Here is a 288,358-nt window from a genome sequence, read left to right as displayed (position 1 = left end):
GGTTCCAGCAACATTTTGCAATAATTACTAGCATCACAATCAGTTAAACATTATTGTAGAGCTGCTACAAAATAACCTTGGAGCAATTTATAAAACGTTTAATATTTTCGAAATCTTTGTATAATCTGCTATTATGTTGAATCATTTAGAAGAATTTACAAATTTTTACACAAATCTTGTAAGGGGATGTCCCTGGCTGGCAAGTGACACTAAATATTTTCAGATATTCCAGGTCCGCAGCATGATGGTCTGCAGCCAAATGCAAATTAATTTGGGGGTCGACCATGACATGAAAAACTTTCAGAACCTCATCAGCCTTATTGAAACAGGGTTGGAGGAGAAGACACTGTTTGACCTTTCCTCCCTTTCTCTCTCTCTCTCTCTCGCTCCCTCTCTCTGTGTCTCTCTGTCTTTTTGGTCACTACCTCTCTCTCTCTGTCTCGCTCTGTCTCCTTCTCTTTGTGTCTCTCTGTCTCACTCACTCCCTCTCTCCTTCTCTCTCTCCGTCTCTCTCCGTCTCTCTCTCTGTCTCAGTTACGTGACTGGATCATGGTTTCCATAGCGCTCGTGGTCGTCAATCTAAAAAACTCAAGCTCCTTCTTTGGGTCCCGCCTCCCCAGTGAGCATGCAGAGCACAGTCAGGGGTTCATCCGAGGACACGTCTCGCGTTGTTTATGCTTTTTGACTGGCGGCCACGTCCTCCAATTGCAGCGCGAGGGCTGAGGCGGGGGAATGTGCAGGGCCTCCAAGTCCCAGCGCTGGGATTGGACGCCTTGGGGCGTGTGTGTGTGTGCGTGTGCGTGTGTGTGTGCGTGTGCGTGTGCGTGTGCGTGTGCGTGTGCGTGTGCGTGTGTGTGAGAGAGAGACTCATGTAACAGCCTCTGGAACGGGGCCATTTAACTGCGTGTTGTCCTGCTCCCAGCCCTTAAACACATGTCTCACGCCACACAGGTTCTTTGATCAAGAGCTGCGTGCACAGATGTACAGACACACGCACACACGCACGCACGCACACATGCACACACACACACACACACACACACACACACACACATGCACAATTTAGGCAGAGGCGCTGATGCATCCAGACCAATTCACACGCAATCGCCTATTGCACCCCCGCCCACCTGCCCACCCACAGACAAGCACGCACTAACGCGCGCGGCGCGCACACACACTTTCTCGCTTGCAGGCACACACGCAGTCTCACATACACATGTGCGCACGCACGCACGCACGCACAAAACTGCCAACTCTCTTTTCCTCCTTTCCCTTTCATATGCACTTGTATCTACATGCACTGCACGCGCACATATACTGGCAGCATAGCCATTGAGATAAACAGAATTAAGACTAGGAAGCTTAAGTATGCGTGTGTGTTCACCGTGTTTGGGTGACCTACATTGCTAATAAGCCTATTGGCAGTATGGAGGAGCCGCAGATAAGATACCTGGTATTAAGCTTATACACCTCTTTAAGTACACCTCTATTATGTGATTATTTATTTATGGCACAATACTACCTTTAACCCTGTGGAGGATGGTAACAATGGGCACACACAATGTTGCCTGCCCTATAAATGCCAGGATAGCACACACTGCATGCACACACACACACACACACACACACACACACACACACACACACACAGTGATATAACTTTAACTTTGAGAGCGTACAAATGTGAGTTAAATTAGCGCTGAGGATTTGTATACCGTGCAGAAGACCAACTATAAGGTCCCACAGTACCAAAAGGCCACGTTCATAACGAAAGACAGATCCGTATACGGAGCATGGATGGGATTACATGCAGGCAATGGTAATAGGACACCTGTATACACACACACACACACACACACACACACACACACACACACACACACACACACACACACACACACACACACACACACACACACACACACACACACACACACACACAGGTATACAAGGGTAGATGTGCAGGGAATATTTAATAGATGCACATGGTTGGACACGCATCCGAGCATGAACACAAACTCGCACACACACGTGCACGCGCGCACACACACACACACACACACACACACACACACTTCCTCCATGTCCTCAAGCCACCTGACCCGGGGTGACCTGTGCCATTCGGTGTGGTCATAATCTAGCGTTCATCTCTTCCTGCTGCCGGGTCACACCTTTGTTCTTTGACATCGATGCAAAATGTCTGGGCTCTAGCCTTCCCTCGCCAACGTCGCACCTCCTCCAGCATGCCAGCCAAATCAGCACCGGCAATCTGGTGGGGCTTGTCGTCGATGACTGCACCGATACGGCGGCAACTTTGGTTACAAATTTGGTTAATTCAAGATCTGTCATTTTGTTTACCCCGCCAATAATTTGCTCTTTAAGATACACACACACATGCACGCGCACATTCGCGCACATTCACTCGCAGACAGACGTGCGTGTTCGCACATGCCAAATGATGCTATTGAGTCAGACACGTACGTGGTCTCCGTGCAAGTTGTGGCACTTCTGTTCTTATGTAATAGACGATTAAGGGAAACCATGTATGGCCATATTTCAACTTTTTGTGTTTATAATTATTTTTTTGTAAATGAACGCCCTACTGCTTAAAATGAATGCCCTACTACTACTAAAAGAGTGTTGTTGTGACATGACTGGTTGTGTGTTTTTTTTATAATTATAATAATAATGATTTTGATTTGTGGAAAGCTTATATGTAATATTAAAAGAGAGAGAGAGAGAGAGAGAGAGAGAGAGAGAGTAGCTTTCTCTCTTTTTAAAGAGAAAAGCTTTGCTTTTTTTGTAAAAAAAAAAAAAAAGTACAGGCTAATTTGCCAGCGGTTCCATCCCTCAAGGAGAGATAAGATAAGCCATGCCATGAGTGATTGTCTACAGGGCTCTCTACAGGGGGGACATTGGGGGCCCATGCTTATACACTAGGGAGTTAATAAAATAAAGTGCCCCTTTGGACAAAATGTGTGCTCCCCTGCTGATTTGTACCTGACCGCCATCGACCTCCATTATGAAATTAAAGTTAAAATATTTCAATTTGTTATACCTGTAGCCTATATGCGAGAGAAAACATAAACTGACGGTTCTCTCTTGGCCTGTACTGGCTATGGGCCCTGATCTCACTGACTTTGTGAGATAAGCCGCGGACACAGACGCAGACAGACCTGCACAGTAGGTGTCTTCCGTCGGCGTGCCGTAAGAACAAGGTGATATTCATTGTTCTTTAACCCATTCTGACCTGAGATCAGATTCATCCACTGGACACACACTGGTCTGATGAACCCATTCTGACCTGAGATCAGATTCTAAAAATGTCAGTCGTTCTTCGATTTAAAAAAAAATAGCAGACCTACAAGCTCGTATCGCGCCACTCGGTGGCGCGATATGAGCTTGTAGATCTGCTATTTTTCAATAGCTAAAGCATAACATGATGCTTTACCAAAATGGGTCCCCGGTCAGAATGGAACAACAGATTTTTTTTATAATTAACATTATTCTTACACACATTAGTTGCCTCCACACGTTCATCCAATCAGAGGCGTTATACTTTACTTGGCTCCCAACAGTTCTGCACAGTAAAATCCGGTGTTAATTGAACTCAAAAGAGTGTCAAAATGGACCCATAATGGTCTATTTTTAACACGGATTTCTTTACTGTGTAACATGAGCAAGCAAAAAAAGAGGAAAGCCTCTAATTAGCCAACGCTCACGATAACTTCAACACAAGCTTCAATACAACACTGGTAAACAAAATAGCAGCTTCCATTTCCAGTGGATGTTCAGTTTTGTTCACTTCCTTAGCGGCGTTCTCTGTCTGCCGTCTCCAGACAGCCCAAACTAAATTTAGGAGGAGCGTATCCGACGCAGCTGTTTGTTCCTCGTCCAAACGCTTGGATGAGCAAGGCAGTTATTAGCATACTGCTGCCATGTTGTTTTTAAGCACTGTATTCTCTCACTGTATAAGAGGTCAGTGGTATAACAATTGCTGTGTGTGGGTGCGTGAGACACCTGTTTTTTTTGTTGTTTCGGTGCCACTTTTCTGTGTCACTTTTCAGGTATAGCATAATAGTTTTTTGTAATAGGTGGATTTTTAGATATTCTTTTGCGGCTTACGCCTTTTATTGTTTTTTTTTTAAGGGACAGACAGTAGGCTGACAGGAAACGGGAGAGAGATGGGGGGATGACATGCAGTAAAGGCCGTGTCGGGGCTCGGGAGTCGAACCCGCGGCACACTGCGACTGGATTACCAGTCGGGTGCCCAGACGGTTACGCCACCGCCTGGGCAATGGGTGGAACTTTAAACGGTGACACGAGTGGCGTTTGCTGATGCAGACTAGACTACTGTGTGACTTGATTTGTTACGTAATCTGCTTAATGTGCCTGCTACTGTATGCTAGCTACAAACTGAGCAGAATAGGCTGTGACAATTCAAAACATTACTTGAGTGCATTAAGCCTAAGCCTCGGCCGAACAGTGTAGGCCTAGAAGTATAATGAGCCATTATGGGCCTGCTGTCTGGATAGGACAGGACATCATTTATTCAGATAATTGGTCATTTTCACGAGGGTTATAGCTGCTCTTAAAAGCTATTGTAGAGTTATACATTTGCATTTTAATTTGTTGCATTTAGCTGTAAATGTAATTCTTACCTCTCTTAAGATCAGTTTAAATGACTGCGGAAACGTACACTGAGCTTCTCCCCCCATAACAGCGTTACATTACAGGAGCCAAGCGTTTATCGCCACAGTGGCCCCGACAGTACAATAACGTAAGAGAGATTGCTATAATAAGAATGTTAGGGAGAGGTAGAAGAAATGAAAGGAAAGTGAAGGAGAAGAAGAGCTTTCCTTTCCCCTCCAACAATAGATGATGTGAGCATCTGTTTCCACTCTAGCTGCTTCAAAATACCAGAGGAGGAACTGTATTGTACGTCTGCAGTGGTTCAACTCGTTGTTTGGCCTACAAAGTAGGCATACGGTAGTACAATAATACACAGTATAGGTTAGGGCAGCAGGGCTTTACATAGAAACAATAATAATCCTACTGAACGTGTGGAATTCCATGCATGTGCGTATACGCGTGTATCTGCAGTTCACGTATCTCCAGGACAGTCCCGGCATTAATACTATAGTAATACTATAGTCTAGTAATACTATAGTCTAGTAATATTGTATGTAAATGTGAAATAGCATGAATTGAATGCTATTATTTAGTTTATTGGATATCTTTATAATTCCAAATATTGTATATTTCTGTTTACTTTGTACAGCACGCTCATCAATGTCTCAGTAAAGATACCACAAAGGTTCTCCGTCTCCGCCTCCTCTCCTTATACGGTCAGCCTGACCCGTGACCGTCACCTGTTCACCACTGCACTGTCAAGTCACTACACCTGAACTGTTTACCGAGAGACACTCTTTCTTTCTTTTTTATAACTTTGTTTATTGTTTTTTTTTCATAGAAGCATTATTGAGATAGAGTTTGAAAAAGAATAAGTAACATTAACAGCTTCTCTTAAATAAACCCCACAAGTATGACATAAAAGAGTAAACACATTGAATTTTCACCCCAAAGAAAAAGGACAACAGAAAACAAGACAAACAAACCTTAAATACATGATCAGTAAAAGTTGAAAAATAAAAGGCAGACAAAAACAGACAAAACAACAGTACACAACATCCTATATAAAAATAAAAATAAACATAGGTACAGGATACATCCATAATCCAATACAGTACAATCCATACAATCCAATCACAGTATATTAAGCTACTTTTAAAACAAAAGTCCAGCAGACCTCACTCATCCCCAAGCAGAGATGGATTCAAATCCTGAATGAATTGAAAGAATGGACCCCATATCCTCCCAAACCTATCGGAAGAACCATTCAAGGAGTGTCTAATCTTCTCCAGTTTTACACAGTATCGAGAGACACTCTTTCAACTATAGTCTAGTGATACTGTAACTGTAGTAATACTATAGTCTAGTAATAATCAGATTGTGAGGAGTTTCTATGGACAGTGTTGCCGTGTCTCCTGCTGTTAGTGACCTCACTCCCCTCCGAAGTGATGCATCCTGGATTCGACAGACAACAGAATCTGCCCAGTGGGCGGTTGCCAGGTTGTGACATCATCAGCTAAAAGCAGACCCGAGTGAGTGGGGGCGGCTCCATTAAGAGAACTCCCTGGGTTGCCATGTCATGGATCATAATGGCCAAGGAGTTTGTTTGGGGGCAATGATAGTGGGTTGCCGTGTATCGCAGCTGTCCTTTCTTGAGAAATATCGGAGCCAGATGTTCATCTTCTTTTTTTTTTTTTTTTGCACATTTTTCTGCAGAGCATCATTTGCGGGGAAAGAAAAAAAGGGAGAGAATCAGAATGGCACAGTGACATGCTGGCAATGTGGAGGAATGTCTTTATTCCATTCTGACCGGGCACCCATTTTGGTGTCGGCATCATGTTATGCTTTAGCTAGCCTCGATACCCAGGCTTTCATTTCGTCTGCGCGAAAGATGAAAGCCTGGAAAAAGCCGTGGGCTGAACCAGTCTAAAAGTGGGAGTCAACCCTTCCGGGTGGGCGTCGCTCTAAATGATGTGACGTAGCGCTGCACTAGGGGGGAGAGGAGGGGCCGGGGGTGACGGACAGATCGATGAGATCCAATCAGGGTGCGCGCATTTCTGAGGCGCGACCCGCCCCTCTAGACCAGAAATGTCTCTGCTTAGATCAGGCTATGCTTTAGCTATTGAAAAATAGCAGATCTACAAGCTCATATCGCGCCACCGAGTGGCGCGATACGAGCTTGTAGGTCTGCTATTTTTTAAAAGATCGAAGACACTTTTAGAATCTGATCTCAGGTCAGAATGGGTTAATAATGAAACTGTCAGGATGTAATAGACATTTTTAGAATCTGATCTCAGGTCAGAATGGGTTATTTGTAGAAAGGGTACGGGGAGTAAATGGTTCTTGGACGGGGCTGCAAAGTGGAAATGAGAGGCTGTTGGAGTCATCACGACTTCATGAATAAAAGTCTCTCGTGGGAGACAAGAGAGAGGAATCCGGTCCAGCGCTCTGCTGTTTTACACAAAGCACACATGGCAAGACGCATCATTTGTTAGTTAAGCTTTCAAGTGCTGGGACTTCTCACAGGCCCACATTTAGCAGAGTAAACATGGTGCGAGTGCACGCACACACACACACACACACACACACACACGCACACACACACACACACACACACAACGTGCACCTAAGTAAATAAACGGACTCCCTTCCTGACTCCCTTTCTCAGAACACACACACACACACACACACACACACACACACACACACACACACACACACACACACACACACACACACACACACCGGACACCCCTACCAATCAGCTACAACTGTACTGCCTCAAATAAAGCCTGTAATCCAGTCGAACAATTATTAACCAGATTCATGGGAAACGAGTGGGACAGCCATGCAGTGGACAGAAGGACTCCCAAGTCTTTTAGTATTTGCCATTTGGTCCGGCCCATCCGAGCGAGAGAGAGAGAGAGAGAGAGAGAGAGAGAGAGAGAGAGAGAGAGAGAGAGAGAGAGAGAGAGGTGGGGGGGGGTGAGGGGGGGTTCCAATGGACGGGCCGCGTTGCGTTTCCTGTGTCGCAGTTTACTGTTTTTTAGAGCAAGAAAAATGGGCTTATGTAACGGTCATGTGATTTTAGCCAGAAATAGTGGCGGGGCTACAGCTGCTGCTGCCTGCTCTCCTGCAGCTCGGCTCCTTGGCTTTTGGCAGCAGCCAGACAGACACACTGCGCACTTCTCCCCACTAAGCTCTGGAAGGGAAAACAACTTCTGCTCAGCCCTCCTCGATCGGCACACAGATACTGCACTGTGGAAGTATACGAAAAAGAAAAGAAAAATTGGTTACGATAAAAACAAAAACGAAAAAAAAAAAATGCAACGAGTGCACCCGAACAAACAGAGCATACTGCACAATGGTGCGTGCATAGGGTCAACGCTGTGCTTGCATTGAAGTATATAGGAAAGACAGCCAGCGTTGTGCATGTGGAATGCTGCAACTACTGCAAAGTGCAACTGACCCACATGCAGTGCTGTGCACACTTTTAGCTACAGCAAGGATGTGTATGAGACCGATGAACAGACAATGTGTTGATTCATTTTCAAGTGGAAATGTGTGCCAAGCCAGTCACACACACACACACACACACACACACACACACACACACACACACACACACACACACACACACACACACACACACACACACAGTTGTATCATCAATTAATAACTCTTAGGTCCTTTGAGTCAGGGCCAGCACATGCGCATATACTGTTATGTTTGTGATTTTCATATTGCTATACAGGAGTAAAAATGCAAGCTGTTTTGTTTTTGAAACGACCATGTGGAACCGCTTTGGCCATCCATAGCCTGAAGTGTATTTGTATGTGTGTGTGCGTGCGTGCGTGTATGTGCACGTGTGTATATCTGTGTGTGTATCTGTGAGTGTGCGTGCATAAGTGTGAGCACATTTCTGTGCATGTGGGCGTGTGGCGCTCAGAGACTGGTGGACGTGTGGAGAAAAGGGAGGGAGGGAAAACAAAATGGAGGGATGAAAAGAGGGATGGAGGGTGGGTAGAGAGAGAGCGAGAGAGAGAGAGAGAGAGAGAGAGAGAGAGAGAGAGAGAGAGAGAGTGGTACAGTGCAGAGGTACTGGAGCGGAAGGAAGCGCTCTGAAATGGGAGATCATTGGGTTTAGCTGAGGGCGGGGCGTGAGGGCTAGAGAGAGGGACTCTAACGTTAGCATCACTGTCACACAGGGGGCGACCCGGGCTGCACCCGGCCTCTCCCTGCTCAACGGCCATGCATTTTCATGCACAGCAACATCCTCAGCGTTCACTGACCTCTGAGAGTGACAAATGGAACCTCCAATTAGTCACTCTCAGAGTTCAACGAGTACCGAGGATTTGACTGTGTGCGCCGCTCATGTGTGCTATGTGTGTGTAGGGATACATGCATGTGTTCTACAGTATATGTGTGTAGGAATACATAAGCACATGTGTGTTATGTGCGTGTAGGATTACATAAGCACATGTGTGTTATATGTGTGTATAGGATTACATAAGCACATGTGTAAACACTGTAAAACAACATTATAGTCTCGTATTGGCGCGGTGTACACGCGTGAAATGCGGCGCGATCATCTCAATCGTGCTCCGTGCTAATAATCGTGGCGCAAAAGTCAGTCAGTCCTACCACTTTTTCCCCCCGTCCAAACTTGATGTGTACGTCCTGCTTCCCTGATCACGCGTTTGCGCAAAAGGACTCAATTTGTGGTGTTAACCCATTCTGAACGGGCACCCATTTTGGTGTCGGCATCGTGTCATGCTTTAGCTATTGAAAAATAGCAGATCTACAAGCTCATATCGCGCCACCGAGTGGCGCGATACGAGCTTGTAGGTCTGCTATTTTTTGAAAAATCGAAGAGCGACTGACATTTCTAGAATCTGATCTCAGGTCAGAATGGGTTCATCAGACCAGCGTGTGTCCAGTGGAAACCTCGTATGAATCTGATCTCAGGTCAGAATGGTGTTAAAATCACTACACTCAAAGCAACGCGGAGGCGGTGGGACAGCTGCTTGCCTCTCGTTCACTGTCCTTCAATCTACAGTATCCGTCTGCCGTACGTGTGACGATGACATGTCACCGTGAAAACGCTTTCCTCGTCATGCTCATGTGTCAAGCTGTATGTGGTTCACAATTAAGCTCATGCTGACACATCTCTCTCTCTCTCTCTCTCTCCCTCTCTAGGTCAGCATAATTACCTATGTGCTGGACGGAATGACTGTATCATCGACAAGATCCGACGGAAAAACTGCCCGGCATGCCGCGTACGGAAGTGTCTCCAAGCTGGCATGAATCTGGGAGGTATGGAACGACACCCTTATTCCAGAGGCTCCCTAGCTGTCACGTGTCACTCGTCTGACATTTGAGTCAGCTAGTGTGAACTCCTTCTCTCTGCTAACGACAGATGAGAGATGTGGAAAAAGTAGGCCTCGCTGTAGTCACAGCAAGCCTTATAGTCTACTGAGTCATTGGGTGTGTGTGTGTGTGTGTGTGTGTGTGTGTGCGTGTGTGTGCTTGTATGCAAAGAGAGAGAGAGAGAGAGAGTGTGTGTGTGTGTGTGTGTGTGTGTGTGTGTGTGTGTGTGTGGCGTGCATGCGTGCGTTGTGCTGTATGTGTGCTGTGTGTGTACGTACGTGCGTGGATGCACATACAAATGTATACCACACCTGATGTATCTCAGCTAAAAAAACATATTTTGGATACTTTTTGGCCTCTCAAAATATAAGCCTAATATGTTCTACCAAAATCAAATTACCCATCTGTGCAATTACTTATGTCCGTTCAGTGATCTCCATTATGTGTTTGAGCTTCACACACACACACACACACACACACACACACACACACACACACACACACACACACACACACACACACACACACACACACACACACACACACACACACACACACACACACACACACACACACACACACACACACACACACTACAATATGATTATTGTAACATTGAGCTCTTGGTTTTACTGAAATTATGCGGACCAAAATGTGAGATGGATGGCGTCCCAGTCCTTACTTTCATATCCTAAAATGCTCTCTCATTAAAGTTACGACTTCCCTGAAAATAACAACTTCCTTGCAAACAGATTTCCTTTGAGTCTTTACACGGCATATCGCATATGTTGAACAATATCACCTCCAAGTGGATGGCATAAAACATATTTAGTTACAGTGCATGGACACCATTGATTGTACAGTGTTTGGAGGCACATTGTAGGCCTGCATGCCGTCCTTCCTCCTGTGCCACCCACATGTCTTCCTCTGAGACTTCCTGTTGTCCGTCTCAATGAAGGAAAACAACTATACGGGGAGATCACTGCCCCATCTCCATTTTAACCCATTCTGACCTGAGATCAGATTCACACGAGGTTTTCCACCGGACACACACTGGTCTGATTAACCCGTTCTGACCTGAGATCAGATTCTAAAAATGTCAGTCGTTCTTGTCGATTTTTCAAAAATAGCAGACCTACAAGCTCGTAGCGCGCCACTCGGTGGCGCGCTATGAGCTTGTAGATCTGCTATTTTTAAATAGCTAAAGCACGACATGATGCCAACACCAAAATGGGTGCCCGGTCAGAATGGGTTAAACAAATTATACAAATACGATAGACACATTTGCATGCCGCCTTTATCACTAACCGTCCCCGGTTAAAATTAGATTTCTATTCGTGTCACCGTTTCCTCGTCGCCACCAGCTTTGATTAACTCTGCCACTGATCTCCGCCATCAGCGTCATCAAACTGTTAATAACGTGCATCATCATAACTTGCCTCCCCCCGGACAGCACGGAAGTCGAAGAAGCTCGGCAAGCTGAAGGGGGTGAACGAGGACCTCCAGGGATCCAAAGACGCCCATCAGACGCCTGGCGGGGGCGGCAGTTACCTGCCCTCGGAGAAGGAGCTGAGCGCCGGCGCGGGCAACAACGCCCTCGTCCTGCCCCACCACCACCCGGGAGTGGGCGCGGCGTTCCCACCGCCCTCCATCTGCAACGTGCTGGAGCTGATCGAGCCCGAGGAGGTGTTCTCCGGCTACGACAACAGCCAGCCGGACACCACCGACCACCTGCTGTCCAGCCTCAACCGCCTGGCGGGGAAGCAGATGGTACGCATGGTCAAGTGGGCCAAAGTACTTCCAGGTTAGTTCGACCGATCGCTCAGAGCGCTGTTAGGACCTAATTCAATGTTTCCCACAACCCCCCGTGATGACATGACACTTACTGGTTACTGTAGTACAGTAGCTGGAGAGTACTGGCGTCTATTATGCCGTGTGTTAAGAGTTATGTGATCAACTGATCATCACTGAAATAGAAGAATAACGTTTATCTCCCATCCTAGACAGACATGCACGCACGCGCACACGCACACACACAACCGAATAGTAATGATCTTGGATGAAAGGAAAACAAAATCAGTAAAGCCATGATCTGGTGATCTTGAAAACCACACATAAATAATGCTCTCTGTAAGTCTGTATATCCCCCCCCCCCCCCCCCCCCACACCAAAAAAAGAAAAAAACATTAGGTTGCCAACTTTTGACACACCAAATATCACGTTAGAAATGATTCTGCAAAGCTTTAACAAGATTAACAACTGAATCCTGTTTTGAGGCGTAAACGTTATCAAGATTAACGTTTTCCCAATCCACACTCGTCTGCAACAGCATCGTCAGACGGGTCTGTCTGTCTGTCTGTCTGTCTGTACCTCTCTCTTTCTCTCACATGTATATATATACACGCACACACTTCTTTTTACACGCTGTAAATCAAATAGTGGTAAAGAAAATCTTTGAAGAGGAGATAAACAGGTTCCACCTAAACCGTTAAGTCTGCGGAAGATGCATTCAAAGATGCCTCGCAGGTACCTCTTTGAAGCCGTTTATTTTGCTGCATTGCAAATATTTGATACCTCCACGGTGTCTGCTTGCCATATCCGGAACGTAGAAATAGAAGGAGGGACGCCAGACAGAAAAAAAAGGGGTGCACGGCATTAAAATAAGCTCCTCTGACTGAATTCAGTTCTCATTTGGGCTTAGTGATAAAAAACAATCTCAACTCAATACATGACCATATAGGTTCAGAACCATTGCTGGTCACAGTCACATCCTACTATAAATGCGCCACGTCTCTGCGTGTCTGTGTGTGTGTGTGTACGGTTGTAATGCAAGTAACTCGAGAACCGTTTGCCCCACCGACTTCATATTCGACACACGCATTCCACACCCCCGCAGGGAGCGCAGTGCCCGGACTCGAGTCTGTCCAGAACCACCACAAAAGGCTCTGCCCAGGCAGGCTCTGCCCAATCATCCTAAATCCACCTCACCTGTGCAATTTCCAGCCTCTGCCTCAGCTGCAAATTGATTACTTTAACCACTCCACTTTCCACAGTCAGTTTGCACTCTTCACACACAGGCAGACAGACAAATACAGAGATCTCCATGTGGGACACAGACAGATAGTTAAAACGGGTGCTATGACAAGTTGACAGCAAGTATTATTAGGTTCCCAAGTTGCATCGCTCTCGAGTAGGCCGGTGGCCAACTAAAGAGCTGGAGAGACAGGGAGACCCCCTGTCACTGAAAACTATATCAGCCATCAGAATAAAGAGCCATTTATTCTTACTAAATGTTGTGAGCTTGTAGATCCGCTTTTTTTTAGACACATACATGACACCAGTCGCAGCATAAATCAAGCATTATATAGAATATAGAATACAATTCTACCTGTAATGTCACTGGAGATTGGAGAGTGACAAAAGATAGAAAAGTTGGTTTAGTGAAGGGATGACGTACAGACGACATACACAGCCTGGTCGTGATTCAACCAAATCTCAACCCTTGAACCGTGTCGGCGGGTTTGTAAACACACACTGGATTAGGTACCAGGAAACTCAATAAGTTTGTATTCTAATAACTATCCAGCCTGCGTGCTGCTGATCCGCTGGAGTGTTGAGGGACAGTCACTCGGTTGTAACCGGAGGCTTCATTACAGCCAATATCGCATAGCCAACATACCTCTGCCACAAATACATGTATAAAAATATGTGATACGCGACACAGCGGTTTGACATCGGTGACAATTGACGCGCACACAGACTGAAATAGTCTCCTAAGCCTTGATAAGTCACTAGCAGCGCGCGTCCCCAGCTGGCCCGCGCCGCAGCGTGGGGAGGAGGAGGCGTTTTCTTGCCAGTCGAGTTTGATTGAGACTTTGGCAGTCTTCCTATTCCCCTCTATTTATGGAGCTCAACACAGACAACAGGCCAATAATTGGAGGCCTTGGGGGGATTTGCGTGAAACAAGGACAGGTGAATACTCCTGAGTCCTTATCATGTCTAAACAAATATTGGCACACAAAGGAGTCGTCGCGCAACGCCGGCGCACGCAGACGTATGTACACCAGGGATATCATGTATACATAATGAGTGCATGGGCTACAGTAGCTTGCAATGTTGCACACAAGCGCGCGACTACACCTACGTGTGCATGCGGGAGTGCGCACACACGCACACACCTACACCCCTACATTAGGTGAATGCCTTGCTGGTTGTTGCCCGAGTCAACAATACTCAAACACAACACAGGACCCACAATGCTCTCCTCGTCCGCTCCTGACGTGTCTCCCGTTTCTGTGTGTCTGTGCATTTTTCTGTCCATATTGTGTGTACATATTTGTATTTGTGCATGTGTCTGTGTTTGCTCATGCACCCATACTAGCCTCTATATATATTGTGTGTGTGTGTGTGTGTGTGTGTGTGTGTGTGTGTGTGTGTGTGTGTGTGTGTGTGTGTGTGTGTGTGCAATATATATATATAAGATCTTTTATCTTCAATATTTTTGAACTGTCATTATTCACATTCTTCATGTACAAACTTAACCTGCCAATAAAACGTATAATCCTGCGTGTGTGTGTGTGTGTGTGTGTGTGTGTGTGTGTGTGTGTGTGTGTGTGTAGGTTTCCGGGCCCTTCCCATCGAGGACCAGATCACATTGATCCAGTATTCGTGGATGTGTCTGTCGTCCTTCTGCCTCAGTTGGCGCTCGTACAAACACACCAACGGACAAATGCTCTACTTTGCCCCAGACCTTATTTTCAATGAGTAAGTCTGCATATCTATTACTCTTATAGCCAAGTCCACACCCACTGTTATTGTACAGTATGCAGTGTACAGTGCACATCTCTCGTGTGTGTTCTGAATGGAAGGAGTGGCAGATATACATTTTATCCATAGCCTGGACATACAGAATTACTTTGTGTGAAAAGATCAAGTGACCGGATTACCGTGGTGTTATGAATACAGTTAAATATCTGGCAGCTCACACTTATGGCGGTCAGCTATGGACCAGTGGACTACAGTTAATCAAATGTTGTCTATAAAAGCCCTGAGGTCAGAAATGCAGTATTTACCATGTGAGGCATTTCATCTGACAGCCGAATCAGGATCGGCGGCTAATTCAAGGCAGCAGAAGAGATCAATCAATTAGCCGTCCCTGGTGGCTCTGTGAGGATAGGGGCAGTGACACATAAACAGAGGGTGTCATTCTGCCTGACCGATTGATCCTCTGGACAGAACCGAAATACCAATAAACAAACAAACAAAAGTTCCGAAGCAGTTTGGTAAATAAAACCCATTCTGACCTGAGATCAGATTCTAAAAATGTCTATTACATCCTGACAGTTTCATTATTAACCCATTCTGACCTGAGATCAGATTCTAAAAGTGTCTTCGATTTTTCAAAAATAGCAGACCTACAAGCTCGTATCGCGCCACTCGGTGGCGCGATATGAGCTTGTAGATCTGCTATTTTTCAATAGCTAAAGCATAACATGATGCCAACACCAAAATGGGTTAAACCCCAATTACAATTTAGGTATTGATAATTATTGGCGTCCGAAAGCAGTATCCTTATAATCCCATGCCCTTATAAAAACCTGTCTCCCATGTTATCCCTACAATCCCCCCTCTATCCCATGTGTGTCTCTCTCTCCCTCTGTGCCTTTTTTTAATGAAAGCAGAGGAGCCATAGAAATAATTAACTTTTAATAAAAGGAGAAGATAGCTTGACCCACACTCTCCTCTGACTTATTTTGCTACGGTTTACAGACTGGAGGTCACTCCATCCTGCCATCTCTTTTTTCCTGCGGTGTCGGTGAGGTTTAGCACTAAGGTTTCAGCCCAGAGGTCCCTAATGGTGTCACTATCTGTTGCAAAAGGAGTCAAATCACAGCAAACAGAGGGGAGCAGGGGTTGGGGCGGCTTGTCACGCTGGCAACCGTGCCGATTTGAAAGTGATGTTTAATGTCCCGTAGGACATGTGTGGAGGAGAGAAAAGTCAACGCGGCGCCTTAGACGTTCCCATATATTCCACAAATGCTTTCAAAAGACACCGACAATTATATGGATTTGGCCCACGAACCCCCAATCTGAAAATGTTTTGTTTTCAGGGACCCCTAGATAAGACAAGATTTGAGTTAAAATGATCGCTTTAAATACTAAATCCAAGATTTGCGCATGTGTTCATGGTTTAAAAAAATAATAAGCAGATCTACAAGCTTGCAGCGTGGCATGCAGTGATACATGTATATCTGCTGTTTTTAAATAACCAAAGTATAACATTATGGCTCAAATCTGACACAGGCACCCATTTTGGTGTTGGCATCATGTTATGCTTTAGCTATTGAAAAATAGCAGATCTACAAGCTCATATCGCGCCACCGAGTGGCGCGATACGAGCTTGTAGGTCTGCTATTTTTTTTTTTATCGAAGAACGACTGACATTTTTAGAATCTGATCTCAGGTCAGAATGGGTTCGTCAGACCAGCGTGTGTCCGGCGGAAACCTCGTATGAATCTGATCTCAGGTCAGAATGGGTTAAAGGCAGCCGACACTACGTCTCGACCTGGAAGGTCTTCTGGTAGCTCCACTGTCATGGTCTGTTAGAAATACCATTCCCAGAATTCAGTTGGAAACAATACCACGTCCAAAACGAATGCAGCAGGGTCCTAGTACAGAGGATATTCCAAAAGGGAACAATAATCTGTTACAGTATGTATTAACGTTTAAATAAATAAATACAATTAATTAATTCATTAATTCATTAATTAATACATTTCTGGTGCCTCATTTTGGCACTCACACATACACTTGTGAATAAAATAGTGTTTAGAGAAGTTGTCAAAACACATTTACAATTATTATTGTTATTGTGAAAAACATACTGGCAAAAAGATGATATGAAAAACAACTTGATTAATTCTAAAAGGGTACAAAGTATGACTTTGAGCATAAACTTTCCTTTTTCCTTTTTAGTTTGTCTTTTTCACGGGTAGGTGTAAAAGTTACAAATGGCAAATGTTAGACAAAGTATGCCTTCTATTGTACTGACACACACACACAATATTTTCTTCAATGTCTATTGTACAAGCTCAGGGAGCTTTGTTAACAGTTAACTAATTTGACAGTTAACTAATTTACTTAACAACTTGATATGGTCAATGGTCTCGCACCTTCCTACCTACATGACTGCCTCCCTAAATATGTCCCAAACCGCCTGGAATAAACTTCCATTCGAGCTCAGACACGCACCCTCTGTAGACATTTTTAAATCTCAACTCAAGACTCACTCTTGCTTTTAGTTGAGTTTTAATATGGACGTTCCTACCCTGTCCCTGACTGATTTGCTGCATGTGGTGTTTTTATTTGTTTTTATTTATGTTACGTTCTTATATTCAATTTTGTTCTTTGCCATTGTTCTATCATTTTAACTACCGGTACTTGTGTTTTATTGTATTCTATTTTTGTGTCCTGGTTATGAGGGAAAGAAGGAGCATATTATTTAAACTACTGCACCATTTTTTGTCAGCCACTGTCGACCTACAGACAGCCAACCAGAGAGTCTTCATGGTAATTACCTTTCTTACAGCCAGATACGATAGTACTTAAACACAGTTACTGCGTAGAGTCTGCAGTGTAGACCATAGTCTCACAGCCTGTTCCCCCCGGTGCTCCCTGAGGAGTGAATACTTGTGCACCCCGTCGGATGGCTCCTTAATCGGGTCGTGCACAGTTGATCAAAGCCTGGAAAAGGGCAGTCAATGGGCCGCGTGATCCGTTGTAATGTATTTGAACAGCAGAGCGTTTGGAAGAGGGAAGTGTGCATACAGGGGGGCTTGTGATTCCTTGGGGGGTCGTTGCTGCTCGAATGAAGCTTATAGGCCAAAAGGTATAGAGCTTCGGACTCAACGTGCAGGCAGGTACACTAAGCTTGGTTTGTACAGTTTGATGATTTAAGTTGCATTGGTGCTTTCTAGAAAGAAAAAGAAGTGCGAGTGCTGCAGTGGTTTGCCTACATGGCAGGTTGATGGATGGCTTTGGTATTTGGTTTGACGGAGCCGATGAGACCTGGACCTGGTGCATTGAGTACTGGCCTGTTATGTCAGTCACTTTTTGCTCTGCGTTCTGTCAGATTAGCCTGACTGTGACTGGCCGGCCTGGCAAAAGTGCATATATAAATAAACTTTGTTTTCGTTGGTGGTGGTTGTAGTATTTATCACTCCTCACTGCTGGACATTCTTCCTTGGATGTTGTAAAGTACAGTAGCATCAAATTTGCTAGAATATAAAACTAGCTGTCAGGTTTGAATGATTGATTGAAGTATTTATTAACAGTTTGCAAGAATTACAGTACATTTCAAGCACGACTCAATACAAAAACCGTTAACTGTGAGTGGACGCCCCGATAACACATTAACAACCAAACGACTTGTTTGATGTTGTCTTGGTTTTTACCATCTTCAGAGTTATTGCCACCATCAATGTAATCTAAGATGAACAAGTCCATGAATTCTCAACTGTCGAGCACCTATTCTACCAGCAGCTGAAAGTTTGTTTATGGCAGTGGCAACAGATTGATCTCCTCTATAGCCATAAGTAACCTGAGAGTAAACACTCCAGCAAGCCACGCTGGTTTATTTATGGGCGGTACCAGTTGGCTAACATTAGTGGACAATAGCCAACAATAGCCAATGAAAGCCAAAGATGCTAGATCATTCCCAAGCCATATAGCCTTTCCAAACACAATATTAACACAGCGTCATTTCAAATGGTAACAAATGGACGCATACAAGTCCATTTGGTTCCATTTGTACACAGAGTTAAGGTGCAAGGGGGTCCTTGCAAATTAAACATTTGAGAACCACTATAGCCCACTAGTTGTATAACAATCAGAACCAAACATTGTAGATCTTCTATTTTCCAAAAATCAAGTCATCCATAAAGTCATTAAACTTTTCTTCTTTAGATCTCAAGGTTTTCTCCCACTACTCTGTGGTTTATCTATTTCTGCTTATGGTTTAGTATTGGCCTTATAAAAGAGTCACTTTGACAAACCACCACCAAACACTCTTTTTGATACCTAAAATGGACTCCCCGGCCGCCTCACTTCCTGCACTTTTATAGCTTCCTGGAACTATTGTTAACATGCTTTTTCCCCACAAGATCAGATCATGTGTAAGGCGTGTAAAAAAGAAAATCAAACATTTGCCACGGACAAGCACAAGTCTTTGCCTGCACAGACACATTTGTCCGTGTACAGACATATTGATGACCCCTGCCTCTGGAAAAGAAGCAGGAGATAAAACGGCTCAGCGATTGAGAGAGGTTTAGAAGACAAATGTTTCATAGACTCACAGTAACCCTGGCTAATTGAGTCAATTAGCCAATGGTGTGGGGTATAAATGCACGCAAGCCCTCTAAAGTTTCCTATTACAAATTCAAATCGTTGTACAATAATGTAGTGCAGCTTTGAACTTATCGCACCATGACGTGATGTGAGCTTGTAGATCTGCTGTTTCTGCGGATTGTTTGGCAGTAATGACATGCCCAGAATAAGGATGACAAGGTCGCTCTGGTCAACTACTAGCAGGATAACAAACAACAAAGTTATACCATTAGCATCGCTAAAGCAGAAGAGATGCAGCATACATCCATGTACTGTAGGGACCATCTGCAGCTACCACACATTATTACACTTCAAATTAACACTTCAGATGTCGTTGTGCACTACATATAAATGCTATTAAATGATATGCCCATTACCAATAACAGTAATCATGAAAAAAGCCTCTATGTGTCCATGTAAAATCTCTACCTTCTGTAAAGTAAAACAAGGTGTGTTTCGGATTAAAAAAAAAAAGAATGCAACATAATCCACCATTTCCATTCCCCAAAAACAAACGTCGGCTACTGCATATTGAACAGCTATACTAGCTAGACAGTGACTGTGGTTTGGGTGGTTTATGTGTGGATATGTCTCCCCTCTCCTGAGTCAATATACTGCCTGCTATTTATTTCTGAAAGCCAAATGTAAAGCTGAACTTTTCTCACTACTTTTACTTCTGCTTTCTTCTAAAGTCAGCCCAGCACACTGCTGCTTCCCGGATCTCTCACCATAACGAGAGAGAGACAGAGAGACAGAGAGACAGAGAGAGAGAGAGAGAGAGAGAGAGAGAGAGAGAGAGAGAGAGAGAGAGAGAGAGAGAGAGAGAGAGAGAGAGAGAGCAAAAGACACAGAATGAGTGAGGTGTGGGAGAAGGTGAGCGAGAGAGAGAGAGAGAGAGAGAGAGGGTGAGAAAGTGGAAGAGCAAAGGAGAGAGTAAGAGAGAGAAAAAAGGAAGAGAGAGAGAACGACAGAACGCTGCCAGGTTTGCGCTCTCCCAAACCCAGCAGTGATTCAGCAAAATTGTTTTTCGAAAAAAAATGTGTGGAGACTTTTGAAACTCCAGCTGCAAAGTTGTATCAAATGATGATATGCTGTACTTTGCAGAACTGCTCTCTCTCTCACATACTCACTCACTCACACACGCACGCACGTACGTACCGTACAGTAGCACGCAGCGCACACACACACACACAGGCGCGCGCACAGTGTAGTCTACATACCTATACATGCATGCCACGCACGCACGCACGCAAGCACGACTCTGCTTGCTAATGGTTAAATAGAAACTTGAATCCATCTCATCCTCAATTAGATACTGAACAGCTGTTCAGAATGTTAAGTTGCGGTGACCTCATAATGACAATAGATATCTGTGAATGATGCATGGAGCTAGCACGGAAACACATTTCACCCACTGACTTACACCTGTAAACCTGTGATGTGACAAATTAAACTGATTCTGATCTTCTGGGATTTAAATACAGCTCAGGAACTGTCATCATCTGCACTTTCTAATGAACTAGAAATCCCCTAAAAAGGAACAGTCATGCTTATGAACATAACACGCGTCACTAATGGAAATCTAATGGAAATCTCATTATGTTAGTTTTCAGGATTCAACCTAAAAAAATCCGATATAAAAGCTCAAAGACGTGCATCATCGTGGCTCGTTTCGAGCTTGTACATCTTCTTTTTCAGTGTGACACTGTAGTATGATTAAATATGGTATTCATTTACGGTGAAAAAACATAAAAAGTTAAAATATGGAGATACGTACAAGGTTTGGAGGACACAATGGAGAACCCTGCCGGGCGGGGCTCTTTCAAGTCGAGCCACACCACTTGCATTTGATTACACTGTTCTTGACATGCCAGTTGATTTAAGGCGGAGAGGTGGCATCCAAAGCCAACGATTCCACCCCAGCCCCCCACCCAGCCCCCTCCCCTCCCCCAGCACCCCACCCAGCCCCCCTCCCCTCCCCTCCTCCAGCACCCCACCCAGCCCCTCCCCCTCTCTCCACACTGTGGCATCTGCACAGCACATTTCCCATTGACTCCATTTTATTTATTTTAGTTTCCCCCCCCCCCCCCCCCGTTTCCAAGCTCTCTAATGTGTCTAATGAGATTTACTTTGTTGATAAAATAAAATGTGTTTGTGTGCAGAGGGTGATATATGGAGAGAAAGAGAAAGGTAAAAGAGAAATGAGAGAGAGAGAGAGAGAGAGAGAGAGAAAGAGAGACATGGAGAGAAAGAAAAAGGTAAAAGAGAAATGAGAGAGAGAGAGAGAGAGAGAGAGAGAGAGAGAGAGAGCGAAAGAGAGACATGGAGAGAAATACGGTGGCACTAATAGACACAATTATACATGCCCTGTGAAATTTGCCACTCGAGTGCATGTGCAATCAGTGCATATTGTACTTGATACACAATAGTGGATTGATTGGGATCAGAAGCTATAGGATTAAGATCTACTGTATATTCCATACTGCATCTACAGTAAGTGGTGTTACTGTATGCAGTGCTATGCATACAGGGGATTTGGTATACTGCTCTTAACGCATGCTGGCTGGGACTTCTGTCACTCTCCTCAGTCAGTCGGTCGGTCAGTCAGTCAGTCAGTCAGTCAGTCAGTCAGTCAGTCAGTCAGTCAGTCAGTCAGTCAGTCAGTCAGTCAGTCAGTCATACAGCATGAGACAGTTAGAGGTGAATGAATGACCGTGTGTACACAGGTAATTAAGCAGGGATGTGTGTGTGTGTGTGTGTGTGTGTGTGTGTGTGTGTGTGTTTCTTTCCCAGGGAGCGCATGCAGCAGTCGGCCATGTACGACCTGTGTCTTGGAATGAGACAGGTGAGCCAGGAGTTTGTACGACTGCAGCTCACCTACGACGAGTTCCTCTCCATGAAGGTGCTACTGCTTCTCAGCACAGGTAGGCAACCGTTATGCCTCTATTTGTGTGTGTGTGTGTGTGTGTGTGTGTGTGTGTGTGTGTGTGTGCGCGCGCGTGTGCATGCATGCGGTAAAATCTGGTGTTGTATGCGTGTACTGTAGGTAGATATATCTATTGCAACTCCAAATGTGTGGGTGTGGTGACATTGGCAGGTGTACTGTGCTGGTGAGTTCTTATTGTCTGTGTGTGTGTGCGGGCGTCCGTGCGTGTGCACATGCATGCACTCCTATCTATCTACCCCCATGCACGGGGGTAGATACATGGAGGGTCCAGGGACACGGGAAGTTTGCAGCTCATTTTAAGTTTGATGTGTCAGTCCGCGGTACGGTGCACCGTTGTGTAGGATATGTGCGCGCGGTACGGTGCACCGTTGTGTAGGATATGTGCGCGCGGTACGGTGCACCGTTGTGTAGGATATGTGCGTGCGGTACGGTGCACCGTTGTGTAGGATATGTGCGCGCGGTACGGTGCACCGTTGTGTAGGATATGTGCGCGCGGTACGGTGCACCGTTGTGTAGGATATGTGCACGCGGTACGGTGCACCGTTGTGTAGGATATGTGCGCGCGGTACGGTGCACCGTTGTGTAGGATATGTGCGCGCGGTACGGTGCACCGTTGTGTAGGATATGTGCGCGCGGTACGGTGCACCGTTGTGTAGGATATGTGCGCGCGGTACGGTGCACCGTTGTGTAGGATATGTGCGCGCGGTACGGTGCACCGTTGTGTAGGATATGTGCGAGCGGTACGGTGCACCGTTGTGTAGGATATGTGCGTGCGGTACGGTGCACCGTTGTGTAGGATATGTGCGCGCGGTACGGTGCACCGTTGTGTAGGATATGTGCGTGCCGGTGCTTGCATTGTCTCGGCTGGCTCTCATGAAGCCCTGACTGTAGCAGGCCACATGAGGATTCCTCTGCAGTGGATACAGATCTTCGGCATACACTACAAACATGGTGGGGATAAAATGAAAGATTTTCATTCCGAGAGAGAGCGAGAGCGAGAGAGAGAGAGAGAGAGAGAGAGAGAGAGAGAGAGAGAGGCAACCTCAGTACCTCGATCTGCTTTTCTGCAGGGATGTGTATTTCTTACTTACTGAGGTTCCTCAGAGGGGATGCTAGACTCAAACATTCAAAACACAAGCCCTGGTAAAAAAAATAAGAAAAACAATGTCGGTCTAGCATTACATGGAATTTATATATTTTTTCTGTTTAGAGGATACTCTAAGTCTTAGAGTATCCTCTAAACAGCAAAAAAATATAAGTAAGTCTTAGAGTCTAAGTCTAAGACTTACAACAACCGCAACAGCAGAATCAACTTAAATTGCTGGATTGCCAACGTTATATTCAGGTTATAGTACAGAGCCACAGTGTAGGCAATAGCATAGGCAATAATATGTATAAGGTAATCCTGTCTTTTGTTTAATTCTAATTACATTATTGACTCATTCTATTTTTGCATTATTCCGACATTTCCACAGTGTTCATTTATCCGTTTGTGTACAAATGTACCATTATGGGTCTAATTGCTCGCATTTGTACACTCTGAGAGTTAAATTAACACAGGATGTTACTGTCTGCTTCAGTGCTTGGCTAGTGATGGTGCACTGGAATTATCCAACCTTGTAAAAGGGCACAGTTGGTCTCATGTCCCAAAAGCATGATTCGAATGATTGTACGATGTAAATGTGCTTGAGTTATTGTTGTTGTCAAAAACAAAATAAATAAATCTGATAATTACATGTCCAACACACTGTAACTTATCATATGACTTTTGTGCTTTTACATTCACACATTCCCACACAGATGGTGGAGGCAACCATGAAAGGGCCATTGGGAGCAGTTAGGGGTAAAGCCTCTCTTGCTCAAGGACCCTTCAAAATGAAGCCAGGAAAAGCTCAGTTCCCAAACGTTCACTCTAGCACCTGAGCCAAAGATACCCCATTCCAATTAACACTATGCATATGAGTAGTTTCAAAACGCCCATGAGGTACGGTTTGTTTTGCAGGCTACGGGCCGCAAAAAGCAGCCACTGTTTGCTGCCTGTGCCTTCAAAATAGAAAGTACCTAATGGACAATGGACGTTGTGAGTGCGGCTGATAATGTTCTTTGCTTAATTGAAGTCCACGCACCCAGTAGGAGAATAAAGTTGAGCCTTGAGTTGTGCTCCAATTCTTGCAGTGTCATAATGAGGAGTTTGGTTGATAGATAACATGATAGTCTCCGACATGGCGGCATGGCCGTCACAAACCATCAACAGCCACCGTGTACCAAACATTCCACCACAGGACTCTGTCTGTAGTGTACAGTATATTGTCAGCCTTGTCTTCGTACAGAAATGTTTGGCCAATGATGAGCGAGGTGTGATGTATATCCAGCATATCGGTAGTAGCTATAAAGCAAAGGAAATATCTTTTTATCCCGTCCAGTATCGATTGCATCATTCCTCGTATTTCCTGACCTTTTTTGTAGGGGGAAAGGTTGGTTTGGATCAATATTCCACTGTGCATAGTTATACGTGCTGTATACAGTAGTAGAGTAGAGTGTGCGAGCATTTGTCCTGATGCATACAGAATCTCAGGCCACTGGGTTCATGCTTTAGAGTACAGTATATGCTCTAAGGGTTCATGTGCAAACAAGGGAGCTCTAGTTGGACTCGAGCCGTGGGAGAAGGGGGGGGGGGGGGGGGGGGGTCGAGTGGAGGGCTGTTGTGTGCACATGCATTTGTATGGAGTGGAAGAGAGACGGAGAGAAATGGGGGCAAGAGAGGTTGAGTGAGTGAGTGAAACCAGATGAAAATCGACAGCGAGGGCTCGGTGGTGGACACAGGTGCACAGCTATAGGAGGAGAGAAGGAAAGAGGGAACATGGCAGAGTAGGGAAATAGAAAGTGAGGGGGAGAGAAAGAGAGAGAAAGCTTGAGAGTGTAAACTTTTACACTCATGCAATGAGGAATAACTTGAGCTATACTTTGTCGCCCTTGTGAAGAACAGATCTAAATTTATATTGTATTTAATTGGACTTGATAATGTTAAAATGTTATTTTAGTGTATTAGGCCTATAATGTCTCTAGCCCAAATGCACGTTTTTATACCTTTTATTCCTGACATAATATTTTCTCCCTCCTGAATCTTTAACATTCAGTAGATTTTCTATGGTCTGGGCGTATTCTGGCTCAAACAAGTGTGGACAGTTAGTGTGGACTGTGAGGTAAGAGTCCACAAATATATCTGACATGGGAATTTGCCAGCAGAGGAATTGTGCCCGTTTTCATTGCAGCTCAAAAGGCATCAGAACACACAGAGAAAACCCCCAGACCACAGAAAACACACTGAATGTTCAAAGTTCAGGTCGTGCGGTTGTAATTGAGGTCACGAAACCTAAAAATAAATAATAATAATAATAAATAAATTAAAATTAATGTCATGAAACCTTTAAATTGAATTTCAGCTTTTCAGCCAATTCAGTTCCATTACGTCTTGTGAAACAGAATAGACCGTATCGCCAGATGCCCTTATAAACTAATGAGCGTTGCGCCTGTCACAGACACAACAAGTTCTGTCAGGGAACTCTGTGCAGTTGTTGGCGGCCATCCATTAGGGCCGCCTCAACTCCACGTCCACTCATCCAATCACACACAACTCGTTTCATTCTCAGAACCGCTCTATTTAATCTGGAAGTTTAGCTCTGCTCATTCCTGCTTGTCATGCTGCTGCGCTCACCACTGCTGTCTTTACAAACACACTCACCCTCCACCACCCACCCCAGCTACCACGTGTTGTCTTACAAACACACTCACCCTCCACCACCCACCCCAGCTACCACGTGTTGTCTTACAAACACACTCACCCTCCACCCCAGCTACCACGTGTTGTCTTACAAACACACTCACCCTCCACCACCCACCCCAGCTACCACTCACCACTGCTGTCTTACAAACACACTCACGCCAGGGCTCCACCGCCGGGCGCGTTGCGTTTCTGTCGCGTGCGTCAAAAAACGAACCGGGGCAATTTTAATGGCGACAGAGACGCGGGCAGTGGAGCCACCCTTCATTGATTAAAAAGGGAACATTCTGTGACGGAGACGCGACGCTGACGCGCCCGGTGGAGCCCCGGTGTCACCCTCCACCACCCACCCCAGCTCAAACACACTCACCCTCCACCACCCACCCCAGCTCAAACACACTCACCCTCCACCACCCACCCCAGCTCAAACACACTCACCCTCCACCACCCACCCCAGCTCAAACACACTCACCCTCCACCACCCACCCCAGCTCAAACACACTCACCCTCCACCACCCACCCCAGCTCAAACACACTCACCCTCCACCACCCACCCCAGCTCAAACACACTCACCCTCCACCACCCACCCCAGCTCAAACACACTCACCCTCCACCACCCACCCCAGTGTTGTTTATGTACAGCAGTGGTTTTCAACCAGTGGTCCTTGAGGGGGTTCCAGGTGTTCCCCAGTTGAATGATGGAGAGCCGGTAACCAAATGGACCCTTCATAGATCTTGAGAGCATAAAATGAAACCAAATGAAGAATTTATATTTTGATCAACGTTTGCCCAACAGTATTGAATTGTGGACAAAATCTTAAAACGATAACAAGATATTCTTCAGTTTTGGGTCCGCGAGGCTAGATCTCATCAAACGGTGGACCATGGCTCAGATACCCAATAAATAATGGACCTTGATATGGAAAGGGTTGAAAAGCACTGATTCAGGGATTCAGAGTCCCTACGGTTGGGAGATGTGCTTTATCGGAGTACATAAAAGCAGATCGTTCGTTTAGAAATGCATGTCCAGTCCAAATATAGATGCCGGTCCAAATATAGATACCAGTCCCAAATATGGATATCTAATGTCCGAAAACAATGCCTCCCTCCATAGCTCTGGTCAAAGGAAGGCGGTAAATCTGAGTAGTTTATAATTCTATATGATGTGGTAAAATATCCTGCTTCACAAGACATAGCATTGGTACATATAAGTGAATTAATTGGCTGATGATTCAATTCACCATTAAAGTCCACGGGCTGCCTGGATCACATGGACCCCCCCCCCCCATATAGATAAGACTGGAACATATTTTTCCTCATTTCCACACGACTCAAAAGGTATAGTATGGCATTGTTCAGTGTTGGAAATGAGTAGTATTCCACTTTAAGAGGCGAGGGAGAGGCGAGGGAGACGCGCGTGTGTGTGTGTGTGTGTGTGTGTGCACAGAGAGAGAGAGAGAGAGAGAGAGAGAGAGAGAGAGAGAGAGAGAGAGAGAGAGATGGTCCTTCTGTTGCCGTCCCTCTCCTCTCCTCCTCTCCTGGCTGCTCCTCCTCCAGAGAGCCCTGCTGTACTTAATAAAGGCCAGCAAAGTGCCAGGCAACACTCCAAGACCTGCTCCCCTCTCTCTCTCTCTCTCTCTCTCCCTCTCTCTCTCTCACTCTCTCTCTCTCTCTACCAACACCGCCAGGAATTTAGAGAGGAACAGAGTGACGGAGAAAGAAGGGCAAATTCAGAGAGAGAGAGAGAGAGAGAGAGAGAGAGAGGGGGGAGGGTGGGGGGTGGGTGGGTGTTAAGTGAGGTGTGTTGGCTAAACCAACCAGCTGTCAAAGCAAGTGCTCAAATCTGCACTGCTTGTTTTGGTTGAATCAAAATACTGATGAAGTGGAGCTTTATTTGTAGAGCACACAACATTACACGAACACAACATTACACAAACACAATGTGCTCCAATGTGAAGCGAATGCCTCGAGCACGCACCAGAAAGGACTTAACCACTGGATCCCTTGCATCCTGTTATGGGGGGAACAGAAAGTAGCGACTATATGAGATTGTATTTCTGGGCAGAGATTTTGTGTAAAGGGAAAATGCATAAAGCAAACATTAAAAGGTCCATAGTGGCTGTCACATGACGTCACAATGTGCTGCTCTGATGGCAGGTCTCCACCAGGCCAGGTAGCATAATATTTGTTTATATTTCTCCTACACATTTTGTCCAAAGATTTCACAAATCAGTACGCAGTATGTCTATAGTCATGTCATCAACACGGATCTGTCCCATTTTCCATCCTGATTGACTAAGATTGGCTTCCAAAATTTGCAGGATTGGTCCGTTTTGAACAAAATGCCTGCAAATCATGAACACAGTGTGCGATTTTCCGTGAGAAACAAATTCCTACTAGGCTTGTTGTAGCGCCACCAGCAAGTAGATTGAAAACACATTTTTGTAACAATGCAGTGTCCAATTTCCGTGACATGCCTAAGAACATGGCACCCTTTTCACATTGGCCTATACTGTATATAGTGCCACCAGGAGGTCACAATAACCTACCTTACCATTGGCCTATACTGTATATACAGTAGTGCCACCAGGAGGCCACAATAACCTACCTTACCTGCCGGAAACCTGTGCTGCAGGGAGCACTTTTTCTATTTATTCTTTCTTTTCCCCCCAATTGGCGCCCCCTAGCTGCCCCTCTAAGTGTCTCCAGGGGGTCCACTTTCCAAACCTGTGATCTACAGTATACTGAAAACCATTTGCCACCAACAGTATTTCCAGCTACACAAACACATCAGATTGGCACAGATGCTTCCAGAATAATGCCACAAAGTGCTTCCAAATGGTTTGAAGATGAGTAGGTCTTTTCTGAATGCCATGTTGGCTTGGTCACAGCCATTCACTTGTAATGTCAGTGGGTTTTGCGTAAAGAGTAGTTGCAGAGATGTTTACAAAAGGAGATGTCAGAACTTGTCAGATGAGCAAGCGCTTTACGACCTCGCTCGAGTGTGTGTGTGTGTGAGTGTGTGTGTGTGTGTGTGTGTGTGCGTGCGTGCGTGTGTCACGGTGCGCGCGCGTGTGTGTGTGTGTGTGCCCTGGGGACGGTTGCAAAATCTTTGCAATGTGTGTGAGGGAATGAGAGCCCCAAAAAAGGAGAGAAAATAGATGAGATGGTTAGGGAGAAAAAAATAAAAGCAAAAATAGAAAGAGAAAGAAGAGCTGATGAGCAAAAGGAGAGCGACAGAAAGAGACCGTGTGATAGTGAGAGACGGAGAGACGGAGAGAGAGAGAAAAGAGACCGTGTGATAGTGAGAGACGGAGAGAGAGAGAGAGAAAAGAGACCCATGCACGGACTGAGAGGAGTGTGACCTTGGCTAAGGTTTCAGTGAGCCTGTGGTGGATCATGTGACCCGTTTAGGACGGCAGAGGATCAACTAGTCACACAACAAACACACACACACACACACACACACACAGTCGCTGTCGGGCAGAAACCTCTTATCTCACTTTTTATGTTTGTAAATTAATGACCTGCATGGTCACATACTGCAATGTTACAAGTAGTATAAAAAAATAGCAGATCCACAAGCTCAAAATGTGTCGTATCTCGACACATTTTGAGCTTGTGGATCTGCTATTTTTGGGGGCCATGCCTGAAGGGACGAAGGCACCCTATTGTTTTTCTAACGTCTTTTTTTTCTTCCACCACTTTCTGGCAGTTCTGTGCTGTCGCTTTCCACGACATGCGACAATATGGTCGAGGGTCATGGGAAACGGTCAAGAGCTGAAGCTCACAGTCGTTCATCAAAGGACCTCTGACCTTTAGATCTCCCAATTACATGATTGTATACAAATTATTTGCGACCGCAAGGTCGCATTTACTATGAAATCGAGCATGACGGGAACGTCGGTCAGTCAGTTGTTTGGTTGGTCGGTCACCCCAGGCCATGACCATATATGATTGGTCATGCCTCGTGACATCACGTGACATCATCAGGAATGGAGATCCCTTATGTCAGCTGTGTCAGCAAGTGCGGCACGCGGGCCAAATGTGGCCCTGGGGTGGATTTTATCCCCTACCAGGGCCCAGGAAATGATTCCCTGTTCATTTTCCTCATAGACATTTCAAAAAGTATTTAGTTAAAGACAAAAAAGAATTAGAAAGAAGAAGAAAACGGCAGGTTACAACCCTTTTTTTGTGTGTTTTTCTTCTTTTTTGAAAAGCCTATGGAGAAAATGAAAATGAATGGAGGAATGCGACGCTCTATAGACGAATAACAGTTTAAGTCCACACTAATTATCCATAATGCATAAATGATGGATAAGGGAAATGGAATCAATGGAATCAATTCATGAATTAATACCCCTCATTTTTTATAAATTAATACTCATGTTTGCCTTCAATTTCCTAAAGATATTAAGTCAGGTGTCTTAGAGATTGACAGGTGTAATGTCAGGCTGCTACAAGACACTTCATCCCATCACATCCCACCAAATGTAAACTAAAGCAGTTTCCGTGCCGGGAATGGATTACTCCAGGTTAATGTCGCTGCCAACCCCGCTAATCCCGCCTTTTGTTTTATGTGTTTAATCCGCTGTATTGTAATAAATAAAAAGAAAATCCGTCTTCGTCGCGGAGATAGAGAATAGATGGTTTCGTTTTGATGACGAAACCGGAAATCGTCACATGCTGTGGGCTGCTAGGGCTTCTGGGAAATTGAGGCCAATGGAAATGCATGGGGTGCAACGCCTCATTGAGACGAGTCTTGTGTGCGTCTTCCGGGTGCACCAAGATGGTGGATGATACGCTTGGATCATAACAAACCACGGGAGCTTTTTTTGCTGGATTTTCGCGGATTAAAAGCCCAAATAATTCAACGTATGCTCTAAAGGTAATACAACAATCTCGGCAGTGAAGGGGGGTTGATTAAAATGCGGGTTAAGCGTGTAAAACAGTCAAACTGCTAAAAATCGCACCTTCGTCTTCAAACATTCAAAGCTGGTCATTCATTGTCAATGGCATTCAATGTTTGTGTTTACATATAGTTATGAACAGGGACCCTACAATAAAGCGACATCAACATTTCAGAAAAGCTTTATGGAGGGTTCCGAGAGGGGCTAACAAACCCTCAAAGCTGGACATATAGGAGCGCTCCTCAACAACCATAAAACAACAACATGCACACTCTCCCAGGCAGCCTACTAGTATTGAAGCATTAGTGTTGGTATATTGAAGACTGCAGAGAGTGTAACAAGTGTTTCTTTCAACTCACTTCCAAATTACAAATTAGCAAGATAGCACCAGCACCCATAGCATAGCAGCAGACAACATGGGCACAATCAATGAAAATCCATTCAGCAAACATTACAATTCAATTCTGACCTTTGATGTCTTCAAACATGTAGTAATCCATAATCAGAGTTGCCCAGTAAAGCTGAAGTCCTCAGGATACAAATGTTGTAGGCCTACAGTAGGCTAGCTCCTCTAGGGACTGCATGCTGACTTCCTTTCTTTCCAAAAACGCTTGGCATTGTGAGGCTAACATTTAGGATACTCTCAGAGAGGCTTCTCATTCATATTTAATCATAAACAAAGACACAAGTTTCTGGGGTGAAGACAATCAAATCTGCCACATTCTAGAAACAAGCACATGATGACAGGCTGGCATCAGGCAGGCATGACCAATCAATCTATGCAGGTACAGATGGACAAACTAGGCAGTGCTAGTGGCTACGGATCCAAATAGGAAAATGAATAATAATTTAATAATAATAATAATAATAATACACCCACTGCCATATTTTGCTAAATTGATCGCAGTGATTGCATTCACATTATGTCATGCAATGACGCTACTGTCATCATATATTAAAAAATAAATAAATAAAAGTATTTTTTTATTTTTTGCTGGGCCTAGTTCAGAAATACCTGGGCCTAGGCCCAAGTAGGACCAGGTGTGGATACGCCCCTGCTCTTAATGATCACACCCTCCTTGACTGTATTTAAACATTTTATGTTAAATATTTGTTGGTGTAGAGGAGATCTTGAATAAACAAGAAGGTGGCCGCACACACCAATAGCTAGAGTACCAATATTTATTAGGACAGCAGGTAAGACAGGAATATCCAACGTTTCGGCGGTTAAGCCTTCATCAGGGAATACAGGGCACATAATGGTTCACACTTAAATATGGTGCCAGAGAGTCATGCAACCAATCAGAAGGGGTTAGGGGAACACGGGTTAAATAAGACCTGTCCCTGTGATATGAGGGGTATGGTCATGTGGTGTCTCAAGTTCACATACAAGAGTTTATCTCAAAAATGACTATAGGGCCTCCTAAGAGGCTCTGGAATAAACATTCCTTGTCATGGAGACACTACAAAGTATAAGGGTTACAGCAGAAAAGCAAATGTGAATTAAAGAAAATGTGAAATAAAGAACCATATAACAGCGATATCTATACAAAAATAAATTTAAAATACATGATTCAATACATTCAATGCAATCAATATAGAAAAGACATATTTAGTAAATATTTGTTGGTGACCGAAAGTCGCAGTTAACTATGGAATCGAGCATTTCGAGTCAGATAGTGTGTCGGGTAGCATACAGTCATGGTGCCCAGGTCTCGTGACATCATGTGACATCATCAGGGATGGAGATGTGGAGACCCTGATGTCGCAGTTAAGCCCATAGTCATCACTATTGGCCAGCAACTCTACATCTGACCTCAAACCTCAAATCCTTAGATCTACATATATGGATATATTTCAGAACCTGTTCTGACATTCCATGTGGTGATCCTTCCCCATCCATCCTTCCTCTTCGATGTCTCCCTTTTTGTCTTATACCTGTCCATTCAAATTTCAAACTCTAGACGGGCCTGCCCCAAAGTTATTAGTGCAGCCGCTGAGCCGCACCCGGCAGCCGGCGAAAACTAGAGGTCTCAACAGGCCCACCTGTCCATTCAAACTCTAGACGGGCCTGAGTAGAATAAATTCATGAAAATTCAGATCTAAAAGAGATTTTTGGGGTTGAAAAGGGGGAATGGTGAAGGTTGCAATTAAGGTCCTGGTCAAAAGTCAAAACTGGCCTACATAGATGGCAATTTCCCAAGAAGGCAGAGACACAAAACAAGAAATGTTGGTGCATGTAGGCTTTGCGCCTCCAGGTGTTTAATTGTACATGTACACTCAGGGATGATTGCAGGCTTCCTTCATAAACAGTATCATGTACTAAATCACAGTATATGCGAGACGGACAAGCTGTCAGTCAGCTATTTGCTGGCAGCCCCGCGGTAGCAAACGGCAGGTCTCGAAGCGTTGCACATGCGGAACAGGGAACACGTTTCACAATGGCATTCTTTATGCCTGTGTGAGTTATGCATGTCTTATTACTGCCATACGTGGTAGGGAAATGACAGGACGAGATGAGCAGCTCCCGGGCCTTTTTGCAGTTCACATAACCAACCCAGCTGCACTCAAAAAGACACGTGAGAAATACGACCCAGTTGACAAGCCTTTGTACCTTGCAAATCCCCTCCTTTTCAACGCCAATTACAGCAGAGTAAATGTCCCACTTTGTGGCCCTGCTGGGTGCGGCGTCGCGCCCGCTAAATGCCAGACCGGTTTCCACAACCATGGGGGAATATGTGGGTCAGTGGGGCAGGAAACAAAAGGTCCAAATGTGGCCCTGGGTTTTAACACGTCCCTGCCATGTTGACCGCGATGGCAGGATCCTGCCCCCGTCGTCCAAATCTCCTTTCCTATTTATGCATAATGTTTGTTGATTTGGTGTTCGGGACATAGTGTACAGTTGTGATGTTGTGTTTCTCGCCCTCACGCCGCCATGTGACGTGTGTGCTATTGAGGGAATCAAGAAGAATGCAAAGAGATGGCCAAAAAGAGACCACGAGAGGGAGAAAGAGAGAAGGGTACAGTAGAGAGACAAACAGTAGTTGACCTACAATGATGTGTTTTGTAAAAGTTGTAGGCTTTTGCCCTGTGGCGACGCATTCTGCGAGTGCCAAACACAAACAGGTCCTTTCAGTTGATGTTCACGAACACCGCCTCCAGTTTCAACTGACTTAGCTAAGGCATCTTAGCTACTGCATTCAGGAGAACATATCTGTACCCTGTAAATGACGGTATTTCAACTATAGCAGCAAAAACTTAAAAAGAACGTGTAATTAACTCGACCGAGAGCGATTTACTTTACACCTGTTACGCTTAAACACTTCGCACTTCATTTCAAAGCTGGTCATGAAACTGGATGACAAGTAGTTGGTTATCACATGGAACATGTCAACCAATGCTGTGACCGCACATGCATCTGTACCCCAGAGCCACTGGTGAGGGCCATTAGGTCTCTTTGTATCTGTGATAACTACATGCTATTTGGCAGCTTAAAGCCTCTCATGATCAAATACAACGACGCTTAAATCCCTGTGGTTTGAAAGCTATCCCGGAGGCTCCCTGAAGAGCGCCTTTGTATTGTGTCATAACAGCACATTATTTACGGGGGATCTGTGTTTTCATGAGCATCTTCTCAGCATGAAAAAAACTATATTTATATTCACATTTGTCTGATCAGCAGAGCGCATCATTACTGTTGCTGGAGGTCTGGGCCGCTGCTGAAGGGTAATAGAAGGCGTTTGCCTGAAGCCAGTTCTCAGGGACGCTCGCTCTGAGAGGCGAGGTGCTTCTTAATCAGTCAGCCAGTGGGTTGAATGTCATATTAAAAGACTCTGGCAGACGTCCATATCTGTGACTTTGTCCTCTACGAGAGAGAGAGAGAGAGAGAGAGAGAGAGAGAGAGAGAGAGAGAGAGAGAGAGGGAGGGCGGGGGTTTGGCACCGACAGGGATAGTGTTGAGAGAGATAGGGAGAGGCAGAATGATAGTGAACCATAGAGACAGTGAGGGTGAGAGAAAAGCGAGAGGGAAAGAGAGATTGAGTGAGAAAAAACAGAGGAGAGAAAGACAATTAAAGTGAATTTGAAATATTTAGATGTATAGGGTGACAACGAGAGAGGAGAGACTGTTAAACAGAGTGTTGGTAAGAGGGAGAATCAGGGAGATAGATTTATAGATAAAGTGATGGAAAGACAGAGAGAGAGAAAGAGACACACACACACACACACACACACACACACACACCTCCTCTATTTGTTACCTATATTGCTGCCCTATAGTTAACGGGGGTGTTATACATTTGTTTGGTAAATGAGTTAACTAGCTATAGGTCAATATTCTAATGTGTTCAGTCCCCGTCTCTCTTCAGCTCTTTAGTGAACAAAAGAAACATTTTCAGGTCATGATACCAATTTGATCCAATCAGGAGAAAGACAACTCACACAGCATATAGGATAAACAAGTGGAATTGGACATGGTAAACACAAAGGAATGGAATGGAGCACTATACAATTTAAGATGATACGTTTTGGATAAAACTGGTAAAATACTTGAAAAGTACATAGAGACATGGTGAGCCCTGTTACTGACAGGGCTTAGTGATCATTATCATTGGAATATAGAGATTTAACTTTAACGTAATTTTCTTTTTTAATTAAACGTATTAAAGCTGTCCATTCTCCAATACAATACACATGCATGACATGTATATGTACAATATGGTGTAGTGTACATACTGTACAGTATATGTAGCCGTTGTAGAATAGCAAAGGTACAGTACATTTTCTTACTGCATGGAAGCTGAATTAATGCTGCACTTGTTCACTGTCCCCAAGAGAGAATTCAGGAAAAGTCAGGTTTCTGTCTATTTTTAGCTGGTGAAAAATGCAAGGAAGGGCCTGTTAACTAGTTGGTTGAGAGTTGAGAATGTAGTGCTATTTTGTAAAATTCCAGGAATAAATTGTCCTAAGTACAGATGATGCAGGAAAAAGATACTGTACAGGAGGAGACTCCGACGGCTACCACTGTAATAGTTTCTAACGAGTTGGCAGTTAGGCTTCGGTCAAACTTTAGACAAGCTGTCCAAAGTAAGGCAAATTGTGTTGGAGCATACAATTTATAAGTGACCACAAGGACCAACAACAAGATCCTGCAATGCAACAATCTTTTTCTTTCTGTGTGTGTGCGCGTGTGTGTGTGTGTGTGTGTGTGTGTGTGTGTGTGTGTGTGTGTGCGTGTGTGTGTGGGCGGGGGGGGGGGGGGGGGGCAGAATTAAATTATTTCATAGCATTGGGCAAATGCCTGCCAATCATGTCCAACAGCCAAGAAGGTTATGTTCAATTATGATAATAAATGTGCTTCATATTGCTAAGTGGCCCTGACCTTTTCCATATGAATTGCAATTAGTTTTACTACCATTAGGCCTAGATAACAGACATTGTGTGCATGCTATGATGATGTGTTGGACTATCCAGGATACCTAATCAAATGCCTACGTATGAATGATGTGGATGTCATCGAAGTAGTGGCCATTTACTTTCAGTTGATGGCACTAATGTAGGTTATGGCTGTTGCTTATTTATTTCCCTTGTGAATTCCAATCCCTCTGAGTCACTCTGGTGTGCTTCACAGTAAATACACATGAACCACTTGAACCCTAGCATACCTATTTGGCAGGGAACAGTAGCCAAAGATAGAAGATCCACTGTACAAGCTTACAACTCCAGTTTACAGAGGCTATTTCCGGCGAAGATATTTGGCGTACAGGCGGAAAAAAGCGGACCAAGTACATAGCTGATAGCTGACCCCAGTCAATTTAGTATTAGTATGGTGAAGTCTGGACCAGTGTTTTAGTTGAGTTGAATGAACACAATAAATAAAATAAAATAAAAAATAAAATAAGACGGGGTTATGACTGAAGTCCTTCTCACTCCCACCTCCAGTCCCCAAAGATGGTCTGAAGAACCAGGCAGCGTTCGAGGAGATGAGGGTGAACTACATCAAGGAGCTCAGGCGCTCAGTGGGAAAAGCTACCAACAACTCTGGCCAGACCTGGCAGCGCTTCTTCCAGCTAACCAAGCTACTGGATGCCATGCATGATGTAAGTACCCCAGGCCCAGCACCACTCCGCTGCTCAAACCTGCTGCTGCATGCCAAGTGCCCTGCAGTGCAGAAATACATGTACACACTTCCACACTGGCAATGTGTTGATGTCTTTATCAGACTGCACACACACACACACACACACACACACACACACACACACACACACACACACACACACACACACACACACACACACACACACACACACACACACACACACACACACACACACACACACACACACACACAGTAGGGGTAGGGTGGAAGAAGTGTCCCGATAATTTGGAAACATGTTGGAGTATTACAGCCACAGCATCCAATGCATGGTGCAATTGGTGTATTGGGCTAAGGCGTTTACTTTATAGTGGGTCAGTCACACTCTGGCCGGGTGAATTAGGAATGATTGCATTCCAGTCCAGCCTGTCCCTCAGGGGGTGGGCAGGACTACTTTGGAATAGTCAGCGACCAGCCTTTAATGGTCAATGGAACAGAAGGAAATCAATGGCAGCGTGTTGTGAACCGGACTGGTGCACACAGGGCTCACTCTAAAGTAACATCATGCACACACCAAAACCAGGCTGATCATCCTTTATTCATGTGATGATATGACGCCTCACTTCAAATCCCAAAGAGGAAAGAGACTGGGTTCAGAGACTGGCCAATGAGCTGGCTTCAGTGTGCTTCTTCTTAATGATTGACTGAATGAGGTTAATGCAAATGGACACCTCTTCACAGAAGGTAAGGGCTACTGAAGTACCAGTGGCGCCCCCAAGTGGTTTACTGAAAAACAATTATCATGGGGTCAGGTCCCAAATGGAAACAAAGAGGCTGTCCATCATTTGGTTAGTGTTACTACTGTAGAATGATATACATATGTTTAAATTACACTAACCAGTAAATTACCACCAACCAACTAGTCTAGTTGTGATTGTGAAAGTGGCTGAGTGGGCATCATCTTGATTTATATGTGGCTGCGTGTTGTGTGGCACACTGAAAATAGCTGATCTTGTGAGCTTGTGAGCTTGTAGATCGGCTAATTTCAGTGCACGACACGGCGTGCAACTAAGTATAAATCAGGCATGATCAAATATCAGGAGCAGCTTTCCCATGAGTTGAAAGCAGTGCATTAAAACATTAAAGCCTGTAAGCAGCAGCATTACACTCAGTAAAGTGCTACTGTAAATTGCCATTGCAGTATAATTTGTTCCAATTAAGGTGTACACTGTGCATTTTGTTTAACTTATTTGATTCATTTTTGGGTCTTAATTTAAAGGGTTAGTTCAGATTTTTGGACTTGTAAGCTGTATAGGAAATACTTACTTGCCATTTATATAGTGGTTGCAAAGGTATTCATTGATTGCCTGGGTCCCGTCACTCACATGGTGGGAGTTCTGGTCTGGTTTTGGTGAATATGAAGTAGTTCCGGGCATTTGGTGGGTGGCACTGGGGGCCACACATTAAAAATAAACGAATCCACACAACTTGTATTTGTATTGTTGACCTATTTCTACCATATAGAGCAACCTTCGTTCAACGTTGACCCCTCTGTCACATGGAAAATAGTTCCATGTGACAGTGGTCAAAATTGAATGAATTTATTTACAATGCGTGGCCCCCAGACCCCCACCAAATGACCGGAAATACTTAATATTCACCAAAACCTATGCCACTATATTGACCACTATATTAATGGAAAATCTTCCCTATACAGTTTTAAATCCAAAAATCTGAACTAACCCTTAAATAACTAAGGACCAATGGTGTCCCGAGGCTAAACCAGTTGAGAAACACTGATGCATTGTAGACCATGAGGAACATCGAAGAACATTTCAGCCATCAGATTGATGTGAAATGTGAAATGAAATGTGCTTCAGTTCACACACATTAGAGCAGCTAGAAAAACCTGTTACTAAACAGTACTGTATAGGCTATGTCTGTTCAGCCAGGGAAGACTGCTTTGCCTTTCTTTATCCTTAGTATAAGATTGATTACAGGTGCGATGGTCTCAAAAACTAACTAAGAAACTAAAGTGGTGAAGGACTCGCACATCACAAAAAAGTTAAACAGAGACTAGAGAATTAAAACAATGCTTTCTTTCTAACATGCTCAACCACGTGCTAAAGGGCATTGTCAGTGCCATATGGCACTCTAGGCTGTAAACAATCCAGCTAAAGATTAGCATGTTTTTAATTAATGTAATCCTGCACAAAACTTATTGGCCAATAGTATCAGGGGAGGGGCCAGCCGTAAGAATAAAGCTAACTAGAACTGCACTCTGTCGAGTGCATACTTGCTTGTTGCACACTAGTAGGCCATAAATGGCCAACTAGTGCGCAAGCAGAGCGCGCAAGTACTTTCGACCGCTACAAACTTTCAACCAATTACATATACATATACTATGTATATGTAATTTGTCCGTCCCAGCCAACCCGCCACTTTTTATGCGTATGCACAGTCCCAGCAAATTGTGCCTGATTTGCTGGGACCAGATTACATACATGTATACACAGGAGCATTACCTTTAATCCTCCCAACACTAAAACATATCGTCATTATGTCACCATCAAAGACCAATTACACTCTGGCATTGGGTCCTTTAATACACATATTTCTTACGTCATCATTGAGAGCTAGTTATACATATACTATATGTAATTTGTAAATTGATTAGCGGTATACTGTGGTTACTTTGTGCCAAAAACTGTCCCAGCCAACCTGCCACTTTTTATGCATATGCAAATAAAACAGCAAATTGTGCCTGATTTGCTGGGACTTGCGCACACCATGTAATCTGGTCCCAGCAAATCAGGCACAATTTGATGGACATATACACACCATGTAATCTGGTCCCAGCAAATCAGGCACAATTTGCTGTTTTATTTGCATACGCATCAAAAGTGGCGGGTTGGCTGGGACGGTGCATACGAGCCGGGCCAAACTATTACTTGCGCGCTCTGCTTGCGCAAGTAATAAACCACACTTGACCAATAACAGCATTGGGTCTTAACATGCATATTCACAGAAATATGGCACTGGTATATTTGTATTTTGGAATTACTTAAAGAATTATTGTTCTTACATTGTTTAGTTGTATTGTGGGCTGAGAGCAACCAAGTGAGTTAAAATTGTATATTGCAAACATACTTTGCAAAAAATAAAAAATAATATATATATATATATATATATATATATATATATACACATACATATACGTATATATAAGCTATATATGTATATTCTGAAAAAGCTATTTAAACACCACTGCAAAATCCAGTATTATTTGAATTTGACTGTGCGTTAATGAAGCTGTGTGTGTGTGTGTGTGTGTGTGTGTGTGTGTGTGTGTGTGTGTATGTGTACACACACATATCCTATGCAGCTGGTGGGCAATCTACTGGACTTCTGCTTCTACACCTTCCGGGAGTCTCGGGCGCTGAAGGTGGAGTTCCCCGACATGCTGGTGGAGATAATCAGTGACCAGATACCAAAGGTGGAGTCCGGCCTTACCCAGATACTCTACTTCCACAAGAAGTGACTGACAGAAAGACTGAGTGACTGAAGAAACCACATTAAATGAACTGGAAGGACACGGGCAGGAGGAAGACATGTTGGAGGAGGAGGAAGGCCTTACCCTGCAGCCTACACCCGTTGGCCCATGGAGCCACCACCCCGGCTTCTCCGAGTCGGGTGGAGGAAGTGACGTGCTTTGCACAGGAGGACACTTGACTCTGCGGTCACCGTGGACTGGTCCCAGACCAGCGAAGAGGAGGAGGTCAAATGACGGAGCCTTGTGCGTGGAAAAGAAAAACACTGAGAAGGAAAGAGATGTGACTAGAAATGTGACAAAGCATCCCTAAGCCCTGGCCCCGCCCAAATCCCCCCCCTTAACCCCCCCCCCCCCCCCGCCCAAAAGACGATGACAGTGTTTGATGATGGAGACAAAGCCATACATTTCTTAGGATGCGCTAATAGACACATTCACTAGCACACTCACGCAGGCAAACACGCACGCAAACACACGCGCACACACACACACACACACGCATGCAGAGGGGAATATTTCTCACTGAAAACACATGCTGTCCACATGCAGTCACACAAAAAACGCACAGATGCACTCCATATGCACTAGAGGCAGACACGCAAAACCTCCTGCAGTTCCTTGACAAAGAAATAAATGAAAAAACTTGCAATCATTAACTGTGGCTTATGCAGTCTCTCACAAATAATAGCACTATGAATCTATATTCAAAAATAAATTATGCCAATACCAGTAGGGTTTCTTTTTGCTTCGCAGTCTACTGACATACTATAAGACCACGGCAACAGAATTCATTACTGTAGATGGTATACCATTTTCTTGACAGAACCGGAAATCGGCTCTCTGGGGGGAGAACGGTCTAGTTGAATTATATTCCAAGGGCTATTACAAGCTAAATAGTGGCATAATGTAAACAACACCAACATAAATGTAACAAAACCCAACTTTGAATCTTAGCCGGGTGTGCACACGACACCCACCAATAGCACTCACATAATCCATTTTTATACAAAAGAAATGACAAAAATAGAAGTTGTAAAACAATCAAGACTAAAATATGCAAAACTTCGGAATTTAAAAGTTGTTTTTTTGAAATAATAGTGTTTCTATTGTGTGATGAAAGTACAGTGCGCGTGGGAAAAAGCTCATGTCATGGAGAGACGTCACCCTTTATAGGTTCTCATGGTGGAGTTTTGACACAACATTGTTGAATGGTTATCTCTGTCTCAAAGTGTCCTGGAAGACCGCTGGAGAACAGGAGAGCAGAGTCCACCTGTCGTTCACTGAATGAAAAAGGATTGTGGTGTTTCTGCTGGTAATGGAATTGACTAAGATGCGTCCATAGTTAGTCGGTGTTATTTGTGGAACCTCCAGTTGTCCATCTTTTCTCACAACGAAGCAAAACCAGCCCTTTGTGAACCAAAACGTATCTTACTTGTTCCCGGAAATAATAAAAGCATTTTTTATACATACAAGTGTGTTGTAAAGGTTTAGTTTTTTGGCAAGCCAGACATTTTACATTACGGTGCTTCTTTTTTCTACAAGGCGAAAAGAGAGCTACTTAACATGTACAGCAACCTAGCAAGTTAACTGTCCATAACATTACACAATATGGACACACAGTACTCTAATGTTGATATAATCTGAAAAAGGGAGCATTAGTCTTTGCAGTGCTTAATTCACAGCAAAATGTATCAAAATCCAGGCAAACATGTACAGGTATTAACCCGCTTTAAAGTCACATCCTACTCAGCCGTTTGTACAGAAAAATACATGTTTTCTTTTTTGTTTTTGTTTTTTTAGGTACATGTTGGTGGAACACTTGATAAAAGAGAACTGAATATTGCATTGTTTTGGTCACCTTGTCCTGCTTTTTTGTGTTTCTCATTTCTTTTCTCTTTGGGCCAACTATTCTTATTACTTCTACTACTACTATTATTACTACTACTGCTACTAGACGTATGGCAGACCTTGTCATCTGGACCATGTTTTATCTTGTTTCACACCCCACTGGATGATGCTACTGAAATGTGACTGCGCCTTTGGAGAGGGAATACAATGCGGGGGTGTGATTGTGTACTTTTGTTTTTTTTGCGTGCCTGTATGAGTGTGTGTAGTATGGCCATGTGCATGTGTGTAGACTTATGTTTGTGCATTTGTTTATGTTTGTGGGTTTAGTTTTTCCTTCCTGGAAAGCATGTGCATAAATTAACAGCTTTTTTTTTCCCTCTCTCTTTTTGCGATGTTTTTATGCATTTATGTTATAGGATTAGGCATAACCTATTGCCACATTTAGATTTGCACAAGGACGCAATGTGAAATAAGGCATCAGTGCAGCTAGAATTAATTGTCCCTTTTGATATGTAAAGTGCGTTTGTGTAGGGGAGGAGCTCTGTGCTGTGTTGATGTTTATGTAAAGTGTAAATGTTGAAAAGGCAGGATCCTGGCTTTGGTACCGTGGTTAGAACGACTCATCTTTCAGCCCCCCTATTGTGAATTATTGTTCAAAAACATTGAAGGACCCTGAAGATTAACTCCTGCTTTATTTGTTCTTGTTCCCCCCCTTTGTAGCCCTCCCAGCCTCCTTTTCTTTTAGGGGGGAAAAATAACAATGTTAAATGGTTCATAGGACGAATGGGAAAGTATTTTTGAGAGAATTATATTTTGCTGGAAAACAATATTTAAGTACTTTGTCTAAAACAATATCCTTTTTGTAAAATGAAAAATGTTAAACGCATGCTTTTTGATGAGATGTTTACATTGTATTTAAAAGAAGGGAAACTTGTGCCTTTTTTATCTCACCTGATTTACAATTTTACAGTATATAAATATATATATATATACATATATATATATATTGTAAATAACACAGCGAGTCTTTATGTTGAATATAGTATAAGAAAGACATTTCTACTTAAACCATCCTGTTATCCTGAATATTTGCTAATTTGTGCGTTTTCCCCATTCGCCATTGTGTGTGTGTTTGTGCGTGTGTGTGTGTGTGTGTGTGTGTGTGTGTGCGCACACGCGTGCACGTGTGTATTGAATGGAGTTAAGAGGATTTAAGGCTGGAGTCATGAATGTACCAAACGATGTTTGTGAGATGGGAGACTTGTGGAACTTACTACCTGAATGTTTGAAAGAAAGATCGTCTTTTTAAATATGATTTGATTTACGTGTTATCTTGTTTTGTGCATTGTTTTTCATGTGACTCAACTGAAAAAGATTGACAAAATGCACTTATTTTGTAAAAAATGTTCACATAGAATGGTGTATTGGTATACGTGATGGATTCATGAGGTGTTTCCCCGTCTGTACCACCATTTAAAAACATACACAAACATACACCACACAGACACTATTGATGCTGAAAGCATCTAGAGAAGTCATACATTCAGGACGTTAATTAACTGGTCTGTCGTCGTCCTGAGAAAACTGCACTCAAAGATGAGTTATATGTCTGGCCATTAATGACACCAACATGGTGGACCCAAAGATGTCATGTGAAAATACACAGAAATGAAATGATGCGCTTACAGCAAATCACCAGTGAGGCTCTGATAACATACTGGGTCTATACTGTACATTTATTTTAATCATAACAAAACTACTAACCCTACAATACTGTTTTTTTATTATTATTATTACTAAGCAATTTAGTGTAATAAATGAATACCCAATACCCATATACGCAGTACAGCACTTTCCCATATTCGCGTCTCAACCATTGTTTAAGTCGTCCCCCATTCAAACCGACCCTGTATATTTGGGCATGAATGATTCAGTTGTCTGTTGTACTTTTCGCTGTTGTTGTTTCACTGAGAACACTATAGAGGATGGAGCCAGTGTCTTTGCCATTTTGTGTTTGTGAAGATGAAACTGGGTGTAGAGAGAAACTAAGGCTTAATTTATACTCCGTTGCATGTCAGTGTCACTTGCCAAAAATAACTGATCAACAGCCAGATGCATTGTTGGGCCTGTAGATGAGTTATTTTCGCGACACCATTGTACTACGGAGTATAAATTCATCTTAAGAAGCCATATCTTCACAGCCTTGGCAGAACAGCTCTTCTTAATAGATGGCGTCTTTTTTGAAGAAAAGATAAATAAACAAAAACTCCCAAAAAATGAACTTTTTACTCAAAAACGCTTTGTACAATATTTCTGAGCAACTCTTCACAGTACATACACGATATACTTCAGCATAAATGAATAATAAAAGAAGACTTTGGAGTTAGTTACTACAACCTGTACATCTGGATGCAGATATTGCCATACCTGTGTTTGCAAAACTATTGCAAGGTTCTAATAAAACCGTTAAATAAACTGAGGTGGTGTTATTGACTTATTTATATATTTGTGTATATGTGTCTAGCCTTGAGAGAGACAGAGAGAGACAGAGGATGGGGGTCCAAAAAACCAGAAAGGAGGGAAGCTGTATGTAGTTGGTGTATGTTGTAGTGGGGGGGAAATGTGCATCATGCATAACGAAAAAGTACTAGAAAAAAAACAGCAATTGAGAGAGAAGGGAAAATCTAAGAGAAAGACTAAATGGAATGCTAAACTGAAAAGGAGTAAGGAAAAACCGAAATATGGGGAGAGAGGACGAGAATGAGAGAGGTGTCAGTGAGAGTGAGACTTTCACAGTCCAACACTTCCCCTTGTGCCTAGAGAGAGAGACAGACAGACAGTCAGTCAGACAGACAGACAGTCAGACAGACAGCGAGAACCTCGCCATTAACCTCATTAAGGGGCTGACTCTGAAAACACGCCTGATTCGCCAGACTGCAACACAGGCAGCATTACTTTTTTTGCGCGCTCTCCACATCTCTCTCTCTCTCTCTCTCTCTCTCTCACTCAAAATTCACAGCCGTCTCCAAATCACCCCCAGATTTCCAATAGCTCGTGCTGTGTAGTCGAGCCAGATAAACGGCATCTATTGGATCAGGCTGATATCACGGCTGTGCCCGTGCACATGGCTCCTTCCATGGCCCACTTTTCTGAGCTCTCTCTCCCTTTCTCTCACTCTCCCCCCAGCCTCTCCGAGCTGTCTGCAGCCGTTGCCACTTTTTTAAAAATATTAGTTTTTCTTTATTTGTCTCACCCACACCAACACAGTATTACCATGATTCAAATCAGTGACAGATTAAACTAGAGTCTGGTTGCCCATTCGGGCAACCACACTAATATGTGTTTGATCTGTCACAGACTAGGACAGACAAGGAGAAAGAAAATAAAAAAAATTGTTTGTTTAACACCCTGCATTCTTTATTTGGCGTCTTTTGCTATTTGTTTTGTTTTTTCTGGGAAACCCCGAGAGTCGAGACCTTGGTGAAACAGAGTTATGTTGTTCTATTTGCTGAAGCGGGTCTATAGCGGGTGCAACTGAAACACCAACTATGATGTAAGCTGAGTCATGGCACAGACCTATTTTCCACGGCTGAAGGACACTGCGCCATGGGAGGCAGAGGACAGCTGGCACACAGCCAGAGGCTCTGGGAAAATAGAAAAAGAAAACATACAACCACCATACATAAGCACAGTGGTATTGAATATGTCTCCCTCTTCATGCATTTATCCTACAAATACTGCACACTGTATGTACATGTACAGTGGTGGGAGACTTGCTTTACGCCTTTGTCCTGACTCCTGCATATCTTGTATTGGCACTGTATAGAGTGGTAGCCATTGCAGAAGTCACCATTCCTACATTCATCTATTCGGTGAAAGTGCTGCATGCAGTGATAGCCAGTTTGGATGGCCCTACAGTACTGCTGCCGCTATCCTGCAATTACACAGCATTACAATTCTATACAGTGACATACAGTGAGTGCACTGTAGACATTCTCCTCCTTGCAATTTCCCTGCTTACAGCATATACCACTTGTATGTTGCAGAACAAAAGTGTATTAATGACTCAGTCCTAAACAATTCCTCTTCAGGGACAGATGAAAGCCGCAGCAGTGCAGTTTGTTTGTTATTTTGTCCTCTTGCATCTATCATAATCGTTGCTGTCGGGCAAAAAACTCCTAACCCCATATTTTAACTTTTTTCGCAAATTAACGCTCAACTTGATCATACTACAGTGTCACACAAAAGCACCAAAAGTAGTTGATCCACAATCTCGTGGCGCGTATTAGAGCTTGCAGATCTGCTACTTTTGAATTGGAATGCTGCAATGTGAGGTTTCCACCCGACAGAGACGACATGCTGCTCCTAAAGAACTTTGAGCTGCATTCACTTTATAGGAAAGGTGGTTTAAAATAAATAGTTTATTCTTCAAGTCTCCGGGGTATGTGAATGTACAGTAGATGTCGACCCAGCTTGAAAAGCCCCACTGTAGTAGCACATACATAGTATTAACATACATGACAGATAATTCAAATAGGCCTAATAGGTGCAATTACTATTCTGTGATTTCCAGCAGGCAACCACACTAGTACAATATTATATCAATCTTTGACGGGCGCTGATGATGTACGTATGATGATAAGTGCGCCCCTCACTTCACACGGGGTGTGATTTTTAATAAAATACCGGCGCATGTCAAGAAATTATGATATCGTAGAAGTATATTATCTGCATGTAGGGAATATGCAAGGAATAGGACATTTCATTTTCAAAAACGTGCATCATTAATGTGTTTTTTGAGATTCAAGGAATTCTGTAATTAATAGGTAGACTTGAGATATATTGAGGTACTGGATTAAAAATGTCATGAGCTGTATGCCATAATCATCAAGATTACAAATAAAAATGTATTATTATTTTGTAAGTCCCTGATCAAATATAAAAAAATAACACCAGTGTGAAGTGAGTGGTTCAAGTCCATGTTGGGAGTTCCAGACCTACAGGAACTCACCCAGGGTGCCGGCCCGGTTCGGGCGAGCCGCCCCACGTCCGAAACGGTAGAGAAATGATAGTTACCTTGTGGGGGTCCCTCTACTGAACTGTACTGTACTGGCACACCCAAAATCATCATATATACAGTTAATATGTGCATGTGTGTTTGTGTGTGTGTTAGGTTGCACACAGGTGGTGAAAAACAACCATGCTGTTTTCGTGCTCATATACCCACCCAGGCACCCACCCAGCCACCCCCACACACACACACACACATAGCTCCGTAAGGGAGTGGTTGCACCACTCAAAAATCATGGTGCTTCACATTATTGACAAACACAATAAAAAAAATATATTTAATAATATATATATATATATGTACAGTATATATAATAAATAACACAAAACATCTCTATAAAATAAAGTTTGTCCTTGAGCATTATTCCCCTGACTCGCAAAATCAATATAGGCTGAGCGGTTTTCCGGAGCGTTGCAAGCAGCCCCAATTCTCAACAACTTGATTTGGGCAAAGTAGTCACCCATTCCAAATGGGTATGCCTTTCACGAATGGGCACTCGCTCCAAATGGGCACTGCACTAGTCCTGTAAAGCCTGACAAAAGGTTGACAAATTAATAAGTGACAACAGCCGCTGTGCAGCATCTTCCATGGTCAGCAATGTAGATCATTTGGAGAAAGATACTGTGGGTGGGTGTTCATTGTGAATGGAGAGTGAGAACAGCCATCACTTTTCATGAAGGCAAAGGTTAGGCCGGGCAAGACGCCAACGCGTAATAATAATTCCTGCTTTGAGACAGACGTTTGAGAGGCCTGGACAGGAGGCAACACCCAGGGATATTCTAATGAGCCCCAGGAGGACAGGTAACTGAGCACAGACTCAACACTATTATCGCTAGTGATTTTATAAACAAATGAGCTAAAAAAGCTCAGGGAATATAGGAGAGAGAGACAGAGTCGTGCAGTGGCAGGGCGAGCGAGCGAGACAATGGGGTGACAGCAGACAGATGCAGGATGGAAAGGGGGGTGAAGGAAGAAGGGACAATGAATGAATACAGGAGGACAGAGATGACACCTCGTCGCCTCCTCAGGACATCCTGCACTCATATCTCACTCTTCATATCCGTCTGTGTCACTCTCGTCTCACCGAGCCTTGATTTATGCTTCGGCCTAGCGAAGGTTCGCATTCTGAAAATAGCAGATCTACAATCTCACAACACGTTGTGCTGGGACGCATTGAGCTTGTAGATCTGACGTTTTTGGCGCATGGCTCTGTCGTACGACAGAGCATACATCAGGCATTGGACAGACAGTAGAAAGAGAGGGAATGTGTGTGTGTGAATGTGAAAGAGAGAGACAAAGGGAAGAGGAGCGGAGAGATAAGAGAGATGATGTGACAAAAATCCAGACAGCTTTGAGGTGGACAGTGGGGGGGGGGGGGGGGGTGGAGAAAAACCTGAACTGTTTCTGAGGGAGACAGAGACAAACGGAAACAGACTTGAACTCAATTGAGAGGCTGACTGACCGACCAACTGACATCCTCTCGTCTTAGAGTGTCAGCCAGTCCACTGGATGTCACGTCGCTATGATTCAGCAGTATTTTGGCAAAGAGAGGAGAGGATGATGTTGATGAGAGGCTAAAGGGGGAGGGAAAAGTGTGTGTGTGTGGGGGGGGGGGTCTGGTAGTGGAGAATAATTTGCCCGTCTCATTAGCTCTGCCTCATTTCATTATGTAACGATCACTGCCTCTGTCGGAGAGGCACAGACCCACATGCACACACCACCGCCAAAAACTACCACACTTGTCAAGCTGCCAGAATCTTTAGACTGGGCAGTGTGTGTGTGCGCGCGCAGTGTGTGTGTGTGACTGTGCGTGTACGTGTACGCAACGAGCACTGTGCTAGAGAACAGGGCATGGGCTCACTTATTAATTATTGGAGATGTGGCTGTGGTGGTCCCATGGTAATTATGTAACCGAGTGCAAGCCAGCAGAGCCTGGAGGCCATTAGTATGTTAATTATACAGATGTAGTCCAAGAGTTAACATGTGTGAGATGGGGGGCATCGTTATGGATTAGGGGGGGGGGGAGTGTGTTTGTTTGTGTGTAAAAATGTGATTATAATCTCTGCCATTTTTCCAGTACCCGTGCTAATTTATTTTAGAACTTGTCTTCCACTGATGGCTGGTACAGCTGGTAGTCTGGTGGAGGGAATGAGATGAGGAAGACTTACATTATGTTGGAAGGCTTACCATAACCCTAATGGCTGCAGAATGGATCCTCATTTGAACAGAGGGGTCTCATTATTTTTCAGACATTGTACGTTGCCTGTAGCGATTCTGTCTCCTCTCCACAGCATCCTGAGTGACTCAGCAAATATTAGACGTGGTGCAAGATTTTATGAAGACAAAATATTGAAATGTTTCAGGACTGTGTAGACACTTCTGTTGCAATAAACTATTTCAATTTTGGACCACCCAAATATGGTTTCGATTACTTCACATCTTCTTTGGTTCACTGTCAGAAGACGAGGTGGGCATAGGTCATGGGATTTTTTGGGAAATACAAACCAATTCTCTTATTGACAAACAACCTTTCGGAGGCCAGACAAAAATGAGTTAAGGCAGTAATTGTTTGTGACATTTTCTTTTGTCAATGCCAAAACTGTAAGACATTCTTCAACGACCTTCTCATTCCCTTTGAAACAACCCTCGACTGGGATGGTTTAAACAGCTTTACTGGAAGAATGCACGATATACGCTTAAGAATAAAAACTCCATTATTTATTTAACATTGATCAAGAGGATTTACAATGTTACAAAAATTAAATGGATGCCAAGACCCTTTACAAATCTCATAAATCAACTTAAATTAATGCAGTTGCGATTCAAAACAAAAAGCCAAAGCGCCACAGTAAAGCTCTTAGAAAAATGAACATGGCTTTCTGCTGAACAGCAGCAGTGTGACCGCGAGTGGCGTGTGTGCATACACTATACACACCGACTGAAGAACCGCTTCAAATGGAAACCTCCCTCAACTCTTTACCACCAAAGGTTGATTTTAAATTCTTATAACATACTTGGCATCAATAGTCGTTTGAAAATAATTATATACACAGCAGTGACGTAAAAACTTTAAAATACTGCATTTTGTGGTCTTTTTCCGATAATAAAACCGTGACTGATTGTATCAATGTTTATTCGGACAATCGTAGTGTAATAGAAAAACTAGGCCACCTCCCTCACACATTAATCTTTAAATTCTTTGCTCATAAAACATAGCATTGTCTAAAGAAAGAACTATTGTGAATAAAAACCCACTCCTACTCATTTTGCACAAGGTCATTTGTCATTGTCAATGGCATTTGTCCTTACACCAACTCTCCTTTAATGACAATTTCTTTTGTCCCTGTCCCCACGGCAGTTTCACAATACACAACCTACTTGCTGAGGCTGGACAAAACATTTAGTTAATGGAGTGTACATCTCCATATGTCCGGATAATGGTATATAAAACAAACAAGAGTACAGATGAGTGCGCTTTTAAAATGCAAAATAATCTAAATACATGCAGTGCACCACTTCAATAAGTTGACATCAAATAACGATGTGCCTTGTGATGAATATCCACATATAACTCAATATAACAGTACATGCAGCCTTTTTACTGTACAACAGACAGCAATGGCACCTCTTAGCCTTGTTCATACATACCCGTAGAGTACATATATACATTTCAACTGTCTCGTTGGCTAAGGCACGTAAATATATCCCATAAATGTATCCCGTAAATATATCCCTCAATTTCTTTTTTTTTTGCTATCGTCAAAGCAGTTCAAACCTAAACAGTTTTGCAAGATGTCCTCTTATTCAGTAGATTTGGACATATTCCTCTTTGATTACCGTCTGGTGATTGATTGTCGTCGTGTCAAGGAGGCATTGGGACAGACGATGCCCTGCGAGGATTGCTCCGCAGTTCATCGGTGGTTGCTACTGTAGTTAACGGACACCATGTTGAGTTGTTAGATGAGTTGTGAGGCAGCATGGACAGCTGGCCTTTAGCTCAAGCTACAACATGGTATACTATACACCCTTTTGGATTTAGGTTTTGAAGGCTTACAGCATACTGTACATTACACTAGAACCTTGTCAAAGTAAAATGTCTTGTGGATGGAGCGTAAAATAAATGCAATTTGAACGTTTACATTCCAGATCAAAGCCAATTCAAGCACGCGCACGCGCGCACGCACACGCACACGCACACGCACACACACACACACACACACACACACACACACACACACACACACACACACACACACACACACACACACACACACACACACACACACACACACACACACACACACACACACACACACACACACACACACCTATGGGACATCATATTTAGATCTCTTCTCAATAAGAAAATAGTTACCGGTATGCATAATACAAAAATTGCATTTCCACATTACAATGTCCGTTTCAGGTTTGGATAACCATGGTACTGGTGTAGTTGTCAGGGTTTAGGGTACAGCATCTCCACAGCATTTCAACACAGCGTTCAGGTCGAGGCCACGGCATCCAAAAAAGTGTTCAAAGCAGAGGTTACAGTTTCTCCACATTGTTTTATCGTTGAGGCTCTGTTGTCTCCCCATTAGGCTTACGTTCTGTGTGCCTCTAGTTTCTTTTAGAGTCGACACTACAGCATTTCCACATAGTTCTCAGGGATGAGGCCCTTCTTCCCTTCCAGTTCTCCCAACAGCCAGCCAGGCTCCTGGGATGGAGTCACTGCAGGACAGGACACAGTGCGTCAGCATGGGTCAAGGCTAGAGGGATGGCGGGCCTGGGGGGATACCAGGTTCAAAGTCAACTGTGTGTTATGTGGAATATAAATAGAAATCAAAATAGGACACGGCAATTATGTTCCTACTGCATGCTACGGACCTACTCCAATTAGCAGGTTGCACATCTTTCATCTTCAAACTTGTCGTTTGGACATGTATAATTACAGATCCCGGTGATAGCTCTCCAATCATTTCACCCAGACCCAATTAATTCTCAAGAAGGATAGCATAAAACATTTTTGTATAACCATGTTCAAAGCCCTTCCTAGATACAGTACATGCCTAATGCCTATCAGTCTTCCAAGAGAGACATTTTAAAGATTTATTTCTTTGGCATTTTTATGCTTTCTTGCAGACAGATAGGAGAAATAGAGAAAAGGCGTATGGAGCCTTGGGTAGGATATGATTCTGAGCAAGAGGACACTACGCACACAAAATCCTTATAGGGGTGCCGGTCCAGGGCAGAATAATCTAAAAGGTAGTCTTCAAGAGACAAGAAAGTGGCCGCACACACATAGCCAAAGTGACAATAATTTATTTTAGGATTATCCTTCTTCAAGGATAATCCTGGTCTCTAAACTGCCTCCCCCTGGCCAGCTGGGGCGCCCGATGGAGGGGAAAGGAACTGGTTGGAATAACTTTGTGTCAAAAACTTAATTATTACTGTTTTTCAGTCTCAAGCTGCCTCAGGAGCAATCGCAGGAAATTATCCAAACATGTAATGTCCTACTGTCCCCTTTTTGCTTGACCTTACACACTTTAATTTGCACACTCAGATGGAGGAAATGTCTGAAGCAGAGGAAAGGGACGCCAGTGGAATGTTGGCAGCAGTTTGATAGTACAGCAAAGAGAGAGGAATAGGACAGAGAGGTATTAGTTTGATAGGACAGCGAAGAGAGAGGAATAGGACAGAGAGGTATTAGTTTGATAGGACAGCGAAGAGAGAGGAATAGGACAGAGAGGTATTAGTGGCATGCAATACATTTCTTCAGCCAGAAGGAAACTGGCTGGAGAATTGACTATATATACTGTAGTTGACGCACTGCAGTATATGTGAGCTGACCATTTTGACCAACAAAATATAAGCTATGTATACTCCATTTTTTTTTAAGTTTTTGTTTAAGCTCCTATTTTCTCGTATTTGTATACATTTAAAACATTATTGTTTTGTTTTCTGTAAAGTGTCCTTGAGTACGGCTACTGAGAAATGCACTATGAGTCTGTTTTATTATTATTATGAATCACCTCATGTGGGACACCTGGCTGAGCATTGATATGTGTGGTTATACACTAGCGTGGATGGCTGTGAGAGATTTGAATGATCAAAGCCTCTGGTTAAGACATTGAAGTTCCATAGACTGGACATCAAATGTGGACTTTGTGGCAGTTGTGCTTTTTGGAAGTCACCAGTGGTAAAACCATGGTGAAAAAGTATACAGTACAGGACATTTATAAGCACTCAAACAGTCACCTATGAACCACAGATAAGAACATTGCAATATAGGGTAGAGAAATATATAGAGTAGTGTATTGTTAACTTTGTAACCAACAATGGTAAGAGAGTACAATTGTTTCCATGTGACATGTGATCTGGGGGTGTGCAAGCCGAAGATAATCAACATGATCAAAATATCCGTCGTAAATGATCAAACAGAGGAGAAATTAAGTGAGCAAATAATTATAGGTGACTAGTAACAACTATTGGATATTGCCATTTTTTTGCAAGAACATGATTATGTTATTTTGAAAGAAAATCACAAACACACACAAAACAGACCATCTATAATGTCTCGCACTGCTTGTCTAAAGATATGGAGCTGTAAAACAAATACCTAATTTCCCTGGTGAGTGATTACGGCCTCAGGCGAGCTTTTTTGCAGACAGACTGGAGAGAAAATCTGTATCCTATATCCCCCGATTTCCTATTCTATCGCACCACCTCCACCCTCCAATCCCCGCTCCGCCTCGTCTCTCCTCTCTTCCTCCGATTGAAGATCAGATTGGGTTGTCCGGTTTTCCTACAAATCCAATATGCCCGGCTGGTTTTTTTCAACTGAACGACTGGTGTCGGTGATAACACTTACCGGCGTTGAATGTTGCACCGACCTGGAAGGAGAGCTCAGATTCGTGCCCGGCTTCGCACGGGTACACTGCTTTGGCTTTCCTGCCGGTGACACTGAAAAATGAAGGCAATCAGTGAGCTGGCGGCGCTTTGGAGAGGATTAGCACTCAGTTCAATCTGGGCCCGTGGCCGGCCGGTTCATTGGCCCAGCAGTCTGACACAGCAGTGCTAGTAGCAGCAACGGGCCAGGCAGGGGAAATAAGTTCTAAGAAAATACTATATGAGCCGGCCTGCTACACCGGCCTGTCTTATGGCTAGACTCTGTAAGACACTTTCCACGCACGCACGCACTGATTTGCTTGGGGGATCGGGAGGGATTGTTTTGATATCACACCTCACTGATCATTTATTTTTGTGCTTCTGGTCAGACTGTAGAAAATACAGTTCTGTAGATTGAAATATAGATTGTGGTATGTATATCGCAATGCGTTGTGAGCTTGTAGATTGTTGTACAAAGAAACATATAGCCGGGATTAAATGCTTAAGAAAAACATCTCTCTTTTTATTGCAAATGGAACCCTGCACACATGCAAGCAGTGAAACATGCAAACGTTCTCTCTCTTTCACAGTCTTCCAGGCATGTACACATACACATTCATGGACACACAAGCATGGACTGAGGGATACAGGTCCGTTTGTAAAAGGCGCACAGCAGCCGCGACATCAGGCCCTGAGCAACAGACAACTGTCTTTGGTGAGATAATTAAAAAGTGTGGGTGGAGTGTAAAGCAGGCTTGCACACAGGCAGAATGTAAGACCTTCTCCACGCTGCATGCCGCGGCTGTTTCTCATTCACATTTTGTGAGCACTGAAGCTACATTTTGAATCCGAATGCGACATAAAGAAAGAAAGTAAGTAATAAGTAACGATTGCAAAAGGAGGCATATGCAATGCTCCGTAAAGGTTTGCCATTGGCAAATAATAATAATAATAATAATGATGAAAAAAAGTCTATCCTGTTCCTCCAGCGAGGTTGCTTTGCCTGCTGTTGCGAACAGTTATCTCCAATACCAGCTACATTGCCATGTAGAAACTCTGCCTTCAATACACGATGCCCTGATAAATATTTCATATTCTTTCTTTCAGTGGAGCACAACAATGTTGAATGAGGGGCACTCGAGTGAGAGACCGGGAGGGGGGGGAGAGAGAGAGAGAGAGAGGGAGGGGAAAAGAGATCCACAATCTGTTTGAGAAAAAGGAAAAAGTTTGCAACAATCTCCAGCCGAAGCTCTGGGATTTACAATATTGAAAGGAATGCATTCTTGTGGAACCACATTTGGGAGGAATGAAGAATTTGTGTTTGCATGAAAATAACATTAATAGGCTGTCCCATAGAGTCCCTTGGCTGACTGCAGCTTCCCCTCAGCATCATTTGAAAGTAGGGAGAATGAATTCATCATTTACTCTGGAGGGAGCTGTGCAATAGATCACTGGAATGTGTCTAACAGCGCTCCATTCCATTCACTCAAATACCCCTGTGTGTGTGTGTGTGTGTGTGCGCACACACACACACACACACACACACACACGTGTGGCCTGTGTATGGCAGAATAAGCAAAAGACTGCTTCCCCAATATAACCAGTATTTGTGTTGAATCAAAAATGCTTCACATGTAGTCTAAATTAGAGACGTGGGGAGGATGTGAATGAAGGAGAGATAATATTGATATGCAAGACTGAGAGAAGTTACAGTAGTGAGTCACTGGGCACTTTAAAAAAAAAGAGCGATTATGGAAGTTATCAAGTGAGAGAGGGCCGAGTGAGAAAATGAAAGAGTCTCAGGCTGTTCAAAAAACGCAATAACTGACTGTATGTATGAATTCATAAATGACTGGCTGATATAGAAAGCAAGCGAGTGCAAATATCTGTACAGTAGCAGCAGTTGTGAAGCCTGTTTATGTTTTTATTCTACAAAGTTGCTCTAGCAATATTATAATACAAAACTCAGCTTCGCATTCAGTTGCTTGAAAAGACATGCAGTAAAGGGGACTTCGATTATAACTTAATCTGTAAGTATCAGCCTGATGAAAGACAGCTTATGGTAGGCAATACTAAAGGTATTTACTGCAATAAAGTAAACTTTATTTACCTAGGGCTTTTTAATGACTGTTTGCGAAAACACTTGGACAATGCAATGATAGGAAGCATCCCAAATCATGAGGTGATTCAAACAAGAAACAGGGCAACATGTTGCAAGACATTTTCAGACCATATATTACTATGGGATTGAATGAAGTACAGTATAATGCTAACTTCAGCAGTGAAATAAACAGAGAGAGAGAGAGAGAGAGTTGGAATTTCTCACCAATAATGCAGTGCAAATACCTCTGCCATGGAATTCAAGAATTTAACAGTATTTAGGACTTTTAAGGTCTGGAAGTTATGAGGGGGGAAAAAAGAGTCATGATTGTTTATGACTCTCTCAGGTGTGAACAAAACACGTCTCACCTCTCGGAAGCCTGGTCTCCGTCAGTATTAAGCCTGCTTTCTTTGGAGCCTGCAGAGTTTGTCCAGGAGGCTGTAGCTGAGCTGACCCTGCAGACAGACAGGATAGAAAGAGGGGGAAATGAGGCAACCTGGCCATGGACATACAGTACATGTAGCCAACGTGGGTGTATTGGTGGGAATGATAGTATGCAAGTGTTGTCGTGGTGGGCAAAGACAACTAGCAGGGAATGTCCTCTGTTCCAGAAGCTCCAACACAGAGAAAAGCCATGGTATTGTTAACACTGTAGTGACAGACATTAAAAAACTAAAACAACAAAACAGCCGTTAAACAGAAGGTTAGGAGAAGCCCTGGTATTTATTAATTATTGGAGGTAATAGAGCATGCACATCCACTCTGGCCCAGGTGCTGGACAAAATGGTAACACAAGAATCAAGATCACAGTGATCTTAACGTTGAATCAATAAACCAGTGAAGCTGAGTTTTTCCTACCAGTGCTGCGGACTCTATTTATTATTGACAATTAACTGGTGGTATCACACCTCTTGAAACATTGATGATAACACAACTTCTAATATTTTCCTGGCTAATCTTTTAGTTATACAGTACCAATATATTTATAAAGATCAACGTTTCCATTTGGCCAATTCAAATGTATTAAAAACTAGAACATGCACACAGGCACAGGCAGCCTGTTTAGTGCGGCTTCGCCACTGAACACCACATTGTGATTTGTCCACAAACTGCACACATAACTTATCAATAGAGAAAGATTAGGCAGTAAGCCCACACCATTACAGTATGTGTTTAGTTTATATCACCATTATGTGCAATAAAAAAGGAGCTTTTATATTTTACTCCTTGTTTTTGTAGATAAGCAACCTTGTATTTCGACACAGTCCCTTTATTGTATTGTAAGTTTTGTAACCTCTACCAACAGAGTTGGATGGAGGTTACACAGTATGATTTCACCCCTTTCCGCTTGTGGGTCTTGCCCGTTATCAAAGTAACTTAAGAAGATATGGCCTGAATGATCAGTAGGCTGCCCCAAAGAGATGATTCACTTTTGTCAATGGACAAGGTCACAATCAAGGTCAAAGTGATATATCTCAGGATCAAAGAAACTTGGAAAGATGAGGTTTCATCATGTGTTTAATTCTTTGTGCAAATTTTAGATCAAGTGATGTAATCCTTTGCCGTCTGTGCCGTCATGACATATAATGTTCTGTGATCAAAATAACTCGAGGCCATTGTTGGGAATGATCAGTAGGCTGCCTTGTAAAGACCGTACATTTCTTTATTGAAAAGGACAAGGTTACAATCAAGGGCAAAGGAAGAATTACTCCGTCATATCCAAGGTGGATATGGATATGTTGACAGCTGCAGTGTTGGCACAGTTATGCACTGTAAGCTACTGGCGACACTGTATCATGTAATCGTGCAATCTTTCTAGTTTATAGTGTGATATTGTTAAAAAGTCTTTTTGGGAGATATTGTTTTCATTCTTCTCACTTTCTTCTCACTGCTTACTATGCCAGAACTGTATTTTCTTTTGCAACCCAATCTGTGCCAGGAACGTCAGGTTACGTTTTAAGCAGCAGGTACTACCTGTGCCAAGACGAAAGGGTACGTTATTTAAAATAAAATAAAGAAATCTGACGTGCACGCGATGTGCACATGGATGCGCCCACGGTTATTTATTCACAAAATGTCATCGAAATATGTATTCATAGTCCTCCAGAACGTGGAGGACTATGAATACATATTTCGATGACATTTTGTATAAATGTAGTGTGGCACAATGTCAATAATGGTCAACAAAAAACAATCAAAAAATTGAGCAAATATGAATTCATAGACAATGTATTAAGTACAGTAGGAAGAGCAAAAAATACAGCAATGGCTAATTTGAGAATGTGATTTCAATTGCATTTAAAAAATCTCTACTGAGACTCCACAAAGAACTCCATACTAGGATAATAATATCTACCTGGCTACCCCTCATCTTAGGTACAGCATTGGTTGGTACTAGGGACACCTGGGCACCTTGATGTGAAATTGGATATTTTTGTCCAAACTGTTTAAAAATGTAATCCTTGAAAAAATAGTACATCATTATCAGACTTATCCTTCAACTTCTTGTTTATGTCCCAAAATGATTGGACATGCACATTTTGTCGAATGTTTAAGCATGTTCTAATGAGGTCAACATTTATTTACCTAAAAACATGTTCCAAATATGTTAGTTAACATTTTGGACAAAATAGACAATCTTACATCGAGGTGCCCAGCTGTCCCAATTCCTCCCACCGATCCCGTTACCAAAAAGACTCCCTAGCACCAACAACAGACGGGGGAGACCAGCAATGTCACAAATCAGAGCACATGGAGCTCATTTCCTAATCTGAATCCTCCTAATCTTGTCATTTTTGGCATCCATAATCACACTGTTCCCGGCGGCACCGCAATAATGGCGGTAAGGTTAACCTGGGCCAAAGCCACGCTTCTTCTGCAAAGATGACTCAACCAGATGTGCCGTTGTTCCACTCACATACAAAACGCTTCCATTTGCAGACAATTCTGCTTCAAAAGTAAGCCTACGGTGCAACTAAAACATCCTTTACATTGGGCAGTGTGTGAGCAGACCGTTACAAGGCAGACCTACAGTAGCAAGTGCAAGGAGTTTTCCTGTTGCGCTCCATGACTGCCCCGGGGCAGAGCTAATATAGCACATAATGGACAAATTGCTCCTAGCTGCTGCTCCCATGGAGACGCTAATAAAAGGCAATTAGAGGAGAAAGGAGCAGAGGGGTGGAGGGATGTTTGAGAGGACATTTTTAATAGAGGATAGGTTAGCGTTTGGTGGCACTCAACAGGGGTGAGGGGGTTGAAATAGGACTCTGGTGGGTCTGGTGGAGGATGGCGTATGTGTTAGAGTGTTTCTGTGCGGCGTATGTGGTTGTCGGTGTGCTGCTGGTGTCGAATGCAGGTGGGGATGAACTCACAATTCCCCCCCCCCCCCCCCCCCCCCCTTCATGTCCTCCTCTGCCATCTCTCCTACCACTCATCACTTATCCTCCACTCCCATCCACCTCTCGGCATTGCCCGCCAATCCCCACCTATGAGTGTGGAGGTTGGGGCTGACCTGACCAGGAAGGAGGTGTGTGTGTGATTTATAGCTCTGCAGCAGCAAGAGGGCCCGCTGTGGAGCTCGGCCGTGCTTCACATCAGCATGGAGGGGAGGGGAGGGGAGGGGGGGGGTGGGACGCTGCAGTGCAGCAAATCCACTCATTAACCTGGACTTGGACATAACCACTGTCTGCCTGGGCCTCAGTCAAGAGGAGAGAGAAGGAGAGAGAGGGTGAGAGAGATGGAGAGAAGGAGCACTGATTCTTCACCGACCGACCCACCTGCAGGTGTACTCGCTCTCTCTCTCTCACACACACACACACACACACACACACACACACACACACACACACACACACACACACACACACACACACACACAAAACAGTACATGCATGCATATGCCACATACGCTCTGACATACACACACCTACAGTGCAGGTGCAACAGTGCATGGCATGCACAAACACATCATACTCATTCAATGCATCTCTCCCAGCTTGTGCATATGCATGCTCACGCACACGCCAGTATAAATAGATGAAGTCAAAGCAAAATGATCAAACTGTCATCTAAGTGCTTATTGCATTCATATGGGGATTATCCAGATCAGTGAAGGATCAACCAGGTACACAGGCGCACACACATGATTACAGGATAAACACTTAAGAAAAAAATAAATTATTCAATGCCACATGGTTGCCCTAGAAACTTGTTAAATGTACCACGGGAAAATGGATTCATCCAAAAATTGCTTTCACAATTACCAGCTAAGCCAAACCGAGGGAAATTGTTTCTGTCTCTCCAGGACGAAAATAGCATTGAGCTATGAATTGCTCATCTCTTGTTGTACCCCCCACCCCCCTGCCAAAATTAACGCAGGCCTAAGCTAAGCTTCTTCTGCAAACATGATTAAATACAGTAAACTAGAATTTCTGGGAAATGCACCGTACATTAGGCATCTGCGTGCAAGAGCGCTCTACACGAACTCTAACTCAATATAAATTGATTGATTGAAATATTTATTAACAGTTTGCAGAATTACAGTACATTTCAAGCACAACTCCATACAAGACTGTTAACTGTGAGTGGACGACCGCATGAAAGCATTTCTACTTGTTTACAATAGGGCCCACCATTTTAATTTCATCCAAACATTTAGAGACGTACAAATATACACTTCTATGTAGCCAAAAGCAGGAAATCCTAGTGGAGGTAACAAGGGAAAAAAAACATACAGTGAGGGAAAAAGGGGGTGGGTGGGGGAATAAGATTTTATGGGGGCCAGTTTCGAATTGCAGCCGTCCGTAGGTGCCCTTTGAGAGCGGTTATGAAGGAGTCAAGGGATTCGCATGTCTTAATGACTGTGTTGGTAGTGCGTTCCACATTTTGGTGGCATAGGAGCGAAATTAATTTAGTCCCTTGTTTGTGCCGAATCTGGGTTGTACATGGTTTGTTGAACTCCCTCTGGTGTTGTGGGTGTGGACTTCGTTGACATTAAGGAAGTATTTAGACAGGTACATGAGTATCTTGGTGGTGTATCGAATCTTGTGGACCAGACCCATTGCAAGATGCTGTACTCTGTCGTCAACCCCAAGCCATTCCAGCCTGTCAAAGTGGGTAGGGGTGAGGTGGGTTCGGGGAGTGAGGCCAAGTGGCAGCCTGAACAGCTTGTTTTGGGAAGTCTGGATATGCTCAATGCGTGTTATGCTATGAATCGAAACTCACTGACTTAATAAAGTATGTTGTTGGAACGAGCAGAGGGGTCACTGGGTTAGGGCGTTGAGAGACGCAACACAGGTGGGACACACTGCCTTTCCACAGCTGCTGTTGAGGTGCCCTTGAGTGAGGGAGACTGCTCCAGTGGAGCTGCTACAGGGGCTAACAGTAGATTGATTCATTTGTGGATATACTGGGCAGAAGGCTAACCCACACCAACAGCAGCAACAAGTGCTGGCCACACTGGTCACTGGTCTCCAGCGAGATGCCTAGCAGCAGAATTGCTGCGACCCGGCGAAAAGAGCAGCGTTATGCAAATGAGCTGTGCGAGAGTCGAGTGATAGTCAATCAGAGGGCAGATGTGTTTGTGGAACCACCAGAGACCCGACACCGACTGTCTGCACTATACTCCTACGTCTGTTAGCTCTACTGTCAGGCATGGCTGCTTGCACGAGCTGACTGGACCACAGCTCGCCTATTAATGGTAACATATGAGTAGCCTTGACAAAAACACAAACTCCACTATGAATATAGCAGAGATTATGTAAATGTACATAATGCTGTCGGGCAGAAACTCTCTCTGCTGTCGGGCAGAAACCAGCTAACTCAAAAATTTCAGGAAATGAAAAAACGAAATATAAAATTTCCAGGAAATGAAGAAAAACTAAAACAAATCAGCCTCATCATATGCACCACTTTATTCAAATCCAGCTCAAAGAGTTAGGAGGTTTTGTCCATCATTGATAAGAACAGCTGACTAATGATCTCCAAGCTCACAATGCATGACACATGTGAATCAATGCCCAGATGCTTCATGACACTGCTTAAATAGGCCTACAACAACAAGCAGGACTTCAACTATTACAATAACTTCTGCAAAGAGGGGTTCAGAGAGTTGCATTTTCAGTAGAACTAGCAAGAGAATAGCCATGAAACATGACTGTTAGACGACCGTCGTGTGATCCAGCCTCCAGGGCAACCGAGAGAAATGCTATACGAATTCATCACATGCTCTCCTCAGAAAACACTACGTAGATTTTAGAAATGAACATTAGTGTCAGTGCAAGTTTGATGAACGGGTATACTGCATAGTTAGGTTTAACAGACTACAGGGGTGATTATCTTCTGCAAGCTCTCTTTGGAACGCAGGGTAGAGGTGGAGTTAGCTAGTTATGCCGATGGCGATGCATATGTCGCATAAGCTATATAGAGACATATTTCCTAGATATCTACATATACTGTATGCACATAATGAACCTGAATATGACATATATGCAGCATATATTTATATTGGCATAATATGTTCATATATTAAAAAATCACACCCGTGTGAACTGAGTGGTGCAACTCCCCTCGCCCCCCTCCTCTCTCCCTCTCTCTCATTAGCAGGCAACAGTGCAGCACTACCCCTCTCTCTCCATTTCTGGCACAACAGCACCCCTACTGGTACTCATAGTCATACCACTGGTACTCATTAACACATAGGTGGACACATAGGTGAACACGGACATTGCTGTTCCTTGGAGTGGTTGCACCACTCAAAAAATAACCATTAGCCTGCACCATTAGCCTTTTCATGTCACATACCCCCTAGAAGGCGCTTGCACACCACAGGGGGTGCATTCAGCACAGTTTGGGAATCCCCAAAGAGTTAGGCGGTTTTGTCAGACGCTTAGTATATACATGATGTTATATGTAAGGGATAATGTATGGCGGGGTGGTCATCGTTGATAGATACATAAAATCACAGACAGGATGATTTATCTAACAATGACGCAGATTTTGTGGTCTGAGCCACAAAACATTTTCAGATGGTGGGTCCACGGCCAAATCAATTTGGGTGGTCCTTCAAATGAAAAGGTTTGGGAACTAATTATTTAGAAGGCCTGGTCCTGGGTTCGATTCCCGCTCGGGACGCTGTGGGTGCTGGCGGCGTGTTTTCTCCTCCGCGTCATCAGTGCCCATAACCGAGGTGGGGTTGGCGAAAGGGCCTTTCTGTGTGGAGTTTGCATGTTCTCCCTGTGTCCCCTAGGGTATGTACCCTCACCAAAAACATGCAGTAATCCTGGTCTCTAAACTGCCTCCCCCTGGCCAGCCGGGGCGCCTGATGGAGGGGAAAGGAACTGGTTGGAATAACGTGTTCCTTCCACGCGCTACGTCCAACCAGGGAAACCCCCCCCTGTCAGGTGTAAAGGAGCAACTTGGACACTCAGGCATGAAGGAATGAGTTCAAGTCCGTTGCTCTCCCCATGTCCCCTATATATGGGGACTAGGTTGGCGGAAGGTGTGTAGAGCCCAGGATCACATTAGATAATTGACACAGGGGTGAAAAATGGGTTACAAAATTGTGGGATAAAAAAAAAAAAAGGCATTTATAGAATCGGCCTCATGTCTTAATGGGTTAAGAGCGTCTGATAAATGCCTAAAACATGTTTTAACGTAATTGTGAACTAAAACAAAATTGAGCAACTGCATGGCTTAATGTTATGCTAAAAGGTTATGTTATGTATAGGCTTGATCACTTCCAGACAAGATTGCCATTGCTTTTCAGCACTCCGTTTCCTCAAGGCTAAATGAGAAATACCATAAGCTGGCTGCAGTAACAGGGAACACATGACACAGGTGACACATAGCACCGTTGTTGCTACTGGTGAGCGCACGGTACAGTAAGCGTGTGACAGTGTAGCTAAACTTGCTATGAAAGAGCACTCATGCACGCCTTCTCCTACATGGGTAAACAATAACAGCAAGAAGACGATGGAGCCGAAGGAGAGCCAGACTCTCAAATCGTAAGCATTATCACATGGATACCAACAACGACATATTCATCAGATAGAGAGGACCGCTGGTTCCCATTACTGCAGGAATTTCATCCAGGCCACGTTGGGCCCTGGTCTGGCACTAACACAGGGCTCAACGGGGGCTGGGAACCCTCTTTCACTTACAGTAAGTACTGCAACCTTCATCTAAACAGTTGGGAATTTGTCCTTCTGTGTGTAAGACAAAAACAGGACAGGATATTGGATGTATACAAACAGTATTACCGCACGCACACACAGGTTAACACTTACAATATGTGTTGTTATAACCCATGTACTAAACATCAAAAGTATTGCACCGCCGTGACAAAAGTACAACAAGATAAACCTATAAAGTCAAGGATTAAGTAAACAAAATCAAATACTGAAATAAAAGGCATCGTTTGAGTAAAATCAATAAGAGAGGCATATCAGGGGGATTTGGTCGACTTTTCAACTCGAAGCCGGGATTGAGTGTGCGGCCAACACACTCTGGTCTATTTGGGTGGGCAGGAAACGAGCTTCAATCCACTGTTTTATGAACAAAAGCCGTCTGCCAACGAGGCACATGGGAGGGAGGGAGAGGAAGTCGGATGAAGAGGAGGGACATGAGCAGAAAGTGCAGCATCACTGGTCAGGAGGACTGAGAGGCAGCAGCGCTACAGAGAGATGCCCTGACAGAACCATGGGGAGAAGTGGAGAAATACACTGAAGCTCGTGGAGATGATGAATAATGCCGCAGTGTCAGCGAAGGAGAGTTGAGCGGTAGATTGCATCTGTGTATGACCAAGCATATTTCTCAGTTTACAGCTGAGCTCAGACACAAAGAATCCCAACAAATCCCATGTTCCAGGTGCGCAACACCAGTGAGACACATCAGAACAGCATTAAAGAACTCTGAAAAAGAGGGGCAGCACACAGGCTCTGGACAAAAGACCACACAAATGGTAAAATATAACAAAAACAGACAACAGATACAGTAACTACCGGTAATACAAAATCCGTTTTAAGTCTTTGACTCAATAGTTACACGGTTGTTTTGTAGAGGTTAATTCCATCACCTGGGTGCAACAAAAAGGAGAAAGCTGCTCTTCCAAGTTCTGCGCAAATCCTGGGTATACCTGCTGCTACTACCTGGTAGAGCAGCCATCTAGTGGAGTGAAAATCATAACGGCTGTTGGTGGGAGATAAGAGATTACACAGATAATGTATGAAGGGATTTGGCCCAGTAAGGCTTTGTAAATAACTAGAAATACTGACATCGTGGTTGAATGCCTTCGCCAACCAGTTGCCGTTTACATCCATTATCAGCCCAGACTTGTATAATGCATTGTGCAAAAAAAAAAGCATCATCAGTTTCTTCACTGGGTTCTCAATATGAAAACAACCTTAGTGAACTCATACTTAGAAGACCAGGATCAGCTCTGTTGCAATTCCCCACTCTACACAAAATATTTCAGTCGAAAATAGGCTACTATATCTACAATCTCACAATGCTATTTTGACACAATGTACACCCCAGAAGCGGGATGCAAGGTTTCAAGTGGTTAAAGGAGAGCCTGTCATCCATCCATCCATCCATCCATAGTACTTGTAAGATGACACTGTTGTGACTGTTTCACTCCTACGGGATGAATGATAACGGTATCTTAGGTCTGGGAGCGAGCTCTGGAAAAAAGCACAAATGTGATTTCCTTAGCATTAAGAAGCAATGTCAGGGGGGCACGGTGGCGCAGTCGGTAGCCTCACAGCTAGAAAGTCTTGGGTTCGATTCCTGCTGGGGACACTGTGGGCGCGTTTTGTCCTCCATGTCATCAGTGCCCCTAGGTGGGGTTGGCAAAAAGGGCCTTTCTGTGTGACCCCGTCAGGTGAAAAGAAGCGGCCTGGACACCCATACATTGAAGGAAGCATGAGGTCAGTCCGTTGCTCTCCCCAGGTTGGCGGAGGGAGTGTAGAGCCCAGGATGACATTAGATAATTGACACTGACTGGGTGAAAAATGAGTTACAAAATCGTGGGATAAAAAAAAGAAAAAAGCAATGTTAAACCAAAACCATAATGTACAATGAGGCCTGCAGCTGTTTAAAGGCAGTCTGGAGCCCATAAACAAGGCCTTTCCACCGCTGGCCTGCGTTCAAATTCAACCCAAGCTCTTTGCTAAATGTCATCCCCTCTCTCTCCCCTCCTTTCCTGTCTCTCTACTCACTGTCAAAATAAAGCAGAAAATTGCCGGGGGAAAAAAAACGATATCAAACCATTTAAATAATACAACAATAAACAACAATTTGTTGCCGTTGGGCAGGAACCTTGTATCTCCATATTTAAACGTTTTGTTTTTTCCGTAAATGATCATACATATGTCATTAAAGCACAGCTCAAGACCTATTTCTTCACTCTTGCTTTTAGTTGAGTTTTTAAATGTCTGTTATTCATGTGCTCATTGTTTTGCCTGATTCGCTGCCTTTTTTGCTATATTTTTGTCATTTTATGGGGGTTTTTGTACTATTATTTTAATATTATTACAGTATGTGTTTTTGCTTTTCTATTTTCTTTATTGCTCTGTGCTGCATTCACGTCATGAAAGGTGCTCAGTCCATTTCCTGAAAAGTAACGGTTTTGGACATAAGACACACCGACAGCGACAAATTGTTGTTGGGGGAGGTACTCGTGCAAACAGTCGGTCCATCCCTCCCAGAGCCTCCAGCTGATTCCCGGCCATTAGGGCCAAAGAGGTGCTGTGCTAACAGGTCTCCACCATGCCGCCCTGCTATGATTTATGGGTGAGCAGAGCCAGGGCGACACCCTGTGACATATGGCGCAAGTCTTCATAAAGGGACGGGGGCGGCGGCTATAAGGGTAAACAAGATGAATATCTCCCCGACGTCGATAGGGTTTACACGGCCATCGCGCGGCCACCTGTCTCCCAGGCAAATAACCCATTCTGACCTGAGATCAGATTCATACGAGGTTTCCGCCGGACACACACTGGTCTGATTAACCCATTCTGACCTGAGATCAGATTAAAAAAATGTCAGTCGTTCTTCGATTAAAAAAAAATAGCAGACCTACAAGCTCGTATCGCGCCACTCGGTGGCGCGATATGAGCTTGTAGATCTGCTATTTTTCAATAGATAAAGCATAACATGATGCCGACACCAAAATGGGTGCCCGGTCAGAATGGGATAAGAGCTGAGATTTACGACCTGCTCCTGTCCACGTCCTCTTGACACCACGGGAAACAACCAGAGAAAATATGAAATAAAATAAAAATGCAGTATGTCAAAAAGGGAAGAGATTATGGAATGGAATGGAGCATCGTCGATCGAACGATACAACATGAAAGCCTTTAAGCTTTGAGACTTCTACAACCATTTCAACCCCATATACTTACTTAGTAGGCTCTCTCCTTTTTTCCATCTACACAAAATAGGAGATCTACAAGCTCACACCACAACTTGTTGCGAGCTTGTAGAAGCTATTTTCGTCAAATGTTCGCCCGTAGAATAGAGATGCTAGGGTTAAAAAACAAACACGCAGACAGACAAGACTCACAAACATGTGGGCGCACGTGCACGGCGCACACGCACACACACACACACACACACACACACACACACACACACACACACACACACACACACACACACACACACACACACACACACACACACACACACACACACACACACACACTTTGTCAAGTCTTGGATGATTTGTTTTCTATTCCATAACTCTTCTTAGCTTGACAGAGAGACGCGTCAAGACGGCAAGTGAGACAGAAAGTCAATTTCAAGGGGATTGTGCAGACATGACACAGCAAAGAGAGGGGGCCTAACATCTGCAGCATAACCCAGTATTTAATCCATTCTGACCTGAGATCAGATTCATACAAGGTTTCCGCCGGACACACACTGGTCTGATGAACCCATTCTGACCTGAGATCAGATTCTAAAAATGTCAGTCGCTCTTCGATTTTTCAAAAATAGCAGACCTACAAGCTCGTATCGCGCCACTCGGTGGCGCGATATGAGCTTGTAGATCTGCTATTTTTAAATAGCTAAAGCATAACATGATGCCAACACCAAAATGGGTGCCCGTTCAGAATGGGTTAAGTGTCTCTGCCATTAGAATTCAAGACAAGCTGTGGACTGGAAAACAACTAAACGGACCAAGGAAGACTGGGCACAGAACCCGAGGAGTGGATTTCGGAAGAGGAGAGAGAGGTCTGCCTCTTTACATAATAGCCACATCACATGGAAGACAAAAAGAAATACACTGCACTGCTGACATTGTTCACTCAGACAACACGGTCATAATGAGAGATACGAACATACGTGTAGATAAAAATACCCAACCAAATTTAAGACTGTACATTAATTCAAATAAAATTTGTAATATATGGACCTTGTAATGGTGAGATGTATTATTTGTGAAAGCAAAGTTTCAGGGTGGAATAATGATTCAATCTCCACTAATAATAATACTAATAATGTTTAATTGTATAACAAATTTCATACAAACTAGTGCTGTATTTTACCAGCTGCACAAGGACACATGGTACAGAGGAGACCTTTTGATCTAGCATACAACATTGATGCGTGCTAGATGTAAACAAAGTGTAAGTGTCATGGCTGCCCAAATGCATTTCCAACGGAAGTCACATGGTTTGACACAACATTTTTTGTTGTGCGGCTTTCGGCTGTGTATCGACTGCCCCCCTCCCCCCCATGCAACAAAAATGTTGTGTCAAACCATGCGACTCCCATTGGAAATGCATTGCGAGCTTGCATCAGTAAACAAGTCTCATGCATCAGCTATACATCAATTTGCTGTGAAAGTGTGAGTCAGGCCGTAGAGTTCAAATGCTTAGCATTTACAGTACACACACACACACAGTTCATTTCACTCAGAGAGATTTGACCGTGTGTGTATATTATGTTGATAGCCACTCACCCCGAGCTGCTGCTTATGCTGAGTGGGGCATCGTCCAGCTTCTCCGGAGGTGACTCTGAGGCGGAGGCCGTGGACGACTGGGAAGACACCGACTCGTTACTGCCCATGGACGTCTGGTCCGCTGCCGAGTTGGAGCAATCTCCCTCTGTAGAGACTGGAGCCATGACACAGAAACACACGTGCAACAGGGTATAGGTTACTGCACAGAGGGTATGCGCATGCATAAAGTGATTGGCAAATCAAGTGGCAATCGGATAGGACTTTTCTGACTGGATGTCAAGGCCAGAAAGTAGGTTTTTTACCATTCAGTAGGCGTTCCCGCATAACTTCCGGGTATGATGATGATGATGATGTCACACGCATACCCTCTATTGTTGATATCGGAAACGTTCTCACCAAGTACAATGATGATGATGAGGGTAATTATTTACTCATCACAATTATTACAAAATATAATAACTAATAATCTAGCCATTATGTCTCCGGTGAGGGGGCGATAAAATGAGCATGTGTAATAATAGAGCAGCGGACCAATCTGTGCAAACAAAAGCCATGTCTTTTCTGGCAGCTGACCAGGTCAGCATTGAACAGTGAGGAACTTGCAAAAGCAAACGCGTAACCTGAGTCCAAATGATAAAGTCGTTGAATAATTTATCCACACTTAAGAAAAGAACAATCAGCTGGGGCCTATTGAAAACAAAGTGCTGGCAAAACAGCAGGGATTTACTTTCAGTGATTTAGAACCCATAATACAAAGTCGTGACAGGCAGAAACCTTAGAAACACAAGGGAAGAGACCTGGTATTTGAATTTACTGTGGCGTGAAAGGAAATATTAGGCAGTAGTACATAAGAAAATCAAGAAAAGGAGTTTTTTGTGTGCGGTAATTTCATCCCCTCTATCCCTCCAAGCAAATACTAGTATAATTCCTGGTTGAGACAAAAAAGGGCATGTTCAAAATGGAACTCCACGTTACTCCATATATGGGAATAAAAGGGACCCAGACAGACAGTGTACAATGGGTACACTGACAACAACAGGCATACATATTGCATAAGTAGGTAGAGCATGCATTTCCAACTTGCATCATTCCCTGCGTTGTTTCCGAGTAGGCCGGTGCCTGGTCTTATCAATTGTGATGCTCTTTTGCCAGAAATGTGCTTCATAGACACAAGAAAAGTGAATGTTTGAAGCTCTCTCTCTCTCTCTCTCTGTCTGCCTTCCTGTCTCACAGTGCATGCTGTCCAGAGGCAATATGCAATTATCCCATTCTGACCTGAGATCAGATTCATACGAGTTTTCCACTGGACACACACTGGTCTGATTAACCCATTCTGACCTGAGATCAGATTCTAAAAATGTCAGTCGTTCTTCGATTTTTCAAAAAATAGTAGACCTACAAGCTCGTATCGCGCCACTCGGTGGCGCGATATGAGCTTGTAGATCTGCTAAAGCATAACATCTGCTAAAGCATAACATGATGCCAACACCAAAATGGGTGCCCCGTGCCCGGTCAGAATGGGTTATACTGTAACTATCAAAACTGATGACAATCATTGTTTTGGGATTGCTTGTAATTAAAAATAGGGCGGGAGGGTTGGGTTATCAGGTTTCTGATTACAAAAAAAAGGTTTGAAGGGTATGTTGTAATCTTTACTCGCACTGTGCTCATAAATTATTATTCTGGTCCACACATATATTTTTAGGAGCAAATCGGGGTGCCAAACAGAATGTGGATAGCAGGATGTTGTCCGTTTGCTCCGCCTTAGGTCCTCCTCTTCCGGTTGGAGCCCCGGTGGGGTTTTCATTCCCACTATAACAACAATGTACACATTCTGAATGCCCCCTGTCGGAATCCGTTCTTGAGAGATTAGATCAACACGAACCCATGCAGACCAATGAAATGAACATGGTGGACCCTATTGTAAAGTGAAATGCTTTGTGCCTGGTGTCATCCACAGTTAACAGCCTTGTATTGAGTTGTACTAGAAATGTACTGTAATTCTCCAAAATGTTAACAGTTTGACTGCGGAAAACGATTTACCAGACTTTTAATCAACCCCCCTTCACTGCCGAGATTGTTGTATTACCTTTAGAGCATACGCTGAATTATTTGGGCTTTTAATCCGCGAAAATCGAGCGAAAAAAGCTTCCCCCGTTTGTTATGAACGGCCGGACCACCCGCCATCTTGGTACACCCGGAAGACGCAGCACAGGACCCTCCTCCATGAGGCGTTGAACCCCATTCGTTTGCATTGGCCTCAATTTCCCAGAAGCCCTAGCAGCCCACAGCATGTGACGATTTCCGTTTTCCTCATCAAAACAGATGCACCTACTCTCTTTCTCCGCGGCGAAGGCGGATTTTCTATTTATTGTTTACATTGCGGCGGATTAAACACATAAAACAAAAGTCGCGTATGTCCGATATGGCAGCGACATTAACCTGGAGTAATCCATTCAAAGCACGGAAACTGTTAATAAATACTTCAATCAATCAATCAAAAACTACGATCGTAAACAAGGAGTCATATTATGGCCGCTGCATCAGGCTACAGTGCGCACAAACACGCACACACCTGAGACATGGCACATGTCCACTCGCTCAACTACTACGCTCATACTCAATGGACACATTACATCCTCAACTTAGTTGCGACACACTCAAGTAGCAGATTAACTATTTCAAAAATAAATAAAATACTTGAGGGCTTAATGTTTTTGTTATAGGGGTATTATGTATTAACAGTTTGACTGCGGAAAACGATTTACCAGACTTTTAATCAACCCCCCTTCACTGCCGAGATTGTTGTATTACCTTTAGAGCATACGCTGAATTATTTGGGCTTTTAATCCGCGAAAATCGAGCGAAAAAAGCTTCCCCCGTTTGTTATGAACGGCCGGACCACCCGCCATCTTGGTACACCCGGAAGACGCAGCACAGGAGCCTCCTCCATGAGGCGTTGAACCCCATTCGTTTGTATTGGCCTCAATTTCCCAGAAGCCCTAGCAGCCCACAGCATGTGACGATTTCCGGTTTCATCATCCAAACAGATGCATCTACTCTCTTTCTCCGCGGCGAAGAAGGAATTTCTATTTATTTTTTACATTGCGGCGGATTAATTTAGATGTCCTGAGAGTTAGATAATGGTATATAAAGCTGTAATTACAAAATTCTCATCTCGTTGGCTGATGTGTAAACAGTGCATACACAAATGTCACCCTATCTACAAAAACTAGTTTTAAGTATTATTACTTCCACTTATAAGTTCTGACTGATGATCACCTTAATTAAAAGGATCCCTGGCTAATGTAATATGCCTTAACAGTTTCCGTGCTTTGAATGGATTACTCCAGGTTAATGTCGCTGCCATATCGGAGATACGCGACTTTTGTTTTATGTGTTTAACCCATTCTGACCTGAGATCAGATTCATACGAGGTTTCCACTGGACACACACTGGTCTGACGAACCCATTCTGACCTGAGATCAGATTCTAAAAATGTCAGTCGTTCTTCGATTTTTTTCCAAAATAGCAGACCTACAAGCTCGTATCGCGCCACTCGGTGGCGCAATATGAGCTTGTAGATCTGCTATTTCTCAATAGCTAAAGCACGACATGATGCCAACACCAAAATGGGTGCCCGTTCAGAATGGGTTAATTAATTAATTAAAACATAGATTTTATGTTCATTTTTTCACCTAAACGTCATCATTGATGTTCACTGGCAATGCCATTGGTCATGATATTTGCATATAAATACCCCCCACAGAGGCTGACATTCACACAAATTAAAAGTCTCTGGACAATTTTTTACCTATGACCTTTGACCCTGATAAAAGTAAGTAAAATAACGAATATGTTTTTTTTGTGATCATTAGAATGTCTAGAACATGTTTTATTCATTATTGTGAAAGATATCCCAAAAAGGTGGCTGGGATGAGGGTGTGGTGGAGAAGGTTATTTGCATACACAGCGACCCCACCACATCAGGACTGACATTTAAGATTAAAGGACTTTTAAGACATTTTTAATACATAATTAGTAATCAACAAACTATGCTATAAAACAATATAGTTTGACTACCTGGCCTCTGTCTCTGGCAATCCCTCAAATCCACCGTACTAAAGGATCCTAAATCTGCTTTATACCTTTATATCAGACCAGCTGTTATCATGGGGTATTTTAATATCTGTGATGAAACACGTAATCCATTCTTTAAAAAAGAAAATTACCTTTTGTGTCTTGTATCTGAGTCCTGGATAATGGATTTAAAGTTGGATATCTCTACTCCCAAAGGGGTAGAGATACAATAGATGGGGAACGAGAGAAGGTGTGTGTGCGTGTGTGTGCACGTGAATGGACGGTGCATTCACAGCATTCTCATTTGGAGGCTTTCGAACAGGTAGGTATTCTGAGGACAGCATGTTTTCTCCAGAAGGAGATAATTACCGGCTAAGTTGTGTGCTTGACGTGCGACTTAATTGTGTTTTCAAAGGTTGTTGAGAATGAAACTGAAATCGTATTTTTGCCAAATAGCAGAACAAAGCATCGACAATGTTGGCACTGGCTTGGTGCTGGAAGAAAAGAGGCCTACTTGGCTTTCAAGCAAAGAAAACCATGTCATGTATGCATGGCAATAGATAATGTACAGTCCTGTACGCCTCTCTAAAATATGTTGTATTATTGCAACATTGGGGCTTACAGGGTTAAGAGTTGAACACTGAAGATTGTATTGTGTATTGTGTGCTACAGTAGTTCCAGGACAAGGAGATGAAGGGGAGACTTGTACAGTGTTGAGGCGTGCAGGTCTCTTACCAGTCTGTATGTCCAGGGACTGGGGGTTGTAGACAGCAAGCGGCCGGTTCTGACGATTCTGCTTTTTGGACTGCCTCGTGGGAGCGGACAAGACCGGGCCAGCAGCTGCTGCAGTGGGGCACGTCTCAGGGGCATCCGCAAAGATCTGCACGCACAATGTTTGTATGAGTTGAATGACTTGCTTTCTCTACTCGACCAAAAAAAAAAGAAAATAAATATGCACGACACAAAGCACACAGGGGCACGGCCCAGGCCTTCAGGAGCCATCCAGCAGCAGCAGTGTCCTCGCTTAACCTCAGGGAACCCAGCGCTTTCTTTGAAGTGCACAGGGCTTTCCGGTGGGGGCGCTCGCGCACACGATGGGAAACAGCAGTTGTTAAGGCGGGCGGGTGTAATGCCACGGCTCCTCTGGGAGAAGCTACGTTGTTGGCTGCTTAAAGGGGCATGGCCAAACATTCTTATTCATCGCACACAAACCAATAAAAAGGGAAGTAAAAAGGAGGAGCCCCCCCCCCCCCCGCAGACGCCAGGGAACCACATCCCGTCTGAAGATGACGGCCTAGGTTACAGCGGGTGTGTCTGACCCAACCTCTGATGGAGCAGAGGAGTGAATTAAACAGAACAGGGTTTGGACTAAGAAGCGTCGGTCGGTCGACTCGACTTGTTTACCCCCACCACACCCCCCCGGGCCTGTGTGTTTATACATAAACTTGGATGTGGAGTTGAAAGAGAATGGGGAGGGGGAGGGGGGGGTTTGCAGAGGAGAGGACTGGAGACAGGAGGATCACAGGAGAAGAAGAGGCGGAGGTAGGGAAGGAAGGAAGGGGGGGGAGAGAGAGAGAGAGAGAGAGAGAGAGAGAGAGAGAGAGAGAGAGAGAGAGAGAGAGAGAGAGAGAGAGAGAGAGAGAGAGAGAGAGAGAGAGAGAGAGAGAGAGAGAGAGAGAGAGAGAGAGAGAGAGAGAGAGAGAGTGGAGAGAGAGAGAGACATGGGGGCGATAGAGGGAGCAGAAGAGAGGGTGATTGAGGGACATTGAGTGAGAGCAAGCACATAAGAGAAAGAAAGGAAGGAGAGTAGAGAGAGAGAGAAAGTGGGAAGGAGCAAGAAAGAGGGAGAGTATGAGAGTTAGGATGGAGGCAGAGAGTGTGTTAGTGAGAGACGAAAACAGCATGAGAGAGGAAGAGAGTGGGGAAGAGTCTGAAGAGAGACAGAGGAAGGAGGGAGGGCAAAAAAGTTGGAGAGAAGAGCGAGAGGGGAAGAAAGATTGGGGAATGAGGGAACGAGCCAGACATACTCGCGCGCACGCACACACACACACGCACACACACACACACACACACACACACAATGGAGGCAGGCACGAATAAAAAAGTTTGTAGGAGAAATCTGATCCATCTGAGAGTCTTTGCAGAGTTGCTCTCTCCCTCCCCTCCCTGCCTCCATTCTGTCTCCTCTTGCTCTCCGCAGATGGAGGTGAATGTAAAGCACCGTCTGCTGCTCTGCTGGCATCTCGGGGTATTAACTACTGCCTTCTCGGGGTATCGACATTCTGAAGGAGGACTCGGCTGGGAGGGGAGCTAAGATCTGTGCGTCTGTCTGCCTATACTCCTCTTGTCTGCTCTGCAACACGGTGCACCTCCTAAAACATTCCTTGTGCATTCTACTGCAGACTCCTCTTATCCTCCTGGAGGGCGTCAGGAACCAGTCGGGTGCCAAAGTGTTCGTAGTTTTGCCAGACTTTGGTATTAAACCTGATAATTTCACGATTTAAGTGGATGCTCTCACAGTTCACAGTTCAGCGTTGTGAGATCAGGAGGAGGTTGTCATCATGTACTTGTACCCGCACCACGCACAGCACTGTATGTTGTATGCTCGTCCAACTTTGGCAACTTGAAATATGGGCTTTCACTAAATAATTTCGATTTGAGAGTTCTGGGTTCGACGGTAACTACATATTACCAATTATCATTATTGCCTGCGGCTGCTATGACTTTGTATAGACTGATGATGCAGCGATTTGAGTGTGTGCTCTCACTGACTAGACTAGGCGTGTGAAAATGGGATGGGGTTGATGCGCGCACGCACGCACGCACACGCACACACACACGCACACGCACACGCAAAATGTGAAAACACCAAATTAATAAAACACTCTGGCAGTTTCAATTGGCGGTACCCAGACTGCTGCTGTTCCGCTAGAAAGTATATAAATATATAAAACCAGATTAGAAAACTAATCTCAACCCCCGTTTCCCTCTTTTGAAACTGAGAATTAACCTTCTTCGAGGATTGGCACTGATTAATTGCATTCTGGTGAGATTACATGATCCCGCGAACCACAGGTTAAAACTCTAAATATATATATTCCTGGGGTAGAGAGGCAACGGGCCTTCTGCATAATAAGCAAGCATAATGTAATCTACAGTATAATCACACCTATGAAAAAACAGAAGACAAAACTGTATTTCCCAGTATAAGCACTGAGGGCTCCCCCTACTGGCCAGAGAGGGTGGAAGGCAGACTATCCAAGTCCTGTCCAAGTGGAGTAAAAACTGAAAGATTTTCATTATACTGTACAGGAATGTAGGACATGAAAAGCACTTCAATTCCACACAATTCCTTCATTTTGATGCCAGTTCCTTCAATGCCACTGTCAGCATATTCAGCAAAGGTGGGACTCAATTAAACATGGTATGGTAAGGTATGATATTCCAGTCATGGAATATGTAATGACCTTCAGTGCCCATGGCAACATTGAGGAAAAGAGAAAGTAACACAACATGAAAATACATTTCAAAATCAAATTTGGACAATAATTCTCCAGTGCACGCATGTGCAACAGTAGCATAAGAAGAGAAACATTCCATAAATGGTGAGGCATCAATTCTAACAGCATATACTGTAGTGGGAGTGAACCGTGTATTTTTCTAACCAATCAGAGTTCAGAGGGGCGTCGCTCAAAATTTGGTGACGTCAGTTTTCTCCACTGTGTTCTACCCACCACTTAAATCATATATACAGTACTTCGTTGAGCGGGATCCCCCAGGGGTCTTCTTGTTCCCTCTACACCAAATCTCCTTCCAAAAACATCACACCCGTGTGAAGTGAGGGGCACTCTCATCATCGTACATCATCCATTCATTGTCAATGGGAATTTAATGTTTGTGTAAGACGGAAATCTACACTATAGCTGAATATAGGAGTGCCCCTCAAAAACAGCCAGTCTAGAAGCTCACAACGTGAGGTGACACATTATAAGCTTGTATGTTTTCCGTGAATGTTTGCCTATTTTTGCCAGATGTTCAACTACTTGTATTATAACATGGCCAGATTTGGGATGCTAGGGTTCATGTGGTTAATGACAGTGTTTTTTTAAGAGTAGCCAATTATTTTCACAGCTTTTTCTCCCCAACTCTTTATGCCAATTGATTCCTCCCCACACACATTTCTGTGTTGTCACTGCTGTTGCATCCTACTGACTCACCCCCCAGTGAGGAGCCCCTACCAGGAGGACATGGGGCATTTGTCCTACTGACTCACCCCCCAGTGAGGAGCCCCTACCAGGAGGACATGGGGCATTTGTCCTACTGACTCACCCCCCAGTGAGGAGCCCCTACCAGGAGGACATGGGGCATTTGTCCTACTGACTCACCCCCCAGTGAGGAGCCCCTACCAGGAGGACATGGGGCATTTGTCCTACTGACTCACCCCCCAGTGAGGAGCCCCTACCAGGAGGACATGGGGCATTTGTCCTACTGACTCACCCCCCAGTGAGGAGCCCCTACCAGGAGGACATGGGGCATTTGTCCTACTGACTCACCCGCCTGTGAGGAGCCCCTACCAGGAGGACATGGGGCATTTGTCCTACTGACTCACCCGCCTGTGAGGAGCCCCTACCAGGAGGACATGGGGCATTTGTACGAACGGTGCCGCCCCAGATGACCTGCAATGACCAATATCACCCTTCCTGCCCAGCTTCCCTCCCCAAAACACAGGCCAATTGCATTCATGTAGAAAGACGCTCGACAAAGCCGGATGGCATCACGGTGGATTCAATCCCACATCCTCCGTGGTTGGCAGGGACCACTGTGCCACCCGGGTGCTAATGACAGTGCTCGTTTTGCCACAGATAAGATCCAGTGCAATATCTTCAAATAATATCCTACAATTAGCAATAGTGGAAGAACTATTACAGGGACAAAACTTCTATAGTTAAACCCCAATCGGATCCATTCTCGTACCTTCTCATGCTGCTCGATGAGGACTTCCACCACAATGTTCTGGAACTTGAGGTCCATGAGGGTGGCTACGGTCGTCTCCTGGGGCCACATCAGCGTGGGGCCAAACATGACGCCCAAATTGGCCACGGTCATCAAGTTCTGCTTGCTGTGGCCAGCCACGCTGAAGAAGGAGGTGAAACGGCATCAGTTCATCTGCATAACAGTGTACAGCACTATGGAGGCAGGCAATATTGCTTATAAAAGTACATCTTTTTTATTTATTTTATTTAGAACCTTTACTTGACTGTGTGGGGGCGGCGGTGGCTCAAGGGTAGAGTGGCTGGATGGTAACCGCAAGGTTGCCAGTTCGAAACCGGGCTCCCCCAGAGTTAGTGTCGAAGTGTCCTTGAGCAAGACACTGAAACCCCAAATTGCTCCTGATGTGCTGGTTGCATGGTTTCTGCCGCCATCGGTGTATGAATGTGTGTGTGAATGGGTGAATGTAATGCACAATCTCTGTAAGCGCCTTGGATAAAGGCGCTATATAAATGCACCATTTAACTGTGTGTGTTTACTAGAATTTGACCGGCCGCAAGCCACGCCATCCAGGTGGCCAGTGTTCTGTACCATACTGTACTCAGTGTACTGTATTGTTCCATACTGTACTGTATCAGACTGTACTGTATCAGACTGTACTGTACTGTTGCAGACTGTACTGTACTGCAACATACTGCATTGTACCATACAGTGCTGTACTGTACAATACTGTACCATAATTTTACTGTACCATACAGTGTGTGTGTGCACACAGTGGAATGGGGTGTGGCCTAAAATGTGATGTAATTTGCATCACGGTGAAATGTTGCGCAAGAACATGGTTTTTCATGCAAATGCAAACTGTACAGTAATTATGACAGTTGCAGATGCAAAGTAGTGCGTTATGTCTGGACAGGCATGCCGGTGGTGTCGTGCATGGTGAGATGTGGGCAAACGGTGTGGTTTGGTAGGAGAAGGCAGAACAAAAGCAGCCGGATAAACGGGGCGCGTGGGTTTTAATTAGGGTGGCAGGATTATGAGAAAACAACAATGTGATCCAGTTTAAACTACATCTCAAATGTGGTCTCGGCGAGACCAGCCCACTTTTACAGAATGACTTCCATCTCCCTCAATTTTGGAGATGAGGATAAACACGCCAGTTAAACTTGTGAAGTCAAAAGAACTGGGAAGACTTTCTTTATTGCAGACAGGTTGAAGCTATTCCACCACACTCCAAATATGATGACACACACTCCCATCTGCAGAGAGATGCGGTTGAAATGGCTTCAAAGGATGCCTTTGAAAAGACAAAAAAAAAAACGGCAGTGACAACTCGCATTTATAACATCTCAGAAACCATTTCGGATAGGAGTGTGAAATTCTGGCTTTGCTTCCTCACCCTGCAGGACAGACACACACGCCAACTTCAGGGGAGAAAAGAAATCTGGAGAATTTCATGCCGGATAATCCAAATTCAATTTCAATAGCGTCACTCTTTTTTTTTTTTACCAGAGCCCAAATTATGATGGAGGCTCCCATAAAATAAAATCCAGCAGACTTTGACTGCCCAAGGGAAGATGGATTATTATTACTTATCTTCAATTTGCTCCTATTAGTTTATTAAAGAAAAGCCTTCTGAGGCAAAATCGTCTAATGTTATCTAACGGTATTTCTTAAATCTCTCATTTTATCTAATCTCTCAAACAGAGCGCTGCACAACAGCGGTCCTATTCTGTGTGTGTGTGTGTGTTCTGGAGGACGGGCTTAATTTAAGTGATCCATTTCATTTCAGTGGTGGACTATGGCTGGTGCATACCAAACACGTACGGGAGCTTGGTCAGTCCTACGCCTGAGAGAACGGCGGGTCACAAAAATAAAGAAATTAAAAGGATTTGGATTCTTGTACCATCAGTTTTCGTTCTGAGTGGAAGAGTTGATGCAGAGAGGAGAAATGGTGTAAGTTAACAGCAGGGGCGGGGGAGTGTAGCAGAAGAGTGGGAGTGAGGGAGAAAGAGAGAAATCATGCGGAGTGAGAGTGAGGAGACAGACAGGAAGACGAGAGAAATTGAAAGAAGCCAGCGTGAAAAAGAGTGGGTGTCGACCAGAGTGACTGAACTATGACCAAGGGACCAGGAATGACCAGAGTGACTGAACTATGACCAAGGGACCAGGAATGCTCCACTCACTTGGCCAGATGCTTCATGAGCAGCCCCAGGAACAGTCGATTCCTCTCGGGCAGCTGGTGCACCAGGCTGTGGATGGCTTGGACACGAGACTCTGGACTCTGTTGTCCGGACTCTGTTGGTCACACAGACAGACATGACGCAACATACATTATTAACCCTGCAGCCATTTCACTCTCTCTCTGTTCTTCAGGTGGCGAGCAGCCTACACAGCGGATATCGACTGCATGTGTTGTAAATGCTAGTTAATCCAACCAGAGGGCAAAGCACCACAGCACACTGGTGGGACGAAGCCAGGACTCCGATCAACGGCTCAGCTTGGAAACACTGCAAGAAGTATAAAGGGCCACTGCGACTGAAAAATGCGAGAAGACCGGAGGAATGGGCCCCGGCTGTCATTTAGATGAGTCTTTCCCAACAATAAAGTCGAAAACAAAGACACGTGTTGGTTATGCAAAAGGACCATAATGTTGTTCAGGCTAGGTTTATAACAGCCGCAATAGGATTCCATGAGAGAATGAGTTTACAGAGGAAATATGTGAGGAAGGAAGTGTGATGGGGTGATTTAAGGGTCTCAAGCCTGGTGGAATTTGGCAGCAGGGGACCCGTGCGCTGGCTGGGGTGATAGCTTTATGTTTTGCACACTACCGTGTAAAAGGGTTGTGTTAAAACCTCCAGGATCATCCTTTAAACAGTCCCTCACACATGGGCAGCTGGCCGCCCACACACACACACACACACACACACACACTCACATACACACAAAGGCATATACAGTACATACAACATCATTGCTGTGGGAACAACAGGGATTTGAACAAGGAAAAAGCTCCTTACGGATGCTGTCATCCATCTAAATATATTTATTGCTAATCCATTTCAGCCCTTCTTTATGAGGGCATTTGCAAGTGCCTGATAAGGACGCCACTGCTGATCCAATTAGAGCACTTGTAATACGACTCAAGTTAGAATCCTTCAAAAGCATTTCCGACTTAAAGGATGCTGTGTGGGGGCGAAGAATGGTGTTCATGGACCATTTGGTGGCATCTGCATACTTTAAACCTGCAGCCTTACAGTATTTTAACAATTTGAAAGCTTTACTCACACTCACACACACACACACACACACACACACACACACACACGTGTAAAGTCAGCAGAAAGGACACTGTGGCTTTCTGTAGGTCACAAATACCTGCAGACAGTCCGCAAGTGAAGAACTAGTGATACATGATTTTTTTTAATATATATTTAAATCGTCAACCATTTGAATCGATTTTTTTAAAATCAATTTACGATAAATCATTACATACCTAAGTGTGTGTGTGTGTGTGTGTGTGTGTGTGTGTGTGTGTCTGGCCTATATGAATGTGTGTATATATATATAGAGACACTGTTTGATTTTTAACTTGCTTCTCATGAATGCATTATTTCTAGACAGAACTCCTTGATCAGCCTAGACAAGCATTTTACTGCCAGACTGAACCAATTTCATTTAAAGGCATTCAATTCACAGTGATAAATTCATCCACACATCTTGGTTCTCACAGGCTTTTAAGGTGGTAGTTGAGAGAGGGAGTGCACTGATGTGAAAACTTACTTGCAGGGCTGATGAAGTCTTTAAAAAGTCCGAAGGTCATCAACGGCTCAGGAAGGCTCCTTCATAGAGAGAGAGAGAGAGAGAGAGAGAGAGAGAGAGAGAGAGAGGGGGGGGGGGGGGGGGGGAGATGGAGGGAGAGGGAGAGAGGGAGAGAGAGAGATGAAGAGTGACGAGTGACAGAGGCAAGTGGAAGGTGAGAGGAGAGAGAGAGAGAGAGAGTTAAAGTGAACAAGGAGATGGGGGACAGAAATAGACGGTGCACTGTTTTATAGGGTCTGCACACAACAATGATTAATGTGGCTGGGCCGGGGGAAGGAATTAGATGGCGCGCCGCGCACGTCGAGATAACCAAGTTCATCTGAAGGTACTTTCACACTGCTGCTGGCCTCTGGCCAAGGGTACTTAGTCCCAGTGGAGGAGGCTGACCCTGCTCCACTGCAGCATATCAAAACACAAAGTTAGAGAGAGAAAGACTATATATAGATTATATACTGTATAATTATAGCACAAATAAATAAATGGATTCATTGTATATACAGTACAATATATCTGTATACACACACACATACATAAACACTTGAATGCCTCATTGTAGGACACTGTGGGGAAAAGGTTGGCTTATTATTAATTACTACATTATACTCTGCATTTGAGGAATTCATGTACATGTACTGTATGTTCAACAAAACACGACAGTTAAATAGTCAAATATCTAACGATGTTCAGAATGCAGTGAAGATCTCATGAGTCAATTTCACTGGAAGCTGAGATGAAATTCAATGCATGTGTCATGAAGAAAAACGTGCACATTTTATTTCACAGTTTCAGAATTGACAAATCTCCCCACAGGGATCAATTACCGGTAGTTTTAGCATCAGCAGCACTACTAGTCTGCAGAGAAAGACCCTTTGAACACATGAGAATAGGTAGACCTCTACAGAGCTCAACCAATGTATGTGGGAGTTTTGGAACCAAAGAAGTTTCCAATATAAAATCAGCAAAAAAATGACAGAATACCAATAGCAATGCTCGGACTTACTGCTGGAATGAACAATGCACTTTTTCCTGAAGGGATTGTACTTATCTAGCCATTTTAGATTAACCCATTAAAATCAGTCACAGTGTGCCACTTCAGTACAGAGCAGATGATACAACATTGTGTTCAGTGTTCATTAAGGCCTTATAATGGGCCAACATCAAAAACTAATGAATGAAGGTAACTTTCAGCCTCTAGTACTGTCCCATGGTCATTTTAACCACAAAACATGAAAAAACACTTCCTGGAATGGCTTTGAAAGTGGCCAATCACAACACTGCTTTGACCTCTCTAACCCACCCCATATGATGCTTGGCCGCTTCCAGCGCACACGCACACGCACACGCACACGCACACGCACACGCACACGCACACGCACACGCACACGCACACGCACACGCACACACACACACACACACACACACACACACACACACACACACACACACACACACACACACACACACACAGTTCCCAACTTGCTCTGACTAGGGGGTAGGTAAAAAATCACACTCATGTGAAGTGAGGGGTGCCATGAATAAGACAAACATTAAAAGTCCGTTGACTTGGCTGCCACATGACTTCACGAGCAGGCCTGAGGCGTTGGAGGAGCTGGCACCCCTCAAAAAAGAAAAAAAGTGGAAATAATATATTTATTGTTAATTAGTTCAAGACAGGGCTGACACATTTGTCTCAGGCTTAATTATGAAACATTGCACTCTGCACAGTGAACCCGACAATCTTTTTTTAATTTAATTATGTTAACAACTTACAGCCCACCATGCTGATAGCACTCTAATGTACAAGTCAAAGGAGAGTGTACACATCAGAACAAAACAGTGGGGTTATCGACTGAACTGGAACTCATTCCGTTTATGGCATTGCTACATAATGAGGCAGACTTCAAACAGTCATTTGTTGTGTAAAATAAATGGAAATATGGCTCATTAGTTTTTTATTTCCTCCTGTGAAGGAAGGAAAACCAAATGAGTTTTTGCCAACCAAAATCTCTGAAGGTAAACCATGTGAGGATTGAACTGATTTATTGACGAGTTATCACAGGTAGCCTATCCGCTGTTATGGAGATCATATGCATGTGCTAATAATCACATGCTTTATAACTGCATAGTTTATTTAGAAGTTAAAGACCCTAAAGGGAGATTCTCTTAGCCAAATGATGAAATGATGATGCTTGATATGCAACGCAGCAGGGGAAGAATTCCTTCATATTTGTTGAGTAACAAAGACAGAGTGAGATGTGAAGAAATCCCTCTTCTAAATTATGGCAGATGTCTCAGGTCAGCATTGCATTTGCTTCCAATGCGCGACAGATTTGATGATGAGGCTTGCCAGCTGACTAGCTGAGCTGGAACCGTCAATGTGCCTCATTAACCATTCCCAAAAAGACATTTCTTCTTAAGACCCACTTACGCCGTTTTCATGAAGATTCTGACATTCACCAAAGCTTCCTCAGCTGCGATTTGTTCTTAGGCAAGGAGAGCTATACAGGTATACGCACACTCCAGAGCAGCACACTCATACCCCCCACTCACATAACCAAAGCCCCCAGAATGGCTGGCCGACATTGGAGCTGCCACTACTACCTTACTGACCAAAACTGGAACTGCAGCGGGTTCTGGGACGTTGATGGAGGTGGACGGACGTTCAGTGACGTCATGTGCGTCAACCCTGACCTCAAATTTGAGGACGCTCTCAACTTACATTTGAGACCGCAGTCAACTTCCACTCGCTCGAGTTATAATGGTACTTCCGGCAGTACCGAGCAACTTCCATTGAAATGAATAGTGAGGGGTGGGGCTGTCGGTCCCAGTACGCTCTCTATCCTTTATAACTCTATGACATAACTCAACCGCCCTGTAGCTGAAGCTTGTGGATCTGCTATTTTCAGCAAAGATATTTATTTAGCCCATTAACACCTGAGACCAGATTCTACAAATGTCTTGTAAATCCTGCAGTTTTCTGAAAAAACAATGTTTCTATATTAGTGGTATGCAAACCTTTACATGTCAACGACCCCCAAAACTATCGGCATTCGGCCAACGACCCCATCTGAAAAATATGTTGTTTCAGGGACCCCCCCAGAAGCAAAAACGTTCGCTGTGAAAGAATATATATTATGTTCTAAGACTTGCACCACATTTTCATTGCACCACATTTTCATTTTTGCAAAAAAGCAGTTCTTTTTTTTTTTTTTTTTTGACCCACGATTTTGTAACCCATTTATCACCCCTGTGTCAATCATCCTGTGATGTGATCCTGGGCTCTACACACCCTCCGCCAACCTAGGGAGAGCAACGGACTTGAACTCATGCTTCCTTCATGCTTGAGTGTCCAAGTTGCTCCTTTACACCTGACAGGGGGGAGTTTCCCTGGTTGGACGTAGCGCATGGAAGGAACACGTTATTCCAACCAGTTCCTTTCCCCTCCATCAGGCGTCCCGGCTGGCCAGGGGGAGGCAGTTTAGAGACCAGGATTACTGCATGTTTTTGTGAGGGTACCTACCCTAGGGGACACGGGGAGAACATGCAAAAAATAGCAGTTCTACTGTAGAAGCTTGTAGTGCCGCACTCGGTGCCGTGCTATGAGCTTGTATATCTGCTCAATAGCTAAAGTATAAAATAATGATTAAAAGTGGTTCAACGCGCGCGCGTGTGTGTGTGTGTATGTGTTTTGGGGGGCAGCACACCATAATAGGGATTAGGAGCACAGAGGACTTTTGTTTGTTGGATTATGTAATACGAGTGAACCCATTTGACAGCTGCACCAGTCAAACAAACACCCACTCCAAAAGTCCCTTCCTGTGGGGTTTCTTAACGAGAGCCCTATTGAAGTAATACACATTGGTTTTTGAGGCCAAAATCGATATAGTCCCTGAGAAGCAATTGAACTCACATCAACAACTCAAATTTCACAATATCGATCCTTACCTCAGATAGAGCTTCAGAGCGCTTGCTATCGTTTTCACGTCCCAGTCTTCACACGTAGACAGGTCTGCGTCATTAGTCTTCTCGTCTAGAATAAGACGAGTCAAAGACAAGAGGTGAGATCACACTTTATCGACCCAGTGTAACAAGTTGCCAATTTCAGCAGTTAATATAGAGTAGACGTACAAGCACCATTCCAAACCTACAGTAGACGAGGGAGAATATTAGGTTAACGCCTTGACAGACTATTTATTTCAAGTATACAGTCAAACACAATCGTCGCTACAGCAAGTGTTCCAAGTGTGCCTCAGAGGCAGTGAGGACACACACAGTACTGTAGCAGATGTGAACGTTTAAAAAAGAGCGACACAACCCGAGAGACCGTTGTACCGTTGCTGATGGGTGGAAACCGCATATGTCCAAAACGGTTACTCAACACGATACAAATTCAAAAGTAGCAGATCTACAAGCTCAAAACACATCACCATGGGATGCACTTTAAGCTTGTAGATCTGCTATTTTTGATACGTTTGTGTAACACTGTAGTATGATCAAGTATAGGGCATTACTTTTACAAAATAATTATAATAATGTTGCGTTAAAATTGGGAGATGAGGTTTCTGCCTGAAAGCCACAATCAGTATATTACAACCAAGAACTGGTGTGTGTGTTATGGAAGTTCACGGTGTATTACGGTCCCGGAAGTTAAAATCCTACGCTCTTTGCGCGGTGAAATCAGACCCACCATGCAGACTATGCACGCTTCTATCCAAGCAACAACTGGTGCCACCTACGCTCTCTGCACGGTGAAATCCTTACAAACAAAAACACTGCAACTCGCTTACAATACGCGGACCTGGCAACCATGTTTCCCGTCTTTCTATTGGCTCCACGATTTTCAGTACACCACACAACACTTCCGATCGGACTCCCGGAAGTTACATACCACATAGCCTCGATAGCCAGGCTTTCATTTCGTCTGCGCGAAAGATGAAAGCCTGGAAAAAGCCGTGGGCTGAACAAGTCTAAAAGTGGGAGTCAACCCTTCCGGGTGGGCGTCGCTCTAAATGATGTGACGTAGCGCTGCACTAGGGGGGAGAGGAGGGGCCGGGGGTGACGGACAGATCGATGAGATCCAATCAGGGTGCGCGCATTTCTGAGGCGCGACCCGCCCCTCTAGACGAGAAATGTCTCGCTCTGGGTCAGGCTACATACCACACACACACACACACATAAACTGACACACACACACACACACACACACACACACACACACACACACACACACACACACACACACACACACACACACACAGCTGCGTCACACACACACACACACGCGCAATTTGGAATGGAATATCGAGGTGGCGGTGGTTGTGTCCAAAACACACAGAGCGCTCGCCACGCGTGCGCACACACCGAGGTGACTGCAATTCAATCAGCTCAGTTAAGAAGTCAGTGCTGCTAAATGCACGCAGTGTGACACTACTGTGCTTTCCTATGACACAGCGAAGACCAGCAACACTTTATCCAACCCTGTCCTTTTCTCTCCGCTGTGTCAGACACTCAGAGACTATGGGGCGGGGGGGGGGGTGCTCCTATTATGAGCCTCAGTACAGTACACATACAATTTACTCTGGGTGTACGTGTGTCTACGATGTGTGGCCATCCGTTACTACATGTGAAGGGCACAATATTGGGTTTACAAACACAGCTGAAAATGATGGAGGCTGTCAAATCCCGCAATTTCCTTCTTCCCATTGCGTTGCAACGGAACTATAGGATGAGCTGCGCGAAGGGCGGCGAAATTCTAGTACACTACAGTCAATTAGAAAACACAATATAGGCGGGTAAGAATATGGTTTGACCCCAAAAAAATTGTAACAAAAGGTTTCTCAACTTTTTTTTGTTGTATTAGGTGTCCTTAATAACATACTAAAAGTTTACCAAAGTTTGACCACCTGAAAGTGTGTTTCAAAATGTTATTTTCAAGATGGCCACCGCCAGTTCTTAAAATAATAATAATAGGGCAATGTTTCCTTTCCACATGGGGTTGTAAAAGTCATGGTGTAATAAGTCATATTGAGATTTTAATTTTAATTTTAAATTTTATTTCCATTCATACTAAAACGAGTATTGACGAGCACAACTGCCAGTTGCGCTCGTCAATATGAGACACAAAAAAAGGCATTAACAAATTTGGTTCTGCGTACTGTACAAGACCCAACAAAAATATCGGGAAAATAGTTGACACATACATTAAATCTACAACAATCACAAAGCTTTACAAAAGTAGTATTCACTCCTGTTTGATTTCTACAAGCAGTCTTGAAAGTTCAAATAAACTCCAAACATAAATAACTAGTAATAGTACAGCGGCTAACAGCCATATTGTGAGAGAACCTTTCACTCGGTGATACAAGCGTGAAATTTGGCATGAACATGCCTCTGGGTCACCTCTTTAACTTTTTTAACCGAGCCAGCGAAAAATCCAATATGGCGGTCATTTTTCAAGATGGCCGCCAAATAAAAAAGGCCTTTTGTGGCGGTTCTGGACAACCATGGGTGCGGCCGACTCGAGAACGGGCATTGCACTCCCTGTGGGTGTGTGGAACGTGTGTGTCGAATTTGAAGTCGGAGGGGCGAACGGTTCTCGGGTTACGTGGATTACAGATGTACACACGCACACAAAATTCGTGCAATATAGCAGATCATTGGAACGGTTGTTCGCTTGGTGATACAAGCGTGAAATTTGGCATGAACATGCCTCTGGGTCACCTCCTTTTTTAACCGAGCCATCCAATATGGCGGTGCTATTTCAAGATGGCCGCCACATCTAAATGTTAGTCTACATTTCTTACAAATTTTAGGAAAAAATTCACCATTATAGATAGATAGATATATTTATTTAATTAAATATATATATATATATTTTTTTTATTCTTTATATTTATATTTGATTTTTTTGTCATTATTTTTAGTTTTCATACTGAAAATGGTAGCATGCTAATGCTACCATTTTCTAATGCTAATTAGCATGTTAGCATTATCATGTTAGCATGCTATGTTAGCATGCTAGCATATTATATAATAATATATAAAAATAATATAAAGAATATAAAAGAATAAAATAAAAAATAAAATAAAAATAAAAAACTATCTATCTAATGGTGAAAATTTTCCTAAAATTTGTAAGAAATGTAGACATAGGCTAACAATTAGATGTGGCGGCCATCTTGAAATAGCACCGCCATATTGGATTCTTGGATGGCTCGGTTAAAAAAGTTAAAGAGTTGACCCAAAGGAAGGTTCATGACAAATGTCACGCTTGTATCACCAAGTGAACAACCGTTCCAATGATCTGCTATACTGCAGAATTTTCTGTGCGTGTGTACATCTGTAATCCACGTAACTCGAGAACCGTTCGCCCCACCGACTTCAAATTCGACACACACGTTCCACACACCCACAGGGAGTGCAGTGCCCGGTCTCGAGTCGGCCGCACCCATGGTTGTCCAGAACCGCCACAAAAGGCCTTTTTTATTTGGCGGCCATCTTGAAAAATGACCGCCATATTGGATTTTTCGTTGGCTCGGTTAAAAAAGTTAAAGAGGTGACGCAGAGGCATGTTCATGCCAAATTTCACGCTTGTATCACCAAGTGAAAGATCGTTCCTATCATCTGCTGTACTATAATTAGTCATATGAGGATAAGAGGCATGTTGCAGTGCAGTGGTAGTAGCCTTCGGTTTGAGAGTTGCCTCAGTGGATATGAAAGGAGGATATGGTTTGTGTTTGGAGCTGCTACATTCATTACAGGTTTAATTAGTCCCCGACTACCGGTACTCACTTGACTCTCCAGGGATATGCCACGGCTGTGTTAGAGTGGAAAGGAAAGAGGATGGAGATGTGTGTGTGTGTGTGTGTGTACATGTAATACACTAAATACAGTGTTGTGTAGTACACTTTTGTGACAGTGTGTTTTTGTTATGTGATCAGTGTGTTTGTCCAGTGTGTGTGTGTGTTGAGTGTTTGAGTCAGATGCTGGTGCATGTCCGAGCCAGGTCACCAGAAGGATTTTGGCTTCGTGGGCGGTAAGCTGGCTTGCTAGTGGCAGGGTGCTTGCTTTTATTTATTTAATTCCATCTACACAATACTCTCTGTGTGTGTGTGTGTGTGTGTGTGTTTCTTTTCCTACCCACTCCATGTACAGGATGATCTGTCCAGTATCATCTACTCATTCTACTGTACCAACTGCAAATGTTTTCTCGTTGACGGCTAGCAGGCAAAAGAGTGTGTGAGAGCATGTGTGCTGGTGTGCGACGGTTTATGCTTGTGTATGTGTGTGCATGTGTGTCATCATTGAGGAACACATTGGTTTTGCAGTGTGGATTGGCATAAACAGGGCATTTGGTTGGGTCAGATGGGCAAAAATAACTTGGCACAACGCTGTCTAAACCGCTGCTCATCACAAAGTAGCAGCAAATGTTATGTCGTCGACCCAAAATGGAATGAAATATTTAACAGCATCAAAGGGATCCAATTTTTCCCCATGACCCTCCCCCAGCTGTTAAAACACAGGTCATGTATTACATATTTTCACCAGGAATATCTCATAGCATACTTTACATTTGCCGCGCTATTTAAGTATACCCATGGGAATGTACTTCAGTGACTTTAATAGCTATATTAATAGTCAGCAGCGATGCACTCCCTCGCTATACAGCCCTGAAAATGACTAAAAGCACCATGTGTGAGTAATGAAACTGCGAGGTTCATCTCCTGCACTGTCTGGAAATATTACTAGTATAGAAGTGGAAGTAATTTGATTTAGTGGGTACACACTGCATAATATATAAATCTAAAGCCCAACAGTGACCTTTAAAAACATGCAAGGAAAAGTTCTACCGCAGTTTGAGATCATCTCGCAAACTGCTGGACCGATCGGCTGTGGATCCAAGATCCACAACCACACATTTCTATGTCATGGCTCTGCAAGAGGCTAGCAGTCTATGACAGGGTCTGTTGTACTATTTTATTGATTTAAGGTGTCTGGTCTAAAGGTTGTGTGAAGTATGTATTGTCATGTCTTATAATTTATAAAACAATAAAATATATTACACACACGGACACATGGATAATAAGTATTTTACTTGGTAATACAACTACTGTACGACTTTCAAGAACTCAATCAAGACTTCCAATTAAAAGTGCAAACCGTAACACTATTCAAGCTGTTAGGCCAATGGAAGATTGAAAATAACATTTTGAGAGCGTTAACGCGGTCTGGTGCGTGACGGCAGGTTTGCTCTGGAGAGGATGCAGAGACAGACCAGGCTACAGGCTGTCGGCCTGGGTTCGTTGTCATTCTGCACACAGCGCTGAAAGTAGGCTGGTGTCTGCTGGATGGCAGGAAACCAGGAGAGAGAGAGAGAGAGGGGGGGGGGGGAGAGATAGAGATAGAGAGAGATAGAGAGAGAGAGAGAGAGAGAGAGAGAGAGAGAGAGAGAGAGAGATAGGAAAACAGGTGAGCTGAAGCGATGCAATAGAGATGAGTGTAGTAAAGAGACAGAGAGAGAAGTGAAAGGAAATTATAGAGCAAAAGTGAGAGCCAAAAGGGAGATGATTTCTAGCTATGCGTTAATGGACCAAACACCAGGAGCATCCCTGCAAGGAGAAAGATAGGATAGGAGGTACAGTTGCGGTATAGGAGATAGGATGGGAACTAGGAGGAGCTGGCAGCTCCGTCTGGTCGTCTCCGAGTCTTACAGCGGAATGCCAATGAGCCATGCAGGAACGCATGCTGGCACCTGTTGCACTGACCTGGGGGAGGGGAGTCTGGATCTGATAGGCTGTTGTCTGTTGAAGAGCTCTATCTCTCTTTCTCTTATACTCTGACACATTCCATTAAATGAACCGATGGCTACCGACCGCCACAAAGGTGGTGAGGGAACAGCACGGCAGTGTGCATTAAACAAGAAGTTACTCAACAGCACTGCTCTAATAGCAATGACATTGAGAAGTTTTATTCCAAAATGAACTGTCCACCCATACAACATGATTGATAGCACAAAAGCATAAGCTAATGTGTGATACTTTAAAAGACCCGTCCTTGGTTGAAAGATATATTAACTTTTATGATGCCCATCATCAATATTTTAGCGATATTAATTAATTAAGTTGAGGCAATGATTAATTGTAATATAGCATTTTGGAAATGAACCTTTCAACCTTCCCATGCTATATTCTAAATGAGGAAGAAAATTAGAAGAGAGATCCTCACCAATCATTAATAGGAGAAGCTTTGGAACCTTAGAGCTGACCCCTGGGACTCTGTACAGGCCTTGTTCATTGATTCCTGGCAGGACACACATTGACAAGATGATACATTAACACATTCAATAAGCAACAAAAGACAAAGACGATTTTTTAATTCAACATCAAATTAACTAAGGTTTCATGGATATGTGCTCGTTATAAAAAACAAACCAACTAAAGAAGTTTAAAGCTCAGGGGAGTCTTCATGTGAATAATTTAAATCCTTACACTGCCTTGGCTTTAGCAACTAAACAGACAAACTGTCATGTTGAAACTGGAACCAAGGCAGATCAAACATAATCATCTGACAACATGACTGATTGCAGCTCTAGACTAATTTAATTCCAGTAGTACTGCATGTATCTTCCAGCAATGTTCACCTTGTTTAGAGCAAGTCTGACCTCTTGTGGAGAGGCACACACACTACAACCCTGACCTTTTTTAATTCAGGGGAAGGTGACAAGACCAAATATTGTGTCTCACATCAGCTCATTGACAAGAATAGAACATGGTAGGTCAAAAAAGCAAGGTAGGTCACTCCACTAGGTTTAACTGTGGCAACTGGGGGTCAGGTCAACTTGCTCAAGGGGCAGCCCTCCATCCATCCAGTAGTGGTAGGATGGGATGGATACAAGCTTTCCATTCCCTTTCTGGTAGCAGTTTATAATAAAGGCACACAATTAATGGTTAATTATCCATTGTCAAATGTTTATAATAATCCCTTGATTTTAACTTAAGTAACGGCTAATTGATGTGAATTACTACACCTACAAACCTTCGGATCCAGTCGGATTGAATTTTCAATTCTATGGCTCCACCTATCTATTACACTTGAGGTTGGCAATGCCCTGCTCAAGGGCACTTAAGCCATATGTACTTCATTGTACAACAAACAGTGAGACTACCGGTATCTACAATCCGTTTCGCTCTCCACCCACACGATAAGTATAAAAACTTTGACAGCCAGTCAAGCTTACCTCTCTTATCTATGGCGTTGAGGCAGTTCTTCACAAAAGCCAATCCCACATCGTCTAGCTGGGCATCAACTACACAGCAAGGTCAAATCAACAAACCAACCAACCAACAAACAAACCAACCAACCGCATTGTGCAGCAGGGAAATCTGGAGTGTTCATTTAACTCTGAAACTGTAAACATTTTTACACTTTTACACTGGCAGGGTCCATCTAAACCGCCTCCATATTTAAACTTTCAGAGTTATGTATGCGCCATGTACACTCGGGATTTTATCATTCATACATATACAAACAGCACTTTTTGTTTTGATCACAGAAACATCCCAAGCAGCTACTTGCAAGATACTTACTTCCCCTTTCTTTAGATTGAGTCTTTCCAAGGAAATTGCCAAATCCCTGTCAGGAGTAAAAAAGAAAAAAAAAATGAATATTATATAAACTTATGTTTAATATTTATATAACATTGAGATCTCTTCATCTTTTGTGATATAAAGCAGTAAAAACAACAAAAAAAAGAAAGCTAGATTTTCAAAACCATAAAGAACCGTAATTTGCAGTGAGACGGTCATCTAATAGCATAGGATGATGTGAGCCAACTATGAGTGCTGGATGATGACGTGCTACAGCGGCTGGACTGACTCACCGGCTCCTTCCCACCCATGGCCTGCATCCAGAACTTGTGGTCGTCTTCGGACAGGGCCTGTACTGTGAGCACCGTCCCCGGACTAGGTAGAGAAAAACAATACTAATACATTAATCCATTCTGACCTGAGATCAGATTCTAAAAATGTCAGTCGTTCTTCGATTTTTCAAAAATAGCAGACCTACAAGCTCGTAGCGCGCCACTCGGTGGCGCGCTATGAGCTTGTAGATCTGCTATTTTTCAATATCTAAAGCATAACATGATGCCGACACCAAAATGGGTTCCCGGTCAGAATGGGTTAAAGATTATTATTTTATTTATTAACAACACTGACTCAATGTTAGACTGGACTTGGGGCATCCTCCGATGGCTCTCGGCTCAGTAAAGGTGACCATTGACCATAACCACCCGAGGTTCCGAGTGTCTGATTGTATCTTATGTTGCATGTCAACCCCGGTCTCTACTTTCACGTTCTTGAGAGTCCTGACTCCTGAGATGTTTTGTGTCCCAGACAAAGAACTACTTGCATATGGGAATATTCTCTTATATCTTCTAATAAAGTATTCAAGTATTCAATCTAGTACATGGCTGCGATTTCACCTCCATGTACGAGATTAAATGTGGGGTCCTGACCTGCGAGTCATCCTTGGCTGTATAGTTTAAAACCTCAATTTATTTCCAAGGTATAATAATAATATAATACTCACTGTACTGTCTCTCTAGAGTACGTGCAGCAATTGTCAGAGACGTCACATACTGTAGGTATGGCTTTCCTCGGCTTTCGTTTTCACATTAAAAACATCTGTCTAAATATGTGCTGCATACATATACAAGTTATATCAAGCTGCATTTAGCAGTCATCATGTGGCCCACATAACTCCATTAAGGTATGCACAGTTCTGCATCTGCACATGCCTTATGGAAGGAAGATGATGAGAACAGCCCCCCCGGGACACAAACAGGTGTAACAGGAAGCTCCTAAGCACACAAGCTTAGGGAATTTAATGTTGTAATGTACGGGACTATGCATATCAACTTATTGATTGCAGCTGGGATGGGTGACTGACTCAATTTCAATGCTAAGCCCAGCGTTGTTGCTGCTCTATGAACAGCTCAGAATAGCAGCGGAGACTTAAGTTGAGTGACATAATGAGATATCCATTACAGTAGGGCACAAGCAGAGCATGACAAATCCTCCCAGCTATGTGTGAATGTGTGTGTGGAGGCAATCTTCCATGACCAATCCCCCTGCCCCTCTGCCATTCGAACCAGCAAACAGTCTGTCTGGAGCTAAAGTAATAATATAGTAATAGTTGATGCAGAGAATAACACTTTGATTGAGTCCTACTGTTGGAGACAAGGAATTGTGTGAATATTTCAACTGTGCTTCGAGTGTACTGTATTTAAAAGGGTTCAATTTGAGGAAGGTGGAGAATTGAGCTTACTTGCCACTAGCCTACTGGGCCATGCAAGTTGGGAACGATGCAAGTCGGGAATAGATGCCCCAGTCATTGTGCAATACTCATGTTATATGATATACTCGTAGCCGTTGTCAACTCCCCGCGCATCTCATTTTGTCTCTCGTGCCGCCGTTTTCGCTCACTTCCTTCACTACGACCACAGCTCTCATACTTTCCGTTCCATTGCACACACGGCCACTTAAATTGGCAACGCGGTACAAACGATGCAAAGCTCCGCCAAGCTGACGCATACACTCCCCCAAAACACAGAGAGATAAGGTGCGTCGCCAGAGGTCGGGATAGCTATTTGCGTTTTTTTCTCCAAAATGCCACTTGGCACATTTCTGAGATTTGTGGTCGGATGGCGCCCGAGTTATGCCTGGGACACAGACAGAGGATCGGTGTATATCAATGACGTACCGGTCAGTTATATCAAGGTCTAAGCAGAACCTCCTGTCCAACACGTCTGTTGTTTTTCGGACACAGGATTTCAGAGTGACAGACTCCGTCTCACCCTGGGGACAAAAGAGAAAGCAAGACGAATCAGAATGGACTGTGTGGAATATTGGTGTGTAAAACACATCAGGTCATCAAGGAAACGGACATTGTGTGCCATCATTTAATATGATTTCATATATATAAACTGATCATGTGCCCTCGAGCAAGGAGGGATAACCCCCATGTTCAATGACTCAGGTTTATGATTGTGAAACAGAACATTGCTGACAAAAGTGTATCCATGCTAAGTCAACATTCCCTAAATAAATCACTGGTTACTCACCATTTTCCCACCAGATCTGTGATCAAATGTGACCATGTGCAGAATCTTCTGTTCCTTGACAAATGTGCAGTAACGCTTGACCCAACTGGAACCAAAGGGAGGTGGTCCTGCAACATCCAGGGAAAGCTTATATTTATCGGTTTGTGACTGCGTGTGTGTGTGTATGTGTGTGTGTGTGTGTGTATACATGCATACAGTACAGTATGTATTGTTGACACAGAGAGACAATCAATCATCCACATAGGTCAGAGCCTTACTTTTCTCCTGGACATAAAGGTAACCTTCACTGCTGATAGGACTGGTCTGTCTGAACTCCGGGGGGACCTCCCTGAATTTTTTCATCAGCTCGTATACCTCTGCGCGCGTGCCCTCGAACCGACTTCTCGTCTGGGAGGGAAGGAGACAGGGGACACGGTCACACACCAGGACCTCACTTCCTGGGTCATTCAAGGGCAGCCAACATAATGCAAGGTCACTGGCGAACAAACACCTGACTGTTTCCTTTGGAAATTCCCTTAGGAAACCCCTCAACCCCCTCCTGGAGCAGACCAAAACCACCGATAGAACAACAGAACTCTCTGCTGTCTCTACTGGCGGACTTGGCTAGATCCCGTTGAGACAACTCCAGTCTGGGGGAATCCCAGTTGAAAACGGATGTTATTTTTCCTCACGTGTCAGTACAACTAATGAACTAGAAAGGCACAATTCTGGGATGTACTGTATGATGACGATGATCATGACCTACATGACGTCACAGGGACCCTAAAAGGTTTAAACGGAATACATTAATAAATAAATAAATCAAGTAGGGAAATTAGATTTACTATAGTCTGGTTGCCCTTAGGGAAACCGCAATAATGATGCAGGTCAAGTTCTCTACAGTGCACCCTGTCTTGTTATTTCATTTCAGCTTGTGCAGAGTGGCAAGATGGCACAAGCAGATGTATATGTATGCATTTTTTCAGCAACAATGGACGCCCTGAAACTCCCTTAAGGACACCTAGGGGTCCCCAGACCCCACTTTGGGAACCACTGGTTTAACTGAGGTTGAAAGTGGTCATTTAGTAATTAGTATAATTGGTAACACCTAAGTATAACATTATACACAACTATTTATGTCAATATGGCTGCTGTGAAAAAGGTCTATTTCAAGTACTCACCGACCAGTCACAACTTTATGACTCCATGGACTTTAAGATGTCTAGGCTTAGGGAAAGATTTCCCCCATCATTCTTTAGCCATGCCATGTGTAACCCCCACTGCCAATCCAGCTGCCACACCAGTTAGCAGCACAGGAGTTGTGTCTGGGTCTCTCATTTATTTTAAAACACTTTCTTCTGTGGTACTGATGTAACACTAATTTAGGTGAATTTAAAAAAAAGCAAAGAATGCTTGCAATTTTTGGAACAACCTCACTTGGGTGAAATACATTTAAAATCTAAATAGATTTAGGGCATGATGGGAAGATTGTACAGTACGGTTTGATGCCAATTATTGTCCACTTGTGAATCTTATAGATTAATGCCACGGAAACTAAAGGCAAATCTATTCTTAACCACATAACCTTTTCTGTGGGAAACATTCGTCGAAATTAGCTGATCTACAAGCCACAATTTACATAGCAACACAAGTTGTGAGCTTGCAAATTGATTGGGTTTTTGCATCAAAGTTTTTGTTGTAGAGGGAAAAAGTACCAAGTACAGAGCCGACCCCGGTCAACTAAGTATTATTTACTAAGTCTACGGGTTTAAGTGTTACTGTTGTATTACATTTTGAATGTTGATTTGTAGTGCTCTCTTGTAGTGGTCAAAGTCCTTGGCCAGCTCAAAACCTTGATGGTAGAAGGTGAAGACTGTCTGAAAGAAGGCCAACATCTGATGAAGCAGAGAACAGAAGAGAAGATTCAGTTTCACAGTTCAAATGGGAAATCTCTGTCCGTCTGTCTGTGTGTGCAGTACTGTGCACCTTTAGTTCACATACAGTTATCTCGAGAACCGTCCATCCGATCAAGTTGAAACAGAGGGAGTGCCATGTCCTGTGATGAGTGGTGGTCCAGAACCGCCAATCCAACCAATATGCCCATATACAGGCATAATGGAGATCCGATTGTCTATAATCGCAGATCCGACTAATATGCATATACATTGATCGGCATGCTCATCTATGAGACTGATCAACTACAAAATTGATATGCCTATTGCAGAGGACCCGAGGGAGTACCTCTTGTCCTACATGTATTGCCCCCAGCCACTCACCGGTTCCACGCATTCAAATTTCTTCCTCTCCTGGATCTCCTGTAGTTTGCACACATATTCTAACGACTCCTCCTGGAAGTGCTGTCTTATGGTCTCCACCTGGCCGTCTGCCTGATGAGGGAGAAGAGACGTGATGCACTGAAGTTAGAATACACCAGATCAATGAATTAGGCTTCGTTCAGACTGTGGGAAAGTTGATCTTGGTAATAATAATAATAATAATTTCAGATTATTTATTTATTTGCTAAAATCAGATGGGCCCCACACGTCACTATTTTGAAAGAATGAAAGGGCACATAATGTGTTTTAAGATTAAGACTAATTATGCATACTTGCAAGAGATCAGGTCGAATTTATGTATTCATTGTTGACCTGTCTCCATTGACTTCTGTGGTGTAACATCAGGCCTGAAGGATTAATGCTTACCTTAGCTTGTAGTAGACTAGCTATTATTGGTGAGCAACAACGTTATACGTTAAAGTATAAAGTGGCATCAGTGTCCATGTGCGTGTCTACAACAACCTATGAATGTACCGTGGGTTAAATCTATTTTTGCAAACATCTTCAGTTTCCTGTTTTTTTGTTGAATTATTTAGTTAGATTTTTCTGTTCAGGCCAAAAATCTAATTTGAGCTGTCAGTCTGAACATAGACTAAAAGTCATAGATCAGTCAGTGTTAACCCATTAACACCCGAGGCAAAAGTCAAAGATTTCTCAAATAAAAGATTGCAGATCAAGCTCGCAGTTCAGTACAATGTTGCACACTGGAAACGACGATGGAGGGCTCGTCTGAGGACGACCTAGAGTGAGCTTCTGCTATTTTTAAATGTTGAACGCAAACATTAAAATGGCACAGATACTTAACAGGTTTTAATAGAATGATACAATACAAATACACTAGAAATAGAATATGCACATCTCTAGAAAATTCTACAGATGCTGAACAAAAAGACCACTGTCAGACTGATGGCTTTAAGCAAAGTAGAGTCAGTCCGATCTGCTGTGTGATCTGCTGTGTGATTAACGACAGCCAGACTGAAGTTATGGTGTTTGGGCCCAGCAACAATGGGTTTCCTCCCGGTGATTTAGGCCCCCTTGAACCTTTCTTAACGCCAATTGCCACCAATCTAGGCGTTAAAATCGACTCTGATCTAAAGCTGGACAAACGGGTTAATGAAACAGTCAGAAAGAGCTTCTTCCAGCTTAGGAGGCTAGTCTTTCCCACTCTGTGTTCAAAACTGTTATCCATGCCTTTATGACCTCCCTCCTCGACTACTGTAACGCCCTGTATATTGGAGTCAACCAGGTCTCCATATCTCGCTTACAGTTAGTCCAGAATGCCGCTGCACGGTTGCTCACAGGTACACGTAAGCGAGACCATATTAGTCCTGTACTAGCCTCCCTCCACTGGATTCCTGTGCGATACAGGATTGATTTCAAAGTCTTGCTTTTTGTCTGGCACCCATTTATCTCTCTCAATTGTGAAACCTTATGTTCCAACAAGGACCCTTAGGTCCTCTGACAAGCTTCTCCTGGTGGTGCCTAAAACCAGGCTGAAGCTCAGAGGGAACCAGGCTTTTGCAGTCGCAGCTCCCAAGCTCTGGAATGAGCTGCCTCTGCACATAAGACAAGCCCCCAACCTTCAGGTGGGGGCTTGACCTATCAAGACCTATCTTTATTCTTTGGCATTTCCAAGCATAGTATGAGCTGTTTTTGATGTTGAAAGTGACACTGTGTATGTTGTTTGTTTTTAAATGATTTTTATTATTTTATTGTAAAGCACTTTGGTACAACTTTGTTATTTTGTTATGTGCTATATAAATAAAGATAGGTATGGTATGGTTACAATTACAATAACCTGTACAGCCTGCTAGAGGAAGGCTGTACAGGTTATGTGCATGTGTACACTGGGAACTTTGGTCATATTCAATTTAAACATTGGCCTACACCAGTGACAGCTTAGTACGCAATTCATTTAGTTCTTAGAGCGCCGGTGAGCAGTGAGCACTAGCAAAACATTAACAAAACAGGGGTTTTCATTAGCTGCCTGGCAACAAAAATGTCATGACTCCAAAAGCATTTGTTTGGTCCAACTAGGCAAAGACGAGGCGCCCAGGGCAAACACACCGAGAATTACATTTTACTATGCCAGTTTCCTTTGTGCCTGGCTGGCATTCTATAACAATAGGTCCTCAAATACCTGATTAATGTTGGCAACAGGTGTCTGACTGATGAGGTTCTTTGTCTGGTAGGCGGACTGGCTAATACCATGCTCCTCTTCCTCTATGTCTAGATGTACTAGTGATTTATCAATTCAAACAAATACTGTTCGGTATGTTGCTTTGTCACAAGGCTGGTGCTGTTCTGAGAGACTCAATGGAGTTGGTGACTCGTGGCCCTGAACAAATGACTGGGTATATATTAATTAATAATCTCTGATAGAGATCTGTTTTTGGAAACGCAGACCCCCATGTCACAAGACCCGGCGAGAAAATAACGGCCTGCAAAGAAAAATGTCAACAGTACGAAGCGTTTTATTTCCTTTGCCTGGTGTATACAATCTATTATATGTCTCAGCCTTACATGGCTATGTTCTTATAGAGGGAAGAAACTGTACAGCATACAGACACATTGTTGGTTGAGACCGTTTCCTGTAAATCACATGTACGATACAGTGATTGTACAACTCCCATGTCACTGCATGTCCCCTTGCATTATTGCTGCGGCTGCTGCATCTGAGAGAAAGTGTTCGGAAAATAAATACTTCGTCCCATTTTAACTGCAGTAAGAAGTAGTGAGTAGTATTTTAGAAAGATTTTAGTTTTGGGTTACAATTTGTACAGAAACTGCAGTTGCTAGTTACAGTACTGTACAGTAAAAAAAAAAAAAAGTAACTGAGGATAAAGTAACATTGTGTTGTTCCACAAGCCACAGCCTCTGGCTTTGACCTTGGTGGTGTAGGAGCAGTGAACAGAAGCCTTTCCTTTCCAAACCAGCCAGGAAAACTCTGGTTGTAGCAAGGCAGGCCAGTGGAAACTCACACAACCCAGCAGGCACTAAAGCTCGTCCCCCAGTGGTCACAAAGATGAGAGCCAAAAAGCTGGCGAGTCTCTAGCTAAACAAATATCCCCCATTTCCATCCATTTTGGGTCAAAGTGAGTTGCTGCGTTACAAGGCCAGTGATCCATTTTCCACAATAAGTGTCAGACAGGGGTTGACTTTTAAGAGAGAGAAGTACCTCCTGTAGCTGTGGTTCCTTCTTCTTTGCCGACATATTCAAAAGCTTTTCCAAGGAGCTGTAGTACTTCTCTGTCTCCTTCTCATACTTCTTTCTCTCCGCCTTAAGAAACCCACAGAAGAAAAGCAGATAAACATGAAACCAAAAACTCGATTAGTCTTCATTATAGTCATTTAAAATAAAATATATCTACAACTAACACGTGATTAGGGGTTTAAAGTTAAGCACATTATACTGTAGGTTCATTTTAAGTCCATGGTAAAAAAATGTAGATCCTGGACTTTGACATATTTACTTTCCAATTTTAATTTGAAGGAGTTGAAATGTATTATCTCAAGTAGATGTGTATCATAATGTTGAATAAAATTATTCATTGATATGCTAACAAATACATTATTGTCTCTCATAAGTATTAAGTTTTAAGAAAAAGATAATGTTGAATAAGGCACATCAACTGTGTTTATGAAGAGCTGCAGTAGACAGTGTTCTGGTTAATGTCAGATGAGAAAATGAACGGCCACACAGTACCTTTGCTGCACGTAGTTGGTCTTTCCTGAACTTATCCATGGGTTTCATTAAGGTTTCTTCAATGTTTCTCATCTAGACGAACAGAGAGTAAAAGTATTTAAACGCACTTATTTAAATTCCTTGTAATTTGACCCTACAGTATGCATTCAATATTTCATAGATATTTCAAAATCAAAGAGACCATTGTATAGCTGTGCTGATATACACAGTACAACAGCACCCCCTCTCATGTCATGAAGCTTAAATTGCTTCAATATGTGATCTGCTATGACCCAATTTCAGCATGCTTGTGAATTTGTGCACCCTTAAAACTTTATGGTGTGCAAGGTGAGCACTAAACACTGTTTAAAAACTGTTTCCAATGTACATTATGGCATTAAACTGACTCAAATAATTTCACCAACATATTTAGTTTTCCTTCCAAGATTCATTACAGCAAGGCAAAGCAAGGTAAGTAGCAAGCACATTTAAACAAAACGTTAAAATCATGACGACAAAGTGCAACAACAAAGTCATTTAAGGCTTTTAAATTCACTGCTTCTCTACATTTAATTTTGATTTTGAGGACAGAAAGGTGACCTCGGCTTGTGTAAACACAAGCCAATATTTGTGTTTACCCAAACACGGAAAGCTGGGCATACTGTAGGAGGGGCTAGCGCCCATAAAAACAAAAGATGATTGTCTGTAGCCCAAAAATAATAAAGGCCATATAAAATCCACTTTGAGTGCCTGGACCTGGATTTTTGTATGCCTTTTTGACATCATGTCTCCTCTCTCTTGAACATTATTCCCTTGAGCACCAGTGGTCTGACGGATAAGTAGCACTGGAGTAATTGTTATTTTGTCTAGGCTAGACTACCGAAGATAATTGCATGAACAAGTGCAAGTATAAACTCTTTAATCTGTGATACTAAACCATACCTGCAAATAAACAGCTAAATGGCATCCTCATAGCCATGGCAATTGGTCAATGCCTACGTGCAATTTTATATCAATTGGTCAACCGACTGAGGGGAGTTTTGTTGATTTAATAGTAGGATATTCTTGAAGTGACAGTAGGCTGACTTTGTAATTGTCTTAATGTGGCTGTTCCTTCAGGTCTGAGGCCATGTCTACACCAAGATAGTATTAACGATCTTCAATTTTTGGATTGATCGAAAATATAAAATCGATAGAATCATCACTAAGGAAGTGGAACTAAACAATTTTTGCAGCCCTGCATATTTTGTTGTTTTGCAGTTTGTTTGTTTGTAGATGATGAACAAAATAGGCCCCAGAATGTCAGAGCGGATGTATAAACGGTGATTAAAAGTTGCGTTTGATTCCTCTCCCTCCCTCCACTACAATATGGTTTGCGGGAAGGCTACAACACATGTCATGGCCTGCCTGCCCACCCCACCTCCAGTTGCTGTAAACTATGATGTCATGATCCCAATGTACTGAGCAGAGGAGCTGTGTTGTTGATCTGCATTTGAAACATCACACTGTAGCCTAGCTTATGCCTGGCCTGAACCACCGGAACAAAAACAACGGGCCAGCCACGCTCTTAACCACAGACCTGTGGGGGAAGACATTACTATCTATAGTGAAAAGCTAATGCTGCCTAAATCATGCATTCCTTTCCGAGGGCTGTCTTTGGCATTTACGTTCTTTGGAATGGGTTTGAAAACTGCCACTGTTAAGCTGATGTGCTGCTAGCTCACTAAAAAGAAATGCAGGAAATGGAATAGGTTCACATAGAGTATCTGTATCATCCATGTCCAGGTTATTACATAACCTATGCAGAAGTCATAAAAGAGTTCATAGGACAAGATCCAGGCACAGCATTCCTGGCTACACAATGCACTAATGTAAAGAAGTGCACCGACGGAGGGAGTTTTCCGTCCGGAAATGACATCATACGGTCAGCTATCGGAGAGAAGGATGCTAGGCTAGCCATTGCTCAGCACAAGGTGACCCAGCATAAGCTCAAACTCCAAGGACAGGCCACCTTTCAAGACTTCCTTCCTTAACTCCTTTTTAACACTGAATGTGAACTATGACTGTTACCGTCGTGGCTGAAACAGTGACAGGGTTTTATGGCGGCATGTTGTAATGGGCTATGTTATTGCTGACCTTGGGCCCTATCACATTCGGAGTCCCTGCGATCTGCCCTGGTGTTAAAGGCTTGGGTGACCGGCGACGTGCTGTGTTCCCGCCCTGACACTCCCAGGTTAAGATTTCAACCTACTTTTTACTACTAGGACTTATCAGAGGAAATTATGTAAATATATATATATATATTGTAAGTGTCGGGGACACTTGCTGTTTTTAACTTCAATTATGTTTTGTTGAAGTTGATTTGTTTATTTACATTGCGTTGGGATATATTTATTTTGACACTTCTTGTACGTTTGGTTTACCTTTTATTTTGAAGTGCCCTGTTACCGCACCTAAAACCGCTCGCTTCACGCACCGCTCATTCATTCACACAGTCAGACAGTGACAGGAGAGAAAGAGACTACGGCGTGTGCGTATACGTAGCACTAGCAACACTACGGTATGTTTGTTTGGAAACGCTTCTCACACTTTAATGCGGTAAATGTTGAACCTAGACATTTGTACCTTCAGTAGACTGAGCAGTTTGTACTTTCCACAGTGCCCGCCTGCCGTACTAAGTGTTGACATACAATGATGGGTGACGGTGTATGAAGGTTCCAGGTGGCGTTCAAACAGCTTGTTAGCCCCTCGATAGCCGGAGCAAGGTATAGGATTGTTTGTTTTGGGTTTTCATTTATTATTTACGTTGGGCTTTATTGGTTTTGTTTGGGTCTATGATGTTTTGTTTTGGTTCACTTTGCTTTATTCCTGTCTGGGTCTCTATGTTGATGCCTGTTACTACGGATTGAATCACTGAATTATAACTGACTATAAAGTATTTTATTGTTGGATTGTACTAACGTGATTATGCAAATGCACTGCTTTTATTGTTGAATGAAAACTATGAAATGTTAAAGTATTTATTCTCTATTTTTCCAGTTTTCACGGTGTAAAATCCAGACTTCTAAAGGAAATAAAAACACCCGTTGAGACCAATCCTCTTCCATTCTTTCATATCGAGGGCAGCTACAGTGAAAACTTGACCTGAAGTGACTCAACGTCGACACCTTCATCTCAACTACAGCCACCCTGTGCTTCAAGTCACCGGCCCATTTCACAAGTTTGTCACATACACAATCACACTACATATTAAGAGGTACCTTTGACCTACACGTATCACTGCTGGACTGAAAGCTCTAAAAAGGACAAAGAAAATTTAAAAAGTTATAAAAACAAGAAAAAAACAACAAAAAAAAGATGGGAAAACTAAATGTGTTTCTAAGATAATGAGTTAAAGGTTCTTCTATACTGGTCCCAAGGTATTTAATCTCAAACTGAGAATCACTGCGTGCATCAATTAAATATTAAAGGGGACATTTTGCATTGTGCTGAAATTGTTTGATATCACTCTTTTTGGGGTTCAAAGTTTATGTTTACAGAGTTTCCTCATGACATGGTTTATGGTGCATATACTCTGAATGTCAATACCCTCTGAAGTGTCAAGTGATCAAACTTAATCCATAAAATGTCAACCTCTGAGACTGCTAACATGCAGCAGCCTATGAATCCAGAAATGCCAACAGGTGACACACCGGACGTTAATGAACCTGGAGAGGAAAGTGCACCACTGGCAAAATCAAGCACTCGACAAAAGACATTTACAGAAAAGGGTCAAATAATGCATGATGAAAATATAAGGAAACACGAACAGGCATTTACCAAAGCATATAAAACCTGGGCGCAATCTGCCAAAAACATTCGAACAGAGTTGAAAACATTCTGTTCAGGGGAGGATCTCTGGGATATAAAAAAGACTATTCAAACCCAACACACTGCAATTTATGAATGCTACAAATCAATTCAACGCAACAGCACCCCCACTCCTGATATTGTGACGAAAATGGACGTCTGCGGTACTATTACCTCAGACATATCTGAAATTGCTGAGAAATATTTACAAACTATTGATCAACCCTTCAACGAACCGGTCGCAAAATTCAGAGTCAGGATGACCTTGAATAAAGAGGACCATGGCTCAATTTTTGGAGACACTAACACAGAAACTGTTGTCTCTGGCGCATCAGACAAAAACCGTGTGCAGTCCCGTGGAACCGATCCCTTACACCCTCCCAAGACCCCTTCCATATTAAACAGCGACAACTCGAAATCCATCTCCAGCCATCAGTCCAACACTTCATCCAAAAGAGCGGATGCAGAAGCGGATCTCGCCGCCACACAGGAAGCGGCCATGGCATTACAGGAGATCCAAGAGGCAGAGATAAAACTACAGCAACTTAAAGCGCAAAAAGACATCAGAATGGCAGCAGCACGGGTTCGAGTTTACCAACATTTCGAAGGTGCTTCCGATCACGGCAACAACCCACCCTCTGCTCCTACTAACACCACATTACGTCCTCACCCTAATTCAAACCCAAAGCCAACAATATCCCAAACGCCCATTAATACAGCAGTCACTTTAGATACAAACAGTTTCACGCAATCACTCCTGAGCTCACTAAGCATAAATCGTCTCCCCACTCCAGAGCCAACAACATTTTCCGGTGAGCCATTACAGTTTGTGGACTGGAGAATGGCCTTTATGGCATTAATAGATCGAAAGCCAATACCCGCTAGCGAGAAAATGTTTTATCTAAAACACTATTTAGCCGGGGAAGCCCTCAGGGCTGTGGAAGGCTTCTTTTATAGAAATTCGGAGGATGCGTACCAGGGAGCCTGGAGGGTTTTACAAGAAAGATACGGAAACTCGTTCATTTTGCAAAAGGCCTTCCGTGACAAATTAATGCAGTGGCCCAACATTGATTCGAAGGATCCTTTTGCCCTCAGAGACTTTTCAGACTTTTTGCAAAGTTGTGTCGAAGCAATGCCACACATTAAAGGCCTATCTATCCTAAATGACTGTGAGGAGAACCATAGAATACTCCACAAACTACCAGAGTGGATCGTGCGTGGGTGGAGCAGGGTAGTGGCGAAGGAACTGGACAACTCTGGGGATTACCCAAACTTCCCATGCTTTGCAAAATACATACAGACAGAAGCCAACATAGTTTGCAACCCTATTGCCTCTCCTTTTCTACTACACCACAGGTCTACAGACGATAAAACATCAAGAACAGCCAGGACATTCCACACCAGTAATCAGAACAATGACTCCAAACCTTCATTCACCTGCCCCATCTGCACCCAGAAAGCACACGGTATCGCTACCTGCCCCATATTCGCAAATAAACCGATCGAAGACAAGAAGGCGTATATATTTGAAAATCATCTCTGCTTCGGGTGCCTAAGGACAGGACACGCTAGTAAACAATGCCAGAGGAGACATACCTGTAGAGTATGTAACCGACAACATCCTACCTGCCTGCATGTCAACCGAGAGAATAGACAGAGAGAAACATCAAATGAGTCCACTTCCTCAGATGACAATACCGATCAGGAAATTCATACTGCCATGGTGCACACAATATTCCAACGAGCTTCTGCCACCCCCAGCATTGTACCTGCCTTCCTGTCCTCTTCAGAAGAACCCCAGAGAGGACGCATCTCAGAGCTGAAAGAGGAGGTGAAGGATGTGAAGACCTCTCTCTCCAAGGCCCATGCCGAGAATAAGAAGATACAAAAGAAACTCGCTGACCTTGACCGAGAGAAGATCAACCAGGAGATCGACCTGACGTTCAAGCTGAACACCCTCCAGCAGCGTCTGGAACAGGAGGAGGCAGAACACCGGGCCACCAAAGTCAAGTTAGCCGATAAGCAGATGCATCAGTCCATTGTGGAAGCTGAGGTGGAGCGCAGCCTTCAGGAGGAGCACAACTCCAAGCTACAGGTGAAAAGCGATCTGTTGCAGCTACAGAAAGACCACACCACGCTGAACGGTGACTACAAGCAGTCCCGGAAAGAGCTGGATAAGCTAAAGGTAAACAAGTTCATGCTCTCTGAGGAAGTGACGAACCTGAACTTACTGCTGGAGCAGGAGATTCAGAGGCGAAGTCTAAGTCAGAACGACCTGAAGACGCAGATTCAGGAGGTGTCAGTTCTGCGTTCTTCTGAGAAACAACTGAAAGAAACACTGGACCACCTGCTGGACATGACGCAGACCCTGGAGAAACAGAACCAGGATCTACACAGTGAGAGACTGGAGGCCAAGGGCGCCGCCCCAGATGCGGTAGAAGTTTTCAAGGGAGACCCATGTGGAGATCCTGGATCTAAAAAACCCACTCAAAGCAAAATATTTCCCCTAAACCTTCTATCATCTAAAGGCAAATTAAAGAATTTATCCTGCGAAACCTCATGGACCTTGTGAAACTATTGAATCATGTTATGTTGAAAGCAGTGATTTCCCCTAACTAGGTAACATGATTGGGGGGAGTGTAAGTGTCGGGGACACTTGCTGTTTTTAACTTCAATTATGTTTTGTTGAAGTTGATTTGTTTATTTACATTGCGTTGGGATATATTTATTTTGACACTTCTTGTACGTTTGGTTTACCTTTTATTTTGAAGTGCCCTGTTACCGCACCTAAAACCGCTCGCTTCACGCACCGCTCATTCATTCACACAGTCAGACAGTGACAGGAGAGAAAGAGACTACGGCGTGTGCGTATACGTAGCACTAGCAACACTACGGTATGTTTGTTTGGAAACGCTTCTCACACTTTAATGCGGTAAATGTTGAACCTAGACATTTGTACCTTCAGTAGACTGAGCAGTTTGTACTTTCCACAGTGCCCGCCTGCCGTACTAAGTGTTGACATACAATGATGGGTGACGGTGTATGAAGGTTCCAGGTGGCGTTCAAACAGCTTGTTAGCCCCTCGATAGCCGGAGCAAGGTATAGGATTGTTTGTTTTGGGTTTTCATTTATTATTTACGTTGGGCTTTATTGGTTTTGTTTGGGTCTATGATGTTTTGTTTTGGTTCACTTTGCTTTATTCCTGTCTGGGTCTCTATGTTGATGCCTGTTACTACGGATTGAATCACTGAATTATAACTGACTATAAAGTATTTTATTGTTGGATTGTACTAACGTGATTATGCAAATGCACTGCTTTTATTGTTGAATGAAAACTATGAAATGTTAAAGTATTTATTCTCTATTTTTCCAGTTTTCACGGTGTAAAATCCAGACTTCTAAAGGAAATAAAAACACCCGTTGAGACCAATCCTCTTCCATTCTTTCATATCGAGGGCAGCTACAGTGAAAACTTGACCTGAAGTGACTCAACGTCGACACCTTCATCTCAACTACAGCCACCCTGTGCTTCAAGTCACCGGCCCATTTCACAAGTTTGTCACATACACAATCACACTACATATTAAGAGGTACCTTTGACCTACACGTATCACTGCTGGACTGAAAGCTCTAAAAAGGACAAAGAAAATTTAAAAAGTTATAAAAACAAGAAAAAAACAACAAAAAAAAGATGGGAAAACTAAATGTGTTTCTAAGATAATGAGTTAAAGGTTCTTCTATACTGGTCCCAAGGTATTTAATCTCAAACTGAGAATCACTGCGTGCATCAATTAAATATTAAAGGGGACATTTTGCATTGTGCTGAAATTGTTTGATATCACTCTTTTTGGGGTTCAAAGTTTATGTTTACAGAGTTTCCTCATGACATGGTTTATGGTGCATATACTCTGAATGTCAATACCCTCTGAAGTGTCAAGTGATCAAACTTAATCCATAAAATGTCAACCTCTGAGACTGCTAACATGCAGCAGCCTATGAATCCAGAAATGCCAACAGGTGACACACCGGACGTTAATGAACCTGGAGAGGAAAGTGCACCACTGGCAAAATCAAGCACTCGACAAAAGACATTTACAGAAAAGGGTCAAATAATGCATGATGAAAATATAAGGAAACACGAACAGGCATTTACCAAAGCATATAAAACCTGGGCGCAATCTGCCAAAAACATTCGAACAGAGTTGAAAACATTCTGTTCAGGGGAGGATCTCTGGGATATAAAAAAGACTATTCAAACCCAACACACTGCAATTTATGAATGCTACAAATCAATTCAACGCAACAGCACCCCCACTCCTGATATTGTGACGAAAATGGACGTCTGCGGTACTATTACCTCAGACATATCTGAAATTGCTGAGAAATATTTACAAACTATTGATCAACCCTTCAACGAACCGGTCGCAAAATTCAGAGTCAGGATGACCTTGAATAAAGAGGACCATGGCTCAATTTTTGGAGACACTAACACAGAAACTGTTGTCTCTGGCGCATCAGACAAAAACCGTGTGCAGTCCCGTGGAACCGATCCCTTACACCCTCCCAAGACCCCTTCCATATTAAACAGCGACAACTCGAAATCCATCTCCAGCCATCAGTCCAACACTTCATCCAAAAGAGCGGATGCAGAAGCGGATCTCGCCGCCACACAGGAAGCGGCCATGGCATTACAGGAGATCCAAGAGGCAGAGATAAAACTACAGCAACTTAAAGCGCAAAAAGACATCAGAATGGCAGCAGCACGGGTTCGAGTTTACCAACATTTCGAAGGTGCTTCCGATCACGGCAACAACCCACCCTCTGCTCCTACTAACACCACATTACGTCCTCACCCTAATTCAAACCCAAAGCCAACAATATCCCAAACGCCCATTAATACAGCAGTCACTTTAGATACAAACAGTTTCACGCAATCACTCCTGAGCTCACTAAGCATAAATCGTCTCCCCACTCCAGAGCCAACAACATTTTCCGGTGAGCCATTACAGTTTGTGGACTGGAGAATGGCCTTTATGGCATTAATAGATCGAAAGCCAATACCCGCTAGCGAGAAAATGTTTTATCTAAAACACTATTTAGCCGGGGAAGCCCTCAGGGCTGTGGAAGGCTTCTTTTATAGAAATTCGGAGGATGCGTACCAGGGAGCCTGGAGGGTTTTACAAGAAAGATACGGAAACTCGTTCATTTTGCAAAAGGCCTTCCGTGACAAATTAATGCAGTGGCCCAACATTGATTCGAAGGATCCTTTTGCCCTCAGAGACTTTTCAGACTTTTTGCAAAGTTGTGTCGAAGCAATGCCACACATTAAAGGCCTATCTATCCTAAATGACTGTGAGGAGAACCATAGAATACTCCACAAACTACCAGAGTGGATCGTGCGTGGGTGGAGCAGGGTAGTGGCGAAGGAACTGGACAACTCTGGGGATTACCCAAACTTCCCATGCTTTGCAAAATACATACAGACAGAAGCCAACATAGTTTGCAACCCTATTGCCTCTCCTTTTCTACTACACCACAGGTCTACAGACGATAAAACATCAAGAACAGCCAGGACATTCCACACCAGTAATCAGAACAATGACTCCAAACCTTCATTCACCTGCCCCATCTGCACCCAGAAAGCACACGGTATCGCTACCTGCCCCATATTCGCAAATAAACCGATCGAAGACAAGAAGGCGTATATATTTGAAAATCATCTCTGCTTCGGGTGCCTAAGGACAGGACACGCTAGTAAACAATGCCAGAGGAGACATACCTGTAGAGTATGTAACCGACAACATCCTACCTGCCTGCATGTCAACCGAGAGAATAGACAGAGAGAAACATCAAATGAGTCCACTTCCTCAGATGACAATACCGATCAGGAAATTCATACTGCCATGGTGCACACAATATTCCAACGAGCTTCTGCCACCCCCAGCATTGTACCTGCCTTCCTGTCCTCTTCAGAAGAACCCCAGAGAGGACGCATCTCAGAGCTGAAAGAGGAGGTGAAGGATGTGAAGACCTCTCTCTCCAAGGCCCATGCCGAGAATAAGAAGATACAAAAGAAACTCGCTGACCTTGACCGAGAGAAGATCAACCAGGAGATCGACCTGACGTTCAAGCTGAACACCCTCCAGCAGCGTCTGGAACAGGAGGAGGCAGAACACCGGGCCACCAAAGTCAAGTTAGCCGATAAGCAGATGCATCAGTCCATTGTGGAAGCTGAGGTGGAGCGCAGCCTTCAGGAGGAGCACAACTCCAAGCTACAGGTGAAAAGCGATCTGTTGCAGCTACAGAAAGACCACACCACGCTGAACGGTGACTACAAGCAGTCCCGGAAAGAGCTGGATAAGCTAAAGGTAAACAAGTTCATGCTCTCTGAGGAAGTGACGAACCTGAACTTACTGCTGGAGCAGGAGATTCAGAGGCGAAGTCTAAGTCAGAACGACCTGAAGACGCAGATTCAGGAGGTGTCAGTTCTGCGTTCTTCTGAGAAACAACTGAAAGAAACACTGGACCACCTGCTGGACATGACGCAGACCCTGGAGAAACAGAACCAGGATCTACACAGTGAGAGACTGGAGGCCAAGGGCGCCGCCCCAGATGCGGTAGAAGTTTTCAAGGGAGACCCATGTGGAGATCCTGGATCTAAAAAACCCACTCAAAGCAAAATATTTCCCCTAAACCTTCTATCATCTAAAGGCAAATTAAAGAATTTATCCTGCGAAACCTCATGGACCTTGTGAAACTATTGAATCATGTTATGTTGAAAGCAGTGATTTCCCCTAACTAGGTAACATGATTGGGGGGAGTGTAAGTGTCGGGGACACTTGCTGTTTTTAACTTCAATTATGTTTTGTTGAAGTTGATTTGTTTATTTACATTGCGTTGGGATATATTTATTTTGACACTTCTTGTACGTTTGGTTTACCTTTTATTTTGAAGTGCCCTGTTACCGCACCTAAAACCGCTCGCTTCACGCACCGCTCATTCATTCACACAGTCAGACAGTGACAGGAGAGAAAGAGACTACGGCGTGTGCGTATACGTAGCACTAGCAACACTACGGTATGTTTGTTTGGAAACGCTTCTCACACTTTAATGCGGTAAATGTTGAACCTAGACATTTGTACCTTCAGTAGACTGAGCAGTTTGTACTTTCCACAGTGCCCGCCTGCCGTACTAAGTGTTGACATACAATGATGGGTGACGGTGTATGAAGGTTCCAGGTGGCGTTCAAACAGCTTGTTAGCCCCTCGATAGCCGGAGCAAGGTATAGGATTGTTTGTTTTGGGTTTTCATTTATTATTTACGTTGGGCTTTATTGGTTTTGTTTGGGTCTATGATGTTTTGTTTTGGTTCACTTTGCTTTATTCCTGTCTGGGTCTCTATGTTGATGCCTGTTACTACGGATTGAATCACTGAATTATAACTGACTATAAAGTATTTTATTGTTGGATTGTACTAACGTGATTATGCAAATGCACTGCTTTTATTGTTGAATGAAAACTATGAAATGTTAAAGTATTTATTCTCTATTTTTCCAGTTTTCACGGTGTAAAATCCAGACTTCTAAAGGAAATAAAAACACCCGTTGAGACCAATCCTCTTCCATTCTTTCATATCGAGGGCAGCTACATATATATATATATATATATATATATATATATATATATATATATATTTAAATTGAATTAATTAATAATTTACATTTGGGGGATATCTTTCACAATAATGAATAAAACATGTTCTAGACATTCTAATGATCACAAAAAAACATATATTACAGTTTTTTTACTTACTTTTATCAGGGTTAAAGTTCAAAGGTCATAGGTTAAAAAAAATCATTATGCAAATATCATGACCAATGGCATTGCAATGAACATCAATGATGACGTTTAGGTGAAAAAAAATATATATATATATTTTTAATAATAATGTTGTATTATTGCAACGCTGGGTGTTATATCATGCTCATTGCCCATCTATCCTCTACTGTGTTACATAGCTGAAGACTAGTGACTGCGTGAGGAGTGAATCTGAAACGGACTCCAAAGATTATCGCATGGCATTGGCCCACTAAATGTAGAGGTGGATAACATATCATGTAGTGGCACGTAATGGTATCATTAGTGCTGATGTTAAACAGAGACCTTAGACATGCTTTAAGTTAGTTGCATTTAAGTGCCGTGCGCGTAGGCAGGTAGACCTGGAAATGGAGGCAAAAGCAGCTACATGCACAGTGCACAAGACACACACATAAACAAACAGGTATTTTCCGTAAATATTTTGCAGGTCTGAACTAGTTCTGCTCACCATCAGCTCTCTTTGGTCTTCCAGGTTCTTAAGGAATGAGGAGAATTCCTGCAAGGATTCATCTGAAAATTACAGAAATGCATGCTTTAATGGATTTGTGCACAGTCACACACACACACACACACAGTCACACACACACAGTCACACACACACAGTCACACACACACACCAAAGATTTCGGAAAATTGTATGTTCTCAGTTGGGTGGCAGATAAGGAACCCCAAACAAGCATTAAAGCCTGAGTTATACCCTGTCGCAGACTGAAATAGCAGATGTTCAAGCTCACAATGCGTCACACTCAGACATGCTGTGAGCTAGTAGATCGGCTAGTATTGGTGCACCGGCATGCGACTAAGTACAACTCACCCATAACAGTGTGTTGGGGCTGCCTTGGTGGCAATAACAGTAGCGACTGATGGCCACACTTACCAATACACCGTTCGTCATCCGTCTTCGCATCTCCGATGTACTCAAAGTGAAACTCTCCCAGGCACTGAGCAAATTTCCTCTGGGCCATCCCGAGTTCTGGAGGAAGAGAAAAATACACATTTTAATGTGTATTCATGGGGGGGGGGGGATGCCCTGGTGGCCACAATCACAAAACATTGTCTGTTCGTTCCGCACATCAAGCGTCTTGTGTTGTACTGTAGGTTATCGGTCCTATCCGAGCTCACTTTAAGGTCTTTGTTGTCGTCTGAATATAGCAGAAATATCTCAAGGACTCTCTTCAGGAGGCCGAGCAGAGAGAATGCCCACATCTAAATTGATGGTGTTGTACTAGGGGGAGATGGTCAGGTCACTTCAAACTGCGCTGAGGACCTGAAATGGGCCACACGCACCACCACTCATGCACCACACACACGTAAAAATGCCTCTATTGAATACATCAGCTGAAAAAGGCGAGCTGGGTTTATAATAGCAATTCACTACCATGTCTTTATGAAGGGCGGACAGGTTGATGGTTGGTGTGAAGTGCATAGGCTCAAGTACTAATCATAGACTATTTTCATGAGGGTAATCAAAAGCATTTCATTATATTTAGCACCTATAGTGTCTACCTGGCATCTATTTCTGCTCCTGTGTACTAAGCAAACATCCTGATGGTTATGCCACCAAAAGGATTCCGACATCCTGTATATTTACGATCCATTACACCCACTGTTGTAAGCTGGCTGATACTGTACTACATACATACAGTACATCCCACCATATGTTGTCATTGATTGGTCATTATACTTATGCCTACAAAATGCAATAGATAATAATTATACATTATGATAAACCCAGTCGGACCACATGCACATGCATAGTCAGACTAAGTTGCAGACGAGTTTTATTTGGAAAACCTTAATCTTGATAATGTTTATGCTCAAAATAAGATTCAGTCATTCATCTTGTTGAAGCTAGCTAACTTTATTGAGCCCCAAAGGGGAATCTCAGGTGATAGTTCCATTGCAATTTGCAACAACGATGAATTAAAGGGTCATTGAAAGCCAGAGCGCATAGTCAATGAAGTTATATTAATAAAATGAAATAAAAAAGCCGATCGGAAGATCGGATCGCAGCGTGTGTCACACTGCAGAATCAATAGGGCATAGGGAATGTAATAGGCCAAATGCCATAAGATTCCATCAAACCGAAATTCACAACATCAAGAAATCCTGAGAATTCAAGGCCTCATTTAGCTGGGCTGCTAAATGCAAATGCTTACTGCAGTTACTGCTTACAAGGGAAAGACCCAGTGTACAATAAGTAAACAAATATGCCCCCCCATCTATTTTGGAAGCAGTGGCGAGATTTCCCCAGGGCTGGGAATCTCTGCCCCCACGGCCATCCCCTGGGGAGGTGTGAGAGAATGTAGCGAGGAGTATTTTAAGACTGGAGCTATGAGTGGTATCCTGTGGAGCAACATCATTAGCTCTGGCAGCTGGTTTGGAGTTCTGTGGGGAAAGATCAACTGGTCTGTAACTGCTAAACAGAGCTCATACTGTAGCAGGGCTCGAAATAGCGACCATTTTGGTCGCAAATGCGCCTGAATTTTTATCTTTGCGACCTAAAAATATATTTGGGACTCGGGAGCACCAGTGCCACTACAAATAATTACTGTGGTGCGCCTGGCTACAACGATCGATTGTAGAAAAACGGTCGCTCGTCTGAGCCGCTTTCTGACATCCACTGCACTGCTCCTGTCTGCTAGCTGCACTAGCACTTGATTGCGAACGCAGTGAGCCACTTACTATGACAGCAAGGGCTGAATGTCTGTGTGTGTGTGTGTGTCTGTGTGTGTGTCTGTCTGTCCCGCTGTTACACCACCCGCCCGCCACCAGAGGGCGCAGCTGTAGCACACACACACACACACACACACACACAGGGTGCAGCTGTAGCACACACACACACACACACACACACACACAACCACACACACACAAGCTGCGTTCGCTTCCCGCGTTTGCGCGTCTTACTTGTGCTAACAAACCAACGTGTGAAGTCACTGGAGTGTGTAGTTAACTACTCTTTGACACAACGGTAAAAAATCGATTACATATTGGTGCTCCTTAGATTTTGGTGGGTGCTCCTAATTTTTTTCTGGTGCTCCTTCATTTTGAAATTGGTAGCACAAGCGCTACCAAGTAAAAAAGTTAATTTCGAGCCCTGTGTAGGCAGTGCAAGGCAGCCATTGCGGAAGTTCCCCTCCGTGCATTTTTATCTTGCACCTACAAGATCGATGCAAACCATCTGAAATGACGCTGCTGTCTTTTGGTATCTTTAACGCTCAATTCACACGTTTACGTTAGTCCACATACTGCTAAATGCAATACATTGAACATGTCTGAGGTTATAAGTGACAGACCAACTAAACTACATTACCTAGTTATTGGCTAACAAATAAGCTGTGGGAGACCAGCAATGTCTGTCTTTACTGTAGTGTACTCCATCCAAGCCTGTGAGTTCTCCAGCCTCGGCAGAGCAGCTTACTCTCGCTCACAACATGAACACACATTAATAAACTGCTTCACAATAGCGTGTCACATCAATGATGGTGTAACTAAGACACTAACACACATATCTATTTTGGAAAAAGGGAAGAGGGGGGCTATGATTGGTTGGACTAGCATCAAAGTTGAGGCCACATATTGTGTTGTCGAGCGCCCGATGCTGTGGAACCACAGTACCTTGTGCAGCGCACTACCCAGGCGGAAGTCGACTCACAGAATCGAAAGTCCATAAATCTCTGTATCTGTCCATCTGTCTGTGTCCATGTTTTACCCATATGATGCCATTGCATTGATGTTGATTGTTGTAAGTCATGCAACTACAGGAGGCTAGAGTCTGCAGTCAGTACACTGAGGTTATTGCATGGGTTGACAGCTTGATTTGATAGCTCCGATTTTTTACAAGCTAATAGAAGCAACAGTCACAAAACCATGGCTGCTGTGTGCACCGTGCGCACAATGGATTACAATGTTAATAGGCCCAAAGCTTAAACATGTGAATTGGGTTGGACAATGCCTGCCTGCACCAAGCACAAAAGACAGCTTCTGCCTCAGTGGCCTATATCAAAACCATTTAAACCCTGCATCACAGGCAGGTCTTGAACATTTTTCTAACTGCCTATGCCATAGAAGCATAGGTGGACCCCAGGCTAACATAGGAATGACTCGGTGTGTGACGTCAATATTAAAGCATGACTTGTCCTAGTCTATTTAGGAAGCAACGAGGTAACAATGTGGAGATTCACAAGCACCTGTAGTCAGTCCCTCTGGTCAGCTTGTGGAGGTCATTCAACTACAGGATGACAATGGCTGGACATTGAGACGGCTTACACGTTATTATTTACAATGTTTTGTTCTTTGAACTGGCCGACCTTTAAATAGCAGCAACAGGAAGGGTCCCTTTTTTCTTTCGGTGAGGTCATTGTTGTTGCTAGAGAAATCAGATGGACAGCTGGTGAGAGTAATGCATGGTGAACACACTGTGGGAATAGAGCTTTCTTACTAATGCCTATAGGATGCACTCTGACATCATCTCACTGTGACAGGATGCAAGTAATACAAGATGAACAGTGTTCATATATATATATATGGCTGGGCGATATGGACACAATCAATATTACAATATTTTTTACCAAATACATTGATATCAATATTGTTGATAATAGAACCGCTTTACTGTAATATGTAGCCTTTAAAAATAAGGAATATCACAATATTACTGAATCCGAAATCCCAGACGATATCCGAGTCTCATATCATAACATTGATAATATCGATATAATTTAACATAGTTATATCTATTCTATTGCCCAGCTGTATGTTCATATTTGTCAAAAATAAGGTATATTGTACATAGCTGCAATACAAGGGTGTAGCCTACAGCACATGGTAAATAAAAACAATTATGTTTGTGGTGTTAAATCCTTGTAAATATGAGGCAGACTTTCGCAGTTGGGACTAATAAAATAATAATGTGTGCTTTCCTTAACCTGCCTACACTGAATAAGGAGGCCAAGGGTTGCTAAAGGTTATAAGCTAGGACCATTGCTTCATGGCTGTAATGAAGACATGAAGTGTTACCAATTGACTACAAGTAAGACACGCAAACGCGGGAAGCGAACGCAGCTCGTAAATTGCAATAACAACAATTACTGTGTGTGTGTGTGTGTGTGTGTGTGCGTGCGTGTGCGACGTGCGTGCTACAGCTGCGCCCTCTGGTGGCGGGCGGGTGGTGTCACAGCGGGACAGACACACAGACAGACAGACACGATCTGCAGGGTCTCATAGTTAGTGCTCACTGCATTCGCAATCAGACATCTATCTGCATGCACTTAGCCAGGATCCATAGGGAATGTAATGGATGAGGCCCTGGGCAATTTCCGACGACAGCCAGACGGAACAAATGGGCACAAGCAATGGTTGAGGCGTGGCTACTGGCTCATAATTGCTGTGTTCTTAGCTTGTTAGGTTATGCAAGATAGCGCGCTGGCCTAACATTAGGTAATTAATCAAAACTGGGGACAGTCTACATTTGTCACGTCCTGTACACGCAAACAACAACAACTAAATAGGTCAATGTAAAAAAACATCGTCAAGAGCACCCTTACTTAGGCCTAAATCATGAATGCCGTGTACTGTGTGTGTGTGTCACAAATCCCATAGGCCTATATGACATAAGAATTTGCCAGCAGCTGATTTGCCTGTTTTCAGAATTTAGTTTTTTTGTTTTAATCATGCAGCTAATATTGACAGGCAGCTACTTCAAATCCTCTGCCAGAGCCAGCTGTGTAAAGATGAATCTTTTTGTTCAGGTGACCTTGATATTTGTGTATATTTAAAATGCCCCTTCTAGGCTGTAGTCAAAGGTGCATCTAACTTCCAAAACTCCAAGTGATGTAAACACAGTCTTGTGTAGTTCTGACTGAGTAGGAGTTAGTAAATTATGGGTTAGGGACAGTATTCTCAAAACAGAGCTGCAGTATGGTCAGGCATGAAACTTAGTGGGAAACATGTTATGTTAAACATAATCATTTACTTTGACATGTGAGGTATTTGGTCAAAGATATTGTGAATGATTTTGTCCACCGAGCCCTAAGCTATACATGCAAAGTACAGTATATACAAAGTTTGATTATGAAAACCTTACTATGTATGTAGGTAACCATTGTTGACTTACATCCCTAGTCATAATTTAGCACAACTCTACATAATCATAATAAGGGAGATGTCCCTGACCGCTGCCCCACCATCCTGAGATGTTCTGGTGATTAAAGGCGCAAAACATCAGTGAAGGATGGCTCCCAGCTGATGACCCTGCAGCTGGTATTTAGGTACTGGCTGAAGTGGGCCTGACGGAAGTGGCCCGAGAGGTTCCAACATCAACCTACGCTTTTCAACCATCAGGTATGCGGTCAGGTGCAAGCTTGGCTCGGCACAGTCGGCAGAGGCATCCATTCCATTTCAACGTTTGTGGGGCCGTTTTGCACAAAATGCAAAACAATCTGTAACGTAGCCCAAGAAAGAACCACTTTCCGCTTCATATATTTTGGCCAATTTTAACTACACCATGAACCGTAGGTCATACAATAAAACTGTTTTATATAGATAAAGAAATGTGCGGGCCCTGGGTAGACAACCAGTCCTGGCAGAGACCTACGCTCTGACACTTTCTAGTTTGCCCTGAGTTCCGTCATAAGTTAACACACTTTTTCTTTTACAGCTTGGTCAAGAAGAACTGCACTTGTGACGTAGTCCTCCTCCTAACAACACTGACAGAAACGGAGTGGAAAATTCAGTACCCCTCCTCCCAGCATGTATTACCAAGGAACATGTTTTGACAACATTCCACTGAACCTTGAAAAACTACTCAACCACACTGTATACTGTATCTGATGCGAAATCATGGCATTCTTTAAAGGGTGCAAAGGCCGCCTGTAAAGCATGGTGGTGCATTCTTAAACAACAGATAAGAGTCTTGTAGGCTGCCCAGCTGGAGAAATGCAGTGGGTTGGGGCAGGGTGATGGTTTGTAAAAGTATGCTAAAGCCACTATACAGATTCATTGCTGGAAGTCTTTTAAAATCCGCCCGCAAAATCCTTCTAGCAAATGCGCTTGCAGAGTGTTGTTTATTTGACTTATTCATTGTTATCTTTTGTTTTAAATATTGCGGTTGCCAGAAGGTTTAGTGTCTCATATCTTATATCAACAATGGTTTGGTACACTACTACTAACCTGCAGTTTAGTGCCACATACACATATAACATATACAATTGTCAATCTGCATTGGAATAGTGTTTAGTTTGTTTCTTGCTAAGCAATATTTCCTAGTTTCATTTATGTAAATGTATAGTGCTTACATTTTCACATTCACAAGGTATGAAAATGTAACACAAAATATGTACATTTCAGAAACCGTAAGCCTTATAATGTTGAGCCGTCTGGAAGAGGGTCCGTCTGTTCCCGTCTACAATGGAGATCTAGGGGTGATCTAGATTTGGGCCCTGACCAAAGCCTGGTCAGAGGCTTTTGTGCTGGTTCTGGACAACGGGCAATCCGACGGAGGGACGCGTGTGTCAAATTTGAAGTCTGTGGGGTTTTCGAGTTACGTGGATTACAGATGTAGGTACATACACATGCGTACATAGAGTTTATAGATAGATGACGTCATCAACATGATATTATGTCATCATTGTCTAAAACTCATTTCATCCAACCACCAATGTTGCCCCTTTCATTAGTTATACTAATTTCATAGACATTCTCCTTTATGTCAGTGATGAAGGCCTCCTGGTCCAAAACACTGTTTACAATAGGCGCTTACCCTAGCAACAGTGATGATGTCAGTCGATAGATTCGTATTCTGTTGATTAGCACCATGTGTGAGTGAGCGTGGCACACAATACAGTCCTCTACAAATCCCACTCATCCATGCAGTCTTCTTAGAGCAAGCTGAATGCCTCTTCAACTCACGAAAAACTAAAAAGACGGGAATTCGACATGAGGTATAGATAGTCGGTTGTAGTCTGACGTAAATATGGCCCATATGGGTATTTTAGATTGCATCAATAAACAAATCATCCTGGCTGTTTCACTCATATGGATATGAAGAATCAACTAGAGAAAACATTAATGTTAATGCTGCCGAATTAGTTACATTTTCGCTAGAAACAGACTATCATGACTGACTGACTTAAACGATACAGAGACACCGACCCAAGAATATCGCCAAGACAGTTTGTGTATTTTTTAACCACAATTCTTATACGAGACGATGTTAAGATGACCCCATGTTATTCTCCAATAGAGAAAAGCTTCAGTGAAGCGTGAACCAGGGGATGAGTGACTGGCGGCAGGACTTCGGTGCTCTATTACCTATGTCCCCAGTATTATTTTAGTGTTTATGTCCATGGTGTGTGTGATCCTGTGTCCATGGTTTAATGTTGGGAATGGGTTACTTGTCACACCAAAGCACCTTACTTGTCTGAACTTCACACTCTTCACACTGAACTTCACACAAAACTGATTCTGGTGGGAAGTCATGCACCATTGGCTTCAGCAAGTGGGGTTTATCAAATGATTACAGAGAGCATTCAAAGAAAAAGGGGGGGGGGGGGGGGGGGAGATTGAAAAACAAAAAAACTAAACAGAAATGACATCTGTGTCTCTGTACAGCGTCAATATATTTATCAGAGACATCAGCTAGATACAGTCAGTGGAAGAATAACAACTGTGTCAGATGGAAGCTCTGCATTTACAGATGCAAGCGATAGCTACTAGCCTACAGGACAGAACAAAATACCACACACTAGGGCATGGGAGTCCAAGGCGAAGGCCTCTCCTGTGTTTTTGCCTTTTAAAGCAAGGCATTTCAGTGAAAACCTGCGCGCTGTCAAACTTGGATACTTTCCATGCGGAACACTAGAGAGACCCCGGCCTGCCTCGCCTCAGAGTATGAGTCATGGGAGGCCCGACCTTACATTAATCTGATACCACGGGCCAAGTTATTTTTAAAAGAAAATAGAAGGAACAATGCAGGAGAAATGGACAACTTTCGTTTTTTTCAACCAAGGTTCATGTTTTAGGTTGTTATTAGTGAAAGTAAAAGATGAGTCTTATTTATTTTTTCATTTACTGCTTTCTTTCATTTTAGGGATTTTAGCTCTTTTTGACAGGGGGGCGGGGGCATTCGAGCATGGGGCTAAATATGTATTTTTTTACAACATTTTATGGTGATTTATTTTTGTATTATTTACTATAGTCCTAATAAACCCCAGGGAATTACATCTGGCCACAGCAGATCAGAGGATCTACTGAATGTGAAGGTAGCCTACGGGGGGAAGGCTTATACTGTGTGTATAGGCTCAATATGTCAGTTTGACACATTCAATAGATCCCGTGATCTTTTGTGGTCAGATGCAATTTCTTGGGGTTTATTAGGACTATAGTAAATAAAATAAAAAATAATCGCCATAATATTTTGTAAAAAAATACATATTTAGCCCCATGCTCGAATGCCCCCGCCCCCCTGTCAAAAACTGCTAAAATCCCCAAAACAAAAGAAAGCAGCAAATGAAAGAAAATGAACACTCACCTTTTAGTTTCTCTAATAACAACCTAAAACATGAACCTTGGTTGAAAAAAAACTAAAGTTGTCCTTTAAATACCTAGCTGTATGACATAAACATGTTGTGCCCTTATGAAAGCCATGTCAACAGCTGGATACTGTGTGTGGTTACTGCAGAGCAGTGGAAGGTAGATCAAGACAATTAAGGGTAATTTATTTAAGCGACAGTGTTTCGAACTGAAAATAGATGATCCACAAGTTCACACAAAGCATTCCAGAACGACATGTAGACTATATTATACATGTCATATTATTTAATATTAGTTTTATTATTATGATTAAAGATCTGCTATTTTCGGTGTATGTTACGATACAAAGTATAACTTGTGCTTTATACAGGGTGGGCAAGGTCTTTCAACAAGAGACGCTGTCACAAAAGGAGAAAGGACAAGGTGACGTTCAGACTTGTACCATTAGGCTTTATGGTTCCATACTGGGAAATTAATCTTATCATATGCCATAAATACAGCTGGCGTGTATGAATAGAGCCAATGACATTGCACAAGGTCATGAATAATATTGTGTTTCTTTGCAGGGGGTGGGTGGGAACTAAGTGGGAACTGTTTTTCTGTGACATGCTGATTGCACAAGATATCAAGGTGTAGCCTCTGACATGGATCTTGGTTGCGAGGCATACAAGCCTCCAGTGTTAATTTTGACAGGAAATTCTTTTCAATAATACACCATTTAGTTTTAGTGCTATTTAGTCATCTGAAATGGTTTTCTTAGCCAATCTTAGTCGACTAAATATCAAAATCTTGGTCTCGGTTTTCTTTCTACATTTATATCCAATGGCCAATTTGAACCCATTTTTCAACCGGTGCCAACAGCTTAGGCAATTGGCAAATCTCCCTCTGCCAACCTGGCTGGGGAGAGCCCGAACTGAGCTCATGCTTCCTTCAATGCATGAGGAGAGTGAGTTTCCCCTGTAGGACATAGCGCGTGGAAGGAAGAACAAGTTATTCCAACCTGTTCTTTTCTCCTCCATCAGGAGCTCCGGATGACCAGGGGGAGGCAGTATAAAGACCTGGATTACGGCATGATTTTTGTGAGAGTGGGGACACGGAGAGAACATATAAACTCCACACAGACCCTTTCACCAACTCCGCCTGGGTATACTGTAGGTGATGCGGAGGAGAGAGAATGCCCCCAGCGTCCCCGGCAGGAATCGAAGACATTCTACCTTCTGTGAGGCGGCAGTGCTACCGACACCGTGGCACGGGCACCGTGCCCACAAAATCTTAGTCTTTTAATAGTTGTTCTTAGTCAACAAAATGAACACTGGTAACCGCAAATGAAAAGCTCTTTGAAATTCTATAACATGCAGACAGGTGGCATGCATCCTGTGACATGTCACGGCAAAGTAATAAGACTGCTGCATGACTGTATCCACAATTCCACACTTCCTCTGCCTTTTGTTCCATGTCAGCAGAATCTACATGCTTAATCATCAGAGGAGGGGGTTGTAGGCCTGCAGTGACGCACCACCATTACTAATAATATACAGTGATGAGTGCCCGTCAATAACACTAAGTCTGTTTACTCTCTGGTGGGAAGACACAAAGACTGATCCATGTTCTTAGAAACCCAAAGCAAAGAACAAACTCTGTAATACCATGAGCAGTACAAAACAAATACACATTAACAACATACCGGTATTATTATTATAACTTTTACTTAATTTAATTAAATGACAAATCACAGATTGGAGACATTTAGCCATATGAGATGAGGAAGTGATGCTAATGAAGCCATTCTATTCCGGCTCTGAACCCGGTCAAATTGAATTTACCACTGAGCTAATAGAGCCCATCTGCTTGGCTGCTATGGAGAGAAATTGTGTCCAACCTAGACACATGATCAAAATGTCTCAATAGAAGAGCTGGGAGAGCAAATACAACAACCACCCCAATTGTTATATTGTTTGAACATACCGGTACTCTACCATACAAATTGGACAACATAACATTTTATTCACTAAAGCAGAGCTTTAAATATAATGTTTGGTTGTTTTTTTATTTAACCTGCAGAATGGGGGGTTGTCAAAACAGCCTGACAAACGACATTATTTATACAGTACATCTCTTTTAGGAAGGCCATAACCCTATTGCACCAGCCAATTCACACATAACACAAGCCCCACCCGCACAAAATCCAATAAGAGACACGCACAAGTCAAAGTTCAACTGCTGAAGATCCATTCGGGGTGTACAGTATTATCAACAGAAGTGCACGGTGTATTTGTTGGCACCGCTAAACTGTTTGTTATGTTTTCTACACTCTTATCTGATGTGCCACTTGGGTCAAAGCGTGGCCCGGTCCAGCCTCTCAAAGAGTGTCCGGTGTTTACATGACCATGTGACCATGCCTTTCCCCTGTCCATCCTGTTCCACTCGTCAATCTTTTCCAGCTGGGGTCCACGCTCGCTCCACTCTGCTCCCACCTTTTTCCTCCCTGGAGGCCTGCCCCCCTCTATCTTTCAGTCCGACTGTCACAGAGTCACTCTGCCTATGTCTAGCGCTTCGCAGCATTACATCCTCCACAGCATCAGGCATTGCGTCACCCCCAAGACCTCCCTGGTCCTCAAATGTCAAAACAAGCCTGCCTGACAGGTTCCCCCAGGGTGACCTCTCAGGGACTGACCGCCTGGCTGTTGATATTATAATTGTTCCCATGGCAACAACTAACAAGGCGACGCACTGATTCACAAAGACTTTTACATGCTGCCCTTTTTCACCCCTCCACGTCACCATCATCACCATGTAATGGTCATCCTCTCACAGGAGTTCAGACCAACCCAAAGTTTTTAATGAATACTTCATCCCCAAAATAATCCAAAAACAAAGAAACAAGAGTTGAGTTGAGTCTGTTTTTAAAAACACAGATAAATCTGTTAACAAACCCAAAACAACACTCACAATGTAAGCACAACACGACACGTGCCTTCATCCACTCCAATCCTCAGTATTTCAGAAACATTGTTTTTTTCCTGAAATAATTGTTTAAAACACTTCTCTCATGGACTGAATATAGTTTGTGCATGAGACAGTTTATAGTACACATATGTTTTTTCTTTTTCAGCTTAAAAGCTATGTTTAAGGCAATAGAAAAAATTAAGTCTAGCTGTTTTGGGATTCTTCATTCACCATAAAGGTATGCGATACAAATTAAAAAGGAATTCCACACACCCAGTTAGTCGTTTACAAGCCGGTGCGTAGGTGACAAGCAGTAGGTGTGAGATGAATCCGGACAGATTATAGCTGCAGGCGTACCCTGTTACTTGCACGTTCAAGAGAAGTTTTATTAATGTAACAACTTTTTGGTCATGTAGACCAGACCTTCCTCAGGTTTAGTGATACAAATGAAAAGTCTGTTCGTTTTCAATCCATCATGGCCATGGGTAATGATAGGGTAAATGATTCATTGTTGAATCATTGCGGGGTGAAGTTTCCTTTAACACTCTGCCACATTCACCTGCACCACAAAAGGAGCTCCTATAGGACAATCATGACAGGTATGCAGTTTCACTTATAGTAGGCCTCTCTGTGCCTCTCTGCTAGCTAGAGATGGAAGAGCGTTCCTCCTACATGACCTCACGTCTCTGCTAATGCAATTTTAATGAAAGATTGCGATTTGCCTCTTTGGCAGCATCAGTAAATGTGATTAGCGGGGAGCGGCAGCTAGCCAGAGCAAATATAGCAGTGCGCTCTGAGATATGCCTGCAAAAGAGACAAAAATAATTTCACATTGACGAAAGTACTGTTGATTTGTTGGTTGGTTGGTAAATTGACATCGACGGGAGGAAATCCAGTGGTCATGATGGACTATAACAGCCCTCTTGCCACTGCCACTGCTTAAAGGTGCTGTATAAGTGATAGTGTTTGGTTAAAACAAAAGGGTCTTTGTTAAAAAGGTTAAAGCTCTTTAATGCAATAGTAATCATTGCTAGTGTTTACAGGAGGTCTCCCTGTCTCTCCAGCTCTTTAGCAAACACAAAACATACATTTTCAAGGGGTTGCCAATTTAATCCAATCTCGAGTTCTTCTCTCTCCAGTTTGGATGAAATTGGTGTTGTTTACTAAAGAACGGGAGATACGGTAAGACACTTGTTAAAACACTAATTATGCTAATGACTTGTATAGAATCAAAACCACAGGGTGCCTTGGAGATATGGCATCTTTAGGTATTTTTTTATTGATATCAAACCATTTTATAAAAATCATAATTTTTTGTCCTTTTCTTCTTCAGCGAGCTCTTTGTGTTTTTCGCATAAGCACTGCCGTTCACTTCTTTGTTTACGGCCCGACTAAAAAGGCTCATAACTCGATCTCCATGGTTTTGATCAAAAGGGCAATGTTCGGTCTTCATTTCTGACTTCAGGAAGCATCTCGTTTGGAATATAAACACTTCTAGAGAGACTTTAGATGCGACAGCGTGAAGTAGTATTATGGAAGAATATACCTTGTGGTTTTGGGGGAAATGGAAGGTGGGGCTTTTCAAAGTAAAATCTGCCTCATATGCTGGCACTCTAGCGCCATTATTTTGAAGAATTCCCCAGCAAAAACGTGTTAATGAACAGTCTAAAATGAATTATATAGCAATTATTAGTTACATAATATAGAGCTATTTAACACTTATTTTACCAAAAGAAACAACACTTATGGCTCGTACACACTGCACGATATTTGCTCCGATTATGCTGTCGGGGAGCATTTTTGGCGCTCGCCGACAAAACTCCCGATCTGACGCAAGATCGGGCTTTGATCGGAGAGTTTTTGCTCGCTGTGTGTGAAAGGCGATAAAAGCGCAGATAAAAGCACTCGCTGACGCCTTCCCGAGCGTTTCTGAATATCTATCTAGCAGGTTATTGTCTCCACCAGGCCGAAGGCATGTGGGGAGAGTATGTTTTGCACTCCGTCCGTCCGTGTGTCCGTCCGTCCGTGTGTGTGTCCGTCCGTGTGTCCGTGTGTCCGTGAGCAGCTAATCTCGGCCACCGTTAACCCGGTCGATGCCAAATTTTGCACACACACTCCCTGGATGCCAACGATGAACCTCTGCCCCAAACTTTCCACAACGGCCTGTTATAGCGCCACCTGGAGGCCGCTTTGTGCAAAACAAGTTTTTGCACAGTACACCTACAGATTTTGTCCAAACAACACGCAAATTGGTACACAGTCTCTCTAGAGCCATTCAACGAAACCGGTCTTTCAGATTTCTCAGACTCCATCCTGATTGGTTAAGATTGGCTTCCAAAGGAGTGCTCAGTTTCAAACAAAATGCTGCAAATCATGAACACATCGCGTGATTTCCCTGAAATTGTGCACCCACATTCCCACTAGGCCCAGGACGAAATGCCACATGAACAATTTCAACTCAGACTCAAGGTGGCGCTATAACTGGCCGAAAAGAGTTTTTACCTCTAACTGCACGGATCTGTGGATAACTTTGTATGCCAACTCCCTAGAGGCCAAGGAAAAACCTTTGCCTGGAATTTTTCACATCTGCTCTTTATAGCGCCACCAGGAGGCCGACATATGTAAAACACATTTTCTATTATTACTCCTTCAGATTTTATCCAAATTTCACGCAAATCGGTATACACTATCTCCATAGTCATGTGATCAACACGGAGCGGCACCATTTCCCATCTTCCATCCTGATTGGCTAAGATTGGCTTCCAAAGCTCACACGATTCGTGCATTTCGAAAAAAGGCCACAAATCACAAACACAGTGTGCAATTTCCGTTAAATTATACACGCACATTTTCACTAGGCCGAGGACGACATGCCACAATTTTTTCCTCAAAATCAGCCTCACGGTGGCGATATAACAGGCCAATTCCTGTTTTTAGCTATAACTGCATCGATCTGTATACAACTTATGTATGCACACATGGAAAAACATTGTACCTGCATCCCTCGAACACGAACCTCCGGCCAAAATCTTCCTCAACGGCCTGTTATAGCGCCACCATGAGGCCACAACCTGACCTGCCCTGGTGGAGACCTGTGCAGATTGGCACTTTGTCTAGTTATATTTGACTCTGTGGCCGACTGGATATCATACAGTGTGAACTGGGTTGCGACTGTGCGCACAGAGAAGGCCTGAATTACAGCCAATGAGAGCACAGGACAGCTGTGCTCACAGCACTGCTGCACTGCTGATGAATTGAACAATGTGGACCCTGTTGTAAACAAGTGTAATGCTTAATTGGGTCGTCCACTCACAGTTGACAGTCTTTGTATTGAGTTTGTGCTTAAAATGTACTGTAAATTCTACAAACTGTTAATAAAGATTTCAATCAATCAATCAATCCGTCTGTCAACTGCATCGATAGTTGATCAGATTATAACATATATAACCTTTATTCCGTCGGTAAATCCCTGTGTCGTACATATTGGTAGCTATATTAGCCCAATATTGCCTGACACTAGAAGACTCCACAAGGTGAAACTGAACATTACAAACGCACACTGCACAGCTGCTCCCATTAATTGACTGTCATCAAGCTCCTTGGAGGTGTGGCTATGTGTAGCGTCATATACTGTACTACTTATCTGTGTTGCCTAATGCTATCATAATTGTTTTGTGTTTGATGTGATGCCTTGGAAAACATTCAGACTCTAAATGTGTAATTGCATAGTTGATCTAACTCATGGGTCATGGTTTACCTTGTTTGAGTAGATTGGTCCAATTACTAATCATTGTGGGTGGGGTCTCACCTGGTATATAAGGGAGGCTTGTGGAAATGTTTGGGGGGGGAATCAGTTTAGCTTGACTAACAAAGGAGACAACTCCAGGGGAGAGCTGCCAGGGCCAGGAAGGCATAGCCTGTTTTCAGTTTCTTAAGTTCTTGGTTTGTTGTTTTTCCTTAGTTGAGTGGTCAAGTGTTTTCTTACTTTCGGTTATTTGAAAGTGTATTGTCAGTCTTATTTCGGGAAGTATTATTTTTGCCTGCACAGTCAAATCCAGCATGGGTTGGTCACTTTGTGTTTTGAGGTAAATAAAATACCCAAAAAGATCTACATTCTTGGACTGTCGATTCTTGGAGCCTTGGCCGTTCGGGCAACTTTACATGTGGTGGCAGCGGAAAAAGAAGAAAAGACAGTCCAGGATGCCTACAAAGCAACATCACCAGCAGCAGAAAGCCATACTCTTGGAGGAAGAGGGTGCCACAGGGGGAGCTGTCGAGGAAGGCTTCCAACCCATGGTGGACACAGCCACTTCCCAAGAGGCAAGCTTTGCCAACCACATCAAGCTGGTGGAGCCGGTTCATCAGTTCCAGAGGGACAATGGTACAGAGAAGGTGAAGGAGAGGCAGCAGTTCAGTGGCCTCAACCTCCGGATGGCCCAGCTCCAGGGGACATGGAGGCACAGGGGGCACAGCCAATGCACCTACTGGGGAAGCAGTGTCTACTACTGGTTCACTTGTGGGGTGAGAACTTTGGTGGTCTTCTTTCGAGGACGCCACAGGGGGCGTCATCTGAAGGGGGGGGAAATGTCACGGGGCAACCCGTGCCCTATAGACACTAGAAGACTCCACAAGGTGAAACTGAACATTGCAAACGCACACTGCACAGCTGCTCCCATTAATTGACTGTCATCAAGCTCCTTGGAGGTGTGGCTATGTGTAGCGTCATATACTGTACTACTTATCGGTGTTGCCTAATGCTATCATAATTGTTTTGTGTTTGATGTGATGCCTTGGAAAACATTCAGACTCTAAATGTGTAATTGTATAGTTGGTCTAACTCATGGGTCATGGTTTACCTTGTTTGAGTAGATTGGTCCAATTACTAATCATTGTGGGTGGGGTCTCACCTGGTATATAAGGGAGGCTTGTGGAAATGTTTGGGGGGGGAATCAGTTTAGCTTGAGACTAACAAAGGAGACAACTCCAGGGGAGAGCTGCCAGGGCCAGGAAGGCATAGCCTGTTTTCAGTTTCTTAAGTTCTTGGTTTGTTGTTTTTCCTTAGTTGAGTGGTCAAGTGTTTTCTTACTTTCGGTTATTTGAAAGTGTATTGTCAGTCTTATTTCGGGAAGTATTATTTTTGCCTGCACAGTCAAATCCAGCATGGGTTGGTCACTTTGTGTTTTGAGGTAAATAAAATAACAAAAAAGATCTACATTCTTGGACTGTCGATTCTTGGAGCCTTGGCCGTTCGGGCAACTTTACATTGCCGTTACGCATTGATCTCCACCCCCTCGCCGTGTTGTGGGGCAAACTGAACCAAATTGTCATTCACGCTTTGCGTTTGTAAAATTACTCATTTGCCGACTGAAGATTGAACGGAAAACTAATGGAAAGACGAGGCTTGCTCAACATACGTACAAGCTATTAGGAAGAGAGCTTTATCTCCACAAAATCGGGGATATTATGAACACACACACACAGAATGGAAAGACGATTTTGACAGCTACTGCCCCACGTTCAAGGCTACAACTGACGCGCAGCGCAGTAGACTACCTTATTGAAGGAACAAACTATTATAGGCCAACATGTAATTGCTGAGCGAAAACATCTGCAGAAAAGTTTTTAACTGTTAAATCTGTTCATCGAAAATAGCTGATCTGCAAGCTCACTAGGTTGTAGATGGATTACAATTATACTAATAGTGATATATAAATATATAAATAATATTAGAAAAATCATGACCCAATTAAAATAGAACCCTCAGCTTATATAAATGTGTATGTGGCTTAATTAAATCACCAGTGCTTGGCTGTTATGCATCCACCGTTCTGTGCTCCGTCAGCCGTGCACATTTGCTTGATACTTGATTGTTTGATAGAAAGTCCAGACAATAAAATCATTCCTTGACTCGTTCTGTTATGGCACAAGTATGAACCGAGCAAATCTGCACCATTAAAGTAGTGTAACAGCATGGAAAAGTCACTGTCACATTTACAAGCTCGTCATGTCACACTAGCAAAGTGATTGATCTGTGTCTCTCCTAGGGTCCTACTTGCCCCACAATAAGGATGCGGGCTGGAAGCGACAAATGTTTAAGCCCCTTCTGGGATATTTTGCTGGGCCCTAGCGCACGTAGGCTACGCTACGCTATCACAAACATTTCACCCTGTATGTGTGTAGCATAGACTATTCCTGTGTGTGTGCACGCAGAGAGAGAGGGGCGTCCTGTGTCGGTCTCACGCTTGAATCACGGCATCCTGTAGGTACGTGGTGCGATGTCAAATTGAATTGGAATAAAAAACAAATTATGTAGCCTCAGTAGCCTATATGTATCGGGTCTGGATCGCATCTTGGTGAACTCTTGCAGTGTGTTATCCCTAGTCGGCGGCCAATCATTTAGTGTGACTGTGAAAGCCAAAAACAAAAACAAAAAGACTCCTGTAGTGTGAAATACATAAACGATCTGATGACTCGCTGACAACTTTAAAACTCCTACAGTGGGGCCATTACCGGTACACTATCTTTTAGCTGTACAGTTCTAATCTAGTTCTAGTGTATACACTTTAAATGGCAAACCTATTTGTAGTATCTCACAAGATTAAAGATTTAAGTGTGATAAGAAAAGAACCGATGGACAAAGTAACCAAGGTCATTCCCCATTAATGAGATTTCAGCTCTGAACAGATCAGATTTTCTGATAGGGTAGGGACCGGACCGCGGCAAGTTGATAATGTAATCCCTGAAAACAGACTTACAACCATTTTGATTTTGTAAAAAGGGGGAAGGATATGCACATCCCCAAAGTTTCTTTAAAAACGGCGCTGGACCCCCAAAGAAATCTAGTCAAGAAAAGGGGATGTTTTATGTATTATTTTAAGTATAACCAAACATCAACGTTGTGAAATGTTGCAGTTTGGTTGAAATAATTTAAATAGATGGAGGGCAGCTATTAGACATTCCCATTTTCTTTACAACCGTTTTTCCCATTTTCTTTACAACCATTTTGTATCATACATCAAATCTACACAGATTCCCTTTGACATTTACGGTGTATAGTTTTTTAAGTACAAGTAAGACGCGCAAACGCGGGAAGCGAACGCAGCTCGTAAATGGCAATAACAATTAGAATAAATTACATACTTTTTTAAGGTTTTCTTTTTAAACTTCACTTTTTTGTGTTTTTTTAAGATTTTATTTTTAAGTTAAGTTTTTTGAAGTTTAAGTGTTTTTAAAGTTTTTTTTTGAAGTTAAGTTTTTTTGTGTTTTTTTAAGTTTTTAAGATTTTATTTTTAAGTTAAGTTTTTTGAAGTTAAGTGTTTTTAAAGTTTTTTTGAAGTTAAGTTTTTTCTTTTTCATTTTAAGTTAAGTTTTTTTTAAGTTAAGTTGTGTGTGTGTGTGTGTGTGTGTGTGTGTGTGTGTGTGTGTGTGTGTGTGTGTGTGTGTGTGTGTGTGTGTGTGTGTGTGTGTGTGTGTGTGTGTGTGTGTGTGTGTGTGTGTGTGTGCGCGCGTGCGTGTGTTTTGTGTGATACAGCTGCGCCCTCTGGTGGCGGGCGGGTGGTGTAACAGCGGGACACACACAGACATTCAGCCCTTGCTGTCATAGTTAGTGCTCACTGCATTCGCAATCACTGCGTTCGCAAAAATAGAGTCCTGCTTTTGAACTTTTAGTATTGTACCTGTAATACCAATTATGTCCATTGTAAAGAAACTTGTTGGGGGGGGGGCGGGTGTTGTTTAACAAGGGTTCTGACAGGACAGTGATTGCTCTGGAGGAGGAAGCTCCCAGAAACAGGAGCGTAGTGTTGTCACTCTTCTAGTGGGCACTTCCGTGTCACAGCTCTCCGGCCCCAGGGTCCTGCATTGAACATTTCCTCCCAGAACCAAGGACTTTCCATTGCGGGACATCCTCCCAGGCAGAGGGAGTGGAATGAGAGACTGAGAGGCCGAACATGGCCTGGGACTTGGAGATTTGGAACAGTATGAGGGAGGTGGAAGGTCCATCTGACAATACAAAACATGAGATCATCCCAGGGTCAAAAAATGAAAGAAACTGAGGGGCGTTTCTCTATTCTCTTGCTATAGTTTGTTAATAATGTGTAGCCTGGCCCTTTATTGAAGTTTGAGGGCATACACTTTGGATTACTGAAGATGAGTGAAGTAAAGTCTAGTGCAGCAGATCATATTGACCATGTGTTGAGCACACAAGGAACAAATTCACTTAGGAACAACAATGAAGAATCAGACTATGTTCGTAGCATACTGTAAAAAATATGGACAAAGCGTTCCCCGGGTCTAACATGAACGTAAAATGAAGCCTGAAATTCCTTGCACTCTAATGCACTGTAAGTCGCCATCTTTCTTGATCCGTTCTGGTCCAGCTGGCCATTGGCTGGCCCAGACAACGAGGCGGGACTTCCCCCCTTCTTCTCCGTTGGTTTTTATTTTGACTCGAGTGGGTGGGGGATCCCGATCATAGACTGTAACGGTAGCCACGCCCCTCAGAACATACGCGACTTTATGGTCATTTATTTTATAAATGGGACCATCATTTTCCAAAAAGAATATTATGACATTAGAAATGAGACTTTAAACTAGTGACTGGAAGCAGAAAGTATTCATGACCATGTTTATTAAGGTAATACAGTCTAGGTGAAGTTGGGCCCAAATACATGGGCCTCTATGGAGCTATGGGGCTTTTTGGGTCCAGTCCAGTGCCACAACAGGCCATTATATGAACTTTCAGGAAGTCCCGATTTCAAAAGAGGCTTCACGAAATATCTGGCTGACTGCCCCCCTGGTTCGTAGTAATGCTCATACGAGTGCTTTAGGATCTAATCTGAAGTATGCCCATTTCATGAATGAAGCCCATTGTTTCTGTAATGCTTGCAAATGTAGTTATTTCAACAACTGGAAGGGATGAGGGGCTTTATATAGCAACAATGTACAATGTAGTCTGCAGTCAGGGTGTAGCCAGGGCTCAGGGCACAGCTAGGGCATAAGATCAACCTTGACCTTCTATTGACAAGCCATAGCAGCGGGTTAGTGAGGCAGAACCAACAACATACTAGAACTCTTATCCAACTTTAATCCATTAACTGCCACGGTCAACTAACTATACAGGTGTTTATTACAGAAAGGCAACCTGCCAACCTGATGTGTAGCATAACCACAGTCAGAGATAGACTGCTACTGTATGGATGGGATGTTTATTAAAGAAAGGAAACCTGGTATTTTCTACAATAGCTTAGAAAATAACAGACAATCTGCATCTGTAGAGTTGAGGGGAAAAAAATGAAATGCATAACTAGAAGAAGAAGAAGAATGGCAATGGCATACTTCTTTTTTTGGGATAGTCTATTGATTCAAATATGCTTTGCACAAAACATTCTTCCATAAAGCTGATGGGCACCATCCGATGTAGTTAATAAAATTACCTTACCTTACCTTACCTAGTGGTGAACATTATACTGCTAAGCTTTGTCCCGAATCAAAGTTGGTCATCAAAAACACTGAGAAGATAATGATCAAATATCTATCTAGCATCTGCAGCATGTCAAAGACGCGTCAAAGACAGGTCTTCCTCGCAACTACACAGACCAGAGAAAAAACTACAGTAAACTAAAAAAGACTAAACTGCAGAGCCATTTTCTTTGATCTCTCTTGACAACAGAGTAGACAGAGACAGCAACTTGGTTAGGCAAGGTTGTTACACTTGTGCCCAGTAATGAGGGCTTAGCTGTGACTGGACTCCACCCTGGGAGTGTGAGTGAACAAGGCTGTTACCTGTTACTTTATATAACTTACCCTCTGTGTGGTAGCTACACCTGAGAGTGGGTAGACTGAGCACACAGTGTCTATTGAAATCGTCAAACGGCTTTTCACTGTGCTTTAAGAAAGCTTATGAGTACAACTACTGTGTCATACTGTAAGCCTTGTTGCAGCCCTGCCACGTCTAATATTCAATATGGGTTAGTCATTCATTAATCCTAAAATTACTATCCGAAATGCAAACCTGTGTTTAGTGTGTCTTATCAGAGCTGATAAGTAGTTGGTCCAATGAGAAAAATAATAATAATTTTGAAGTGTCTGAAGAATGGCTGGTTGACCGCAGTGAAGTGGGTCACAGGGTATAGACTTACACCAGCATGGTCTGCACAATGCACACATTTTGTACAGTCAGACCTATATGGATGTGAAATGAATACCAGAGGTCAATTTTGTACCATGAGCTGCAGGTTAGTACAGGTTATATGGATAAGGCCCCAAAACACCTGCAGAACATCACAGCCAATACACGTTACATGGAGCCAAAGAAATTATTCTAAAACTGTCCACTGACTTCTGAAGAACAATCAAACTACGCACCTGCTGTATATGGTGGATAAAGTGGCATACACTTTTCTGAATAATCTTTATTTCAGTCAAGAAGACTTCACAGACTGCTACTGTGCCTGCCTGTGTCTATTATGTACAGTACCAGAAATTCATAGTAAAGTAATGGTAGGTGAATAGGACTTCACCAGCATCACATAATATCCAACAGGGAAAGGCTGGTTCATCTGCTTCAGAGCCCTGATGAAGACACAGTACAGCATATTGTATTGGATTATGGATGTATCATGTACCTATGTTTTTATTTTATTTTATAGGATGTTGTGTACTGTTGTTGTCTCCACCAGGCCGAAGGCATGGGGGGGAGAGTATGTTTTGCACTCCGTCCGTCCGTCCGTCCGTCCGTCCGTCCGTCCGTCCGTCCGTCCGTGTGTGTGTCCGACTGTCCGTCCGTCCGTGTGTTTGTGTGTGTGTGTGTCCGTGAGCAGCTAATCTCGGCCACCGTTAACCCGGTCGATGCCAAATTTTGCACACACACTCCCTGGATGCCAACGATGAACCTCTGCCCCAAACTTTCCGGAACGGCCTGTTATAGCGCCACCAGGAGGCCGCTTTGTGCAAAACAAGTTTTTGCACAGTACACCTACAGATTTTGTCCAAACATCACGCAAATTGGTACACAGTCTCTCTAGAGCCATTCAACGAAACCGGTCTTTCAGATTTCTCAGACTCCATCCTGATTTACTTTTGTTGCCCTTTTATCCAACCACCAGATGAAGGCAAGCTGCAATGTCCTACATTCCTATCCTGGTGGAGACCTGTGCCCAGAAGGGCACTTTTTCTAGTTTTGTCTGTTTTTGTATGCCTTTTATTTTTCAACTTTTACTGATCTTGTATTTAAGGTTTGTTTGTCTTGTTTTCTGTTTCTGTTTTTTCTTTGGGGTGAAAATTCAATGTGTTTACTCTTTTATGTCATACTTGTGGGGTTTATTTAAGAGAAGCTGTTAATGTTACTTATTCTTTTTCAAACTCAATATTTCAATAATGCTTCTGTGAAAAAAACCAATAAACAAAGTTATAAAAAAAAAGACACAGTACAGCAGGGGTCGAAAATATTCGTTCCGTAATGTTAACAGAATAAAGGCTGTGTGAACTGGTGCTCCAGTCCTTCCTATAGTACAGTATTAGCAGTATACTGTTGATATAATTGTTTATGCTAGAACATCCGACCAAAGTCCAGCATTACAGTCAGCAATGCCACTTAAGAATCAAAATCAATCAGAATCAGCGTTATTGTCACATCACAGATTTGCAGAAGCAAAACAAAGTGGGTGAAACAGACTGCAATCTCAGCTCTTGCTAGACAGTTATCATTTCAACAACAGACACCGGAAGGGTTGTGAGCCACAAGCATGCCACAGCAGTGTTCACCTCAACCTACATTGCTGCAGGCAATATACATTATACTCAAGGGAAAAAGTAACAATAAACATTAACATTAATACAATTAACCAAAATTACACCAAGCCAGCGGCAGTGAACTCCCAAACTTCACCTACAGCTGTTATACTTGTAAAGCCAACTCAAGGTGAACTGAGGAGAAACTCTAAACAATGGCTGACATTACACTTACAGTCTTATGAGGGGGGGGGGAAGAAGCAAACACCAAAATGTCAAGGCTCAAGCGACACAACATTGGCCTCCCTGCCCTCCCACATAAGACTTAAAACTTACGTTTAGTGGCATTGATGAGGTTCTTGCCATCCTTGTAGAGTTCTTTAATAAACCTGCTGGTTTTATCCAACTCTGCTTCGTGAGCCTTGATCTTCTCCCTGAAGGTGGGACTGTCCAGATAGCACTCACTGAACTCCAGCGGGTGTAGTCCCATTGCTGTTCTGTTAACACGCCAGCTGCAACTGTTAGCACAGTCTGGAACCTGGTACTGAAGAGCAGTTGCTCACTTTGTAGCGAGCAGACTACAATATAAAAATGAGAATAAGCAGCAGCGGTGTTCTTTATCCGTGCGTTTTATCGCTAGTAATTCCGCTGCTAAACTGTTGCACTCTCACCATGCATTTAAATAATACTTTGCAGCCAGTTAGCGAGCTAACCAGCTAGCTACCAAGTCTGAGGTTCATTGGCAAACGCACAGCTCGCCCAGTTTAGCATTGTAGAACTTCGTTCATGTCCCAAATAAATGCTACTTCTTCTGCTGTCAGTTCTGTTCTTGGATTTAAGGTCCGGCCAGTTGACACGTGCTGTCAGAAAAGCATTTATGTCCATAAAGTGTGTAATAAGTTCAGCCACCCGAGTTGCTCTCTGCTCTCCAAACATATGAAACGGTGAATGACAGATGATCCAAAAACTCCACTGACATGCGTGGGCGTGTCGCTCCGTGGGCATGGCTCTGACGGGCACGGGCGTCGGTCCCTCCCACCGGAGCGAGATCCCTCTCTGTCATTGGTTCGTAAAGACCAATTGAGCGACGGCGTCACGTGCCAAAAAGAGCAGATCTACAAACTGACAAAGCGCCGCATCCCTACGGTGGCATCGCGTTGTAGATCGCGTTTTTGACTGCTGAAAGATCGGGTTCCTGATCCAGGCGGGGCCCAGAGCGGATACGGAAACAGGCGTGTAGATTAATGTGCGCGCGCGTGTGTGTGTGTGTGTGTGTGTGTGTGTGTGTGTGTGTGTGTGTGTGTGTGTGTGTGTGAGTGTGTGCGCGCGCGCGCGCGCGTGTGAGTGTGTGAGAGTGTGTGTGAGTGTGTTGTGCGTGCGTGCGCAAATTGTAGGCGGGTTCTAGACCGGATCAGAGCACCGTGCAGTAAACACGAGGCTAAGATCAGCACGGGTGGAACACATGGATGGGAGTGGAACCTTAAACGAGACTTTGTTTTTTACCGAGTTGTTTTAGTAGGCGGACTTCATTTTCATGTTGTTGACCAATGATGGATGCTTTTGGTTGACCACGGATGGATGCTGCTTTCACGTGAAAAGCATTCCTTGTAGACAACGTGACGTTCTTATACATTGTAAATTTGATCGTGGATGTGTGAACGTGCTATTATTTGACAGTATGTGTGCCTTTGTGTCCGCGAAGGGACCACCTCGCAGCCTCGCTCGTTAGCAAAGTGGTAGCACTGCAGTAGCCAAGGAAGCTAATGTTGATGCATGATAGAAAAGTTGGTGTGTTTCTTCTTTTTTTTATTGAGAACTCTTTGCGCTCCAGAAACCCCGTGTATCACAGCCTGGGACATCCCATCTGTTATTTTATACTCAAATAACCCATGATCTAAACACAAACACAGTAAGTTAACACACTGCTCTGGACACCCTGCCATTTCTATTTGTAGCGTAGCGTCGTTTCACTGTCGGTTAGATGTATTATAGTTAAGGCACAGGATGACGCTCTCTGATCTGTGTCACTCGTCAGGGATGCCCAATGCCAGTTCAAGGCACAGACGGGGTCGCAGAAGCCGGCGGCAGCCCAGGGAAGACCCAGCCAGGAATGAATTGGTTTCTAGATCCCTGGAAAGTGCCCAGCAGTGTCTGTTTAACCAGGATTATGGAACTGCCTTTGTCCACTACCTACTGGTCCTCAACCTTGCCCCTGTGTTGAAGGACTTTGCGAGGGTAACAAAAACTTGATTGTTTATTATGACCAGTCTGCCCATATGTACAATTCCAAGCACTGCAGTATCATAGTAAATCTCCCTGTCTTCTATGCTATGCTTTTATCACTTATCACTCTGGCAAAATAATGTTACTTACTTTGGCCTTGCAGGAATCCTTTAGGTTCACACTCTTCAAATGGGCTGATGAACTTGACTCTGTGGGGCGCATTCAGGACCTCTTTGACTGTTATGAACAAGCTCTGGAACTCTTCCCTGCTGATGAGGTCATCCTTAACAGCATGGGAGAACACTTGTTCAGGTATGGTTCTTGTTACCACGATACTACAGGGAAAGAATATTTGTGTTGTAAAGGTTTATATATATTGTTTTGTTTTGAGAAGTTAAGTCAAGTCATGTTAAAAAAACAACCAGTGCTGCTGTTGCTAGAATACAAATACAAAACACACCAGGCAAGACTTTATGTTACACAGCATACAATAATTATCAAGACGAGATACAATAGCTGTTATTAGCCTGATTATCAGACTGTCCACTCAGAGAGTGGGCGGGGTCTTTGGGCTGGATCCAGGCTAAGTTAAAACCAAAAGATGTGAGTTTTTTTCTAGATTTTTAAAATAATGGGATGAATCTAGGTATCTGCAATACCCTCCATTGACTCCCCACTCATTCAATTTGCGTTTGTATTAAACAACGTTAAACTCACCAACATTGCAGCTGTCAGGATGTCTTGACACTTTATGTCAAGACATCCTCTGCAGGCGATTCTTTTTTTGTTGTAGTTTGGAAGCACTCGTTTTTATTAAGAGGTCGCTCTGCTGCCTCCTGCATTATGTGCAAATGCGAAACAGATGGCACACAGGGCCGTTCAATGACTTAGGACGAGCGCTTCCGAACTCCAACACTTAAAAAAAGAATCACATGCACAGAATTTCTTGACAGAAAGTAGCTCATAACATGTCTACGGTGGATTTTTATGCCACAAAAGCTCTGTACAAAAGCTCTCCGCCCCATGTCCGAAACGGTAGAGAAATAACTGAGTTACCATGTGGGGGTCCCCAGAACATCCAGACCCCCAGGAACACGTTCAGGGGGCCGGGCCGGTTCCGGCATGCCGCCCTGCGTCCGAAACGGTTGAGAAATGACAGAGTTACCGTGTGGGGGTCCCTCTACTGTACCCTCTACTGTATTGTACTGTCACTGTACTGTACTGGCACACCCAAAATCATCATATATATACAGTTAAAATGTGCGAGTGTGTTTGTGTGTGTGTTAGGTTGCGCACAGGTGGTGAAAAACAACCATGCTGTTTTTGTGCACATAGCCTCACACCCACACACACACACACACACACACACATAGCTAAGGGAGTGGTTGCACCACTCAAAAATCTAGAGTTGCAAATTGCGGCTAATGGGAGTTTATACAATATGTCCAACCATTTCTCCATAGAGGGATGAATACGTTTTAAAAGGCTATGGACAGATGTGTTTAAGTCTGGATTCAAAAATGTCCAAAGAAGGTGCAGACCTAACGGGCAAAAGTAGGCTGTTCCACTGTTGCATACCGGCAAGGTAGATGCCTATCTCCTGAACTTGTGTAATATCTTACAACAGGGGTCTTCAGAGTTAGTACAAGGAGTCCGTCAAATCTTTGTTTGATGGGGAACATTAGCCCATTCTTAGGAGAGTTGCTGTAGTGTAGGGGGAAAAAGAGCAGACCAAGCACAGAGTCAACAGTCAAGTTGACTGAGGGTTTAAAAGGTTAACTATCTGAAAATACACATTGGCGTGAATCCAACAATCTATTCAAAGTTTTATCTGCAACACAATTGTATACAATATGTAGCTTCATCTCTCTCTCAGCGAATAGGGTCCTTGGCCTTACAGTACTGTGTATAAAAATACTACTACTTTTTTTATATATCATCCAGGATGGGATTCAGAGATGAGGCTGCAGGTCATTTCCATAAAGCTCTGAAGCTGAAACCAGACTATCCAGAAGCCAGGGAGAACTTCTACCGTGTGGCCAACTGGCTGGTGGAACGCTGGCATTTCCTTATGCTCAACGACCGTAGGAGGAACCAGAAGTACCAGCAAGCCATCCAGAAGGCTGTGCAGGGGGGCTGCAGCACTGTACTAGATATAGGTACTGGCACTGGCATCCTTGGGTGAGATATGTTTTAATTTGGTTTTACTCTTTTATTGTGTATTTTATTGTCAAGATATTTGATAGTCAACTAATCCTCAGACTTCTGAACTGGCCAATTTACCAAATGGCCTTAATTAGAGTAAGGCAGAGATGTAAATATATATTTTTGTAGTAATTAGAAAATATGCTAGTTTTAAACTGGACATTATACTGCATGTTTCAGAATGTTCGTGCGTTAACTGTTAACTGCAATTGTTATTCTAATTATTATTATCCATTTGTCCCGAATGTAGCATGTGTGCTAAAAAGGCTGGTGCTGCAGAGGTGTATGCCTGTGAGCTGTCTAAGACCATGTACGAACTAGCCTGTGAGGTGTTGGCCGCTAATGGAATGAGTGGTAGCATCCAGATCCTCCACATGAAATCTCTGGAGATGGAAGTGCCTAAGGACATCCCAAAAAGGTCATACTTAGATCCAGAGATGTACGAGTCACATATACAACTTACTGTAGGCATGTGTGTATAAACCTTGATAATGATTGATTCCTTCATACACGGTAAAATGTTAATTTTAACTTTAAGAGCTATGGGTCGCTTTGGTTTTCATTTATACAACCGAAGTAAAATGAACACTGAGGATTTTCTTGTGTACTTTACCTATGTTTGAAGCTTGTAGCGATTCACCCATAAGTTTGAATCAAGGAGAAACCCTACAAGCTTCAGTAGACTCAGGTGTTCTACTGGTGTTTCTCCTCCGCAGGGTGTCATTGGTGGTGACGGAGACTGTAGATGCAGGATTGTTTGGAGAAGGGATTATAGAGAGTCTTATCCACGCCTGGAACCACCTTCTCCTTCCTCCACAGGTAACCTCACAAGATTATTATTGACCTGAATTGTTGTTCACGCAATGTAAATTCATAGAAACATATTTAACCTGAAGATGCTACATTTGAATTTCAGTTCTCCCATTCTCTGTTTTTTTTTTAGTTTTATTATTGTCATTTAACATTGATAACTCTAGAACCAAAGTTATCTTGTACGAAATATAATTACACAGCTGTCTTTTAATTTAGCCCAAGCTTTTGTCTATGTGCTATAATTAAATCAATCAATAAATCAATGAATATACCATGGAAGAGTCGTCTTAATTTATTTCCAATATTCAGGCACTACATGTACTGTAGGTATCGCCATCTAGTGGTTTAACTGTGGTAATTCATCTCATTAATGTCACTAATGCAGTCACTTGAGTTCAGACATTTGCTCAAGCCTAAACATTTCTCCGGTTTGTTATTGAATGGTTGGTCTAACATGGGCCCTAGAGCAACTACTGTTCTTATTTTTCTCTCCAGTTTTACGAGTCAATAGAGACTACAGATTCTGTGCTACTGCGCATGAATAAAGATCATGCATCACCATCAGTATCTCCCATAGATTATATGTGCAAGTTTGGTGTGCATAACTCAGAAATGAGCGTACCTTTATTATTCGTATTATTAACTTTTTTTCTTTTCTTTAATTTGGTATTATTTGACTTTCTAAGATCCAAAGAATCAAAACATACCACTCAACAAAGATAAATAAGTGACAATTTCGGACACCACAATTTGATGGGTAGGTCCACTGAAAAGTTGGTGTGGCCGATGTTATGGCCAAGAGTAATGTTTAAATAAAAAACAAATAGTTGGATTTTTTTCAGGACCCCTGAAAACCTATATAATTAGACATCCCCATGTTCATATTGGCCAATTTAAATGTTTACCCCAACTCCCACAAGGAGTTGGTTTGGAACAAATTGAGAGGTGATGGTACACAACACCTTCATGAACACATTTGTGAAGAAAGCTATTGGTAAGCATTTATTTTCCATATTGGTCACAAATTTTGATAAGTTTCCCTAACTAAGTGTGTAATTCTTACAATGTTTATGTCACAGAACGGGATCCAACTCCATCCCCTTCACTGAATAAACCTTCCTAAAATTAGTAAAATGCTCTCACAATATGTCTAAATATCCATTATCCATGTTCCCTCTGAAAGAACGCTCAGGGAGACCTCAGGGATCCTTCTCAGACAGGTCGGGTCATCCCAGCTGGAGCCACCGTGTTCGGCATGGCTGTTGAGTGCCTTGAGATCCGCCGTCATCACAGGTAGGCCCCAAATGAAGGAATGGAAAGTTTACCACCAGCAACCTTTATAATATTATTAAATGTCAGTATGCATCTTCCCACAGTACTAGTTACATTTTGCTTGTGATCTCTTATCATTTTAAAATTTAAAACTTCAATGCCTATCCAGATTCCGTGTTTCGGAGGTGGGAGGTCTATCCATGGCTGCAGCAGGGGAGCTACACAGTCCAGTGAGCTGCAACACAGAGCCAGATGAGTCTATGGAGCCATACACAACAGAGAGGCTGAGCAGACTGCCAGGAGGCTACAGGCCTCTCACCCAGCCCTTTACTGCACTCGACATAGATTTCAACAACGTGCAGGTCATCAGAAACACATTTAGCTGTTTTTAAAGGTTTATTTCATTTTATGATAAAGTATAGCAAGGAGGTGAGGCTGTTGCGTCTGCGTATGGTTCTTCCACCCACTACTGAGGCTCCTGACTGTTTCAAGATAAAAGCATTAGATTTTCATCATGTCTTGTTCATTCCTTGTTTGTGGGAGCACAGATTATGGCAATTTTGGCATATTTCACCCCAAACTGCATGTGTTACAAATGAGATATCGTAAAGGGAATTAACAGGCTTTCCAATATATAGAAATCTGATACACCGTCACTAGTACAAGGACAGAGATCCACAAAAACACAAATCTCCAAATCTTTTGAGGTGTTACAGTCTTCTCCTTTATCTCACTGCAATGGACTTGTGTCCCTCAATTTATATCACTTTGTCATTTTGCTGTTATACTAACACACTAATGTCCACCAACCAGGAACTGGAGGGTCTAAGCTCTAGGGTGGTTCAGAGAGTCCATCTACCTGTAACCCAGGAGGGAGAACTAGATGCTTTGGCGGTGTGGTTCCAGCTCCACCTGGACAAGGAGAACAGCCTGTCCACAGGACCCCAGGAGGATACCTGCTGGGAGCAAGCCATCTACCCTGTCCAGATCCCCAACAGTAAGAGAGCACTGTGCTTTGTTCTTTTATTGAGACATTTTGTTTTACACATCTCGATTTTACACCCACATTACTGTCATGCCTTAAACATGTTTGCTTTTAACAAAGCACATCTACGTGCCATTTAACTATAGTCAAGTATAGTCAAGCAGCCTAGCATTGTGGCTCCACTTCCTGCAGTGACCGAATACACACAATCAGTTTGAAAAAAGAGCAACTTTTGGAAGTACTTTTATTTGAAAGATACGTAGTGTATATACTGTATGTAGTTGTAGATTTAGCCCCATATGTGCCCTCTCCCTACGCTCATTCTGTAGCTCCGAGATGAGGTCACACACTGGGCCCCTCCCACCGCGTTTCAGAAACGGCGCAAGTTTCCGCAAGAATCGTTTCTTATCCTTACCACACCATTAATCCAAAACGTGTAGGGCCCATGTAGGTTTACACTAATTCAAACTTAGGATCGGCCCAGAAAATCCAACTCGCCATTTGAACTGAGCCTTTACGTCCCGTCTTTTGTCAGTCGCTTCCATGTTTATCAAGGAAGCGTGCGTGTGCGCGTGCATGTCGAGTGAACTGAAGTCATTTGGAAATTTTCGACCAGGGGAGGCGCCGGGGAGGCGCTAAAGCTTTTCAACTTCCTTGATAAACATGGAAGCGACTGACAAAAGACGGGACGTAAAGGCTCAGTTCAAATGGCGAGTTGGATTTTCTGGGCCGATCCTAAGTTTGAATTAGTGTAAACCTACATGGGCCCTACACGTTTTGGATTAATGGTGTGGTAAGGATAAGAAACGATTCTTGCGGAAACTTGCGCCGTTTCTGAAACGCGGTGGGAGGGGCCCAGTGTGTGACCTCATCTCGGAGCTACAGAATGAGCGTAGGGAGAGGGCACATATGGGGCTATTGTAGATTGTGTCATGAAACTGGCATATAAGAATGCAACTGGAGCAATGAGAAAGAACATTCAATACAAACACCTGGACCAGGATGTGAACCTCCGAAGCCAGAGTAACGCTGGATGTGGTATCAAAAATGATGCATGCACGTGATTGACCTCCAGCCTTCTCATTTAGCCAAAGACAGGAGAATTACATTAGCTGAGTAGTTTCAGGGGAGCCAGTTTTGAGAGAGGAGAGAGACAAACATAAGAAAACAATCTTACAGGAATACCATTTTGTTCATGTCTTTCAGCACAGCTTTCTTGGCAAGAGCATTTGTGAAACAAAGCACATTGTATAGTACCATATAATGGAGTTATGCAGTGGTTACTAGCCTCAATATGTTCTCTTTGATCCATATTTAGTGATTTATTTGCACAATTTAAAATAACATTTCCATAGTGATCCATGTTGGCCGTTGTTGGTTTCTTCTGTAATTGCCCTTCTTTGTTCTTTGTCTATTTCCTATTAATCACAGTCAAATGCTGATCAATTTCATGTTTACTCTGCTCTGCTGGTTTGTACCATGCATTTCCAGTTTACATCAGTTGAGGGCAGTGTATGTTGTGGAAACTTGTGCGTATTCCTTTATGTGGTGTAAGTGAAACATACGTGTACTGTATGTGATTTAATTTCTCTAAAATATCCAACTATTTGAATATGTGCACTACTCTCACACTCACCTTTTCTCTGAAATGTCCCATTGTGTCAGGGTTTATAGGGATCCCGTTGATCAGCCAATCAGGACATGAATTAGAGTGACTGGGAACCAGTGTATTGCAACAGATAAACCGTGGGCCGGGACCCATTTGTGGGTCACAGACCAATTTGTATGGTCTGTGACCATATATATATTTATTTTAAAAATATGTATTTAAAAAGATTTTTTTACATAACAAAAATGTAAAATTGTATACATTTTAAAACAAATGTAAGAAATTCCATAAATCAAAAAATATATAATTGAGAACTAATGAAAATAGCAATCATCACGGAGCAAGTGATGCGATACGTTGTGCGCTTGTAGACCTGCTATCGTCACTAGTCTGGGTCCTGGGGAGACAACATATTCCTCTTTTGGGTTACAAGCTAAAGGCTAACAGGTTTGGGAACCACTAGTACGATAAAAAAAACTGTCTGATTGAAAGAGTGTTTGTTTACATAAATCGGACGATGCTGAGTAGACTGAAGGTGACTCTTTAGCTCACTCCACGCCGCGAGTGGTTTTCCAGTCGTACCGTGACATATCTACTGATGTTTATGTATATTTAATGAATAATACATTTTTAAATGTATTTTTATTAATTGATTAATAGATTGATTATCAAAGGTTCCAGCAATCCCTAGGGGGGCACCATGTATTCAATCAGCTTAGCTTCAGTCGGAGGTCTCTGTGCTGTCCTCGTTGACAGTGACAGCCCTGCTGCAGTGACGTGATGACGCAGCGCTCCAGTCTCTCACAGAGCCACTAACCCATTCTGACCTGAGATCAGATTCATACGAGGTTTCCACTGGACACACATTGGTCTGATTGACCCATTCTGACCTGAGATCAGATTCTAAAAATGTCATTCGTTCTTCAATTTTTAAAAAATAGCAGACCTACAAGCTCGTATCGCGCCACTCGGTGGCGCGATATGAGCTTGTAGATCTGCTATTTTTCAATAGCTGAAGCATAACATGATGCTAACACCAAAATGGGTTCCCGTTCAGAATTGGCTAATTGGCCAGGACAGCGTCATGGGATTTGCCGGCGCCCGCCACCCTTTTTTCCTGGTGATAACCGACATCCGTTTCCCGGCCCACCATGTCATGTGCACTGCGATCGCCTGTGACACTCTTTAGTGTTCATGAAATTCTTATAGGTGATAAATATGCATTTTCCCCAAACGCCCACCCTGACAAGCCATGTGCTGACATGAAGACATGAACAGATGTTATTCCAGTAGGATTCCTGTATGTGCATCCCCCCGTCTCTCTCTCTCTCTCTCTCACACACACACACACACACACTCACACACTCACTCACCAGTGTTCTTCACCAAGTCATTAACATGAAAATATTACTTCAATAGTTATTTTGTTTTCCTTAAAGGTTCAGCACTGCATTCATACATTAGTTTGTGTAAACGGCTAAACGCGGTGTGTTTGCTCATGGAACACGCAATACAAATGAAATTGATATCACTTGGCATTCATTCATGTTTCATACATGAAGGTAGGAAATTCATCTTCATGAAAACAATTGGCATTGGATATTACGTTTGACCTTTTAGACTTTGAACTGATTTCACTTATCCAGAGTGACATAACAAGTGCAATTGTAGAATGCACTACTGCTTCTACATGAGGATATTTGTTATTCTATTCATTATATCATTTTAAGGCATAATACACAATTCTTATTCACACATGTCCCATTCAGAAACATGATACTGTGGAATGCAGGTAATTGTATTTGTTTCTCATGACTAAAGCGTTATTCGGTGGTGAGGTGACCACCGAACTACAACATGACGTCACGAGCCGCGGTGAAGAGCAAACCCACCGCCACCGCCCCAGCCCTTCTCTCTGTTTTTACTCACCACCGTTCAACGTTATTTCAGCTCCGGTGGTCACCTCACCACCGGAGCGGTGGTCACCTCACCACCGAAAATCCAGACTATGAATGAGCCTTAAGTCCAAAGGCCTATTCATGAAGAAGTTTTCGGTGAAGAGGTGACCACCGAAAACTACAACATGACGTCACGCAGCGGTGGTCACCGTGTTTTACTGGTCACCTCTTCACCAAAAACTAAACCTTTACACAGACTCCGTTTCACTTAAACTTTTTACACATAGAAAATATGGGTGTTAATCCATTTAATAATTTACAGGAGAGGCAGATAAAGACATCCTCCTGTTGTCTCTCCCCAGGTGTCACCCTGATACCAGGGGACCAACTGATTGTGGAGATCTCCTGTCGAGATGCCTATCTCAGACTCTGCAGCGTTGCCGTGCTGAGAGACGGCCGAGAGCTCCGTCTCGACTCACGTTTGGGGTCTGACCTCGGTACAAACCCTGTTCCACACGCTAACCCAGAGGCAGAGCTGTGCAGTGCACTAGCATGCCTCCAAACCGAGCAGAACCTACCTAAAGACTTGGCCTGCATGCTGGAATGTTCTGAAATTGCCCTGCTGAACAACCAACGCTACCACGAGAGCTTCCGCGTTGCGCTAGGCAAACTGATCGGCAGCCTGAAGGGTGCGCGACACGGCCAGGAGCAAAGGTTGGGGTCAGACGGAACGGACGGAACCTCTGCTAACCTTACCTCTGCCACTGACTCCAGTGAGCTGCTGTATGTGCTGGACGTGTCGGAGGGTTTTTCCCTGCTCTCACTAATCGCTGCCAGCCAGGGCCCGGTGAAGGCTTACAGCTCGGTGGAGAAGACCCAGCAGCAGGAGGTTTTGAGGAGGCTGGCTCAGTCAAATCACGTCCCAGAACAACGCCTGGAGTTCTGGCTCAATTACGTGCAGGACGAGCAGGCCGTGCTCCAGAGGCCCTCTGGAGAGAAACTTTGGAGTGCCATCATCTTGGACTGTGTGGAGACATGTGGCCTTATCAGGCAGAAGCTGATGGAGAAGGCTTCACTGGCCAGGTAAATCGTTACAAGGTGGCCTAATCGTTAAAGAATGGTTCCAACTTTAATCGGAACAGTATTAAAGCAATGCTATACAAGCTTTCCATCGTACTCTTGCTGTTGGTCACGAATGGTACTTCCTCACTAGTTCCAATCAGCTTTCAGTAAATTTGCCATGATTTTATGATTTTCTCTGACCTTAAAACGCCTTGATTCTAAACCTAAACAAGCTAAGCTTACCTGGCATTGCCAGAGTGATGATGTGGATTCACTCACATGATGAACATGTGAGTGCATCCACGTCATCAGTCTGGCAATGCCAGGCTAAAACATAGCCATTTGATTGGTGGGTATTACACAGCCTGGGAGTAAGTGCTACCGCCGGTGTGACTAAATTCAGGACAAGAAAGGCTGGTCGCACCAGACTACTTGGGGTTCTATCACTGAAATGCTAAATACATTTTCTTTCAATTCAAGAAATAGTATTACATTTTTCTTGTGTCGCATAGTCTCTTGGGAAAAAAAATAAAACGTATTTTGACAGTAAAATGTATTTTTTCTTTATTGTCTGTGATGTGTATAACAGGTGTCTGTTGGAGGAAGGAGGACGTATTTTCCCACAATCCATTGTGGTGCACGGTATGTTGGTGGAATCGGACACTCTGCTGCTGGAGAGTGCTGTCCAAGGTCAGGAGCCAACGTTAGGCTTCAACATCGCTCCCTTCATCAACCAGTTCACTGTGAGTACTCCTTGATTATCCCATTTTTACCTGAGATCAGATTCTAAAAATGTCTGTTTGAAAATGACAGTTTTCTGAAAAAGCTATGTTTCTATGTCAGTCATTCTTCGATTTTTCAAAAATAGAAGACCTACAAGCTAGCTTGTAGATCTGCTATTTTTAAATAGCTAAAGCATAACGTAATGCTAACCCCAAAACGGGTTCCCGCCTAAAATAGGTTCAATACATATACATATACATAAATAAATAAAAACACACACACACACACACACACACACACACTCTTGTAGTTCACCTACTTTTATTAACCTTTAGACTAGAGAATCTCTTGCAGGGAAAATATGAGAGGAAGGAATACAATGAGAATACATGCTGTTTAATTCATGCTGGGAAGGTAGTCTCTGTTCTCGAGGCACAACGCTCAAATCTTGTATTCTGTCTCATTTTACTGATGCAATAGTCAATATTGACCGTTTCCTCAGATGCTTGTGTGCGTGTGTGTGTGTGTGTGTGTGAGAGAGTGAGAGTGAGTGAGAGAGCTTACATCATTCACATCCAAAAGAAGCATGTTGGCTGGACAGGAAAGAATAAAAAGTTACCTTTAGCCCAAAACACCTTTGTCATTAGTCAGGGTTTGACAACTATTCGACAGTTGTAGTTTACCCTGCGGGATCACAAAAAATGCTATAGGGTGGCAACTATCGATAATTGTCTTTACTATAGATAATTGCGATTATAGTCTGTATGCTTGTAATCATCATACCCAGAATTTATGCGGGAACACCTACTGAGCAGCAAAAAACTACTTTCTGGCCTTGACAGCCAATACATCCGAACAGAAAAGTCCTATCTCATTGCATTAAACAACGTTAAACTCCCTTTGCCATGGGCACTCACTTTGCCACCTTTTTCTTTGCTACTCACTTTATGCATGCGCATACCCTCCTCTATTCTATCGACCTTTTTTGTTTTGCTTTTGATATAAATGAATATTACCCCCAATCAATTATTTGATTTGATTTTTGGTTATTTGTTTTATAATTGATTAGTTCAATTAAGTATTGCACCCCTAAATCCTACCTAACTGACATTCTCATTTGCAAGTCCTTAACTACCAACGAACAAGCAGCGAGCAGTGACGAGAACCAGGATCAGAGCCATAGCACCAGGCAATGTACTTATAATCTTAGAATAGTGTTAGAAAAATAAGTTGTTTTTGGACAAACTATGTTGCTCTGCAGAGAGGTCACATAATATCTTTCATGTGGCTTTCTGTCTGCAGCACAAGAAACCCTTCTGAACTCTTTTTCTTTATTTGCTCTGGAATTCCTGTCCTCCTTTTTTTTCCCTCCTCGTGCTCTCATTTCACTGCGCCCTCCTCCTCCTCACGGGACAGTAGTTTGTTTTAAGACAGATGTCATCTCCGAGCCCCCACCCCTCGATGGAGGACACTATCTGGCACGACTGTCACACTGGAGAACACACAGCATGGCCCAGGACGTTCCTACCTGAATCCATCAGCACACATTACATCAAACAACTTCAAACAGCCCCACATCTCCCAGATCCTCCTCGTCGTAACTGTGACAGGGAGGAGGACCCATTCTTTTGTTCTCCAGCTTTAGCGACAGAGACCGTGCTCTTTGTGGCTGCCAGCTTGATTTACTCCCCTCAGCATGAGTCTGTGGCCCAACGTGCTGTACACATCAGCTGCTGATTCCAGCACTTGTCCCCCCCATTGCTTCAGTTACTCACGAGTTTGATACAGTATTAGGTTAGATTTGATGTGATTAGAGAGCAAAGCGTTCCATCAGTTTGTGCTGAGCAGATACATGCTGACCACCATAGAGGTGGGCAGTGATGTGGACTCATATTGGTCAGTGGGAGTGGGGAGACGGGTGCACCTTTTGTTGTGTGACTAATGTTGCTTTGTGATTATAAATGAGGAGGGTTATGGGGAGATAGTCACAACAAATAGTGCCATCATGATCAGACCGGTAATAATATTACATTTGATTTGTAAAGCACGCACAAAAAACTAAGTGTTTACATAACTGAAGGAAAAATAAATGTTAAAATAAACACGATAACATTTTTAATGTTCACTGACATGTAGCCAATATCTATTTGCCACACCGGTGCTGACATCCTCAACAGATACCGCTATGCTGGTGTTAGTCTGACTCTGTATAAGTGCTTGCCACCAGCTGAAAGCTATTTAGTATTACTTGTTTTGTAATTACTTCCTTCCACTTTAGGTACCAGTCCATGTGTTTCTGGACTTTTCTACATTGGAGTGCAGGCATCTCAGTGAGTCTGTGGAACTTTTTGTACTAGACCTTATGGAGACCACTGCCAACTACACCACCAGAGACGTCAAGGTATGACATGCATGCACATGTAGGGCTGCAACTATCGATTATTTTCTTATTGATTATTCTATCTGTCTTTTGAAGGTTTTCCAAGGAACAGCAAAGTCCCTATGTTTAGAGTACCAGTGGTGCTGTTGTGCTAGAAACGGAGAGAGAGATAGCGTTGCACTGTTGCCTGCTAATTACAATGAGAGAGAGAGAGAGAGAGGTGTCTGCTATTTCCCCCACACAGTAACACTGTCATTTTATATAATTGCGACTGATTGGATAACTGTCCAATCAAACTCTAGAAGGGCCGGCCCCAAAGTCATTAGTGCAGCCACGTTCGGCAGCCGGCGAAAACTAGAGTTCTCAACAGGCCTGAAAATGTAGGCCTTTTATTTAAAGCACCTTGAATAGCCTTTGTGCAAATGAAATAAAATTGTTCACAATGTTTTGTTCTCCAGGTCCAGGCCACCTCCTCAGGCAGGGTGACTGCAGTCCCCTTCTGGTACCAGGTACAACTGGACCCTGAGATCAGCATCAGCAGCCTGAGCCAGGACTCTCATTGGAAGCAGGCGGCCGTTGTGTTGCAGCCTCTGGAAGTCAAGGCTGGGGACTGGGTGTGTCTGCATGTGCAGCTCCACAAGAGCAGCATCTCTATATCGGCCCGCATAGAGAATGAACCCGAGGCCATGTCTGAGTCTGTGGAAGATCTCAGTGCTTTATCTACTCGTAAGATTTAAGGTTTTGTCCAAAACTGCTCCACTTTTTTACAGCTGGGACTAAAGGAGTCGGCTCTGTGAAAGCCTATTTTCAGGATATGTTTGGTGTGTAGTTGTTTTCATTTTAAGTAATTGTATATCCTATCCGATATTCATCAATAATTATTGATGAAACAAATTATTTGTCACATGGGAAGTCTCTATAGACTATATATGCTGTGATAATCACCATTCCTTAATTTGTGACCTGCTGTTGTGCTGCTATAGTCTATTTCATATAGCCTGGCTAATAAGCCAGACCGAATCAGCCGTTGGCAAAAAGACAGTGTGATTTGAGTCTGGCTTATTAGCCAGGCTATATTTCATATACTGTATCACACGTTTCAGGAGAAAGTCAAATTGTCAGACCCCCTCCCTACACCAGTTGATAAATTAAAGTCCTATAAATGCAATTTGGAAATAAAATGTCTAAATATTGAATTCAAATTGACCTATTGACCTACGTACAATACATGACATTAAGACATTTATTTTGTATTTGTTAGGCATTTTTATTTACAAATATTTGTAAAATGCTAAGAGTGACACACCTACCCAATTTGGGTGGTACATTACTGATTACTGTATGATTTTAAATGTGTAGACTGCCGTTAACATTTACATAGTCTAGAGAAGAGGGTCATATTCCAAATAGTTGGGACACTTACAATGGTGATTACCCTCATAGTATAAAATTCATCCCTAGCTGTAGATTCAAGCCCAAAATATTTGTAACATACTAACATTCTGTTGTATTTTTCCGTCTTTTACCATTTTATTTGTAAAGTATGTTTGAATGATCTGTCATTTATAAGTTGGTCATTTCTGTGTTGAAATGTAACTTTGTTATGGATTCATACAGTAATAGCTGGTATGGATGTCGTTTTTTATGGACGATAGAAACACTTTCAATGTGATTGTGGAACAATTTAATCTGATGAAAGATAAAGTGGATGTTTATTTGAACATCACAAGTGTCTGAGCAAAAACAAAACATGGAATATCAAAGTGCACAGTAAAGCAGTTAACTCGAGTGTATGGGTCCATTTTTACACACACACTTAAATGAACATTTACTGAATAACCGGTTATCCTGAAATATTTAGATGCGTTGACAGTTACGTGTCAGGTAAGGCAATGCAACACGCAGCTGCACAGTGCACCACTGCTGATAAGGATTCAACATAATTGACAGCAATATACTTAGCTCTCAACATGGATAATTGACAAGACTGATACACTGTACATTAAAGGCGATCAATATTTGTGCACAAATATCACAATGACAAACTGATTTCAAAACATATACACAGCATAACAAATGACATGGATAGAAGCATTTCTATCCTTGCATGCCTTATTACTTTGTCAGCTATTAGTCAAATGAAATGAGACAGATCCTGGGATTATTAATTGTACACTGTAGTTGATAGTGGATGGACTAGTTCCACGGCACATAGGACAAGGCATTATTACCATACCATTACAAGCATAAGCCAATACAGTCTTTGTGCTACATAGTACACAATGGTTCAGTGCTTTGACCACATTTATAGCCCAGTTCCAGCCCTCACGTAATGGGGACTGCCCATAATTCCCACATCCCATTACGCTTTGCGTGCGGTTTGGGACAGGGTTAGTAATGCGCCGAGTCAGACCAATGCACCATCGGGCTAATAACACAGCAAATACATAATACTGTATCACAGTAGTAGCAAGACCGTGTTAGAAAATCTATACCAGCTTTTGCCAAGGCTGTAGGTGTTTGGACACGTGAGCATGATCGATCTTTAACCAAATAATCTTTTCTTTAATATTATTCACCTACAAATGATTATCTACTCACCCTCATGCCAGTTGAAACTTGAAAGAGATTCAGTTTTTCATGCCCATTAATTGCCTCCATGAGTTTGCTTTAGTAGCTATTAACAGTATATTATATAACTGAATAGCAAAGGGCTTGTTTAAAAATATCTAAACTGAACATAATCGAAGTGTCACCCCGTAATTGGGATCTCTCCAAAGAGCCAGTGTTTCCCTGTCAGAACCTTGTGCAAGAAAGTTGAGAAAAGGTTTTTACCTGCTCAACTCAATACAAGTCCCTCCTGAATGAAATAGTTTACAGACAAAAGTAACAAGTCATCAAGGAGAAAACTCGGAGTGCTGTCCTGTAACTTTCTTTAGTGCCCCTACTAAACATTCTTAGAGCTGTCATTGACAGAGAGGTCCATATGTAATTGCATTTTTAGGGAATGTCTTTTACCACTCTGCTAATGTGCTTTTATTTCTTTGCATTTTTAACACATCACTCGTTGGTTTTGTTTTGGTCATTTCGGGTTGGATTGGAAGGAAATGACAGAGTTTCCAGCTCCAACTGTGTTCAGTAGAGCCTTCTAGCTGATAATGATCAGATCTGCCTCGGCTGGCTCTTTGGTGTCTTCAACCTCTTCAGGTCGGGCCTCATGTCCTTCCTCCTCCCAAGGGCAGCTAAGCCCAGCAGGGGCCGAGCGGGAGTGTGGTGTGAGGGTTCTGCCCAGGCCCTGGTACCGACCCTTGGGGGATGTCGGGTTAGATGTGGTCTCGGTGGCAACAGCATCTTGGGAGCCCGCGGAGAGCAGACCAGATCGTTCACCGTCATCCTCAGCCTCGCCAAAATAGGTCGTCTTTGGACGACCCATAACTGTTCTCCCTGTTTAGGAAAGAAAGAACACTTGGAATTTACTTATGGACATATTGGAAAAGACAATTTTGTTAATTTCTTTGTAAATACATTCATGGTACCATTAGCTAGCCACTACTCACCAACATTGCGGACTTGTTCAGAGATGTCTGCTCTGACATCAGAGACGTCCCACATGGCCATGAAGGAGTCGAAGCAGGAGCCCTCCTCAGCCTCCTGAATGTAAGGCTTGTAGGTGAAGCTGAAGTGATGGGCAATGGCTGCTAGGAACATCTCCACACAGATGATAAAATCCTGGATGGAACAAGAGAAGTCTGTCAGGATTTCTTTGGTTGGAACCGACTCAAAGTGACTACCTATATAGTTATAAGAGATAAGATGACACAAATTACTAGTTTGAGCAGAAAGAGGAAAAAAGCATTTTAGCTTGTAAAATCATTTACCCTAACAAAGCAACACAAATGTAGACAACAAAACACAAACACACACATAGTATATACATACATATATAGTGCATTATAGAATATATTGTCACAGGAAACTAGTTTACAAAGGACAACAGTATATCTCTGCTGTTAGAAACCACCTAACTCCAAAAAACTTCAGGAAATGATAAACCATCCAGCTCAAGTGGAGTTGGGTTTTTGTCAAAGTGCTTTTTAATACTTTTCATTGGTTCAATATTTTTTTAACCAACACACAGACAAAGGGTGTTAAATAGCACTGATTTATGAAAAACAATTATTAAAAAAAGTTAGGTGGTTTCTCCGGACAGAAACAGATATTGGAACAATTACAACCCTGTTGTATACTGTGTCACTGTTCTTACAGACACATTTCAGGTGTACCTGTAGGCCAGTAGCCACAGCCTCAATGCTTTTCCAGTCCCATGTCGATGAGATCACACCCACCTTCACCAGGAAGGCAATAAACACAGCTTGCCTGAGACATGAGAATTCAAGTTCACAAAATGGTAACAATCAATTCTGATCTCTGCAGCCAAAGCAGGAACTGATTAGTTAACGGCAGTGCAAATCAATGAACAGCATTATTTGCCTAACTACACATGCAAAGTGTGGAGAATATGGCGACTGGCGTGTACAGGCCAAACTGCTATCATAGATATCTATGGGTGATGAAAACACAACTGTGTTCTATTTTATGAATCAGGAAAAAAAGTATCGATATAATAAAACATAGAAAAAAAGAACCCCATAACAAGAGGTAGAAATACAGATACTAATAAATACAGAGTCTAAGTGACCATTTAAGTTTGAACAGACACTTACCAGAAGGACACAAACACCACCATTTTGACACATAGGAACTTGCCCACTGGTTTGATGGGGCTGAGCTCCTCTCTCAGAGCCTTGTAAAACAAGACTAGACAATACATGGCAAACTGGGATTGGCAGACGACGTAGTTCCAAAGAGTGAGAGAACAATGGAGAACAAAGGAAATATACATGAGATTGTTGCATTAATATAATAACTTTTTAGATATGCTTCTAATAAAAAAGCGGTGATGGTAATAAAGTGTGCATACCGGTACTTCTAGCCTGTCTATTAAAGAAGACTTCACCCATTTTCAACCTTATATCATGTTGATTATAAATTGATCCTCATTATAAAATAGCACAATTCCCATCTCCTCAATCTGTCTCAATGGACAGCTCCGAAACCTGGATACCAATGACATCATCGATGGGAATTCGAAGCCAATACAAACTACCGTACTTCTCTTCCTGGAAAATTTAAATTCAATTAAATAGAAGCCATTACATTAATAATAATAAAACGATTATGTCACTGCCTGGTAGGCAGGTGTCTGCTGAGACAAAGGGCACAGACAGAAATGGTGCCATCTTATAACATTTGTGAGGACCAATTACAGTATTAAGAAAAATTAAAATGGACCTTTAACAAAATAGAAAAGGGCTTAACATATACCATACATGTAATACCGGGCTGGAGCTTCAGTAAAATCACCTCAATAAATGTACCCAGAAGCATGTAATTGCATATTAGATTAGCATGCTGCTAGCACAATGGTACTGTATGGGGTCTTACTAGAAGCAGAAAATACATTAAGATTATGCTGTAATCCAGTGTCTTAATTACCAGCTGGGACATATTGTTGAAGATAACCAGGTAGGTCCAAGCGTTTTTTGAGCTGAAGTTGCCTTCATCATATACGCCACATAGCTGACATATCCTGCATGGTGGAGAGAACCAGGTCAAAGATTGGAACAAGAGGAGGTAATGTACTCAGTTGAATGATGCCACTTCTTAGGGATGTATTGTTTGTAGACAGACTGTATGTACTGTAGGTTGGTGAAATGCATTTAATGAACGGCATTAAAAGGAGCATGAAACACTAGGCCAAAGTTTGTGTTAGTTTTCATGTACAGTTTAAAAAACAGAAGGGTAAAAACCTGGCAGGCTACTATAGTATAAGACACTGGTTCCCAATCACTGGGTTGGGACCCATTACTGGATTGCGGACACAATATGGGTCCCCTTATTTTTTGTTTCCTAAATTTGGGTTTTAATTATTTCAAAACATTTTCAAAAAACAATCCCAAAAAAGCATTCGTTTCTTGAATTAAAAACAAATTCAATTGTTTTATTTTTTTCATAAATTTCATGAAGAAATAAAAAGAAATGCCATAAATTAGAGAACAAATGTTAAAGTAGTGAAAATAGTCGATCTACATATGAGCTTGAAGATCTACTATTTTCGTCCCAGGCAAACATCTAATTTATTTTTTGGGTCACAGGCTAAAATGGTTGGGAACATCTGGTATAAGGTTTACTGTGTACTGTCTATAAACGTTAAAGGAGTGATTCAGTGATTTGGGGGATTTGGAAAACCCCCCGGTACGCCCCGGTAACAAGATGTGCACATGCACACACTACAGTGGGGGGACACTCAACAGGCCAACAGCGCACACCCGCCCCCGCTCGATCATGATTGGCGGAAGGCACCTCTTCATCCTGATTGGATGAAGGCTGGGCCACCTAGCCAAAAATGATGAAGGCTGGGCCACCTAGCCAAAAATGAAACCTACGGTTTTTATTGACCCCAGGGGTTAACTGGGGACAGGGAGGCGTATTTAAAATAATATACCTTTAAATACACCACCATGGTAATTGTACATAAAATTGAAATGTAATAATAGGCGTGTTAGAATTTACTTTGACACCAAACCAATACCCACAATAGAGCGGTATAAATGGCACCACAAACCTACGTCACATCGCCAATCCGACTGACACAGTATGTCTGAGCCATAGTGTCGGGGGCTTTGTCAGAGTACCCATTGTAACCGCCTGCCTGCTGTCCTTTTGTGCCCATGTATGGAGATCTCCCAGCCAGCCCTCCCATTAGCCATTAGCAAATTTTAATATAGCATTAACGCACGCAACAGCCTCTCACGTCCCACCAGGCAGCACTGTGCCCGATCTGCAGGTACAGCTACAGCCACGTCAAAAGACCCGACCCTGAACACGCAACAAACGCAATCCTTCAATTCGACCAAAACGTTGGAAACACACCTGGTGATGATGAATGTACAAGCATAGACAGAAATCAAAGGTATTGGCAATGCTTGCACATTGACACAGCTAAATTCAACATATTGTCAATTTTATTAGCTGCAGCTGTGTTGATTCCATCAAGGTGTATAAGGTCAGTATGCCGTGTTTTTACCCTTCAGTCATTTTTAACCTGCACAGGAAAGGGAACCTACTAAAACAGCCTAGGATTTCATGCTCCTTTAAAGTAGCAATAAGTAAACTAGCAGTAAAGTAGTAGCTAATATTTTAATATATGTATTTTTGTATACAATGCAGTCACATGAGCTACCAAGAAGCATCAGTATCCACTAGCAACCGTGTCATCAAGGCCATTTCATACACATACTTACAATGCAATAACTGTAGTGACTGGTCTTACAACTGTGTACTGCAACACTCCCAGTTTACATCTCAATAGCAGGACCCTGCAAGAAAATGCAAAATATATATATATTAGTGCATAATGTAGATTGTTTGGAAAACCCAATACTGGAGGTTATGGATATTGATACATACAGTAACTTTATTATTTTACTTGTAATATGTACACAACAGGTGACAGTATAAACATTTCTTTATCTTCTAGGACTATGGATTTGACATTGTACTACTGAATATAGCTTTTTTTTGTTGCAATTATTGTATATTTCTGCCTGGTACCTGCTGGCATCTATATGACAAACATTTAGCAATTTATGCTACAGCAGGCCCACTACTTGCAGGGGTTAATGTTAAACGATTCAAATAGCACCGCATTCTAAAATGCCGTGTAAACAAATGCTGTTGTGCTCGCGGCAAGTGCATATTTTCTTAAATGAGAACACACGGTTGGTCTCGTGAAGTCCTCTGGTCCTAATCAGATACAGACACGCATGTTAACTGATTTCTGAGGTTGGCCAATTGGGGCTAATTTGAAGTAGATGAATGTCAGTGAAGGCCTCCTTCAACCCAACAGCTTTCAAATAAATATTCAAGAAACAGAGGGAACTGCACATTGTCATTTACTTTGAGAAATCTCTCTTGCTTCTAATGTTTCAGTGCTCCGTCCAAGGCATACATACTTTTCTGAGAGATTACAGGATCATTGCTGATGTATAAAAACAAAACTCTGTAATCTGTATTAAAACCGACGAAATTTCCCTCTGGGGGGGGGGGGGGGGGGGAGATCAATAATGGTTTTGCTAGGATTACTTAGCTTAAATGTCTCTGACATGATATCAAAGATTATCAAATTATTATTATATATTTCTTTCAATTGTAGGGTTTGGCTGGTTTAACGAACAAGGTTTATTTCAAATTACAGTATCTTATAGGGATACAGCAGATGTGGCCGCAGATGGGCCGCACATAATAAATAGAGATTTATTAGACATTATTAGCGAGACTCAATGGAGTGTTTCCAAAGAAGGAAAATAATTTGCCGATAAGACATACCGGTATTCACATTTCAAATGCATTTCAGGACCGTTCTTCCTGTTTTCATGGCAAATTATTGCCTCTATACTTCTGAGTGATTCTCTGCTCTTCAGTCCCATGACAAAACATGTACTTATATAGAGAAGTCACAAGGCATGTTAAATAAGCGTGGATAATGTTACAATTTGTCTAATCAACATGTCAAATGTACTGGAATTGTGGACTTCTCATGAACAAAACGATAGACATGTTGATAATCAGAAAACGTATAGCCACTCAAACACGATACATGTCAACTGCAAGAAGATATGAGTGAAAATGGCTTCCAGTATCTTTGACAGAGGAGAAATAAACGGATCTAATGTTCTTTTCCAATAAACGGATCTAATGTTCTTTTCCATTAAATCAGTACCAACATGATTTTTCGAACAAAAACGTCAGTGTTGTCGGTGAGAAAATAATTGAACCAGGAGTCACCTTGCAGGTACTGTACATCTTTGTAATCGTTAGATCATGGATTTGGTTTTGTAAATGTGGTTTGTAAACGGTGTGCTGTATGCTATATCCTACATTTTGTGAAAGGAAATAATGTTTTTCTTAGTCGCTTTGGTATAAGGTATAGTGAAATCTCAAAACTACATCTAGACACTTGTACAAACCATAAAAGCAATGTTTTCAAACTAATTGTCTGACGTTTCCTACATTATCAATTGTTCATGCCATGTTGATCAAAATGTAATACCCCGCAAATTACACGCAAAATGCTTCAGCCTTGGCTGTGCTATATATAAATGTGCTATAGAAATAAAGATTGATTTGATTCAATTTGATTACATTTTTTGGAAATGTCTTTTGTGACTTCCACTACAGAAACGGAAAGTGAAGTGTTAGATCAACCAATGACCAGTTCTCTAAAATAGCTGAGGTGTATCTCATCAAGGGATTGTAATTGCATTATGGAAGCTATCTGTTGTGATGTGGATGAGAATTTGTAGCCCGATAGACATGCACACCAGGAGTTATAGAAAACATATGCTGTAATTTCCCCATATAGCACTGTAGTATGTACAGTTCTGCCTAAGAATTTAGTTTTATGTTTACATTTATCTTTTTGTCCCTTTGTGCTATGCAGTGTTGTAGAATAATCTTGATTATTTTCTATATTGCAACGACATGAATCCTTTCCAATCACCTGTGATCAATCTCCCATATACAGTAATGTGTAACTTTGTACTGGTGAAATTGATGTATGCAAAACTGTAGCCATTATGTGCATCAGCTATATTGACAACATATCTAAGCATTTTGACTATCTTGTTTATACATGATGTTCATTGGCATAAACATGCCAATAAAAGGATTTTGAGCAAATTATGGTTTTTGCAGGTAAATCTTTGCGTGGTGCTGTTAGTGTTAATGAATTGTTTTTGGGAAAGTTCAAGGACGATTTAAGAAATGCACAGCTGAGGAAAAACCGCAAGACTCCAGCCACAGTAGATGCATAGAAGAATAGGTTAATAAATATTAACTTATTTCTGTCGGCTCTGACATTTGTGAAGTTGCATGCTGAAGAAACTGTTGGTCTGTAATGTTTTTTGTTGTGCTTTCTCTTTGCATTTCTACTGTCTTAGTGATGTGTCTAAACCATATCTAATAGTAACAGCAGTAGTAGTAGTAGTAATAAATAGAGCACCGAAGTCTGACGTCAATATCGGTAGAGGGCGCAAATCCACAGGTTCATGTACTTTTTATTTGCATTGTAATCCCCATAGGGGGATTTTAGATCGCATCATATAATAACTGTGAAAAATAAACAAATCTTCCAGGCCGCTTCACTCATATGGATATGAAGAATCAACTGACTGACTTGTTACTGCTACTGAATTAGTTACATTTTCACTAGAAACGGACTGTATCATATATGAGTGACTGACGGTCGCAAACGATACAGAGACAGGTTGATTATTTTTGGTCCACAACGCTTATATGAAACAATTTTAAGATGGGCCCATGTTATTCTCCATAGAGAAGTTACTTTCGTGAACCAGGGGAATCGAGGGGACGAGCGAGTGACGTCAGGACTTCAGCGCTCTATAGCAGTATTATAAAAGTTTATCTCTCCAGGAAACTCACTCTCCCATCGGCCAGGGTGGACACCAGCAGAGAGGAGGCAGGTGTTTCTGCTGTTCCTGGACCTCCAGCATCAGGACCAGGTTGGGATACTGGCGGCCCAGATAGTTCAACAGGAAGGTCATGAAGTTGTAGATCACATAGGCCTCATAGCACTCTCTGCACGTGTCCACATAAATTGCTATATTGGGGTACTTCAATGCAATCCACTATAAGATAAGGAGAGAGACAATGTTGTGGATTAAAGGCCAGTAAGTAACCATGAAACATTCAGAAGTCACAACCTTCAGTGCTCATCTGTTTAGGATAACTTGGAGGGATTTTTCTCCCAAAGAAAATTCCAAACAAAACGTGTATATGAACGGAATGCAAAATAGGTTTCCATGTACTACACACAACTTACACTGTCCATGCTGTAGATTGGTACCATCCATAATATCCTAAAGACAAAACAAAATACACAATAAGTCTCACACATGCAACAACAACATAAGGCACACACTAGTATTACTACTACTACTAAACCTTTGACCATTCATTGTACCTGATAATTGGCTTCTGAAGTTCAGGCTGAGTGTAATGCACCAGATGCTGCAAGATGCCCCATAGTGATATGGGAATAGTCATGAAGACAAATATCCCTGCGATGAACCATGCTTTGTTATGAGTGGTCACCTGAAAGACATTAGAAATAGCATCAAACCGTTTTTACCTGAACAGACACTCAGGCACTCTGTCAACACAATCACTTCATTCATTGTGGATAAAATATTGTCAGAGTTCATTGGGTGAATGAAAGGACTCCTGGATAAACTCTTTTGGATAAAGGAAGAGTGTGTCTGTACTCTGTACCTGAAAAGTCTGGGGCTAGGGCTGACCCCTCAATGTGAAATTAACTACTTTTTTAGTAAAAATAAAAGTATGCTTTGGGAAATGGTCTGAAATAATGTAAACAATACAAGTAAGCCTACATCATTATCAGACCTAAATGTATTGAACTTTTTGTTTATGCCATAATGTCTGGCTATCCACAGCTTTTAAAGTCTCGCACAGCCAGACAACTTCCACATTCTCAGATTTGAAAGCAGTCTCCAGTCAACAGTCTGGCCATGCGAGACTACAGGTTTTGAAATATTAGGTGGCACTATGGCAGGCCTTGAATATTTAGGCATGTTCAAATAATTTGTATCCGTTTAGGTGCACAGACTTCTCAGGTGCCCACTCTTCCTCCTAAGCAGTGGAGTCGTTCACCCTGGCCAGTTGTCTACATTCATAATAATCATCACATCAAGATCTTTGCTTCCCATCTAAAAAAACAACAACAAGCCAATCCACATTCGTTAAATTTAGCCAAGATCACAAAACAACTAACCTCTGACTTCTGTAGCTCCCAAATGCATAGCGGTAGAACGACAAGCAATAACAAGATATACAACAAAATAACCAGCGGGCGAATCCATTTCCTCCAGTTCCCACAGGTACACGGCATCTTACGATATTTAGGATATCGAAGCCTTCACAGCTGGCCACAGGACAGTGACCACTAAATTCTAACAATAAAAATTTGGACTTGCCGACCAGCACTTGACACATTCGGCCAGCAACAACCGTTGTGATGTAAAAGGAAAATCCCCTTAGGTCAAAATAGTACTAACTATAACGTTAGCTGACAACCCAAAGCTAAGTTTCATTCATAGAAAGATGTTGAATAATTATTAGATTGTATTACTCGCTATTTTAGCAAGCTAGATAGGGAAGCTAACATTAGCTCGTCAGCTGACTCGTCGCGTAAACAAAACCCCATGACTCCACCATGCTTCTTCAAACACGGGGAAGGTCCACAGTCTTACTTTTCAGAACAGTTGTAGTCAAATAATGAAATGTGACTACAATAAAATATCAATTGGGTAAATGTAGGTAATTCGCTGTTTTCTACCCGCAGCTGAAAGTTTTAGCATAACTGTTGATTCGTGTTGTTGTTGTTGATTATGTGGACTTCCTGTTGAGGTTGCGATTGTTCCCGCCTTCGGCCGATTTGATTGGACATTGCAAATTCATTAGCCAATCACTATCAAGGATTGTGCTCAATGTTTATTGGGCAGTTTGCTTGGTTTAGGTTGGGTTATTGGAGCTTGTCATCAATCGGCTTTACAGTCGAGTATCCGGCGTTAGGCGGATACGGAAACGATGTATGTGCGTCCATCCATGTGTGCGTGGAAATGACTGGATACTGTAGACGGATATGAGCACTGACTCCTCTCCAGGCTCCACGCTCAGTCCTCTGTCGCCACTAAATGGAAATACGGAATACGAATTAATAATGTCCTCGACTCGACCTCGTTTTACTGGTGGTAGGTAATAGGTAAACTACTAGCTACTATAGAAACAATTAACGGTTACATTTTACTAATACAAAAAAAAGGTTGAGGAGGCTCTCAGTTCCGAACTCATCAAAATCCGTACTTTGCTTACCAACAACAAACTCTCAGTCTCTCACTACTACACCTTGGTAAAACAAATCTGTTCTTTTCGGTTCCAAACATTCCCTCAATGTAAATGATTTAAAGGTGAAAGTTGATGACAGTAATGAGTAATCTCCAGCAAAGAAGAAGAGATTGGGCTCAATGGGCTGTATTCTTGACAACAAGCTGGCAATGGCATGCTGGCATGGCAACAAAGGTGATCAAAAAACAAGATTCCTGGGCAGAATTTCCTCTTGTCAACAAAAGTGCTCTCAAAACTATGCTTCAACCGAATTGATTTCCCCAACATCCCAGTCTTAATCGACTACTTCTCGGCCTGGGGCCTTAAACGGGCACATCGAGTGGAAAAGCAACATGCAAAGTGAGTTTAACATTGTTTAACGTTGTTTAATGCAATCAGATAGGACTTTTCTGTGTGGATGTATGAGCTGTCAAGGCCAGAAAGTAGTTTTTTGCCACTATAGTAGGCATTCCTGCATAATGTCCGGGTTTGATGATGTCACGCGCATATTATATATATATATATATATATATATGTACACACACACACACACACACACACACACACACACACACACACACACACACCGTGTGCACTTGATTAGGTGATGTAAAACAAACTGTCAAAACAAACTTCTAAATTCTCTGTTGTTAATGGCATTTAATAGTTTGTGTTAGGGACAAGATGATGAAAATTTTCTCTTCATTGTCAATGGCGTTTTTAAAACAAACATTGAACTAAACAAACATTAAACCTATTATACAGAAATCACCCCCCCCCTCCTTTTTCGTCCACTCTGTACCATAGCTTGTAGAAAACCAGACCTGTACGTGCCCGTCGTCTACCGGCCTACTTGAGAACGATGCAACTTGGGAACCTAATAATACCCGTTGTCAACTTGTCATAGCACCCGTTTTAACTGTCTGTCTGTGTCCCACATGGAGATCTCTGTATGTGTCTGAAGAGGGCAAACTGACTGACTGTGAAAAGTGGACTGGTTAACCCATTCTGATCTGAGATCAGATTCATACGAGGTTTCCGCCGGACACACACTGGTCTGATGAACCCATTCTGACCTGAGATCAGATTCTAAAAATGTCAGTCGCTCTTCGATTTTTCAAAAATAGCAGACCTACAAGCTCGTATCGCGCCACTCGGTGGCGCGATATGAGCTTGTAGATCTGCTATTTTTAAATAGCTAAAGCATAACATGATGCTGACACCAAAATGGGTGCCCGTTCAGAATGGGTTAAGTAATCAATTGTCAGGTGTGGGGTGCCATGACAATAAATTGGCTGAGGCAGAGGCTGGAAATTGCACAGGTGAGGGGATTTAGGCTGATTAGGCCCACTGGCAGAGCCTGACCAGAGCCTTTTGTGGTGGTTACAACCATACACACACACGCATGCAGACACAGAGACGTGGCGCATTTATAGTAGGATAGCTCTGTACATATAGGGCTGTATTTTGCGTGTCTTAACTAAGTACCAGGTCTTATTACTTAACTTAAGACCTGGAGGCGTGATCAATGCCATTTGGCTATTCTGAGTGGCCAAAGAGCATTGACCACCAGGTCTTAAGTTAAGTAATAAGACCTGGTACTTAAGACACGCAAAATACAGCCCATAGTGTTTTACTGTGGTCGGCTGGATCAAAAGTGCTATGCATGGTATGCGTGGTTACAATTGGCTGTTGATGGTGACGTAATCAACATATGTTTCAATGTTGGGTGGGTAAAAGGTAACGTATGTGTATACGGTATGTATGTATGTCGGTAAGAATGGTGGTCCCTTATTGGCTGTTGACAGTGACATAACTAACCGGTGCTTCAAGGTGGGTATATATATTTTATAGAGGGGCTGATCGTAAGTTCGTAGAGATCGGCAGTACTTGTGTGCTCTGCTTGCGCACAAGTAGGCCATTGTGTGCAACGTGCAAGTTGGCACCTCGACAGAGTGAATCTTTAGTTATTTTCTGTGATATTGAATTTTGTTATTTTTCATGTCTATGAATTGATTGCGTAGGGCCTAAATGGAAACAAGATCACAAGATCCCTCTTAAACAAAGTGTTTGACTGTACTCTGTTTGCAGTTTTTACATTTCTGTCTAATAAACTATTAAATCAATCAATCAAAGTACTTGCACACCTACAAAGGTGACAGGTGTGTTAGTAGACTAAGGTCACATTCATACCAGAGAGCTTTGCTGCGATTAAAACGAATCCTTCTGCGCATTGTCAGAAAGTGCGCTTCGTTTGGCAGGTGTGAAGGCTCATTAGAATCCTAATGCGCAGCAAATAACCGCATTTTACTCCGCCCAAAAACGTGGGTTTCGCTTCGCTTCCAATCGCACTTGACTATGATTCGGTGCAGGTGTGAATGCAATCCGCAGTAAATAAAGGAAATGAAGCAAACAATGTGGCGGGTGAGGAGCTGAACACAGTTGGAGACGGAGAAGGCATATTTTACGCAGCGCAAAGATGTCCCGTTACCGTGGATAGACGTGGTCAAATAAGGAGACTGAAGCCCTGATCGAAATGAGGACGTGTACATTAATCAATTGCTTAAGAAAACACATAAAAACACTGCAGTGTATTATAGCCTACATAATATTCTGTCTGTCTGTGCGTGCCGTAAACATGGAGTGCTGTCACTGTGTGGGACTGGGGAGTTATATCAGTGCGCTCATGCAGCGCTGTGCCTCCATGCCCAAAAGAACAGTGTGTGGCGGCTGCGTGCGTAGAGAGAGAGGGGGGGGGGGGGGTCCCAGACGGCACGACACATGCACGTTATGAGTGTAATTTTATCACCATAGATTTCACTGTGTAGGCTATAGTTTATGAATGGAACACATTGATAAAGGTCCCCCCTGCTGCGTTTCCAATTGCTGCGAATGACAGTTTGAAGGCAAACCGCAGCCAATTAAATATGCAAGGATCCTAAATCCCCGCCCATACGGATCTGAGTCTACCGAAGTATTAGGTGAGAATCTGACCTAAGCGGGGGCACAAACGCAGAAACAGATTTCGAATGCAAGAGTTTATTGGATTTGAATTTACATTACCAACGTTTTTGTCTATTCGATCTTCATCAGTTTAGTTAGGCTTACTAAATTAATTCTGACGGACATATAACTGGATGTTTCAACAGCACAACTTTTTACAAACAGCCCTAAATGTATTTAATTTAGTAAAGGAATGGAAAAAAAGAACTAGTCCAATACAAAGTTAAGTCCAATCAAATGACATTTGCAATGCATTTTGCAGTAACTGGGATCACTATGAAGGACTTCTATAACAAACACTATAAAGAAGTTTAAAGTAGTTCTACAGACAATGTGAGACTGACTTTGCGGCGGTACATTTTGTTTTCGTTGTGTCTTTAATGTATCCATATTGCTACTTGTGCTACCTAAATCAACACCGTATCAGTGTGGCATTACTTTATACATTTAAAAGACGAAGTGAAAACTTTTACATTAAATAATACATTTCTGTATTTTCTTCATCATTTTAAGCTCATTCAAATGACCGGATGGATTACAACTCCACTGTGAGAATACCAGCGCTAGTGTCAACTCAAGACTATTCCCTCATGCAGTAAGTTCAAAGTTTTCTTCTTTTAATGTGCCCGGAATTGCAGATGTAACGTCACTACATTACATGACTTGACATTAGAGTTGACAGTACAGCTCTGGTTTGCGTCATTAGAGGTCTGCCTTTACTCTAGCAATATGTCAAACCAAGATTCTCGTCAAACACATAACTGACAAAGATTACAGGCGGCCGTCCATGGTCTGTGTCATTTGCCCAGCAGTGAGCACTAGGGACCTGATGTACAGACACACACACACACACACACACACACACACACACACACACACACACTGCTGCATGTAACTAAGTATAAATCAGGAATATATATATACACATACACACACACACACACACACACTGGCCTGAAAAACAAAGCATTCATCACCACTTCTTTATTTTATTTTTTTTTATTTGATTTCAGTATTTACTTGTGTGTGGGGTTAATTGTGTCTTGCGTGTTTCTATAAAATGAGGGGAGGCAGAACTTTCCTTTCTATTGCACCATGATGTCCCCACTGCCCCACAGTCACAGAAATCACTGGCTGTACGTTGCAGGACAGATTGTTCATGAATTTTGAATCCCTCCTTTTGGCTTTTATGAATTAGAAATGGTCCTTTGCACAGTCGCACAAGGCGAGTGGCATGGTGGATAGCTTGGAGGGATTACCGTGCAAAATGGCACATGGAGTGCTGCCATGCACGCCGGGCAGGGTAGATATTAACATATGCTCTCTGCCTGATCAAACCTCAAAATATTTGTGAGGATGAGCAATATAGCATTCATTCATATGCAACTTAATCATAGCCCCCATGCATCACAGAGAGAAGCTCTCTGTAAGGGATGAAGCTGAAGTAACCAGATCTTAGTGTGTAAGTAGTGTGTACTGTATGGTCCTAATTCATTAAAAAGAAATACGCCACCGTTACACGGTGGCGGAAACGGATATCGTATTTATCCGTCCGATCAAGCTACGTTGAGATGACGTGTTATTCAGAGAGTGGTGTGTACCACAGGTGCACAGGCGCATTCCCAGGTGTATGTCATACTGAAAGCAGCGGGTGTAAAGTGATCGGAAAAGCACCCGACAACCTCATCTGCATAGATCCACGCCCCATATCGCACCATAAAAGGCTTCAAGCATGACTCAGCAGACAGCAGTTTGAGATCCGTCTGTCAAAAAAAGAAAAAAGGCTTTGCAGCCTCAGACTATATAGCTGCTTCACAAATTACAATAAAAATGATTGCTGGAAATATATCACAGCCGCGGTCACTGCTATGAATATAGCCCGCACTCTATTAATTTAATAATTCTACACATGTAGGAGCAGGACAGTTAGGGCTTTTATGTTATGTCGTTTTTGCACCATTGTATATTACCACTGTAGGCTACTATACTGTATATGTACAAACTGACATCAATCCATCAAAGGACACCAAAGGAAATTAAAAGATTTCAAAGCTTACAACGGTGCGTGCTCCGCTGAAGCAATATAATTATAATGTATTTAATTAAGTTCGGGACCAAGGCGGGTGCTCACTCACACCTTTGCAGCGGTAAAACATATCCGATATTTAAAATATCGGATATATGTCAATGCAAAAGTCGTCTTTTGAGAGAGAGAGAGAGAGAGAGAGAGAGGGAGGGGGGCATGGGCCCTCGACACTGTTTGCGCGATAAAGAACAGTAGCCTATACATTCATAAGTGAATAATTATAGGCCTACCTCGTAGGCCTGGGATCCTCTTGTCTGAAGAAATTATAATCCAGTGAGTTTATCCAGTGAAACTATTCTGTGTGTGGCATCCATGCATGTGATCAATATCAATATACATTATTATAAAGTCTGTCCGTCATGTTTGTGAACAAGCGCGAGTGGAGGTGAGCTGGCTTAAAACTATGATATGACTGGCCAACTTTCAAACACGCTGATGCCATTCATTAGGCTAATGTGGTCTTCTATTTTTTATATAGGGCTATATAGCCCTATTCATTTTCCAATGTGAATCGGATCGGCAGCACGCTGCTGTCTGCCCCCCCCCCCCCCCCCCCCCCACCGACCGACAGTCAACTGACTCAAGGAGCTCCGTAACAAAACAAGCCTACTGCAGGCATTACTACACTAAACAATGTTGGATTCGTACAGTGCAGAATGCAGATATGCCTATGTTCTTATTATAATTGTGAGTTTGTTTTTTAACATGCGCGAGAGCCGATCTACAAGCTCACAACGCGTTGCACTGCGAGTAGAAAGCTGTCAAGTGAGAAGCGCAATCGCGCATGCTATAGTAATATCCTAATAAATAAATAAAAAGGTGTCAGGCTTTCAGGGCAGTTTCTGCATGGGACTATAGGCTAACTTGCCTAGAATGCATGCATTTAGGCATACAAGTGCACTCAGCTTTTATTATAGGCTATAATTTCTTTATACATGTGTTGATCGACCAATATGTTGGGGACACATGCCTACATATTTTATCTGAGATTTGGGAACAATTTATTGATTCAGCATGAAGACTAAAGCCTTCTGAATAAATCTATACGCAAGTGTATGCTTCCGCAAATCTCTCCGCCACCTAAAGACGTCCCGTAGGATTTGACGGAGTTTCCGAACGACCTACGTGAGCGTCAAGTTCACGGCCATTTCCATGAATTCCAAATTAATGTGGGAAATCCACGTAAATGCCTTTCCGCTAGCGTCACGTCATTATATCAGCGTAAACGCGTTGAAGAATCAGGACCTATATGTGTAAGTCGATGGGCAGCACAGGAGGAGACATACTGTCTGATTCTTGAGTAGCAACGAGAGCTACTTTATTAGCCAAAGTGCACCTCATTATCTGGGGAATACACAAGACTGCAATTATTCACTGATAATTTATTAATCTTAGAATGTGTGTCACAGGCCTAGGTGTTAGGAAATGTTCAAATTCACAGAGAATGTTCTCTTCTCTTCAATTAAGCTGTTCCTGAACAGTAACAATACTGTAAATAACTGTACTGTACAGGACTAGTACCATTTCCAAAGCAGAAGCAGCACTCCAATGTCAGTTCATTGTTTGCATACAGTACACAGCCATTAAATACAAGGGTTAGGATTTACTGCTATACTTAAGTGTTTGTTTAACTACAGTATACGCACATGGACCTGTCGCTTATGGTCTCTTGCTCTCCTCATAACATCATCATGACTAGTTTGTACTTGTACTACTGTACTGGTTTGAGAAATGTGTCTCATTCTTAAAGTGACACTAGCTCTGCAAAAGTTCAATGACCACTCAAAAAAGTCTTTATCAGATGCTGTGTAACATCCAAATTATCACTGAACCCATAATATTTCCCATCAGGAGGATGGATCATATTTCACCCAGTTTTATGTCTTCTTTCTTTGGACCCGGTCCCTGAAGACAGATATTCCAGGAGACTGTGTGGCTCTGAGATAATCTACACACTTGCTCGAATACTGTACCCTGAGAAGATGTTTGTTTGCAGCACTAACATAAACCAGACCATAGTTTTCCCATTGAAAAAAGTGCAATAACTTTGTGCATGTGTGAAGCATTTCTTATTAGAGACTCTGGGCTTTATTTTGCGTACCAGGTCTTATTACCTAACTTGAGTAAACTAAAGACCTGGATCAATGCCATTTGGCTATTCTGAGTGGCCAAAGAGCATTGGTCACGCCTCCAGGTCTTTAGTTTACTCAAGTTAGGTAATAAGACCTGGTACTTAAGACACGCAAAATACAGCCCTAAATGTGCATTTGTTCCAGTACTATTTAGACCGGTTGCCTGTAAGGAATTATCAGACTAGCTAGAGCTTATCTAACTTACATGGCATGAGGTAGCGTTACTTGGACAGTGTTGAACCATTACCTCAGTGTATGTGCGTTGGCAGTAGCACCTTAGAGACACAAACAAAGGAACCAACATCCTTCAAATCTTCTTTAAATTATGTCTTCAACTGCTTATCCGTAGTCGGGTTGCGGGGGCAACAGCTCCACCAGAGAGCTCCAGACTTCCCTCTCCAGAGCAACATTAGTGACTTCCTCGTTCCAAGGCCATTGAGTCGATGTGTTTCCTCCAACTGTGCCTTGGCTTGCCCCAGGGTCTCCACACGGTTTTATGCCATTGTTTTCAAAATTGCAATATCTGACTGGACTGGAGATTTTAGTCACCATGTCGTAAAAATGCAAATAATCTACAAGGTTACATATATACATAACTAGTATAAAAGGTAGGTGGCTAGCGCACATCCAGTTCTTGTCTGGTGCTGGACTAAGGTAAGTACAGTGAAGAGAGGAGAGTCCGCACACAGGTTTGCTCCAAGGTGTTTGCTTTTTATTCAAAACACCATAAGTAATACACAACGTTTCGGCCGTGAACGGCCTTCATCAGGTGATAATCGGTAGTATATGTGACAACTCCCTTTTAAGCCCAATCACGTGTACATATATACATAACCCATTTGATTGAGGTCAAATGTTTCAAGCTGCATTCAAATGTGTTATTCAGTCCATTATCTTAGCTTTTTGCGTATCATCCATCAACCAATTCCTCACTATCGACCGCTTACCCTCCATCTAGCCTAGGTAATGGACAGGGCTCGACGATGTTATTGTGCTGTAAGCATCTTCTTGAGAATGAATCATGGCAGCCAAGGGTGTGTTTAATCTCAGTTGAATGAAGTGAAATGCGGTTTCCTTTTCTCTATGTTGTATTGTAGGCCCTTCATTGTCTGAACTGCTCAACAACATATTTAGCAGCACTAAAAGAGTCTGGGCACAAATGACTATATTCTATATACGTTATACATGGAGAAGCACTTTGGCCTTTTGAGGATGTCTGTTATTTGTTTTTAGAGTTTCACTCAAATTGACTGCTGGCCAGTAACTAGGTTCCCACCAAATTCCACAGAGCTAAAACCATCCTGCCTCTCCCTTAACACACACACGCACGCAAGCATGCACGCACGCACACACTCACGCACTCACTCACTCACTCACTCACTCACTCACTCACTCACACACACACACACACACACACACTCTCTCTCTCTCTGTTTATCTAAGTTTCAATCTTTAATTTCTATATTGTTTTCATCTCTGTATTTCTATGAATCTCCTCCCTCACCCTTGCTGTCTCACACAAATCTGTTACTATCATCATACAGTATCTCTATCCATCTCTCCTGCTGTGTCTTGTTCTCCTCTCTCTTCTCTTCCATCTCTGTTCTTGTTTTATTTGTCTGATAAAACCAGGACATGTTACCTCTCGGCAGATTGCCATAGACTCATACTGTATGCGAGAGGAATTATATGTTTCTCCAGTCTTTCTGTAAGTGATATTATATTACTGCTGTTTTCTTAAGCCATTATGGAGCCTTTTCATGATGACATCAGACATATCAACAACTCACCGAAACCAATAACAAGCTAATGCATCTAGATTAGATTAGATTCAATTTATTGTCACTGCACATAGTATACGAATACTTTGACAATGAAATGAATAGTGGCGTCTGTGCCTACTATTGCCCTGTGTTTATCCTGGAGTTAAGCGGTGTAGTTAATAAGATAACACATTTCATCTGGCTTCTTGGCCGCAAACAAGACATATGAATATGAATACAGTTCATATATGTTAGCAGTCATCAGTCAGAGATGAGGGTGTCGTACAGTAGGCTACAGTATATAGTAATACAGGGAGCACACACTAACTGCATTAAGATACCAATGATGGGTGTAGTTACATAGTAAAGCTTAATTCATGTGTATCACAACTTAGCTATCCGTAGCTACAGATTTCTCAGGGAGGCCACATTGTTTTTTAGACTGCCTTGATTACTTATAATTTACTTTCTGTCACAGTTCTTTGTCACACAGCACTTTTGCCAAAATTCCAGAATTTCCCCAATCCCCCTCTTTTGGCAGTGCAGGCCAATATGCGACTGTTGTATTTGGAGCTCTGCATTCCCACTAGTCCGTTCAAGCTGTTCACATCCTCTCCACTGACATTCGCAACCCCCGGGGCTCCCGTTGCCAAGCAGGTCACAGTGCACTTCAAATCACTCCCAGACACCCCTTTCCCACAGACACAGATAAGAAACAGGGCGGAGGGCTTTTCATCTCCTTGATATTAGTATTGCAGCGAAATGAAGCGCACTGGTATATACTTCAGGTCGAGATGGTGTTATTTATTTATTATAAGCAGCAGCATTAACAATGAGAGTAACGTATAAAATCAATGAGAGTCAGATATGGGTAAAGTTTGATACACACACAGTATAATAATGAATCAAATCAAGGAATAGTGGTAAAATTATATTTGGATACAGGCCATTTGAAATCATACAATATAGCCCACTCTCTTGTACTATAGACTGCTGTATGTTGTGCAAAACACTTCATCCTAAAAGAAGTGCAAATACATATACACAGAAGGCACCTACACACACACACACGCACACACACACGCAAGCACGCACGTTAGGTGCACACACATACTCATACACGTCTGTACATATACAAATACAGTACACTCACATGTAGCACACACATGTATTCAAGTTCATACGCATACATCCATGTACATACAAACACACAAACCCCATGCGTGCACACACACACACACACACATATTGTATTACATGTATTCACTTTTCACATATCAAAATGTATAAGGAAAGGCAGCGTAGTCATTTGGTAATCATTTGGTAGTCATTTCCTCATTAGCAGGCTCTTTACTCCAAACAAGAGCTCCTGCCTTAGGCGTCACACAATTACAGGCAGTATACAATACGCCAAAATAGTACACCTTTAGAAATGTGGATATGATAGTGTGTACATAATGTACATTATACATGGAAGCAGTTTTCAAACAACTCTATATGACAGATGATTTTGTGGGTCTTGTAAAATTCACAGTGCTGTACGAAGAAACCAGTTCCTTCCTTTTGTATTTATGGTAGAGAGGCTATTTATATTGAGGCTGATAATAACATAATATTTGTTGATATATTCTGTTTGATGCTGTACTGAATGTCTGGGCATGTACTGATATGTACAAGTAGTTCTGTAGTTTTTGACCTTTTTAATTAAAACCAGTAAACTCGGATTAGCATGAGTTAGACTGCTTAGTCATCCAGGTGAAGCAAGTAATAAGCATGCATGCACACGTGCATGAGAGCACACACATACACATGCATGCACGCACGCACACACACACACACACACACACACACACGCACGCATGCATGCATGCATGCATGCACGCACGCACACGTACATGCATACACACAGTCACACACACTGCTATCTGACAAATGTAACCACTTGAAACCTTGAAAATAACATGTATAATAACATCGGTTATAAAAAAAAGACCGGACCAAGTAAAGGGCCAACCCCCATCAATTAATAATTAGTGTAGAGGGTTTTAAGTGGTACATTTTTAAAAGACTCATCTAGTTATATGTACTGACTGAGACTAGCTCAATGAATTATTTGTACAAATAATACACGGCACAATGGCAGTACGTGACAGAGATTTAGAAGCTGCTTGAGTTAACAACATGCAGTCTGTGTGGGGGGGACAGTGTGTGCGCTCTCCTCTCCCATCATCCCCTCTGACAGCAGGCGGCCTGCCTTTCCTTCCTGCACCTTTTGTCTCCAGCCCCAGTCGAGCTGCCCTTTATGTGAATAGCACGCTCGCCTCGGCTACTGATTGGTGGTAATTTATAGGCACCGTTCAGCTGCATCCTGCAAAAGCCCCCTCCTTCTCGCCCTCCTCTCCTTCCTCTTCTCTCACGGTTCTACCGTCACTCTGCTGGGCCATGGGAATAGACGTTTAACACATTCTGACCTGAGATCAGATTCATACGAGGTTTCCGCCGGACACACATTGGTCCTGATGAACCCATTCTGACCTGAGATCAGATTCTAAAAAATGTCAGTCGTTCTTCGATTTTTCAAAAAATAGCAGACCTACAAGCTCGTATCGCGCCACTCGGTGGCGCGATATGAGCTTGTAGATCTGCTATTTTTAAATAGCTAAAGCATAACATGATGCTGACGCCAGAATGGGTGCCCGGTCAGACTGGGTTAAGCCCCGAGTCTGGGAAGTGCAGCCCCGCGGAGAGGCTGCAAATAGCTACTGTACATCATCAAATCCATTGTCTTAGTCTATTAAGTCCACTTCCTCGTTCAGCCCCTCCACGCACACATGCTTCCAGTGGTGCTGAGCACACACACGCTTTAGTGTCGGAATCAAATATATTCATATATTTTTGTTGTTATGTCGTGGTGAGCAGTGATGGATCCTGTTGTGTTTTATAACAGCTGGTTGGGGTATAAATAACAGCTTGCAGTCTATAGGGAGTTAGGTCCAGGAGTTTGTGATGGGTGGGTCTGGGTCAGTCGCTGTCCTTTCGGAGGCTGCGGTCCGTGTTAAGGTTGTTTGGCTCAGGGCTTTTGCACTGGATACTGGTACCGTTCATCTGGCCGATACTGGTCACCTGGTTGTCTGAGTAACACCAGCAGCAAAGACAAGTCTGGGGAGAAGAAGGGGGGAAAAGTGAATAAAGAAAATGCTCATAGGTGCAAACCCTGACTTCACCAATACCTGTTGTTCTACATTACTCTGAGATATGACAACTTGTCATGTTGACCTTGACCGTGATTGTGACCTTGACCTTTGAGTAATAGTCAATTGCTCTATATCCAACTGTCTACTTACCGAGGGCCTCTAACCAGAGGTCGTCCAATGTCAGATTTGGTGTGAGGCAACAGATTGTACAAGGGAATATGAATGACCTTTGACATTTTAACATTTTATCATCTCTTCAGGGCATCTTAGATCTTACTGATCATTTCCATTTTGACCGTGACCTTGATTGTGAGTGTGACCTTTACTTCGGACCCCTTTTGACCCATTAGTTAACATCTCTTTGGAGCAGCCTATAATTCCTACCAAGTTGAATTAAAACCCACCCATTTGTCCGTAAACTATTGTGTTCAGTTAAAAACACAGACTCGGCATAGGCTACTCCCGCATATTCATCTAAAGACTAATATAATATAATATTATCTTGTCCTGCGCTGTCACCCAATAAGGCTTTATTGTCCCAGTACCATATGTTTCACTTTGTTAGTTAGAAAACTAGCTATATTAAGATAATCTTTTCATAGTTTTGTCTTCATCATTATCTGCTGTATTGTCCGACATGAAGCTGGCTGAATAAGACATTGTAAAATATGTGTTGTCAAGTGCAGTCTGGCTGTTGCGCTATATGTGAGGACTTAACCCATTCTGAACGGGCACCCATTTTGGTGTTAGCATCATGTTATGCTTTATCTATTTAAAAATAGCAGATCTACAAGCTCATATCGCGCCACCGAGTGGCGCGATACGAGCTTGTAGGTCTGCTATTTTTGAAAAATCGAAGAGCGACTGACATTTTTAGAATCTGATCTCAGGTCAGAATGGGTTCATCAGACCAGTGTGTGTCCAGTGGAAACCTCGTTATGAATCTGATTCTGATCTCAGGTCAGAATGGGATATGTGAGGACTTATAGTCCATATGTCAGTGTACTTATTATCACATTACATGTGTGTCAACTGTCATGTACCTGCACCAGGGTAACCCAGACAAAGCCCTGTATTGCGACTCATATTAGCAACTGCTGTCATACTGTGTATATGTGTGTGCGTGTGCGTGTGCGAGTGAGTGAGAGACGTGCGTGCGTCTCTCTCTCTCTCTCTCTCTCTCTCTGGGGCATGGCTTATCTCCAGCCCAGGTTCAGTCTGACAGGCATGTTCAGTATGTGACCTCAGACCACAGAATGAGCACATAAATCAACAGGCTGCTTTACAGTTTCCTCATGGAATGTCATCACCACCGGCCGCTTGCCTGGGCCTCGTGGGCACGGAGTTGACTGCACTGTTTGTTTTACTGCAGGCTGACTATAAGCTAGAGGCCAGTATTTAGTTTTTTTGCTTTTGTTTTTGTTCCGTTTTGTAATTCCAACCAAATCGACCACATGGAAAGTCATCAAAAAGTAAACAAACCTGGGGTGGTGGATGGATTTTTGTATGAGATATTTTACCTGTACTACTCAAGTGTCTGGAAGTGTCTGGAAGTGTGTGTCTGTGCGTGCAAGAGAGTGGAAAAAGGTGAAACTGCATTTTGAAGACTGTATGACAATTGAGAGTGTGTGTGTGTGTGTGTGTGTGTGTGTGTGTGTGTGCGTGCGTGCGTGCATAATGTCTGTGTCTTTAACATGCCAGACTAAACTAGTGGCTTTCTGAACGTGTTTGTTTGTGTGAGTGGTTGGGTGGGTGCGTGCAAGGGTGCAGCTTTGTTTTATTCCAAAAGAATGGTAATAAAAAAACAACTTGGGGGTGGATGACCATGGAAGAGCGAACGTGCGTGAGTGCGTGCGAAAAGAAAGAGTGAGTGTGTCTTCTCTGCATTGACAACCATCAGTGATAGATGTGAATAGTCTTTACCTTGAAACAGTTCTTAAACTTCTTGCTGACGAAGTAGAGGATGATTGGGTTGATGCAGGAGTTGACTGTAGCCAGGTTGATGCTGAGATAATCCAAGACCAACAGGAAGCTAAAATCCCGGGACGAAGAATCAACCATGAATTTATTGAATTACTTATAACGGCATAACTTCATTTCAAGGCCCTTTTTGAAACCCTGTTTCATTTGACTTGGGGATCATCGCCGGTCTGTGAGAGTTAATACTTTTGGCACGAGGGAGCTTTCCTTCCACAATCAATCAGTCTAGGTATTGCGTTGTCTGCCTCATCAACCACATGGACCCTAGTGTCCCTGGGTGAACATTCAGAGAAAATAGCTATATAAATCTGCAAGCTCACATGCAGCTGTGATCATACGTTTAGCGCTTGTAGATCAGCGAAGAGATGGTGTAGAATGATAAAAGGAGAGGGCCTAGTATTGAGCTCTTATACTAATTCCCCCATTTGTATACTCCAGCCCCTATTGTTCGTGGAGAGCAACACAACCTTAACCACATGACTCTTCCAGCCACGTACGTCTACCTGACCGTGACACCCCAGTGCACTATCCATCCCAGTCCCAATGTCACATGCGCTGGCTGCTGAACAGGCCAACACTGTAGATGATTTGAACATCACGTGCTGCGGTGGGGGGCAAGCACTTTCCCCTCGTGGGACCCCCGGGAAGCAGACCAGACCCTGTGTTTTTCTGTGACGCTTGGCCTCTTTGCTATTGGTGTTTTTTGTCTATTGAGCCTGTTGTTCAGTCACTCTAGATACTGTAAGAGCACCAGCTAAATATCTAAAGGGTGAATGTTAAATATAACTTTGAGTCACTCCAGCGGTGTGTCTGTCTGGAGGAGTTACTATCATCATTTTGTTGCCCAGATAATGGTTTATAGGTCCAGCTCTGTTCCAGCCAAATAAGGAAAAAATACTGTACTGCCTGTGACTACCTCCAATTGCTATTTTTTTTCTTTTGGCAATTACACAATCATGCATTAACCACATGAACTTGTTTTGCACCCTATTCTGGGGTGAGCGTTGAACAAAAATATATAGCTTAAACTGCGTCTCAACACAATGAGTTGTGACTCACTAAATGTCTTTGCCGAAAATAGCCGATCTACAAGCTCACAAGTTGTGAGGTGTAGATTGGCTTGTAGGCAATTTTCTGCAAAGATATTTAGGAGAAAAGGAAGCGGCCTAGGGGACTGGTTATAAAGAAATCTATATTATATTTCTACAACAATATATCCAACTCTAAACGTGATTTTGTTGCAAGGCATTGTGGGAGATTGTGGATTCAAATGGAGGTCAAGACGACTCACCTCAGGAGGTCACAGCGGCCCACATCGTTCTGATAGTAAACCATCTTCTTCAGGATTCGGCTGAGGTGCAGCGGGAACCAGCATAGGGCGAAGATGAGGACGAGGCAAAAGACCGCCTTGGCTACTTCTCTCCTCTGCATTCAGACACATAACATAACACACACACACACACACACACACACACACACACACACACACACACACACATGCGCACACACACATGCACACAGCCATTAGAGAGTTGATGCAGACACATGTAATATTAATAGCAGCAGAAAACTGTAAAGTGTCTGGCTGTTACCATAGGGACATGTTGGAAGAGTGACAACAAAACAGAGATTTGATATTAACAACACCCTTCCCCCACAGCCCACCTGCACAGAAATCTGACCTTTTGGTTGATCTGTTAGGGAGGAAGAGGCACTGGCATCACAATCTCTTATTAATGTCCACTCCATCAACATGGTGGCCCGTCCCTCACCTCCAGAGTGGTAACCACCAGTGACCACTGCATGTTCTGGCTTAATAGTTTGTTGACTGGGGTCCCCCCCAGGGCTCTATACTAGCCCTATTCCCTCTGCACTGCATCTCTACATCCCAGAAACAGTCGTTCTGTTCATTCTGCGACAGAGCGTCTCGGCTGACCTGTTTGAGGTGCTCGCTGAGTGCGATGCGGAGGCTGCCGTTCCGATGGTTGAGCATCTCGCAGGTCATCAGCGTGTAGAAGACAGCTGTGCAGGCCAGTGGAACGCAGAAGTAGAAGCCAAACAACCACCAGTCCTTCACGTCTCTGTAATACTGCAGGGAGACAGCCACACACCATTCGAAATGTTATCCATTATATTTCCAAATCCACAAAGCTTAAAATCTGAGTTTATGATGCTACAGTATCATAAACTACTACTACTACAGTATCGTAAACGATGAACATGGTGCTGCGGCTATGGTATGCGGTTGCAAACATCAGTAGTTTTGCTCTTGTGATTGGCCCAAAGATCAGCACGGGTACTGTATGGGTACTGTAGTAGATGTACGTCTTTCTATAAATGGCCTTGGTACAGACTTCAGCTGTCTCCTGTGTCGAGCTCACAAATGATTCACATAAAGGTGAAAAGGTACATATGTGTATTTTCTGGCCACCTACCTGGTGTTTGATTCTTATTCGCATATGCACTTAAATTCCTAAAACTATTTATTTTCAAATGTGCTACATGAATACAATCCCCAAATCCTTTATACACAAATCGACCTTTTTTTATTCTCTGCATGATACTGACCTAAGGCGACCTTATTATATCTTTGTCTTAGTGTATTGTGCATCGAGTACGAGGTCATGAATTTTGCCAAGGAATTCTTTCTCAGAAGGCAGCATGCCGTGTACTGTTTAATTTCCTGATAAACAGTAAACAGCTGTGTTCAAATCATGCCTCATCAACTGTAAGAGAAATCACATGGTCCAGACCTCAGCATTGTTCTGTTGTTCCCTGTGTAATAGCTCCCCCCCCCATTCTTTGTGTGGAATGGATACACACAGCACACATGTGGCCCAGCTCGAGGCCACCATACATCAACCCTTCGTAATTGCACATGTGGCCTGTGATCAATTACGCCCTCCAATCATGAGAAATCAAAGGCAGCAATCTCCAGATTTCCTCAAAGGGAGAGAGAGTAGGTAGGACAGTTTCTTTCCTCGTTCAGTTTTCAAGATGTTTAGTCTGGCAATGTTGACAATATTTTATTGGACTTGTTTCATTAGCAATGTGTTGATAGCATTTCTCAAGCCGTAAATGTTGCAGTTGATGGAAATTGGTATGATATGCCATAGTTAAGATTTATACAAATCCCTAGTGTTAATTTAATGGTTAGAATATGGAAATGTACCCTTATGTAAGGATATTTCTGTTTACTATTGTCACAAATTAAATATGGACTGCTACTGTCGACGGTTAAATACTGTTCAAGTATGCAAAGTCACAGACACAGCATGTCCAACCTAATATTACTTCAAGATGAATACTAAACTCAACACTATCACTTTCAGAAACCGTATCGAATGGTGGACTCATTAATTATCTTAATACCCAGCCATAGTTGTTTTGGCCATGTTCAACAGCGCTTCGCCTGCATTTATCAGCACAATGAACGGTATGGCAGAGAGTTAATTCCGCCTCCAAGAACAAAGCAAAACATTGGCACGAGACAAATAGTATAGCATACCATCATGAATTGTGTCTTTGGGTTGAGCATGCAGGTGCGTATGGTCTCATTGCGGTAGTTGAAGGTGACCATGTCGAAGCCAATGGCTTCAGGCACTGCCAGGATGAGTGACAGCACCCAGATGGAGATAATCTCTATGGCCGTCAGCAGAGGAACGCCCACACCCTGCACGCGACTCCATGACGCTACAGCACGATACCTACGACATCACACGCACACACACACACACACAGCCGCACACACACACACACACAGAGTACAGAGTACAGAGTACAGATGAAGAGATGGGAGCAGAGGGGAGGAAATGAGAGAAGAGGAGAGGAAATGAGTCGAGAAGGGATGAGCAAACTGTATTGTGCACGTGTGGTTGTTTGTCTTTGTCTTCAGTGAAAAACGGGATGAGAACACAATGAATACATGACAAGAGTCAAAGTGCACACGGCAGACCTCCCACTACAGAAGTTACAATTTATGTTCTGGCAATTAGTTGGCTGAGAGTTCATGTCTTAATTTGCTTCTACTGCAGAATAGGAAAGTAATATGTTAAGCCCTATATTGTATAGTATACTATAATGGAAAAAATGCCGATCTACAAACTTGTGAGCTTGTAGAACTGCTATTTTCACTATTTTGTGAATAATTGAGTTATTTTTCAGTGGAACTATATTTAATAGTTCCACTTTTATTCATTTACTCACTATGTTTATGCATGGCATTGGCAAGGCACCAAATGCAACAAACTGCAGTCAGTAAAGAATATCAAAACGTTAAAGATTTAATGACGGGAGATGATCAATTGTTTATTTTCAGGATCTAATATTTATATTTTTGTGAAGCCTCCAAACAGACTGGCCCATGTTGGCAGAGAGGTGCCTGCCTTTCTGTTGGCTTATGTTTCCCATGCTCTGAATAGTTGTTTGCTTGTTTGTTTCATTAATGGAAACCACTTGTAGAAATGTTTTAGTAAAATCCGGCATCAAGCTTTCATGGCAAAAACAATATATTTTTCATGACACATTTGAATCTCTCTGTTGAACAACATGGCGGCATCTATATTTTACCAAGTGGTAATGTAGCCACCTTTTTTTTCCTTCTCTTCCTTCAACATTGAGAAGGGAGAGACAGCACTGGTAATGCACACATAAAGACAAGCCGCATCGTATCCTGATAACACATTTGGCATCTTGATTTTCCATTTATTTTTCTCTTGGTACAGGCTCATTAAAGATATCTGTTCTGTTGAACCTTGGATCCCATTCAGAACAGGCCTGCTATAGCCTCTTATCTGTAAAGCTGTGTCTTTGTGAAGTGAGAGGAGACAGGGCCAGAGCTATCCACCTTCATTATATATTCATTAATACTATGGATATGGAAGCTACTATGAAAAGGACTTGTCTGTTAAAACCATGCAATGAGATCCGTGCTATCGATATAAAAATGTGTTGTTGTTTTGTTTTACCTTTTTAGCATTAACATTATAAAAATGTCTCTCATGGCCAGTTCTGCTCTTCATTATAGTTCTAAATTGAAACATTGTCTGGTATGAGCAACTGGAAAGCAAATGGAAAGAAAACGGGCATATAAAAATTACTTTCTCAACAGGAGTGTTCCATTTGTAATGACCTTATACATTTCCGAAACATACCTGAAACCTTTTGTTTCACATGTATTTTGTCTAACATCCATATCGAACTAAGAAAAACATTTGGTTTGAATTCAGCTGTGGACAATGATCCCCTCCCGTGCACAGTTTCAAACAGCTTGGCAAGTTTCATGGACATGAGTTGGGACAATTCAGTCAGGGGTGAATCGTTCAAGTTTTAGTACGGCAGTCACAGTGTATCTGGTTTACCAAGCAGTACTTGTGTTTGACAAGTTTGGGGTTGCAGTGTCTGCCTTTAAAAAGCCTTGGCATTTGTGTTTGAGGTTTATTGCGACTGTAAGTCACAGATTACTGAAAAACATGTCCGTCGCTCCGTCACCATATATGGCCATATATGGCTGTCAGTCCATCACGCCTCGTGACACGTCATGCCACCATATATGGCCATCAGTCACCTCTTGACACGCTCCATGAATGGCCGTCTCCATATAACACATATGTTGATCTGACCCCCCCCCCCCCCCCCCATGCCAAAGCGCCTGTATACATTTCCCCACAATTTATCTCTACAGTATGTTGTCTAAACTAAAAACACTGCCTAAAAAGACAATTTGTGCACTTCACTCCAGTGATGGTGTGATGTTACCGAGGTGAAATCTGTGAATGTGAAAACTGAAAGCCAAACCAAATAGTAACCTTAACTATATGAAACAAGTCGATCTAATGGCAACCAGTGCCAGGCCAATAATGGCCGATGAAGTGCATCATGGGAATTGTAGGAGCACAAAAAGTCAAAAACATACAGAAGGGGGCATTTATCTCTGTCCATATGGGTTGTCATAAATATTATTGTTTGAATAGACTATGATAACAATCAACTAAACACACATCAAAAGCATGATGGGTGTCCCTTAAATGTAGCCTATCTATTGTTTACAAAGGCAGCTACAATGCAAACATTAACAAGCTACGGAAGAACCCATCAAAGAATTGTGAATAAACATTTACATTTTAGTGGACACGCTTATCTAACAGTATTTATTGAATGAATTTTGTGTTCATCAAAGAGCCGGAGAGACGTCAATGTGGTATTGCTGCTTTATACTGCTTTATAAGCATTTGAGTACTTCTTGTACTACTGGCATACTATGGTGGCCTTCACACAAGATTTACAGTATTCTAATGATAGCATAAGGAGGTTCAGACATTGGCAGCTGGCCATCTGACAATGCAAGATATAAGCAGAGTTAGGGTTCGATGTGGTACTGTACTGACCTGTCGACGCTGAGCGCACACAGGTTGAGAACGGTGATGCCGACGGAGGCTTTCTGCAGGAAAGGCATCATCTTGCACAGAGCCAGGCCGAACATGCTGCTGTCAAAGGGAAAGCGTGCGGCCAGGAGCTGGAGGGAGAACAACGACACAGACCTCAGATTAACACTCAATATCCTTCTTTCTTAGCCAGTTCGACATTTGTATTATCAGCTATCAAAAAAGTTCACAGCCCACAGGCTATTATCTTGCGCCAAACCTTACCCCTTATCTCTAAACTTATTTGCCATTTTTTTTTACTATTTTGAAAAAACATTTTAAAATAGTTCAAATAACCGATCTACAAGCTCACAACGTGTCGATGTAGATCGGCTAGTTAAACTATTTTTAAAATGTTTTTCGAAATAGTATTTTTTTTTACATACGTTTGGGGATAAGGGTGGCACAATGTAGGGCCCCACATCTCCACTTTAAAAGTTAAAAATACATATATATTTGTTTTTATGTCCTCAGTCTTTTTCCTGTTTTACTTACTTTTACTTTGAATATTCCATCTCTTTCTTTTTAACAATGTATTTATTTTCCTTTTTTACACACAAATGACAATACAAATACTGGTATACAAAAAAACAACAATGAACATTACAAGACAATTACTCCTTCTAATAATAATAATAATACCGGTAATAATAATGTTTGGTCAAATCACACTATATGATTGGTTGTCGACTGATGATAGATTCTCGTGTTGCCAGACTGTTGCCTCTCACAATTGTCTGGGCACACAAGACTAGGTTGATGGCTATGGCTATGAATTCTGCATTTGTAAATCACTCCACAGATAAGAAAAATGCTTACAGAACAATACTGGCTAATCTAAAACTGACCATTTCTGACCGAGGCTAAGTCATTGAATTTTTTTTTAATTTTCTTTTTTCATGTCATATGAAAGCAGGGAATCATAGCTTCAAATTGACATATTGGTTGTTCAGTTTGTCCCACCAGTTTTGTAGATATGGCTTATAGGATAATGTCTTGCAGAAAACAGCGAGTTGAGAAAACAGGCTTGAAAGGTTCACTTCTGTGAACATTACACCTAGCTACATGTTTAAGCATTTATTTCATATTTACATGTCAATTTCAGCTCCGACATTTATTTCAGACATGCTCTTGTATGTGAAGAGTCTGCCTGTACTATTAACTCATTTTGGATAAAAATATTGTTTTCTCCTCCCGAACAGTCTTGCCGCCATGATTGTCTCTGTATCAAAAAGAGTCAAATTAAGTATCTAAGTTTCACCTATAGATACAGTCCAACAAAGTTTCTGATAAAAGTTTTCCACACAGTTGCTCAATATCTTTTGATTAATTCCACATTTAAAACTACTTTAAATGTTTATTATCAATATGCAGGAGCTTCCATGCAGTTGTATGGGATAGCAACAACCTTGATTTAGCAGGCAGTCAGGGACTACTTTCTTGTAGAAATTATTCTTATAATGATAGTTATTATACTGTTTTATTTATTTATTAGAATATGTCTATGATTTTCATGTTGCCATATTTGGTAACTTTGCCACAGCACAGCTGTGCCAATAACGATGATAAAGCACTCTATCTTGCGTGTTATTGCTTAAGTAAACTGCCGGCACTATTAAGACATTAGTCAGTCGAAGTGATTTGTGATTAGGGAGCAAATTGAAGACATTTATATTGCTTTGTTTGTTGAACATGGCCTGGGAGATGACCATCTATAGCAGCTATTAAAGGCCCAGCAGCTTGGCCGAAACCACATCAAAGAGCACTTGTCGTCATGTATACGTCAGTGGGAGAGTTCAGCCCATCAACATTACACCATCTGGAGCGCATCGTCTGATACAGAGAAACAGTCAGGTCTATGGTCAAGACTCAAGTAATGATTACAAAACGTGCCATTTGTATTTTGCCGGTAGCTCTCTGTAAATAAAACTAAATAAGATTCACTAATACAACTGCTATATATCTTCCTTCAAGAAACAAAGTTCTGCAGCTCAAACTTTTTTTCCCCCCTACTTGGCACAGTTCCCTGAACAGGATCTAACATGGGTTGGACAAAGACATACATTATGGGAGATTCTCAGGGCTGGGGCCAAAGGAAGCACTTCACAGGGCATCCTGGTCCCCCTATTGTTTGAATGGGCCCATGAGCTAAGAGGAGCAAGAGAGAGGCTCCAGATCGCTGTTTTTAGTCTGCGTGTGTGTACTAGTACTAGTGCAAGTATATAGCTGATTAATATGGGATACACTGCCAAACCCAAAAGAAAGACAGGGGGCATCAACAGTGGGCTCTGCTCTGCAGTTTACGATGCAGAAAGTAATTTTAAACTCAACGTACAAATGTTGTGCCCCACGCTAAAGTATACTGTATGTAGGAAAGGATTTGTACATAATTATGCTGAGTGACGTTGGACTAGAGTCTAGAAAGTCACCACATGTGACAACAACCGTGACTGAAACAATCACTGGTAATTGCTAACAGGTGGCTTTGTTTTCTTTCGTTTTTCCGTCTATGGATGGACCTTTCTTAACATATTGAGTTACCTGAATTGGTCTCCCAGGATATTGCTGCAAGTCACCATTATTGAACCCAATTTGAGGTCGGTGCGTACTAACAATATTTTCCCTTCTAATTCATTTTATGATTATACCATTTCTGATTGTATGTGCATGTATGTTTTTCAAAACATGCTTGCTTTACATGTAAAGACATGGGATTCAATTAAGAATATTTTTTGTATGGATGCTTAGCTAAAATTATTTGAATAGGCCTACCAATAAAGCAGACTAAGCTGTACTTAACTTATACGGAAAACATATAAAACACTATAATCATAACTACAATCAGCATCTGATTGAATTCCAGCACCAGTACAATGTTCATTACAGTCTCCAGATAAGACAGCCATTGACTAATGTCTCAGGTCGGAACAAGGTGACTGGTATGTGTGAGACTATAAGATGATTTCAGTGTTTATTCAAGCTGGCCGAATCCCTGCTTCTCTCATCACTACTCTTCCTACACTAGGAAGATAACGTAGTCTGACTGATTATCTATTTACGCTCACTCCTCACTCTTCTCTTGTAGTTCAACTTGCTTTGCTTTATCTCCTCCATGACTGCTGTACACATCTTCATTTCAGCAAAGAAACTGGAATGTTCAACCAAATAATATAATCATTAGGAACCCAATATGACAAGTGTGTTGCCATGGGGGCCATCAACTTGTTAGTAGACTGCTTATGCACTATGTACTTCATTTATATGAAAAATGATGAAAATCACCAATCTACAAGACATTTTTGTATTCGTTTGACATTATGTACCTTGACATTCTTTTAAAATGTTTGGACATTTTCTTTAACCTATATGCTCAAAACCGGGATGCTTGGGGTGAAAATTGTATAGGACTGGCCCATGTAAAAGGCCTACAATTAATTATGTTTTGTGTAAATCAGTAGATGTAGCATGATTGCACATTAATAAGTATATCGGTCGATCTCTTTATGATAAGTAAGCATACTGTACCTTGTACACATTGATGGGTATATCAATGGTGATGTACATGAGATCACCCAGAGCCAGGCTGGCGATGAGCGCATTTGGCCCGTTCCTCATGCACTTGTTCTGGTATATAATCCTCAGCAGGGTGGCATTGCCCACCAGCCCCACCACAAACACTATGATTGAAATGACGGTGTTGATGTATTTGAAGTAGCCCTTGATGGAGGTGGAGATGAGGCATGGTGGAGGTGGGAGTGGCTTCCTTGCGACGCTAGCGTTTCCATTCCAGGATCCTGTCCCCAACGCGCTGGTGTCCGGGCCCCCCCCTGGCCCCCCCGGGGTCCCGAAGGGAGGGCTGCTGGTGCTGTGGAAGCCGGGGAACTGGAGGGTGGCGTCGAGGACAAAGCTCGAGAGGGAGTCTTGCTCGTCGGTTTCGTTGCCGTTTATCTCACACATTCCGCTGGCTGCCATACAGGCCATTAGCAGCAACACATGTACGACTGGGGCGCCCATTATAGAACACATTCCACACTTTGATTTCACTGACAGGGCTGTGAAAATGAAACGACCAATGCCCCAGTATATCTCTGGTGAGTAAGAGAAAAAGAGAAGGAAATTAGGTTGTTTTCAGACTTCAGCAAACTATAAGAAAGCAACATCAACAATGTTTTGCATTCCCACTAACTGTATTAGCATAATTGTCTCCGCTTGAAAACTAGCTAAGCCTGACTATGTCAGTTAGAAGAAAGTTTGACAGTGCTGCTGTCCCCCCTCTCCAAATGCTTTGTGGAAGTCTTAACAACTTCCTTAAGACTTCAAAAAGGTTTTGCCAAAGGGGCACAGATGGGAGATGCCAAGACTGGTTACAGTCAGGTAAGGGGGGTAGGTAGGCAATAGGCATCAACATAATTGTACATCAGACATCTCCGTTTGCTCTCAATCATTCCTGGAAGTTAACAAGGGTTTTTAACGACCGAGCCAGACTTTGTGTTTTTCGTTTTTTTCTTTTTCTTTTGGGGTTGTTTGGACAGTGTGCCCCCCTTAGCGTGGCTTTTGGTCTGCGAGCGGTCTCCTCAGCACACATTCCCCTGTTTCTGATTTAGAAAGGCTCAGACTGGCGGTTACAAAACAAAGAGTCACTTCAGCAAGAGGGAATCGGTTTACATCTGTCCTGCAGTCACTTGTGCAATTCTGTCTAGAATTCAAATCAAAATCAATCAAAATCAAATACATTGCAATGTTTCATTTTGACCACCGCTTTTGAATGGTGTAATGCAATGATATTAAAATGCTTAAAGCTACTGTTAGTCATATTGCTTTGTTAAAATAAGTGTTAATTGCTCTATATTCCTAATGCTGTGGAGTATTTGTTCAGCAGCATCTCTCTAGCTCTTTCTTTAGTAAAAAGGAAAATAAATGTTTAGGCCGTGATACCAATTTAATCCAATTAGGAGAGAGAACTCATACAGGATAGAAAAGTGAAATTGGAAGTGATTAAACAAACAAAGGAGCAGTTAATATTGGAACTGGAACACAAGCTGATAAATGGTCTTTGTGGGGTTCGCTCTCCTAATTGGATTTTCTTTTCCTCCAATAAACTTTGTGTGTTTTAACCAAGGAAAAATGTACAACAACTTTAATCTGTGTGTGTGTGTGTGTGTGTGTGTGTGTGTGTGTGTGTGTGTGTGTGTGTGTGTGTGTGTGTGTGTGTGTGTGTGTGTGTGTGTGTGTGTGTGTGTGTGTGAGAGAGAGAGAAGGTGGAAATGAGACTAATTTCATTCCATATAGCAAGACAGGTAAAGAAAAGTTTTGAAGCGGCTGTCAGCTCTAGAGGAATAGTTTGGAGTTCTTTTCCTCATATCACATCACAGCACAGGCAAACTCGTATAGCCAAGAGTTGTTCCTGTTCAAAGTCCCGGCTGTCATCGAGTACACAAAAAAGTATTTAGCAGCCATCCCTTCAAGTAGCATCACAGTTTAGCATCAGCACTGCACCACTGGGATCCGTGACAGCACGCAAACTGATAGGCATAAATAATAAATATGCTTGGTTTTCACCTACCGCTCCTAAAATGTCTGCCTGGCCCCTTGGAAAGCGTCAGGCGAACTTTCGGCTGAAGCCCCCAGACATCTGTATCACATCACATGAGTAATTAACGCACTATCAAAGTCGCAGCGTATCCCTCTTGGTTTGAGCAGCGCACCCGTCTGCTCGGAGGTGCCTTCGCATTATGGCTCACAGTTTCCTGTGGAGAGTTTGCAAGTGGTGCGTGAGTGGGGGGCGTGTGCTCAAGTAGTGTGTGAGTGTGTATGTTTGTGTATCTGTGTGAGTTTCCGTGCATCTAGGTGTGTGTGTGTGTGTGTGTGTTTGTGTGTGTGTGTGCGTGTGCGTGTGTGACTGTGCATGCACGCGAGTGTGTGTGTACGTGCAGCAGTGGAGCACTTTGACTGGGTGGGATAGTAAATCTCCACCTCCCTTTGGTAACTGCCTGGGCCCCCTTTGGAAACATCAGCCCCCTCTCTCTCCCCCCTCTGCTCTCTCTCCCCTCTCTCTCTCTCTCAGAGGCACCGCATGCTGACACTCTTCTCCGAGGCTCAGCAGCACACGCATGCATACACGCACGCACGCACGCACGCACACATACACCAACAACACACACAAGGGGCCAGAGGCATCAGGGAGCCCACCAATCTGCCGTCCCCCATCTCTCTCTCTCTCTTCCCCTCTATCTCTCTCTCTCTCTCTCCCCCTTTCTATATCCCTCATCCCTCCCTCTCCTTGTCTGTCTCTATGTCTGTGTCATATTACGGTATGTCTTGTATACATTACATGCAACTGTTTCCTCACACTAAAGGCCACAGAGATTAGCTACAAAAGGAAGGAGATGCTCAGAAATCACTGTCCATGTCTTGTTGCTGCCTTTACATTTAAGAAGGAAGGCAGGGGCAGAGCATAGGAAGTCTGTGCCAACAGACTGAGTCTTTGTGTGTTTTTAACTTTTTACTAGACTAACAACCCTGTGGGTGGTCAAGATAAATGCCACGACACACGCAACTACACATTCACACGGTGTAGCCACATAGTAAACCTGTCAGTGTTCATTTCACATCAAAGATACTTTACTCTGGCTATTGGACCATTTATAAACTACATTTTAATGTATTCATTAACAATGCGCTGCAGGTGTATGACTGTCACCCCTAGTTATAATGATTAGAGCTACTGGAACTTTGTTTCTATAACGAAGCTTTATTATTTAAAAGATTGTTAAAGGACCACTTCACCACTTTTCAACCTATCTTCATATAATAGGTCCTCACTAATAATCATGATAAAATGGCACGATTGTTTTCTACTCAGTCTGTGTCTCATAGTAGGGCTGTGGGCAGTTTAGAAACCGTCTTCCAGTGACATCATCATTAGGCAGATTCTTTTTTAAACAAGTTTTTTTTACAAAAATGTATTATCGTTAGAACGATGGCTTCCATTTTCGCATTGCAACTTTTCAGGACTAGAAAGCCTGCAGTTTCTATTAGCTTGTATTCCCCATTGATGATGTCACTGGAAGACGGTTTCTGAACTGCCCACAGCCATCCTATGAGACACAGACAGAGTAGGAAGAAATTGTGCCATTCTTTCATGATTATTAGTGAGGACCTATTATTATATGAAGATAGGTTGAAAAGTAGTGAAGTGGTCCTTTAACTAGCCTAGGCTAGCATTAATCTGACCTCTGCACAATCATTTTACAGTTGCCAATTTTGCATGTGTAAGCACACATCCCAGTACATTTCACTGTCTGTAAAACAGGTTCAGAGATGGTTCAGTGTCCTGGGTTAAGTGTTCTCTTGCATCAATACCTATTATGGATTCCATACCAACACAGAAAATGGACCCCTTATACTAGCGTATAAGTTCTGAGAACAGGAAGACATCTATTAGAGTAACTATTAAGTAGTAGAGCCAAAGAGCTGAGACAGCGACCACTTAAAGGGGAATGCCACTAAATTAAACAATTCTACTGTAGACTATTGCGATCAGTTGAGTCAATATTTGTAAAAGATATCAAGTCTCCTCTAAAGCAAAGAAAAGCAGTCTGACAGCCACGAATCTATATCTGACTCAGTGTTATAGAAAATGAAACGGTGACTGTGAGCAGTAGTCATAAAGGAAATACACATACTTGGCTCAGTTAAAGTCAGTCTGAGCCAGAAGAAAATGCTAAATTGGCCTCCGCAAAATCGGCATGTAAACATTCCTCAGATTCCCTGTGGATGCTCTCTCACCGTCACCTCTGCCATCGCAGCCAATTCATTTCTGCTGCTGCTGTACACTGGAGTGACAGAACAGATTTGGGGGCGGGGCAGCTCTGAGTCAACGGGGACAGTAGTGAAAGTTGACTATTACAAATTGAAGCTGTTATACATGAGGTCTATAACGTTTGCTTTACTCTGCAGTAGCGCCATATTGTGTCCGGTGTTTCATTCTTTTGCTTCTATTTCTTATGTAAAAATAATTATTTATATTTTTATTGTAGATATAAGATGGAATATGTGGAATTACATTAAATAATACATCAATAATAGGTTATAATAATAGAATAATTAGACCATCACCATACACCCTGCAATGACAGTAATTTACAATCTGTAGAAACAACCATTTGTGAAGTAGACATAAACACACACACACACACACACACACACACACACACACACACATACACACACACATACATACATACACACACACACACACACACACACACACACACACACACACACAGTACAGATTTGCAGTGGACGCCATGCTTTTAAAGTCAAAGGCCATTGACCAAAGACTGATTGGATATCCTTTGAAAAGCATCAGTTCATTGCACTTCTTACAGACCTAATCCTTGTATCTTCTGCCAAGCAGAGACTCATTTCTAACATAAATGTCACTGGTACCATCTGTACACTCTGACCTTTTTTATTTTATGTGAACAATAGCCAAGTAAGATAATACATACATAATTTCCATTGGCCAATCAAACGGTTCACTGCAGCTCAACAGTCAGTGTGAGGGGGGGTCAGGAGATGTCTATGAACTCGGCATTTAAAGGCTTGAAGACCATTGTCTGTGATGGAGTCAACTACATGCAGAGCATTTAGTTGACTCCATCACTGTAGGCTGTCCGGACAGCAGTGTGGAGAAAAGTTCTGTCCAATGTGCGTGTTTTGGAGCCTGTTCTGGTGTCGCCGGGTGTTTGGCCGTCCGGTGTAAGGGGGAGGGAGCATGTCCTATTTTAGAGCCGAATAAAAGTCGGTTCGGCGCTGTAGAGCCTACAATGTGACGTCATTTGAGGTTCGGGGGGGGGGGGGGGGCGGGTACCGTCCTAAAGTCGTCTCTTCGGCGCACTACAGCGCCGAAACAGAGGTAAAATAGGAGTATGAATCGGCCCTATTAAAGGCTGTCGATTTACAGGCTCCATCTCCATCAGCCATTTTACATTAAAACCTTTCTCATACCACCTTTTGGATCCTGTCACTGGATCTTGTAACGCTACTGTAGATAGGCCTATACATTTATTTTATAAAGCATTCGTAGTCACCAGGTGCACCTGGTAAAACAAATGTCAGGTGGCCATCTTCAATGTATAAAGTGCAAGTAGGAACTCTAGTTGCCTGGAAAAATGAAACCTTGTATAGTTTGTATAGCATTAGTTTTGCACAAAAAACACTTTGTGCAAAACTAATGCTTGGAATGGATTCAAAATCATGAAAACCCCCTAGTTAGACATGTCGCGTGCTACATAAAGCATAATGTAAATGTGAAAATCTTACTTTATATAGGATGTTAATGGTATGGTTACATATATCCCCCTATAAAACAATTGCTCAATGCTGACAGCCGGTCAGCAAATAGATTCATGAATGTATGTATATCAGACAATATTTTATGGCAAATAAAAAATCGATATACCAAATGTTAAACAAAACAAGAAACCTGGCTGCCGGACTAGGTCGTCTGTCTACCTTGTAAAAACAATACTGGAGTAGTTCTTACAGAAGAGTAAATATATATTTTTGAGGGGCGCTACCCCCCCTATGCCCAGCTTTGAGTGTTTGTGTAAACACAAACATTGAAGACAAAAGTGAGGACGCAAATTGTGATTGGCCAGAATGAGATGATGTATGATGATGTATGATGGATGAGACTCGAGCGCCCCTCACTTCACACATGTGTGATTTTTGAGAGGCGCTAGCCCCTGCTTTTTCCCCCACAAAATGTCTGCAACACAAACATGAAATGCCATTGACAATGAAGGGAGAATTTACGTCAAATGTCCGCAACACAAACGCCATTGATAATGAAGGGAACATTTACGTCATCTTGTCCCCACACGTCTCATATTTGCCATCAACAATGAAAGGAGAAATAAAATAAAGTGCCAATCGGCACAGGTCTCCACCAGGATTCTTCCTCAGCCTAGTGGGAATATGCGTGCACAGTTTCATCGCAATCGGACGCTGCGTTGAGTTGTGGCCATTTGCTACTCCTGAAAACTGTAGGAGCCAATCGTGGCCAATCAGGATGGAATATGAGAAATCAAACAAACCTGTCTTGATCACATGACTATGGAGATCATGTGTACCGATTTGCGAGAAATTTGGATAAAATCTGAAGGAGTAATAATAGAAAATGTGTTTTACATATGTGGGCCTCCTGGTGGCGCTATAAAGAGCAGATGTGAAAAATTCCAGGCAAAGGTTTTTCCTTGGCCTCTAGGGAGTTGGCATACAAAGTTATCCACAGATCCGTGCAGTTAGAGGTAAAACACTTTTTGGCCAGTTATAGCGCCACCTTGAGGCTGAGTTGAAATTGTTCATGTGGCATTTCGTCCTCGGCCTAGTGGGAATGTGGGTGCACAATTTCACGGAAATCACGCGATGTGTTCATGATTTGCAGCATTCTGTTTTAAACTGAGCACTCCTGTGAACTTTGGAAGCCAATCTTAACCAATCAGGATGGAGTGTGAGAAATCTGAAAGAGCGGTTTCGTTGAATGGCTCTAGAGAGACTGTGTACCAATTTGCGTGATGATTGGACAAAATCTGTAGGTGTACTGTGCAAAAACTTGTTTTGCACAAAGCGGCCTCCTGGTGGCGCTATAACAGGCCGTTCTGGAAAGTTTGGGGCAGAGGTTCATCGTTGGCATCCAGGGAGTGTGTGTGCAAAATGTGGCATGGACCGGGTTAACGGTGGCCGAGATTAGCTGCTAACGGACGGACGGACGGACGGACACACGGACACACGGACGGACGGAGTGCAAAACATACTCTCCCCACATGCCTTCGGCCTGGTGGAGACAATTAGGTTAAATGTCTGCCAAATATGACGAAAATTTGTGGCAACAGGCATTCTGATTGGCCAGTATGAGATGATGCATGATGATGTACGATGATAAGAGCACCCCTCACTTTTTTATTTCCTATGTGATATTGATATGTTAACATTATACAGTATAACATTGTAGTAAACAGTATACAATAACTCAATATCTTTACCTTATTAACATTTTAAGTAGCCCAGCTGCCCAAGATAAGTCATAAGAGTGGCTCAACCTTTTCAGGCTGTGAAAGAAACTTTTACCCTTCCTTCCAGAATGATACAGGTGTGGTTGTGGGGGCTAAAGTGCTCATGATTCATGTTAAGATACTTTGCCTATTAATGTAGATTGTGACTTAATTGGATAATGTCAATATTTACTGCCATTTAAATTTAAAGGGATTGTGTTTTCTTTAATTGTAGCCATGAATATATCATGGCTTCTGAATTAGTTATGGTCAACCGTGGCAGATATTTTATTCATCGAAATGTGATTTGCTGACTGGATATGAACACCCACCCACATTTTTCTTTTTTTCTTTTTTCAAAGTCCAATAGATGTTGTAAGCTCCTATGGGTTCTATGACATTTTGGGACCTCGGAAGGGAAGGGGTGTGTGTGTGTGTGTGTGTGTGTGTGTGTGTGTGTGTGTGTGTGTGTGTGTGTGTGTGTGTGTGTGTGTGTGTGTGTGTGTGTGTGTGTGTGTGTGTGTGTGTGTGTGTGTGTGTGTGTGTGTGTGTGTGTGTGTGTGTGACTGTGTGACTGTGTGACTGTGTGACTGTGTGTTGGGGGGAGGGGGGGGGGCATTGGGTGTCTTTGTTAGTAAAGCCATTAATATATAAATGATGAAACCTTTACCTGCTCCCCCAGTTGCTCTGGCTTTCATGTTGTTGTTGTTGTGTTGTTGTTTGGGTCTTAATCAGGTATTAATGCCATTCCGTGTGAACTCAGATATGGCAGACTGCCTGGTAATTCATATGCTTGTTCTCCGATGGCATCTGTCGAAGTGTGCTCTCTGCATATTGGTACATACCCTGTGGGAAATTTCAAACCAGCCCGAGACCGAGTGGGATGTAAGCAATTTCTTAACTGGGGCACTTGCTCTGAATAAAATAAAAAAATAAAGGGTTAGGAGTGGGGGGGTTAGAGAGAGAGGGAGGGAGAGAGAGAGAGAGAGAGAGAGAGAGAAATGTGAGATAAGTTTAAGTTTGAGGCCAATAACTTAACTGTAACAATCAGTGACACAGTGGAGGAGGTTTCAGCACACTGCCAGGTTTGACTCATTCTGGATATAAGGGCCATGCACACAAAATGTTACTACAGCAACATACAATACCGAAATGACAACATAGCTATGGTGTAGTAATCATCTTGCATTCACAAATGATAATAGACTAATTAGTGCAGCATGAGCTCACTCCGGCTCATCTGAATTTAATCAATATAATATTATAACGCACTGTTTAATTAGAGGGCGGGTGCCTTTGTGGGAATGGTGAGGCGATGCAAAGAGCCTTCGGATGTGTTTGTACTTCTGACACCTACTTGAACCTTTGGAATACATCCCAAAGCTTACTTCATGTCTTCATATATGGGCTTCAAAATGGCCTCACTGGAATGGTTTTCACATGCACGGGGAAGTCAAAGGTCACGATAGCGTTTTTCCTATCTATGTCACAACCGATTACACCAGACCTATTTCTGGTCCCTGAGGAAGGCATATCTTTTGTGTGTTTTATTTATTTTTACCTCAAACATACATCATTAGACCAATCATAACCAGTCTGACTTGGTTATATTCAAATATTTAATTTATTAATAATCAGGAAATAATGTGCTGAAATTAAATTGTAAAAGAAAATTCAATGTAAAAGACCAGGTTTCACCTTTTATGGCCAAGGACGCTCCCCATTAATTACACATATTCTTTGAGAATATATCTATATAGCAGTGGTTCTCAAAGTGGGGTTCAGGGACCCCCAGGGGTCCTTGGGGGGGGGGGGGGGGGTTCCAAAGGGTACCCAGCTAAATTTGTTAATACAGCATCACTATCATTTCAACCACTATCCATATTTTAAATATATTCTACAATTGGCTATAAGAACATAATACAAGCGCACAGCACGTCACTTAGTATCCTGAACTGTACAACTGCTATTTATTTATGTTTTTAATGTTGAAATGTTGCAACAATTTTTTTTTACACAAATCTTCTCTTCCACAATGAAACATTTTCAGATGGCGGTCCGTGACCAATCAATCAATTTTGAGGTCCTTGACATGAAAAGGTTTAAGAACCACTGGTATAGATACAAGACGTAATCTGGCATTGCCACTTAAGACACACGTCTTAATCAACACTTGAGACAGAGAAGTGCGTTGCCAAATTGAGTTGGCTGCTGATACCCGTTGACTAAACATAGAGGGGTCTGGGATGAATACAGAGGTTCCTGATAACTGTGTCTTGGACATGGCACTAACAGCCTATGGACACATTCTTTGGTTCTAGTCTGGCTCTTGTCTAACCTACTGGAAGCTCACTGATAACAAGTATAGGCTGCTAGCTGAACCCATCGCACTTTTCTCTCCTGCTTGTCAGAAAGAGCCATGGAGCCATGAGGTAATTATGATGGCACATCTGTCAGAGCAGCATGGGGTCTGTTTCTGCGGAGAGACCTTGGTTATTTCAAATACGGTACATAAACCGTGCATGGTAACATCCGGAGTGTCAAATGAACCCTGAAATGTACAAATTGACCCGTGAGTGGTATCTGTAAAACAGAGAGAGCTAACATTTCTGTTTCTCAACCCACGGGCCAGCACCCATAGTACCCATTCTCACAGGGTCACAGAGAGAGCACCGTTTTAATAGAGGAATTGTTGCTTTATTTAGCGCTCTTGGCTCTTGACCACACGGTCGACACACAATTCATGTCCCAACAAAGAAGTAGTGGAGAGCCCGGGAGGCTGGCGTTCTGGGCACCTCGGCTGGTCATCCTGACAGCGTGTCACGGGTCTGACTCCCCATCACCATGACCTTTGCTGCGTGTCACGGGTCTGACTCCCCATCACCATGACCTTTGCTGCGCGTCACCCCCGATTCTCTCCCCATTTTCTGTCAGCTTACTGTAAATCTATCCAAAAAAATTATACTAATAACCTCAACTGTAAAAAACTAAAACAAACTAAAGGCTAAAACTAAGTCAAGATTTAAATACGGCAATAACCTCCTTGTTTGACAGACACACGGTCACCTGCATTTTAGTATTCAAGAGACAACATCCTGGTGATTAGCCTACAAATGTTCAGGAAATGACAAACAGAAGTGGAAGTAAACCACAGGTGCAGACAGATAAGGGATGTCAGGGTTAATGGATGAGGGATAACTGATGTATGCATCAATCCAAAGTACCTCCCGACATTTCAGTCTTGGAGCAGGGTGGTTTTCCCAGGGCTAAATTATTCTGATTATAGATGGCTTCAATGTGTCCATATAGCAGTACTTCAGACTGACTCCTCAGCTAATGTACTGATCAATGTCACATCAATCTGGAGAGGACAGTTTAGTAATGGCTGCCTAGTGGCTTCTCTTTTGTGTGTGTGTGTGTGTGTGTGTGTGTGTGTGTGTGTGTGTGTGTGTGTGTGTGTGTGTGTGTGTGTGTGTGTGTGTGTGTGTGTGTGTGTGTGTGTGTGTGTGTGTGTGTGTGTGTGTGTGTGTGTGTGTGTGTGTGTGTGTGTGTGTGTGTGTGTGTGTGTGTGTGTGTGTGTGTGTGTGCGTGCGTGCATACCCTCTTTTGTGAGCTTCTAGATTGGCTACAAGCTAGGTGTAGATTGGTCCCCCCCAGAATAGGCATGCTTTGATTCAAGTGGTTAATAGTCAATTGTCTTGGAGTCCCCCAAGTTCAGTCCCCCCCTCCTGCCACCCCCACAGACACACGCACGCACACAGTCACACACACACACACACACACACACACACACACACATCTAACATTTGTGATCCTTGTGCTGTTGACCTGAGATATAATCAACTTTATGAAATCTGTCAGTGCCACTGTTGTCTTTGCAAACGTGCATGTTGTGCTTCTGAGAGCCGTTAAGCTGTGTGCAATTGTGTCTGTCCTGCCGATGCTGATAACCATCGCTGACTATACAAACAGAGTGCAGGATAATTTAATCCGATACATTTTGCGAGGCAGGCCTATCAAAGCCACCGTTCATTAAAACCCCCAGATGGAATTTCAAGGGGAAAACAAAGTGAGTTGCAGACTGCTGAGTTGGACGTACGCCCTCATCTCAGGTACGACGAGAGCCATCTGTGATCAATTTGGACCTAGCATGCTACTTGTAAATACAGCTGCACCAAGGCCAAGTGTCCAACACCAAAGATAACAAACCATCGGAGGCGAAACGCACAGAGAGAGATATTGTGGAAAGGCCCAGTGTGTCTTTGCAGGTATAGAGAGCCAGATGTTCCCCTGGTCGTGGATCTCTGGCGGATAAAATGGCGATAGCGGTTCAAAAAGGAGAGCGTTTGAGAATATGTTTGCCGCCATCTGCTTGGTACTATTTGTACTGTAAGTGCATGTAGCCTTTGAAGAAGGACTTTTTTCCCTTTTTTTTTTTTTAGAAGGACTGTGAATGACTGTAGAGCGTGTGCATGTGCGCATCTTGTTATCGGGCGGACCGGGGTTTCTTTTCCAAATCACCCAAATCACTTGACAAAACTAAAAAAAATATATATTTTTATATGCTACAATGTTCAATGCTAAAACACACACACAAACGCACACAAACAAACAAACAAATCGTTAATCGCAATTATTATTAAGGAAAATGTCATGATCAGCCCTAGTTGGCGATTATGTCAGTGTTCAGCCAATGTGCTACCTCACCTGAACAACAACAACAGGAACAAATCAAATCAGCCCTGCCCAAATATGGAGTTTCATATGGCTTCACTGGGCTAGCATCCACTCTGATAACGGGTATTGTCTGCACTGCACTAGTATAATTTTATAGGCCTAGTGAAGGTCACAGTGACTTTGCCCGGAGTGTACTGTACAGCCCACTTCCCTTAGTATTTGTGTCTTTAGTTTATTTATTGATATGAATAGTAGGACAGTTGAGAAGGAAATGGCATAAGAGAAACCCGGGGAAAGAGGCCTGGGAGGGATTCAGGCAGCGCTCAGGCCCAAGGAAGGAGTGCACATTAGGCCAGAACAGTGCACAGTACAATCCCTCCATAGTTAGAAATGGATTAATGAACGCTTTGCATTTTTCTGTGTAGAGATTCTGTTTGCTGAGACAACAATGTAGGGATGAATCTTAAGTCAAGTCAGTGTTACAGATGATAAGTGTGTTGTGAAAGAGACAAAATGATGGGTTGGCCCTAATGGCTCCACCAGTCTGGGTTCAAAATCTCATCGAATGTAATAATTGTATGTATCCTTTATTTCCTGCTTCCCTCAAACATACTGTCCATCACAGAACTGACTAATGTTATAGGCTATCAATTGGAGGAGCTTTAAAAGAAAAATGCCACTCAGCTACAGGTGCCCAAAGGGTTCACAAAACACTCCCTTGTGTTGTTCCCTCGACTCCCAATGTCTCCCATATTACTATGCCTATGGAGCAAATTATGGTAATCTGTCAAAATGGGGCCCTCTTGTCCACTATTCCAAGGCACCACACTATTCCCCCTCCACACACACACACACACACACACACACACACACACACACACACACACGTGTGCACACACGTTTCCCAGACTTTTCTTCTTGTTTCCCCCTTAAAGAACACAGCTCTCTCTCCGTGATTGCAAAGAGTATTGCATACTGCTTTGATGTCAAACACATGGACCATTAGCCCAACTTCGTTATATCGCCCCATCGAACCACTGGAAATGAGTTTGCATTTCTGAGTTTTATTAGGAGTGCTTAACATTTACAAGAGTTAATCAACTTTCACTGGGACTGGCTCATACACATCTGAGGGCAAAGTTGCCGTAGCCAACGCTGCCGTTACAGGGTCCAGTTTCCATCGTACAGTTACAGTGGCAGAAGACAAAGTCAAATATAGCCAGAGGGGGCCTCACTCATTAAAAGCAATTATCTTATTATTGCTTCATGACTGAGTGGCAGTGTGGCGTATTGTTTTAAATACATTCTCAGACTCCAAGCAAAACACGCTAAACTAGAAAAAGTGCCCTTCTGGGCACAGGTCTCCACCAGGTTATCCACAGATCCGCAGTTAGAGGTAAAACGCCACCTTGAGGCTGAGTTGAAATTGTTCATGTGGCATTTTGTCCTCGGCCTAGTGGGAATGTGGGTGCACAATTTCACGGAAATCACGCGATGTGTTCATGAGTTGCAGCATTTTGTTTGAAACTGAGCACTCCTGTGAACTTTGGAAGCCAATCTTAACCAATCAGGATGGAGTGTGAGAAATATGAAAGACCGGTTTGGTTGAATGGCTCTAGAGAGACTGTGTACCAATTTGCGTGATGTTTGGACAAAATCTGTAGGTGTGCTGTGCAAAAACCTGTTTTGCACAAAGCGGCCTCCTGGTGGCGCTATAACAGGCCGTTCTGGAAAGTTTGGGGCAGAGGTTCATGGTTGGCATCCAGGGAGTGTGTGTGCAAAATTTGGCATCGACCGGGTTAACGGTGGCTGAGATTAGCTGGTCACGGACGGACACACGGACACACGGACACACGGACGGACGGACGGAGTGCAAAACATACTCTCCCCATGCCTTCGGCTGGTGGAGACAAATATAGAGTTACAGGACACTGTCTTATAGTATAGAGCTGTATGTGGTTGATGGATCATTATGCCAATGAAAAGGCTTTTGGGCTGGAGACATAATTGATGGTTAATATTTATGTGTTTTGGAAAAAGAAAAAGCTAATTTGTGAAAATGGTGTTGACAACTTTATTAAATCACTTCGGTATCATCATTCTACTGCACACCGAAAGCTTTAAGCCCATCATTTGTGTTATACTAAACACACACAACCTTGTGAGCATGCATGCATGGCACACACACACACACACACACACACACACACACACACACACACACACACACACACACACACTATATAAATTATTGCGACTGTAGGTTGCAAAACCTGCATTTCTGTGCGTCACGTCACACCTCCATATATGGTCACGCCTTGTGACATCATGCCTCCATATATGGTCACACCTTGTGACATCACGCCTCCATCCACAGTATGGTCACGCCACTCGTGACATCACGTGACATGTGAAAAAGTCAATTAAAATAAAGAAAAAAGGTCCATAACCGTATATGGGCATTCCCAGACGATGCCCTTTAACCCATTCTGACCGGGCACCCATTTTGGTGTTGGCATCATGTTATGCTTTAGCTATTTAAAAATAGCAGATCTACAAGCTCATATCGCGCCACCGAGTGGCGCGATACGAGCTTGTAGGTCTGCTATTTTTGAAAAATCGAAGAGCGACTGACATTTTTAGAATCTGATCTCAGGTCAGAATGGATTCATCAGACCAGTGTGTGTCCGGCGGAAACCTCGTATGAATCTGATCTCAGGTCAGAATGGGTTAAAAGTAAATTAAGATAAACAGGGATTGTATTAGGGCCTAATACAATCCCTGTTATGCCCTTATATGGAGATCCCTGATGTCATCGATATTAAGCCCATGTATGATTATCATGAGACAGTTACAGTATGGCCATATATTGCCATTCCCATATACAATTTACAATTTAGGCATTTAGCAGACGCTCTTAATCCAGAGCGATTTACAATAAGCAAAAAACAAAAAGCATGGCAATACATCACATACATAAAAAGTAGTTCATCAATCATGAAACATGCGTAAGCTTAAGCTAAGAGCGTAACAGTGGAATATCTTTATAATGAAACTATACATATAAACTATACATACTATACTTAGTATACTATACATATATGCTATAAAGTGCTATGACTTTATAGCATAAAGCGGGTTGGCGCACTCAGATCAGCCAACGCGGGGGAAGCTGGAAGTACCTTCACTAAAAACGCCGGGACGACGCTCCTCACGTCCCAAACTCCCCATTACAATCAGAACTGTAGCCTCACTCCAAATCTTCCGCCGCAGTCTGAAAACCCACCTCTTCAGACTCCATCATGGCCCATAGCTTAGCCCCTTAGATAGCACTTTATGTAGACTTAGATATCATTTTATACAGACTTATACAGACTTGCATTTTATGTAGTCATAGCACTTTATAGCATATATGTATAGTATAGTATGCATAGTTTATATTGTATAGTTTCATTATATAGATATTCCACTGTTGCGCTCTTAGCTTATGCATGTTTCATGATAACTACTTTTTATGTATGTGATGTATTGCCATGCTTTTTGCTTTTGCTTATTGTAAATCGCTCTGGATTAAGAGCGTCTGCTAAATGCCTAAATTGTAGATTGTATATGGGAATGTCAATATATGATTATATGGCCATATTGTGACAGTCTCATGATAACCAGTGGATGCCACAACGCGAGTCACACTTGCAAATGAACCAAGTTGGTACAACACATGGATCTCCATATGTGGAGCTGACTATCATCACCTGGATCTACATATATGAAGATCACGACACTGACCTCATCAAACCCGGTATAGCCATACTAATAGCCATACGTATTGACATACTAGATCTGCATATGATCCGGCCGGCCAGCAACTCTACATCTGACCTCACTGACACCAGATTAATAGTTTAACTCCTGTTTCTCAACCGTATTAAGAAGCTCTGTTGTTTCAGCGTGACCTCACCCCTTTAGGGGATTCCCATATAATATATGTGGTAAAAGAGGGTAGGTCTTTGCTATGGCTTGTACCTATAGGGTTGCCAGGCTTTCCTTGGACAGTCCAGGAAAACATAATGACACACAATGTCCAGGAGTCTTGAGTATTTCAGAATTCAGATTTTGTTACTTTTACTTTTTTGTTTATTTTTTTGTAGCTTTTGCCTTTATTTTATATTTTTTATGGAGGGACAGACAGTAGGCTGACAGGAAATGGGGAGAGAGCTGGGGGGAAGACATGCAGTAAAGTCCGTCGGGATCGGGAGTCGAACCCGCGGCACACTGCCAGACTGGATTACCAGCCAAGGTGCCTGGACCGCTGAGCCATGGCCCAGGCCAGATTTTGTTACTTTAATAGTGGGTCATGCAGCTTTCTGAAAAGAATGCAGTTTCCAGAGGCAAAACAAAGGGTTAGCCTCCGCATTGTGCATCATTTTTCAATAGGTATCCCTTAAACGCACGCACGCACACACACACACACAGACACACACAGTCTGTCAGCTCTTGTGAAATAGCCGTCGGTGAGTTCTCCACAAAAGTATGTACAGTAAGAACCTAAGATTTTGTGACTCTGTATGCTTATATTGAAATTAAAGGCAGTAATTAACTCTGAAGGCAATCCACTTGGCACGGTAAGGCTTTCAATCTTCCCACAGATCTTTTCAAAATTATGTGGAGAGACTTATGAGGTTAACCTTTGCAAAGCATTGCAGGAGTAAATTCATTTATTTTAATTCTTAGAACAATATCTAGTAAACAGCGAAACTGGCATGAGACTCACTCCATTAAAGATAATTCTCCCTATTATAAGCTTCAGGTTCATCAGGTCAATAATTTAAAGATTTTTTAAAGGGATTGTGACATTAAAAAAAAGGTTTTGGAATTGTTCTTGTTTTTTTTAGGTTTTCTAATCTCAATTGCATCCAAAAAACATGAACTTTTAACATTCAGTAGATTTTCTGTGATTTGGGGTTTTCTGGCTCAAACAGGTGCTCTGATTTGCCGGCAGTAAGTGACATCACTTACTGCAAATCCCATATATGTCAATGGGATTTGCCAGCAGATGTCACTGTTTCACTGTGTTGCCTGTTTTCATTGTAGCTCAAAAGGCCCAAAAAACCCCAAAGAAAATTTCAGACCACAGAAAATCCACTGAATGTTCAAAGTTCAGGTTTTTTGGGTGTAATTGAGGTCATAAAACCTAAAAGAAAAAAGAAAAATAAATGAAAATGAATGTCATAAAACCTTTAAGTGCTGCCCCTCTTTTATGTGAAGACATGCAGCACCTCTACTCTGGATGCTGGAGCGCAAACCGTGGTAACTTCCCGTTCTTCTAAGCAAGACCCTACAGTCCTCCTTATCTCCTACCATCTCTGTGTGTGACGCATTAGCCTTCCTGCCAGTATGTGTTTATCCTCCGTTAGTGATGAATGGGCCCCTGGGATTTCCTGGACCCTACAGGCCCATCATACTGCTGAATGACCTCCTTCTGACGAGTTCTGACTCCGCTCCCTCTCTGGACTCAACAAAAACTCCCTGCTGCACCCTTATCCTGTGTGTGTGTGTGTGTGTGTGTGTGTGTGTGTGTGTGTGTGTGTGTGTGTGTGTGTGTGTGTGTGTGTGTGTGTGTGTGTGTGTGTGTGTGTGTGTGTGTGTGTGTGTGTGTGTGTGTGTGTGTGTGTGTGTGTGTGTGTGTGTGTGTGTGTGTGTGTGTGTGTGTGTGTGTGTGTGTGTGTGTGTGTGTGTGTGTGTGTGTGTGTGTGTGTGTGTGTGTGTGTGTGCGTGCGTGCCAGAAACAAGGGTCAGAGGTTAGAGGAGAGAAGACTGACACCAGCTGGTAGAGATTATGGCTGATCAGAGATATCAATTTTGGTGTGTGTGCAGTGTGTGCATGCGCGTGTCTGTGCGTGCATGTGTGTGACCATGTTTTTGAGTGTGTGTGTGTGTGAGGGTGTGTGTGTGTGTGTGTGTGTGTGTGTGTGTGAGTGAGTGAGCATTTTCTATCAACAGTCCTCTTGATGTAGTGTAATTTAAATAATCAGATACCCTCAAACTGTATACCCTTCTCAAACTCGCATCTCCATCTCAGTTGAAGTCACAACCTCCAGTAGCTTTCAAATGTTCAAACATCTGGATAATAGTATTGATTACGGCTGATTGCTGAGGTTGAGGGGAGAAGCATATTGAAGCGGCCGTCACTCAGATCCATTAGCCTCTAGCATTAAGATGACCTTTGACCTTCATAATGGGGGTCCTCGTTCGGCCCTGAGGGTCGGAGCAAGCTCTGAGGGCCCACCTGTGTGACTGTGAGCAATTAAAACCAGTAAGCTCGTTTCTAACTAAAGCTGCAACCTGACACTTAAGATCAATTAGATCTCGGGCAATGACGAATGCAGGGTGATCATTTGTTACTTGCGCAAGCAGAGAGCGCAAGTAATAGTTTCGCCCGGCTCGTATGCACCGTCCCGCCACTTTTGATGCGTATGCAAATAAAACAGCAAATTGTGCCTGATTTGCTGGGACCAGATTACATACACTATGGCATTGGGTCCTTTAATCCACATATTTCTTACGTCATCATTGAGAGCTAGTTATACATACACACCATGTAATCTGGTCCCAGCAAATCAGGCACAACAATTTGCTGGGACCAGATTACATGGTGTATATACTCAAAGCCTTATTGACCGGTATATTTTATCGTCACTTTAATTGAATAAATAGATGAATCATATATAAATAAAGTTTATAATGATTTATTATGACATACTGTCAACGGGGAACTGCCCCAGTGAAAGAAACAGCGGTCCCATTGGGGAGGGAATTAGCTAAAAAACATGGCTGGCCTTGCCATTCTGTGAACCATGGAAGGTCACTGTTTTCCTCGCTGTGTTTTTGGTTCCCTTGCACCCGGATAAACGTAGCGGTGTCGATTCCTCATTCATCAGTCTGACCGAAACATCTGCAGAAACTGTGTTTCGTTCATGTGAGTGAACTCCTTCAGCAGCGACGGCGCTCATGGTGGCACTTAATCTTGTCCCTGGGGAATCATTTCGAGCTTATCACTATCTCTGTTATTTTACCGCTCCCTCAGCCAGGGCAAACTCAGGCTGTGCATTTGATCAAATCTGTAGCAATGTATTTTCTCCCTTGATTCATAGATTCCAATAGGTCTGTGTGCTGGCTGAGGTTCTGAAATGGTATGCTGCCAAAAAGAGTTGACAAAACTACCAACAATGGACAACAAAGTACCCTCTGTAACATAATGCACAGTTGTGCGTGGCATGCATCTTTGATGGGGATAAAAAAGTGTTTCTGCTCTTGGCAAATTGTATGAACTGACCATGCACTCCCTACACTGGTATATCTGTTACAGCAGCTACATCACTGCCTCTCTTCCCCACTAAAACCATATAATTTATATACTTTAGATTTTTTTCTGAAAACTCCATAGCATAGCCAATAGCCACCACCCCAGCCCACCCATGTTGGATCTCGCCTAGGATGACATACAGGATGACCAGAAACCCCCTCAGGTTAAATCTGTTTTAAGATAAGTCAATTGCTGCCACTTGTACACCATAAAGATGAAAGCCTACTGTTTGTTTGTGTTGAGAGATGGGGCATGTGGTGGTGGTGATTAGGAGGGGGTGACCTTCAGTCTACTTTCACCACTGGCATCATGTCTTTCCCAGCATATGTACGAGGATCCATGCTGGGATTCATGAACCCAGATTTGGGCGCAGGCAGGCTACCTGGTAGTATGTCAACCAAACAAGGTGAAACATTAAGATAACATTGATAAAACTTTGTAGTGATGTAATTTACTGTATGACATTTTGATTTACATTATGCTATGTAAAATATATGCATTATATAATACATTCTTATAACATACAGTGCTTTAGGGTCAGACAACATTTACCATACTTAACCCATTCTGACCGGGCACCCATTTTGGTGTTGGCATCATGTCGTGCTTTAGCTATTGAAAAATAGCAGATCTACAAGCTCATATCGCGCCACCGAGTGGCGCGATACGAGCTTGTAGGTCTGCTATTTTTGAAAAATCGAAGACACTTTTAGAATCTGATCTCAGGTCAGAATGGGTTAAGTGAAATTGGGGATACATTACAAACAAATTTGCTAAATTGGTCACCTTTAAGAAGACATTTCTCCCATTGGAAAGAGAAAAAAGCAATTTACTTGAATTGTAATGTGTGTTTTTGCTAAAGGTGGCTCCTTCGTGTTAGTTATCACCCATTTGAATCGGCCCCTGGGCAGAAAGAGTAATAAATAAACCTCTCATATCAGTTGGTGTTTCCTGTGCGCTGGGATCAAAGCTGAGGAAATGGGCACTGCCAAGCTAAGCTTATGAGGGCAGGGCTCGCCAGCCTCTCAGACAGGGACACATGGGCTGTTAACTGTGGGCCTCTCGTGCTGTTCTAATCGCTGTGTTCTCGCTTGCTGCGTGCTTCCATTTGTATGTATTTTGAGGTCTGTTTAGGTCACTCGGAATGATAGAGATGAATGGGAACGTGTACCAAGCTTGACCCCTCATGCATGGTTTCAAAGAATATTTTATTTTATTATTATTTATTTTATTTTATTTTTTCTTTCTTTATTCTTTTTGTTGCAGTTTTGACGTGGCACTATTTGATACTGTGGAATAATACATGACATGTGGTTGAAGCCTGTGAGGACACAAGGAAAAACATCCACTGATTATACAAAGCAAAACCTCAGTGCAGCAAAATCCCGCGGGGAAATCAGAAGGACAGAAAGAATTAGGAGTCAGCAATGTGCCATCTGGAAAGACAACTGAAAAAAGTTGAATGATGAAAAACAGACACCATAAGATGTCCATTTCCCTCTTAATCCCGGCATATGAGAACCAGATTGTCTGCTTGATATGTGCAAGTTAATGTGAACATCTACAGTATATTTGTCCATTCTTCATCACAAGTACAACTGCTTCATTGTCATGATTGCATGAGGAGAGTTTATGGCTTTGACAGTTTGGTTTCCCCCCCACAGTGTAGCATGTTGGGGACCTCTAGTGAATGTGGATATGCTGCGTTATCCCTATGTTGTGACACTGACGGTACAGGATAGAAATCTCCCTGACAGTTTGACCACAGAATGCTTGAGCAACGGCCCTTTTAATTAGTTAAATGGCATTTATGGAGATTCACACAGTGCCTTGACTAAATGACGGACGGTCTGGCAGCCGCTGTAATGACTCAGCCACCCAGATGTGTCGTAAATGGTGGAATATTTTGGTTTGCACACTGAACTCGTTCAAAATGCAAAAAAAGATAGGGAAAAAATAATGTAGTTCCCGAAAATATACGAGTTATAGGCCTACAGCTCATCATCATCATCATTTCCTGTGCTTGTTTACACAGAGCATTCTCCCAGACAGAAACTTGGGCTGCCAGTGATAACGGTTTGAGTTGCACAACAGTTATCATTAAAATATATATTTCTCACTTGAAATGTCATTAACCAATTAAACCCGCTATACTTGATAAACAAATGCTTAATTGACCAGAGTCTGCTCTGTGCTGTACTTTATCCCCCTTGCCAGAAATAGCTTGTCTACGAGCCCACAATGTGTTTTCAGTTTGAAAACTTGTGAATTGGGACATTCTGCTTTTGGTACTTTAAAGTACATTTTGATACCAATACTTTTGTACTTTTACTCAAGTACATTTTGAATTCTGGACTTGTACTTGAGTATTTTTACATTGAATTATTGACACTTTTACTTAGGCTAAGTAAAATATTTTAGTATACATGTTTCCACCACCTTGTATGGGGAGCCATGATGGATCATTTCTAGTGAGTCTGGCTCCGGATGCTACGTGACTCAGGAAGTGATTCCTGAGGGACTCCTGAGCTAAAGGCTTGGGAAAGCACTGTGAAATATATACATACTGACTGCTCATAACTTAGTCTGACCATAGACATAGGAACGCCCCCAGTCACCCATGCTAGCTTTCTGAGCAATGCATGTTGGGGAAAGACAAATAGTGGCAGGCTTTGAAGAAGGGGACAGCAGTTTAGAAAGCCCAGCATGTTTATACATGTTGGTTAATTAAAATATACACATTAGGAGGCCTGACTTTATAATTGTGCAGCCTTTTGAGCCCTATATGCTGTTATTTCATTTCCATTGCTGTGGCATTCCCCAAAGAGGAGGGAAGCAACAAAACAAACGGAATTAAAATGTAAATGGTTTGTGATTTTGTTCAAGTCTGCTCAGGACTTTAACTTCTGTTAAAGGAGAATTCCATACTAAAAGGCTTTCTTACCTTTCTTTGCAGTTGTTACGTCCCCATCAAAGAGGTCCAGGTGTTATTTTGTGCAAAAGCTCCTTATTGGCTAATTCCCCTACCATAAGCCCTAAATGAATTGCATTGAATTGACTGGGGCTATGGGGTGTTGTGCTAATTTGCTTATTTCCATCGCTCAAAATTATAATTTCTTTGTATATATCCTCTCTTCATAATGTAAATAATAACCCAAGCGGCACACTTTACTACTTCTTTCGATGGAAATAAGCGAATTACCTTTACTCATATGGTAGATATGAAGCATTAACTGATGGTGAAAAGTACAAATTCATTTGTACTCGAACGACACAGAGTCACATAAAATCGCCGGCCTGATTTTGCCTATTGGATTTCCAATACAAAAAGGAACTCTTGAGACTGGGGTTGGCGATATGGAAAAATAATAATATCACAATATTTAGATTATATTAGATTATATTCAATTTACTGCACACTGCACAGAGTATACAAATACTTTGACAATGAAATGAAGAGTGGCGTCTAGCCAGAAGTGCAATACAGTAATGCAGCAATGAGAGGATAAATACATTACTGTACAATATCTACAGTAATGTATACGGAATAATAAATACATAATGAATAGTCATGAGTATGTTGGAAGAACCAAGTATAGTACTGTATAAATAAGTATTGTGAGAAAAACTATCTGTACAGTGCAAGCAATGCATGATGAAGATAATATAATATGCATATATACAGTATACACACCCACCCACACATACCCACACTCTCTAACATGCTTCATGTTCTTATTCTTTCAAGCAGTATCACGATACATGATATTATCATGATATTCTTTCATGCGTTTTTTATGGTTGTTGACCCAGGGGTAGTGGGAGTGGCGTCAGGACTTCGGTACTCTATTGTTGAGCTCAATTGAGTCTACCTACAACTCAATTGATGATCAATACAATTCTGTTTCAGTAAAATATTCAACCAGATTTTAGTAACAGTACATTAATACATTTATTTTGTATTCATGTAGAAACGCTGCTCTAAACCAAAAGTACATACACAGTAATAAACCCTGTTGGAAGCTCATGTTCCTTATACTGTATACGTCTCTGTAATGAGTGAGCTCATGCCATCTCCTGAAGATTCAGTACACCAAAGCAGTCTCTCACCATTATCATGTTACATAGTTGTATTGAACATAATCAGATTGTGCACATTCTAGATGAGCTAATGATGTCAGAAAATCAATAATCTGACTCCAATCTTTGATATCAAACAAATAAAAGCAGACATAATATAATATCACAAACTCAAACCCGATTGAATTTATTTTGTAACACTAACTTATTCCATACTGTACCCTTTATTCATATTAAAGACAGATCATGAAAGAAGCCATCTATTCATCTTTATTTTCTTCTTCAGTGAAACATGTGGTGTCCATTTATTCGCTATTGAATGTCGTCTTCGTTCTCTTGTTTCTCAAGTGTTCACAGCAAAACCTTGGCGTTAATTCAACTCTGCTGTGGGCCCCGTTGCTTTCAATACTCAATGGCAGCATTTTGTGAGGGTTGCGTCCAAAAGAAAAGCATATATATAAAGCTTTAACCTATTCTGACCGGGCACCCATTTTGGTGTCAGCATCATGTTATGCTTTAGCTATTGAAAAATAGCAGATCTACAAGCTCATATCGCGCCACCGAGTGGCGCGATACGAGCTTGTAGGTCTGCTATTTTTTGAAAAATCGAAGAACGACTGACATTTTTAGAATCTGATCTCAGGTCAGAATGGGTTCATCAGACCAGTGTGTGTCCGGCGGAAACCTCGTATGAATCTGATCTCAGGTCAGAATGAGTTAAGATTGCTGTGTAAAAGTAGACCTCGAGTCGCATGTTCACCTTCTCAGTGAGACATTTAGCGGTGTGCGCATCGAGGCCACGAGGGTGGAGATCAGTGGAGGTTTCCTGCGGTTAGAGGAGCTCAGAGGAGGGTGGATTACATGTACATGTACTCTGTAGAAGCCCTGGATCAGAGCACAGCCTACAGCCATACTCTACTTCTCCACCTCCACCTGACTAATGGAGCCGCAGCGGCTTGGATAATGATCCCAGCAGCCCCTCCGGCGTTGGTTGGGCTCAAGCGGACCAAGTCATCAATACAACCTAACAACCCGTAGGATCGCCTTGATGGATCTGTAGCACAGCAGGGGGTCTACTCCCATTGTACTCCTCCGTGTTTGAGCTGCAGTGCGCTGCTCACAATGGTGTGTGTGTGTGTGTGTGTGTGTGTGTGTGTGTGTGTGTGTGTGTGTGTGTGTGTGTGTGTGAGTGCATTCGTGTTTACTTCTGTTCAAAACGGTCATCATCAGTATCCCCTCACAAGCTTAAGTCATCATCTCGATGGGTCATTGCTGTAGCAGGCGGTCCTCTCTGTTCAGGGTTTGAGTTGCAGTGAGTTGTTCCTTGTTTTCCCATGTTCCGCGATATTACCCCGGTTATATAAATGTATGGAAAAGTGTAACCAAAAGATAAGGGGAGAGTTTTTACTCTGTCGTTCCAATCTAAAATAAGTAAGCAACTATTAGGTCGTTTTCATCCAGGACTCTTGCTCATCAAGGACTTCTTATTCAGGATCCTTCTCATCCCCAAGTTCCAACTACTGTCTTGTCTTGCGAGAGAAAATAAATGAGCTCAAGTGAGCACTGAGGTGTGATCAGCCTCAGAGGCTCACTTAATAATACATACAGTGAAGGAACCTGGGACAACCTCACATGACCTTCGGCTCAGATAAATGTAAAGCCACCCACTGAGAGACCCTTCCATTAATGTTCCAGGGTGCTGGCGGGGGGCCAGAATGCCAAGGGCCGAGACGACACTCTCCTCGACGTCTTTCTGAAAAAGAGAAGGGGAAAAATAAAAAGTCCAGCTCTTTTTTTTTTCTTCTTCCAGAGGGCCTATTTCCCAGCCAGAGAGCGCCACATGTAGACTCATGAAGCATGTCGAAGGAAAATAGCCAATCCCCGTGACCTGTGGGGGATTGTCAATACGGGGCCCTCCATATCCTCTGGGGAGATCCCATGAACCGAGCCTGGAACTTGGGATGATTTAATTACACAAGGAAAACATTGTGTATCCGTGCGTGTGTGCGTGCGTGCGTGCGTGCTTGCGTGCGTGCGTGCGTGCGTCTACACGTACTTTACTTGGTTTACCCGGCCCCACAGACCACAGAATGAGTGGCGACTTTAACCACATGTCTAACTTCCATATGGGGCTGTCCTGTGGCAGTGGTTGAGTTAGCGATAAAAGGAATGGTCTGTATTCGTTTGCGTGCGTGCGTGCGTGCGTGCACACGGATTTGTAGTATGTCCTGTGGCTTGGTCACTGGTGTGTGTTTACAGGACACAGCAATGTTTTTCAGTAAAAGGGGGTTCAGATGAGATCAGAGCTGGTTCTGATGCGGATAAAAGGCCTTCTCTTCTGTTCCATATGCTCTCTTGGCTCTAAGGCAAATGTGACTTCAGCTCATGGGGAAAGTGCCCCAGTACCTCAATAAGACGGACTGTGATCAATAGGTGTCTGCAGGGACATATGGTGCCTTCTCATATCTTGTGATATCTGTTGTTCTGATGTATCTGATGTTTTTATTAGCTTTTATTTTGTATTATTTAGAATGTATAGCTGTGGTAGGTCATGATGAATCATTCATGTTCTTTGTGCCATCCACAAATGATGCTGTTGTCTCTAAAGCTTCTAAAGTTTCTACATTGTGGGTAGATAAAAATATGTGTCAAAAAGAAACTGAGGTGCAGTGCATCCCTGGTTGTCTGTTAATGAAATATGTTTCTTATAGGTTTTATATGCTTGGTTGAGCAAAGAATGAGGTAATGACTACCTGTTGTGATTCAGTAGGACTCCAACTGTTCACTCTCACAGTCTGCCTGGAATCTCCAGCTCCTACATTTTCATTAAAAAATAAAGTAACAAAGCAAGCAGGCCCAGAACATGCACCGAACACTGAGACAAGGAACAGACAGCCTTGCGTGTCAGTTATGATTTATGATGCATTTCTGTAAGTCCAACCGATAATAAATATGAAAACAGAGCATTCTTATCGATGTAGGTTGGAGGGTTCATAGATTAGAGTTTACAAGTCATGTACAATTGAAGCATTTTATCTAAGAAAAACAGACCATTGTTCTGGATTCTATCATTACCTCTCGTGAAAGATCTCCACTAATGCAAGGTTTCTTGAATGGTTTGGAGACGTTCTCTGCTGTGACCGTGTCAAGATAAGGATTCTTGTTCATCTTCTTTGAAGAAATGATATCCATCACTTCAAGAGACTGAAAAAACAACAAGCTAAAAAGAATGACATAACCAGTCATTTTCTCAGCAGCAATGTTTTGCTTTCCCTGAGTAATTGTGCGTTTTTTAGGCTTGTTAACAAAATGCTGATAAAAACTCAAGAGTACTTTACAGCTAAACCTGATTTTGTCCTATAAAACAACAAATTATTCTGCTTATGACCTTATTTTAAAAGGCCTTTTTGATCTTAATGCCTTAATGCCTTTTCGAGTGGCTTCATGATATATTATCACAAACATGTGACCAGCTTCAAAAACTGCTTCCAGACAACATATGGTAGCATTTAATCAGTAAGGGCTTGAAGGCTGATTATTTGAAATAGTTCCCTGGCCAGCTAGCTGTTAAGCAGGCAGGCAGGCTTGAGTCGTGTCAAAGAAAGCATGTGAGAACTCTAAACAGTAGTCTGAGTTGAATTAAAGCGACGCACACATACACCCCTGTGGATTTAAGGTGGAATTGGACATATTTGTTTTCAAATATTAATCTATTTGAATATTGAATAGATCTTTCCTGGAAATGGGAGCCGAGCTAACAAACAGTGGGTTTAAAGAGGGTTCATTGTGATGATCTCGATTGGCGTACAAATATTTTAAGAAAGAAAGAAAGAAAGAAAGAAAAAGTGGACGGAGGAAAATAAAACATAAGTCAGGCATCTGAAACTAATTTCCCCCTCTAACCTCTGAGAAGTAGGTGCATATAGGGTCTAGTCCCAAGGGAAATAGCATGGCAACTGGACACTGATTGTGTCTGGATCAACTACACACTAGCAACAACATGCATTCCACATTGGTGCACACACACTATGGGTTTAGATCCAGTCCATGAAATGTGTCATCTGTCATCACTTCTTTATGATCTTCTCTATCTTTACTGTTACCCTTCCCAGAAAAGTCACTTGTGGAAAAACTATCTTTAAAATAATTCCTCCCATGTAATTATTATAGTAATAACCCAGCAATTATTATTATTATTATTATTATTAACATCATTGTCATTATTATTAGTATTATTAGTATTATTATAACAACCCAGTTACTAATTGCAAAGCATTCTCTCTTAACAAACATCTTTGCGATGCAGTGCCGACATTGATTATGTAGTGGCACTGACTAGTGACTACCTCCATATGTCTGTCTCCAGATATTAATGTCTGAGGGATTAATGCTCCAAGCCTGGCCTTTGATGCCTTTTCATCAAAGATGAACAGCTGATGTGACGTTACTACAGTATTATAGAGCAGACCGACAGATACATAATGACATCAGAGGAGCTTGCACTGTATGCCAGTTGTCTTATGTGTTGACACTGGCATTTTCTAAAGCAATAGAGGAATGCACCCACTGTATTTATAGCTAGGTCTGTCATCACCTTCACTATACTAGTAACCGGGGGAGCCACTTTGAATTCCTGGGACCCAAACTTGTCACATTGGACCCCCAATATATTTGGTGGCATATGGTGGCATTGATAGGTGGCATTGTTGTTAGAGCACCTCTCACCCCCTTGACATTATCCCTGTCTTTTCAGTCGATGTCCCTTAACCCATTCTGACCGGGCACCCATTTTGGTGTTGGCATCATGTTATGCTTTAGCTATTGAAAAATAGCAGATCTACAAGCTCATATCGCGCCACCGAGTGGCGCGATACGAGCTTGTAGGTCTGCTATTTTTGAAAAATCAAAGACACTTTTAGAATCTGATCTCAGGTCAGAATGGGTTAATAATGAAACTGTCAGGATGTAATAGACATTTTTAGAATCTGATCTCAGGTCAGAATGGGTTTTAATTGCTGTCATGGGAGTTGTAAGGACCCACTTGAGTAGCCTTTTCCGACCAGCTATCTGTAACTAGTCCAAATAGCAGATGTGATGAGTCTTATGAAAATGCCTTGTTTGTTTGTTTGTTTGTTTAAACATAATGCCCTTGTGGGCATTAGCCAAAGCCTGTGGTCCATTCTTATGGTTTATATATTCTATAACTGTGTCTCTTTGCTGCTCTCTCACAGGCATGCACGTACTGTATGCAAGAGTACTACAAATAATGTCTGGACCTTTTCTGTCTTCTCTGAACATCTCACAGTCCCCTTTTTAGGCCCAACCCAATGGTTGAGAAACGCTGATTTATTACATTGTTTTAAGTTGCTTAAAGCAGCTATACACTTTCTCTCCTACCCCGGATTTGAACCCTGTTTCCTGTGCAAGTGCTGAAATATTGTACCGTTGAGCTATAGAGCACCGAAGTCCTGACGTAACTCGCTCATCCCTTCGATTCCCCTGGTTCGCGGAAGTGATTTCTCTATGGAGAATAACATGGGGTGATCTTAATATCGTCTACTATAAGCGTTGTGGTCCAAAAATAAACAAGCTGTCTCGGCGTTATTGTCAGGGAGGTGTCTCTGTATCGTTTGCAACAGTCAGTCACTCATATATGATACAGTCTGCTTCTAGCGAAAATGTAACTATTTCAGTAGCAGTAACATTAGCGTTTTCTCTCAGTCAGTTGATTCTTCATATCCATATGAGTGAAGCGGCCGGGATGACATGTTTATTTTTCAAACACAGTTCTTATATGAAGCGATCTAAAAATCCTCCTATGGCGATTTCAATGCAACTTAAAAAATACATGAACCTGGGGACTGACGCCCTCTACTGAAAGTGACGTCAGACTTCGGTGCTCTATTAGAGCTGACCTGCTTGCTTGGGGGATAAATGGAATCTTGACCATCAGGACATAATTCATGTCAGATCCTGTGTGTCTAGGTTAGACATGAACTTTGAACACAATCTAAATGTCTCATTGAAGAGCAGGGAGACAAAATACAAAAGTGATATTGTATTAACATACTCTACCATACAGTTTGGACAAAATCACATTGTATTCATTAAACAAAAGTTACATACACAGTAGTGAGGCTTTCAGATCAAGGCTTGGACTGAAAGAAATGATGTAAATGTGTCATAAATACCTCAGCCTTTGAACATCTATTTGGTTTATAGTGAGATTGGCTGTAGTTTTCCAGGGACTCGCGTGAGAAATGCTTAACCTCTCGCAGGGTTCAGCTCGAATTTGGCCCTTTGCCTAGACTCGCCAAACACTGAACAGTTTTTGGGGTCTTATGAATTCTTAACAGAGTCTGCAAGCAATATAAAAATTCTTAGCTAATGCATTAAGTGTTGGATAATAGGCGTCTGATGATATCAAACCAGTTATAAATTCAGAGGTGGTTAAACATTTGGCATTAGGGAGACCACGCAGGTCTCATTACATTGGTAGTTGTTGTGAATCATTATTGTTTAATGGCATGCTGATGAGTTGTTGTTGAATTAATTGCTGCCTTAAATATCAACAAAGAATGTTGGCTAAGACTTTATATTAAGGTCGGGTCTATAATGTTTGTTGTAGCCACATTTATAATGCATTGTAATGTACTTATATAATGCTTGTTATACGTATATATGTATGCATAAGAACTTATAACAAGGTTTAAGAAGTATTATAACTTATAAGTGATGGTCATAATGCATTATAAGCTCAGCAGAACAACACATTATAACTAGCAGGTTATAGGCTACTTTACGTAAAGGTCGGGTTTATAATGCATTATAATCACATTTATAATGTATTATAATGCACTTAAACTTAAAACACATTATAGTGGGATGTCCCGGACTCCCGATCAGGTTTTTTGCTCCCGATCCGTTTCCGATCATTCGATTTTGAGTATCTATATTTTTATAAAACACTTATGCCATATCACAATAGTACAATATCCAAAATCACAGACAATATCCAGTCTAATATTCATTTGGAAATGACATAATCGGCCCCGATTTCCAACCACGTGATCGGATCGGGACAACCCTACTTATTATGCTTCATAACACTCAATAAATGTAAAACAAAGACACTTACTATACAAAGACACTTACTATACTATACTATAGTTAAGGTACTATACTACTGTGCTGTAATGCATGTAATGCATTGTAATGCATTATGACCAGCACTTATAATACATTATAAATGTTGTTATAAGTTGTCAAACATTTATAGTGTTATGATGCCATATACAAGTAAGTAAGTGCATTGTATTGCATTATAAATGTGATTAATATGCCCAACTTTTAAAGTATTTTGGGCATAGGCCTTACGGGATAGGCTATTTCAAGTATAGAACATCTGCGGACATCTTCTTCATCATTTTATTTGTCTGAACATGAACTACACAATACTGCAAAAGAACAAGATTCTGCCTCATGTTGTTATAGAAACCCATAATGCAGGAAATCAGTGCATGCAGCCATGCATGGCTCTCAACTGATGTGAGGCCATGACCACTAGATGTCATAGTTGTTTAGTTTTCAGGTTTGTCTCTCTCTCTCCAAAGGTAGTATGAGTATGTTAACTACATATACAATTTGGGCGGTTGTATTTTGTCTCCCTGCTCTTCTATTGAGACATTTCGGTTGTGTCAAAAGATCATGTCTCACCTAGACACAGGACACACAGTTTGAACTGATGGTCAAGATTAAATATATCCCCCCCCCCGAGCAAGCAGGCATATGCTGTATGTATTAGCTCAATTTTAGCACTTGAAAATGGGTTCAAATCCAGGGTTGAAGAGGAAAGTTACGTGCTTTAACGCTATGTAATATAGGCCTACTGCTTGAAATGATATGAATAAAATCCAATAATAAAATAAAACATTGAAAATCTCAATTAGAATCGATAAAGAAAAATGTAAAAAAAAGTCGATTTAAAAATAAATTCCTATGTCATTCCTATGTAAATGAGATTATGGCTGATCAGAGATATCAATTTTGGTGTGTGTGCAGTGTGTGCATGCGCGTGTCTGTGCGTGCATGTGTGTGACCATGCTATGCTTTTGAGTGTGTGTGTGTGTGTGTGTGTGTGTGTGTGTGTGTGTGTGTGTGTGTGTGTGTGTGTGTGTGTGTGTGTGTGTGTGTGTGTGTGTGCGTGTGCGTGTGCGTGTGCGTGTGCGTGTGCGTGTGTGTGTACCCAAAATATTCGAAGTGGCTCTTTATGAAAGACACACTTGATATTTTTGTTTCTGTTTTGCTTTGTTGTTACAGTACTTTGTATGGATGGACCTTTGCTTCATTTAGACAGGATGGTGTAGAGAGAGAGACCATAAAGTGCGGGGAGAGACTGGGAAATACATGCAACACAACACAGGTCTCCGGCTGGAATGGAACCAAGGGGCACTGGGATGATGTGGTTGCTGTATCCGGTCAGCCACTAGCTTGCCCTGTGGTTCTTTCTTTATATAGAAACCAAATGGTTCCACTTTTTAGGGCCATTTGCGGAGAGCTTTTTCATTTCCGTATACAGAAACAATAATTTAAATCAAGCATTTACACTGCCTTTAAAGCACTGCATGATTACAAATAAATCGAATAGCAAAAAACAAAAACTTTTAGCATTTGAGATATCTTCCACACATTTACAATAAGGCAGAAGAATATCAACCCACATGATTACACCCACCTCCTCTCTCTCTCCCCCATTCTCCCTTTATCTGGCTCTCTCGTTCTCCCACTTCTCTTCCTCTTCTACATTTTGCTCGCTGCATCCTCTCCTCTCTCCTGTCTTTCCCATTCAAGTCAGACAGATGCCTCTCCGGAACTTCACAGCCAACAGAGTGGAAGTGATGAAAGCCACAAGGCCGGGTCCCACTAGCAGGACCTCGGCACGGCGTCTGTTAGCGCAAAAACCCCCTCATTTAGAAGCACATCCTGGAACTGGGGCTGCTTTTTAATTAAAGCCTTGGTGAATTGAGAGCGAGACCCAGAAGAGGTTGCGAGAGAAAACTTTAAAGTTGCTCTTGACAGGTATATTAAAGTTCACCAAGTCTGACCAGATGGAGCATGTATATTGTATAAGTCTTTGAATATGGTTGGTGGGGAAGGGGAAAAAAACATATCAAACAAGTGGGGGGGGGGGGAGGAAAACACAGGGGGAGGGGGGGTGGAGGGATGATGCAGGCGTGGAGAGGAGAGCTAGGGGTGGGGTGGTTCAGGCAGCAGAGCAACAAGCACGGGGAGCCAGACGCGGAAATATTTCTGGGTGATCTCGTCAGATCTTTTGGGCAAGGGAGCATCTCAGGAATTCACACCAATAGTTTGTGGCTTTCTCTTGCCTTGGCGACGGATAAAATAAGATGTTTGGCTTAATTGTTAATATTCATCCAATTACACTGTGATCTGTGAAAAATGGATTAGGCCCGGGTTTTTCCCGATACTGTAGAGAGATGAGAAATGAAACCGCTTTTTTATGATTCTTTAATCTGCCCTTAAACTAATCAACAACATGGCACAAACACCACTAAAGTCAACTGATTAAAAAAGGACCTCAGGATTCCGCACTGAATTATTTTCGGCGCTTTCCCCCCGAATGAGATCTCCTCTGAGATAAGCACATATCTAGCTAGAGTATTCTTCGCGTTGGCACAGATGACAGACCCTTCTTACCCGCTGCCACTTGAGAGTGTTACTCATCCAAAATTAAAACTTTTCAAAGCGTTGAAGACTTTCTGGCTTGAACAATTTTGCCACAAGTCAAATAATGCATTGGGAGTCAAATAATGTATAAGGAAATTGGCTTCGAAGGTAGCCTAGTTACAAAAACACATGCAAAACCAGCATGCAACATTATATAGCCCATTCTGACCGGGCACCCATTTTGGTGTCAGCATCATGTTATGCTTTAGCTATTTAAAAATATCAGATCTACAAGCTCATATCGCGCCACCGAGTGGCGCGATACGAGCTTGTAGGTCTGCTATTTTTGAAAAATCGAAGAGCGACTGACATTTTTAGAATCTGATCTCAGGTCAGAATGGGTTCATCAGACCAGTGTGTGTCCGGCGGAAACCTCGTATGAATCTGATCTCAGGTCAGAATGGGCTATTCACATTAATTCATGCTATACACACTATATGTCAGACTCATAGATAAAGCAGAAAGTGATACAAATAAAGTACAATGCTTTTATTTCTTTACCACAATATATACTATATACATTTGTTTTAGTTTTGATATTTGCACCCTCTAGTGAATTATTAGGGAATCAAAAGGAAGAAAATAATCATCTGGACGTTTAACTAAGCATGGAAGTTCTCTATACACGTTGTATATGTTACATCTTTTTATGATTTAATTCAAATGTAAAACAAATTTTAAAGTAATACAGAATATAAGTATAATATAATATAATATAATATAATATAATATAGTATTCAGGTACAATGCAGCAACAATATTACAAAATTCCAGAACAGCCAATCCAAGAAACAAAGCAACAGTTTAAAAAAAAGAAGGAAAATAAAAACAAAGAAAGGAATCCTGCTTCCATCCAAGTCAATGTTCTTGCATTAATTTAAGGTTCATATAGATCCAAAATCTGTCCCATGTCTCTATCATTTTACTTTCCCCGCATTCACTCTGCCCAACATATCTTCGATCTATTTTAGAAGACTCACTATCTTCAAATGTAATAATGATATTAATAATAATCATAATCCACAACATGGAGGTATGGATGAAATAATTTGAAGCCAATCAGACTGCAGTGAGAGAGAGAAAAAACGTGTAGTTGGGTTTTTTCGATGCACAACAACGGCACACACGTATGAATCAGGCCTTACACTTCCATTTCATCACTACTGCTGCTCTCTTCTACAATATGGATTTTTCTTTTAATCTTTTTTAAATAGGAATGACATAGGATTTTTTTTTTTAAATCGACTTTTTTTTTACATTTTTCTTTATCGATTCTAATTGAGATTTTCAATGTTTTATTTTATTATTGGATTTTATTCATATCATTTCAAGCAGTAGACCTATATTACGTAGCGTTAAAGCACGTCACTTTCCTCTTCAACCCTGGATTTGAACCCATTTTCAAGTGCTAAAATTGAGCTAATACATACAGCATATGCCTGCTTGCTCGGGGGGGGATATATTTAATCTTGACCATCAGTTCAAACTGTGTGTCCTGTGTCTAGGTGAGACATGATCTTTTGACACAACCGAAATGTCTCAATAGAAGAGCAGGGAGACAAAATACAACCACCCCAATTGTACATGTAGTTAACATACTCTACCATAAAGACTGGATACAATTACATAAAAGGGTTACATAGTGAGGCTTTTAAGTAGTCCGCTTGGTAAAATGAATGAATGTATTAAACAGAAATGTGAAATAACAACTATATTAATACACGTACCACACATGGCCTATGCGGGTGTCCGTCAGTTAAGATTTAAAAGCATCGGGTAGTTCTCTTTTGCTCTCTGTGAATTAATAATCAAAGAAAACTAGAGGAGAGGCCTTCGGAAATCAATGGACACATCAGTCAGGTTGACTAACGATATGTGTGCGGCGTGCGCTTGGCAAGTTGGCAGTTGGCACTCACCTGGGCGACTTGTGTGTGCATGCCATTTGTGTACTGTCACTGTGCACGTGCACGCTCACACACGTGTGCGTGTGAGTGCGCGTGTGCACACTTGCAAGTATGCATGTTTTTGCTTTTGTACAGTATGTGCATTGTGTGTCAAGTGTGTGGGTGTGTCTCACGAAAACATCCACATGATCAAATCCCAACTGCAGTGACAGAAAAGCACTAGTTGTTCCTATCGTGTTTTTTCCCCCCACTGTACATCTAAAGGGACAGACTAAGGGGCGGTGGAGACAGAGACAGAGCGAGCGTGCTTTTGGGTTGGCATCTTCTAAATACCAGTTGTCTCCTACAATCAGTGTGGCCGTGGCCTGCATTATTGATACACGGGGCCTGGGGGCCCCAGCTCAGATGGTGCACACACAGGCTCAAAATGTTCTCCCGTCTGCATGCTTGCTTGGCTCTCAGGGAGCGCTAAGAAAGGCCAGCAGGGACCAAAATATCCCTGGATTATCTTATAGTAGAAGGTCTGAGCCCATAAGGAATTACATGGCATTGTTGGCACATTATGTGCACATTATAGTCTGAATAATCCGAAAATTGATTACATGCTATTTACCCTGGAGGGGAAATTGCGTAGTTATGGCAACTAGTAGTATATAGGAGGTGCTATTACGCAAACATGTTAATATTCATATATATCATTGTAATAACAAGACCTCAGCATCTATAAATTAGCTTCAAATGCTCTTCAAGTAATGTGCTGCTCTTATTGCTGTGTGACTGTTTGGAGTTTAACTGACGATGAGTGACAGAATGACTTCTCCCTTGGGAGAATCGATAAGGGCCTGCTAATGCTAGTGCATATGACACCTCTATGGCCGACGCGAGGAGCAGAGGGCAGAAAGGGTGAAGGGGAGAGCAGGCTTAGAGGAGACGCTGCAGAACGAGGCCAAAGACAGGTGGTAACCGCTCTGACAGAAGAAAAGGATGAAGAGATCTGACATTTTGACATAAGTAATCGAGGAGAACTTCAAAAGCTGAGAGCCATCACGATCCTTCAAGTGCAATTTGTTCTCTGTCACTGGAGTGCGTGATGGTCAGTGAATAATATTCAGTTGAAAGATACAGGCTAAGCTCACAGCTGTAGTGAAAGGCTTATTTCCTTCATCATTTTTTTTGTCCAACATGTAGCCTTTATCTGTAGCATAATGGACACATAATGGCAAAACGGCAGGTTCAGGCAGTATTACAAGTTATTTATTATACCTATAAAGAGAGTGATTAAAAAAATATACAAGCTCAAAATGTGTCGGCGTTAATTAATTTGAACATGCCGGTATTTTGTGTTTCAAATGAATAGATAACACTGAAACCTCTGTGACACAGAGTGTATTTTTTCTGTAAATGAATGCCCTAGGTTCTATAGGTCATCATACGTTAGATTGGCTATTTCACAATTTTAAAATGTTTGTGAACTAATACCAGTAAGACGCCTGAGGGCGAGAAGTGACCTCGCCCCTAAAAGGCGAGGTCCGCCTGGGTGACAGCAGACTGCTGGGCGAGCACTGGCGCTTTGGCATGGGGGGGTCAGATCAACATTAAATTAACGACCATAATATGGAGAGTGTCTTGAGTGTACAGGGTTGGATGAGGTCAGATCAACATATGGAATGTCAGATCCATATATGGAGATCTAAGGGTGGCAACGGAGGCAGTGTCTTGAGTGTACAGGGTATGATGAGGGGTCCTATAGGGCCGGGCCTTAACCCATTCTGACCTGAGATCAGATTCATAACGAGGTTTCCGCCGGACACACACTGGTCTGATGAACCCATTCTGACCTGAGATCAGATTCTAAAAATGTCAGTCGTTTTTTTTAGATTTTTCAAAAATAGCAGACCTACAAGCTCGTATCGCGCCACTCGGTGGCGCGATATGAGCTTGTAGATCTGCTATTTTTTAATAGGTAAAGCATAACATGATGCTAACACCAAAATGGGTGCCCGGTCAGAATGGGTTAAATGGACAGGTATCAGTCAAAAGGGAGACATCGAAGAGGAAGGATGGATGGGGAAGGATCAACATAATTATGGAATGTCAGAACAGGTCAGCTCCATATATGGAGATCTATATATATAAGTGTTTGAGGTCAGATGTAGAGTTGCCAGCAACTCTACATATGATCTCAAACCCTTTAGATCTCCATATATGGAGCTGACCTGTTCCTGACATTCCATATGTTGATCCTACACCACCCGTCCTTCCTGTTCTGACATCATCAAACCCTGTACACTCAAGACACGCTCCATATATCTTACTGGTATAATATTACAACTGAGAGAAATTGACACAATTCTTATACGTACTCCAGAGGTACCAACTAACATTCACACAACCAATACTGTGTTTTGATAACAGATATAGTGTGTCTTTATGCCAAAAATATGCACGAGAAAAAAAAAGAAAATCAGTTGAGGATTTATACAACCAACCCCTGATGTCCCACCCCCTTATCTCATCAAAGTGAGACAAAAATCATTCACATTACCTCTGATTTCTTTTGGCCAGATGGATCCCCAAGGGAACTGTAACAAATGAAGAACTTAAAAGGATGAAACATGATTTTTTTTTAACTTATGTTTTTTTCCTTCTTTTGACCTGTCGTTGATAAACTTAATTGAAGCTCGGTGCTGTGAAGCAGTCTACCAATTAATCCTAGTGTGAGTAAATGGTTAAATGCTCTGGGATTTGCAGTTGTACTTTTCAATTAGCCTAATAGGGGTTAATGTGAGTGTAATTTATAATTTGGTCAAGCATTTGGGAGGAGGGGTGGAGGCTGTGTTCATTTAATACGTTAACGTTATCTTTTGTCATAAATCCAAAAGATGTAATACTAGACTATAAACGACTAATTGACATGTAAGACAATTATGAGAGTAGGCCTATACAATAATTGATATGTAATGCATTTAATGGCTGTTCTTCAATAAATTCCTATATTTTCTCAGTCAAAATACTTTGCAATTATTCTATTAAAAGTTACCGAACCACAATAATAATAAAATATATTACATATTGTACACAGCATAAATTAAGGCATTCAAATTTTAAAAAGGACATATGGAAATAATTGACTCGACATAATCTATTTTCCTGTTAATTGACGGTTGAGGGCATGTGATTAACTGTAATTCATGTCAAGCTAATTTGTGAATTTGTTAATGGCTCATTTATAATTTATATTTCCCCAATGATCAGATAACGTTTCCTGAAATTGATTAATTATTATACGGTATTATATACGGTAATCAGCATGGCCATGCATATGGTATCTGGAGAACTCGCCAGTTTACCAACTCGGCGCGTTCAAGCAGTACTCTGTGTCAGACTGCATGAAATGTATATATATATATATATATATATATATATATATTCTGATCAGTCACCATTAACTGTATTTGAACTGTATTTGCACAATACTTCATTTGTTGAAGCTTAATTGTTTTAAAATCACTTCGGCATTCTGTTTTTAAAACCATATGGCTTACAGGACAACATTTCTATTCAAGTCTGTCATCACGGAACAGGGAATATTTGATTTTTTTTAACCTTACTTGCTTGATGTGTTTTGATTTATTCCACCAGCCCTGAGGTTATACCTGTGAATTAAACAGCATCAATAAGGAAAGGCCATCTCCCCTCTCCCAAAAGTGATAATTACCAACATCACTATTGATCTGACTATTGATGTGTTGCTAATTGTTTCCAACACTTATTTATTTAATTCAATCTCTGGTCCATGTGAATATGTTAACCTTGGGCTCTGGGAACTGATCGCTGGAGGAATAACAAACATTAAGATTCTTCTTAAAAACCTGACGAACAGCCAAGGATATTTATGTTAACGTGTTCACTTCACTTTTCACCTTACCGTACCTTGAGTTTGCATGGTAAAACAGGATGATAATGTTTGCCAAATTATGCCAGACCAAATGATACTTTACTATTTTATAGTCTCCAGCTCAGCCTTGAACTTGGTCTCTGTGGAATTTATTGAGAGTTGAAGATAGCACAGTATTGATCAATTATATTACACTGCATTACCTAAGATATTGAATTATAATGAAGGATATTTATCATTAACCCATTCTGACCGGGCACCCATTTTGGTGTCAGCATCATGTTATGCTTTAGCTATTTAAAAATAGCAGATCTACAAGCTCATATCGCGCCACCGAGTGGCGCGATACGAGCTTGTAGGTCTGCTATTTTTGAAAAATCGAAGAGCGACTGACATTTCTAGAATCTGATCTCAGGTCAGAATGGGTTCATCAGACCAGTGTGTGTCCAGTGGAAACCTCGTATGAATCTGATCTCAGGTCAGAATGGGTTAAACGTGTATTGGATTTTGGACATCAAAAATGTATTTAGATCTTTTCAAATTAGTTTTATCAACATGGTCAACACAAACATAGATCCAAGGTTAAATGTGCCATGAATGTGTGATTTTCCTTTTGGAATGTGTGCAAAAAAAGAGAAGGCTTTACAGGCATATTTTGAATATTGTATTGACTAATACATTTAATCATGATAACAAAATGTATTGTACCGTGCTGCCATATAATGGGAGAGAGTCTTTATTGTATTAATATAATTCCTATGGAGAATGTATCAAGCATAATAAATATTTCCTTACTGTTTCGGAGTTTGAATTTATATTCAAGTATTCAATGTTTCCATGCGGAGATATGGAATACTGATTATAGATATAATTTATAGCACTCAGACACAGACCTGACTGAGATACTGAGTTGAAACTTCCTCAGTCAAGGAACTTATTTTGCTGTGGCTCCTATAAGGGCCAAGCATTCTAGAACGGTTGGTCGGTTGGTTGGTCGGTCGGTCGGTCGGTCGGTCGGTCGCTGCAAGCTTGTACATCTGCTTTTTTAAATGTTTTTTCAAACATCTTTAAAGTCTGAGGAGGCTTACTTAACTGAACTATAAGAAACATAGGAAATGCATTGAAAACCAGTTTATCGTCCCAGTTTCTCTACTTGTATATCAGAGTATGTAAATGTGTGATGATAATGATGCATTTTCAAGGAGCCAAAATTATAAATAAATGAATGCATGAATAAATAAATGAAGCAGCATTTGTTTTCCAATAAGATTGTAAATGCTTCAATCATTCAAATGAATTCCACTCCTCTGTTATGAGACCTGTTAAACCTTTTCGTTGTTATAACTTTCAATCTGGGACATAATTATTTCATCAACATCATTTCAAGATGTTGCTAAATAAATAAATAAAAATTTGAAAAAAAAAAAAAGTAGGTTCAAAGGCATTTTGAACCTACATTTAGTTGGTCCAGTTCTAAATCGGTTAATGCAGGATTTGTAGATCCAGGATGCCCTTACTGTGTGTTTGACCACAGGTGCTCTGGGAAGTATGTTGAACATCTTTCAGGGCCAAGCTAGCTGCAGTGTGTGTGTGTGTGTGTGTGTGTGTGTGTGTGTGTGTGTGTGTGTGTGTGTGTGTGTGTGTGTGTGTGTGTGTGTGCGCGTGTGTGCGTGCGTGCGTGTGCGAGAGAGAGGGTGCATTTGGGTGCAAACTGGGTGTGTTGGTGTGGAGGTGGTGGGGTTCCATGGAGACAGCTGGCATGTAAGTACATCTGCTTGCTGTCACTAGACATTCTGTGCACGTGTGAGGGCTTCATTGGCGCGCCCTGCCCAGCTCTGCCCACCCATCAGGCACCAGCTTAGACCTTTAGTCAGAGCTGTAGAGCAATATCGTTGCAAGCCAGGCAGGTGTCTAACCCATTCTGACCTGAGATCAGATTCATACGAGGTTTCCGCCGGACACACACTGGTCTGATGAACCCATTCTGACCTGAGATCAGATTCTAGAAATGTCAGTCGCTCTTCGATTTTTCAAAAATAGCAGACCTACAAGCTCGTATCGCGCCACTCGGTGGCGCGATACGAGCTTGTAGATCTGCTATTTTTCAATAGCTAAAGCATAACATGATGCTGACACCAAAATGGGTGCCCGTTCAGAATGGGCTAATATGCGGCTGGAGTCTGTCAGGTGGCATGGACTATAGTCCTCATCATTGCACGGCACTGCCTGCAAGGTCCTCTTTTGTCACATGCAGAGAAATATGCTTGTGTGTTTGGAGTTTGATTTGGGAGTTATTCAGTGACATTCAATGATCTGACATGAACTGTACCTGAGCATGAGTACCTATGTCTGTCTGTCATACAAATGTACAAGAGCTAATGTGAACCTGCACATACAATACGTGTGTATGCACACGCACGCACGCACGCACACACACACACACACACACACACACACACACACACACACACACACACACACACACACACACACACACACACAAACAGTAGATGTCAGTGGGTTGATGGTGTGAAGGTAATTATAGCATATTTATGTTCTTGCACTTCCCCTTTCTGTGTCTCTCCCTCTTCTTCTCTCTCCCTCTCTCTCTCTCTCTCTTCAACTCCCGCCCCTCCAGATTGTAGGGCCGAGCCTCTAGCATATAGCAGTGCTGAAGGTGTGTTTGTGCTGTTATGCCCTCTGGCTTGGCTGCCAGCTTACTCCCAGTGATCTGAGCCAGAAGGCAGACTGCCGAGTGAATACCGATCACCTTGCCCAGACCAAATCCTTTGAGCTCTCTCTGGCATCTTTCCCTCTCTGCCAGTTTCCTCCCCTGCTCCTCTCTTCCCCCTTCTGAAGTATGACAACAAAGACATCCTCGGGGTCCTCCTTGATGTGAGACCCACTCTTGATCTTTTTTCCCTATGTTTTTGTACCTTATAGTTGCGCTACTTTCATATTCTGCTAGCACAATATTTACACACCAGAAGACAAAGAAACAGTGGTCTTTTCATGTTGCGGACCCCTGCTGACATGTTAATCACCCCGAGGACCAATGGAGTGGCCATGTTGGGTCAGGCCGAGGCAGGACTAGCCTCCGCTCTTCACCGCATGCCTTTGACCAGAGTCTGTCTTCTCATTTTGCAGCAGGTTACGCTCAGTTAGAGAGCAGCTGCCTGTCTGTCACTGACTGTCTATTAGTGTACCTATCTATCCCTAGTCAACCTTTTTTATTTAACTCTGAGAATGTGCACTTTTTGCCATCTATCCATCCATCCACCCCTCTATCTAAATTACTGTCCATCAAGTTCTTAAAAGTTATTATTTTAATATTAAACCACTTTGAGTCAATTGAAAGAATCTTTTCTGAACTTTTTTGATCAGCTCACGACTGTCAGCACCACCACCACACACGACCCCCAACAACACCTCCCACCCTCTCCATATCCCCCTATCCTACCCCCCCCCCCCCCCCCCCCCCCCCACACACACACACACACACACACACACACTCACACACACACACACACACACCAACCCCCATTTCCACGAGGAGAAGTCTCCAAAGAGCTAATTAGTGGTGGAATGGAGTCCAGGAACAGCCAACGGAGCTGAAGATGGGAGATTGGCGCCAGTGTGCTAGCTTTATCGGTCAGGGCCTGACAGAGGGGTGACAGGGAGTGGGGGCTAACCACTGCCTCACAACTGACAGAGACAATAAAGTGAGCCTCTGAGCGACAAAGACCAAGAGTGACAGGCAGGCAAGGCCAGGAGAAATCTAGATTCTAGGGTCTGTCCTGAGGGCTGGGTAGACCTCGAGGTTCAATCCGTTGATGCAGTTTCTAGCCCTTTTCTCAGCCAAAGGGGTGTAACCCTGTGGCTCCATTGCATCTGTACCGTATGGAAGTATGCTAATATGGGTGAGTTTTAGAAGACTAAAGGTGGGAGGGAATTGGTTCCACAGGATCCTATCATATTAATTTCTTTCAAGAAGAGGCTGAATTAGTTTTTTACGACCTACAGTTGAAGAGTTATGTATAGTTATGTATAGTGGCGCCATGAGGGACATTTGAAACATTTTGGGTTTCACGCTGATCGGTCCACACACACGCACGCACGCACGCACGCTCACATCAGAAAACAAAGCTTAATGTTATAGTACAGACACTGGAGAAAAGTACGATTTCTCTGAGAGTGCCCAAATGTAACCAAATTGACCCTTGTATTGGTACACTCTCAATGATACAAAAGGATAAATGAACAATTGAGGATTGTACTGTGTAGGGAAGAAGTTGAGATTTTCCCCCATTCAAGAACTGATGGCCTCCTGGCAAGAGACCTTCACATAAAAGGTGAATCATGATATGGCACCAAGGGGATTAAATGTGGCGTGTTATTTCATTGATTGACACCTTTATTGACAAATGGCATATTTGTAGATATCTGTCAAAAGGGTAAAGCGCAATAAAGCTTGAGAGCTTTATATTTCCATTGTGGTTCTTTGAGTTTAATTTAGTGCGAGGTGGAGCGCCACACCTATAATGAGCTCACAGTACTTCCCGCACGACTTGCCGCACCAAGCCGTTCTGCGTAGGCAATAACTACACTGATGACATCATTCAGAACTTCGGTGGTGGTCTTTTCATATTTGTTTGCCATGTTTAGTTGTTCTTGCACCTCCCAAGATATACGTACTCATTGTACGGACTAGCCGAAAAAGCTTTGGCTACTGTGACTGATCAGACGTTGGTCAGAAGTTCAAGGTGGCCATGAGATATATATTTAGTTTTGTTTCCAGAGCAGCGATAGTTTTGAAAAGACATTGGCTGATGAGGTTAGGTACTGTACTAGACTCACGAGCCAACCTCCAGGCAGTACAAGAAACACTTCTGTAATCCCTCTCTGAGTGACCATGCGTAAACATTATTATTACCTCTCACAAGAAATGGCAAATCTTTGTACCTAGGTATAGATTAATAGAACTAGTGTATATGGGCAGATTACTTAGGGCGGCGACCGACCTGAATCTAATTCTGTTCGGTTGGACTCTGTGCAGTGTGTATAGCTGCCTTTCAGCATACTTCCTTTCCAGACGTTCAAGTATTCAAAGTATTTCGTTATGCTATTTTAACTACAGTATTCATAGCAGCCATATAACTTTCCATAATATAAACATGCTGTAAATGCATCGTATTGATAACGGTCATACATTGTTAAAGACAAGCGCAGAGCATCCTCATTATAGATTCTCCAGTGACGACATGCGGATGGTTTGAATGAGAAACGGCATGCAAAACAAGAAGCTCAGCCAGGAACACACACACACACACACACAGGTTGTTCCCTGGTACTGTCGGCATCAGGGTTGGTCAGAAGGCATCAAACACAAGAACAAAATAATCTGACGGCGCTTGCTCCATCATACCTTTGCTAACACTGCCCAAGTTATCCCATTCTGACCGGGCACCCATTTTGGTGTTAGCGTCATGTTATGCTTTATCTATTGAAAAATAGCAGATCTACAAGCTCATATCGCGCCACCGAGTGGCGCGATACGAGCTTGTAGGTCTGCTATTTTTTGAAAAATCGAAGAACGACTGACATTTTTAGAAGCTGATCTCAGGTCAGAATGGGTTCATCAGACCAGTGTGTGTCCGGCGGAAACCTCGTATGAATCTGATCTCAGGTCAGAATGGGTTAAGGTGAAAGGTCAGGGAGGCTCCATTATAATTTCATGACGATCATTTATTTATTTTGTCAAGTAAATCCAATCAGAATGCCTGGGAGCTGCCCAGAAAGCAAACAGGGATAATTAGTAACACTGGGAGAGGTGGCGCCTGCTTGTACTCTGCGCTGCACTCACATTTCTTTCTTTCTATGTGAAAGGTGGGGTGGTGGTGAGGGAGGTAAATATTGATGGAGCTGCCCCATAGTTTGTGAAACTCAAACACGCTGTCCAGCTTTGTTGAGGAGGACTGGACTGGTGGAATGCTGGACCTCCAACTCCTTACACAAACACACAGACGGTACACGTCTCACAGATCTTGAGAAAAACAGAAAAGAACATCTGCCTCAGAATTAATATTTTATATCATGTCTCTCGTCATTAACATCTGGAATGATTTGTATACAATACATGTATGTTGATATTGTAATGGTCTGATCTGTGCAGATGTGCAGTCTTTGTAAATTTGGGACTAAGCCATAGTTTATCTTCATCCTCTTTGTCCAAGTTGAAAATAATTAAGCACTATTATCACACAATTGTCACCATTAATACTAATCAAATTCATCCCTTAATTCAATATGTTTACATAGGGCTAATTAGTGTAAGCTGTTTTTACCGCTCCCTCATGTAAAATTTAGACTATCCTACTGTGCCTGGCTAGATATCCACCAGGGAAATGTGTGGGAATCCCATGGGTGTTCAAACTCATCACCTCTGGATCCTTGCTTCAGTTATTTGCCGAAAGATGTTTTACATTGAAATTAAAACACGTCTTCTCTGGTACAGACTGGAAAGATGAAAATATCTGTCCAAATATTTGCTTTGCAGTGACAAGCGCTACAATATCCATGCTTTGAAAATTGATAGGAAATCCACATACTGTAGCTACAGTATAGGCTGTAGCACATATTCTTATACTTTCATGGTAGTGGTACTGCTAATTCTGTATTTCTGTTCTATTCCATTTATTGTGCCGTTATATTTTATTTTACCTTTACTCTTAATTGTGCCTCCCTGTAAAATAATATCTTATCACGTGATAAGGTCAGATTTGCTTTGTCTGCTGCTGTGATTTTTAGTGATTTGTTTGTACATTTGGATATCTCTGGAGGCAGATCCAGTATGTCTTCAAGCTGGATTCTGATAACGTGTTGCATCTATATCTTGGCACTGGCAGGTTTACTTTAGTGGATCCACACTCCAAGCACCTTCAGTTTCTTCAAAAATGCAGTTAAGGAGGCCCAATATATATCACCATAAGGATCAGTTTGGAGTCATGCTAAACTAATCATTTATGTTGTAGCCTACTGATACTAGTCTATACTACTTTGTTCACCTACTGTAGGTCAGCTTGGTACTTGGTCACGTCTTTTTCCCCATACATTGTGATGATCCACTGTCATATTCTGTGTTAACCCATTCTGGGCGGGCACCCCTTTTGGTGTTGGCATCATGTTATGCTTTAGCTATTGAAAAATAGCAGATCTACAAGCTCATATCGCGCCACCGAGTGGCGCGATACGAGCTTGTAGGTCTGCTATTTTTTGAAAAATCGAAGAACGACTGACATTTCTAGAATCTGATCTCAGGTCAGAATGGGTTAAGTAACCTGAAGATGCATATTAACTGTTGTATACGGACTGACTGTGATGAGATTATTCTTATTCAAATGAGATCAACACCACGTGCGGATACTGTGATTGGTTGTTGAAGATCTCTGCGTATATATTTATCTATGGTGCTAGCTGTCATCAGATGCCTGAAGAAGATATTACAAAGTCTACAGTCAAACGTCATGTTCCTATTGTGCAGACGGTGCAGGAGTAGTAGCAAAATGTGTTTTTGAAGAATGACAGAAAATGTATACTTACAGGCGGAAAACGTGAAGTGGCCTGTTGTAGCACCAACATGAAGTTGATTTGAACCTGATTTGGGGTTCTTCCTTTGCCACTGGGAGTGTGAATGCACAGCTCTGAGACACACAGATGGACGGATGAGCCAAAACATATTCCCTCCAGCCTCCGGCCCTAGAATGAAATGTGATGATAAATACAAAGATATATGAAAATGACCTGGTAGAATGCCCTAATCAATAAACCTCATTGTATAATTAAGCCCCTTACATTCAATCGAAACCTTATGTTTTATTTATAAGCAACATCGACGTCATCACCATCATCATCATCACTGGCTCTCTTCCAGTGATGTTTTTGAAATGGTGTCTTCTAAAAGCTCTTCTGGTATTATAATTATGATTAATATGTGAATGAGTGACAGGCTGTCCTTATTGATCCTCAGCTGAAACCGGCAACAGTCCTTTGTTGCTGCCCCCCCTCTCTCCAACATCCCGTGACCTGCTGTCAATCATATTAAATTGAAAAGGAAAGGCAGAATGTGTGTTATGCCAATTTGAATTATGTTTTATGCCAGATTTAGACAGGGTCAGGGTTTAATTCAGACTGAGTTGCAGGTCAGACAGTGTGGCCAAAATGACCTTATAGCCTAGTTGCAGTTCACTGTTTTTTGGAAGGGATATGCACCATGCATAAACTCACAACACAGCCATCATTTCTGACAGCGTATTTACAGTTAGTGTTAACAATGCTAATAATTCTAAAGGACCAAATTCAACCATTCTTAGCATACTTATGTTCCCTTCAATGGAGAGCTGCCATTTCATCATGTGTGTAACTCTGCATAGTGTTTCATATTTTGCTTTGTTTTCTCTTTAAATCATATTTGATTGTTTTCTCTATCTCATACCTTTTTATTGGCGCTGCGTAATGCTGGCTGCCTGTTACTGTTACTGTACTGCTGTAACACCCTGAATTTCCCCTTGGGGATCAATAAAGTATCTATCTATCTATCTATCTATCTATCTATCTGTGTGTTTTAAAAAGGCACCCATGAAAACTCCTAGTTAATTCATAGTTCATATTGCTGTGAAGCAAAAAGGGAGTTCTAGAACCAAGTTACACTGACATGCTTTATTTGGGTAGTCTCTTCTGAAGTGGTATTTTTCTTTCTTATTCAAGTTGTCTGTTATTCAACTGGCTGAAGCGCGTTAGACTTCTTTATGCTTTGTTTGAATGCGGCCCTTGGACATTGACTGTTGTATGTCCTCTCTTAGCATCAGTATCCTCTTGGACACATGATGATAATGCCTCTCTGACCCTCAGGGCATTTCTGAAGAAGACTGAGAGCAAAGATATTGATCAGAGATTGTCTCCTGAGCACAATGGGAACAGCTGCAGTCTATTTAGCCTATTTTGAAAGGCCCTAAAAGAGGGTGCCTGGAGACTTAGCCATTTAGTGAACAGACCATTATGCTCCCTGTGAGCCGCGGTGAGCCACAACTTTGAATCCCATTCCAGTCTTAATCTTGCATGATTGTTTGTTTCTTTCTCTCTCTGCACTTGGTTTCCCGTCTCTCTCTATATTTTCAGTCCTATCTGATCGAGCATAAAATGCCCCAAATATTACTTTCAAAAGACCTTAAAACACCTAAAAGGAATTAAGAAAATTTATAATAAAACAAAGATTCGACCATGTAGAACATGGGGAACTTGAATGTCCATCTAAAGCAATGATTGATCATTTTCCAAACTGGATCTGGCAGCCTGAATCTGAGCCCTTCATAAAGTCTTTGGGGGAATGGGCATTGTCCTGTTTTTGTGCTTTATTCCTAGCTGGAGATGTTGTGTATGTACCTTAGGGTGTGTTGAATTATTAACAGCATCCTAATGACAGCGATAGTCCTAGATATGAGTGTGACCTTGTAATCATTGATCTCCATTGATGTGCCATAAACTCACATTTGAAATCTGGGGTTTAAAGGACGGATTATGTTATGAATACAGTATCTGTGTCTTATTTACATTAAATGTAAGTCAAAGATTTTACCCTGGCCAAGCAATTTCACTTCAATGTTTTGAGTTGAGAAATGAAATTTATGCCATGATGTATTACAAATACAGCCTTAAAGCTTTGGTAAGAACTATAGCAGTTTGAAGGACTGCCTCTGTCATTCAGACCAATAATTCCTAGAGTGTATTCTATTTGAATGAATCGTATTGAAGTTATTGCAAATGTGTACCCGGCGCGCGCTACCACTGTAACTTCTGTTAGTCGTTAGTCAATCAGTTTGATAGTGCCCATTTCGCTCACCACAGGTCCAGCAGCCCTATACAGACATACTTTCAGGCTACTTGAAGCCGCCATGGAACTGTTGTCAAAGAAGGCAGTAAATACTAAATATTGTATATGGATATTAAGGGATTAAAGGGTATTAGCTGAATGAATCACAAAGTCGAATTGCCATGTCAGTCTCTCAGCAGTCTGTTGTGATTATGTGCATGTGATTAAATACCCACGCTGCCCCTGGTATGCATTTCTGTCACTGTTCTATTTGTATTACAACTCTGCCGTGCATAAATGCATACAGAGCAGACTGGAGACCAATGGTGTCTGCGCTACCTTGACGGGGAGCTGCAGGGAAATAAAGAGAGACAGTGTCTGTTCCTGAGCCCGGCTCTAAACGGAGGTGACAGCTCTCCAACATGGTGACCTTGTCGAGGGGACCGGTGACGGGCTCTCCCGTGATTGAAGGAACGTTTCTAGAGGCACCCTGCAAGGCTTGTTGGGGTCCCAGGGACATGTCATCATGGGAGGTCACTCTGTGGCCAACCTAAGTGGCTTTTTCTTCGCATTTTTTTATTATCCCAAGCGCTGCCAGCGGCACTTCCACAACAAACTCACCATGACCCAACACCCACACAGCTAACTCTCATGGCTATATAGGCTGAAAACTGACAGACGCATCTGAAAACTGCTTGTGCTTGGGGAAGGAAGTGCATATTGATACGCAAAAATATGTTTCATCCTGAGAGTGCATGGCATATGGATTTTTGGGGAAAGTTATGTAGTACTAAAAGTAACATAAGGTATGAAGTGTTAAAAGAAATATGAAAGCTTGTAGATGGATTGGGGTACATGCAGTTCATTCACTTTCATTCATCCTTGGATCAGTGATTGTATGTGATTATTATCCCATTCTGACCTGAGATCAGATTCATAACGAGGTTTCCGCCGGACACACACTGGTCTGATGATCCCATTCTGACCTGAGATCAGATTCTAAAAAAATGTCAGTCGTTCTTCGGATAAAAAAAAAAAAAGCAGACCTACAAGCTCATATCGCGCCACTCGGTGGCGCGATATGAGCTTGTAGATCTGCTATTTTTAAATAGCTAAAGCACGACATGATGCTGACACCAAAATGGGTGCCCGTTCAGAATGGGTTATACATGGTCGATAGTTTAAAAAAAAAAGGGCTTTAAATTCATAAAATGCAAAGCATATACCAGTAGGGAAAAGTACGTACAGAACTGTCAAGGTTTTTAAAGGTCTAGTTAGTGAATGTAATAGATGAGAGATGTCAGTTTTGCAGTTTATGAGCCCTGTGTGTCACTGGGGGGCTGCCGTAGCCTCTGGCCATTCTCCCCTTACCTTAGGCATCATCTAGGAAAAAAAAACCTGATGCTTTTAGTCATTCTGCATCCCTGCATCTGTCTGAAAATAATTGGTCAGGAACATTCTCCCCAAAAAGGGGCCATGAAAGAGTAATAGCTTGCAGCGGAAAACGCAGAGGTCTGACAGATCACATTTGAAACCTGGAACATATAGATGTACGTTATGTGGCGTACTAACACCATACATTCTTTGGGAAAGTTTCCTTTACTTTTAAGCACACTACTGCAGAGGAGTGAATACAATTACAAATATTATGTATAGTATAATAGTGATTAATGAGCCCAAGTGGTCCAGGAAGGTGACTCTTTCAAAATGAACGTGGTTTAGAATGATCTACTATCTATGAGATGTGTAGTTTAAAACTTTATATCAAATGATTGAATATTGAATTTATTTCTCTATCATTAAAGGAAGTACATTTTGCACACAAGTGTCTTGGCGACAGGTGCATATAGTAAAAACAACGCCCAAAGAGGTCAACAATACTCTTCACTTGTAGACCTACTGTTGTTTTTATTTTTTTAAGATCTATTTTGCATCTTCTATTGTTTATTTGTTTTTGCATCTCTTTAGTCTTTATTATTTATTACTGATATCACCTGTGGAGGCTTGAGTCAGAATGGAACCTGGGTCATAGGCTTATTTTCATGGTATATGTGCTCACCAGGTGAGCCACCACCCTGCCCCTACTGTAGGCTATTTTAATTGGCTAGCAAAACCTTCATCTGGCAAGATGAAGGTTTCATCAAAATGTTGAGCCTAACAGTACTAAGTGAAGACAGGATGGACCGTTCTTTATCCTAACTGCTGTATACACAATGAGTATATTTCCGTATATTTGGTTGTAGGTAGAAAACCAACAACAATGTAATTATTTCTGCATTTCCATTTTTTTTTTTACCAGAACATAATTACACAGATGGATTTCTGTACATCTTCAGCTGGTAAAAAGATTTAAGTTCATATACCTTTACATGTCAATAATGGCGATGTTTTTTCTTATACTCATTTAACCATCAATTCAGTTCCATCAAAAATATTTTGCATCCATTTGATGATGTTACAGCAAATAGGAGGCCATTACAATACATTTCATTCAATCGGAATCTACGTGGTTTAATACTATCATGATTAATGATACTATTGACTAACAACAGTATAAACAGTACAAGAGTAATAAACAGTGGGCATGGCACGCATTTCATATTCAGTCACATCCTTTATGTATTCATGGCAATATGCACAAAAAGAATACTGTTTGTTATCCTTTCCAATGGATACATACTGTTATGAAATATACATATGTATTTACTTGCAGTCCGATGCTGGAAGAAGGCGTGAAATGCATTTGTCAGTTTGGGCCCTGGTTTAGACTACCCCACCAACCTCTAATGACTTGGCATGTCTGCATTTGCCATTCTTTTTGGCTATGTCTAATCTAGCAGAAGAAAGGCTCCTGTGCTGTGCTAGTAGGGGAGAAACAATACCACTGGGCTTTGCTCTACCTGTAAGTCCAGAGATGAGACAGAAACGGAGGGAAAATTAAGGATGGAAAAAAAATCATTATTCTCTGAATGAGATGTCTTGGGCTTGATCAGAGTGCGAATCAAAGCCCATCTCTTAGACTACTTAAACATTCACTTTTAAAATTCCAACCTGATTGTACTTTTATGGAAATTCCTCGCCATCAATGACTGCATTCACTATCCTGTCTCCAGGTCCTCTTGTATCCCTGCAGATATCCAACTCTGCCCTTCATTAGAATTCTCTTGGTAAGAATAGGCGAGGAGAAACGAGGAGAAGATGTAAATTCGGTCGAAAAGAAAGGGTTTTAGATCTTTCCCCTTTTTTAGTCCAGGGAATTCGCAAAAGATGGGAAATATCATGGATATAGCACACCATGGAGTCAACCCTGACACCATGGAGTCAATCCTGACACCAGGGCAGAGGCATTTCAAATTTGACAAGAACAGTGTCTTTTTTAGAACAGTGTCTTAGGAACAAAAAAAGAAAGCAAAAAAAACAACAACTTCTGTTGTACTGGTATACTTAGTTCATTGTTAGTGAACTGAATAGAACACATTTTAGCCAAACATTTGCTAACAATACAACTGCCTTGTTTTCTTATAATTCAATTATAATAAAATAACCACAACCATGAGCACAATAATCACTGAAATATTATTTGACAAAGTGTGTACAGGATGTTAAGCAGTTGATGGTATGATTAATGTTTTTATATCCTTTAATCCAAAATAAATCAAATGGGCCTATTAATAAACAATGACCTTACATACAGTATAGTATAGTATAAATATTTTATACTGCATGGTCAATGTGTATATCTGACAGTATGACACTAACAGTAAGCAAAGGTTAGTGTGTCCAGTCTGTCGACCATATTTTGGCAACATTCTTGTTTCGATCCTGTCTGGAAACATGTTTTATTTCTCTCTAGCCTTGCTGTCTCCTCTCTCTTCCGTCATGTTGTCAATGTAAGACTGATCAGTTCAATATCAAATGCTGACTTTAAATGTAAATTGTTGTTTGAAATACTGTAGACACTTGTGCTTTCTAAGATTTGGGGCCCTAAAGATGAATACAAAATTAATATCAACATCTTAATACTGTCCAATACAGGAGAGGGGTGAAATTATGAAGTTACTGCCATCAAAAAACACTTTGTTTGAAATAGACACTTGTGCTTTCTAGGGTAAGATTTGGGGCCCTAAAGATGAATACAAAATTAATATCAACATCTTAATACTTTCCAATACTTCGATACGGAGGGGGTGAAATTATGACAGGCAGTTACTGCTGTCAAAATATGACTCCCCATGAGTCAAAAAACACTTTGTGTTTGACATAGACACTCATGCTTTCTAGTCGGTTACATCAGGGTTTGTGTCACAAAGCTTTTTTGTGGATACTGACCCTCTGAGCTTCATACAGTGGCCACTCGCTTTCGGGTATTTGTATGTTTGAACTTGTCATGTGAAGTGCGGCAAGTGCCTCTGGTTAGATTCAATGCAAGGTGAGCTGCGAGAAGGGACAAATACACAATAGCTTTGTTTATGTTATGCACTCGTATTCCGTGGCGTGATCCACAGGGGAGCCAATTGTCAGCTTTGGACTTTGATCGTTTGAATATTGCATTATCACGTTTGATACTGCAGGTACAGTGGCTGCACATACTGATGAGTCCATGCGTATCGGAGGAGGCATGAGGTCGTCTACACATTCTCTCTCTCTTCTCTCTCTCTCTCTCTCTCTCTCTCTGATAAAATCTGATGTGAAATGTGTAATAGTGCTGTGATGTTGGATAAAGGTCTACACAAGTTTTGCCACAGGAATTGACACTTAAAGACATGTTAGATGATCAAGTAGAGGTATAGTATACTGGAAATGTAGATGCAATACAACTTGTTGAGTTGTTGCATAAGCACAACTTGGCCATTGTTCAAAATATTGTCTCTCTCTCTCTCTCTCAACGCTCTGTTCCGTTGTGCACTGCTCCATTGTATCAGCGAGTAAACAACACGCTAACACTGTTTGCCCCAAAGTTCCCAAAAACTAACATTCTCTGGGCTGGGGACCCCATGGCCGCAAATGCCCATGCATGCATGCATAGTAGTCTGACCAGTTTGGGCACGTTAACTCTGTCATTTCTCAACCGTTTCGGACGTGGGGCGGGCTTCTCGCAACCGGGGCGGCACCCTGGGCGCGTTCCCGTGGGTCTGAAACTTCCGGGGACCAAAGTGAGATTTGTGTTTAGTTATTGTATATTTAGTTGTATTATGGTTTAAGACGGGTGCAATGGCTATTTGGAGCATTTTATTATTAAGTTTCACTCTGAAACGGAAAGATGTGTTTTTTAACCAATCAGAACATCGCATCCCTTCAGGGCATGGGACGTAGCTGAGCTACATGCGCGTGTGCGACGCGTGCGTTGAGTTTGTTTGTTTACAAGTCACAGAGAGACGGGCAGCAAAGCTCGATCGTGGCTTATTTCTAACCTATTATGTTTCAGATACATATTTTAGCGGGCCATATGGCATTAAATGGGGGTCAGTAGCCTATACATGTCAAACTGGGGGTCCTTTTCAAATGGGGTCTTTGAAATGAATTTTCAGGGCAAGACCTCGACCTCGCGCATGTCGACTCGGCCCCCAGCCTGGTACCCTAGTCAAAATATGGCCCTTGAGGAAAGTTAATTGGGGAACCCTTTAGCGTGATGAATAAGTTTATAACGAGTAATACACTGTCTGGATGTCATCTTGACTGAGATAAAAAAACGGAGTAGTTCTGTAATCAAAGGAGGAACATGCAGCGATGGGAATAAACCAGGTGAATGAAATCAAGATACATTTTTATTCATGCAGACGATGCAGGACTCGCCACGTCATCACGCAGCGTGTTTTCGCTCAAAGGAAGGAATAAGAAATGTATGGACTTTTGATATAAAATACACAAAGATGGACATTTTTCCATTGTTTTTGCGTAGACTGTTAGATATGCCCATATGATGACCATGGATATGCTCTAAAAGTGTCAAAATGTATATTTCCCTATGTCTTTAAAACATTGAGAGCTTCATGCTCTGCTGTCTGCACTGCAGACAGTGCCTGCTGTGTTGTGGGGTAGCTGTGCCGGGCTAAAGCCTACCATGGACAGCAACTAGACTCTGTCTGTCTGTCTGTCTGTCTGTCTGTCTGTCTGTCTGTCTGTCTGTCTGTCTGTCTGTCTGTCTGTCTGTCTGTCTGTCTGTCTGTCTGTCTGTCTGTCTGTCTGTCTGTCTGTCTGTCTGTCTGTCTGTCTGTCTGTCTGTCTGTCTGTCTGTGCCTCTCTCTCTCTCTTGGGGGGGCTGGGTACACCAACATTATACCAAAATCAGACATACGGACAGGGGCGAAAACATTATATCTGTCTCTGCCATTCTGGTGACGGTCTGGCGGAGATAATGACAACATTCATCATGAGTCATGGTGAACTGTCAGTTTGTAAGTAGGAAGAAGGTCATCTGGCCAATATTGAGAATCAGCTTCACTTGATTCTTTCACATGTGTAACGGTGGTATATGCATTGAATCTCTCAACGTTCAATGCCAAAATGCCTTTTGGGCACAGCAAGTATAGATTCACAGAATGTGAATCTACATTACATGCAAGGGTTTGCTGTGACCTTGCTCTTGGGAACCTGAAGGACCGGGGTGCTATACATCAAACCTGCATGAATGGGGAAAAAATAAATAGGCCAGACGACTGGTCACCAGAATTTCTACAGCACTTCCTACTGTCAAACTGACTCACCATGATGCCATATACTTTACCATATCGAAATAATCACTCACCTTAAATGATATGTAGGCCTATGTATATTTTACTTTGTTGCCCATCTCGTTTTTGTTTGTTTTAACCACTAGTCCTTACCCGTTGTGAGATATTTGCCCCCCCCCCCTTGTGGCCGTGAAGGGTACTGCGCCCGGGTGCGTTTGTAATTAACTAATACATTAATTAATAATCATTAATGTGTCAAATGGGGAAAAGGGCTTCGTAACGCCCTCCATATGCATATGGTCAATGCCTGTGGGAGTGATTGGTGCAGGCAGTAAGGAGTTACGGCACTGTTTCTGACAGACACACACACACACACACGGACAGACATTCGGTTAATTATAGTGTGATATGATGGCGTAATGTTAATCTATCCACTGTACGTTAAAATGTAAGTATTTCATACAAAACTGGCATTGACGTGTCATAACCAAAATGGAAACTGACGTATTTGACACAAAAAGGTCCAGCGTGGCCTCCAATCCGAAGGGAGACACCCCGACCGCGTCTTCGCTCTGGTGACAAGATTGTGGGAAATTAACAGACCTTTCAAGTCCAAAGATCTTGAGAGTGGCTGGAGGCGGTGATGGACACAGAAGAGAAATGTAGGCCGTAATAATTGCCGGCTGCCCAGGGAGAATGCATCAAGGCCGATGCAAAGTCACATGGCAACCCAACGCGCACTTCCTTCCCTTATTAAGACCAGCTCAGGGGTGCTAATCAGTCTCCAAGAGACCTCGGCGCTGTGTGGTTAGTACTCGATTTACAGCTCCTCTCAGCTTTCCACTTTTTTATTAAAGATGATATTTCACACGGGGAAAATGTTAAAATGCAATGCAAAGTTGCAGGCATGAAAGACGGAAACTGCAGGATTATTCCACAGCTATTCTGAGGAGGATGAAAAAAAGTGGAAAGACTTTGGAACAAAAACATCAAAGAGGAGCAGAGAAGAAGAAGGGAGAAAGACAGAGAAAAGCTGTGAAATATTCATTAGGGTGCCCCCCAACAGGTGGTCAAAAGGTATAGTTTGTTTAAAACACAGTTTAATGATGCTTGGTTATAGTGAGACATACAGTAAACATTTGGGGTGAATTGGAAGGGAAAAAACACATTTTATCATCAACTGAATATGTGACAGCAATCTATATGATTTAATGAGATATTCAATATAATGCTAAGGCACCCTTTACATCTGGCATTTATTTGTTTCCTGGGTGGTGGCAGTGTAATCAAATGGGTCTAAAAACAGGTTTCAGGACAGGTGTAAACAGAGTCAGACCCAGGATGCATTGAAAATCTGATCAACAAATGCGTGTGTGTGTGTGTGTGTGTGTGTGTGTGTGTGTGTGTGTGTGTGTGTGTGTGTGTGTGTGTGTGTGTGTGTGTGTGTGTGTGTGTGTGTGTGTGTGTGTGTGTGTGTGTGTGTGTGTGTGTGTGTGTGTGTGTGTGTGTGTGTGTGTGTGTGTGTGTGTGTGTGTGTGTGTGTGTGTGTGTGTGTGTGTGCGTGTGTGCGTGCGGATCAGATGAATCTATAGGAAGTGCTCCAAAAAAGTTGTCAGCCAACTGGATTTGCAATTTAGATGAGCAAAGCATATATAAAATGGAAAGAGACATATGTGTGCTGAAGAGAGAATGAGGATGCATTTTAATGCTTGCTAGATGGAATTCATGACGGCAAATCATTATGCTCTCACTATTGGTTTTGAGAAATTAGAAAAATCATGTTGCATAACAATGAGAAGTCACTGTTTTCTATTTTCTATTTACACTATTAATTAACTATGCAATAATAGGATGTCAAAGCACGTCGTTATTTTTTTCTTTATTTTAAATTATAAAAATAATTTTTCATTTATCATTATATGGAGTAATTCAGAGGCCATTTCCCATGATATACTCGTGCAAAGCGGTTTTCATTGGTCTGCAATGACATTTTCTATCCCTGAAGGAAAGCTTTAAACAACCTCCTTAACAAGATCCTTGAGGGATAAGGCAACATTGGTTCACATTTAATTAAAAACATTGTAAGGCACATAACTAAGGAAAAAGGGCATATGTACCGTCTCTGATTTGGTATCTCATTGATAGTCTCATTGACTGCTGAATATCCAGGGGAGCTTCTGGTTGTTGATCATTTGATACTTTTATATTTGTATATATATATTGTGTATATATATTGTTACTTCCCTAGGAAAAGTGTCGTGTTTAAACTGTGTCGTGTTAAAAACTTTAACTTTAAAAGTTCACCCTGATGATGACTGTACGAAGCTGTTTGCATGGGCGCCCCCGGTGGCTCAACTAGTCAGTGCATCAACCTTATAGTCACAACGACCCCAGCTTTTTCACCTGTTATACAGTATGATCACACAGAATCAACTTTATTGTCACATTACAGTTTTACAAGTAAAAAGTGTGTGAAATTCGTTTATTGCTGTACAGTATGTTTAATTACCAAAATAATGTGTACAATGTGTGTCCTAGGTAATCTGCAGTAGCACACTATCTGCTAGACTGCTATACTCTCTTCTTCCCTCTCTCTCCTTCTGTGTACTCTTCTCTTCTCAGCAGTTGACTCTTGGTTCTCATAGTAGCTTCATCTCTATACGTCATGTGCATCCCTGCCTCTCGTCTCTAGTCCATTTCATTAAGCTGTTCAGTCCGCTGGGCAGAACTGTAAAGATTTTTCTTTTCACTTATAATCTGAAAATAACAGTGAAATATAAATGACAAGTCACGGCGTCATCTTTAACGACAATATTTCTTTACATTTTGCTGGGTCCTTTACAGGGGCAAGCCTATGCAGATCACGCCTCTCTATCTCTAAGATTATTAAAATGCAACCCTTAGGGAGAGCAAACTGCAAGTCTAGCAACTACTTTATTAAATTAAGAAGTGGCGGTGGGCATCCTTTTCCTGTGGTTTTCCTCATGCAGGTTTTTAACGCACGCACGCACGCACGCACGCACGCACACACGCACGCACACACACACACACACACACACACACACACACACACACACACACACACACACACACACACACACACACTATACACACTACACTGCACTGCACTGAGAAAGCCCAGCATATAGGTTCATAAACCCAAATGTCCCCCGGCGATTATTAGACCCACTAACGACAATGCAATTAAGACCTTCGCCTGAGTAAGAACAACTGAGTATGCAAAAAAAGTAAACTGTGCAGTGTTTTTATTTGCCTTAATTCAGAGACAGGTCCTAAGTCTATCTGCCTTACAGGTAAGTTTGAATTTCATTTGGCTCTGTTCTCTCTCTCTCTTAGCAAAGCAGAGGAGATGTAGAAATGGGGTTAATTAACATATATTTACAAATTATACTATTCAAACTAATTTAGTTTCTGCAAAATGAATCTCAATTACAAAGGAAACCGCAAATGGATTTCTTTTTTTCTTTTTTCCCCCCCTGTGCATTAAAATGAATGGTGTTGTTTTATGAGACTTTAGCAGCACAGATCTTTTATTAAAGTTATCCACTAGCCCTTTGCCGTATTCCGTATGAGCAGAGCTTTACAGAAGATCATACGATGCAAAGCCTTCCCAAATTATGGATGAACTCACACTGTGCAACATTCATGGAACAAAAAGCACAAGTGAGAAAAGCGGTATGGGAGAGGTCACTTCCTTGTTGCTCTTTTATTTTATAAATCAATTATTGTTGTTTTATCTGTTTAACAGCATTTGAAGCAGCAGGAAAACCCACTATTTGTGGAAATGAGTCTCAAAAGAGCTTTGTTCAATAAATTAATTAATAGACATTATTTTACAGTCTGTGTTGTTCATTTTCTGCATAGAAATCAGTGCAGGAATCAGTGCAGTGATGCACTGAGCACACTGAGAGTTCTTTATATGGAGCTTGCAGTTTTGTCTATACCTTTCAGATCTCTGCTGTTTGACTGCCACTAAAATCTCATTAAATACATATAAAGTAACACTTGTGTTAATAATTTACTGTATATGAATACTACATATTTGAATGAAGGTTAAAACTTGGCAATGTTTTACTTAAAGTAATTTGTAAAGACCTGTTTATTGTTTATTAATAGGCACTTCATAAAGTAATGTGTAAAGACCTGTATATTGTTTATTAATAGGCACTTCATAGTAGCATTTATGTCACATTACTCCCTCCATGTATGTTAAATGATCTCAAGCTTGCCGCCCAGAAGAATCTTCGAAGCTGATAACAAGCCTATTCTCATATCCTAATGAAGTCTCATTTATTGGGACTTAAAAAAAATGATATATTAATAACATTTTGCTCTGGTTATATTTACATATTTAGTTTCTCTTGGTTTCTATGGTACTGTATACAGTACATATTATATATACAGTATATTGTCATAATGCTTAACATCTACAGTAAACAAATGTTAAATAATGTTGCTATCCATATTATCTGGCACACAATGTTCAACAATATATACAACATATTCTATTCTCACAGTACGAAGACTCACAGCAGCACAATTATAGGGCCTTCATAGCAGACAGCACAGCCTCACACACATGTTATTCTTGTTCCACATATTTCTCCTAGATTCCTCTTATTATTATTCATATCAGCCGTGAATATACATATCATGATTTGATAATGCATTAAGATTTTCCTCTTTCTTTCTTTTTTACAACCGCAAAGCAAACCATTTGTTCATAAGCCCCATTTTTTTGTGCCTTTGACTCTGCCATACACAATTTATTATTTATCCCAGTCTTCTGTATTACAAATGGTCTCAGGATTAGGACAAATCACGGCTCTCCAAACTATCAGCGTGGAGATGGGTTCCTGAACAATATGTGTCTACAGAGAAATTGGCATCGGAGTGACAGGGGCCCTTGGAGAGGGGCCAAACAGTGCTGAGATGTCGCAGGATGAAATCACACTGTTCCACTTGAGACAAACACAATTTCATATTAATGAATAATTGAGAAAGTTTAGAACTGGGTTGGGATAAATGTGCGTGTGTGACTGTGAGCGTCAGGCGCTAACTGTGTCATGGAAACACGCCATGTGTTTCCTCACTTTCCTGCGTGGCTGCATGCCGTACAGAGTCAAAATTCTATGGAAGGGTCTAACCAGTTTCGTGTGGTTGTGGTTGGGGTCAAACCGTAATAAGGCAAGGCAATTGCAAACAAGAAAAGCACTGAAAAAAGAAGAAACTTCATGCAAGTTTAATGGTAATATTGAACACAATCTTTAATTATCTCGTCCATGCATCAAAGAATATGGTAGAAAAAAAGAAATAGAATATTTAATGCCAATAACACAACAACATTCACATATAATAATAATAATATAATTTTAAAAAATCTTCTGAAAGCACATTACTGTCGGCGTAAAGAAATTAAAAGAAAGATGCTTGCGCTTGTTAACCTGTGCCAGAGTAACAAGGCTGCTGCTCGTTTGTGACATGAGAGGATGGAGGAGGAGGAGGAGGTGGTGGGGGTGGGGGGTCGACGAGGAGCACGGCGCCTTGACTGGAGACAAGGCGGGATGCTGTGCACCACATCGCACCCCCCTCCACCTCCATCCATGATAATGATCTGGGCTCTAGCACATAATTAAAGCCCTGGCTGGCACCCCTCTCCTGTGGAACGCAAGTGTTGGTGATAAGGGTGGGGGGGGTGGTGTGGGAGTACATTGGTGTACGTACGTATGTCTCCCAACGTCGCTAGAGGAGGTTCGGAGAACTTCTGAACATCTCCGGTCCATTATGTATAATTTCAAAACACATCCCCAAGTCTACGGCAAGGAGAAACTTCTCATTTTTAATGACAAAATCATGAATTATTCCATTTATTGTATACACTCACTCTTTCAAAGGTAGCTAGTCCATGGAAGGTGAAGCTGAACCATAAGAAACCGTATCTCTAGCTCGCTTTCTCCCCCATTTTCTCTCTCTCTCTCTCTCTCTCTTTTATTTTTTTTGCAGTTCAACAGGACTTACGGTAGGAAACGACACCTGTTGAGCACTGTTGAAAACGACAGTAATGAGAGGAACATTAAAGGATCACCTTGTTTAAGTGCATGACTGTCACTCTTTCTCTCTTCTTGTTTTTCTTGCTTCTAGCGTATACTGCATTCCCGTGCCCAAGACACGGGTATAAGGATCACATAGAAAACCTAATTTGCTCCCATGTTCCCTGGTAAGCAATAATTATACACACTATTTTGTTAACTTTCCAACTCACATGCTGGACTTTATAATTATTTCAAAGTGGCATTCTTGGAATAAACAACATCCAGAAACTCCAGGGGAAAAAAATATGATATACTATAGATTAGAATATACTTCTAATATCTAAGGATTCAAGCTCACTCTATTTAGTTCACAGATATTCATGGTTCTTCTGACAATATTTAATTTGAATAAGAAACATCTTTAATAACGCTAGAGCTAATGAGTGGTATTCATTGGTTCCTGTCTCCTCATGACTAAATACAAATTATTAGTATACTATACTAATAATAATACTATATGGAGTGTTGTCTTGAAAACGTAGTTAGTCTATTACATTGTGTTCTGTTATTTATTTTTTTACTCATGGAAATCCAATCCTTGTTTCTGCTTTTAATTGCAAAATTACTAGTTGTTGCATATCCAGGGACTGAGCTGTGTGCTTGTGGCTTGTGAGACGTTAACACTCATAAACCAATAATGATTATATTTTATACATGATTCATTAGTATATCCTAAGGTAGCAATGTTTTTTTTTATTCCTAACAGGCTGACTTGTGTAACTCTGCTCATATAAAAAGTTGATTACAAAAGAACAACCTCTACTCCCCCTTTTTCGCTTTTTCTTTCCGTTTTTGGTAGATAAGAGATATAAAGTATGCATCACATTTTAATTGTTATCAATTATGTATGACAAAACTTGTTTGTTATTCAACTTTAATGAATAACACAATTAAAAGGCATGAACTCTTGATTGGTGGGACAATTTCATCATGCATCTGTGTGCCTTATTCTGGGAAGAATAAAGAATGTAGTTCACAGACGTGGCCAATAGGTGTCCCTCCAAACCACACAAACACTATACAGCATTGCTGGTCCTGCCTGCAGCATGGCGTTGCTGTAATTGCATACATAACATTGTCATCATCTCTGTCCAGTACTGTCACTAAAACTAATGTCCATACTGCTACTAATCACAGAGTTGATGTTATAATGTCTTCCAGTGGTGCCTTTTTATGTATTAAGTTAATATTAATTAAATGTTTAGCATTTAATTAGGTTGTCTGACTCTGTGCATACATTTTTATTTTTGATTGAAATCAGATTATCAATACTCAATATGGTTACGCAAAACTTCACGAAAAATTACTTTCATTGATATTTCCTATGATCTAGGCTATATAGTTTAGTTAAACTTTGAGCGTTTTAACAAGTCTTGCCCACAACCAGGAACAAAGGTACAACACCTTCTAATATTTGATGTTTAATGCTTCCTGGAGATGCTTCAGGGTAATGATTTGGAGGCTAACCCTTTAAAACACTTTGACAGAATAAGGCTAAGGCTTGCCGACACCAAGAAATTATGACTTGTTTGTGTGACAGCAGATAAAGTGCACCAAATTAGTCAAATTAATTGTATTTGTATTCATTTATCAAGCATTTTCACTACAGAGAATGACTTTCATTGTTTAACACTAGCACCAAATTATTACTTAACATTACTTAATTTTAATTTGTACTGTATCTTCTAATGACTGAAACAGTAATATAACATGATTTCCATAAATACGGTATAGCCTATTCCTTTTTGTGGTTAAAAAGTGCAGTAGTAGGCACCCGCTGGCCTAGTGGTCAGGTGCATGCCACATATAGGCTCTGGCCTGACAGCGCGTTGCGTGTTCGAGTCCCGTTCATGACGACCTTTGCTGCATGTCTCTCCCTGTCTCTCTCTCTCCCTCTTATCTGTCATTCTTCACTTGTATCTCAATAAAGGCAGAAAAGCCAAGAACAAATCTTTGAAAAAAACTAAAAAAACTAAAAGTGCAGCAGTAGTTCGATAAGCATAGCCTACTTTCCGAACTCTGGATGTCACAATCTCAAACTTGATCGTGTAAAACCTAAGTATGTTGCAAATCTCATGGCTGCCACTTACGATACGTGATCTGCCCGTCACAACACACTTAAAACTCCCCAGAGCATACCACGCCACCTCCACTAGGCTTTCCTCATTACAACTGGCTGCTGCCAGCCACTGGACTATGCTGTGAAAGTGACATTGAAGCTGGACAATTTCATCCCAGCAGTCGCTGACATTCCCTTTGAAAATTGCTTTTTTTTTTTCTCCATAACCTACTGTAGTATAATCACTCCATCGTGAGGCTCTTCTTCCCCCCCGTTGTTCTATTCTGATTTTATTGGTTTATATAGGCCCAAGCTGGGCTATACCAGTACCTGCATGTTGTGTTCCTGTGTAATTTTACTTGTGTTGTGTCATGGCATTGCATTTTATATGTCTTGCCTTGTTAATTTGCGGTCTGAATCTTGTAGTGAAGTGCTTTGTGTTTTTTTCTGTCCAATTCCTAGCTCATGTTCTAACTTTTCCAGGCTGAAATACAGAATTCAGGATATGAGTTACGTCTTAATGATCAGCTTGGCCAATCCAGTAAATGTTAAATAACACAATTTGACCCTAGAACTATGAATCAGAATCACTTTTATTTGCTAAGTCGATTTTGATTAGTTTGGTCACACATGCATCGGACACAACCCGACAATATATTGCAACAATTAATATAATACAAAATCAAATTTTTGTAATCTAGCTTTGGAAATGATTAATTTTACCAATATTGATCAAATAGTACATATTACAGAGAGTGGAGTTTAAGGTAGAGACCAATTCTTTGTGTAATGTAATTTGTTCACATGCTGGCATGCATGTTAAATTCTCACATGCTCAAGCATGTAAATTCCCACAGGCAAAGCAATGCACATGGCACATAAATAAACACACACAAATTAGATAACAAGGTAGCCAGGAGAAGGCCCGTGCACGTCTTTGAACACGAACCACTATACTATAGAGGATTCTAATAGGTTGGCCTTTTTTTGTCTGTTGTCAGTATACCATCTGGCCCGGGTTAGAACTACATCCCTTCAGGCCTCCAAATAATGACTCTCCATATTCTCGCAATCCCCAACCTGCGCATGCCTCATTGTGCTTTGGGGGATTATGTGACACTTGACGTCCCTCCCCTCTCTGCCTTCCTCTTCTTCACCTCGCCAGTTGATGTCTTTGAGTGTGAGGAGAGAGGCAGACCTTCGCTTGCAGGATAAAAGGCAGGGGTAGGGCCCCCTCAATCATTCTGCCCTCCAGGAGGCGAGGGGATCGAGGGGATGAGAGGGGTGGGGGGACCTGGCAGGGTGCAGGACTTGTGAGGCACATTTAGATACATCTTTGGCTGGTGGAAAAACTGTTGACTTTTTCCCCCTCTACCTCTCCACTATCCCCTTTTGTTGCCTTGGGGGAGAAAAAGGCATGCAAATATTGGCACGGCTCCATTCAAAGCGCGGGGCGAGGGCATATTCAAAATGTCAGGGCACCTCTCAGGGATAAAAAAAAAGAAAAAAGCTAAAACAGCTGATAAAGTGCATCACTCACACATCATTGTTGTCAGTGTTGTGTCACACCCTGCCACAGGTAGAGCGTCATGTCATTTCTCCGAACCCGCTCTCAAAGTGATTGTTGAGAGCGCTCTGACTTCGCAAGTATAAAAGCACCACTACACTCGATAACAGTTATATCAGAGAAAATGATGCCCACTAAAGGGCTTGATGCATCCAAATGAACCTCTTCGCATGGTTCCAGTACCCCTACTCTCCTCATTTTATTTCCTTCTCTTTTCTTTCCCCTCTCACTTTTATATGCGTTTTCAGGATCTATTAATTGATGTGTTTTGCCGAAACACAACATCTGTGTAGTCATGCTGAGGCTGGAGAGAGATTGTAGGGGGGTTGTGTGAGGAGTGATGGTGGTGTGGCTGCTTGGAGCTCCGCGCTCCCTCGTCTCTGATCCGGGCGCGAGTCGCCCCCTGGGGAGGCTGCAGGGCCCGGGTCAGCCATATGGTGGCAGAACAGAAGCCCCCGGAGGATGCAAGCCAGAGAGCCCCGATAATCTGGATGAGCTTCAGCACTTCCTGACCAATGGCCCGGCCTGCACCGTCCGGCGGGCAGGTGAACACAGGGTGGGGGTCCATAGGGGGTCGGTGGTCCTATAGCTGTGGTGGTGGTAGTAGTAGGAGGACTGGTGGTGGTGGGTACTGCGTCTGTTGTGTCAGGAATGGAAGCAGCAGCAGCAGTGTGGAGCAGCCTGAGGGGATAGAAATATAAATGGTTTCATCATCCACGGGATCTGTAACGCTAAGGAGAATTAAAGCCAGGGTTCTCTCTGGGAAACTTGACACTGAAAGGAAATCTTGCAGAGCCCTCGTGATTAAAAAAAAAAAAAAAAAAACTGACAAAAACATTGTGGCTGTGTTTTGTGTGTGTATGATGATGTGCATGCATGTATGTGCGTGTGATCAGTTAATTTGCGAGTTCTCCCACTTTGCGGAGAGATGAGGCGCTCTGGGGTCAGATCAAACAGTCCTGTGGTCGAATCATTCCCTCTGTTTTATACTTTTGAGTTCTCTGACCTGTAGCTGTATAGATGATAATCTAATCTAATCAAGCAACCACTTTATGTTGTATGTGGGAAGCATGTAAATGGCCATTATGTTTTTCTTTGCTTTTAAACTTTATTTAAAGTTTTCTAGCTTTGCCCATATTTTACACAGCTTTGTATTTTGCAATGATGAGCTACCTAAATGAAATACAATCTATATTATGTATATCATTAAAACAGTTCAGAATATTCCTAGCATCATGACCAAGCAGATTAAACAGACGTACAAGAGGAATCAGAACAATATAACTTTTTTATCCTTTAGCCTACATGTCTGACTGTACCTTGTGCTGTTTACATTTTAACTAATAAAGTATTAATTGTACCACTCGGCCACACTATGTGTAATACAGTGGTAAAACAGAGTGGCGTAACAGCCAAGCTGGCAGATAGACCCTGACGAAGACCTTTTGGTCGAAACGCGTAGGTCCTGTTATTTATTTGCCTTGCTCATAATTCAAATAAATTATTTAATTTTTCACCAAAGAAGGAGTGCCTTGGATTCTTTTCTTTTCAAGTCTGCAATTCACATTTTGACAAGCAGTACTACTTGGAGGAAGGATACCTTTTGCCTGTTGTATATGGTGTAACATCTTGTCAGAGATGTTAACAAATTACATGTGCATTCCTTTATGCGAATATGAGTAATTGGCATTGCCTCTTGTTATAGGTACCTATAGTTCTACAAGGGTTTCTACTCCAGTCCTGAGTGATCATTTCCAAGTTACAAATGGATACATTCAGTGTGGGAGACAAAGCTATATGAATGAACTCATGGTTTCTTGTTTGCCAATTCAGAAATAGAGCTGGGGAATGTGAGGCTGATAACATTGTTCTTCAGCCTTCCCAGTATCTTCCTCGCAAGTTTAAAATAATTCTCTATGTAATATTTTCATTAAAAGAAATATGACATGAAGTCTTATGTACACCTGGGTAGAGCATGCTACAGAACAAAACATTATTGCTTTTGCATGGTGGCAGTATGGCTGCACAAAAGTGCTGAGTAGTCACCTCCCCCCTCTGAATTTGCTTTCCCACTAAAAATCCCTGACTGCAAGGCCTTCCTCCTTGTTGCTCGCTTGCAGTTGTGTGATTTTTGCTCTCAAACTAGCAAGGTCGGCTAAAAAAACAACAACAGTTCAGGCAATGTATAGCATCTTATCTTAACCTCTCAATGTGAAAATGAACTGGAGAGGTTATGGTTAAATATACATCGATGGCACTCTCTGCTACCAGGTGTATTATTCAGCAATTAACTTAGTCTATTGGCAATTCCATTGTAGCAAAAGCACCTATTTCCAGTTTTGGTGTGGTCTCCTCCTATAGGATTCCAGAATTGAGGTAGGATGAGAAAAGAACAGATTTGAGGAGCTGCCCAAATTGAACTCGACTCAAATTCGATACATGAGAGTACTCCGTTTCATGTGAACATTGTTTGTTCCAAAACATATTCTGTAGTTTTAAATAAAAAAATAAACGATCCGGATAATTCTGAAGTACAAGGCTGCAAATTTGAAAAAAAAAACTTTGTTTTCTTTTTTTTCTTTTTTTTAGTTAATAATATAAATAACATCAGATGGTACATTTCTCATGTGAAATTGCTGCAAAGGCCCCCAAAATGTCCCCCAAGGGCCTCCAAAATTCTGCAGGCCACACTGCGCGCGCGCAGTGTGGCCTGCCAGGGCGTATAACTCCCGGCCTGATTTGGAGTTCCACTCCGGGCCTGCACTTTGCACCCCATTATTGGTTGGGTGGAAGGGGATCTGATTTGTAATAGCTTGGCTTGACCATACTAAACGGGCATAGAGCCCCGCTCTCCGAAGGACGCCGCGCATGGGACCGGACCTCGGTCTTATTCAAAAAAAAATTGTGGACCTTCATCATTTCTAGTTGAGGACCCCTGCTTTAGACTGATTCCACACAATTGGTGTAGGTTGGTAGGTCTTTGTTGAACTTTCATAGTCTGTAACCATAGGCAACTATAGTCTCTCTAGAACTATTTAATTTCACTCATTGACATTTTGCCAATTTAAACTTTGCATTTTTTCGCACCCTCAGCTCTTCTTGGACCAGCTAGGGCTGCAGAGCGAGTGAGGTAGACGAAACGACCACACCGTTTGATCTAGACATTCCTTCACTAATTACAGTAGTGAAATTTAATTTATATGCCAACTGAAGCTGCATTTCAAAAGAGTAATATCTCAAGGCAGTTTTATTACTTTCAGACAGAATAGCCATTTTTTAAGACATACAGCCAAACATCCTACACAATTTGGCTCCATAAAGGCCTTCATCAGGGTTGAAATTCTACGTTTCAAACATGCTCACATGCACTCTGCATGGCAATGAAACTAATTAGGCAATCCTTCTTCCTATAGAACAAGGTTTGTAGTCATTCACAAACAATGAAATTCAGGAAATAGCAGCTGTAGAGAAGCTCATTGTTGAGGGAAAGAGACAGGCCCAATTTTTTTACTATTTTGAATAACATTTAAAATTTCAAGGTAGATCAACTAACTGATCTACATTGACACGTTGTGTACTTGTAGATCGGCTATTTGAACTACGGCATTCAAAAGTATTTTTCAAAATAGTAAAAATGGCAAAGACGTTTACGGATAAGGCCATGGGGCCCGGTCTCCAGTCTGTGCTCCATGTTTCTGAGCATGAGGCTTGTCATTTCCACTTTGTTTGGCATTTCTGAGATGACTGAAGGAGTTGATGTGTACTTTAAGAGATGCTGACACTCTGTTGTCTGAATGCCTTTTGGTCTTCATTTCTAATAGAGAATGGCTTTCCTTTTGTATTCATAATGCATGTCCTCTTTGAGGCTCTTACAGGTGCCACAGTGCGACACTTAGCAGTCTCGCTTTTGTTGATATTCATGCAAAAACATAATTGTTTTTTTTGCCCTGGCTGCCAATAAATTCGGAGATGTATGTGTAGCACATTTTGCTAATTATGAACTCACGCGACGGTGCAGACTTACACCACTAGTACTGCGACAATGGCCCCCAGAAGTCGGCATACCCCTACCGGAGTTAGGACCAAACACAACATAGTTTTTCCTCATCTTTAAGGCCTCCCATACATGAAATGGATTCTTGTATAAAAATATTTTACTGCAAAAGTGGTGAAATTGTTATTTAAAGTTATACACTTCAAACTAAAAATAAAGCCTGTCCGTCTGGTGGTTGAGGCACTTAAAGGCATGTAGATTCACAATGGAAGCTCTGAGAGGTTCAAAACTTGGCATACTTGAAGCCAGAACATACCTCTACATTCTAGAAAAGACTGAATGTCAATATCTGAATGTCAATATGAGATATAGTCATTTGAACACATACTTACAGTAGGCGGAATTGTACATCTATGTAGATGTCTTCTCTACTTTGTAGTGACTCTGGAATGGATTGTCATAGCAACACATATGATGGCTTGTAGGAAAGGTGAGGTTCTACTGAATCCAGCAATACCAATTGTGTAAATGTAGCTTGCATAATCGTGGAGTTATGCCACAAAATGTATATGGTGTCCCAAACGGGGGGAAATAAAACTAATGAAATCTACAGTATCACATTAGTTTTATTTTTACTTCACTTATCAAGGGTGGGAAAACATAAACAAATCACTTGAGTAGAAGTCCCTAAAATGTATGAAATGTCTCAAACTTGAGAAATGAGAAATTGTGAACAAATAGATGCCGCTTCAATAGAGAAATATGCAAGCCTAGATTGGAACTACTAACTATTATTATGTTGCAGCACATGACCTGGATCAAGCTCAAATCTCAATATTATCCTCCTAAATATAGATAATCAAGTTATTCATTTCTGTTATTTGAGTTATTTGGTTACAGTCAAGTTATACTACAGTATGTGGCTCCACCTGCATCTCATTGCCTACAGTATGTGGCTTTCTTCATAAAATGACCGGTAAAATCATTTCACATATTTTGGAATGTGAAAAGATGAGATGAACCTTGTCAAATCAAGTAGCTATTTAGCTGACTGGAGTGGAGAGTGACCTAGCATTTAGTTCTCTTTAGTGTAACAGAGCCTACTGCCTGTCCAGTCTACACTGACAATAGCAGAACCCTGCCCTGCCCTGTTTCACCAGAATGGAAAATAGACTTAATTAGTATCACTTGTAATATGGTTACTGCACATATACTATAGCCTAAAAATAGTGCGCGTAATGCACAACATAGATACTGTACAAATTCCAAATCTTTGTATCATCTTTGCTAAACAGTTGGAAAAAAGCACGAAACAAGACCCATAATGTATAAAGCCCACGGCAGAAGACCTTCAACACATACTAACTGTTGTTCAACAGAGAGATGATGTTCATAAAACCCTGGCAAACCCAAATTCAATACTCTCCTCTCCTCATCATATACTGTATCATGTTGAGAAAACTACTCCAGTAAGACCAGAGTGAGAGCATGCCGTCTCGTCAAGAAGACTGAATAGGGTACAACATTGTTGAATAGGATACAACACTGTTTAACATACAAATATATTGTTTCATTTGTGGGAAGGCCAGCACAATTGATTGATTGATTGATTGATGGATTTAATAGTTTATTAGACATAAATGTAAAAACAGCAACAGAGTACAGTCATACAATCAGTCCAAAAGGGATAGCACAAAAAAGTCATTGCGGTCTTGTGCAATCAGTTCATAGACAAAACCAGGACTACTGGTCAGAGTACCAGAGACAGGGCCTTCACATGGTCACTGGTCAGAGTACCAGAGACAGGGCCTTCACATGGTCACTGGTCAGAGTACCAGAGACAGGGCCTTCACATGGTCACTGGTCAGAGTACCAGAGACAGGGCCTTCACATGGTCACTGGTCAGAGTACCAGAGACAGGGCCTTCACATGGTCACTGGTCAGAGTACCAGAGACAGGGCCTTCACATGGTCACTGGTCAGAGTACCAGAGACAGGGCCTTCACATGGTCACTGGTCAGAATACCAGAGACAGGGCCTTCACATGGTCACTGGTCAGAGTACCAGAGACAGGGCCTTCACATGCAGCATCAGAAAGATTGATGAAGTTGTACATCGGCTGCTCTCGTACCCAGATCTCTTTGCATATGATGACAAATATCATAAATGCTACCTAAAACACTAAATATCTAAACGAAATATAGCAGCTATAAAACAAAGAATTAGAACAGCAGACCAGTATCTATGTCAAAGGTTTTATTAATCTCACTGAAGTAGTTAACATCTTTCTTTAAATAAATGAAAGTGATGACAAGTCATCACTTTCAATAAATAAGAGTTATGACATACTGAAGACACTGGTCCATGGTTTTCTTCATCGATATATCTGCAGGTCTATGTAGTAGTTCTGGATTTTCTTGGAGATTTGCATCTTCTCTCATTGTGCCCATTTCCCATGGGCACACTTTTAGAGCATGCAACATCAGACTTTCCATGTTCTACAAATTATAATGCTGTATGTTTCCAGGGTTTGTATTTAGACAATATCATCTTCTTCCTCAGAGTCAGTGTCTTCTGTATGTCATCATAACAGTCAAGGAGTTTATATACCGTAAATGGAAATTGGTGCATTTACAGTATATAGAGCTTTTATCCAAAGCACTTTACATAGATTGTGCATTACATTCACACATTCAGTCACACACCGATGGCAGAGGAAACCATACAAGACACCGACCTGCACATCGGGATCAATTAGGGGTTCAGAGTCTAACTCTGGGGGAGCCCTGGATCGAACTGAGAATATGGTATGATATAGTACTACCGGTATATTGTTAGTTCACACTGAATTTTGTCTTGCGAACCTCACGGTTCTCCATCCAGCCGCTCTATTGGCCACTCTATCCCTGAGGTACGAGAGGAGCAGATGATGTACAACTTCATCAACCTTTCTGATGCTGCATGAAGGACCTTAAGTCTCTGGTACACATACCAGTACCAGCCATAATGGCTGTCAGATGTTCTGGTCTTGTACTGGTCTTCACACAAATTAAAAATATCTTTGTATGTTAAACAATCTTGTATCAACCCTATTCAGTCTTCTTGATGAGACTGGTGCAGGCATGCTCTCACTCAACATTTGCAACTTGCTCATTACTGCAGCATATTGTCTGTATATAGAGCCACGGTTTTATGAACATCATCATCTCTCTGTTGAGCAACATTTAGTAAGATCATTTTAATTTTGAAAATTCTGAAAATTATATTTTTATGCAACTCCTCCAATATCACAATAGTACAATATCCCAAATCACGGACAATATACAGTCTAATATCATGATATGGATATCATATTGATACTAGGGATGTCCCAATCACATTTTTGTGCTCCTGATCTGATCATTTAAAAATGTCATGATCGGCCCTGATTTCCGATACACTTCACATTATAAGATCACATAATGCACATAGGTGGAGCCAAATACTGTAGTATAAATTGACTGTAACCAAATAACTCAAATAACAGAAATTAATAACTTGATTATTTATATTTATGAGGATAATATTGAGATTTGAGCTTGATGAGGGAACAGGCTTTGGCCTTTGCTGCCCCAACCCTGTGGAATGCCCTCCCTAAGGCACTCAGAGATGCCCCTACCCTTCAAACCTTCAAATCCACCCTCAAAACACACCTCTTCAAAATTGCCTTCCCTTTTCACGGTCTTTTAATGTCCTTTATCTATTAAAGTTGTTTTTAATTTGTTGTTAACTCTGTAAACCCCCCCCCCCATGTAAAGCGTCTTTGGGTACTCAGAAAAGCGCTATATAAGTTTGAGATATTATATTATTATTATTTAACATCCAGGTCATGTGCTGCAACAATAATAGTTAGTAGTTCCACTGTAGGCTTGCATATTTCTCTATTGAAGCGGCATCTATTTCTTCACAATTTCTCATTTCTCAAGTTTGAGACATTTCATACATTTTAGGGACTTCTACTCAAGTGATTTGTTTATGTTTTCCCACCCTTGATAAGTGAAGTAAAAATAAAACTAATGTGATACTGTAGATTTCATTAGTTTTATTTCCCCCCGTTTGGGACACCATATACGTTTTGTGGCATAACTCCACGATTATGCAAGCTACATTTACACAATTGGTATTGCTGGATTCAGTAGAACCTCACCTTTCCCACAAGCCATCATATGTGTTGCTATGACAATCCATTCCAGAGTCACTACAAAGTAGAGAAGACATCTACATAGATGTACAATTCCGCCTACTGTAAGTATGTGTTCAAATGACTATATCTCATATTGACATTCAGATATTGACATCCAGTCTTTTCTAGAATGTAGAGGTATGTTCTGGCTTCAAGTATGCCAAGTTTTGAACCTCTCAGAGCTTCCATTGTGAATCTACATGCCTTTAAGTGCCTCAACCACCAGACGGACAGGCTTTATTTTTAGTTTGAGGTGTATAACTTTAAATAACAATTTCACCACTTTTGCAGTAAAATATTTTTATACAAGAATCTATTTCATGTATGGGAGGCCTTAGAGATGAGGAAAAACTATGTTGTGTTTGGTCCTAACTCCGGTAGGGGTATCTCGAAAACTAAAGCACTTTTTGACTGTTTGTTGCAGGACTACACCTCACCCAGGTTCTAATTAATCAGCTGTGTTTATGCTAGCCATTATCACCTTGACAGCTCGTTACCTTCATCCTGGGACATTGCTCTTTCATGATAAATGATAGGCTGACTGTGAGACACCTCTCTGACTCGCCTGTGGTGTCCCGTGCTGGGGACAAAAGCTTAGATGACTCTGAGCGAGCGGCGTCTTGAAGATATGAGATATTCAAATGAGACGCTGACGGAGAGGGACTCCATGACGCTGGATGTCTAATGTTAATCTTCTCATTTGAATATAAAAGAATCTTTGGCATTTTTCTGTGGATCAAGAGTAAGTCTAAGACAGGGGAATATCTGAGATATCCAGGCATGACTGACAAGACAATGGGAAAGTTTTTTTTTTTATGTTGCCATCTTTGTCATACTGACACACTCACATAGAGAGCAATTGTGATTGGCCATTTGCAAATTGTAAATATATTTAGTCATAGTTTTAGTCATCATAGCTTAGTTTTTATTTTGTTTTTGCCAGTGAAAAAAGGTAGTCGACGAAAATAACACTGCCAAACACACACACACACACACACAGACAGACAGACAGACAGACAGACAGAGTCGCATGCACACACGCACGCACGCACGGATGCACGCACGCACCCACACACACACACACACACACACACACACACTGTCACAGTGTCACACAGTCACACATTCTCAGGCTAACCGGCTGATTAATTCATTAGCCTATGTAATTTCACTCTGAGACTCAGAGACTTTCGTATTCATAGGGCTGGATTTGATTTTGTGGCCCAGCCCCCAAAAAATCGCTGCCTAAAAGTAATTCAGTAGCTATAAATAGATGATCCAGTCTGTTAACTATAACCAATTTGCCATTTGTTATCCTTTTGAAAGTTCATATTCTTTTGTGTCAAAGCATGCAGTATTTTAAATGGGGAATTTAACAGTATCAGTTGTCAGTGTTCTCTTTGGCAGTCTTCAAACATTCAGTTTTCACAATATTGCTTAAAAATGTTCTCAACTTTTCCACACATGTCCTGAGAAAGCAATTACAGCTTATTCAGACAAATAGGCCTATTCATGAGGGGTTCATTATTTCGTTGAACCCAACAGAATGTCCTTCAGTGGATCGGAGCTAATAATTCATGTTCAGGGTCTCCAGGTATGCCATAGGTCTCATCCAGTATATGCCACGTCCAACATCATTGCCCAATATACAGTCAAAGGCAAATTGTGGATGTATAATTCAATAAGTAACGTGCTAAAGAATTAATATATTCAAGTTAATTACGCCACCGTGCGAGAGCCTTGTTGTACATTGGATTACCAAAATGATTTTTACTTTTGACCTTGGTCTCTGTGGATCAACTTCATTAAAGGGCTTTAGTTATAGCTTAACATATTAAAATGATCGGCGAGGCCCAGACCCTTCATTTTCTATTCAGAAATTGATGTCTCTTCTTTAAATAAATCATGTTCAAATCAATGTGGCGGGTGTATGAATCTACCCTAGATGATTTGACGGTAGCTTTATTTATAAACTCTGTATGTTGATGATTTCACTATTCTTTTGACATTTTGCTCCACAGAAAAGTGGAGGGGGGGAGGGGGAGGGGGGGACCTGACAGAAACACTAAACTGATCTGAGGTGTAATAAATGGAATGTCAGAACAGGTTTAGCTCCATATATGGAGATCTAAGGGTGGCAGTGCAGGGGCTGTGTCTTGAGTGTACAGGGTTTGATGAGGGCCCAGGTAGGGCCGGGCCTTAATTTTCAGGCCTGTTGAGAAAGTCTAGTTTCCGCCGGCTGCCGGGGACGGCTGCACTAAGACATGTGACTAGACATGATGTCATGATGCGTGACCATATATGGAGGCGTGGGGTGACGGGCTGACTGACGGACTGACGGGAAATACGAGTCGTCATAGTAAATGCGACCTGAGAGGTTCTGTTTTATTTATTTTATTTTTTGTTCTACTTCACCGTGCCTACATGCCGGACCCCTGCAGGGTCTCTATACTTGCTCTTTGCTGAACAACTTGTTCAGCGGAAAATGAGTGTCTTGAGCATTCCTCTACAGACTCCAGTCTTTTGACAGGGGATGCCTAAGGCTCATCCCCAAGCTACTGCATGACTTAACAGCCTGCAGCCGTGGACTGGAGAGAAGATACAGTGGACTTCACTTTGCTTCACCCTTCGTTAAGTGTCAGTGACTTAATGCTTGCTTTTCCAGTGCTCTTGTACTGATACTGACGAAACCCAACAGCATAATTGTCTTGTATGTTTTGCACTCTGTCCGTCCGTCCGTCCGTGTGTGCGTGTGTGTGTGTGTGTGTGTGTGTGTGTGTGTGTCCGTGTATCTCTCCGTCTGTGAACAGCTAATCTCCGGCACCGTTGGCTTGATCGCAGCTTAACCTATTCTGACCTGAGATCAGATTAATACGAGGTTTCCGCTGGACACACACACACTGATCTGATTAACCCATTCTGACCTGAGATCAGATTCTAAAAATGTCAGTCGTTCTTCGATAAAAAAAAATAATAGCAGACCTACAAGCTCGTATTGTAGATCTGCTATTTTTCAATAGCTAAAGCATAACATGACGCTGACAGCAAAATGGGTTCCCGTTCAGAATGGGTGAATGCCACAGCTGAACCTCTGCCCCGAGGTTTTCACATTGGCCTCTTATAGCGCCACCAGTAGACCGCTTTCCGCTTTGTGCAAAACAGATTTTTATTTGAATGCACAATGGATATTGTCAAGAAAGCAAGGCTATAGAGAGGATGGATGACATGCAGTTGGACTCAGAGGAGGCTGAGTCAGCAGATGTTGCAGTCATCCCTAACCCTTTATCGTCTCCTTTTTATACTTTCGTTCCTGTCTCTCTCTACTTGATCTTTAGAAAAGAAAACACAGTCCTGACTCCTGAGGAATAGCACCTGCTGTTCTCAGGCTTGTTTAAATAAGCCTTGTACCTTGTTAACCTTGTACTTTCAAAGAATAGCACTGGTTGTATTAGAAGTGTAACAAGTACTAAGATCATATAGGATCACAGCGACTGTTGTACATTTCATTAACTTTTCACCATGTAGGCTGGGTGCTTCAACAGGCCTTTTGTGTCTGACAGGCTCATCTCATTAAAATGTCCAATTAGTATTCCCTTTCACCTCGTCACTACCGGGCAAGACGTGTGCATCACACACACGGCAAAATAATTAGCTACTCGGGATAATACGAAGGGCGAGTTTGGAACAGAGTGAGGTCACAGGGGTCTGTCCCAGGAATTTTGACGTTCTGTGTCGGCTGAGGAATACCTGAAGCAATCTATGAACCCAATTAACTTCCTACAGAGATCAAAATGTAGACACAAGCCAGAAAATTATGTTAGGAGATAGTCTCTGGCCTAGATGTGTAAACAATATACTGCTTGGCCTGGAATGTGTTGCCTCGGTACACAGTTGAAGGACGGGGGGGGGGGGGTGTAGAGGGTGGGAAGCGGCCATTTCTTCCATCAAGTAATCAATGTGCAGTTTGAATTGGTTCATTTGAATGCACTCAATCATTGCCTAATGTTGATGGCTCACGGGTGTGAGCATCAGTAATGCATGCAGCACTGTTATATAGCTTTGGATTGGGCCCATCTCATGAAATATTCATGGTTAAAAAAAGAGAGAATGGTGCATCAAAATAGGAGAGAATTCAATGCAGTTTTTGCCCGCGTTTTATTTTCTCTTTGTTAAAGAAGGGACGCAAGTGGCAAATACGTCATAAAACGTACTCCTCCTCCTCACACTCTTTTAGTTTGTTTATTCGGATAAGCCCTGCCCAACTCTTTGCTTTCACGCCATAATGTCCTCTTGTCTGAATGGACACGCGGCACAAAAGCAAAGTGAAGCAAAAAGGTGAAATATTTGCTCTATCTCCTCAGTTGAGCTCAATGGAGTCGGCCCCTTTTCTTCCTTTGCTCTTCGTCGGTCTGGCCTTCCTGGCCTCTATGTCCCTTCTCAGTGTTTTGTCTCTCTAGATGTGACGAGAGCACAGCAATCTCTCTAGACTCAGGCTACTCACTTTATGAACAGCCTCTGTTTTGCACTGATGGTGTTTCACTGCTGCACTGCTTCCCCCAAGTTATATTAACCCATTCTGACCTGAGATCAGATTCATACGAGTTTTCCGCTGGACACACACTGGTCTGATGAACCCATTCTGACCTGAGATCAGATTCTAAAAAATGTCATTCGTTCTTCGATTTTTCAAAAATAGCAGACCTACAAGCTCGTATCGCGCCACTCGGTGGCGCGATATGAGCTTGTAGATCTGCTATTTTTCAATAGCTAAAGCATAACATGATGCTGACACCAAAATGGGTCCCCGTTCAGAATGGGTTAAATTTGCAGCTGCCCCTCTTTAAGTCTTTTTCATGAGCGGTATGTTTTAAAAGAGTGTGCAATTCTTAACGTTGCCCGTGGCTTCCATCAGTTGTATTGTTAAAAAATAAATACCATCAGCCTCTAAAGTCAAGAGGGAGGAGGTAGGGCTTGAGCTTGATAAGGCGGCGACGTGGCCCACTTTGCTCGCATAAACTGCATATAAAATCTTAATTTTTTTTAAAGAACCCAACAGGCTGATGCGTCATCATGCGAACTAGTGACTCAAGAATTGTCTCAATGTTGCCTGCCCCCCCCCCCCCCCCCCCCCTACGTCCAACCAGGGAAACTCCCCCCTGTCAGGTGTAAAGGAGCAACTTGGACACTCAAGCATGAAGGAAGCATGAGTTAAGTCCGTTGCTCTCCCCAGGTTGGCGGAGGGTGTGTAGAGCCCAGGATCACATTAGATGATTGACACAGGGGTGAAAAATGGGTTACAAAATCGTGGGATAAAAAATATATATATAAAAAAAAAAAAATGTTGCCTGCCCCCGACAATGATTCAGTGTTAGTTAGGCGGGAAAATGATAGTTCAGTTGGTAATACAAGCATGACATTTGGCACAGATGACTAATTGATAATCAACCTCGGGTCACGCAGAATTCCTCAATTTTTAAAGATGCATGGTTTGCAATTGGACCTATACATTTTGGACTACCGGTCACTGGGGCTGTAAATCTTTGATTTGCCTCTGATTTTGGTATGAGACATGTGCTAGAGGCAACTACTCACTTGGCAACTACCAAGTAAGATAACATTCTAAAACGGTTAGTCCCAATATTTGATTCTGATTGGCTGGTACCCGTTGTAAATCTCACGATAATCCACACCTTCCACACTTTATATCATTCATTCCCATCTGATCCCGGGAACTGAACTAGGGAGCACTTGATTGCCTTACACAACCTCACCCTGGCCATGAAGACGTCTAAGCACCGCCCGCGCTCATATGACTGTGAATGTGTGGCTCCGGGTGGCCTCGTAAAGACATCAAGTGCCTCCTATTCCAGTCACAGAGACAGCCCGAGAAACAAGGAAGTGTGGCTCGCTCTGGTGGCCGCAAAGTGTAGCTACTTTTATGAATTTAATAGTTTTATGAGGTTGATATTGCTATATGTTTGGAACCCTTTTAGAAAAGCAATAAGCCATATATATTGTATTTTATAATGGTTGAGAGGGTACACGTCGGGTCTCACTACACCTCTCAGCCATTGTAAAATACACGGTAAACTGAGACCTCTTGTGGCTTATTGCTTTATTAGGTTCCAATATGACGGCATGTTTTCCAATATGGCTGCCGATAAATTGCATAAATGTACACAGTTGGTGATACAAGCATAACATTTGGATAAATCACCTTTATACATAATTGATAATCAACCTCAGGCCACGCATAATTCCTCCGTTTTTTAAGATGGCCGTCAGTTTAAAAAATTGCTTCAACTGGGCCTACGTTTTGGACTAGCCTATCTATATCACTTTGCTGGGGCTGTACATTTTAGATTTCCCCCTCATTTTGATATAAGAGAATATGTCCTGGGGGTATTTCTACCAAGTAAGATACAAAAATAACATTAGGTTCCAATATGGCGGCATATTGTCCAATATGGCTGCCGATACATTTCAGAAATGTACATGTATATGTACATATGCTTATGGTTAATCAACATGAGTTTGCAAGACACATATTTGTATTAATTACCATACTCAGAATTCAGTTATGGCACATATTTTAAAGTGATTTGGTAGCTTTTGAATGACATAGGTTCAAATAGGGTGACATATCATTTTTAAATAGCCTATAGTCACACCCTGAAATCCCAAACGAGGCAAAAACGATGCACTGGAATGTGGCGCAGAGTACAGTAAGTGGTGGAATCAAGACACCTATTAACTGGGGCAGTTTCCTCAGGAATGATCAATAAAACAGAACTCTTATTGCGTTGCGGTAAGTGTGGTGTAGCAGAATTAGCTGTCGATAACGTGAAGAAAACCGTGACCCATTCAATTAATTACTTGCGTCCCGTCATGCATCTGTGTCCCAACAAGCATTTCACTGTGTGACTCGCGTGTCACGTGATCTGCGGTAGCCAATCGGTGGAATAAAATGGCGGGCGATGCTAGGAGGAGGTGATTTTGGCGAAAATGAACGGTGCTTGTAAGTAGCGTACATTGAGGCCAGTGCACGGGGCAATGAAGTGTGAGGTGCGTGGAGGCGCACAGAGCGCTGTCACGTTTTGGAGATGGATCCCTAAGCGAGCAGCAGTCTAGCACAGTGGAAGAGGTAGGACGGACAGATACACACAGACTCTCAGAGACCTGTAGAATTAAGGCTCTGCCTCCTGATATGCCTCTGCCAGGAGCCCCAAAAGCCATCGGTTGTCTTGTGGACACTCAATGAGCAGGAGACAAGGGCAGTAGATTGGGGGCTGGGAGAGTTTATTTTCGTGGATTGTAGTGGTGGTGAGGCAGTGATAATGTCCTGCTGTGCTCCCTTATACTGTAGATCAGAGATCACAGATGCACACTGACTGCTCACTCCAGAGACTCTGACCCTTCTACAATATTTACCAACTACATGACCTGCTCTCTAGCTGTCGTTCAAAGATACATACATACGCACGCGCACACACACACACACACACGCACGCACGCACGCGCTCGCGCGCGAGTGCAGGCCCCACTGGTGAGGAAACCATAGACTGTAAAAAATATGGACAAAGCGTTCTCCGGGTCTAACATGAACGTAAAATGAAGCCTGTCAGTCCTTGAATTGTACGTCGCCATCTTTCTAGATCCGTTTGGGCCCAGCTGGCCCATTGGCTGGCCCAGACAACGAGGCGGGACTTCCCCCCCTTCTTCTCCGTTGGTTTTTATTTTGACTCGAGTGGGAGGGGAATCCCGATCATAGACTGTAACGGTAGCCACGCCCCTCAGAACATACGCGACTTTATGGTCATTTCTTTCATAAATGGGACCATCATTTTCCAAAAAGAATATTATGACATTAGAAATGAGACTTTAAACTAGTGACTGGAAGCAGAAAGTATTCATGACCATGTTTATTAAGGTAATACAGTCTAGGTGAAGTTGGGCCCAAATACATGGACCTCTATGGGGATATGGGTTTTTCTGGGTCCAATGACAGCGCCACAACAGGCCATTATATGAACTTTCAGGAAGTCCCGATTTCCTCAGTGGCTTCACAAAATATCTGTTCTGACTGCCCCCCTGGAGGAAACCCAGATGTGATCTCATCTCACGTAATCACATGCAGGAGCAGATGTAAACAATGGAGTTAAACTTTCTGTGTTAAACGGTCTGGGAACAGGAAGACACAGACAGTCGTGTTCTCGTCACATACAGTACACATACAGTATGGACAAGCCGCAGGTGTCCAAAGCACCGATAACAGGTCGCTTTGACTGGCCTCCACTCACCATGTGTCAAAGGTCCTCTCATTCACATCTCCTTGTAGGCTTCACGGGCAAGTGGGGCAACTCCCACAGTCCAACTCGGACTCAAACATGCCTTAAGTCGAGGTATACAATAGCCCCCCCCCCCCCCCCCCACACACACACACACACACACACACACACATCTTCAAAGATACACTATTTATTTAGATAACAGTTCATGCACATACAGTGCACACATTCTTCCTCTCTTTCTATATCAGTGTGTGTGTGTGTGTGTGTGTGTGTGTGTATAGGGCTGGGGGAAATGTTATTAAATTGCATATCAGCACCTTAATGAGCAGCTGCGGAGCAAATCCGGTGTTTTGGCTTTGCTGTGGTAATGCGGTAGTGTTCTAGTGTTGTCGGGGAATTCACCGGGGCTGGGGCCCTTCTCCAACCATTGCTGATGATTCTTTCCCTTTTCTCCAGGAACAGGGAGAGAAGCGAATGCCATCAGCAACTATTCTTAACTAGACAATGCTTTCTTGGGAGTTCAGCTCATCGCATATATACAGAGATATGAGGTGAGGCCCAGTTCAAATGCACGCACGCCACGCACACACTCACGCACGCACCACTTTTCTACAGGACTACTACATTACCGTAGACGCCACACTGCAGTCCTGAGGGTTCATTTGACTCTGAGAGTGAAAATATTAGCCTGTAGTTCATTTTGACACTAAGAGGTTACTTTACAGTACACTCAGGATTTTTCAGTGCACACACTTGTATAGAACTCATGTACTCATGTACGCACTACCTTCTATACAGTGCTTCAGTTGTTCTGCTCTAAGCCTGGTAATTTATTGTAAGGGGTGCCAGAAATGGGTACAACGTGTATTGCATAACTGGGTGGGGCATGCATTTCCTGAGTAGGCCAGCGCCACAACAGGCACGGCACACGGCACTGTTGTGGCGCCTGCGTCGACAGGCGGTTGTCCAGAACCACTGAACGAACCAGTGAGCCCACATACCGTACATACAGTAGGCACATATGGAGATCTGGTTGTCCAGAACCGCTGATCGATCCGACCGATCTCCCAAAGATATTGATGAAGGCTGATCCCACTTCATTCTGCTGGACATGAATATTCCACAATAGCTTGACCTGTACTTGACTCATCCCATTGATCCATGCATCCACTGTCTATATAGTAGCAGAGCAGTGAGGGGCCAACGCCATCAATACCCCAGATGCTCTCTGTTGACTCTCCCAACACATAATGATCTCTAAACTCTTACACGGAGCAGAGCTGATTAAGCGGCCTAAAAACGAGGTCGATCTCAACGCCGTCCAGCCTCCATAGTCAAATCCACTTAGCCTCGCTAACAATAAGAATATCACTTTGTGGATATTTGTCTCGTCCCTCTCAGTGTTAGATTTTTACCTGCAATGTTTGACAGGGTTTGCTGACAGGGGGAGCTGTGGGGAAGTTAGCAATATATTTCCAGGAAGTGAGGTACCAGGAACAGCTTTAAAAGTACAGGAAGTGAAGCGGCCAGGGTTTCCATTTTAGGTATCAAAACAAATGTTTGGTGGTGGTTTATTGTCAAAGAGACTCTTTTAACCCATTCTGACCGGGCACCCATTTTGGTGTCAGCATCATGTTATGCTTTAGCTATTGAAAAATAGCAGATCTACAAGCTCATATCGCGCCACCGAGTGGCGCGATACGAGCTTGTAGGTCTGCTATTTTTGAAAAATCGAAGAACGACTGACATTTTTTAGAATCTGATCTCAGGTCAGAATGGGTTAATCAGACCAGTGTGTGTCCGGCGGAAACCTCGTATGAATCTGATCTCAGGTCAGAATGGGCCAATACTAAACCAGAATCAGAAACTGTCAATTCACTGATTATTGATTTTTGTGAAGAGGAAGAGCTTTTGCAAGGAACCTGCTTTCTTTTTTTTTACCAGCTGCAAGCTGGTCAATGAGAGCTTGCTATATATCCCACCGGTAGATACACACTGGAGATCGACACCACTCTGCTGAGCCTGCACGAGTGCTGTGCGCATGCGTGGAATTGGAAGCCACGCCCACTCCACAGTGTGACCTCATCTCCCTCTAGTCCACTGTCCACAGGAGATGAGGAGAAGAGAAACTCGCGGAAGGAGGAAACGTCGGCTCACGATTTAGCTTATTCCTTCTAAATCTCTGTATATAAAATATAGCTCGCGCAGCGAATCTCTTAGTTACGTCAACATTGTTCTTCGACAATATTTTGTCTGTGCTTAAGTATTACGAGTAGATAGTTCACATTGCCTATTTCGCCTGCCACGCAGTGACGCGCCTACGCTTCCCAGCCATTAGCCATGATGTCCCAAAGCCAACTAATAGAACAGTTGCGACATTGAGGGGGCAAAAAAAAATGGCTGATTTAATGGCTAACAGACAGTAACACATTTGAGTCTCAGACAGTGACTGTAGGCTACTCGCGGACAGTGGACTCCCAGTCCCACGCATACTACCGCGGACCCCCTCCGCCCCGCGCCGAACTCCTCGGGGACCTCCAGGTTGACATGTCAATTATGTTCGGCTGTCAATCAAACCAACTGCGTGAGTGCTGTATAATAAATGTCACGTTATAATGTAGGCTAATACAAGTTCACGCGCGCACATTGTCAGCATGACGATCTGCAAGCTCACAACTCGCTGCATGTGGACGCAACAGTTGGAGTTTGTAGATAGGCCTATACACGGAATGACGATACACACGTGTGTGTGTGTGTGTGTGTGTGTGTGTGTGTGTGTGTGTGTGTGTAAACAACAACAGGATCTGTCCATGTGACTATGTAATGTAACTGTGAGTCTAGCCTAGTACTGCACGAGTGGTGTGCGCATGCGTGAAATTGGAACGATACAGAGAAGAAATTGGAACGAATAATGCAGCTGTGGTGGTTAATTGATTTCATCAATTTGGGCTAGTTTTTTTTAACTTTTTGAGCAATGCATTGCCTTTTTATTTGCTGACTTTATGAATTACTTGATTTTCCGAAAATAGAAGATCTACAATTTTGGGTTTGAGGGATTACTTTTTTGATAGCATACTCATTGGAGACAGTCAAAGGAACTTTGCGGTGTCGGACTAAAACACTAAAAGCACTGGCACTACAGGTATGTGGGAATATCTGACATTCATAGTCTCTTCATAGTGTTTACATATGTGAGGGGCGCTAGCCCATCCTATACAGGTTTAATGTTTGTTTTTAGTTAAACAAACAGTAAAAATCACTCCCGTGTGAAGTGAGGGACGCTAATATATTAAAGCGCAAATAACATGCATTTTAAAACTGTTTTTAATATTTAATATCATATTGCCTATGTCCCTCAAAGTTATTTCTAATGGTTTGAGCCTCAATCACCACTCGGATATAACCAGTCCTTGTCATTTATTTCTGGACTTTGAAAGCAGTTTTAGCTGCAGTACCACAATGTCCTGAGGTGGTGGGGGTGCTGATATGCAGCTTATTTAATATTTGAGTCATTATAATACTGATGCTAGATAAAACCAGGCTTGTTTCCATTCCATGCCAGCTTGGAAAATCAACAATGGTGGACATTGTAAACAAAGTGGAAATGCAACAAATGCTGTTCCTGAGAGCAATTTCCATTAATGCACCAATATGATATGAAAGCCCAAAAACACAAAATAAATGTTATGTTATAAAAGTATAACTCATGTTGATTAGGTGATGTAATGGTGATGTGAAACAAATGGTGCCAACACAAACATTATACGCCATTAACAATAAAGAGACAATATGACGTAATGAGGCACATTATGACGTAAATTTTCCCTTCATTGTCAATGGCGTTTACAAAACAAACATTGAACTAAAGACAAACATTAAACCTGTATGTAGGAGGGGCTAGCACCCCTCAAAAATGCCATTGACAATAAAGAGAGTTTAATGTTTGTTTTGTCTGTGTTCGTTTTACATCACCATTACATCACCTAATCATAGCAACATAAGTTAGACTTTAAAGGTATATTCAGTGATTTCACTTAATTCAAATATCACTTATTTTTTTGTTTTGTTGTGACAATCCTCTCTACTATAGAGTGTGCTGACCATATAAGGAGTTCCTCCCTGTCCCCAGTTAACCCCTGGGGGTCAAAATACCTTAGGTTTCGTTTTTGGCTCTCTATCCTGATTGGATGAAAGGCTTAGGTCCCAGCCAAAAACGAAACCTAAGGTTTTTTGAGAGAAATCACTGAATATACCTTTAATATAGTACCACCCCTCACTTCACACAGGTGTGATTTTTAAATTGATACATTTCTCTCAAAGTGAGGTCCCGGGACTCTCAGGGTTCCTTGAGGTGGTTCCGAAGTCTGGAGTCTGGAGTCTTAAGTACATGTCTGTAACTATGAGAGTTATGGGGATCGTGGAAATGAAAAAAAGTTTGAGAACCGCGGTTACACAGTATATGACTTTAAGGTAAAGGGCCTCCAGTTTGAGATGAACTCCCCAGCAGCAGCATGCAGGGGCCACACAAGTTCATAATAACAACTCACTGAGGTCATTGTAGGAACAGACTCTGCTAGAACCCAGTAGACAAAATGTAAGAGATTATGGGTGTGATGTCAGGGTCAGCATCATGTAGCTGTCGCCATGTTTCTCCGGCACGGTAGTGTAAGCCTTCACTGTCTTTACATTAGATCTGTGCGGATACAGAAATACTGAAGGATTTACAGACATGGTGGAGACATGCAGAGACAAGTTATTAACGACGATAATGATTGAATGATGAATATGATAGAATAATGTGTTTTATTACAGTGTGACTGGTGTGTCAATATGTAAGTTTGTAATCACTGATAGGAAGGATCGGCCTTCTCTTCACTATCAATGTAACACAATTCAATTTAACCCATTCTGAACGGGAACCCATTTTGGTGTTAGCATCATGTTGTGCTTTAGCTATTGAAAAATAGCAGATCTACAAGCTCATAGCGCGCCACCGAGTGGCGCGCTAAGAGCTTGTAGGTCTGCCATTTTTGAAAAATCGAAGAACGACTGACATTTTTAGAATCTGATCTCAGGTCAGAATGGGTTAATCAGACAAGTGTGTGTCCAGTGGAAACCTCGTATGAATCTGATCTCAGGTCAGAATGTGTTAAAATGTGCCTATTGACATCTTACCATAGCATGATTATTTGTGTAGTTTATTAATCAACACACGCATGCATGTGCAAGAACACTTATTCGTTCAGCAAATCATATAAATAATACAATGATACAACAACAGGTTAATTTGTATCCTTATATGAGTTATCTTTATCTATTAGAAGCTGGCTCATTTTCACAAACTGGAATATTATATAGAGCAAGCATATAATATGATGGTGGCTGATTTAAGGGGTTCAGAGATCCGAGTGCCTCGGGCAAGTTATTCTAAGAGCCCCCTGATGTCAGTGGGACTGCCTGGCAGAATAAAAGGCGATGCAATAAAACCGGGAGGGGAAAAAGTAGCACACATGCATTGAAACAGGGGGCCTCCCTGAGGCGATGGCCCAACTGGCCTGTGGTTAAATCCTCCACTGAAAGTGTAATAATCACTCCAGAGCCCCACGGAGGGAAGGAGAGACTGTGTGCGTGTGCGTGTGTGTGTGTGTGTGTGCGTGTGCGTGCGTGTGTGTGCGCGTGCGTGCGTGCGTGCATGCGCGAATGTGGTGGGGGGGACGACACACACACGAGGTACCAATACGAAAGCCACCCGTCTTCAGTTCTGTTCTCTTTGTGTCTAATCTGAGAACGAGACCGGAAAAAAAAATGTCTGGGGAAATCCTTGACGGTAAAGGGAAAGGGAATCCCAGCGACTGTATGAGGAAGACCAGAGAGGAGGACGCTCATGGGGGAGATCTGAGATGGAACACAAGAGGTTTTATTGAAGCTCTGATGGGCTGGGTTAGATATGAGCAGGGTCACAAAGAGAACAGAACTGGAGACTGGAGGCTTTTATATTGGCACATTTGTGCCGGCCGCACGCACGCACGCACGCACGCACGCACGCACGCACGCACGCACGCACGCACTCACTCTCTCTCTAATCCTATCTATACGTTGTCACCATCGTCTATGTACAATAGGCTTAGCTTCTATCAGATCACTTAACATGCGTTCATGCTCCTTATCACCTGCACTACTTACACACTTACAACAGCGTTATCTCTTATTATATGGGCTTAGTCTTGTTTTTCTTGCCGATGGTAGTAATTTTATTGGTCAGTCCCAGCCCCACGAGACTTAACCCCCCCCCCCCCCCCCCCATCCCCCCTCAACCCACTTCCCCTCCTCTTGAACTCCTCAATGCCTTTTCCCCTTAAGAGCGCCCAGCTGGATTTCTCACTATAAATCACATTTAGTACCGCCGGCATGCTGAGAGAAGTGATATAGCCGCTAATGGTCTAATTGCCTTGCCCTGGATGCCTATTGCATGTCCTCTTGTCTGAAGTCATTTGTCTAAGCTCAGTATTTTTTATTATTATTATTATTTTTGTTTAGATCTGGACCAGTGTTATAGGATGTGTGCAAATGAGGGATATGTGTATACAACTCATAATGAACGAGACATCGTGTTCGATTGATGTCGCACAACATGTACAAAACACAAAGGTGTGTGGCATCTATCATTAGAAAAACATCCGTTTACCCCCGCCCCCCCCCCCCCCCCCCCCCATTCGGCGACACAGCTTGAATGTGACCTCTTTTATATTCTGGCTGGTAAATTGTGGGAGGCTGAGTGAGGCATGATCATGCTAATTATGGCAGGAAAGGTCAAACTCATTAGCTCTCCCTTTTGAACTTGCCACAGAAACTTCCTGGTAGCTTCACTCAATATACAGTAGGGTTCAGATTCATCACAAGCTGCACTGCTCTACAACAAAGCAATGTAAATGTATTAGCTTTGTTTAAAAAAAAGGTTTACATGAAACAGTCAGTGCCACAATGTTCAATAGCAGATATCTCCACAGTATAGATGTTGCATTGTTGGGTGGGATGCCTCATTTACTTTGCACTGAACCTGAAATAATTGTGATCACAGGCACTTTTTTACTGGCTCAGCGTTCAGCAACGAGACATTAGCATGTTCAAACAAAGCTTTTTATCAAGTGGAGAGGGCACACTTTGCGCACCATTAAACCTGCACAATGGCTGTAATCGTCTTTGTTTAGATACGTTAAATAAAGCATATCATTATGCTCCACTGGGCGCTAAGTGGTATTTTAAAGGTCCATAAATTCAATTAGACAATGTTTTAATGCCCAACTGCCGCGCCCCCGGAACGTGTCAGTTCTGCGACGCAACGCCGTACAGGGGTGGCAGGAGGGTCGTGCCGGCCATTTTGAAGAAATATTACTTAAGATTTACATTTATATTGTCATTGTAATAGTATAGCCCTGTACCTCCTCCTCTGCTCCCCTCCCCCGACAGTGGGCCTCAGATGCGTCCGGGGCCCTGCTCATGCCCCCCTCCTCCTTCCCTCATAGGCCCGCGTGCGTCCACATTTGTCATTGTACATAGCTGGGAAAAAGACTCGGTCATTAGCCTGGTGCTAATACACAGTTTAGCAGCCACGGTGGCATATGCTAAAGAGGTGCTGACACACAGCGGGAAATCCTATGGGGTTGGTAGAGGGTGGGCTGTGTGTGTGTGTGTGTGTGTGTGTGTGTGTGTGTGTGTGTGTGTGTGCGCGCGCGTGCGTGCGTGCGTGCACATGTGTGTGTTGGTGCGTGCAAGCCCAAGCCCACTTTTGATTTGAAAGGGGTGGGCAAGGAAGAGGAAGGGTCCCAGTGGTTGTTTGCCTGTTTTCCATCAAGACACCGACTCCCCTCACCTTCCCCCACATCTTCTTTATCCCCTTTGTGGCTCAGAAAGAGAGAGAGAGAGAGAGAGAGAGAGAGAGAGAGAGAGAGAGAGAGAGACCGTCCTCGGGGCAGTCACTCCCTCCCTCCAACCTCCACCCTCTGAGGGGGACTGTGAGGCGGGGCAAATTGAGGGGGGGATTTTCTAAAAAATAGCAGCTGCCCTGGAACCAGTGCCATTTCCTCCTGCTGCCACCAAGTACACGCACACACGCAGCCAGCCACACACACACACACACACACACACACACACACACACACACTACTAATCTTGTAAGGACATCAACAATAGGACAGCAGGCATGTTTTGCCATTTTTAATGCTAAAACTGAAAATTGCCGATCTACAAGAACCCACTGCAATGCGTTGTGAACTTCACAACGTGCATGACACCCGCATGCAACTATAAGTACACATCAGGCATTGCCTATACCCAGGGCCCGCAAACTGTATATAGCCACTTGGAATGTCATCTGAAGAATCTAACTCAATCAATCTTGATCACATGAGATAACCACAGAGATAATGTGTGGTGATTTAGCTGAATTTTGGACAAAATCGGTTTTGTAGTAGTAGAAAGTTTTGCAAAGAAAACGCAACATTTGAAAAATCGAAGAGCGACTGACATTTTTAGAATCTGATCTCAGGTCAGAATGGGTTAATCAGACCAGTGTGTGTCCAGTGGAAACCTCGTATGAATCTGATCTCAGGTCAGAATGGGTTAAGAGTCATAGGCCAATACATGAATTGACCAATGTAGTGTGTCATTTATTCCTTGGCCTAGTGGGATATATAGGAAAGGTTTCACTGCAAATGTACCCTGTGTTATCATCATACTGTACATCATCTCATTCTGGCCAATCACAATTTGCGTCCTCACTTTTCTGTCCTCACTTTTTATCCTCAATACGTACTTTGCTCAGCCAATCAAATCATCGCTATGGGGTGCACACAAACAGACAAAGCTGGGCATAGGAGGGGCCCGGCTAGCACACCTCAGAAATAGTCCATAGACTAGCTGCCACTTGACATGGCGTCACGCGGGATGCTGTTGTCATTTAAAAGTAATTTCTGGAAGCCAGATGTTGGAGGGGTTAGCGCTCTTCAAAATAAATGTCTTTTGCAGACAAACTCCTGGTGGCACTATAACAGGTTGATGTGAAACATTTGGGGCGGAGGTTCTGCTCTGGCCTTCAGGGAGTGTGTGTGTGCCGTGTGCACAGTTTTACGTCAGGCATGTTAGCGGTCTACATGTGTTTTGTGAATTCGGAGAAGGATTCCCTGGGAGATACTGTGGGATGTGCTGCGGGAATTTGGGGTTAATGGGGTCCTTGTTGAGGGCCTACCAATCTTTGTACTCCCAAAAGCAAGAGTTGCGTGTGCTCGGATTTAGCGCATTATTGTCACCTATCCTGTTTGAGATGGACAGGATCTCGAGACACAGTTGTGGGGGAGAGGGTGTACGGTCTGTTGAGCCGCCTGGGCACCTAGCCTGACAGCATGTTGCGGGTTCAAGTCCCGATCCCGACGACCCTTGCTGTGTGTGTGTGTTACCCCCATCTCTTTCCTGTCAGCCTACTGTATATCTATAAAGGCAAAAAGCCCCAAAAATATCTTTATATAAGAAAGCAAAACCTACCATATAGTATTGATCTCCTCACATCAGAACAATGGGATTTAGTGCAAACAATGTGCCACAGAAACACAATAGCATCTCTTGGTTTACGTATAAATGTTACAGACAGAAGTATTTCTATTTATATGTGTTAAGTGGAAATCTAACAAACAAACAAATTCTAGGATAATAAGGTCCCCAGTTCATCCCTACCTCACCCAGTGCCAAAGTGTCCCTGCGCTATAGACACCACCTACAGTATATTGCATTTATACTGCTATAGCAGTAAATGCAGAGGAGAAATGTACAAATTCATCCCAGAGGATACAGAAGATATTGAACATCAATTAATGAAATGATATATTCTTGTCCACGCCAAATATTGTAGTCATTTCTTTACAAACAGTAGCTATTTGCTATTAATCAAGACATTCAGCAAATTTACCCAAATTGTATTCAAAGTATTGTTTCCTGTACTGCTCTCTGCTAATATACATTATGACTATATCTATGGGAAATGTACACACATAAGCACAGATAGAGGGCTTTGAAGTAACATAATACAAGTCTAGTTGAGCTTGCTGCAAACCATTCGTACAAATGTAGCCAGAGGAGAAAGACTAGAGCGAGCGTACTGATGGAGTTCATTCACATCCACCGAGGGGGAACAAGCAAGAGAGGAGAAGTGAGGCAGGGAGAAGAAAGAGAGGAGTTGGAGGGAGAGAGAGAGAGAGAGAGAGAGAGACAAAGAGGTTGGGTAGAGAGCGGTCTGTGAGTATCTTGACAGCCAGGTAGATTGCATCTGACATAAAGCCTGGAGATGAAAGCGGAGCGGACAGCTGGCCCACTGCACTCGCCTCCCTCCATGCAGTTCCACTCACCTCAACCCTGCAGCTCGTCCTCCCCTTTCTCCTTTCCCCCTTTCGCCCTCCATTCTTATTCAGTGGCTCTTTTTCGTTTTCCTTTTTTCAGTGTGCGCGTGTGTGCGCGCGCGTGTGTGTGTGTGTGTGTGTGTGTGTGTGTGTGTGTGGGGGGGGGGGGGGGAGGGGGGTCCCCCCAAATAGGTCCTTATAGGGGTCTCCTGTCCAAAATCTCCGCATCCCAGGGGTGTCTGTAGGCTATACCTCCCCTCAGGGACTGTCGTCACTGGCCCTGCTATCCGAGGATTCGCACCACAGTCTCCCTCTCCTCTCCTCTCCTCTGCTTGCTGCTGGGCTCCGCTCCGCTCCGCTCCGTGCCTGTCATCTCCCCCAGCCCGCTCAGTGCCACACTGGCTTGTTTTGTCAATAACCATTTATTTGTTGCTGGAATGGCGGCAGCCATTACATCTGACCTCCCTGTTTCATCAATTATGGATAGATTATTGGATGTGAACATCTGCAAGAGTTGCTGTTGGACTCACCTCCTGGCAGGGATTAGATCAAGTATTAAACTGTTGTTTATTGTCAGGCCAAAACTCTACTGGGAAGCCGGGAGAGAATTTCTCTCTACAACCCCACAGCAATGAAACTCCTATCAACAAACCACCTTAAATAGTTTAGCAGTGCTGCCTAGAACACGCCCCCCCCCCCCCCACCCACCCCAAACACAAACACACACATGCACACACACACACACACACACACACACACGCACGCGCTTCTGTATCCCCCTTCTCTCTCTCAATAAGATATGGCCCATTTATTATTTAGGTTTATTACTGGTTGTTATAACTGCTCTGGTAAGACCCTGACAGAAGAGGGCTGAGTCATGCTTTGTCACCTTGGTAAAGACGTGAACCAGTGAATCCTGACTCACACTGTGTGTGCACTGACTGACACAGATGGCCATAATGTACAGTACACCACACAGTGACAGACACACACACACACACACACACACACAATCTATTATAACCCATTCTGACCTGAGATCAGATTCATACGAGGTTTCCGCCGGACACACACTGGTCTGATGAACCCATTCTGACCTGAGATCAGATTCTAAAAATGTCAGTCGTTCTTCGATTTTTCAAAAAATAGCAGACCTACAAGCTCGTATCGCGCCACTCGGTGGCGCGATATGAGCTTGTAGATCTGCTATTTTTAAATAGCTAAAGCACGACATGATGCCGACACCAAAATGGGTGCCCGGTCAGAATGTGATAACATTAGAGAACTTGTACCCAACACATGGCAAGAAACCCAAAGCCACAACAGCTACGTCGCTATTGCAACACCCACAACACCATCTTACACACTACACCCACACACACTCACACGGCAGTGACGTCACACACTTACCTTCGCAGTGTTCGGGACCTATCTCCTCCTATCGCGCCGAACGCCAAAACTCAACACCACCCGCCAAACAATGGTCATTGCACTGCCACCAAAAATGCCTCCCGTCCACACTCACGGCGGCAATGCATTTGTTTACTACAAACATTATCGCCCGAAGCACCCACACCCCCGGAACACTGTTGCCCTTTCACCACGCTAAATTCGCCAGGTCTATGCAAGTGAGCACAAATGACATGTGAGAAAATTCATTCACAAGCCCACAAATGCCATTCAAATGCCATTCAACACACACTACGACTCGCTTACAATTCGCAAACCTGGCAACACTGCCCTGTCTTCTAATAGGCCCACACTAGCTCTCAGAATCTGATTCTGATCTCCCGCAGGAGAAGAGAAACAAGGAAGGGGAGAGGAATTGTAGCCTCACGATTTTGCTTATTCCTTCTAAATCTTTGTATTTAAAATATCGCTCTCTCAGCGAATCTCTTAGTTACATCAACATTGTACTTTGTCAGTAGTTTGTTTGTGCCTAAATATTACGATTACACGGAACGCTTTGGCTATTTTCGCCTGCCAGCCAACTGCCGAGTACACACGCCTGCACACACACGCACACGCACGCCTGGCTTGCACACACACACGCACGCCTGGAAGCCACGATCTCTCTCTCTCTCTCTCGCCACGCCTCTCTCTCTCTCTCGCCACGCCACACACACACACACAGGCTATACACGCACGGCGCCGCGCCAGCGAGACAGGACGTTATAATCTTGAGTTTCATTAAATAACTGTCTTTCTCCGCACGCGCACGTGCGCACACACCATTATTCAAGTGAAATGCATAACGCCAATATTGGGCTAATATAGGCTACCAATATGTGGGTAGCCTACAGGGATTTACCCACGGAATGAATATATATATATATATATATATATATATATATATATCAGAGATGGGCAAAATACATTGAAAATGTATTTTGATACAAAATACAAATACTGGGTCAAAAAATTTATCTAAATACAAAATACATCTTCCATCCCCATCGAAATACAAATTACAAAATACAAAAAAGTATTTCAAATACGTATTTCAAATACATGTATTTCAAATACTGTCCATCTCTGATGGGCAAAATATATTGAAAATGTATTTTGATACAAAATACAAATACTGGGTCAAAAAATGTATTTAAATACAAAATACATCTCATTTCTTCCATCTCAGCGAAATACAAATTACAAAATACAAAAAAGTATTTCAAATACGTATTTCAAATACATGTATTTCAAATACTGCCCATCTCTGTATATATATTCATCTATACCAGGGCTGCACACACTTTTTTTAACTTCAGAGCTACTTTCAAAACAACCAGCTCATATACCCACCAAATAAAACTATCATCCTATTGCAGAAAATAGTTACAAAATGTAATTGAGGCTACATACAGTTGTGTCCCCTTCGTCTGTACCAGGCTGACTTATATAGGTTTTGAAAGGTACCTTTCTTTTTTTCCCCTTTTTTTTCTCCTTTATTTACCCAGGGAAGTAGCTGAGCACAGGTGTTCATTTTCAGCAACGCCCTGCACATCGAAACACACACACACACACACACACACACACACACACACACACACACACACACACACACACACACACACACACACAAAATGTCATGTCAAAGGTACCTCTGGAAGCCACACCTCTGATGGGTCGGGTTTAGTCTTAAGGGGTGTGTTTCTTTCACCCACTGTGTAATACAATGAATGGACGGTAGGTGGCAGTAGTACAGAGGCCAGATAAACTATAAGACAAACGCACATGGAATGGGAAATAGAGGGGGGGAATGGAAATGGTAGGGTTTTTATTTTGGGTATTTGACTTTGCTACTGATGATTGTACGCAACAACAAGTATTGCATTGTGTGTTTGAGCTGACAGGCCCTTTTTGATGTCAATCAATCAAGTCATCTCAGGTCATCTCAAGCGGCAGATGCAAAAATAGTTTTTTATATTAAAATTATATATATTTTAGGGCCATGTCATGTGCTCTACCTGCAAAGCCTTTGTGATCTATAACTTTTGGGCACCGCTTAACGTCAGATCAGGGGTTTTGTCGGCCAGCGCCAAAAATGCTCCCTGACAGCATAATCGGAGGAAATACCGGGCAGTGTGTATGAGCCATAACGTCTTGACTACACTACACTACACTAATATGGACACATAATAATAACTAATAACCCATCCGTTACTACATGTGGAGTCAACTCCCGCAATTTCCTTCTTCCCATAGTGCGCGGCAACGTAACTCTGGGATGAGCGGCCGCGAAATTCTAGTTTTATATAATTACACACACAAACACGCACGCACACACACGCACACACACACACACACACACACACACACACACACACACACACACACACACACATCTATTGGGAATTTTCTTGAAGAAATGACCATTGCTTCGCACACGCATGGACGCACACATACACATACACATACGCACACACACATACATGTACACGCATGTTGTACACACGGATACACACAAGCACAGACTCATGCACACAGTCTCAGGGGTTTGGCAAGATATTTAAAAAACACTTTTAGCTTATTTATTTTTAAAACATGCCAAATAAAATGTTTTGCACATAAATTATGCATCTTAAATGGATATCTGTTGGCTGAATATGTTACGCTGGCATAATACTGAAGCCATACAGGGGGAGAAGGGAAGGAACTGGCCACCCGCTATAGTGCTAAATAAAGATCAGTCTGAACTATAAGCGTGAGGTACATGTTGCATTCAAAGTAATGATTCTATTCACACGCATTTAACCCATTCAGGCCTGACGTCGAAATAAAATAAAAAAGGTTTTCTAAATCATGACAATCTTCTGAAAGATTTGACTCATTTGAGGGCACAATTTAACGATTTTTCAAAAATAGCAGACCTACAAGTTCATAGCGCGCCACTCGGTGGCGCGCTATGAGCTTGTAGATCTGCTGTTTTTCAATAGCTAAAGCATAACATAATCCCTTTTATGGAAGCATAGCAGCTCTAAAATGTCACAATGCGTCACAATGTGTTGTGAGATTTGGTCTGAGATTTGGTTTAGACGGAAAACGGAAGAAGAACAAGTATATATAGCCCTGGGGGACAACATCAGCCAAAAGTATACAGTAGAGCTTAATTGGTTAATGTCACTAATTATTGTATTCTCAAATACATTTTTTTCTTTATTTTTGCTTTATTTATTTCTTTATTTTTGTGGTGGGTTTAAAGTAGCGTGTATAATCATGATGTAGTCTTTTCAACATTGGTGCAGTAATTAGAACACAGTAGTAATCTATGCGTATACGCTGTTGAACGCTAAACATCTCTTGGTGCAGACACATTGTTTTGTCCCCTGGTGCATTTTTCATTAGTTAACAGAATCCATCCGAGAGGGTAAAAGCCTCCCACATTCTACTATTTTTAGTCGGTGATGGGAGTTTATTTTTCTCCGTTTCGGGACGTTTGTTCTCTTCCCGCCCCACGCAGAGTGAGGGAGCAGCTCCCTGATTTGGGAAATGATAATGATCTGAGCGAGTTGATTCATTTCAATTTGTTCTGTAGATTTTGTTTTTCAGCTCCCCCCTCACCCCATGATGAAACGTTTGATCGCTCTTGTGAGAGAAGTGATATGTAAATAAGTTTGTGGTATAAATTCATTGTATAATTTCACACGGTGTGTAAACACTAGTGGAGCACATGACGAATTAC

The 288,358-nt window shown here is 42.5% G+C and overlaps 6 protein-coding genes across 10 annotated transcripts in view; 2 read left to right on the top strand and 4 right to left on the bottom strand.

The window, feature by feature from the left end:
- Positions 1-44,995, top strand: part of nr3c2 (nuclear receptor subfamily 3, group C, member 2) — a 126,670-nt gene extending 81,675 nt beyond the window's left edge. For both annotated transcript variants that reach the window (XM_083764883.1, XM_083764882.1), the window contains 6 exons: positions 9,832-9,948; positions 11,456-11,806; positions 14,622-14,766; positions 22,180-22,310; positions 36,966-37,123; positions 40,508-44,995. In XM_083764883.1, the coding sequence (XP_083621009.1) occupies positions 9,832-9,948; positions 11,456-11,806; positions 14,622-14,766; positions 22,180-22,310; positions 36,966-37,123; positions 40,508-40,663 (1,058 nt within the window). In that variant the 3' untranslated portion in view covers positions 40,664-44,995. The remainder of the gene's footprint in view (positions 1-9,831; positions 9,949-11,455; positions 11,807-14,621; positions 14,767-22,179; positions 22,311-36,965; positions 37,124-40,507) is intronic.
- A 5,296-nt stretch (positions 44,996-50,291) lies between these two features.
- arhgap10 (Rho GTPase activating protein 10) lies at positions 50,292-139,443 on the bottom strand. 3 transcript variants are annotated; one of them, XR_014569308.1, is made up of 24 exons: positions 138,824-139,443; positions 115,155-115,250; positions 114,726-114,787; positions 102,573-102,644; positions 102,045-102,146; positions 98,807-98,917; positions 98,321-98,425; positions 96,809-96,938; positions 96,552-96,658; positions 96,191-96,285; positions 94,311-94,392; positions 94,018-94,063; positions 93,669-93,737; positions 92,657-92,731; positions 86,378-86,462; positions 82,394-82,452; positions 80,797-80,908; positions 78,596-78,755; positions 74,357-74,501; positions 69,542-69,695; positions 56,946-57,032; positions 54,460-54,551; positions 51,982-52,319; positions 51,930-51,941 (listed from the first exon to the last, which is right to left on the bottom strand). XR_014569308.1 is itself a non-coding variant. In XM_083766054.1 (23 exons), exons 1-23 carry the CDS (start codon positions 138,975-138,977, stop codon positions 52,358-52,360), a joined length of 2,217 nt encoding a protein of 738 aa, XP_083622180.1. In that variant the 5' UTR covers positions 138,978-139,443; the 3' UTR covers positions 50,292-52,357. The 3 variants fall into 3 exon arrangements, 2 of the variants coding, with proteins under 2 accessions (XP_083622180.1, XP_083622179.1); XM_083766054.1 differs by having other exon boundaries at positions 50,292-52,374; XM_083766053.1 differs by having other exon boundaries at positions 50,292-52,319.
- Positions 139,444-140,020: 577 nt separating this feature from the next.
- On the top strand, positions 140,021-155,445 carry prmt9 (protein arginine methyltransferase 9). Its single transcript, XM_083764712.1, has 13 exons — positions 140,021-140,396; positions 140,523-140,722; positions 140,874-141,022; positions 142,655-142,891; positions 143,166-143,333; positions 143,632-143,734; positions 144,912-145,021; positions 145,170-145,362; positions 145,814-145,997; positions 149,855-150,575; positions 151,144-151,297; positions 153,556-153,678; positions 154,116-155,445. Exons 2-13 carry the CDS (start codon positions 140,525-140,527, stop codon positions 154,392-154,394), a joined length of 2,619 nt encoding a protein of 872 aa, XP_083620838.1. The 5' UTR covers positions 140,021-140,396; positions 140,523-140,524; the 3' UTR covers positions 154,395-155,445.
- On the bottom strand, positions 155,325-166,192 carry tmem184c (transmembrane protein 184C). Of its 2 annotated transcripts, none has more exons than XM_083764713.1 (10): positions 165,590-166,192; positions 164,762-164,892; positions 164,621-164,657; positions 164,221-164,426; positions 161,022-161,096; positions 159,214-159,307; positions 158,382-158,494; positions 157,941-158,034; positions 157,215-157,386; positions 155,325-157,101 (listed from the first exon to the last, which is right to left on the bottom strand). In XM_083764713.1, exons 1-10 carry the CDS (start codon positions 165,704-165,706, stop codon positions 156,806-156,808), a joined length of 1,335 nt encoding a protein of 444 aa, XP_083620839.1. In that variant the 5' UTR covers positions 165,707-166,192; the 3' UTR covers positions 155,325-156,805. The 2 variants fall into 2 exon arrangements, with proteins under 2 accessions (XP_083620839.1, XP_083620840.1); XM_083764714.1 differs by having other exon boundaries at positions 166,068-166,190.
- A 12,397-nt stretch (positions 166,193-178,589) lies between these two features.
- ednraa (endothelin receptor type Aa) lies at positions 178,590-193,030 on the bottom strand. Its single transcript, XM_083765322.1, has 8 exons — positions 192,845-193,030; positions 190,807-191,369; positions 187,246-187,373; positions 184,368-184,566; positions 182,796-182,948; positions 182,151-182,284; positions 180,803-180,911; positions 178,590-178,844 (listed from the first exon to the last, which is right to left on the bottom strand). The coding sequence occupies exons 2-8, from the start codon at positions 191,305-191,307 to the stop codon at positions 178,707-178,709; spliced, it is 1,362 nt and encodes a 453-aa protein (XP_083621448.1). The 5' UTR covers positions 191,308-191,369; positions 192,845-193,030; the 3' UTR covers positions 178,590-178,706.
- lsm6 (LSM6 homolog, U6 small nuclear RNA and mRNA degradation associated) overlaps positions 185,041-288,358 on the bottom strand; it is a 304,254-nt gene continuing 200,936 nt past the window's right edge. Inside the window, exon 6 of the transcript XR_014569257.1 lies at positions 185,041-185,052. The gene's annotated coding sequence lies outside the window, so the exon portion shown is untranslated. The remainder of the gene's footprint in view (positions 185,053-288,358) is intronic.

The sequence above is a fragment of the Protomyctophum parallelum genome (assembly GCF_964188405.1).
Source record: "Protomyctophum parallelum genome assembly, chromosome: 5".
NCBI lineage: Eukaryota > Metazoa > Chordata > Actinopteri > Myctophiformes > Myctophidae > Protomyctophum > Protomyctophum parallelum.
The sequence above is the reverse complement of the archived record's forward strand: the minus strand, read 5'-3'. Positions and strand labels throughout refer to the sequence as shown.

Coding starts and splice junctions, on each gene's coding strand:
- arhgap10 (XM_083766053.1), bottom strand. CDS start 138,977: ATGGGACTACACCCGCTGGAGTTCAGTGAGTGCTATCTGGACAGTCCC. Junction 98,426..98,806: donor AATTTGAATGCGTGGAACCG/GTGAGTGGCTGG, acceptor CTGCTTCATCAG/ATGTTGGCCTTCTTTCAGAC. Junction 54,552..56,945: donor GGAGACCAGGCTTCCGAGAG/GTGAGACGTGTT, acceptor TTCATTTTTCAG/TGTCACCGGCAGGAAAGCCA.
- prmt9 (XM_083764712.1), top strand. CDS start 140,525: ATGCCCAATGCCAGTTCAAGGCACAGACGGGGTCGCAGAAGCCGGCGG. Junction 141,023..142,654: donor ATGGGAGAACACTTGTTCAG/GTATGGTTCTTG, acceptor TATATCATCCAG/GATGGGATTCAGAGATGAGG. Junction 151,298..153,555: donor CCTTCATCAACCAGTTCACT/GTGAGTACTCCT, acceptor CTTCCACTTTAG/GTACCAGTCCATGTGTTTCT.
- tmem184c (XM_083764713.1), bottom strand. CDS start 165,706: ATGCCGTGTACCTGTGGGAACTGGAGGAAATGGATTCGCCCGCTGGTT. Junction 158,495..159,213: donor TCAACAATATGTCCCAGCTG/GTAATTAAGACA, acceptor TGCCAATCCCAG/TTTGCCATGTATTGTCTAGT. Junction 157,102..157,214: donor TGAACAAGTCCGCAATGTTG/GTGAGTAGTGGC, acceptor TTTCCTAAACAG/GGAGAACAGTTATGGGTCGT.
- ednraa (XM_083765322.1), bottom strand. CDS start 191,307: ATGTGTTCTATAATGGGCGCCCCAGTCGTACATGTGTTGCTGCTAATG. Junction 187,374..190,806: donor TACCCATCAATGTGTACAAG/GTACAGTATGCT, acceptor TTCTCCCTCCAG/CTCCTGGCCGCACGCTTTCC. Junction 180,912..182,150: donor GGCCGCTGTGACCTCCTGAG/GTGAGTCGTCTT, acceptor CCGGGATTTTAG/CTTCCTGTTGGTCTTGGATT.